At 39.4% G+C, this 246,416-nt stretch overlaps 5 protein-coding genes and 1 long non-coding RNA gene across 10 annotated transcripts; 3 read left to right on the top strand and 3 right to left on the bottom strand.

Annotated features, from left to right (window-relative positions):
• Window positions 1–24,236: 24,236 nt before the first annotated feature.
• Window positions 24,237–42,736, bottom strand: LOC109145896. The gene is made up of 3 exons (XR_002047579.3): window positions 41,919–42,736; window positions 28,029–28,101; window positions 24,237–24,656 (listed from the first exon to the last, which is right to left on the bottom strand). It is a non-coding gene; the product is annotated as an uncharacterized LOC109145896 (long non-coding RNA).
• A 54-nt stretch (window positions 42,737–42,790) lies between these two features.
• On the top strand, window positions 42,791–45,967 carry SRP14 (signal recognition particle 14). Its single transcript, XM_039551828.1, has 5 exons — window positions 42,791–42,897; window positions 43,364–43,436; window positions 44,124–44,236; window positions 44,760–44,792; window positions 45,125–45,967. Exons 1-5 carry the CDS (start codon window positions 42,874–42,876, stop codon window positions 45,212–45,214), a joined length of 333 nt encoding a protein of 110 aa, XP_039407762.1. The 5' UTR covers window positions 42,791–42,873; the 3' UTR covers window positions 45,215–45,967.
• An 800-nt stretch (window positions 45,968–46,767) lies between these two features.
• On the bottom strand, window positions 46,768–84,712 carry EIF2AK4 (eukaryotic translation initiation factor 2 alpha kinase 4). Of its 3 annotated transcripts, XM_010391155.4 has the most exons (39): window positions 84,501–84,712; window positions 82,731–82,846; window positions 81,476–81,578; window positions 78,727–78,900; window positions 77,773–77,853; window positions 77,173–77,321; window positions 76,761–76,876; window positions 75,935–76,092; window positions 74,967–75,502; window positions 74,479–74,588; window positions 73,779–73,936; window positions 73,018–73,430; window positions 72,173–72,242; window positions 70,990–71,073; window positions 69,670–69,792; window positions 69,123–69,227; window positions 68,832–68,889; window positions 68,058–68,137; window positions 67,147–67,248; window positions 66,512–66,562; window positions 65,278–65,514; window positions 64,596–64,671; window positions 62,884–63,005; window positions 62,430–62,479; window positions 62,170–62,338; window positions 61,584–61,700; window positions 61,109–61,174; window positions 60,401–60,571; window positions 59,666–59,800; window positions 59,443–59,550; window positions 58,561–58,689; window positions 57,133–57,219; window positions 55,699–55,811; window positions 54,106–54,164; window positions 52,853–52,950; window positions 50,756–50,824; window positions 50,078–50,122; window positions 48,842–48,966; window positions 46,768–47,615 (listed from the first exon to the last, which is right to left on the bottom strand). In XM_010391155.4, exons 1-39 carry the CDS (start codon window positions 84,654–84,656, stop codon window positions 47,561–47,563), a joined length of 4,974 nt encoding a protein of 1,657 aa, XP_010389457.2. In that variant the 5' UTR covers window positions 84,657–84,712; the 3' UTR covers window positions 46,768–47,560. The 3 variants fall into 3 exon arrangements, with proteins under 3 accessions (XP_010389457.2, XP_019136705.2, XP_019136703.2); XM_019281160.3 differs by lacking the exon at window positions 61,109–61,174; XM_019281158.3 differs by lacking the exon at window positions 66,512–66,562.
• Window positions 84,713–88,784: 4,072 nt separating this feature from the next.
• Window positions 88,785–123,360, top strand: GPR176 (G protein-coupled receptor 176). Of its 2 annotated transcripts, XM_010391184.2 has the most exons (4): window positions 89,835–89,901; window positions 118,370–118,437; window positions 120,239–120,491; window positions 121,376–123,360. In XM_010391184.2, the coding sequence occupies exons 3-4, from the start codon at window positions 120,247–120,249 to the stop codon at window positions 122,481–122,483; spliced, it is 1,353 nt and encodes a 450-aa protein (XP_010389486.1). In that variant the 5' UTR covers window positions 89,835–89,901; window positions 118,370–118,437; window positions 120,239–120,246; the 3' UTR covers window positions 122,484–123,360. The 2 variants fall into 2 exon arrangements, with proteins under 2 accessions (XP_010389470.2, XP_010389486.1); XM_010391168.3 differs by lacking the exon at window positions 118,370–118,437 and having other exon boundaries at window positions 88,785–89,901.
• Window positions 123,361–130,433: 7,073 nt separating this feature from the next.
• On the top strand, window positions 130,434–199,830 carry FSIP1 (fibrous sheath interacting protein 1). Of its 2 annotated transcripts, none has more exons than XM_019283336.3 (12): window positions 130,434–130,553; window positions 131,875–132,064; window positions 132,890–132,973; window positions 134,335–134,507; window positions 135,387–135,471; window positions 136,937–137,035; window positions 139,853–139,944; window positions 140,667–140,774; window positions 144,169–144,333; window positions 148,156–148,293; window positions 196,103–196,649; window positions 199,544–199,830. In XM_019283336.3, exons 1-12 carry the CDS (start codon window positions 130,518–130,520, stop codon window positions 199,564–199,566), a joined length of 1,740 nt encoding a protein of 579 aa, XP_019138881.1. In that variant the 5' UTR covers window positions 130,434–130,517; the 3' UTR covers window positions 199,567–199,830. The 2 variants fall into 2 exon arrangements, with proteins under 2 accessions (XP_019138881.1, XP_039408148.1); XM_039552214.1 differs by having other exon boundaries at window positions 197,326–199,830.
• A 6,812-nt stretch (window positions 199,831–206,642) lies between these two features.
• THBS1 (thrombospondin 1) lies at window positions 206,643–222,553 on the bottom strand. The gene is made up of 22 exons (XM_039552213.1): window positions 222,369–222,553; window positions 222,112–222,206; window positions 220,795–221,372; window positions 220,238–220,313; window positions 219,794–219,990; window positions 219,494–219,619; window positions 217,876–217,969; window positions 217,354–217,527; window positions 216,799–216,975; window positions 216,304–216,477; window positions 216,002–216,129; window positions 215,732–215,884; window positions 215,044–215,262; window positions 214,432–214,539; window positions 213,887–214,046; window positions 213,384–213,502; window positions 211,512–211,746; window positions 210,903–211,130; window positions 210,430–210,701; window positions 209,872–209,969; window positions 209,623–209,762; window positions 206,643–208,984 (listed from the first exon to the last, which is right to left on the bottom strand). Exons 1-22 carry the CDS (start codon window positions 222,545–222,547, stop codon window positions 208,977–208,979), a joined length of 3,738 nt encoding a protein of 1,245 aa, XP_039408147.1. The 5' UTR covers window positions 222,548–222,553; the 3' UTR covers window positions 206,643–208,976.
• Window positions 222,554–246,416: the final 23,863 nt, after the last annotated feature.

Genomic DNA, 246,416 nt, shown 5'->3' with positions numbered 1-246,416 from the left:
CTTGGAAGCTGTGGTGAAAGGCCTAGTTTTGAATCTCTGTGAGCATGGAGTTTGTGCTGCCATGTTTGCCTTTGGTTGGATGTCAGTAAGGAATGGAATTTGGCTCCTCCTCATTCTGCAGTGTGTAATTTTTATCTTTCCAATATGTGAAGTCACCAAACCTTCTAACCTGTTTACTCAGTGCTTCCAGAGGCCGTTCATTTCAAAACATTACCTTTTTTCAGGTACGTAGAGTCCCCAGTTCAACCCTTTATAGTAGTTATTTATTACTCTGGTTTGGTCTGTGAATGCTGAAACCACTGTTTTTTCTGCCTCAGCTGCCTCAGTGTAGAGCTTCACCCTCTGCCTTTGCCACCCAAAAACCCCTGGTCCTTGTGCAAGAGTTGCTTCAGCAATCCAGTCAGCCAGCTGGTCCTGGCTCCACAGCCCCTCAGCTGCACATCCACCTGCAAACAACGTGCTGGCCAGACAGCAGCATCTGTGGAAGGCATCACGTGTATCATGCCAGAGGCATGGACATCAAATGTTCCACAAGGCCAAGGATGGAAAGGGCAGCAGGCCTGTGGTTGCCTTTCACGAAACTTCACCAAAATTGCCTGTGGAGCATACTCAGGAAAAAAGGGGAAGAGGTTGGTGGCGTGGTGGGAATTTTGGATTGCTTTGTACTTGTTGGCATGGTATACCAGCTTCCAATCGTTGATTGAGAAGTGAAAGACTGAGCAGCCTTTCTGTTCCAGGAGAGTGATGGAGTACAGCTTGTTTAGGCAGGGTCTGTCAGAACTTGCAGTCTATCCATAGTGATGTGAGAGTCAGCCTTGGATGGAAAACTGGCCCAAGAAAACTAAATATTTGAGCAGCTAATCTGTGCTGCATTATCAGTACCTGAGCTAGGTAATTAAAGCTAGCTCTTGGAGAGCTACAAAGTCTCTGGCCATGCCTTTATGTTGCAATGTGGGCATCCTTTGGTCATGCCTTTATGTTGCAGTGTTGGCATCCCCTCAGGTTCCTGAGAATATTTGCTTCCAGCCTCCCTTTGGAATTACTTAATGCACTAAATGTACCACGTATGGTTGTGTTTATTTAGTCAGACATAAATATGCCTGTGGATATCGTGGAGACCATTCCTTAATGCAAACCACTGCCACTCTTGCTTTGGGATATTATTCTCCTAGATGCTGCGCTGTGCTGGGACAGGCAGGTCGCTGCTTTCCAGAAGGAAGCGACCACAAATGCACTGCACTCGCCATTTGTCCCTTTTGTTTGCCCTTCAGCCTGCCAAGTGCTTTGGTAGCCTCACAACTGCAAGCATCACATGAGCAAATCTCTGGATGTTTGCTCCTGTCAGGCCTGTTGATTAAATATTTGGGAAAGATGGCTATATCGTGCAGCTCACTGAAATGCAGGAAGGATCCCAAAGTGTTTTACAAATGGTATTTAACTCCTGATTCATCCCATCTAATTTAAGGGTTTTGTCTGGAATACTTAAATTGAAGATTTGTCACTTTGGTTTAGCTTCTATCATCCAGAGCAAGTCTTCTAGTGCCTAGCAATCCATAAGACACTGATAGGGTGCTGCTTCCCCAGCCTGAAACACCACCTCCATCCTGTGTGAAGAGAATGAGGACGAGGAGGCACCCATCTTCATCCCACTGGGAATTCCCTTGCTTGCAGCAAGGTGGGTGGAGGGGGGAAAGTGGTGTCTCATGAAATACCCAGGATATGGGCAAACCCCTCTAGCCTTTACTCCTTCACATCCCTGTCAGGTGTGATCTAGGACACAACAGTGTATATTTCTTGAAATAATGTATATTCCTGGCAGTTCTTACAGCTGGAAACTCCCTGGGATATTGGCTTGCTTAACCAAAGCTGGGAGAGCAAGTTGCTCCTTCACAGAAAGACAGGGAAACCCCTGACTGCAGAGGGAAGGGTCAGAGGTGCTGCCTGTGGAAGGTACAGAGATGAGCCTGGGTCAGGTAAACCCATTGGCCCATGCAGGAAGGTCGGAAAAATGAGTCAGGAAGTGAGGAACATGCTCATGTAAACTGTGGAACCAGTATACAAAAATTATTCACAGGACACAAGCTGGAAAAGGGTTCTGGACCTCCTCCTCCTGCCTGAGCCTAGCTCAGAGCTTCTTCTGCAGTATAGAGGAGCCAAGGTGGGGAAAGGCTGGTGATGTTCACTACTCTCACCAAGGTCTACATATTGTTGTCACTTGTTTCAGGGTCCTGGGGAAGGTCTGCATGTTATGTGCTGTATTCAGTGTGTGTGTTCCATGAACATTTAAACCATCCTGTGACACAAGCCTGTAGCTTTGGGGCAGGGCGTGCTGGAGCTACCATGGGTCTCTTGAGAGTTGACTGGTCCTTGGAGTTTAGGGCAACTGGATGTAACAGACTTGCTGCCTGGGAGAGAGGAAGAGATGGAAAAGTGAAAGAAGAAACAGTTCTGTAGCCATTTAAATCACAGGATTCATAGTTTAGTGGATTACAGACCAACACAGCCACCAGGCCCCCTTCTGGTCTTACTGCAGCAGCAGGGTACGCTGAGCATGCCTTGCTCAAGAGAAGTGAGTCCTCTGTGCTTTTTTATATGGACCTTGATGGATGCTTTGTGAATGCCAGTCCTGGTGGGTACACGAGGGATGCCCTGTGCCTTCCGACCCCACTGATCTAGCAAAATGCCCAGAGTTTGGCGTTGTGTCTGCACATCTGCAGTAAGTGTCTGTGTCTCAGGAGGGATGGAGGTGACTTCACTCCCTTTAGTGCCATGATGGCAGTCCATTTGCACCACTCCACTGCTGGTCCAGTGGTGTGCTGGGCCACCTAAGCACTGCCTTCATTTTTCAGATACAGTGTGTAATTAATCAGGGGACTTACTGCCACATCACTGTGTCCAAGAGTGAGTAAATGAAGCCAGATAGTCCTGTGCAAGATCATTGACTTTCAACATTAAATTAGAGATGTGATATGAAGAACATAAATCAAACTCTTGCTATTGGCAAGAGAGAAGCAGTTTTCTCCAGGACAGATTACTGTAGAAGATTTCTTGCATCTTCTGGAAAAATAAATGTTGGCTGCTGCCAGAGAGATGATACAGAATAAACAGAGTGTGAATAGGTGTGGCAGTTCAGGTCCATGAGTGACCGGGCCACAGTGCCAGCAAATGGCTCCCACCCACTGCACTGCCAGACGTGCTTTCTGAAGTGAGAACCAAATACCATTGCCTGTGTCACCAAACTCAGAGGTAATAAAGATCAGCTGACCAAGTGAAAAACCACTCTTGCTTTTTCCTTCCCCGATCTGCAGTAAACAGCCTAGGCTACTTGCACAGGAGGGTGAGGGCCCCCTGCTCCTTATCACAGCTGCTGGGGTCCCCTTGCTCCCAGGCTGCCTTCTGCCCCCACAGGCAGGCTGCCTTCACCAGCCCCTTGGGGAGGGGGAATGTCAGCTGTGTGTAATCTTTGATGTGATATGGGTACAGCCTCAGCAGGTACAAGCAGTGAAGGTGAATATTAAGAGCTGCTTAGAGGATTGATTTTTCTTTAAGATGAATCTACTGTAATTAAGCCTAACGGAGATGTTCGTGCTAATGCTGCATTATTAATTGCCTGAATTCAATCCTTCTTTTTCTTTTTTTAATTTTTTAAGCATGTGAACTTTCTTTACCTTTTTTTTCCTTTAAGTCTTGTATTACTTCTCCTTCTCCCTCTAGAATATATGTTGGTGTGCCTTTTCTTCTTTCAATGTCTGTTTTCTCTCAAGACCAATTTTTTTCTGTTGTGTTTAATTGTTTTTCTCCTGATTTATTGTTCCAAGCCCATGCTAGGCAGTCTGTTTATTTATAATTTGGACTATTTTAAAATGGATACAGAGCTCTAGGTCAGTGTTTAAAAATTAACTAATAAAATACACAAATGAGGCCCAATGGTCAACATAAGATTACACATCCTCTAGGATTCACATGCTACTCCAAATAAACCACTGGGGAATACCAGCCCCAGCCCCCAAAAGCATGGAAAATTCACTAATTTGGACTAAAGTGGGCTGGTATATATGGGAACCCTTCATGGATAGCACCAGGCCAGTCTTCTTACAATTGAACCAGCAGGTGTTAGTATGAGCCCTAGAGAGGAGTGACAGGGATGGTGTGCTATGGCAGAGAAATGCCGGGCTCTGCCCGGCTCAGGTACCCACTTCCCAAGAGCCGATCCTTTCGCTCCTAGGCATTTTGGGAGAATGCAGTTCAAAGGAGAATAACATGATCCACACAATACATGTCAGAAGACCAGAGCATCCTGAACTTCTACAGCACCTTCATCCTTCCACCGTGGATGTTGCTGATTCCCTTTGGAAAGGAAATCCCAGGGAAGGTAATGTGTGCGTCCCGCACAGAGACGCGAACCCACCCGTCACCTCCCGCTGTTCTGGCGCTACTCCACGTGTGGTACCCTGACATTTATATCCCTCTCTTCACACTCCATTGCAAAACTTCTCCAGTAAACAAACAAATGGTATCAGCCACTGTGTGTATTTGGAGAGGCAGCGTTGCCTGTGGAGGAGGACGGGCAGCAGCCCTCGATGGGAACGTGCAGTGCAAACAGCCCTGCTGGCAGCAGGCGGAACGGGTGGCTGTGCTGCAGCCTGGCTCAGCTGCGAATGGCGTGGTGGGGACAGGGGTCAAGCCACTGCACCCCCGAAAGGGAAGCCGGTGCTGTGGTCAGCTGGCAGCCACAGAAACCACCATCCCCCCCCCCCAAGAAAACATGGTTTCCTATGAGTGGTGCCATCAGTGCTCTGAGGTCCATTGTCCCTGCATAAAGTGTGCAGCATGCTGAGGGGTGGCCTGAGGCAGCAGGGAGGAAGCAGTGCCCTTGTTCTTGCCCAGAGAGGCCTCACTGGCAAGGCCAGAGGGAGAAGTACACAGGCTGTGGGCTTTGCCATGCTGACTTGACACCTGGGCACATTTAGCCGGATTGCACAAACGTATGAAGCAGCGGCACGGGGTAGCCCGTGCAGTGTGTCCTGCTCATCCCCCTGCAGAGGTGGGGGCACGTCCACCAAAGGCAAGAAAACTGGAGATGCAGGAACTAAATCCACCTGCTCTGTCAGCCACTTAAGACACACAGGGCTTTCAGAGTGGTGCAAATCAGAAGCAAAACCTTCCCCGGGGACGGCTGTACCCGTGTGCCCAGACAGAGGCAGGGCTGGTGTGCAGAGATGCTGATGCTGGACATGGAAACCAGCACTGCTCTCACTGTGAGCACGAGGGTGATTTAGCTGTTGCCCCAATGAAAACAAGATCAGGCTTTTTAGTGCGGTGTTAACAGCTATGTTAAAATCCTCACACTTTCCAACAAAAGAAAGTCCCTCAGAGAAACCCAAACACTCACACAAGCAACACTGGAAGTTGGCTTGAGTTACAAACACAGGAAATTAAATACAAAACCATGTTACAATAGCATTGAGGATCTGACTTAAAACAAGCCAGACTAGAGCATGCACTGTTCAGATGGCCGTATTTTTCCCTACCCCCACTCCCAGGGCAATTGTCTCTACAAATACACATGTGCATGTAAGTAGCTGTATGTTTGTATATAGACATACATGCATGCACAATTCCTACCACATTGAATAAACCAGGCAATTAAAGGAATACAGTAGCCTTTCCCTGGACTGAGTTGGCCCAGTATACAAGTACACAAAGGTGTTTTAGCCAGGACTGCAAATATTGTATATTATGGGGAGAATGTTTGGCTTTATTTTCTTCATTCCCAAATGGAGATTCTTGCAAAGATTCAGTTCACAGCAAAATTTCACTACAAATGAAGGTTCAACCAAGAACAGTGTGAAGGTGAGAGCAATTACAAGAAGATGGAGTTCCTTAAATAGGTTTTATTGCTGAAGAAAACATCACATTTAGCCATCAGTTTCAATTGCATTAGCAGAAGACATGTTTATGTCAACAGAAATTCACACCAAGGTTTATGCCAGTACAGCGGGATTACCTGGAAAAATTACTCTCCCGACTGACAAAGCTTTAATGGGCTTTACAACTGGTCTTCTTGTGTGCCCCTTGGCATGCTGCCATCAGGTACCATTACACGTCCTCAGCAGAAGCCTCTTCTCACCTCCAGTTGCAGCGCCACGCTGCTGGAGGCCGGTGGAAAGGGGAGGGTGGCCTCAGGTTAACATGTCTTGACTTGTCCCTTTCTGTAGGCAAAGCCTTTTCCCTTTGCTGCAAATCCCTATCTCGTGGCCTCAGTCCTAGGGTACATGCTTGTTTTTCTGCTTTTATCTTCAAAACACTCACAAATGTATTTCAAATGAGAACTCTATTATGTTTTCCTTTCCTTTATTACACTTTGCTACAGTTTGTCAATACTGGCTACCGGTGTTATTTGAGGCCACACTTGAAAAAAAAAGGTCCTTCACGAGCTCTGCACATTTATCTGAAGTTCTGCATAAGGTCACATGTCTCCTCCAGCAGAAGGTCTTGCAAAGTTAAACAAAGTCCCCTCGCTTGCTCTGTCTGAGTAAATACAGACCATATTGGAGTAAATAAACAGCCAGGCAGTGTCCCAGACAATGGGCCTTGGCGATGAATTAATAAACTCTGCCTCTCGCATTAGTAGAGTGTGACTGGAACTGGCAGGAGGCCCTGGCGGGACTCCAGAAACGATTATTACTAGACAGAGCCAAAGGAGACTTGGCACGGCGTGGAGCCCACAGCTGGAGATTAGGTAACAGAGTCCGCCCGCTCGCCGAGCTGCCAGGGCGTTGGTTACCCTGCCTGAGGAGAGGGTCAGGGCTCTGTTTTTGTACCTTGGATTCACGTAGGGTGCCTATCTCTGAAACTCACACTGCTCTGATCTGTAATCCATAGGTTTATTCTGCAGGATCAAACTGCCATCCCAAACCCTGGCAGCTGACCAAAATGCCTGTCTGGTGAAACTACAGAGGATGAGCCTGCACCATCCCTGTCCTGTGCAGCACCCAGAGAGGTGGGTGGGTGGAACAGGGCTTGTGGTACTGCACAGGGGACAGCTGGGCCACGCAGCGGGGCAGCTCTGTTCTGGGTGAGGAAGCAAGAATTCCTTCTGTGAAGAGAAGCTCAATCTGGGCTTGTCTTCTGAGCTGCAGGTTGAATCCAGAGACAGGAGGTCTGCTGAGGGTGTAAAGTCCTCCTAATGGCTTGCACTGGGGTCATCTGAAACCCGTGGGGAGCCACTGCTTAGCCAGCCTCTTCCTGAGCTAGACAGAATTGTCACCCAGACACACGGATGAAGGAGCTGTAAATAGGAAGGGACCATGGACAAATGGTAAGCTATCCCCTCTGATCCCACCTCCAAAGAAAAGGTGTCTGTGTTGCTTCATGGACTGTGGTGTTGCAGCCCCTGAGCTCTCTCCCAAGCCCAAAGAACCATTCTTGGAGATTGGAAGCCCAGCAGCCATGTTGGATGAGCACTGCAGCAACCTCAGGTAGCAGGTTTATCATCTGGGCTACCTCCAGCATGCATGCCCTGCTGACACAGCTGTTCTACTTCCCAGAGCTGAGCTACTTTCTGCACCCAGTGTTGCACTGGTTTATTTAGACCTGCTTCTTGGATCTCTGACATGGGGCTGCTCGTTGCCATGCACAGACATGCCTGTGTTGCAACTCACATCCCCATAATCAGCTATAAACCTGTTAGCAATATATTAGGTGGGCTTGGCACTTGTGTGCTAGAGTATTGGTGGAGGGGGAGGTGATGCCTGCTCCTGCTGTGAAGCATTTTGAGAAGTATGAATGCAAAACTCAAGCTTTTTCAGGGTCTGCTGATGAAGAGAGGCTGTATGCAAAACCACTCTTCTCATTCATATACTCATGATGAGAAAATGGTGGCATGAACTCCATCCCTCCATCCCTGAGAGCCTCCACACCATTCTGATGACCCTAATTTCAGGAACATCTCTTTTTGGTGCCCATGTCTTTTACATCTCAATGACTGCAACTCTGAAAACGAAAAAGTAGAAATCAGCCTTTCTTAGAGCCATTAGCATGAATAGAACTACCTGGATTACTTTGAAAACACATTTTGCCAAATATAAGGTGGTAAGAAAAGTTACCAAAATGAAGAGAATGAAATCCTTGATTTCACATGTATGCTATAGCAAATGGCATTTTCTTATCCTCATTTACTGCTGAATATCCAACCTGTCCTGGACTGAATGCCCCCAGAGAAGAACAATAATAGTTTCCAGCTCTGAATACTGCCTTTTGTCATCAGGTTTGAAAGCCCTTCACAAAGGAGAGGAATCTCATTTTCTGTGTTTTTCCACAGGGAGAAAAGGGGTCACGCAGGCAGAGCCGGAGCACCGCTCCACTCAATGCCAGCCTGCTGTTGTGCTACCTTCCCAGGACACGACCATGCCCTCTCCTGCCACCCCGCTCCAGAGGCTGAAATGCTGAAATGTCACTTGCGAGGACTTGTCCGATAAACATTCCTTATCTATGCAGGAGACTGCAAATGCTCCTGGTGTGAGAGAGTAGATGGTGGTTGAATCAGGCAGAGGAGTTTCCAGTGAATGCTGACCAGGGCTAATGTAAAACTGACTCCACAGCCCTTTGCTCACTCTCCAAGCTCCTCCTTCCTCAGTAAGCAAGTGGGTTTTTTCTTTCATAACAAAACTTGAAGCGAAGAATTGCTTTCCATTACCGAAAGTGCAGATCTTGTCCTTCTCCTTAAATCACCTTCAGCTTGATGAGCATGGGCACTCCTTGCTGGTGCCTCTAAACATCGCCTGGAGAGAAAGCCTCTGCGGAAAGTGAAATTCAGAAGAGCTAATAAAACATTTTCTGAAGAGTTTGAATCTCTCATTCCAAAGAAAACAAAAAGGTCGGCTGACCTTTCAACCTGACCCTTTTCTTTTTTTTCTAAGGCATTAAGAAAAACATTCTGCAAACAATGAGTGCTCGTGGTAATTGTCCCTCCCCTGTGCCCCAGTTCTTGCCAAAAGCAACATTTCAATGGCTATGGGGGGTGGAGGTTGAAAGCAAATGAGTGAGCAAGCAAATGCTGGCTTTCACACATCAGTGGCTGGCTAGCCCTGACCACATCCAAGGAGGTTCAAGGTGAGGGAGTCAAGCTCTCAGGCTGCTCCTCACAGATTTTTTACAGTTGCAGTGTCTGAAATATTCCAGTTCAAGGAACTCTGTGTTGGAAAATCTGTATGGGAATCTGTGTCGGAAGCATTCAGAAAGTCCAGTCAAAGGGTAACAAAAAGGGTCATACACCCTTAAAGTGAAGTATAATTTAGATCAATATCTCTTCCATCAGCTGTTGAATTCCACCTTCATGTCACGTGCCACATCTGCTCATTCCTGAGCCTGTCACAATCCTTCTAGTGTTAGGGAGAGGCCTGGTGTGAAAACAATTTCATGTTAAAAAAAAACCCTGTGCTTTTTATATGAGAAAAGCCTTCTTGTACATTTATTTCCATTGTTTTCCAGCACTAGGACCTGCAGTGGATCCTGCTGTGACATGTTTCCAGCTGCAAAAGGAATCAAAAGATTTAGGGTTGAGTTCCCTCCTGATTCTGGAACATGTTCCACTGTGCAATCTTTTGTAATATCTCTCTGCAATAAAAGCACTAATGCTCTCCAAGAGGCCTCCCCCTTTCACTTTCCTCATAAGAGGTGATGACAAGCTCCCAGCCCAATTGTCTGCACACATCCTTAACGGCATGAGCCAGAGATTTAGCTACCTTTCCTGGTTGTGACAATAACCTGTACACAGGTCCCGGGCAAACCATTTAATCTCTGCCCCACCCAGGCAAAATGTCCATAGAAATCTCTTCTTGCTAGTACTGGAGCAGAAGCATTAGCACTGCTGGGAGATGGTTGTGAACAGGGGGGCTTTCAGCTGCCTTTGGGACTCGGCTGCCAGGAAAGGAGACCTTGCCTGTGCCAGGGCTCATCTTGCTAACTCTGAGGCAGCTGAATCCATTCTGTAAAAGCACACTGGTACTGTCAAGGTCCTGCCTTTGAACGTGTTTCTCCAGCTGTAAAATGTGGATAGAAACACTGAGCGAGCTCTGTAAAGGTCTGCTGAGATTTAAGCTATGTTGGCATTCTCCTCCTCAGTGTTAGTAGAATTGGCAAACACTAGGAGAGAGCAGGAGGGTTTCTACTTTTCTTTGAATCATACTGTAAATCACCACAGCCCTGAGAACAGACCTTGTAATTCCCAACAAACACACAAGTGGGTTTAGGTGCTGGTGTGGGAGGAAAAAAGAGGTCTGGGGGGGCGGTGGTAAGGTGGGGGTTGGGGGATGTGTGTGTGTGATGACATGATAAGTAAACAGTGCATCCAGAATCTCTTAGTTACCCTCCAGATTTACTTCTCTTCTTCAGCAGGGGTTTGTAGAGCAAAGTACAATTTTGTGGCTCTTCTTCAAGACCATTAACTCAATATAAAAATATCAGCACTGTTTTTATTATCTGAAAAAAAAGAGCTCAGAGCTGAGTTTTTGTGAGCAATGCTTGGTTCATTATACAATGACTCAGACTAGGTTTTGTGGTGGAGGATTCAGCTTTTCCTTAGTGGTAGGATTAAGATGTTCTGTTTCCATGATAATCTACCTTTCATCTCTCTCATGTTGCAAAATTCATTTTTACCTTGATCGCACACAAACCCCTTAAGTTTCTTGCCTTTGTTATTGTAAATAATTTACTTTAGAAATGCTGAATCATGACACTGAGGTTAGAGAAAATTGCACTTGTATTTAAAGTAAGAATTTTTCCCACATCTTCTGAAGATTCCTGGACTATTATTTTTGTGTGTCCTTACATTTTATGGTTCAAAAAAGTTCAAGTGGCACTTGGCTTGGCTCCCCTCAGAGAGGTCCAAACCTGAACCTTTTACCCTGGAGATATTTAATTCTAACAAATGATGCCTCCCCAGCGCTACGTGGCGGGAACTGTGCCTGTGTATCAGCAGGAGAGCTGCATGGGCAGTGACAGGACTGACTTCCTCCAGACCCTGCCTGGGTGGCAGAGCACTGGTGGGTCCTGGGGGCAGCTGTGTGGGCTCCCGTTTCTGTGAATGGTGTGGCACCTGAACAAAGCAGGCTGCAATTCAGAGAAGTACTCCAGAGTTTGTGTGAACACCTGAAGCTTATGTTAACACCTTGGGCCTGCAAAGATTGGGCTAGAATTCTCCTGAAGAAAAAGATGATCGTAGTTCCTGGTTTTTATTTGAACAGAAATACAAGGAAAAGGAGCCAGAGCCCCAGCCCCAAGCATGCACCGCAGCCCACCAAGCAGTCTGAAAATACAAGTACATCACAGTCTGGTGCCATGGCTTGGTTATTACCCAGCTGCAACCTGGCCCACGAGTGCCAGGGCTGCCTCTCGCCTGTCCATAAGCCGCCTTCGGCTGGCTGGATCACAGCTGCTGTGAGCAGACATGCACTGCTGCCCAGCCTCTAGGGGCACACAGCTACCGAGGCTCCTTCCACTCGCGGTCACAAATTGCACTGAGAGCTTGCTTGTGTGTCAGAGGGCCACACTGGATGTGAATGCTGAGACAGGGTGCCGTGTGGTGTGTGCTGCAGGCCGTACTGCAGTGAGTGGTTACCAGCAGCTAAGAATCGGTCTGAGCCCAGAATTCCTTTTTTCCCCATTTTTAATAGGTTTTTATGAACGCAAGGAGGAGATGCAGGAGAGTGGGTAGAAGGCAGTGTGCATAATTTTCAATTTTATTTTGAATTTTCTTTTTAAAGCCATAGTTGGCTTTAAAACACGTTCCTGTGTTACATGTACTTACAGGTGTCTGTTTTACCACCCTGTGCACTGTCTACAGGGTTACTGCAACACCAGCACTACTTACAGAGTAAACTCTGATGGGATACAGCCAGTGGGGCGGGTCCAGTGGCCTTGGGCTGGCATGCACAGCTCCTGCCCTCTCTTCTCTGAGCTGGTTGGTCGCCCACTGCCTCTACCAGCGGCCGCCACCTCTGCTCCACTGAGCACTGGCCGGCATGCAGAGAGCCAGACAGGGGCCACCTTGTTAGTCATTTAATGAGTAAACAAATCATTTCTCCAGCGTTCTGGATCTCAGGATCTCAGGATCAGTCAGCCTGAGCCAGAAAGCCAGCCTGGCAGAAAAGGGTCTCTTGTTCTGGCCCCCCTCTGCAGCAGCTGGTGAGGGGCTTCTCCCTCGAACTGGAGCAGGGCTGCCACACGAGCAAGCCCACTGTGTACATAGCATGTGGGACCACCCATGCCAATGACTTTTTCTGGAGGCCAGCTCGATCTGCATCAGTTAATCCATGTTTTCTGTGCATTAGACCTCAAGTTCTTTTATATTCCCACTGATAGTTGAGTTCTCCATTTTAATGGCTCTCATCTTCTGTAGATGTCAGCAGTACTCTGTAATTGTGGATTATTTAAGCCTCAGCACATCTTTAGGCAAGTTTAATACCCTCCATTTATAAAAGGTCTGGGTGAGGCCAGGCAGCCGTCAGAGGGTACGTGCCAAACTGCACCATGGCCAGGGATAAAGACGCATTTTCCTCTGTTTCTGAAATGGGATGTTTTCTGTTTAATCTAGGCAACTCTGTCAAAGGATGGGGTTTCCCATCAGGATGCTGTGATGGCTTCTATGCATGTGAGAGTCCAAACCAAAGTCCAAAGCTGAAGTGCTTTTGGCTTTTCCAGTGTCAAAATAACTATTTTACCTGTTAGTTGCCCTGTGTTTTACAACCCTTCACATCCTCTGTGACCTCACAACTTCATGGATGGACTCTCAGGAAGTGCTAGCCCTGCTTACAGACCCAGCTACAGGGCAGCCACTATTTTAGCTCAGGCTGGAAGGAGCAGTGTTGGAGGGCAGAGCTATGGGGAGTTGTAGGACAGCAGGAACATCGCCAGTCTTCTTTTCTCCCAGGCTTTATCAGGATGCCATGAAGACACTTGATGCTTGCTCCTGCTTCATGCTAGAGGCTTTGCCACCCTGTGCAGGAGTCACATGGGTGCTGTTCCTGCCAGCTCGGAGGCAGCGCTGCAAGGCAGGCAGACCTCCCTTGCCCTGTCACCTGCTCTCCCGAGGGGTGGCAAGGGGAGAACCGTGTGCTGGAGGATTTGAAACAATGCAGGTTGGGGGCAGAGCATAGGACTCATGAAGCAGGAACCTTTGGGTTGCGTGTTAGCACTAGAAACCTGCCAGAAATGGGACAACTGCAGGAGTGCAATTAGTGACCCGTATTCCTGGCTGTTTCCACGGAGTGTTCATTCCCCCTTCCCAGCTGTGCTAGGGTGGAGGTGAATTTGCAGTGCAGCGGGAGCACTAACAAGTTAATGTTCAACATTATTATTACCTCATCTTCCAGAGGCTCCTTCTAAACATAACAATTGACGACAGGCTCCTGATAGTTCGGAGAAGACCGACCTCAGCCCTAAGACTATGATGAATATGATTTCCCTTCCCCCTCTGTTTTGATTTTCTGCTCTGTTACTCCAGAGCATTGGCTGGCCATGACCCCTGGCTGCTTTTTCTGTAATTACCAGCTCCTGCCAGATTTACTGTGGAAGTTAATGTCTGTTCCAGCCAAGTCAGCCCCACTGTTATATTGTACGAGACAGTAACCCCTTCAGTACAGGCAGAGCTCTGGTGAAGCAAAACAAAGAGTCAGGAAAGGGGTTTCTTGAGGCCCTGGGGTTCATGTGCCTGACGAGGGTGCTGCATTAACAGGAGCACTTTCATTGTGCAGTCTTCCTCTGGGTCTTTCAAATCCCGTGGAGCACCAGGGGTGCTCAGTGAGGAAAGAACAAGAAAGCAACTTGTACAAGAGTTTACTCTGACAAACTCTCAGGATTTGCTCTCAGTCTGCTATGCACCTCTGGGCCATTTCTTCAGAGCCTGTGCATGGTCTGGTGGGACTTGCTTTAATAAATTAACATTCTGGACATTTACCCTTAAAATTGGAAGGATTTTTTTCAGATGTTGTTTTTGCAAGCAATTTTTTACATGCTCAAACGAAGCATGCTAAAAAGGGCAAGACTCAGGCTCAGATGGCTGTCCAGCAGATGCACAGGTCTTAGCTTTGGTCCAGCCATCAGAAACACCTTGTCCTGCACTGACACGTTCTGCCCGGCTGATCAGAGCGGCTCCTAGGCGGCACTCACTGCAACAGTGTGCAAGTGCAAGAGCATTTTAAATGTCTGTGGAAGGTGAAACATAATTGAAACATAGTCAAGGGCTAAATGTGGTTAAAATACAGTCCAGATTCTGATAGAAATTGTATTCAGCTATATCTAGGATAATTCCATCTAAGCCATTGGAGCTGTGGGGTACAAATCCTGTGCCATGAGGTCATGGGGAAATTAGATGAGCAGCCTTTGTACAGTGTGCACCACAGGAACAGAAGTGGCCACCACAGCAGTGAGTAACGTCAGAAACTTCTGCTCCAGACACAGCTGGGAGATAATCATGAGGAATCAAAGAGATCACGCAAGTACCAATCTGTTAATGTGACCCATTACTATGGAGGAAAAGGCACTAAGAATAGACCAAGTAGGCTTGAGTAACACATTTGCAACAAATTCTGCTCCAGGGCTCCCATATTTCTGTTTAAGACTTTGCAGGCAGATGCACAGCATGTGTGTGTCCTGTACAGTTATTCTTTGTGTTTTAGACTGAAATTTAGATATTTGGGGCAGTACACATGCAGTAGGGTCTGTGCATTTGACTTACTGGGGTGACTCCTGGACACCTGTCTGAGACTCTGAGATGTGCTGCAGTGCAGCAAGGGGCTTTTGACCTCACAGGCCAACCAAATATTCAGAAAACCATGAGAAATCTATAAAGCTTAAAGAAAACAAAAATATCCAAAAATATCCAACTGGAGATACTTATCCGCAGAAAAAGAGGACACATCTGAAAATGTGTATGTATGGGCAGCCCTAGTCTTCACCACAATTTGAATCTGTGGTTCACGGCAGATAGCCCATTCTTGAGGAAAAAACAGCACTTTCTTCTTCACCAACACCATCAGAGCCAACTTTCGGGTTTGTGGGGCTGTGAGTGGGACTGGGCACTGGAGCTGCTTTGGAAGGAGAGGCTCTCTGCTTATTCCCACTGTGGAAGCTGGGACTGGAGCCATGCCAGGACAGTGGGGCTGCAAGTAGCAGTTTGATATGTGGGGATTTACAGAAACCAGCTTTCGGGTAAGAGACCACCAGTGACTACAGACATACCTGAGGTATAAAGAGCCACTGGCTTTCTGCATCCAGATTTGACAGGAGCTCACCTGCACCGCTGTCCCAATGGGTGGGTCAATGTGAGTCCTGGGTTCTCCTGGGCTGTGTGCCTTTCTGCACTGATGGAGAACAGGAAGGGAAGGTCTACACCCTGGTGATGTTGGCAGAATACAAACAGGAGTAAATACAGAGTATCCCTATCAGAAACATGGGGAGATGAAAGTCATCTGCAGCACCCTGGGTACAAATTCTTAACCAGAACCAGGAAAAGGCTCACCCACCAGCCCCTCTAAACCCCAGGCTGAGTGAGGACAGTGAAGGGGACCCTGCATGGGCCTCTCAGTGATGAAGCAAACCTTCTCAAATCTTTTCTAGTCTGTGAAACAACCCAGTGGCCTGTCACGCGACGAGAGGACGTGTCTGGCAGGCTGGCCCTGCGAGATGCAGGGTCTGTGGCAGGAGGCCACAGCATCCTGGCTGCCTGCCAGCCCGCGAGGTTCTCCTCCTCCAGCAACCTGCCAATCTGCTGCCCCTGGACGTGCTGTCAGGGAGCGGGAGAGCAGCCTGGCCCCGCGCTGTGCTCAGGCGTGAGGTATTTATTATCCCAGCAGTGAGAAGGTGGGAGTTGGATCTGTTAGGAAGGCAGGGATTGGCTCTCCCCTTGGCACAGGGGATGCCTGAGTTGGGGACAGGAGGGTGCCGCAGGAGTCATGGATAGCACTGCGGATGGAGGTATCTGTCTTCTCAAGATACTCCAATGTGCACACGTGCCTGTTGCCAGTTGGCTACAATAATCCATGTCAGTACAGAGTACAGAGGGCATTGCCCTCTCCTTTCACTGCTTAGGATGACATCTCAGCTTAGTTCCCAGGAGATCGCCCCACAGCTCCTGCCCTTGTCCCCCGGCCTAGCAAGGTCTGCAGCGCTGCCTGCAACATGCTGCATGGAGTGTGCTGGGCACACTCAGGCACATTTGCCAGCCCTCTGGATGCCACCACAGGTTTTTAGGAGCAACCCAGGCTGCCACTGTGGGAGACTGTGCAGACATGAAGAGATGCTGATCAGGGTCCCTGGGTGAATTGTGAATGGTGTGCTCCCCCTCGGCTCTCTGCAGATGCAGAAGCCCTGCACAGATGTGTATTGCACAAGCCGAGTTGTTTCAAGGCACACTTGTGAAGCACCCCACAGGGTGTCAGGGATCACCAGGGCAGGGCTGACTGCTTGTCTGGTGCAGCTGGCTGGGTGCTTGCCCCTGGCTGTGGCTTGTACCCACACTGCTGAGAGGAAGGAAGATCCTGTTCCTGCAGGGAAGTTCCTGTTCCTGCATCAGGACAGTGATGCTGTGCTGGACTTTGCAGGCAGGGAGCACCCCAGGGTGCTGTCCACCTTGTGAAGGAACAGGGCTATTGCTTCTATCCTTCATCCCTTCTCCCTTTGGTATGAGGTACATTGCTGGACATGTGGGAATCTTTCAGGTGTTTTCATGTTAGGAAGAGTCCAGGATAGATAAATATGTGTTACAGGCCATTTGCAATATCTTCACCAGTGCAGAGTTTAAGAGTCTCCAATGGCTGCAGCCTGGCATCCTCTTGGGTACTCAAATAATTTCAAACCTTCAGCTTCACAGTACTGAGAGAGCTGGATTGGCAAAAAATGAGTTAGACTTTCTTGATTTTATATGACTGACTGGTTTTTCAAATATATTTTCAACGAATATTGAAATGTGAAATATATTGTCAGCATTTTCTTAAGTGTCTTCAGGTGCAAGTAAACATGATGGGAAATCCTTGAACAAGGGCTGGAGTGGGAGGTAGCCAATGTCAGTCCCATTTACGACGTTGACTGGGATTTGCTGAATTTGTTGAGTTTGACTGCAGTTTTCTTGCCATTTTGGGGTGGGTACTTGTTTTGTTTGAGTAACTATTTTAATAGTCACAGCCTAGGGCAAGAGCTTTCTGTGTCTGTAAATTAATGGTATAGATGGGCAACTTGTCATTTTGAAACACTGAAGAATTACACCTACACTGCTGTGTTGATATGTACAAATACCTATACGCCGACTGTTTATTGTTTATTATTGGCAATTACACATACTGGAAAGCCTGTGTAGTGAAACCCTCCCTGTCATAAACACACACAGCTATCTGGTCACCAAGCTGGGGGGTTTTTCTTGTTGGGTTGGAGGCTGACACCAAACTCAGCAACAGAACAAAAGCTTGGTCAGAGGAAAGAGGGTTTGCAGTGTATGAAGTGAGTTTTGATTCATTCCCAAGCTCAGATGTTGCTTTGGGAAACATATTCTCTTCAGGCCTCTCGCTGTGACTCTATAAACAGAGGCAGCAACGGGCATTTGGAGGCACTAAAAGTGATTTAAATGATCCAGCCTGGGACTTTTGCCAAGCAGCACCTCCTTCTGTTTGCTGCGGGGGCTTTTCTGCCCTCCCCCTTGCCGGTGGGTTGGTTGTTGGTTTTTTTTTTCCTTCTTCTTCCATGCAAAATTTTTTGAGACTATCCTTTGAGACAACCTCTTTCTCCTAAAAGAAGAAGAAGGAAAAAAAAAGCTTGCTTCTCCAGATGGACAGCTGCTCCCTGCTCCTTTTGATGTTGCTTTTATCTGCCAGGCCAGTGCTCTCTCACCCTCTCCCCTCCCCCGGAGGCAGTTTCCATGGGGGTCTCAGGGGAGCTTTGTCTCTCACATGTGTTTAAAGAGAAATGTGGAGCTGACACAAAGGCTCCACAGCTCGACCTTTCGCCCTCTGGAGTTATGAGGGCCATAAAGCTCGAGTCCCTGGTAACAGCGCCGATGACCAGGGCAGTTCTGGACACAGACAGAGCTTTTTTGGCAGAAAATTGTTTAACTAAAAATAGTTCTAGGAAGGAAAATAAAAGGTTGTGCAAACTAAGCAATGTCTTTTATTGCCTTATTTGGTGTTACTGGTAATAACATGAATTTCTTTGGTATGGCCAGAGGCAGATGGCTTCATTGCATTTAGTACCAATTTTGAAATGCATGGGGCACAGATAAAACATGACACTTGCTGAGGTGCTGGGGACCAAGCCTGTGCTTGCTGGCCTGCAGATGCAAGAGGTGAAGGCTGCACTGCTGCAGCACTTGATGTGCAGCAGAGCTCAGTGGAGGCCCTGGCTGAGGCAAAACCTCCAGGCATCAAGGCTTTCTCTACCAGGCAATGGGAGACCTGCTGGAGAGGAGGAACCTCAGAGTCCAGCAAAGGGCTGAGGAGCTGCCAAGCCAGCCAACAAACAACCTTTAGCCTCAAGTGTCAGAAAAGTATTCAAGTGCCTTAGCTCCAGAGCAGATGAAGGGATTGCTTTTCCCTTACTGCTCACACCTGTGAGGCTCTCCTGGACTAGGTGTGCACACTGGGAGCCTCCCACCATGATTTGAGTCATTAGTAGTGCCATCTTTCTCTTGTTTTTAATTCCTATTCGGCCTGGCTGGCAGCAGATGTTGGATCCAGGTGCTCCAGAGCTGACACAAAAGGTTCACTAGTATTTGCTTTCCTGCTGAAGCTCTTGCCTTCTGCCTAAAATGAGCCAGATATGGAATGAATGTGAGAAAAACCCACCTGATTCTCTTGCCTCTTGTAGAGGGTATTTCTTTGCAGGAGAGTTGCAAGAATGTTGACTCTCTATGCATGAGTTATATGAAGAAGCTTGGAAACTCACAGATGAGTGACTTGCCCAGGACAGCTGCGAGCCTAATGACAAAGCGGCTCTCCTGAGAGTTGCTGAACACCAGAAGAGAAATTCAGAGGTGGATCCTTCAATTCCTTTAAGGGAAACTCTAATGCTTGAATGTGATAAAGGCTTGGTGACAATGAAGTGCTCCAAATCAAACTTGCTGCAGTGTGGCCTGGCCTTTTAGGCAGGGGTTTGAAAGCATGCAGGAAGACGGAGAAGGAGTTTCAAAATGTTTATGGAATCTAAATATTGTGAGAAAATGCCTCATTCTCTTTTGGAAGCAGGTTGGTTGGGAGCAGTGGCCACCTGTTACATATGTATGTGTGGGTGTATCAGGTTGATGGAGCTCTTATCAAGGCTTAGGGCTATGGCAGTAATAAGACATTTCCCAGGAATCTTTCCTATAACTTTTGTTCTTCAAAACCAGATAAAGTGAGGGTCACTTGCTGTGCCACAGAGGGTTAGGTTTTTCCTACTCAAAAAAAACTTCAGTAGGCTTTTATTTTAGGTTAAATAAAACAAAGCCAAGAAGCAGGGGGGAAAGGGGGAAACCAAGTCTCCAAGAGAAGGAAGAACTTCAGTGATTTATGCTGAGACATTTTGTGTTTTTAACCTAAATACAGCTACTGTTAGAGCAGACAGGGAGAATTTTTACACCAAAAGGTACACACAAAAAACAAAGACAGCATCTCTTCCACTTACATGATCTCTCACCCTGGCAGTCTTTTTGCGTGAAACGAGTAGCTTTGTGCGTGAACATAAGTAAAACTCCCTGTGCAACCATGCACCAACAACCACATGCAGTAATTCTTCATGTAGCTGTGTTTGCCTGTCTTGCATGATAAGGTGCACATATGCACTATCATATTTCTTCCTATAAATCTTTTCTTTTCAGAAAGTTGTAAACCTAAAGATAACAGCACACACTCTCTTAAAAGCAAGGTTGACATTGAAATCCTTGGCTTAAAAATGCTGCCTGGGGGGAAAAAGTCTCCATCAGTCCAAAGGCAGCAGATTTGGCTCATGTGCCAATTGTCACTCTCCCACCACACCACAGGGAGCATGCTGGGGGAAGGAATGGTGCAGAAAAAGCATGTGAAGGGCAAGCAGTCCTTCAACTCTGGCGATCCTTCAGTGGTATATGAGCCTTGAGGGGATCACATGATGGGAATAGAGTAAAACAACCATCTAGCTCCTCTAAATCACATCACCTTGTGGAATCAGTGAACACAATCTCTTCCCTCCCATATATCACCCTCACACCAGACAGATCTCGAATGCAGAGGAGAATTGAGCACTTCTGCTCCAGAGCATGTGTCTGTGGTTAATAACAGATGATCCTAATCACTACTCCTGGAGCCCAGGGCTAGCTGATAACTCTCTCTTCTGACTACTGACCCCCATAATCTTCTCATTCCTGAGAGGGAGCAGATATTGTGAATGATGAGTTTTAGCAATTGGGACAAAAATAGTCCTCCTTTTGCTCAAGGAATTCAGATAGCAAACTAAGGGAGAAGCAAAGAAGCTGAACAGCCACACTACAGGGCTGGGAAAGATCTTCATCATATGTCTGGATCTGTCAGAAGCTTGCTCTCAGTGACCTTAGGCAAATTAGTTAGTCTCACAGCCTCATTTTCTTCCTCTGGAAAAACTGAGATAATAATAGACAGCAACTCCAGAATGGCACTATGAGGATACCTCATTAATTGGTATCTTTATAATAAGTGTTGAATTTTCCAGAGATATTATATTAACAGCTGAGAAACGCACTTTGCTGAACCCACTTCTTTCGTCAGAGAGTGGTTTCAGTGCTTCTGCAGCAGCCCTTGAGGCTGCAGTGCCACTGAAGGGCAGCCTTACCAGCTCTCCACTTACACTTTAAAACCTCTGCGCCGGCAGCAGCAGAGTCACAGATGCAGCTGCAAGAAGAAACCACACACCACAGTTGTGCAGGTGCATGTGGGCCCCAGCGGGGAAGAATATTAACTATTTCCTGGTAATAGGGACACAGAGGTCCTTCACACAGCTCAAATAATCTCAGCACAGTTCCAGGACATGGCCTGTGTGGGAAGCTACTATCCAAATGAATAAACAACTGTGCTTAACAGATCCTAGCTTATTTAACTGCAGACTGTATTCTGGATTCTCTTTCAAATTCAGCTAGGTTTGTGCATTGTGTCCTGTATCTTCAATGTGGCAGGGAAAGCTTTCATCTTATGACTTCCATTAGTGTTAGTTTAAAGCTTTATTTCTAGAAGGCATGGTTGATATTTACCCCAGTATTTCAAGATCAGATCCATTTTGTGTAGCAAGCTAATCATATTATTTGCATCTCTCCTTGACAAAAAGTTGCAGGATCATTCTTTGTTCCCACAAGGTACCTGGGAACTAGAAGAAAAATTTATAATCGATGCTTTTTTAGAATAGTTTTATGTCTTTAGGAGAAAATTGTTTTGTTATAGTCTTCTAATATGTTCTTTAATTATAATTATTGTATGAAATGGAAACGACATGCTTATTTGCAAAAGTAACTAGGCATGTTTCCCTTCTCTGAAAAGACTGAAGTGAGAATGAGGCCTCTACTATGAATGCATGCAGCTACATTTTAAAATCATTTTCTATGAAATTGCTTCCACTTATCTGGTTTGCTAGAATATTAACATGCAAATCTAGGCAAAGTAGATTTTTTTTATACACTATATACCTGTGAACCTATTAGGATTGGCTGAGCTGAAGCTGCTAGAGGAGATAATGATGTTCTGCTGAAACAGAGCAATGCTTCAGTGAACCCTGATGATGACAATACACTGAAATAACAAGATGTGGCATTGCAATCCACCCACACATCATCATGCATCACACCAAAAACGTCACGACGTGCTGATGGTTAAGTTTCTCTTCTAAAATCACAAAGCTGGCAGTTCTAGCTGCAATGCTCACAGCAAACTGTCTCTTTTCATTTCATGTCTTTCTGGTTTCAACTGTACCCAGGATCTTTCTTACCTGAGATGGTGATGGTGGATGCTTCATAGAATTTAAAAATGGGATTCAGAAAAATACTTAGCCATCCAAGTTTCCTCTTACAGAGAGCCACCTGAACAGCAGGAGGCTGTAAAATGAGGCAGAAAATCTAGCAAGAAAGAAGTGTGGCACCAGATTTCCATGCTGTCTTGCTTTCAAGCAAGAAGTGGTCTCTGTCTTTCAATTCTACTTGAAATATAACTTCTTCAGGTGTTCCAAATGCCTTTGCACTTAAAAATGTTTAAAAGCTGAGATGTGGCATGAATTTCAGAAAAGGATTTAAGGGTGGTAGTTATTACTATTATGGCAGAAATTCCATCTATGCCATCTATGCCATCATAACAAAATAGTTAAGACAACTTTTTTTCTGTCTGCCTCCTTGTCTGTTTGATAAATAAGACAACAGATTTTTCACAACCATCTTCAATGTTCTACCACTGATGGAGCTAAAGTAAGATGAAAAATTTTAGGAAAAAATGCTGAAATGGATCAGGCTAAATCCAAAGAGGGCCTGCCTGTATCAAGGTTGGGATCTGGATGGAGTTTTGGTTTCTGTACCACAAATTTTAACGTTGATAACCTCAGTTATGTTTAACTCTGCAAATACCTACTTTCAACAGGTGTTTCAACTTTTAACATCCAAAGAAAAATCCTATTTAAGCACTCTTACAGTGCTTACTAGCACTTCAGTGTTTGCAGGCCAGAGAACTGCGACTTCTACTCCATTATCAACAGTAGTGGTGGAGATCAAGACACAAAATATTTCTACTCTCTGCCATTCCCTTCTTTTCCCTGTTGGGCTGGATGATGATGCTTGCTGGTTTTTTTGGGCTTTCTTCCCCCTCAAAGCAGCACTGATGATGATGATGATGATGATGACGACGACGATGATGATGATAAAACTGTGTTTTCACAACAGAGCTTGGCAGTTGCGAGTCTTCCCAGGATATACCTTAAATGCCCCAAAGTAACAGACAAGGGGAGAGTGCCTAACCAAGGGGAGAGCTCTCATTTCATATTTTCAAGGTACTGTGGAGACAGATAATTCCCTCCTGAAGGGTTTAAAATTCACATTTCCCACCTCCCTAGAAAGTGTTATAAGGATCAGGGGAGAGACTGGGGGTGGGACATTTCTTCTCTTGTAGGTCTTCAGCTGGGAAGGAAAATAAAATTGGAAATGTCAGCGAGAAAAAGAATGATTATGGTTATGATGCCTACTGTCTAGGACCCTCACTAGCCAGAGCCTTGGCTTCCCTGCCCTGCTCAGGATTGCTTTCGCATTTTGCACTAGGCAGCTATGCATGAAGTACCTAAACATCCCTGACATCAGCATGTGGAGCCCAGGATGTCCCTTACCATCTGACTGCAAACTAGACAGCTATACACTTTCCTTTTGGTCCAACTAGTACCTAGTCCTTTCCTAAAGCTGTTTTTCCCACAAGAGAGTTCGGGAGTACCCCCAAATTTCTTGTCTGGTGGCCAGAGTACTGTAAGCAGCTGTGGCTTTAGCTGTACCTCTGGAGGGTAGGAAAGGGCAATAGCAAGGCTCCACTACATTTCACACTTCTGGCCGGTCACACCTGCTAAGATAACACACACATGAATTACATGATGTGACAGTGGCCGTGTGACTGTGTGCTATGTATTTCCCACTGCACCTAGATCTGAGTTGTGTCTGTCCCAGCCTCCTAGAAGGTCTGAACCTCCTCTGGATCCTGGTTTCTGCTCCATGGGTCTGAAAATCACAAAGCCTGGCCCTGCAGTGACAAAGTTTCTCTTTTAGATTCAGAAAGTATAGTGTGTAAGTGAAGCCTAATTATATTTTAGTGCCGTTCAGCCCTCAGCCTTTCAGGTGATAGTGCCAGTAATATTTGCAGTAATGGGCATCTAGTTAGGGCAGTGATATTTTGTTATGGGAACTCCCGTCCACTGGGCCCTGAACTGAGCATGCAGGTTTCACACTGCAAAGGCAAGAAGCAGTTCCTCAGCAGAAAGAGCTTTGGATTGCCATTGTGGACAGACAGATTTAGAAACAGGGAAGAGTCTTATGGACCCCATTACTGATCAATAGAGCCACTGTTTCCTGAAGAATGGCATTGCATACATATAAAAATAGCATTAAAAAAGTATAAAATATATGTGACGCAGTGCATGGACATCTTAGCAAAAGGACTTCGGGTTCAGGAACTTCCTGTACAGACACAAGCTGCATCTTCTCCTTGTTCATACAGGAGGGGAAATGAAAGACGAGAAACACCAAGGGTGGGAATTAAGACTGTTTTCATTTCCTCTTTCTTGTTTGTTACTTGGTCTTTCTCTAGTAAAAGAAAAAGAAAAAAACAAAAACAACCCGGCAACAAAAAACCCAGCTGCACCTGGGGTTTTCCATAAATGTTCTCTTGCAATTCAACTCGTTCACCTCCTGGCAACACTGAACTCCAGCAAAATACAGTGCACTCTCTCTTTAAGAAAGACTGCTCCCTGCCCAGCTGTTGACTTGCCTGAAGGTGAGACCTCTGCTTAAATTCATGGCTCCAGCTGTCAAAAGCAAAGAAAAGCAGCTTTTCCTTGGCGGCTCTCTGCTTTGGGTAGAATTTGACATCTTCCTCAGTCAGCAGAATTTAATCAGCATCAAGTGCCCACAGCCACTCAGCTCCACCACTGCTGGGGCTGGGGCTGGGGAACCAGACCTGCGGAGGAGAAGAGGGGGAGAGTCCTCAACACAGCAGGCAAAGACACAGGCACAATCACACGTTTCTATGGGAAATCCAAAGCTTGTCACCATCTAGGGAGAGCCTCATTATCCTATTTGACTTAAGAATTGCTGTTATCATGCAGTAACCTTACCCGTCTCAGAGTCTGCTGTGTCCTCCTGAGCAGCTGAGAGCAGTAAATGGAGTGAGTTATTGACAGCTAACAATGATACTGATTTTCCAAAGTAAACCTGCTGAAATGGGCTCAGGGATATAGTTTCCCAAATTTGAGTGGACAAGTAAAGCCAAGGGAGCAATTCCTGATATTGTTATGCCTTGCTTGTCCTCCTTCTAGGGAAAAGAGCACCTTAAGTTATTGTCACATAGATGCCAACAAACTAAATGATCCAGCACATGTCAGAAAATTCTTAAGCTGAGTGCCTAACCTATAAAGCCTAGCATGTGATGCATTCATGAACCTCAAATGGTCAGATCAGACAAGTGTGTGCACACATAGTTACACTCAGACTTGCCTATGGACATACTACAGCAGGAGGGCATTTGCTTTTTATCAGTACTGTCACCTGCTTCCTGCAACCAAGGCCCCAAATCCTGCAGAGAGAAACACACTGGGAACAGATCAGGATAAGGTGGCAGCCAGGGAGGTGAGGGTGTGGCAGTTCCCAGTCCAGGTTTTGACCCTGTGCTGATGTGTGTTTGGGGACTGCACTGTGCCGTCACTGGGAGCCAGCCTGGCTGCCCCAAACTCATTCCTCCCACCTGGAGTAGCTGCACCCAGCTCTGGGTCTTCAGCACAAGAAGGACACAGATCTGTTGAAACAGATCCAGAGGAGGGCCATAAAGATGATCCGAGGGCTGGAGCACCTCTCCTATGAGGAGAGGCTGAGACAGTTGGGATTGTTCAGCCTGGAGAAGAGAAGGCTCTGGGAAGAGCTTATTGTGGCCTTCCAGTACCTAAAAAAGGAGGCTACAAGAGACATGGAGAGGGACTTTGAACAGGGGCATACAGTCATAGAACAAAGGGGATTTGCTTTAAGCGGAAAGAGGGTAGGTTTAGGTTATATATGAGGAAGAAACTCTTTACTGTGAGGGTAGTGAGGCACTGGAACAGGTTGCCCAGAGAAATTGTGGATGCCCCATCTCTGGAAGTGTTCAAGACCAGGTTAAACGGGACTTTGAGCAACCTGATCTAGTGGAAGGTGTCACTGCCCATGGCAGAAGGGTTGGAATGAGATGATCTTTAAGGCCCTTTCCAATGCAAACCATTCTATGATGTTGGGGGACTTGCTTAGAGCGAGATGACTGCTGTTATGCCTGAAGTGTGCTCGGGGTGCTTTCTCAAGGAGACCTTGCTTACCTATTTAGAATAAACTATTCACAGTAAGTTATTTGTCTGTATATTTTCAACACTCAAACTCCAGGCATTCCTATACATGTAGTTCATTTTCTAGCACCTGCAGCTATTACCCATTTCCTGACAATGTCATCATGCCCGTTGAGGAGAGGAAGGACATGTTGGGTTGTTCTGAGGTTTTTTGAGGTTTTTTTAATGTTTACCTCTTCCACCTGTTTGATATTAGCCTGCATAATGGCCTGGAGTTAAAGCAAAGGAGGCTGCTGCTGGGAGCAAACAGGAAATGAAGCAATACCCTAGATAAGGTGGGCAAGGGCAGCAGAGAAACAAGCCTGTGGGGATATTAACTGGTGAATCTCCACGTGCCTCTAAGCAGAGGGGGTGATTAGCTCTCCTCAGATCCAAGCTAGGTATCAGAGGGATACTGAAGCACTGAATGCCCGTCAGCTAGGAAAGAAGAGGGGTGAGAAACAAGGAGATGGGTAACGGGGGAGATGCTGCAAATGCAGGTGGGAGTGCAGGTAAAGGCTTGCTGCTCAGGGAGTGGGGGACAGCTCGCAGGTGCATTGCAGCCCAGCAGCTTGACAGTGATCAATGTAGAGCTCCGGCTGTGAACTGTGTACTCTCGCAGCCTGTAGCCATGAATGTGGTGGGTTTTTTTCCCCTGTTCCTTTGTATTTGGGGAGTGAACTTCATAAAACCTGCATTCATCGTTTCTGCTCAGCCACATGACAAACTTCTACTGAACTGTGTCCTGGAGGGGTGATGCAGCCACAATAACAAGATCCCTCCTGCTCCAGTCATTAAGAACACTGCATTTCTCATGTCACAGAGCTGGGGGAGGGGACCTACAGCGGCCGAGAAAGCAAATCCCGCTGAGGATACTGTTTCAACATGAAGGAGACCATTAACCCAGTGCATTTACCTACAGAACTCACCATCAAATGTCCTATCAAAAGACATACTTTTAATCTTATGAAAATATCGCTCATCTTTCTCAACATTTGCCTTCCAAAAAAGCTGTTACTGATAAGCAAACTTACAATCTTGCTTCCCTTCTTAAACCTCTTTAAAGCTTCGCAATGCTAAAAGGCACAATGCTGATTTTGTGTTCTGTCTGGAGCCTCTTCTGAAATGATATTGCCTGTATATATAGGAGCAGCTAACTGAAGGCATCTGTTGAATGTAACTGTTTGAATGCTGCATGTTTGTTCTATATGTATTATTTTCTATATTACTTGGAAATAATATGTCTAATTATGTTTTTCTGACAGTGATATTATTTGTGAAGGTGGTTTTCTGCTGTCAGCCAAGTTCAGTGAGTGGTCAAATACTGTTTGTAATTTTTTTAGTAAAATTTTGTTATTGATTAATAATGTAGCTGTGTATGTTTAATTATTTTAATAGTTCTTCCCTGCATCTTGTAACTAGAAGAGGTGAGATACTCATTCACGAGCAGATCATCAGTTATTATTCACTCTAATGCAATTTCATGGAAGAAGATGAACTGTGACAAACTCTGTGTCTGTAGGATTACCCGCTGTACAGCACTCTGCTTGTGGGAAATGGGCCAACTAATAATGCTGGATTACAGAATAGATGGAAATGACTGAAACGTATTTTCTTTTGGGATCAGAAATGTTTTGCTAGAAGTCTTAGAACTTTCATTAAATTTAGTGACAGCAACTAGCATGCACTATTTTAAAAAGTACACATTCAGCAAATGTCTGCTGAGAACTTTACCAACTCCATTTTCTTTGTTTTCTAAAAAAAGGTCCTATAGATTCTGACACAGCCAAATTGCTGTGGCATGCAAAAATACTAGTGTTAGCTAAACCCTGGTAATTGTACAAACATGTGCTTTTAGCTGGGGCAAACACAGGATGAATGACATTAACTTTTCTCTTGGGTATAGACTAAACATACTTCTCCTCTCAGGAGGAGTCATGATTGCAGGTCCAGCAGGGCAGCCTGGCTAACGGGCAGTAACTGACCTTAGCCTGAAGATGTGTCCCAGCTTGATGTGAAGCCCAGCTCCTTCCCAACAATGACAACAAGGGGCCTGACCTGGTGAGTAGAGAGGGAAAGTGTATTATTAATGTTATTTAATTTGCATTACTGTGATACTTAAGAGCTCTGGTTTGGATTAAGGACTTTGTTGTGCTAGGCTCTGTTTAAACACACATAAAAACACGACAGCGTCCTCAAGAGCTGCCTGCCTTACACAAACACACATGGAAGTCAGGTATGGTTTCATGCTGAGGTTGGGCTTTGTCTTCCTTAATGCCTTGTGCTGCGCCAAACATGTTGTCAGTTGTTGCAGGCCCTCCATATCTCACAGCCCACACCTCAGCCTGCTCCTGGCTGAATTGGTAACTCAGCAAGTGCTTGTGTTTGCGTAGTATGCAAGGTACTTGAGGCCAAGTAGGACAGACCTCCTATCTTAAGGGTAGCTACAAAAAGACCCCAAGTATTGCAGTTCTGAATGGGAAGAGCTTGAACTGGCTGAGCATGGAAAACAAGCACCTAGCACTAAGCAACTCAGGGGTCAGGAGAAGGCAGAGTTGATCTGGCGTGGGCAATACTACAAGACCTCTTGAGACTGCTGCATGCTTGATGCATGCAGGATGACTAAAGGGCCACAGAGCTTGTTATTCCATGGGAAGTATCTCTCCATCAACTCTGAGGCAATCTGTTTAAAAACAACAACAAAACTGCCTTTGGAGGCAGCTACTAAAGCAGGACCAGTGAGAAGCAGTTAGTTTATCCTGTGAGAAATGTGAATTTGTTTTGCCTGTAGGCTGTTCATAGGACTTCTGGCTTTAGCACAAGTATCATAGAATGTTAAGGATTGGAAGGGACCTTAAAGATCATCTAGTCCCAAACCCTGCTGCCATGGGTAGGGGCACCTCCCACTAGACCAGATTGCTCAAGGCCGCAGAAATCCTACCTTGTTCCCTAAAACTTCCTCAATAAAGGTGAGTTATAAGCAATATCTGTCTTTCAAAGCAGCGATTCTTCTTTTACCCTGTGAAGGAATGGTGGCATGATCCTGAGAAGGAACTGGATAAAAACCTGTTTGGGTAATATCCAGTGTTCAGTGGCCTATAGTGACAGATTCATAGTGGTGTACATCCAAATGGTGCTTGAATTTATCATTTTCTAAAAGTAAACAAAGAGCTCTCTGTGCAGTAATCTTCTAATTTCCCCTCTTTCTCTCAACATTAAAGATTTGACTACATTACTTCTTAAAAACCTAGACTCATAGAATATCATCAAAGTTCAACTCCTGGCCCTGTGCACGACATCCCAAGAGTCGCACCATGTGTCTGAGGGCATTGTCCAAATGCTTCTTGAATTCTGTCAGGCTGGTGCTGCAACCACTTCCCTGGGGAGCCTGTTCCAGTGCCCAACCCCCCTCTGGGTGAAGAACCTTTTCCTAATATCCAACCTAAACCTCCTCTGACACAACTTCAGGCTATTCCCTCAGCTCTTGTTACTGGTCACTACAGAGAAGAGATCAGTGCCTGCCCTTCCAATTCCCCTGATGAGGAAGCTGCAGGCAGCTATGAGGTCTCCCCTCAGTCTCTGCCTGGATGCAGACCAAGTGACTCCACCTACTCCTTTTCTGGTTTCTCCTCTAGACTCTTAACCATCCTTGTTGCTCTCCTTTGGATGCTCTGTAAGAGCTTTTTATCTTTTTCCTACTGTGGCTCTTAGAACTGCCCCCAGCACCTGAGGTGAGGCTGCCCCAGTGCAGAGCAGAGAGGGACAATCCCCTCCCTTGCCCAGCTGGCAATGCTGTGCCCAATGCCTCCCAGGACAGGGTTGTCCCTCCTGGCTGCCAGAGCACTGCTGACTCATGTTCAACTTTCTGTCAGTCAGGACCCCCAAGTCCCTTTCCACAGCACTGCTCTCTAGTGTCTCGTTCCCCAGTCTGTATGTACACTCAGATTTGTCCTGCCCCAGGTGCAGAATCTGGCACCTGTCTTTGTTGAACCTAATTAGAAAACTAATTTAATAATATTATATTTATAGATATCCAGTCAGTTTGGTTGTGTTCAAGATCTGCAGAGTGCCCATCTGGACAAAGTTCATCAGTATGGCTACAGCATCATTTACATGTAAGTTGCATGTGATGTGCTGCTTGCAAATGCAGTGTCTTGTGGGTTAAACAAGTTATGTGGTCAGACTGATTCCAGGAAAGCATTTACATATCAAAAGATGTAAGAATTCTCAAAACTGGTATACGCTTAATAAACAAGCGTCCTCAGGTGTTGTTCAAGATGGTTTGGTTTTGTTCGGAAGGAAGGATGCAATGCAGCCAAGGTGTTGTGGTCTGACTGATAAACCAGTTCTGGTTGAGATGGGGCACAGAACCTACACCACTTAGCTAACCTCATTGAAGAAGTGAAGCAACTTGCGTCTTCTTTAATGTATTGCACTCTGGCTCACTCCTGTGATCAGTCACTCCCCAACAAAAAGACACATTTTTACTCTTGTAGACAAAATGTATAAACATTTGACCCCTGGAAATATGATATACAGCTAAAGACAGCCTTTGGAAAACCTGGAGTATGTACATGCATTAAAAATTTCTCCTATCTCACAGGACCAGCATGGTAGAAAAAAAGATAATCAGTTGTCTCTCTTGGTCTCCCTCTCCACCCCACTCCCTCATGCCCTTGCACTCCCCCTCCCTTTTACTGCAGGATGTGCCAGCATTTGTCTTGGCAAAAGCCAGTCTTGGATCTTAAAACTGAAGAAAACTCCAGTGAGTTTGTGACTAGCTCAGCCTTTACCAGGCCTCTTGTCCTCCCCCCCAGCCTGCACCATGAGCAGAGTATGTGGTGGTGGGTGTGCTCTTGGGAGATGCAAGAGAGGGGCACATGGCTCCCTTGCAAGCACATAGTTCAGGCTTTCATAAATCAGGGAATGGGAAGTGTGTGTAAATGCATGCTGGCAGAGCATGAACAGATGCCACAAGCCATGGGACAGTAAGAGGGTGCTACCATTCAGTTTGATCTTGGTCTGTACTTTCCATGGTGAAGTCAAATGAACAAGTGCTTTGTGGGCAGTGATAGGGACCTGGGTCCTTCTCTGGACTCAGGGCAGGTAACATCAGCTGATGGCTGTGTGATTTCCACCCACCGCCCTCCACTACACTATACACACGGTTGTTTGCTCTCCCTGTCCAGGCAATCTCTGGCACTGCTAGAAAGACTGCCAGCAAATCTTTCCACCATCACCACTTTTAGCAGTGGTGATTTCGTGACATAGAAAACTGTCCATTTGGAGTTGCAAAGCAGCTTATTTTCCAAAGAAACTACCAACCAACAGTTGGGTGATTCTCCTTCAGCCACACTCAGTCTGGTCTGAATTTCAACCAGGAACCAAGATACGACAGCTTCCAGTTCCCACCCCTGGTACCTCACAGTGTCTTGTCCTGATCATTAAAGATTAAATCACCCTGTGAGTAAACATGTATGCTGTTCTTAATGCATATGCATCTGCAAAGTCCATGCCAGGACTTGGGATGGAAAAGGTCTGGTGGGACTTTATGCATCATAAAATGTTAATAACTTGTGAAGCTCCATCCTAAGTTTGCTCTATTTCCCCCTTGTTAAATTTAAAGGAAATTTTTTAGATAAGCTTGTTCTCCTGGTCATTATTTCATATAACATCTTGTTTTTGTGTTAAGGTCATGATTTAGTTTAAATTACTAATTCTCTCTCCCTGTTGTTTTCTTTTCTGACATATTTAAATGCTCCTGTCCCTGCTCATCCATTCTTGTTTTGTTGCTTTCAAATCAGTTTATTTTACAGTCTTCAGGACAGTTTTCATTTTCCTGATCATCAGGGGTTGTGGTCTATTTATTTTTGTAAATATGGGTAACAAGGGCTGTATGCATTGTTCGGGATGAAGTTTTGATACTGCCTTATACAATGGTGGTAATGCTTTTCTAATCAACTAAAGTATCTTGTCTAATATATCCTCTGACTGTGTTCACCTCTTCCATGGCTGTGTCATACTGGTGGCTCAGTTATCCTGTAATGGATGAAAAAGTTTTGGTCTTTATTCACCACTGTTTCTTACAAATACTGTGTCCCTGTCTTTACAGCAGGAGCTCCTGCTGCCTAGGAGTATGACCTTTATGCTGTGAATTTCTGAAGTCATCACATTTTTCCTGGTATCCTACTCATCCTCTCTGTTATGTGCCATCTCGCCTTCAGTATTTTCAGTACTTTAGTAATTTCAGTAGCACACTATTATTATTAAATTTATGCCTCCATCAGCCCTGCTTAAGAGAAATAATAAATAACATCTCCTTAAATTTTGTCTTATACTGTTCCTGGTGGGAATCTCATCTTTAAACTTATAACACAATACTTCTGTTGCAACTCCTTTTCATCAATGGCAGAAGCTATGTATGCGCCTTTGCCCATCTATTTCTGCCAAACACTTTTCTCCAGTGCAAGAAAGCCAGGAGGAAAGCAGACCTCTTAACCATGTGGCAGAGAACAGAAGCGTGTCATGATATGATTAGCCCTGAGCAGAGATGGGAATAGGATCCCTAGAAGTACTTGGCAAAGCAGTTGACATACCTATGGAGGGGGACAGAAAAGGATTTCTGCTACTTGTACAATATTTCCAAATATGCTTTCGGAGCCACTGTGGAGGCACATTTTACTGGGGTTCAGCAATACATAGCTGTGGCCTTTACTCCATGCACAGAAGAGGCTAAAAAACACCCAAAAAGAGTCTTGAGTTTGTGTGGCAGTTCGTCTTCAGTCTGGTCAGTCCGTGGGGGAAGTCTCAGAGCTTTGAGTGCAGTGTTTCCAAAGGCTGAGAACAAACCCTAAGCATTTGTAAAAACCGCAGAGTGTACAGTTAATACACCCAGATGTGCTGTCAGCTCCACAGCACAGCACTGGAGTGGATGGAGTGTGTAAATCTTGGAAAGGTTAAAGCTGAGAGACCAGTGATATGCATAAAGACTCATGTTCCTTCCAGGAGAAGGAGGAGGAGGGGGTTGAGGTGTTATCATTCTCCATTAATCACTTACATCTCCAACCTGCCTAAATCCTCTGAAAAGAACCAGCAAAGAAAACACCAGCTGCTGTAGCTCCTACTTTTTCCTCTGTAACCACCAGTCTCCCTCCCTCCTCCCTGCCTTCCCCAGACTGTTTATTTTTACTGCTCGTGAATCAGCCAGAAACTTGCTCCCTGCAACAGGATCAGCTGAGAACAAGCTGCAGATTGAATGTTCCCTGAGATATCCTGGGTTTGTTTTGTAGCTTAGGACCAGGAGCAAAACAGTGGAGAAAAGGAGAGAAAGTGATACCTTCTTCCTCACCCAGAGATGGGACTTTCATTCTGCAGAGAGTGGGACTTTCCCAACTTGCTCTTTGAACAGCACTGCAGCTTTCACTAGAGATTCTGAGCATGCTAAGCTTATGAAAGTCACTTAAACTGTGGGTGCTTTGGGTGGGGAACCATTGTTTTATACAGGCGTGCCTAAGTCCTACAGCAGCCTGAACCACTGCACCAGAACACCCCACCACACCACAAGCAGCACAACACTCTTCTCTTTGGACACAGCTGTGCTGGGATGTGAGCAAAAAGAATAGCAAAAATATTCATCTTCCAAGCTCAATTGAGCCATGGCTACCCCAGCTCTGACATTAGTGCTTCAGCTCACACCAGAGGCAGGGGCGGGGAAGTCCCTATGTTAGTGAGGTCACTGCCCTGCTTAGTGAAAACCATCCTGAGTGACAGCCAGGTACATGACCGGGGTAGTGAAGAATGGCAAGTGGTGACAGAGAAGTGACTGATGGGGAGGAAAGGGCTGAGACAGAGGGAAACAAGGGGAAAATTGAAGGAAAAAAGGAACTGAAACAACCCCCCTAAGACAATTTTTGTAGGAAAAGAGAAAAAGAAAAGGTAAAATCATTCTTGGGAAAATGAGCATCTTCCTCAGCCAGGACAGGCTTGTCTCTCTGGTGCCTCTCTGAACCCACACTGCCTAACCACAACACCCATGAGTGCAAGACCTGTGCATTCTCCTGCCACACCACAGTCCTGGTCCCTAGTTGGATCGAACTACTGATCCCCAAGCAGTGAGAATTTGGGGAATCACTTTTGGAGTCCTGTCCTCCATAGAGCAAAAAACAAGGAAAACCTTATTTACAGAGCTGCCAAAATATTAGCTTTCTCCAGATTCTTGTGTTCAAACAGTCCACAGGCCACCCTGACATTTGCCATCTGACAAATCATGTGATCCGATTTAAATCCAGCATTTCAGTTTGTACGCTTCTGAAAGGCATGAACTGCTACCCCTGTCACCAGGTGGAATGGCAAAGCACTTGACTTGTGCAAAGGGGTGCGTCCCCCACGCAGCACTGCCACGGCATGCACGCAGAGGCTGAGCTGTCAGCTGGGCTCTGGCCTGGTGCAGAACTGCTAATCTCACACTGAAGAGGCTATTTGCTGCCAAGACTTCTCTGCCAAAAGATAACTTTATAATACTGATAATCAGGTGCCTTGTGATGATAAAATGCCTGTTGCTTGCCTCTGTATGAAGAGTTTCTTGCTGACATGCTACTTATTATGGCAAACCATGTTAATTACAGAAAAAGTAGTCTTTCACTGAAAAGAATCAACAAAATCTTATCTTAGCCTAGAAGTGGAGAAAGTGCAATCAATTAATTTGTTTCTGAGTCTAACCTCTAGACATAATAGATTTTATAGCATGGCTATATATTGTAATTACAGGATGGAGCAAGTCTATACTGTAGCTTGTATTTGAGTGTGTAATGAGGAGTGAAAGATTGATGTTCAGTGTGGTCAGATGACTAATACACTGTTAAAAGCTGAACTGGTCGAGCAAGAGTAACAGGCACCCGAGATAGCATTTGATGTCTTGCTGAATAATGATGTTGTTTCCTATGTTGATTATCTTCCTTTAACCTGGTAATTAACTTGTTCTAAGAGTACTGAGTGCAACACAACATTGAAGACACTGCTACTCCATGGGTAGCTGGTGTCATGCCACTACTCATCCCTGTGGTCTTTTTTCTCCCTCAAGAACACTAGGGGATTTTCCCAGACTGCACACAGTAGGCATGGATATATAAACACATGTGACAGATGACAGATGTCTTCTGAGAAATTGCATTAATGATACTCTTCAGTCTTGTCTGGGAAAACAATGAAAGTAAAGACGAATGTAAGAAAACACCATACCTTGATTGCAAAATAATGTTAGGTAAACCTTTAGCATAGACAAAGTCACTTTCATCCTAGGATTTGTGGGGGCTTTTTTTGTGTCAAACATATCCTTTCTGTAATGTGCTTCATAAAGACCTAGAGTACTCTTCCTCCAATGGAGTTCAGTGGGCTTTTAGCTCTCCTGCTGTGTTCAGATGATGATAAAACAATGTTGGGTCATTACAAGGTTTAAGCATGGTAGATGCCCTACATTTACTGTGTCTCTCTGTCTGAGTTCTCTGTAAAACTTTACTGTGTGCTTGGCAGTTTAAGCCCCGGAGATTTTACTGAATTTTACTGGCTTTATAACCCAATCATAACTTCTCTAAAAAAAAACCCCCAAACCAAAACCAACAGGTGGGATTGAGGTTTCACTGCAAAAACAAACAGACAAACAAAAATTTTAACAAAAGAAATCCTTCAATAAGGAGGTTTCTAGCACAGTATTTGGTAAACTTAGTGCAATACTTGCACACTGTATCTTCAAGCAATGCCACTCCTGAACTTTGAAAGCTGTAGGGCTCAGTTGTCACAGAAGTTTTTAAGGCTACAGGAAATAACAAAAGACCTGCATTTGTAATATCTGCATTGCTTCTGATAATTTCCTTGTCAGGATTGCATTTAAGGCTCTACGAGCTTGACTGGCAATGTCTAGGCTACCTGCTCCTGCAAGCAGGGGTGACTCACCTGGAATTTCTATAGCCTGAGCACTAACAAAGAGCCTGTGACTTCCCATCTGCCTGGGGCTCTTGTCTGCTGCCCTGTGTGCCTTTGAAGACAACATGTATTCAGAAACAGAGGGGGAGGCAGAAATAAAGGGACAGGGATAGCAACAAACCCAGATTACGGTTTGGGCACCTGCACTTCCTGTTTCTGAGTGGCTCCACTCACAGTTACAATGCTTAGTTTCTTCTGCTCTACAGAGGTACCCCCTGCAACCCTTAATGTCAGAAGAAGCTTTTGGTCAACAAAGCCAGTAAGTGAGGTAGGATTTGGATATGGAGAGGCATCACCAGAAGCAAACTCTGTCACGGTAGCAAGGGATGCTTCCTGAGTGTGTAGGCAGTAGGAGCCAAGTAAGAGTGTAAAAGCACTCCATGAGCTGATAAGAGCGGATTAAGAATTTGGCACTGAGAAAACCACTAAAGAAGGACATGTTTCAGAAAGGCAGAATGAGAAATCACCGCCTGTGCTGTTCCTGCCCTAATGAACTGACCACTGCTGGAAATGGTTATCTCAGGATATTGTTGAAACCCATCTACTATGATGGACGAGATGTTTTAGGTGTTGTAAGAAGGCATGAATGACGCTTGCTGACACTGAAGCTCCAGAAGCACTACACATGATTCTCATTTTCTCTCTCACAGGAGGCAGAAGAAAAGATACAAACTAGTAATATCCAGCCTGCTGTTTCAGACTCACCTACATGGGGTCCAGGCTGCTTATATGGTAGAGATCCCTTCAAGCCCTTGTAACCTCAGTCTCAAGCATCTCTGCCTCCTCTCCTGCGCTGCCATCCACCAGCTGGGGCTGGGTGTGTGAGGTGGGGGTGTCTGGAGGAGAGGGGAAGGCAGGCGGACAGCTCATGTAGAAAACAGCTTTGCAATGCCTAGATCCTGCAGTTTTTTCTTTCCCCCTATTGTTAAGTGGCATTGAGCACCAGCAAAACAGGAAACTGCTTCCTCCAGCTGCTGACCCAGCGAACCCAGGGCAGCTGCTGGCTGTGCAGAGTGGCCTCCCTACGCCACCCTGTTCCTAGAAAGTGTCGAGACATTTGGAGGAGTATTTAAGGAAGAGCAAAACGTACCAGTAAATCTTGAATAAGATTTGCTGGGCATTCTCAACAGAGGCAGGAAATAGTGCTGGTGAGGTGGTAGGTGACCCTTTTCTTCCTGAGACAGCAACACCCCATGGTATCAAGAGAATACACGCTGCTGGGGTTTCTGTCCTTCTGATGGGACTGCAAATGGAGGATAGCAATGACATCGTGGCTCCCTTTATAATTGCACATCCCTGGGTGATCTCTGATAACATGTTATCCTCCCTGGTGACATCCTGCTGACCTAGAATTCCCGTTGATTTGTTTTGGTTTATTTTTTGGTTTTGTTTTTTTAAATGTTGTGATATTCTTCACTTGGTCTTTTAAATACTTACATAGTTAAAAAAAATTCCTGTAACCTCAGTGGGAATGTTTGGTGGAAATTTTTCACAAGTGCATTTCTGTCTTTCTGAAAGTAGGACACATCGATGTGAAAGAAATGATGCTCAACCTAATCTCTGTCACCTCATTACTCTTGAGCTCCAACTTAATTACCTCCCTGATGCTTTGCACAGCTCTTAACCAGACATTTTGTGTCTACTTAAAAATCTGCCATGCTAAATGAAGTGATGACTATATATACCCTTCCTGCTGGAGAGAGGAGATGTGAGGTTTGGTAAACACCATTTCTAGAGCACCCAAAAGGTGCATGATACTGTACAAGCTTGATCCTGCACTAGTGGAGTTCACAGATGACTTACAAAGACCCACTGAAACCATGCTGAGCGCTTATGTCACAAACCCACGGTGCCGCACTCATGGCCACACAGTCTCTAGCTGATGTCTCTGTGGGCAGTGCAGTGTCACTTCCCAGCAGTGGTGGCAGCAGCCACAGACTGAGGACTGAGAGGAGGAGGGGACAGGCAGGAGAGCTCAGCTGTGTCACCTCGCAGGTGCACTCCTTCAGAACAGGCTGCTCTTACACTCTGCTCTGCTCTATGCACAGCTGAAAGTTACCAGGATCAGTCAAAACACACGGTGGATGTTCAAATTGCATCTCTCTCCTTTTTTATCTGACCATTTTCCTCCAGTGTTTTGCATTGGATTTGGAGGTATGTGAGATTGTCTTTTGCTTGCCCCGTCCTTCAAACTAAGCACATATGATAACATGTTGCTTCTTGTCTCTAGGCCCTTTCTCACACTTCGGGAGTTAAATGAATTGGCTCTTTAATTTCACTGTTCCCAGAAGTGTGTCGAGCACTACAGCATTATTCCTGGATTCAGTACATACATGCCATTGCAGGGTCTCCTTAGAGAGCACAGGTGACACTATCACTTGTACAGATGAACAAATCTGCATCTGGGCTTTTCCTTCAGCCTTTTCCCCCCCATTTTTTGTGAGATGGGGGCTTGTCACAAAACCACTTCGAGCATGTGTGAGACACTTACTAATATGGTAAATATACATCCCTCATCTTCCTTGACAGGGAAACTTTCTAAAATCTGGATGGTACTTCAAAACCATGTAGGCCTTGTCCAACAAACAATCTTTTTGCATCTCATTCAGATGGGCTTTGGTTTGCACTACAATAGTAATGTGGTGCATTAGAGTTTTAAGAAATGTATCCATATCTATTTCCTGGTCTCCCTCACAAAATATAAATCACTGTTAGCATTGCTATTACACAACGAAAATCAGTGTCTGTTGAACTCAAGGTTACACTTAACCTATCTTTGAAACTCATTATGTATAAATATAACATGATATTAAATAAAATAGGAGGGATTCACTAAAATGAACAGAAATGCTTAGGGAAGAGCTTAGGGTAAATTGACTAGTTCCTAAGACATAAGGAACCTGTTTCTTGAGGAGATCTTCTCTTTGGAAGTTCGCCTTCTCATTAGGAGAAGCTTCTCACTCAGCAGCTTTCTGATGGCATATTGTGGTCTCAGAAAGATCTTTCTAAAATGCCTTGTTTAGTTCTCTGTTGGAATCTATAAAGTATTCAGAATCTTTCTCTTTTTCAGGGTTACCAGCTGATGAGGCGAATAACATTGCTTGGTGCCTCTGTATCTATCTTGACCAACAAGTCTCTGATCATTGCCCCCTTGCATGTCCTTTATTTCTTTTCACAAGAGCCACTTACAAAGAAGGTTAAGACCCAATCTCAGAACTGACATTCACCGGTACATATGTAACCCACTGATAGCTTTGTTGGAAATCCACCTAATACCAGAAAAAAAGAATAACTGTTCCTTCCTCTTGTTAAAACTTCTTTTTACTCCCCTGGCACAGGGCTTAGGGATGTTTTGGTAGCTATTCCAGGGTTAATAGTCTTTCTGCTCAACCTCTGTTAAATGTTGGCTCTGGAAGGCTTTTCCTTTGCCTACTAATCTCAGATCTGGTGAGGCCAGTAAGGCAGTGAGGTGTGCATCTCTGTTTTTACAGTGCTAATGATAGACTTGTAAAGGGGGGGGAGGCTGTTACTAGGGTTTTGCTCTAACACTGACTCTTTTTCCTGTGCATAGCTATACTTTGACGTGGTATTCTTGAACTTATAGATCAAAGAGAATTACCAGAATGATCCACTTGTGAATTGTGGGCCATTATCTGTTATTAACTCATCTTGAGCACTGTGGTGAGCAAACTGTAATTTACAGTATGTTATTACATTTCTGCTCGCTGTGGTGTGCAGCAGCTGAATATGTGTGTGTGCCAGTCCATGATGAGTGGTAATCTTTGCTGGCTAATTTAAATAGATCTTTGCCAACCTCTACTAAGGTTGATCAAGAATTTAATTTACTTCTAATAGTTTTGTTTTTCTGCTTCCTGCCCCTCCCACCACATTTAGGAGAGAAGATTTCACCTTCTCCTTTTCTCTTCAGTACATGCTTGCTTCCAGGAAAACTTGGAAGCACAGCAACAACCTCCTCCAGTTCTCTGCCAGATTTCCTTCAGGATTTAATGATTCAGGTGGCTTCATTTGCTAAATTTTTGCCAAAAAAAAAAAAAGTAGTTCTCCACCGACACCATATAATAAAGTTGAGCAAACAGGAGGGCTGGTAGGAGACTTATTTTTATTGCCTGGCCCTGGTCACATGACAGATCAGGTTACAAAATACTAATACCCCTGCCAACTCTCAGGATCCACCAATTCCTCTTGCTACTGTTTTAATCCAACCTGCCTTTTCTTATTTTCTTTTTTTTTTCCTATTTTTTTCTATTCCCCCCCCCCTTTTTTTTTTATGTTAGGGCATGGGGTGAGGGGTAAGACATCAGGCTGGGGCAGGAGATAGAGTGAAAAGTAAGTATATCATGATTGGGAGTATCCCTTTAGCTCCTTCAGTGTTTGTTCAGCACTTTTTCACCAGCTGAATAGCTTATTCCCTTGGAGTGTTGGCAGCCTTTGGCAAAAGTAAAGCAATGTCAGCATTCCCCTGTTCCATCTATTTTTTGGAAAGGAATCGTTAAAAATGTTCCATTTTCACCTTGTTTGCAAGTTGTGATTAAGGCTTCTCCCCCAATTAAATTGTGACATTCTGGCTTGAAAAACAGCTTCAAGATTGGGAAGATAAGCTAACACACATGCACACATGCAAAAAAAAAAAAATCCTCCTTCTTTCTTGTGGAAAGAAATTCAGCAGTTCAGTGGAGCCACTTCTTTTATTAGCAGTGAGACAAATATATTTTCCAAAAAATTGCTGATAAAACAACAGATTTGAAAAACAAAAACTTCATGCGAGTCTCTGGAGTTCTTCATGGCAATTTCCCCCTTTGTCCCTTCTTCCAGTATACAGCAGAACCAGAGCTTTAGTGCCACTGGTTCCTGTAAGGAATCTGCCTGCAGAGGTAGATGCCCTGTATCTTTGTACAGTCTCTGATGTGGCAGCTACACTGCTGCTGACACCTCAGCTACATCAAGGTGGGCACCACCACAGCTGCAGTGTCCCAAAGGTACACCTCAGCAACAGAGGTAGTGCCTAATAGAGGGGGGGAGAGTTTTGTGCAAAAGGGAAAGAAACCTCTGTGATGCCCTTCCCACAGGCATTGATGCTTTTTTCAATAATAAAGCTCCACCTTTATAATGAGGAGCTGTGGCACAGAGAGGTTAGGAGACCAGTTCATGGCAACACAAGACTTCTCTGGTGAACTCAAGAGTCAGAATTCAGGTGAGAGTTGTAGTCCCTGTGTTACAGCTACAAGACCACCCATCTTCTCCTCTGGCAAGCACGAGTGGAAATGTACTTCTGCCTTCCAGTGTCTGTGACCATGGTAGTTTCCAAGGGGGAGTATGTTGCAATTGTTTTAGTTTTTCCATTTCTGCTCTTCTTTCACAAGTTGCCTATAAAAATCTGCAACACTCTTACATTGTCCATGTTCAGAGCTCTCTTGAAAACACAACCCTACTCTGATTTCTGACAAAACAACCTCTTGTAGTCAGGAGTGTGTTATGACTTCTCCAGCAATCAGGCAGTGTTAGAGGAAGTACGTGTCAACAATGACTCCATGCATCCACCCATCTTCGCTTGTTGTACCCACTGACTGTAAGCTGGTAGGGGCAGGGACCATCACTAAAATTCTACAGGGTTTTGGCCTATCAGTACTTGTAACCACAGCACTGATGGTGTCCCCTTAGAATGCCTGTTTTCAGGAGGCTTCAATCACATACATTCCTTATTTTTTATGAGATTTTTAATGCTATGAGGAACAATGGAATTTATTTTACTGAAGTATTTCCTCCTCAACTGCAAATAATACAAGCGCAAAAGCATCAGGAGGATAATACCATCCATGATATAGGAAAGTAGTGTTGGATCTCTACACTTCCCTTGACTCTTAACATAATGGAGTTACCTTAATAACCTCGTAGACTTTCATAAACCATGGCCGTGTTGCAATGACCTGCGTCTTGGGTATTTGTTTCCTTGTTCTTTAGGCAGTTTCGTTTCTGTGTGTGCAATCACAGCACCCTCTACTGCCTCCCGCTGAACCTGCAAAAGCACCATGAATAATTGTGAACTCCAAAAAGGATTTTTGGAGTGACTAGGCTCTCTGATTATCATGCGTTGTTTCATATATGGAACAACACCTCCACCATGAGAATGATAATGCAAGAAGGTATTTCAGTTCTGTCTAGAATGCACACCAGAGCTCATAAATGAACAGTATGAATTCCTCAGGGGCTCAAGCACCTATGAGCCTGAGAGCAGCTTTTCCTTTTAATCTCTAAGGCATTATCTTTCACTTTTGTTAGGTCCAAGGAGGAAAAATAGATCTGTTTTCCTAATGATAAACACGAAAAGGCACTAGGTCACGTGCTACTTCTGTGTGTTCCCGCACCGACTGTCACGGGCTTGACAGAAAACTCCCCTGTTACAGAACCCACCCCCCAGGAGCTTCAAGCGTCAGGGGTGCGAAGTGCCCTCTCGGCCCTACCAGGCGCAGGTTTCCCCTCTGCTCTTTTCGTAAAAATCCAGGGGTCTGCCTCGTTTAGTCTCAAATCCCGCCCCTCACCGCCAGCCGCGCTCAGCGGCGCCCCTTACGCCAGCCCCTTCAGCGCCTCACTGGGGGCGACGGGCCGGCTCCAGGTGAAGCCTGCGAGCGACTCCCGGTGCCCGGGCACGGACACCGCGGCACGCGCGCTAGGAAACACGGCCTCCAGGCCCCGGCAGGAGGCGGGCCGCTGGAATCTCACTCGTCCCCGCCCAGGAGCAGGCGGGGCCGCCCCGGGCCCGCCCGGCCCGGGCCGCTGACGTGGAGCTGCCCCCGCGCTGCGCGTGCGCGCGCGGCCCTTCCGGAGCGGAGCAGGATGGTGCTGCTGGAGAGCGAGCAGGTGCGGGGCCGCGGCCCGCCGGGAACGGGGGCGAGCCCTGTGTGCCGCCGCGGAGGGAGGGACCCAACGAGCGAGGGAGAGAGAGAGAGGGGCGCTCCGCAAAGTCCCGCGGCGACGCCGGGCCCGTGCCGGCCCCGGCGGAGTGGGAGCCACTGCGGGGGAGGGGAGCGGAGCGAGCGCCGCTGTCGCCGGGGGCTCTGGTTCGGCGAGGCAGGAGGGCCGGGGCCGTGGGAGGTCCGGGGGGCTCAGAGCTCGTGTCCGGAGTCAGAACCGCGGGCCGGGCCGCCCCCGGCTGGGACCTCGTGTCCTGCAGCTTCAGCGTGGGGAAAGCCGGGAGTTCGCCTTCCCTCGGCGCTGCCTCCCGCGGGCAGGAGACAGGCCGGGGCTAGGCCGGCGCTGCGCGGGGGGAAGAGCTCGGCGCTCGTGTGGTGGCTCCCAGCCACGGGCGCGTCTCTTTCTCTTGCAGTTCCTGACGGAGCTTACCAGGCTCTTCCAAAAGTGCAGGACTTCCGGCAGTGTTTTCATAACGCTGAAGAAATGTAAGTGTTGAGTCTGTTAGTGGATTAAAGAGGTGTTCCTCTAAATCTGACTGAGTGTTGTCAGCAGGTATTTTAAGCGATACAGATGTAATCCAGGGTATCTGAAAACAAGAGCGGCCATAGGACAAACCAGTCAGCTGATGGTACTACTGATGGTACTACTGATGGTACTACTGATGGCAGTACTGATACTATTAGCCCTACAACTACTAGTTGTACTAGTACTATTAGTACTAATAACCTTTGAGTAAGACTGTATTTCAGACTGCAGGAAATACTGGGACTTTCTGATTGTTAAACAATAATTGAAAATCGCTAGTTTTCTGTAAAGGGAGCGTTCTAATGTTTTTGTGTGTTCATGTTGCTCTGGTTCCTGGCTAGCTGGCACTACTTGAGAGGCCGTGTGTTGAGGCAGCAGGGTGACATGCATTTAAAGCATGCTGCTACTCGAGCAGGCAGGGCATGCAGCACGTTCTGGAGAACTTACTTTATTTTTTTCTGGCAGATGTTGTTTATGGAACAAACCTTCTGGTTTCTAGAGTAAGGGCAATTTGGCAGCAGTATTAGTTCTGATGGCCTCAAATTCCAAGGTGTTTTACAGACCTCATGAGCAGTTTTTAACATCTCACATCAGAAGGCATCTGTTGATTTTAACAAAATTAGAATAAAAATTCTTTTTCAATACAGATGATGGCCGAACAAAACCAGTCCCACGCAAAGGCCACGTAGAAAGTTTTGAACCAGCAGACAACAAGTGTCTCCTAAGAGCAACTGATGGAAAGAAGAAAATTAGCACAGTGGTAAGTGACAACTTTAAGTTAGAAAGATTAGTGGCTCTATGTGTTTTTGATTTAATGCTCCACATTTTAAGTGAAACTTGAGAAAATGTTAACTGAAAGTTGAAAACCCGGTGTGTGTTTACTTTGAATGGGGGATTGGGAAAGGCTTTAGCTGACTTTAGCTCTGCTCTGTGATATGACACAAGGAAAAATGCTGCTTTGAGAAATAGTTGAGAACCTGAGCTGCATTTTTATGGCCCTACAAGTGAATCAGACCTTTGAATGCTTCTTCACATTCTTCCCATTTGAAAACACGTGACGTAGGAATGAATGGCCTGTAGGGTGTTTTGTTAATCAAGGAGTGTTTTCAGTTTTCTAAATCCCTATGACATACCAGTACAGCATATTGAACACCGAATGTGATGAGTTGATCCAACTGCTGCTAAAAAGACCAGATGGTAACTGGTGGGTAAACACATACTGATACTTGGTCTGTAATAGAAGCCAGAGTTTCCATGGTTAACCTCTGGTATTACTTTCCTAGGTGAGCTCAAAGGAAGTAAATAAATTCCAGATGGTAAGTTTTGTATGCCTTTTATCTTTCTTTTCTGTAAGTAGTAGAAGTGGTCAGTTGGAAGCACTGGACAGCTGTGAACAGGTTGATTCTGTGCTGAACTGCCACAGAAACTAACTTAGACTACCCATCTGTCTTAATCTGTTTAAAAAAAAAAATCCTGTTTTATCTCATCTTGTACATTGGTTTAGAAACAGTATTTTCCTGGTGTAGGGTATAAGAGCACGATTCCCTGTGAAAAGGCAGGTAATTAGCCATAAGTAATACATAAAATGTTACCTTTTGCATATTGTAATTTATATTGTTCTTCTAAACGGTTCTAATTGTTCTTTCAGGCATATTCAAATTTGCTAAGAGCTAACATGGATGGCCTGAAGAAGAAAGACAAGAAAAGCAAGGCCAAGAAGAGTAAAGCAACACAGTGATGGGACAGCGTACTACCATCACTATAATAGACTTGACCCTTGCTCAAAGCAAAGTCCATTTCTTTTTATCATTTGTCTTTGGCTTTCCTTCCAGCAGGATACTGGGATGTGATCAGTACTTTTGTTTAAACTGAGAGCAGAGGTGCTTTTTGGATTGTTGTATGGCAGGAGTATGTACAGCATTATACCGAAATAGCTTTACACTCAGCTGGTTTGTACTTACACTGCTGCTGTTTACTCTGCAGTGTAAAACCTGTGGGGGGGGGGGGTAGCACAGGGTGAAGAGAAATGCTCTGTACCAGAAGCAAAACAAGGCTGGAGCAGGAGTCTCAGTGACAGACGCTCAGTTTTATAGATGAGCCTCAGCAGTTCGAGGGCAAGCAGATGACAACATATTATCAGGAACAGCTGCTTTCTTGGTTCTGTCTTAAGCTGAGGGACATCTCTACCTGATGCAATGCAGATATCCCCAAGGCAGCCAGCACAGTGCTTGAGTTCTTGCAGAGCCTTCACTCCATGCTGATCCAGCTGTTCTGACCCCGGCTCAGGGTGGGGGGAGAGTAGGACTCTGTGTAATGTTCCCCTCAGACATCGCTTTAAAATGCTCATGTCACCTAAACTTTTTGTTTTTTAAAAACATCATCCTTCAGTATATGCAGGGATCTGAATTTTCCTTCCTTCGTATAAGCAGATGCAAAAAGGTAAATCTGTAATTGCTCCTATTAAACATAATGAGAAATGGATTGAGTGTAATGACAGCTGTGACTTGTCTTGGTGAATCGGTAGGAATGGCACAGCTATTTGTGCCTTTAGGATTGTCTGCTGCTGCTGGGCATTGCTGGTAGAAGCTTCACAGTTCTCAGAAGGTTTTTGGTTTGTCTTGCAAGTTACCTATACATATTTTAACTTTGCCCTTCTCTTTGCTACAAGAAAGGGTAGAAAAAGTAAGTAGGTATTTATTAATGTAATGAGCCTACAATGGCAGTCATTAGAGAAAGAAAGAGGTCTAAGTTATTTAAACAGAAGGTACCAAGTGGGGAGGGAGGGCGAACACCAGTATAGTTCCAGAAATCCTTAATATTTCTGCATATTCATCCAGTGTTTTGCTGTGAAATATAATGCGTAGTTAACTATAGCTGCTGTAAATCATAGTTTCTCAGCTTTATTCTTCCTGATGGGGTTGTGTTGCTGTTTAGCTTCAAGAAGGTAATGATAATATTTCCATCGTTACTATGATTCTAACTTCAAACGTCATCTGACCACTTGGGTAAAGAAAGTTAGTTCAAAACTTTGGTTATGACTCAAGCACATGCAGGTTTCTGTTTCTCTTTAGTCTTTGGTTTAAGTTCTGCAGGTCTGAAACAAGTGTTTCCTTTTATCAGGTGTTGATGTTGCAGAAGCTGCTGCTTAATTTACATGCAAAAGTACAGACAGGACAAGCACAGGGAGCCAGCTTGTAACAACTTTCAGCCTGAAATCTACCATATTTTATATATAAATTAAAACAGCAGATTTAAAAAATGGAACCAAAAATGACACACAAAAGGCTTGTAATGAGTATTTCAATAAAGCTCAGCAGTTTTTATTACATAAAAACTCAAAAATGTTTAAAACAATTTGTTAGAGGTAATTCATTCTCATAATTCTAGAACTGATGTTTCTCGTTGCAGTACTAAGGCATTCTGAAACTATTTAAAAAAAAGTAGTTTTACATCTGTACAGCTGATTTGTGCAGCATAAGGGGCAAGAACTACATGGTAATACATATCTGTGGCTATAGTCAGACTTGTTCCTTAATTGCCTATAAAACAGTTACTTCCACATTTTGAAAGAATTTAGTTCTATATTTGTCATGGTTTAGGAATGTCATTCTCTAGTTTAGTGCTCCAGTTGAATCCATGTGCTGCTCACTACCCTCTCCCCCTGACGGTGGCCGGAGGCACAAAAGGTAAAGAGCACAGGTTGAGGTAAGAACAATTTACTGGAAACAGCAGTGAGATAAGAAAACAGTAACAATACCAATGGCAGAGGGCACAGGAAAGGTGAACACAGAGTCCCCAGAAGCAACATTACCCAACTGCTCCCTCTGCCACACTGTGCCCACCTGGAAGGGGCCTGGGGGTGTGAGGGTGGTATTGATCAACCTCTGGCCATGCACCCTCCCAGCTACAGCTAAAATTAACCCTGTCCTGGCTGGAACCAGGCCAATATTATACATGAAATGCCATTTGGACAGAGAAAGAAGGACTAGTTGCCTCTCTTGCATTATTACAGCTTTTTGAAATTCCTTTTGACAAAACACTGTTGCCCATTTGTAGAAGCATCCCACAAACGATGCTTTAAGTACTAAAACAAAACCTTGTATTCATCTCGGTAACTGTACAGGATGAGTGCAGGAACCCTGCAGAGGGAAGGAAAAAAGAATTTTAGAATTTTGAAACTGCAGGTTCAAATGCTACAGTTCTGTGACAAAACCTCACAATAAGATAGCAGCAAAGATGGAGTAGAAAACCAGTAAGTTTTTGTTTGGCTGTGACTTGAATTTTCCCCTCATCCTCTTTCTATTGATCTTGCCTGTTCAGTTTTCACTTCAGTGTTCTGAAGGCTTACAGCAAAGTAGTGCTCAGGCCTTGAATGGGAGAGGAAGACTGTCAGGGACTGTATTACATTCATACCCAGCACTGTATGGAGTATTATATGTATGTAATATTTGAGTTCTGTTGCTCACAGCCTTGCAAGCCCCATGAAGAAAAGAAAATGCTTTACTTGGTATTTAGCTGTCTTGGTAAACAGCAAACCTGAAGCAACTTCGGTGCATCTCAGAAAAAGGAACCAAAGTTTTAGTCTTATTTAAAGGTTAAGTAGTACCTTCAAGTGGAACAAAGGTTTAAGAAAATGTATTAGAAATGAAACCCGTAATTGGGCATAAGTACCCAGGTCTCAATTGTACCAGTACATGCAACATTTGACTATTTGAGGTTTAAAACTGGACATACTGGATGTGTCCAGACTATATATCAGCCTTGCCAGAATCCAACAGCAAGACTATGAGTTGGACATAAATGTTTTTATGCTTACAAAACAGAAATGGGCTTTACTGTACATGCTGGGAGAGCATGCATCGTGTCTGCACAAAACTGGGCACTCTCCCACCTATGCCTGACTGCCATCGTATTATTTCAAAGCAGGAGGAATTAAATGTGCTTATGAGTTTTAAAAGACAAGGTGAGTCCCTCTCATCAGAAAAGAGGCCTTTTATGTAGCAGTATATACATGTATTGTATATTTACATATATAGAAGTATAGCTACTGTGTATAGCAGGATACCTGGCTGTACATAATTGTCAGCTATTCAGTTATATTAACACAGCAGCGAGATGAAAGTTGCAATACATTCTAGAGCTTCCTGAAAAGACTTAGAAAAATGAAGAATTTACATTTTATCAGTGAGGGTTAGTGACCAGTCAACTCTTCCTATAGTTTTGAAGGAAGTACACACATTTCCTGAGTATTTCTTTTTGCCTCAGAGGGGAAAGAGGAAGACAAGTTAGGAGCAGCTTCTCTACTAGGTTGAATGTAGAAATAATTGAGGCAGTTCATGTACCCATAAGAGCTTAACAAATTTACCTCTTTTCCATTTTGATACTGTAAATTTCATCACAAATTGCTTGTAAATATGAACATCTCTGTTTGGGCCATCGTGACATCAGTTGTCTCACAGTAGCATCAAAGGCTTGTCTGTCTCCATCAAGCTAAGAAAAAGAAATTGACAAGGAGCTATGCTAGTCTTAAATTCTTTTGTGAAGGAAATACTTCTCCCAGTAGGATGCAGCCTTCTGAATACTGTGTACTGTCAATGCTCTTTTAATTAAATAGCTTTCAAAGATTATCAATGTCAACAACACGTGCAACTTCATTTATTTTTAATAAAAAATATTAATTTCGTGATCAGTTTCTTAACACATTTCAGTGCTAAAAAGGCATAAGCAATGGAAAGGGCTCTCATCTTGGCAGTGCTGGAGAGAATATAATAACAGATGTAATGGTGATCAAAAGTGAATCATGCAAGCTGATCGTGTGCATATGTATTTTTTTTTTAAATACAAGGTGATAAACTACCTCTGTGATTTAGACAGACTGGATGAACGAAGCATTTTGAAAATGTCTTGATATGTTTCACAGGGGTTTGATTACCAGACAAGCACTGCTTCAGAGCAGCAGATAAAAGGTATGAAAGTACTAAATGCACTTCGAGGTAGGATGCCATTCTTGAGTTTGGGTTTTTTTTAGGGGTGGAGAGGCATCCCTCTCTCTCTTAAGCTAGTGCTGTCAGTGCAGAAAAGAAGAAAGCTTTGTCTTTGGTGTTGTCTTCTCCCACCCACCACTGACCAGTTCCTGAGTTGTTCAAGGTGTCAATATAATACTTATACATCCCCTTTTTATCCTGGCTTCACTAAGGGATGTTTCAGCTACTGTACTTGAAACAATTGCCTCTGGATTTTGGGCTCTCTTTCATTAAGAGCTTCAAGGAAAACGTTTGTAGAAACTGCTATTAATACTTACTGGTTTCTGAAAAAGAGCAGTTAACATTTAATTTTAGATAACTATTCTTGGGGGGGAAAAAACCTCAGAGCTTTGGATTAAGACTTCCTAATGTTGTCTTGTGTAACTTGGACATTTGACAAAATGTTTTTTCTAGCCTCAGTCAAGCTCCCTGGGTAAAAACATCCTTCTAAGTTTTAAACCTAATTCAAATTTGAAAGAGAAATCTAGAATGGGTGAATTTTACTCCATTCATTGGGAACAGAATTTATCATCTCTTGTGTTCAGGTAGAGTTCTAACAACAATACTTAATTGCTTACCTCTAATGATAAGAAGTGTATCACAGTTGCTTTTGGCAGATCAACCTGTAAAAATACCAAGAAATCAATACTTAACAGTTCTCTGTTATCAGTTTGCCAGCTAGAGATCAGCTATACTGAACGGAGTCAGACTTTTTGATTTCCAGAGAAGGACTCATGCTGACAGAACTGTGAACTTAGTTTGAAATGATTAAAACCTTTCTATTCATGACAGATTCCATTATGGAAAGTTGCACATAGGTGCAGGCAAACAGGCAGTTACGTTTCCTGAAAAGCATATACCATTTTAAAGTCCTTTGTGACATGGTCAGTGAAGTCTGAAAGCTATATACAAACAAGAGCTATGTTGGCTTAAATGGAAGTGCAAATCTAGCAGGAACAATTTATTACAGCTACCACAGTAGCACAGCTAATTACAGCTTAAGACCTTACAACTAAATACTTACATATAAATTTATATAAAATTTTATTCCATGCAACTGAACTGTCCCATAGATGCAATTTGAGATACTTTTCATGTATTAGAGAAACAGACCAGGGGTCTTATTTAACAAGAAGTTTGATTCATTTGGTATCTCTAAAGTGAGGCAATTGGCAATAGTTTGTTCCAGATAGGAACAGCATCATCCACTGCAATTAAGAATTTGGAATTAATTCAGGCTTCTGCTAAATACTTACTGCTAAAATCTCAATCTCACTTGTTTTCTGTTGCAGGCTAGAAATGAATGTCTGAAGTCTTGTTTGTACCTGGGAACAAAAGAGGGGCAAAACTAAGATTCATAACCTGTGTCACACATGCAGTGTAATACAAAATCTAGACGAGAGCAAAAGAGGCTGCATCTAACAAGACGTAGAACTACATCATATTTAAACAATTGTTTAATATAATTTTCAGTAAAAGTTTCACAATGATCCTTGATGAGAGGAAGGAAACTGGGGCTGAGACACTTGAAGCAATGGTACACACTTGGTAATACTGGCACAGTGCTAAAGCAGACAGAACAATGTGCATGCTTGCATAACTAGTGAAAACCCTCTGTTTCTGGGTGTTAGATAACTTTCAAAGGAAAGTGAGAACTTGTGACTGGATACAGTGAATCACCTCTAGCTAAAGAAGGAGGATGGCTTTTGAAAGCCAAACTAAAATATGGGTCCTGCATTATAACACCTTTTTTCAGAGCAAGCCAGTGGTCCTGCAAAGATAGCACTTTACAAATGTAGTTGCAGCCTTGCATTATGTTGTCTTTTGTACCTTGGAAGAGTTGCTTTTACATATTCAAAACCTGAAAACAGCAAGTTTGTTTAGCTCAAAGCTCAGAGAGTAACATCCACTTCTTTATTTGAGTTCTGAGAACTATTAATTGGGGAGATTTCTTTGTTGCACATCCAAGTTTGGACTGAAAAGGGGGTAAGATTACAGTTCTGCTTTACCATGTACTCTAAATATCTTGAGGCTAATAATCCTAAATGAGAAAACTTTGACATTTGTTTCTAGCATCACTGAATCTTTTCTACATTACTATAGTATCATGTTTTAGGCAGGGTTGTGGGGGTTTTTTGTTATTGTTTTGGTTTGGGGCTTTTTGTGTGGTTTTTAAAATCTGCAATTTTTTCTTAGGCCTTCAGTTTGAGACAACATAATGAAAATAAAATACATAAAGTATCTTTTACAAACATACTACAAATTAGAAGTACGATGAACTTGTACCTTTTTGCTGGTTTTGTCTGGGGTAGAGTTAACTTTCTTCACAGTGGCTGGTATGGGGCTATGTTTTGGATTTTTGCTGAGCACAGGATTGATAACATAGAGATGTTTTTGTTATTGCTGAGCAGCTAATCACTCATAAAGGTAAGTAAGGAAGCAATAGCTAGTGCAAGACTATTAGTCACAGATGCAGGGATCAAACACTATTGTACTAAAGTTAAAAGAATTTTCTAACATCTTCCCCCACTGCTGCATAGACTCCTTTTTTAAAACCAATATAACTTGTTTGGTAACACACAGAGCCAAGGCCTTTTCTCCTTTTCCTATGGCCACACTGGTGAGGAAGCTGGGGGTGCATGGGAGGTTGGGAGGTGACACAGCCAGAGCAGGTGACCCCAACTGACCAAAGAGATATTCCAGACCATATGACAGCATGCTCAGTGTACAAAGTGGAGGGAAGAAGCAGGGACATTTGGAGTTGATGGTGTTTGTCTTCCCAAGTCACCACTACAGATGATGGGACCCTGCTCTCCTGGAGATGGCTGAACACCTGCCTGCCCATGGGAAGTGGTGAAGGAATTCCTTGTTTTGCTTTGCTGGTGTGCATGGCTTTTGCTTTCCACGTTAAACTGTCTTTATCTCAATCCAGGGGTTTTCTGGCTTTTACCCTTCTGATTCTCTCTGATCCCACTGGTGGGAGAGTGAGCAAGCGGCTGCATGGGGCTTGGCTGCTGGCCGGGGTGAAACCACGACAGCCTCTAACATACTTCAGCATTTAGGGAGGAAGAAAAAGAAAGGGAAGTTCCAGAACCACGGTTCCTAGTAAAGTGAGATTTCTAATATGTATGCACAATGATAGCTGAGCCACGATGTCACAGATAATCCCTAACATCCAAACTGTTAAAAAGGGTGGTCTTTGCCTTCAACCTTTTGGGTTATTCATAGTCTATTTTATGAATAAAGAACAAACAGCATCAATTTGTATAAGTTAGGTGATCATGGAAGTATGAATTCTACCATTCCTTAACTTTTAAGGATCACTTCTGAATACTTATTTGATGTGCGTGTACCTGAGTTTCCTGACGACGCCTGGCACTGGCAGATAATTTTTCAGGAGCTATAACACTAACATTAGGCACTACAAGAGATCCATGTGATTCAAACACACCTAAAATGCAAACATATAATTTTAGTTTATAGTATTTCTTTATACAACAAGTACCAAGAAACAGAAAATTCACGAATTATTAATAAGCTAAAATCAGTGCAGAACAGGGATTAAAAAGCTGCTGAAAAACTCCAAAATCTGACAGGATAATGAGACACGTGCACATAAATTCTCAAACACTCACTTATGACTTTGAAGGACTGGTTGTTAAGACTAAGAAATTTGGTATTTTACATCACTGTTCCCTGAAACTAAGAAAAAGTTCCAAATGACTTGCATAATTTTACAAAGGAATGCAGGGCACCTAATATTAAAAAAAAAAAAAAAAAAAAAAAAAAGTAAAGCTATTACAAGAATGAGGCAACTATTTAATGCTTGGTCCCATAGCAGAATCACTGATGAAACAAACAGTAAACCCCAGCTTCCCCAAAATCAATAATTAAAATCTGAAATTACTTATTTTGAAATCTCAATTGCCACTTCTGGTAATCACACACACATCCCCCCCACCCCCCCCAGTTAAACCTTGCCTCTCTCCCTTCCTATTAGCAGAAGTGTTTGTGTGTGAAGTGTTTCTTTAAAAATCACCACCCACCACCCACTATAGCAGTGCTCAATAAAACAACTATCAAAAATGCCAAACTTGAGCCACACAGTAAGTACTTAGTATTATTCTTTATCTACAAACTTATATTATCAGAATAAGGAATGCAAAACCATAGCTAGAAATGTAAAGGCATTTTCATTTGAAAAAAAATGGTTTTTGTAGGTTTTTTTTGGTAAGTCAATGTACACAGGTCTCAATACGCTCTCAGTCAAGTTCAAGTCATTTTTCATCAAGATGACATTTAAATTTCTCCTCAGCTAGGAAAAACTTGTGAGTTTTGGCTTTCCCAACCTCTTGGATTACTGCATCAACAAATGCTTGTATGGAGAATACTCTATCCATTGGTCTGAGCACTGATTTTGTTAGTTTGGAGAAAAATTCAGTTTTAGATCACTTGGAACAATATCTGAGATTAAGAAGCAGTGTCTCTAATCAGAGCTCTGCTACAAAACATTGTCTTAGTTTGCCTTTGGTAATATTTTCCTATAAAATAGTTTTTGAGCAGAAAGAGGAACAGTTTGTATGTTCTGTAACTAGATATTAAATACCTGAAATATTAGTAAATGATCCTTTTTGATTTGGTATTGAAAGATTATCCGAGGTTTCTCTAAAAATAAACAAAGACAGTTAAGGAAACAGATTTACAATCATAAATAAATACTGTAGTAAGACAGTGGTTTCAGACTATCATAGATACTTAAACTTAGTTCCAACAGGTAAATAACTTCACGGATACTTCCCAGCATATATTTATTATTAATAAATAAATTCTATTCAGGAATTGACAGGAAATCATCCAAAATTACATTAAAAAGTCAAGTCTAGAAGCAGTGCTTCCTGTGGATACAAAAAATGTCCTCCATATCATGCAAGAGTGATTTATATCCTAATACAAAAATATATTGTGAGAGTATTCTCTCTGAATTATTAATTTAATTCTCACAGGTTTCTGTGAAAGAATACTATTAACGTGTAAAAGGTAGTATTTATATTTAAGAGCACACCTATTCAAAGAAGCTTTCAATAATTAGTTTGGGTACCTTTACTTTCCACATTCAGGAATTCATTAAAAGAGAAATTTGCCAGTGCTATTACAAAATCAGCTATTGCATTTCTCTGTTTAGCAGCACCATGCAAGGGTTTTTCCATTCTGTTTTCAGGATTTAGAAATAAGGTAACATTATGAAAGAATGATTTTCTTTCACAGCTTCTAGTAGATCTGTCACAAAGCACCTGAGGATCAGGTTAGTTGCAGAGTTAAACACTGAGACTGGCTGAGGCCAGAAAAAGGAGAAAGAGAGGTGGGTAGCTGGAGACATCAACTACTTGTATAACCTACTGCTTGAGTTCAGCATTTCCAAGCTCAATGATTTCCTTTATTGTTAAGCCTAGTCAGAAAAACTATGGATGGTAAATCCAAATTCTGAATTCTACTTTGTGTGACTAATGCATGTCTATTCCTGCCTCCAATGCACACATACATACACACACATAAATATATCTAGGTGCATCTGTAATGATATACTTAGAGGGCTACGTGTAAGTAACAGCTGTACTGCTTGAGCACACAGGAATGACTAGCCTCTCCTGTCATTTCTGTACTAACTTCCACTGGTGACAATAAATAGCAATTTCAATGAAAACAGGATGAAGGGGTTTTCCTGTGTACCTCAAGTCTTTGCCAGGTGTTACTTTCACTTGTGCCACCAGAGCATACAGGTGTGCTACAGTTACACCTGCGTTTCACCATACCAGTACTGCCTCAGAATGAAAGGGATTTGCTGCTTTAATTCTTTGATTACACAGTACACAAACGTAATGGACTTCTGCTCAGTAACAGGGACTTGCAGGCAGCCAGCCAAACAATACTGCTGTTCTAGCAGCATTAGGGTAACTGTGGCCTTTTGAAGGCACTATGCTTATGAAGCACTATGGATGTGTGAATGTAGCAGCAGCTAGGGAAATCAGTTTCTTTCTTATCTCAATTCAATTCTATAACCAAGCCTTTTGCTTTCTTTTCCTCTCAAAAGAAATTCAGCAATTTCTTTGCCAAATAAAATTAATGTTTAACTGAGCACATGCAAACATATATTCACTTCTGATTTTGACTATTCACATCACTGACATGTTATGCTACTTACCTACTACATCTTTCATCACTGATTTTCATTTTCAGTTTCTGGATCAGGTGATCTACTAAGTCAGATTCTAAAATCCTTTTCTCTGTCTGCCTGTCTTTCTCAAAGGACTTCACCTATGATGTAGTTCAATAGTTCATAAGATTGTTGATTCTTAAAATGGCATACAAATCAACTTACCAAATTTAATCAAAACCAAACTGTTTCACTCATTAAAGGTGAAAGAGTCAAAGGTAGGAAGCTATCATCATTACCAATCAATCACATCAATTACCAATCAAAATTAAATCTTTGATTAGATTTTTTTTCCAGCCAACTAATTTATTCTGCATTCCCAAAGCGTAAACTAGCTTGGCTCCCTGCATTTAATATGTGATAATTAAGTTCTAAGCAGAATGGTTTATAACTGTAAATACCATATTATTAATATAATATTTTTAGTTAAGCAATAACATTAGAATAAGGCTTGCTTTTCAGTTTGCAGGAGTTAACTCAAACATTCAAAACTTAGGAATCTGCACCATCTTTATTGGCAAGAGATTAATCAGTAACACCACCATTCACCTCATTAATATCTCCTTTCTTGGTTTTGCTTCAATAAAGCCATTTTTAAAAGAACACTCTATAATAAGCTTGTGGAGGACTTTGATATATCACATTGTCATCATCATGATTTACTTATTCTTGCAATTATTGTTGCTACAATAACAGAGCAAATAAGAAGTGAAAAACATTTTAGTAAGGCACATTGGCTGTCCTTGCCAGATGCTGTCAAATGGTTAGTATTTTTTTCAGTCAAAGAATGAATCTTTATCCAAAAAATGATAACCTTTTCTCTAATGATCCAAAATATTTTAAAACTTTTAACTTCAAAAAACCAAAGGCACCAGAATCACAGGCTGCAGAGTACAGAAGATGGTAATTCACGTTGTGACAGAGTCCAGTCTTTGCATCTTAACCTGAGTTGAGAGAGGTGAAGAGTGTGGTTCTGACTGTCTGTTGGAACTACATAGATTTTTTTAGATTTACATTTTAGTTGTATTTATTTTGTAACATGAAAAGGTGCCAGTTGCAAAGATTGCTAATTCAACAAATTCATTTTGTAGATTCAAAGAAATCAGAGACAAGAGAAACCTTTTTCCATGTTAAACCATTGATGGCACAGTCAAGCAACGTTTGCACTAGTTTTTGGACTTTCCTAGAGGGAAGGAGGTCTGTGAATAACAGTGTAATGTAGGGATAAAAAATGTTTAAAATGTTGAAATTCTTCGGAATAACATTTCTACGACTTAACAACCGAAACTGTATTTACCTCAACTCCACTTACTCAAGTATAATTTATATTATATTAATAATGACCTTAAAAAAATAAAATAATGTAAAATAACAGAGTATAAATCTGAAATACCATCAAGCATCCTCTGTTCCCATGCTTACCTTCACATGACTTCCTTCTTTATCTGACACCAGAGCCACATATGTAATCCCAGAGCATCTGCAGTATTCCTGCAGTTCTTCCTGGGACTAAAGTGTTAACAGAGGAAGGAGAATGAGACATTAATTTGACAGATTATAAAATGACCAATTGAGTAATCAAAGTCTCCTGTCTTTAATTAAAGTAACTTGATATACAACAGTCACACTGTTTCCGAGAGAGAAAAGCTTTATTAACAACTTGAGCAGATGAAACTCCATGATGCATATATTTATCCACCTAATGCTTGCTAAAATTGAAATCTAAGTCTACACTTAGATAAAGAGAATGCCTAGGCCCTGCAGTCCCAGGTCCCACATAGAAGGGCTATCTACACCTAGAAGTGCAGGGTCTAAGTAACTGTAAAAATGTGCAATATAACATCAGTCAAACAGTCACCACCCTGCTGCCTGCAGCTTTCAGTCCTGCATGGCTGGAGGTCTGCCACAAAAGCTGACTCTAGCTGGGTTCCTGTAAACCTATGGCTATGCTGACTTACTCAGCACTGGGTTGCAGGACAGCATTAGACACACCCAAGAACTACCCAAATCTTCATTCTTTATGAATCAAAAAAACAAACAAAAAACCCTAAAGCAAGAAACTCCAGCCTAGGTGATCACAGGAAAAGTATATGATCTATATTTTTTCCAGTCCCAAGAGATTGAAACTGTAGGAAATGTTATGGCAAAAAATTACAAAAACGTCAGACAATGTACTGAATGAGCTCAAAACTACCTGCCCTGCAACACGTGACTTGGAAGGGGCAACTGCAGAGTCTCTCTTTTGTTAGTCACCAACTGGGACACTTAAAGGTGAAGTAGACTCAATCCTCAGGTAAGTGCCACCACCTCTAAAAGGGACTTCAGTGTTGTCACATAGCTCACTACACTCTATCGAGGTAGTGCTGGCTAAAGCTCTGTTCGGCTTCAGCTGGACATAAAAGGGCACAACTCAGCTTGTCACTCTGTCTTCCCCTCCTACAACACATCTCTTCAAGGACTACATAGGGACCCATCTGGTAGCTCAGTTTGCCAAACTCTATTTCTAACAGTAGAATGATGTCAATATCCCCTCTGTACCTGAGTATCTTCAGCCATCTATCTGGCTATTTAAAATCGATGCTACTGTTTCTTCTTGATGTACCCCTTATTAAGTATTAAATTTATTAATTGAGGGATCCTTCTTTACACTTTTAAATACACCAAAAAAATACTGCAAGGCCAGTGAGACTTTCTTGACATTAGTGTGTCTGAATTAGCACCCTACATGCTCAGTCTTATGAGTCTGTACCTCCATAAAAACAGAAAAATACCCTGAAAAAGTATGGTTTCAGTCTGCACTGATCTTCGAGAACAATAATACAGTTAACACATAAAAGATAAAAGTTCTACCTGGGACCAGTCATACATTATTTCGGCTGGAATTCCTGCAGTCCAGAATTTTTGAACAATGTTGATAGCTCTACCCATTGACATCTGACCAACACTTACAACCAGCAGGTCACACGAGCTGACAGAAACCTGAAGGGAAAGTAAAACCAAGGAGTCGAGATTAGTCACAAGACCACCTTTCCCCCTTCATAAGGCAGTTAAAGTAACAAAGATGGACAAATATACCAACATTTGCCAAAGTGCATCAAGCTAAAAAAAAAAAAAGGGGTTAGATCCACCTCTTTTGAGAGTTACAATCTACCTGAGTCTGTCTGAAAGTCACTGAAGCTCAGTCTTTGATGCAAAGCACCTCCACAGCCTCAGCTTGCCAAGTATCCCAGCCTATTCTGTTCTTTCCTTCCCACTCTCCTTGGCAACGTTAATTTATTCTTATGAACATAATAAAATACACATTCCACAGTCAAGTGAAGATGTGTGACACTGTACAAAGCAGTCAATATTCTTAAAGTTTCTTTCCATCTCCATCTTCTATATTTTGATAAAGGGAGAAGTAGTAAGGAGAAAATAACACTAAATACCTACAGTTGTACTCTTCCATCTGAAAGAATACACAGGCTGAGAAAAATATTCCATTTAAATTGAAAATAAAATGGTGGAAGCCTGAAGATCCTGCCTTCCCTTAACAGTCATTTACTAAATAGTTCTATGTGGAGAAACACAAAAGAAAACAGGCCATCTTGATATCTGCCTTCTTTTTCAGTATGGTATTATTTTGGAACACATCTGAACATCTTATTTTTTGTCAATCTCCAGCAATGATTAGGTTATTGAACCGTGAGAAGTAAACAAACAAATTCCCCACTTCCCAAAAAAGAGACTTACAGAATCCTCCACACTGGAAACAGCAGCAGTTATTTTATCTATAGCTATGCTGACTCCAACAGCTGAAGGAACTGGTCCTACCGTCTGTGGCCCTCTAAACTGTGGAATCTCAAAACAAGAAAAAAACCAAAATGGAAGATCAAATAGTTACCTCGGCAAAATGCCATCTTTTTCATGGGTTAAAAAAACCCACTCAAATTTATTAGAAGAGATGAGCACATACCAGATGATCATATCTGCCTCCTGCAGCAAGAATTTCAGGCACAGTTCTTTGTCTTCTTTTGATGTATGCTATAAACTGAAAGATAATACCATTGTGCTGCTGTATTTTGTAAACTAGTCCCAGATTTATAGAAATCTGTAAAATAAAAATGAATATGTGCACATATAGAATTAATTTCCTGTTAGCAGCATGGATTGAAAACACTGTTTTTACATAAGGAAGATACATGGTAATATTCCTTATCTACAAAACTTCAAAATACAATGAAAAATATGGAAATGGTGCTTTAATCTTACAGATCCCAATAAACCTATAGCACAATACCCAAACAGCAAGCTTCAGGGAAGGTGAAGGCCTTAAGCAGTCATTAGATTTCTGCATTTTTAAAATATTTACAGTTTGTTCCAAAATTTAATAAAACCCCTCTTTTATGCTCTAAGTAATGCTTTCAGTCTTGGTTGGGGGAAGACAAGAAGTCTGAGTGTCATTAGACAGAAGTCAAGCCAGAGACTTCTGACTGAAGAGGTCTTATTTTTAAAATGCATCTTAAAAAAAATAAAAGGGGAAAAAAAAAAAAAAAAGGAAGAAATATCAATGCCAGTACTATTATAGGCCATCAAAAGACACTTGCATGTGCTTTTTCTATTATAAAATATCATTACTTTGTTTCCTGGCAAATTACAAGGCCCAGAAGCCTTTCAATCCATTAATTTATTAGCAGAGTATTTCACACACCTGAAGTTTTATTCCCAGTTGTTTTAACAGACCAATGATTTCCTCTAAATCCTTCATACCATGCTTCAACAGCTGAGTGACACCTGGCTTTTGTTTTATCATTGTGTTTAGAAATGGAAATACATTACTTGCTTCTCCCTTCTGCTCAATGAATCTGTAGAGTCGAGAAAGCTAAAAACAAAAAAATAAAATTATAAGCACACATAGCAACACAGACAACACCCATAACAGGTCCCATCTAAAAAGAAAAAAGAAAAATATCTGACTTGACATTTGTGGGAGTAAGACATCTGCCTTTTTTGTTTGTTTTGTCTAGCAGCCTGTTTTTACCTAGTGGAGTTGAGGAAAAGAATAGACAGACAAGTCTCAGACTGTCCAGAAGTTAACTTCAACTCTATGCACACGCAACATTTGCAGAGAAGTTTTTTTAACGTTTCTCTCAGTTTGTTTTATTAAATAGCACTCTACCTTTTACCCTTTATTAGTTTCCACAGCCTGAGAAATACGTTTAAAGAACAAACTGCAATACCGACTTCCAGAGGAAGCAGGGAACAAAGTCAGACCACTTGCAAAGAGATTGACCTATTTTGAACAGCACATGCAACAGCTTATTTTTCTTACTCTGGTTGGGTAAATTACAAAGAAAATAAAATACTACTGACTTATGGCAAATTATAGGGAAATTAACACTGAATTAAAATCACTTACACTAGCTGATGTGAGAGAAAGATTACAGAATTTGGCTTCTACTTCTCTTTTAGTTAGCTTTTCAGTCTACAAGAAAAACAGATTAAAACAGCATTTGGTTGGGTTTAATGCATTACCATAATTATTCAAATTAATTTCATCTATATTCTGTGCTTATAAAGTAGAAAAGACCTAACTGATATTAGAATACATTTTAAAGTTTTTATTGATTAGCTTGTCAATTCTTGATCATACAGGTGAATAATTCTCTCATAAATACACATTCAAGAATCATCTTAAACCATCCCAATCCAGAAGTAACAAAAAAGTAAGTAATCTACATTTACAGTCCAAAGATAGACAGCCTTTTTATATATCAAGAGTATACTCCTGGTTATGTTGGCAATGGGTGGTTAGTCATTTTAGAAAAAGCTCCACAAAATAGAATACTCTGCAGTGATGATTATAGATGCTGGGTTAATAACTAATGCCTTACCACAGCATCATACAGAATGATGTAGACTTGATTGAGTTTGTCCTCTGGTATCCCGCAGTGCAAAAGTATAGCTTTCAGTAAGGCAGTATGGTTTAGATAAATACTGTAATTTCTTTCCTGTCAAAGCATAAATAAAAAAAGAAAGGAAGAAAGAAATGAAAAAAGCAGGTTTTACTTACATTCTATTTTGCTTAAAAAAACCCCAACCCCCACAAAACAAAGAGGCTTCCTGAACATTTAATAATAGCTCAAAATTAACTTCAAACCTCTTCTTTCACTACCTTACCTTCCATTTCTAACTAAAGAATGGCAAGTCTTGTCTCATTCTACAATAATCACTTGCCTGACAGAAGAAAGACATTATTTCAATGGTACTTTAAAGGATTCAGTTAATATTTCCTTTGCACATAAACCTATGCTTCATTTTAAGTTTACCTAGGAAACACATTTTTATGACAGTGTTCTGTAACTGACTACAGATTAAAGGCTAAAGGAAGTATCCTTTTACAACACGTCAAACTAAAAATTTAGTTAGATTAAAATTTTGGGTGGAAAAGAGAGGAAAGGGGCTAATTAGAAAATCTACCTGTAGCACTGAAAACTCTTGAATGATTTCTGAAATTGCATAAATTGTTTCTGCTATAGGCAAAAAGCTATTTCCAGTAGATGTAATGATGTCAAATGCACATTCTAGGAGTTCTTTGGGATGACAGCGGTCTAACTTCCGAGGTCTGAAAACTCGCTCTATACAGTATCTAAAGGAAACATTGAAGAATCAATCAGCCTCTTCAGAAGTCACTGTCCAAGCATGGTATCAGTGCAAAACATCACCTCTACATCTCTTACCTTTTCAAGTTTGATATGTTATTTCTAGCTACAAATCTTGCAAAAGGAATCTGAAAAACAAAATACATGAAAATCGTTGAAACAAAACAGTTGGTCTCAAGGAGCTCTGTAGCTGGAGATGAATTTATACAGTGCAGTTACACAGTTAATATAATGGTTAAAGTACTTGACATAGCTAAGTAATAGTATTCTGACCATCCTTGCTGCAAGTTTTAAATAAAAACATTATTTTCACCTTTGTTAAAAAAAACCCAAACAAAAAAAGGCTATTTATTCAATACGTGGTCAGGGCTCCAGCTGTCAAGAGCATGAGTACAGAACTCAGGAGTACAAGAAGAGACACTGAAAGATATACTACTTCAGCAGTCAAAAGAAGTGCAAGCCTAAACCAAATTCCACCACAGCACCCTTCAAACCCTCTGCAAGCTTTGCCTGCAGAGATGATGCTACTTACTCTGAGGTCATAAGGAAGCATTACCAGCATCCCACTGTGATCCATGAAATATGCAGCTTCATTATGTTCATATAGTTTTTTATTTCTGGGCATCAGCAGCGGAGTATGGAGCTTGATGGCTCCTGCACAAAACCAGAAAACACCTCTCATTTCACAAGTAACACCTGCTTTTTACAAGTTCATGAACACCCTTGCAGGGCATAATTACATCAATCCATAAGTTAAAAAAAAAAAAAATATTCTTAATAGACTTGCCTCTTCCATATTTAAAGAAAGAATGTCAAAGTTTTATGCCTATGTTGCACGCTTCTTGGGCTCAGCAGGGAGGCCACAGAAGAGGGAACTGCCAATTCCACAGCCTAGCAGAATCCTCACTTTGCCCTCCCTCTTTAAACACCACTTTCACAAAAGCAGGCATACGAAACAGATGAGAAACTCTGCAGTTACCCGTAGCAAGTACTGCTTTGGTCTAGAGGCACTTCCATACAGAACAAATATTGTTCAGACATGTTGCATCCTCTGTCTCAAAAACATACTAGAAGTGTTTGTGTTTCCTTTTAAAGCCTCACAAACACCTTTTTTTCCCGGCTATATTTTGCAACCATCTATCTGTATGAATCCAATCTTCATTACTATTAATAATACCACTTATTACTGAAAAATAGTTTCCTGTTTTAAAGTCTCTAGTGATTCTCAATCAAATATTATTGAAGCTTAACTCAATTAGATTTCAATATAAACTTCTAAATGAGAAAAAAAGATCTCTCAGATAGAAAGAAATTCTTCTAACCATCACAGATGTCAGAGACAATCTAATGGAAAAAAAAAAAAAAAAAAACGCAATCCCCATTATTTTTCCAAAAGAATGAAAACATTTCAGTCTCTAAAAAGCTGACAAACACTTTCCCAAGTCTGTCAAGCTTTAAGGAGTGGGGGAAGAGAGTAAATTGTTCCCTGACTTCGCATTTCTCGGTCTCTTACTCTTTGGTATTGCCAAACTTTGATCATGCTTAATCAGATGATGATTTACTAGGAAAACTCCTAGTTTCTATTTCAAAATTCTCTATTTTTATATAAAATAGTATCATGAACACCTGTAAGCCAACACAATTTATAAAATTTCAAGTGTGACAACAGCTGCATAAATTTTCTTCTTCTCAAAAAATAATTTTAAGCAAATACTAATATTAATGACTGGATAGATTCCTGGAAAGGAAAACAGAAGACATCATGGCATAAGCTTTGGCTCGGGAAACTCCTGAACAGCACAGCATTGCCAAGAATACTATCACTGGAAGTACCACTACACACTTGCTCCGTTTCCATGCTCTCCCTTATGCCCTTCCCATTCTGGCTGTTCAAAGACAGGTTGCTGTGCTACATGGATGCCTGGTCTTCCACTACGAGCTGCCCTTATACTCAGATGCAGATTTTGCATAACAGCCTCCACCTCTAAAAGCTTATACAGATTTATCAGAACAACTGTATACATTCAAAAATATAATGAAGATTTTTACTCTTCTTTCTGTGTAAATCATTCAGATTTTATGTTAGTAGCTATTACTGGAATGACAAAATAACAGAAGAAAACATTATAAAAACTTCAAATGATGTACAACTACTGAACATATTTTCTGATTTCTCTTATAGCAGTAAACCCATTCCATTCAATCACAAAAAAGGTAATTAATGACTTTTGTAAACACACCCACCGTGTCTTTTAAATATCCGGCTGACAATCTCACATACATGCTGCTGTATCTTGGCTGCCCAAATAGAAAAACTACCCTGAAACCATCACAAATAAAAAGTACATATATAATTCAGGTGCGATGAACACTCCATGTAGGCAATCATTCCATGTAATATAGGCAATAAACATTCTGCTATCTCATCCCACTATAAAAAACTGAAATGCTTACATAATAAAAAAGAACTACAGCTATACGAAGCATTATTGTACTGTGTTACCTTGAATTTCTATGGATTTAGAAAGATTCAAGAGCTGATAAACTAAGAAAAATCACGTCAATTAAAAAGGGAAGAAAACATCCAGAGGCAACACTTCCTGCTGACAACCAGTCAATGATTAGTTTGACAGGAATTCAGAGTAAAGAAAGTCATCATCTGGACATAAGCTTAAAGCTTTAGCTGCTACAATCAAACACTGCTGGTTTCTTCACTGAAGAATGAATGTAAGGTTCAAATGGGAAGTGGCTTTTCAAACCCACACAGTAGAGACTGTAATTTTAAACGGGAACCAATGGCAAGGTGAATGTTCAGTTAATGCAATTCACTCAAACACACTAGAGGTTTACCCATATAAGCATATTTTTGAAAAATTCAACACAGGGTAAAAAGCCAAACCCACACATCCCCTGAACACTTACAAACCTTCAGCATATCACTGTCATAAGTATAGTCTATTGCTGGAGATATACGCTGTGAAAATATCTGACTCATCATAGTCCGGTAGGCCTTCCCATCCACATTTGCTAAGGTATGGTGGAGGACTTCATGGAGTTCAGACTCTTCCATTTGTGGTGGTGGAAGATGTTCACTTTTTAACAGCTCCACAGCTGTTGGCCGTGCTGCAGGATCATGGTTCAGGAGCCATGTAATAACCAATCTCTACAAATTAAATCAAAATATTACAGATTAGAAACATTTTATAAGTTAACAGTATTTACAACAAACTTGGTAGTCACACCACTACAATAACAAACTATGAGACACTACAGGGGACAGAACAGCAGAATCTAAATCTTTTGGGTGTATATTATTTGCTAAGTAAATTCTGAATATCTTTTATTATCATCTGAACAAATTTACTAAACCACACAAATTATTAGACCTGTGCCTCCTGGGATGACAAAATATGTAGTATCCTTATCCTTTATTGTTCCACGGTATGCTAGCTCTGACATCTCTTTATCAACCAAGCTAAGAAAAAGCAGAATTGCATGCTCAGAATCAAAGACTTGAGAGGTACAAATATTAGAGAAGGGGGAATCTTTCTGGCATATTTCAGTGAAATATACAAGATGGAAATGTTTTTATGGTACTAGTAACATGCAAATTGCTGTTTTACAAGCATAACAGACAAAAAGCTAATACTAATGGTCAATGAAAGAGTTGATTAGCAGAAGGATAAAGCTACCTAGATGGTTCAGAGAAGATTACACTGTCCCTTATCACTTCATTACTCTGCCATGGAGGCCTCCAGAACACGCCCTTGGCAGCTCTTGCAAGCAGCCAATTGAGCTTGCTCATCTCTTTCTGTTCTGTGACAGATTTCTTTCAAAAAGTTTAAGTTAAAAGTTAAACAATTGAGCTGCCACTTCTCTGAGCATAAAAAGCCAAAACTGTCCCTCAGAGCTAGAAAGGCATGCCAGTGAACTATAAATTTCTTTATGACTGTGCTCTGAGAATTTTGTTGGTAAATATATTTCCATGTCAACTTAGAACATTCTTTTGAGATTTCATTTCCTTACCTTGTTCTAATATCACGTAATAAGAACTTGGCAGAGAATACTAGTGGGGAATTAAGTGGGAAATTAAGGGGGAAAATTATAATTAATGTTTCCTGACAGGGAATACCTAATAGTTATAATATCATCAAAACTACCTGCTTTGCATGCTTGACTTCATCGAAGTCCTTAGGAAATACAATTGCAGGCTAACAAAACAAAAAACAAAATCCACATTTCAATTTTAACAGGCAGTTCAGATTGCTCAGATTAGCCTTATTTTTAGGTTCTACATATTTAAACAGAGAAACTAAGCATTCCACTGCCCATGAATAAATAAACAACAAAACCCCAAACAAACAAACAAACCCCCCACACGGCAAATTTAATTTGAAGAGCTAAAAGGAAAAAGAATGCTTTGATGTTGTTTCGTACAATGAAAATACAACCCATAATCCAAGCATTTACCAACTACAAATACCAACTGATTCCTGAGAAAGGCCCACCAGGCCTAAAGCTAGGTATACTAAAGAGATGATTCCTTTATCTGACATGTAAAAATTAATTTCACAGACAGAACACTGACTGCTGGCAATACCATTAGAATCCACAGTGCATTAAAGGAATGTCAGTGTATCAGCTCCAATTGTATTCTTCACTTTTCAAGATATGTTTTACAAACCTTGTTTTTAAGCACTCCCTATGGCAACATTTTTTTGCTATATTTTCCATCATTTTTCTTAACAAACTATTTGATGCATAGAATTAGTATGTTTCATATCTGGGTACTTACAAGCCTTAGCTGACCAAGAACAAAGATCCTTTCTGATGCAGTATTCATAGGATGGTAACACATCTCAAAGAATATTATACCTAGGCTGAACAGGTCCACTTTCTAAGGAAGAAAAACACCCAAAAACTTGTATGTAGTACCTATCAATTCTCTGAAGATGAAAATAGCAGAGGAAAAAAAAAAATGTTTAGGCTAAATTTCAAAGTCTATTAAAGCTGGAGAGAAGGCTGGGGTTTTTTCCTGTGTCTTTTTGTGTGTTTTTTATTATTTTTGTTTTTAAAGCTTTTTTGTTAGAAGACACAACCCATTAAGATTTGCTAGACTTTAAAGCCTATCATCTAGCATCTGGAAGTCTTCAAGGACAAGCTGAATGGGGCTTGAAGCAATCTGGTCTAGTGGAAGGTGACCCTGCCCAAGGCAGGGTGTTGGAACTGGATAAGCTTTGGGGTCCTTTTCAACCTAAACCATTCTATAATTCTATGACCCCCACTTTGAAAACATTTTCTTGCTTTGAAATTCAGTCTGTCTCTGCACATAAACAGGATTCTCTTTGACAGAAAAAATGCACCCCCACCTCCCACAGTCAAGGTCTAGAAATCCAGAACAGCAATATATGCTTTATTACCTTAACTAAAGACGGTAAGATTTCTATCCTATTCAGTTATAAAGGTCCTCCATGATTACATGCTTTCAATTTAAAGTCGCTTGCATCTAGTCATGATCAAGCACAGGCAGAAAAACTGACTTGCCCACATCCTTCTACCCTTGGTTTCCTCTTGAAGGAATGATTAATCCCCCTGATTATCACAGGAGTCCCACCACACATCTTTGTCAAGGAGAAATGACCCAAATCATAGCTGGTACATCTTAGATTCCATGCTACCTTTTCATTAGGTCTACTCCAATCATACCTGATTGTATGTAGATTTAGTGCTTCCTTGGACCTCTGGGCTGACATACAGCGCAGTGCCAACCATCCCTGTCAAGTTACCTGTGTGGCAAAAGATGAGAGCACCAGTTTCAAGAAAGTGGGAGAGAAATGCAGCATCCACGTCCAGAAAAAACTCAGTCATGTTCTCTGTCTTCTAGGCTGGAGTGCAGTCCTTACTAAGAGAGACCCAGCTGAGAATACTTTGACAAACAGACAGTTCTTACCTTCACACATCAAGTACCTGTGTCTATCTGTAGTAGCTAAACTTATCTACTGCTTTACAGATTTGTAGTAGTAGGTCAGCACACAAATATTACAACTAAATTTCACTGCCATTACACCTGTCTTTAAATGTACCATGTACTAAAGTTTCCTTAAAACAACAAATTCAGACTCTAACAAAAACCAAGCCAACCAACCAAGGACGCTGAAGTCTTGATATTGTCCTGTATAGGCAAGAGAATACAAGGGCAGATGGAACAGATATACCAGATCTCTATATACCTCACCATGAGGAAAGCACTGATCTATGGCAGAAGGCTAGCAGAGATAACAAATTAATTCTTAGATAAGAGGCAAAACTACCAGATTATAACACAGGCACCCAACTTGGTGGCTGGGGGTCCCACCCCTGGCCTCAGTAAAGAGAAGTTTTATTTTCAAAGAACAAACGAAAATTCTAACAGAATGTACAAGACCAGTGAATATAATGTTTGCTTAAAATAATTTAGAGCAAGTTGCAACGTAAACTAACCTGATGGGTCAGACACAGCAGAACCATCCGAGAGATTTTCCTCTTGTTTAGAGACCACCTGAAACCAGCAAAACAGTCATGTTGTAAATGACACATGAAATGCTTCTGTTGGCTTTTCTTGTTACTTCTGTTGGCACTGCATGGTTTAATTCTATAACCTCACAAATTTAAAAGAAGTTTAGAGCATTCTCAATATATGAACATTGTGGTCATTTAACTTATGTTTTATTTTTCAAGTAATTACATTACCAAATTCAAGGGGTTTTTTCATTCACTTCAAGCTGTACTTACTGCATTTGCTGGATAATCTGTAGCTAAACCAAAATCACCAATTTTCACATGATCATCTGAATCTAAAAAAATGTTCACAGGTTTCAAGTCTCTGTGGATCATTCCCTGTTACAGGAGGAGAATAAAAAAAGACCCACTGCATATTAAACAATAAACAAGATTCAAAATAAGTCTTTATAATAGACTGGAAAATCATAATACATATTTTTATTACAGAGGGAAATCTATTGCATTAAGTCACTGAAGATCAGTCTTGAAGACTGACTATAGTTTGTAGCCCAGAAGCTAGAAACAATTTTCAGTGCTACCAGATACCTAACAGAATGTTTTTAAAAGATGGTCAAATTTTTATGACAAATGGGTAAAATCTGAAGCAGTTCATTATAAAAATCATGTTAATGATAAAATATAATAAACCCCAAGAATAGACTAATAATGGAAAGGGCAAAGAGAGGAAACTTGCTAATAAATGAACATGAAGAAACCCATAAAGAAAGAGGCATAACACAGATATTATGCGCAGGTCATAACTATCATATTTACTAACCTTTTCATGGATGTAAGCTAACCCATCCAAAATTTCTCGGAAAAGCCTCCAAAGCCGACTTGTATCTTCATACAATCCTTGGTCAATAGTGTCCCTTAATGTGCTCTTCTCACAATACTCCATCTTCAGTTGTGCATGCATAGAGGACAGAGGAAGAAAGAACAATTTTGTCAAGAAAAGAGACTATCAGAAACTTGTATCTGTACACATATTAATGTCAGGGCTCAGGAGCAAATAGTTTCACCAAAACATTCAGCTATTTGGAATTTTCCTGACAGCTGTCTTTTAGCTACAAACATGCGCTCACTTCTGGATCCTACCTCATTTTCTGGGACAATCCTAGGAGCTTGCAGCAGCATATTCTCTAACATAAACATTAACAACAAGGTGGAACCAGCCAAGCCATAATATGTGATAAAGCCAAACCCCAAAGAATCTCTAGCTTTATTTCACTTGGCATCTTAGCTGCTTTTATTATGAATATACACAACACACGCAAACAAGTGTCTTAAAATGTAATTCCACCTACTTGTAACTTCCTTCCAGACAAGCTCTAGCATTAAGTGCATTATAAAAAATTGCACATTACCACAGAATAGTTAGCTATGATAGACTGTTTCTGGGAGAAGTTGACTACTCCTAACACAAAGGAGGTGCCAGTAGAATAGCCTGAAATTGCAACCCTGCAGGAGTTTCATTTTGTGCCTACTGTTAGAGCCATACAATGGCTTTACAGATTACTGATTTCTATTAAAATAAAGTACATACACAATGCCGTGCTTTTGAAGAGAATGAGGAAGTTTCCACATCTGTGAAACACAATTTCCTCTCTGGAATTTAACACGGTAGACTTCAAGTCTACATTGGGAATTAACACCATAACCAAACTGAGGAACACCAGCTACAGTGTTGGGGATTGGGATGGATATTCTCAACAAATAAGCACAAGGCGAAAGAATGCTTTGAAAGGCATGGACTCAAAGGCTGGCTGCCTGGGCTGTACTGTGGTTAGGTCAGGAACTGCCAACTTTTACTTGTACACGAGCAACACCAGTTACCTTATTATGCACTATAGTAGTAAAAAACTTTGCTCTCTCCAGTCACAAATATAGAGACTTGGAAGGCATAAAAAACCACATGCACGGCACAGTGCCTTCCACCATGCAAGCCTTCAAAAACACAGTCCATTGCACAAACAGCACTGAACTTACTCATTTGCATTTTTAAAGGTCATTACTTTTCTCATGAAAAGCAGCAACTAGTCTCTGCAGGTTGACATAAACAGTATCCTTTCATGTGAACACACGAGCACATTTGTACCTGAATGTACAGATAATGCACTGTCTGAATGACTGGTGTCCTGTCTTCTCCTCCATGGCTGCTCTTTTCATTACCTTCTTCATTCTTTATCACAATAAAAGTAACAGAACAGTTAGCTACAGAAAGCTGTGCACTTTTTTATTATGCATACTACTATTTTTTAATGGCTGGAATACACTGATGAGAACTCAGCTTCTATGGGTAGGTTTGAAAAACAGCAAAATAATACAACGACATTTTTGTAATACCACTGTGTCTAAATAAACTAGAAAAGCAGGAGTGGTGAACCCTCAAAGTGAAAATGAGTAACATTTTGCCATCATTAGACACTGAAGGGAAAGAATTCTGGAAAATCTGGATGAAGCTTAAATTTCAAGAGAAAAAGATAAAATTTGAAACTAAAAGATAGAAAGCTTGCTTGATACATAATGCAACTACCACCCTCAATCAAAAATTTTGGTACGGTGTGTGTATATATGTATAATGACAAAAGAATGCACTACCATATTGTTAAATTATATATTGAAAATTTTTTCATGCCAATGTACATTATAACAGAAAGAGGAAAGGGATGAAGCTTTAAATAAAAGCATGTTACAGATCATCAGGACTGGCAGTGACATATTCTAGAGGCTGTAGAAAAGTGTGCATTAGCTTTCTAGTGATACAGGGCACTGACTGTCCACAGCAAGTGCTGTGACACAATCTTAAAGTCAACTAAAACCTTAGACATTACAACGACTTCCCCTCCCTTTCTGTCTGCCAGCAATACGTATTTTGTCTGCTTTAAAAAGGGGCTATGAACAGATATATTGGTTAAAAGCACCTAAGTGCAGAACAGAATTTCAACTTTGAGATGGTGTAAGACCGTGTAATCCATATGGCTAACTGTTAAGTCATAAATACACTGAAGTGTTAAATTTGCAATAACCTGGGTCATGACTAAAAAATACTCATATTTAGCTCAATAAACACTATAGGAAACAGATCCAGATTAGCTGCATCAGACTGATTTTTATGGAATGCAGCTCACAATGGCACACCACTCACTCTAACAGAACATAACCTTACATGTTTCTGTACTTACATCAGAAGTTAAATAAAACTTCCTAACTGACCTGTTTACTTGTCAAAGGCTATTTTATTATATTTTAATTTTCACTAACTTTATCTTTACACCTACCAGAGAATGACCTTTACTGTTTTCATCCTCATTATCAAAAATTATTTCACTTTCAGAATCTGTGGTTGGCCTGTTTAAAAAATAGAAAGGAAAAAACCTCAAAAGTTCTGCATACCAAGAAATATTTACTAAAGAATCTGGAAATTATTCAGAGGAAAATAAGAAAATCTAAGCTTCTACTGAAGACTTTCTATACGCCTTAAACAAAAAAGCAAAACGAAACAATACCCAGAAAAGCATCCTGCTTGCAAAGCAACACTTCCTTTGACAGTCCAGTCTCTAAAAGGGAAGGTGTATATTTGCATCAGTAAAATTTAATTACTATTTTCAGTAAGCAAAACTGAGAAGTTTACTTACTTGCTTATACAAAAAAATGACTGTGAGTGAGAAAACCCAACCATACACAGAGGAAGGTATGGAATACATTAATAAAAACCAAAACAAAAAAGAAAGGGCAAGTTTGATATTTTTCAAGATTTGTAATATTTCTGTTACTGTTTATTAAAAAACTTGAATCTCAAGGCTGGAAAAGACAACCAAACATAACAGTCATGCATTCTGGCAGAAATAATAAGAAGCTTCAAGAAGACTACACCAAAAATAATAAGAAGCTTCAAGAAGCCTACACCAAAAAATTTTCCATGTAGACTGACAATCTTATCTAGAAAATTTCCTCTTCCTGGCTATCTGACTGCTGGCAAGTACACTAGTTTTGAACAAGGGGACAAAATAAACATACTGTGAACTACTGCTGACAAAAGAAACAAGAACGATAATAAGGCACAAACTTGGGAAAACTAACTCTGCTCACGCTCCCTATAGTGCCAGTACTGAAGCCTACTCACAAAATTGAATGCGAGAACACGCCATCACCATCATCGTCGTCATCACTGGACTCCTGATCAGCTCCACTGAATTTGTTGCTGGAGGATCTTTCACATGAAGTACTCCACTCAACTGAACTTGTCAAACACGGAGGAGGAGCATTAGTTTCCACATCACTTGTCTCCTCAGGGGAAAGGATGAAGAGACCAGCTTTGGGGTGCATTCTTCTCTCTTCGGTTGCTTCAGATGTTGACACAGTGGGAACAGGACTTTCATGTTTTTCTATCCAAGCATTGTAATACCTCACAATATTCTCATGGTTCAAGCGGGAGAGTAAAGTTACCTCCCCCTTAATCCTCCGAAATTGCTTGCTGGTAGGGTTTATGCGAATGCGTTTCACAGCATAATAGCAACCATCAAGCTTATTTCTCACCTGCAAAATTCAAATTAATGTAAAGTCAAACACTTACAAACGCCTTACCAAGCAGAGCTAGAAGAAGAATAATTTCACAGTATAGGAAGTCTTCCTTTCACCTGGAAAATGACTACAATTCAAATGCAAGGTTCCCCATACTGCAGGCTTCTTCCCCAATCTCCTAGCAACCTCTTGCAAGAAACTTTTCAGACTTCGCAGTTCCAGATAAAAACCTCAACACAGGCACAGCACACTAGCACACAGTAAATAAAACCATGCAAACATTGAATATATTGTTTTGCTTCAGAGAAAACAAAACATATCCCCAAAAAGATTTCCACAGAGGAAACAATTTTTATACCATACCTTGATGACTGCTCCAAAAGCCCCTTTACCAAGTAATTTTAGCTCTTCAAACTCATTATAGTATCGTGAAAATTGTCTCTGTGTTTCTGTGAAGAACGAAGCGCTGGATATCCGACTGCTGGGCACAACTGTCTCCATGCAATCTATACCTGCTGAATCTGTAATGAAGACAAAGCTACCATTGCTGGCAATATAGGGAGAAGGCACTAGGGACTGCCAAATAAGGATCAAGGAGACAAAACCTAAATAACTTCAAGTGCAATTAAAACCTAAAATACAGAAGTGCTCTGCTGTGTAGAGTTAAGTTCTAGTACAAGCATAAACCTTAATACTTATAAACATGAATGATGCTGGACAAAGGAATGATTTTAACAAGAAGGTAAGAAGGTAAGAAGGAAAGAAGTCTCACTGGAACACCCTCTTCCAAAGACGAAGTTAAGTCTACATGTACACCATGCAGGAGGTGAATGAGTTTACATGTTTCTTTAAAGCATGAGCTGCTTCTACTGAAGAAAAAACAGTCGTCAGTCCACCCCAGCCAGTCTTGGACAGAGGCGCTAAAGACCACACTACCTTTTAGGTTAGTTAATGTAACGCACTTGTGCAGTCTTGTGAAGCTGTAGCACAGCTCAACTTTTCTCTTACTGCAGGCATGTAGTCCACTTATTTAGCAGAATACAGGAAGAATTAAATTCCTTACCATCTAGATTTTCATCAGCTACAGGTATTTTTATTCGTGCAATGTTTATAAAACTATGTTGCAGCAACTGCTGAGGAGTCCATCTTTCTTTATCTTCCAAGCAAACGCACCTGTTAGCAAACCACAGAGAGAACTATTCCATGTCTGACACAAATGTTAGAAGAGTTCTAGTTATATTTAAGAAATTATTACCCCCACCATTCAGGCAGGAGTAGGAAGCAAAGACAGACTAAATGACTTATCCACAGTGATATACAGTTGGTGGCAGAGCAGAGAAAAAGACAGCACCAAACCTGCTCTCCCAAACCCCAGATTAGCAGCCCAAGCCATGAGAGCAATCATCTCTTCTACAAAAACTACAACTAGAGACACAGGAGGATTTAGTTATTCTTTGCAAAAGCTGTTAAAATCTTAAAAAAAAAAAAAAAAAAAAAAAAAAAAAAAAGAAAAATCAAAGACAAGAAGAAACAGGAATGTGACAAACATACTTTTCCAGAAAGTCTTGAAAGTCAGCAGGTAAACTGGTAGGAACAGCAACTGGGAATTCCTTGGTTACTTGACCCTGGCTCAGTGAAAGCAAAAGCAAGCCCAGACGCCATACATCTCCTTTTTTTCCAGGCTTGTTGGGAAGACCATCCTCACTAAAACGAACCTTGGTTTGCTCAAAAACATCTGCTTTGCAGATGTCAGCTAAGCGCTTGGAAATGCTGTAGTCTGTGACCTTGATGTTTCCTTCAGCATCTACCAGGACACTGGAAGCACAAAGGACCTTGTGCACTACTGAATTATTGTGCAAGTAGTCGAGAGCTGACAAGATCTGGATCACGTAATGGCGCAGCTGCTCAACTGGAACAGGAGTCTCCTTGTGTAAGTACGTAGAAAGGCTGCAGCCACTTATGTGCTCCACTAAAATATCCACCACAATTGAGTCGTCCCGCTCTTTGAGGTTCATACATTTATAATGCACTATGTTTGGGTGACTTAGCTTTGCCAGTGAGCTGAACTCTGTTTCTGCTCCCTGAAGCTGGTAGAGAAACACAACATAACATGCATTTTGTCACATCTTGGAACACACTTCCAATAAAATATGTAGCATATACAAAATACGTATAAAATACATGACATCCTCATACTTTTCTAAAAGGAAGTACTGTGCACTGGGGAAAGTACAGCTTTGCTTTCTAACAAGTAAACTTGGTTCCCTCTTTCTTCAGAATTTTAGTATTTTATTCTTTAATTTATGCATACTTGCAAACACTTTCTTGCATTTGTATTATTGCAAAGGGAACTCCTGAATACCCCAACATCTCATCTTCTTTCATGCAGATGCTCTAAATGATTAGCATTTTCAAGTTAATTACTACCCTCTCAAGTTTATATTAAACTTGCAGCCTGAAGAAAAACACTGAACCTCAACCTAAACTTTATTAAGCCAAATGCAAAATACAGGCATTACCTGTTTCTTAGACTTCTCAATCTTTTCTATTTCATGAGTTGTAAGAAACCTTCCCATCTTTTTTTGCCAGTGCAGAACCCACTCATATATTAGAACAAAGTCTCCACTGTGAATTTCCAAGGCATTGTAGACAGATTTACCAAGCTGTTCATCCTTTCCTATACACAAAGGGAGAGAAGAGGAACATGGCTGCTTCTGTTTCTAAGGATCTGGCAAGAGCTCCTGCAAATGCTAAATAAATACCAGTAAGCCTGTTTTCTAAAGCCAGAAACATAAACCTACTTACAAGTAGACAAGAGACATATCTATATTGTAAGTATGGAAAATATCAGGCTTGACGAGACTGAATGCTATGTAACAGTACTCAAAAGAAAGCAATAGCACATTGACAAAAAACTACTGCACATCTTCAAGAATTTAAAGTTTTAATAAATGAACAACCTTCCTGCTTAGCAAATGCCAGCTCTACACATAGTAACATAATTGTTCATCCTCAAACTGCAAAACAATAAAGTTTTCCTTTCTTGAGAGACCTTGAGGCTGTTCATCCATCCACTGAGGAAGTGCTATGTTGAAAACAAACAGTGAAAACATTTGATGGTCTGTCCACATGGGCACTTCATGGAGGTCTTCCAGCTCTGAAAGTCTCCTGTGATGTCCTGTATTAATGATTTTGCTAAACCTGCTGCTTTTATGCCATTGCTATCAGCAGCAACAGAAGCCGAGTAAGTACGCATCTCCAGCCCTCTGCTTATCAGTGGTTTCACATGTTACTGAAAGCATCCCAAACCCCAGCATTTCAAGCTGCAATTGTAATTTTGCTTACCTAGACATTTTCCTTTATGGACAGTAAGTTGTCCAGCACCACTTGTGCTGAAGTTCAAAACTTCATGATTTCCAGGGGACTCTTCATTATTACTAACAGAAAGCTGGCGTTCCCGTCTGAAATGTGAAGAGAACATTTTTCTCCAACTCAGACATATAGTATATTTAAAGTCAGGAGTTGAATACAAACTTTCAAAATTGGAAAGTTTCCAAGTTATCCACAGCACATAGCTTAGTTAAACCATGACAAATGAAGGTAGTGGGGGAAGGGGACAGGAAAGAGACCAAAATGAGCAGGTGAACAACATGGCACACTATTCTCTTGCCTTCAAATTTCACTTTGTAATCTAATGTTTGCAACAGAATAAATAAATAAATCATTCTAAAAAAAATCCGTATGCAAACTGACATACTTTGAACGTCCAGCTGAATTTGGTCGGTGTTTATTATTCCCTCCGTGTTCCAAACAGCTCCCATTTAAGCGTGAAGCAACTCTGTGTCCTGCAGTATCTCTCCTGTGAGAATCTTCTGGATTCTTCAGAGCAGCTATTTCCAAACGTTCCTATAAATCAGGAAAGACACCAAGTAAGTACAGAAGTCACTCCTATCCTCGCATATGCAAGTACTTAGTTATTATTCCATGAAGTCATGCAGATGACAGAAGAAATACGTTTTCATAATAAATGTACATGTGAGACCAAAGAAGAAGTGCTGAGATTTCAGAAAGTACATTTCCACACTGTCTGGGGCAGAATGTAAAGAAACTGGAAACATTAATATACCAGCTTTTTTCTCTTCCTGTTTGAAAATATCCACTTTGGTACACTCAAGATGCTAGTCTATTCCAGATATAAACCCCAGAAATAATCAAGAACCTCTTTTAATTCAGATCTACTAAAGGCCCTGAATAAGAGAAGATGTCCTAGAAGATTTCAAATTTTTACACGTACTGTTACAGTCCTGGGAAGAACTTACTGCAATGTTTTTTTTGCACACCTGCTTAGAAAGAATACCTGTTTGGCAATCTCTTTCTTTTTTCTTTCTTCCCTTTTCTCTTCCTCCCTTCTCTGAATCTCATTAAGGATTTCACGTTGCTGAAATGAATTTCAGTATTGTTAGAGATGCAACAGTACATGCAGTGCAACTGCTAAAATCTTACCCTGATTTAAAAGAAAAAAGCTATGATGCTGATTTTTCAGAAGCGTTTAAAAGAGGACTTAGAGGATGTCACAAGAATAAAAAAATTGAAGTCAAATTAGCTCTCCTGAGGAAGTTAACAGTATCAATTGTATGATATAGGAGAATGGAATTGTAAATTACTTCTACTGCCAATAGAATTGCAAATTACTTCTACTGCCAGACCCAAAAATAAAGTTTCACACACAAAAAAAGACAGGGAGATAAACCCAAACAATCTTTTAAAAACCAGAGCTATTCTATCCATATTCCCCACAGAGTGGAAACCTCACACTACCAGCCCCTGTGAGACTCGGATGAATCCCTTCATTTCTAGTGAAGGATGGTGGTGGTGTGACCTCTCCTTAGATTAAATTTGGTGCTCTCTAGAGATGTCTGTCACAGTGAATATTCCAGTCACCCTAAGAGCAAAAGAAGGTATGATAGCCTGTCTGCCTGGCTAACGCTTCCTAGTTTAAGATTGAATGCATTTAATATGCACATTTGCTTACACTTTTGTATAAGGTCCTCTTGATAAGTGATTTGCATAGGATGAGAAATCAACATTTAGGTTTGTTTCAGGCATAAATATTCCCCAGGGTTAAAACCACATCATTAAAATATTACAATTACAGCAGCAGATTGTTCATATAGTACATATTGATCCACTCATACTGGCAGGTCTGACAAGTTAATAATTCACTAAAACTCACCATTATGCAGAGTGATTTTAAAATCATGATTATGTTATTTTGAGAATATATGGTTATTCATACTTTGTTTTCTCTTACCTCCTGCTCTTCTCTTCTCTTAACTTCTTGTGCCCTACGCAGTTCCTCCTGAGCCAATCTTTCCTGTTCTTTTTGATGATTTTTTAGCATTTCTTCATGAAAAGACTTGGAAGGTGGTTTATTATGCTCACTGAGAAATGACTGTACATGGTCAGCAAGTTCAAATATCATCACCTGAAAAAAAAAAAAAAAGAATGACATGCAGAGTCAAATGATAGCCAAATGATACCCAACCCAAAAAGCAACACAGCAGAAGCATGATGGCCAATTTTTTTACTTATCAAGGAGAATTTACCATATTTCTCTATTTATTAATAAACTGTAACAGGAAAAATCCCTGACCACAGTAGAAAAGATTGCAAAAATTACTGGAAGTCAGACAACCCAAGTCATCTTATTTTTCTAAAAGAAAAGTAAAATTTAAAAATCACATTCTCATCTTCTTTTAGGCATGATTTTTCTACTCCCAAAGATACGGGTTTATGACATACGAGCTACAACAAAACAAATCTTTTGCACTTATCTGTTAGTGCACCTACTGCTACGAAACAGTTACTTATTTCTCTAGTAACAGCAAATCCAACCCTTCCTGCACAGAGCAGTCCCCCAGTTAGAACTGTAAGTCACATAAGGCATTCCATATTCATATAACCACGACTACTAAAATAGAAAACTGAAAACTCTGCTCAGCTGAATTCTGCTATATGGCTTGCCAGCTTGGAATCAATTTTCACTTACTGTTTACCTGTGTATGTATTGATAATCTATTGACCTGTCAGGGCTTAAGCTTTCAGCAGTCTAGTAGCATCCCCTTATTAATTCAAGCAATCTACACTGCTAATAGACCATCTTAGCTCTAAAATTAAAGAATAGTCCAGAACAAAGGTGCAGTCAGCAGGAGCACTGAGCAGGATTTGCATGTACAGGTGGGAGATCAGCCAAATTAAATTGTACCATCTGCCTGTAACAGGGTGACATTTAGAAGATTCTCAAACACTGAATCCCCTGCTTGAAAGTAAGAATGAAGCCAGGAGGCAATTCAAAATAGAAAGAATAGCACAACATGCATAAATCTGACATGTGCAACTAAAATATCTTTCCCAGGTTACTGTTCAGAAGGCAAGGCAATCATTGCATGTAGACATATGTATCAAAAAAAAACCACCAAGAGAAGCTTCAATAATTAAAAAAAACACCAACAGTTTGCTGTTCAGTCTGAACAGGTGGCTGAGGTATTGAAAAACTTTCTATATCACAGAATAGAATTTAATAAGGCATAGCTGTCAACGTAGAGCAAAAAGTTATCTCCCTTTTGCTGCAGATAAAGTAATTCAGTAATAAATGCAACTGCATATGCCATTCATACAAAACATGTACATACATGTAACTCACAAACACATCTACACATTGCTGGAGCAAGCATGACTCTTGCTTTGGAAAATCAACATTAGGAAGATGTATGATATATTTTAGGTCCTTTCAGTGAGATCAGAAATCAAATTGGGATTTGATAACTCTTGGGGTCCGTTGTGAGCAGACCAAGTATATATTGCATGGTTTTGTGGTTACTTAGAGAATTTAACCCTTGTACTTCCGATGAATTGTCCATAGCACTGCCATTAGAAAAAACCAGCAAACAACAAACCCCACTCCCTAAATTCCAGAATACACCATTAAACTGCTTATTTCCAAAGATACTGAAAAAACTGAGGAAATTCTTGGCTATTGAACAGAATGAACAAAACAAATCTGGCTAAAAGAGTTATTTTGAAAGTATCTGCAGAAAAATTGGCAATCAAAATACAAGTATAGTACTCAAATGGAAAAAAAAGGCTTGATGTGGCAGGACTCAATGACAGACAGCTCTTGCTAAACCTGTAAAGTTGACAGGCGTGGGAAACTGAAAGCAAAATATTGTCCCATTTCAGCCTATTATAATGTACACAGCTGTGTAACTCTCACTTGTAAAAAGGCAAATGGAGCTATTCAAGCATGTTCACCTGCAATATTTCCAAATAGCAGTAAGAAACACCAAAACCCCTGCTTTCACCAAGAATTCTTTGCTTGCTCATAATTCTTTGAATCATTTCAGTCCTCAGCAACAACAGAAAGATATCATTAATACTAAACATACCTGAGGATGTATAAAATCCCTTAAAATAGATACAAGGGCTAAGCTTCACATATTTCTCCATCTTTCTCTTTTTACCCTGTTCCAGGGCAACCCAACTATCACTACTCCTAAACACAGAAGAAAAAAAGGCACAATGGCATGGAGTGACTGTGCTACGAACTGTTGAACTGGTGTTGGAACAAAGGTCTCTTATCCTTCAGTTCAGCATTAGGTGAACAAGATCACATGGAAAAATTCCCCAGGTAACCACTGTTTGCCTAAACAGATACAGCCTCTTACAATATTCAAATTAATCTGAAAAGTGAAGAAAGCTCTCAGTTTTACAGTTATCATTGCTTTTCATACTGCCAAATAACTTAGAACCTTTAAACCTAATAACGTGAACCTTTAAACAGGAATAAAGCTTCCACCATTTATACATGCACTGGATTTTAAGAGGATTCACAGACTGGACTTCCATTAATTAGAAACATTCCTAAGAAAGACAGTCCCTCCTTCCTTAAAAGCAATGCAACTTACACTTCCAATGTGGATGTATTTCACTATATTATACCATACATTTTTAGAACTACTTAAGTCCAGAGTATATTTCTCAAGGAAGTGAAAAGCTCTTACCTCTCCACGGCGCTGTTTTGCCAGTTCAGCTAGTCTGGATTTTAGTTCATTTATTTTCTCATTTGACAAGCCTTTTGAATTTTTTAGTTGTATTTCAGGAACTCTGAGGGACGGCAACAAAACATAAAAAAGCCCTTATTAGAAAAACTGAGTGTAAAAAGCAACAGATTGTTGATAAAAACAGTGTGTGAGGGAAAAGGAATAGAGTTCATAGTTACTTGGCAATTAGTCAGTGGTCAAAGAAGCAGAATATAAATACTACATATACAAGATAAAGCCAGAAATACTGTATTAAATTCCCTACCATCAAATTTTCTGGTTTACCAGATTACCTGTTGGTTACACTTAACAGTAGAACTACCAAAGAAACCCTGCAGACTCTAATAATCCAGCACTTAACCACTAACTTACTGAACAAGCCATTTAAAATATTACTAGCATAACATTTAGATGTTTAAAATTTATTTATCACCACTATACAGATTACACAAACCCCAAGAAACAAATGCAATAAATAAATACTAGTTAAATTTAAAAAATATTTAAAATAAGGTAAACAAACAAAATATCTGTAGGTATGCTCTTTTAAACTAAAATGAAAAAAAAATGAGAGTAGCTGTTATGTCCTTGCTATAGGGTATAACTGAGCAATTACTTAGTAAGGAACAGCATTTCCCTTCTACAGCACTCATGCCACACCACAAATGGATGGACTGAAGGGAGTTATGCTTTGGACTATCAGTGGTATAAGGACTGAACAAAATGGGGCACCAACAGTTCACCCAGAAATCACTTGCCAACAAAATGCTGGGGCAGGCTGGTCACCCACAACCCCTTCTACACTCTCTATGGAGAACTCTTCCAAAAGGTAATCCAGCAGAAAACAGAACAGCAGATGGCCTTAAATCAAAAGGAAATTCAGTCTGTCTTAGCTGAAAGAGTCAGGAGTTGAAGAAGTTTAACAAGGGCACTAAGATAGTGGCAGGTACACCTGTGTTTATGTATCTCCAAGCTACAAACTGGGGCTGCAGTCTTGCACTGACAAACTCATCCCTGTTATTCTACGCTGCACAAAAGACTAAATCCAATTCAGGTGCAAAGTTTAGAGTTGCATATTATAAAATACCACAAGCTTAATAAATACTGACATGCAGAAAGCAAGACTAAGAGTGATGAATAAAGCTCCATGTTTTTTTCAACTTACACTTTACTATGGAAAGCAGAGAAAAAAGGTTATATTTGAATGTTCACTTACGTATCAGGGTAAGTATGTGGACACTTAACCCACAAGTCAACTTTGGCATACACTTCATTAGCACCAGTCAATCCCTGAGGACGCAGAACTAAATTAATTTCAGGAGGCTGTCGTACCTAAAATACAAAACAAAACTTCTGATTGAAAATGGTTGTTTGGTTTTGTTTTAATGAAAACACACAACTCTCAATCTATATTATAGTAGAATACAGCTTAGACCATCCAAACCATGAAAAAAATATGCTAATGTGTTGACATGCTCAATAGGAGTGAGCTGGTCCACTTACTATCATGGTTTATCCAGCATATTTTTACAACTTCTTCAGATAAGTGTAGTTAAAGTCATTAGAAAGATGATTCAGACTGAGCAAAAATGAAGTTTTATAATAAAGCTTTTGTATTCTGCTTACTGTAAGGTAGCAGTAGAAAAAAATTAAATAAACTTAACACATGTTATTTATATCACAAATTAAAGCATTCATTCTAAAAACAGCATTTTTGCTTTTGTGTTTAGATCATTAACACTAGGCATTATTTTATTTTCTGACATGGCAACGGACCATAATGTCACACTGATATACACCTTACATGGCCAAACCAATGGACAGTAATTTTTTTGTAGTTGTATTTTGTGTTTTGCCATAAACCAGAATTTTAACAAGCATTGCCTTCCTCATCCCCAACCTGTTCAAATCACCTACTCAAAATCAAAATAAAGTAAAATATGCCCATATAAGCATTCCCAACTTTTTCTTTTCAATTAGGTTTAAAAACAAACAATAAAAACCAACAACAAAACAACCCAGCCCTCAGTGACATGAAAAGCAGATAGGGAAGTAAGACCACATGGAATAACAAATACAGAAACAGATGGTAACTACCCCCTTTGCTTTTCTAGCAAGGAGGAGAACATGCCAAGTCAAGAGGATGTCAGATATGACCTTCAATACAGAGTGAACCCTTCTGGAAACCCAACAAATTACTTATTCTTACCAAAGTTCATAAAAAGAGAAAAAAAACCGAAGTTCATAAAAAGTCCTTAGCTGCTGCAAAAAATTTAAGTTCAAGTCTATGGCACAAAAGAAAGCAAAGAATATATTGTGTAGACATTCAAGACAAAAGAATGTAAAAAGAAACAACAGTAAAAGTGAACTGGTGGAACAGAACAGAGCGACCATTAACTCCAGGTACAGGAAAACAGTATCACGGACACAGCTGGAAAGGAAGTATCAATTAAATGTGGACACGAAAGACAAATGGAAGAGAGTAGTAAGTACCAGACCTGAGCACTAACTAGTTGTAATTGAAAAACCCCAAACCTATAAAAACGAAAGCAAAATTATCATCACGGAAATAGCTGCACTGTGACAAAACCACAGCATATAAGAACTATGCAAGTATCATCATGTATACCGATGAGATGAATTAATTGAACAGGTATGTAATTACTAGCTTAAGGAATGAATTAAGAAACAATTTTTTAAAAGCCTGACAATTAATTAAAATGCGATTTACGAGCACAGCACTGATTATAGAGCGAGCGCGTCTATCTCGAGGATTAATCGCAAAGGCGGCCGGTTGCAGGGCTGGAGGAAGGACCGCGGGCACGCAGCGAGAGCCGCGACACGGCAGGCACGGAAGGCACGGACCGGCAGCAGCGAGGCACCGCCAGCCGCGTCCCCGCCGCCGTCCAGCCCCGCTCCGCACCGGGACCCGGCCCGGCCCGCTGCGCCCCCGCCCCGCGCGCTGTGAGCCGACCCCGCTCGCTACCTTCCAGGCCTGGCTCTGCCGCAGATCCTGGAAGTCCTGCCCGTAGATGGACTCCAGCACCTGGAGCTCGTTCTCCTGCCGCAGCTGGTAGCTCTCCGGCGGCTCCCCGGCGAGCTCCGCCATGTCAGCGGCGCCGGTGGGGCGTACAGCGGCCATGGCGGGCCCCCCGCGCTGCCAGCCTGGAACTGGTGCCGGAGCGCGGCCCGGCACCGCCTCCGCCGCGGCGGCAGGAGGAGGAGCCGGGGCCGGGGCCGCCACCGCCCGCGTGGGGCCCAGCGGCTCGTCCTCAGGAACGGGTCGAGTTGGAAGGGACCCATAAGGAGCGCCGAGTGCAGCGCCCTGCACCTCGCGGGACTCCTAAAACTAAACAGTGTGACTAAGAGCACTGTCCAAACTCTGGGAGGCTTGGTGCCATGGCCACTTCCCTGGGAGCCTGTTCCAGTGACCAATCACCCTCTGGGTGAAGAACATTTTCAAATGTCCAGTCTGAACTCCCTCAAGATATACCTCCAGGTATATCTGCAATACAGAAATACACAGCAAATACTGTTGGATACTGTGTAGATTTTTTTAAACTGACCTTCAGAAAGATTCACAAAAGGGAAAAAATAGCCAAGAATTTCAGAATAGATTTCATGTAGAGCTGGGGCAGGATACAAGTTCCCGTGAAAACTATAAAAAGGTTTCCACCGACAATTGCTGTAGTGACTAATAGCAGGTGGAGCGCGAACAGTCTTTGTCTGGTTGAACTACAAACACAAAGTGAGGCCAGACCAGGTGAATACCCCTTAGTCCCCGGGTATCCTTGGTGGAACCTGCCAGAGACAGGCAGCTGAGAGCTGTCAGGGGAGCAGTGATAACCAGAGAAGAAAACGTGCTTTCCTTCTGTCACCTCATACGGTTACTACTGGAAAGGACGGCCACAGGATGGAGCCTTTAAAGTTTTGGGATCTTCATAAAGAAACCCCAAGTAAATTCATACATACAAGCTTATCTATTAAGGGAGTAATCCCCAGGGAAAGAAAAATGTTACAGTAGACTGCAGCTTGCTACCATGCACCAAGATCTAGGAATGGAGTTTTGTTGATTTTCCCTTTACTCCCTGACCTTCGAGTACAGAATTTTTGTTAAAGAGACCACTCATTTACACTTACGATCGGTTTCTATAGCCCTCAATTTGTCCTTCTGAAATTGAAAGCTTGTTCCATGCATACTTTATCTTTCAGTTGCACTTCAATAATGTCGTTAGTATCTAACTAAAACCAAGTGTTAAATTGTATCACTGTTGTGATGATGCAGGTCTCTTTTCCTTACCATTCCTAGAATGTGTCTTCGGCAGCAGGGTCTTTCTATCTCATCTGCTTTTTGGTGGGAAATGCATGACCAAAGCTGTTTAGTGTTTATTTAGCAACAACAGAGACGTCCTTTTGCTCAGTCAGCTGTGACCTGGGGCACTGTAACTGATCACTGGAGTTTCCTCTGGTGCAGTTGAGTGCTCTCATTATCAATTTGTATAAAAAGTTTCCCTGTGTTAAAAACTGGAAATAAAAGTGTCTAGGCCACAGATTCATCTTCTCTCCCGCACAAAGACACAGCAAGAAGGGCCAATTAGAAGACTCGATGCAGTAAGTAATTAAGAAATGTCAGCGAAATTTCCTTTAACAGAAATTATGTGTTTATACTTCCCAAGCACGTGGTGTGAGGCACACCGCCCAGCACATGGGAGATTTCTCCCCTGTTACACTGTATTGCAGTGGGTGGGACAGATAACATCATGCCTTTTAAAGCTGCCCTACTTCGTGACTTGGTAAAATTTTAACCAGTTAAGATGAAATGTTCTAGACCAGATGTCTACCTCAAACTATGTTTTTTCCGTAATTACTTACATTAATAATGATTTGTTGCTTCCAAGAAGAAAGAGTAAAATAACATAATAATAAAAACATTCTGAGAATTTATTTTAAAAAGTCTTGCACTTCAGCAGGAGTGTGAAAATTTGATAGGTGGAAGGAAGAGAGGAAGGAGAACCTTATTCAATGCTTTGCTAGCTAACCTTGTGAAAACCTTCAAGAACTAAACCAAATTACATTACTGGAGGGCGTATTCACATGCTCAGCACAGATTTACTGGAATACAATGAACATCCACCTGCCCCAAACATGTGCCACATTGCATCTGGACAGAAGCTTCCCGTCCAAAATTTAAGACAAAATTTAAAACTCTGTCCCACAACATTAAAATTTATAAAATTTAATTCAAGCAAATAAAATGTAATTGAGTTGTGAGAATGTGCTTTCACTTCCCCATGTGCATGGTGAGGAGAAGTCAGTCTTCCTACGTGAAGTGCAGGAGGAAGGGGAAGGGTCCAGAGTGTTAAGAGTAAGAAATCTGGCAGAAAATGAACCCTCTTGCATTCCAGCTGGTCCCCAGAGATCAGAGGGGCTGGGTGCAGCTGGGCTTATTCTGATTATAACCAAATTGGCATTATATGTCTGGTTGTGTTCAATGGGAACTTCCACAAGCACAGATTCACAAAAAATGAGATTTATTGAAGCAACAGAAATACAAAGACAGAATAAATGCACTAGCTGTGGTAGAGCTCTTATGATAACATTGTTAACTTGGGTAGTAATAATAATAATAATAATAATAGTAATAATAATAATAGTAGGTAGACACTTACTAACACAGCACCTCCACTTGGAAGGAGGAGGAGGAGAGTAGCCTGTGAACTTTCTCTAATGTCTTTTAGGGTCTTTCTCCTAACAGGTCTACCCTTCTTACATACAGCCCAATCTGATCCCCCTCCTGCTAGGTTATCTGTAACATGGTCTAAGCAGATAGTTGAGTAATACAGTCATTTATGTGGTAGTATGTACTTCATTAAGCTTATTAGCATATGCAGGTGTGAGTGTTTTAATATTTAAATGACTTTTAATCAGGCAAACATTTCTTTTTTGGCTTTGGTGCCCTTTAAAGGTCCAGTTGTACAACTTACTTCTGTTCTGTTCCATTCGAAAGTCAAACCCGGATCACGCTATCTCTACAGGACCTTTTCCTTTAGCCAACTCATCCTTTCTTGACTATACAGATCGATGCAAAGACAATGTAGAGGGTACACAGTGTAGCCTGTAGACAGTAAGCATTAGCTCTTGCCTGGCTCCTTGGTTATCATCCCACATGGAGGAGCTGAAGAAAGGGACGGCTGTGTGAGGAAAAGCACCTTGCAGGTGGCTGGGAGGTGAAGGGACTGAGGTCAGATTCTTTACAGAGATTGGCCACAAGAATGATGGAGGACCAAAAAGGAGGAAGAAACCTGTTCAGGTGTCTCAGGAAAGGAAAGATGAGGGGAAAGCATGGTAAAAGCTGCTGATTATTGCCTGGGAAAGTGGGGAAAAATGGGACTGGGTGGACAAGGTGAATGAGTTATGGGTGAGAGGAAAAGTAGGAGGGATGAGTGATTCTGAGGCCACAATCAGAGTGAGTCAGAGACATGAATTACTAGGAAAGAGGCTGGAGCAATGAGCTCCCAGAGGAATGAGAGGAGGCTGCAAATGGCAGGGCCCAAACACACGGAGGTACAAGAAGAGGCTTGGCCAACAGCCTCCAGGACCTATGGTGGGATGGGACAATGGCAGTTCCCTATCCCTGTGGTCAGCAAATGTCTTTGAACCCATGGCACAGCACCTAGCTCTGTCCTGGATCACCCAAGTTCACATCGCAGAAGACTGGGCAGATGTCACTGGGATACGTCTCATGGACATGGGGTCCCTGAGGAAGCCTTGCTGTGCAGGGGCTGGGCTCGTGGATAGCTCCTCTTCCCGGGGCACTTCCAGACTGGCTGTCCAGTGTCTGAAAAAACCTCTTTGGCTTAATTTTTAGCTAGCACTTCCCCTAAAGTCTTCAAATTAAAGGCAAACGTGTACCCACTATATGGATGCACACCTTCTGTACAATCAATGCCCGAACTTATTACGTCCCCTGAAGAGCTTTTCTGGAAAATTATACATTAAAAAAAAATCTATTTTAACAAGTAACATGCATATCTAGAACCCATCACCGTCTTTTGAAAGCCTGTCATCAGGATTAGGGACCTGTTTTAACACACCGGTCTAAAACGCGCCCCCGCGCTCCTGGCCGCCCCCGAGCGAAATGGCGGCGCCGCCGAGCGCCGCGGCCACGTGATGGCGGCGCGCCCGCCCTCGGGAGCCGGCGGGGCTGCGGCTCCTGCCCCGGCCCGGGGTCGCCGCGGGGCTCGGCAGCGCGGGGCCGCAGCAGCTTGGCGCCCGCGTCGGGATGTGGGAGCACGAAGCGAGCAGGAGTGTCCGCTGCCAGCCGCGCTCAGTGCGGGGCGCGCAGGGATCGTACGGAGCCGCCTCGGTTCACTGGACGCTCGAGCGTCCCCGCCTTGCGATTCAAACCCCAATTCATTTTCCCCGAGAAATAGCGGGAGTGCAGGGGAAGCTACTGAGCAGTCACTGGCCTGTCTGGACGCTGTGTAGGGTCTTCGCGGCATTCAGCGCCGCGCAGAGTCGGGAGGGAGCCCTGTCTCACCACGGGCAGAGCGGGCAGGAGCAGAGGAGAGAGCAGGAGCAGAGGAGAGAGCGGGAGCAGATGTGCCACAGGGAAAGCCATGCTTTTCCTCCCTCAGGGCTGTGAGCAAAGCCAGCGGCAACGCTGAGAGTGGAGCGAGGGGACAGAGTTCGTGGCCCCTCCACTTTTGCAGGCCGGTTGTGCTGTGCTGTGAGCCCGTGGCCGTGCGTGCGTGTGTGCGGCAGGCGCGCCGCGACCCTCGGCGGCGGTGGGAACATGAGCCGCGGCGTGGGGTGTGATTCTGGGGACCGTGATTCCCTCTCTCGCTTATTGCGGTAAAATATGCTGAGGAGACCTGTGGCGGTGTGAAGCAAAAACTATGGGACAGCTGACCGGAAGGAGAAGCCTGGCTTGTTTTCTGCTTTTCTTTACCGGCTATCATGACTTACAAGGTGGAAACGCGAACAGCCAGCCCTGCTTCTCGGGACACAGGAATGTGGTGAAGGTGCCTCCGAGAGGCAGAGACCGGGCTTTATCATCAGAAGCACCCTGGTGCCTGTGGGCTCCATTCACTCGCTAAAGGCAAGGGCTGGACAACCTGTGATACTAGGTGGCAGCAAGGAAGGCGGGAACTTCGCCATGGGGTACGACAGAAGCTGGGTGTTGATGAATGAAAGCGACCGTGCCCCGTCCCAGGCTGTCACCAGCGCTCTGGAGTTGGGGAACGCCTCGGCCGCGCAGATTGGTGTGGCAGGCGGGAATGTCAGCGAGGCGGGCGGCGTGGAGAGCGAGGAGCACGGCGAGGAGCAGAGCTACCGGCACTTCACCACCACCGTGCAGGTTGTCATCTTCGTGGGCTCTTTGCTGGGTGAGTGAGAGTTGCTGGAGTTCTTTGTTGATTTTTTTTTTTTTTTCCCATCCTTGCGGTCAGGGACTGCAGACCAAATGGTAACCGGCATCACTGACTGCCTTCGTGACTCGTCTTACTGCATTTCTGGTCCTCAGGCGTATGGTTTCAAGTTCCTTGTGGGTTTTGATGTGTAAAAGCTGTTACTCTAAAATGTATTCGTCACGGATGAGAACTTATACATTAGATGCATGTATTACTAAATAATCTTTTACAACAGGATGTAAACGGGCAAAAATTAAATGGGTTTGGTTACGCTTATTTTCAGCTGCAATGGGATCTGTTCTCTTTAACATAAAAGAGGGTGTGGAGGGTTTTAAACAAGTTTTGCTGAATTTCTGTTTCACTTTGCAGTAATTTGGTATTTGTGTCTCGCAGATTTTAAATAAATCCTTTGGAAGTACTTTATACTGTAAATATGTATAACCATGTGCAACCTTGCCTACTCATTATCCTTACAGTAGGGATCATAGATTAGATATGTGGTAGTAAGCTATTGCTATATAATTTTACTAAAGTGTGTACAGTTGCTTTCTTGATGCTTGTAGCAAATTGTTTTTTAGGAATATGTGTTCATTTCTTAGCAAAAAAAATAAAAGGCAAAATAAGCTTGATGGTGAGTCAAGTTAGCACTGTTTGGGAGAAAAGTAAGCTGAATTTCAGTAAAATGTCACTACTATCTCAAACAGTCAAAGCTTTACACACAGGGCTTGATTGAGAAAACGTCCAGCTTTCTTAAGGGAGTTCAGCCGGAATTTGCTGATGGTCATTGGCTCATTTTATCAAGGATTTGTTTTGGATTTTCCTGATCTTCAATAATGCTAAAATCCATTTTTGTGGTCATGGTAATGAATTCTAACATTTACCTGTTTTTGGCAATATCACTTAAATAATTTCTAAGAAGACGGTAAGCATAGCTGTGGAACAGTGTCGAGTCCCAGTCAACAGTGCACTTACTGGTTATTACTGTAAATCCCTGAGTCTTTTGGCATCAATTATTCCTCTGTGCAGTGGGGGTAATCCTCATGGTTCTTGCTTTTTTTTTCCTATTTAGCACATAGTGTGGGGAAAGGATACTATTAACATCATAGGTACTCTTGTCTTTTCCTGTATTTTGGATAGTACCTGTCACAAAACAATAGCCAGCAAATAGTGTCCTAAAACAACAAGACTAGATGAGAAAAGTCAGAATTTTAGTTCTTTATTTTTTGGGTTTTGAACCTTTCAGAGAATAAATTTGAGTCATATGTCCAGATTTAGTTTAATGAGTATGGATCCTCCAATTTTATTTGAAGAAGAAAACAGACATTATCATGTAATCATTCCTTCAGCAGCTAGGAGTTTTTAAAAACCAACCAACCAAAAAATAACTACAGCTAGAAATTTTGAAAGACTAATACAGGTTATGGTTTGGCACTCCTGCAATTTGTTTTCAAGAAGTGAACTGGGAAAAGATTTCAACATGTCACAAGGGGTTTATTTCTGATTGGATGGCTGGGAGGCTGATGAAACTTCCAGATCAATAACTTTTCCAGGCCTATCAAAGAGCTAAACAGGGGAGGAAATGATTTTTTTTTTTTTTAAATCATGAAAATGCACTAGTCCAATGACAAATGTTAGCAGTGGGCCTTGTGAATTTACAGTGATGGAAACCAATTTTAACTATTTTTTTGAAACAGCCTTCGCTTCTCGTCTCCCTGTGTCCCTGAAATGCTAATTTAAGCCATTTATGATACACACTATCATAACAGCTGAAAACTTTGGAGTCTTTAAAAATGTCTTCCCCTATCAACCCAATAAATGTACTACTATTTCTTTGTTACTGAATGGAAAAAAGCCACATCTCCAGAAGATCTCAGGGCTTTGGTGCCTGTGTGCTCAAGTCTCATACGTACCAAAAGTTTTGCATGTGCGCATGCTGCACAGTACCTCTGCATCAGCAAGGGTTAACAACTGGATATTTACCTCACACTTAATGCTTGCACAAACACTGTTAATTATCATTTATTCTCTGCCATGGTCCTTAGAGCATGAGTGGCGTCCCTCTCTTTTCTCCATCAGATGAGCCCCTCAGTTAAGCTGCAGAATAGCAGTTCTTTGTTCTAGTGAGTCCCAGGTTCTTCTTTGCAGAGGGGTAGCCCTTCAGTAGGTGGATAAGACTATCCTTCTCCCTAGAGCCTGAGATGGGGGTCACACCCCTCAGAGGTAGGATGTGTGGGTTTGAATCCTTTCTGGTTTGGGTGGATGTGCAACTTGTACATTTCACAGCATCAGTGCGTGCCCAAGCCACTTTGCTGTTGATAAAACAGCATTACTGTTTTAAAGGAAGAAATTATTCTTAGTTTAAGCTTGAAAGGGAACAAACCTATATGACTCAGTCTTGATAATGATTACAGGGGTCTGACATTAGCAGGAGTCTATGGCATGGAGAAGTCCAGGTCCTGCAAGAGGGAAGAGTCACGGTCGGTGTTGCAAATTTAATTTAGGTACCTGCTGTACAGAAGAATGTTGTCAGCTGTGAGAGAGATGCATGCTATGGTTTCATTTTCTTCCATTTAAGACCCCTACTTGAGACCTGTGGGCAGACTTGGAACACTAGGAAAAATTCTTGTGTTAGTTCTCACTGTGATATGACAAAACAGTGCTGTGTTGAGTGTTTTGTTATACCTGCTGAAGGCAAGGAAGAGTCAAACTATTCTTTTTCATGGTTACTTTTAAATACATTGAAAGCACGTCATCAATTTTTGTTTTGTTTTGTTTTGAGCTTGGGATGATATAAGGCTCCTTTTCCAAGTGATTACATTTTTAATAGCTTTCTTTTTATCAAAGGAAATTCTTGAGATTTGTTTTGTAGTGAATATAGGAGTACAGCAATACTGATCTGCAAGGCATATTTTCCTCTTGCCATTAGAAGGAATCAGTCTGCAGAGACTAATCGTTACTTTAGCTTTGAAAGAAGGAAGAGAGTGTGTTACTTCTGAGTTTTGGTGGGGAGAGGTCACCGAAGGTGGCTGCAACTGCTTTCCGTTGAGTGCGAGCAGTGGGATGAGATCTGGGAAATGAAGAGGGTCTTCAAAGAGCTCTTGGAACCAGTATGCACAGTGAGCTTAGCTTGAAAGGGAGATAAAAATGATGGGTGAAATGGAGTGGACAATAGCACCTTCTCAGGAGAAGGGAAAGAAAGACCAGAAGTAACTGTTATGAGGTAGATGAGGATCTCGGCTCTCTCACTCTTAACCTGGACTTTCCCACAGTTTACTTACTTGCATATAAAGTCACTGCAATTTAATGGAGGAGCTTATGAGTTATGCTTTTACTGACTGGTGTAACTGAATGTTCATGTCACATTAGGTTTAGGTAAGATTATATCCCATTATGGAATTGTAGAATAGAATTGCAGAAGCATTTGGGTTGGAAGAGACCTTAAAAATCATCTCCTTCCAACGCCCCTGCCATGGCCCGGAAAACCTTTCAGTAGACCAGACTGCTCAGAGCCCCATCCAGCCTTGCCTTGAACACTTCCAGGGATGGGACATCCACAGCTTCCCTGGGCAACCTGTTCCAGTGTCTCACCACCCTCACAGTTTATTCTTCCAAATATCTAACTTAAATTCCCCCTTTTTGTGGTTTGTGGTTTCTGTTCTTTTTGTATTTCCAGGGTCTGAGAATCAGCGTTTGTTCCTGAGGTTATTTGAATATGTTCACAATTTTCATGCTAGATAAAACCGAATTTCTTCTTTAAAAAAAAGATTGTTGGACATTTAGGAAAAAAATCCACACACACACACAAATTGATGCAAATTATAACAAGAAAGAGATGTCCTCATTGCTAGTCTCTACTCCCCAGACTGAATATGCATCTTACTTTCTATTCATTTTTTACTAACTGTATCCCACATAATCCCAAATCCAGGAAACTTTCCCAGACCTTTTAGATAAGTGCCTTATTTGAGGTTTTGGGAATTAGGCTCTATGTTACTTGCTCTTTTGTCTTCCTTAATCTGTCCTGTACAGAAGAAAATTTAACTGGAAAAGCTGAGTATGTTCTGCTAAAGTTTCAACTCTATTTCAGTGGTTTTAGCACTTCTTGGAAAGCCATGGGTTAGATTGGTTACCTCCTGATTTCTAGCCATGCTTTAAAGGAAAATGATGTGCTGTGAAAGAGATATCCAGTACCGCAGTGCAAACTGAACCCTTGCTGCCTTCCCAGTGTCCTGCAGGACAGGCTTGCCCCTTTTCATGAGGATTTCCCAGTCTCTCTCTGCCCCTGAAACTGATCTTCTTCTCCTTGTCTTGATATCTTTGCAGAGAGATGTAAAAGGGTATTGTTGCAGCAACTAATTTGTAAAGGGATAGGTCCCTTCTGGGGTACAAACCTGAAGTAACTGGCAGCCTAGGTAACATGCTTGTAAAGGCAAATGTACGTTAGCATAAGGAATAAATACCTGTCTTTGAATAGCTACCAGTAAAGCTTGCCATAGGCATCTTCTATACAGAATGGAGCAGGGAATCTTGCAGTAAAAGATACTGCAGGTATGTGATTCAAGGCTAGACTGAGAGAATTTTTAAAGAATGAGGGTCACGTCTGCAAGACCTCCAATAAAAAAATTATGGTGGTGCCCACAAAAAGGGTAGAGTCATCTGAAGGGAAGAAACAAAAAGGTTTGGGGATGGGAATGATGCTGTTCTGTTTCACTGGTATCACACTTACAATAAGTGTCTTAGATGAAATCTTCTTAACCAGGCACTTTGCATAGATGAACTTAATTGCTGATTAGCTGAAATAAAGTTTGGCAAAGCAAAAAGTGACTGAAAATCAAGTCTAAAAAGAAGCATCAGGCAAATGATGATATGAGTGGTGGTTGCATGTAATAATTGCATGGTAATAACATATTGCAGTATCATAACACTGTAGTAATAATTTTCCCCTGTGGTTCTGTATGGCTGGTTCTAAGCCTCAGGGGTCATGGACTGTGCAGCAGTTAAGCTCAGTTCAGGATGTGCATTGGTAAAGCCTATCTGCAGTAGATGTTATGCTTTTGCTTTTTATATGTGTTCAGTTGAACTACTAAGCAATTCTCTTTGGAAGAAAAATCGAGTTTTAGGAGAAGATGAAGAAGAGGGGTTGTGAGACTGCTGGGGCCCCTGTTGCCATGGAGACCTCTCTTCTCCCCGAGCTTCAGCAGAGGCATTGTGTCCGGATTTGGCTGAGCGGCCCCTCAGGTAGCACTGCTGCTGCCGTTTAAAAGAGAGGCTTTGGGAAAACAGCCCTTTACCTAGCCTGGAAGCATGAGATGCAGTGATTTATACCTGAAATGCACATGCCTGATGCTGTGGGGATACTGTGTGCTGAAGAGTTCCTCAGACATGTGTTGGGGGGGTTAATCAGTGTCTCTAATGATCATGTATGTCAAGGATGTTAAACTGATCCCTATTTATCCTAGAATCACAGAATATCCTGAGTTGGAAGGGACCCACAAGGATCATTGAGTCCAGCTCCTGGTCCTACACACGACAGCCCCAAGAATTGCACCATGTGCCCCAGAGTATTGTCCAAATGCTTCTTGAACTCTGCTGCTGTATCCACTTCCCTAGGGAGCCTGTTCCAGTGCCCAACCACACCTCTGGGTGAAGAACCTTTTCCTGATATCCAGCTTAAACCTTCCTTGACACAGCTTCAGGCCATTCCCTCAGGTCCTGTCACTGGTGATCACAGAGAAGAGATCAGTGCCTGCTCCTCCGCCTCCTCTTGTGAGGAAGTTGTAGACTGCTACTATTTAGGGAGAAACTGATTCATACCTGTCATTTTACTGTCATTTTACTGTCATTTTACTGTCACACACATACTGTGTGAACACTTTAATGAGACCTATGAACCACAGCTCTTTAACTAAGTGACTGGATGTCATGTTTTGCTTTTCACTGTGAGTTACAGTTGCTGAAATGCCTGCTGGTGTATATCACTCGACTGTTTCGAACTTCAGTGAAAATCTAGATACAAGATTTTGTAATGATGTTATGGGCAGTAAGTTAGCATTTTAGGCATGAATGAACCCACGCACTTAGCAAGAATTTCAAATAGTGTTAGTTCTGTTACAATTTCATTTATTGGCTTGCTATTAGGCAGGCATCATAAGCATTTAAACGAGGCTTTTATTCTATTCTGTTAATCTTTAGTAATTAATTTCTTGTGTGATGTTGGAAAAAGTAGGCTTGCCACTTAGAAACATTTTTCAAGATCTAAAAAATTGTATACATCTCCACAGAATGTGCTGGCAGTGCTGCTGAATCCTGTAGGCTGATAGAGGTGTACCTGCTGCAGCCCCATGTCATCAGAACAGAGGACTAGCAAGGCTGAGCACGAATTCCCAAGAGGCAGGCATGTACATGATCCATCTATACCTATTATCCATAAGCAGCCACACAGACTGACACAGAGAGAAGATGCAGCATTCAGGCAGACACAAGGAGTATCAATGGCCTCATCCTATTCCCTTCTCTGGCTGCTCAGGATGAAAGCCCATTAGTATAAAATACTTAAGTATACAGATATATAAGCCAATATGGATCACTCCATAGTAGCTGGTCCTAGACTCCCAGTCTGTCCAGTAGCTGGCCTGGGATCCTCTTGTCTCCCAGTTGCCTCACACACAGACACACAGATGTAGATGGCTCTCTCCAGTAGCTGGGTTGGAGCTCTTGGTCCTCTGCTGGCCAACTTTCATAGCCCTCTTGTCCCCCCATGGTTACCTGGATCACACCTATGGCCATGCCAACACTTACCTCCTGAGTGTTTCCTACTTGCTGGCTGGTCTGCCTTGATGTTCAGTCAGGATCACACACTGACACACACCCACACAAATACTCACTCTCTGGTCTCTCCAGGCATTGCCATCCTGATGCATCAGCCCTGATGTCGCATGGTCTTCCCCCAGTTACTGCACTTGGATTTCTGTTTCCTCACAGGTCCATGGAGGAGAGAGCCCCTCACCCATGAGAAGAGTTGGAAATGGCATTTAATGAGAAGGTGGGACAGACTGTGCTGATCAGGTGCAGGGCATGGCCAGACCAGTGTATGAACCAAGTGCCAATTTATGGATGGCTTTTATCTCATTTTCCCTCTGGTCTCCTCCACTTGTTCCTGCCCAAACCACCATGGCTGAATACCTGGAGCTTGGACTGTAAGATAAGCCAGTATAGTGGGAACTTGAGATAAGTTAAAGGGGATACTACTGTCCAGGTGTTATCTCAGACCTAGGGGCATCTTAAGAAAGCTTGGGGAGAAGAATCTATCACTGTTAATGGACACAAAGCCACAAGGAAAACCAACTCGGCAACTGTGCTGAAATCAGCTTGGATTCCCTAAAAGGTGATTCTGGCAGGAGCAGATTGCAACTACTGACTCACAGCCCACCAGCTCAAAAGAAGAGAAAGACTAAGCACATGGACTAATTAGCCTTAGAGGCGAGGAAATAATTTAGCCAATAGAATAAGAGAACTGTGTAGTCAATGAGCATTAACTCCTTTGTTTGCTAGGATGTATAAACAGCAAAGTTTTGAACGACCTTGGGACCCCCACCACTGAGAAGCCCAGGGTGAAGAAGAACCAATGGAATATCACTGGGTCCGCAGGTGGTGACCATCTTCTAGTTGATCTCTCCACTGGTCCCCCTCCCTCTTCTATTTCATTCTACCTCACGTTCATCGTTAAATAAAATCTGTATTATCGGCTTTGGCAAATGGCCTTGTTTTCTGGGGAGGGTTTGGGGCAGGGGCTCCTTTCTCTGAGTAGGATTTTGAGGTTCCCACACTTGCCATCTCTCTGCTCCTTCATCTTCATGGAGGTGAGTCTGTAATCATACTTCTTAATATAGGCTACAAAACACTTCTTTTTGATACTTGGTTAGGATGAGGCTCTGAGATCATACAGGAGATGTATACTAATGGGAATATCACTGTGAAGTGCTTTGCAGAGAAAACCAAAAGTGGATTTTATATACATCATGTATATATTTAAGGAAAAATGTCCATAATGCCAAAGTAATGTTTTGTTTTCCTCTTGTACTTGTTTTCGGTGCCTGCACCCACGTGGCCCATGACAGAATTTGTAAATTACTCTAAATAGTCTTAGGTGTCTGGTATGGGTGGTCACTGGGGCAGTAGCTAAACTGGATGCCAAAAGACTTGGGATTTTTCCATGTTATGTTTCCTAACTTGCTGTCTCAATATCCAATGAGGAAAGAGTTGTCAAAATGTTTTGGTAGTGGGCTAGGTACTGCTCGAAAATTTTCAAATGGCAGAAATACTAGTGAAACAATTATTATATTGTACCTCCCTTCATCTCACTGCTGGTTAAATGCTCTCCCTGTAGGAAATACAGCCTCTTGTCTTCTGAACAGTACTGTTACATGTAAGCCTTTTTTATTTTTAGCATCTTTAAATTAGATTTAGCAGCTGGAAGCAGGGAGAAGAACTGCTGCCTTGTAGTCAGCTAGCTTCCATAGAAACATTGCAATGAGGAAAATATCCTGGACTGGAAGGCTGGCTGAATAAGAAATTGTGTAACCTCCCATGGTAAGGCATTAGTTTAGCCAGACAATGCAAATTGCAATTATGGCAGTAACGAAAGCAGTAGTAAAGCTGAAATGGTGATGGCAGGGAGAGCTCTAATTGTCTTATTCCCTGCTCATGGTATTGCTGTCATTGGCAATTGCTGGGACATTGCTGTGGACTGCTGCCTTTTAAAATGGTTTGTTAGTTATGATACTCAATGCTGTAATTGACATTCCTCTCCATCATGAATAGTGTGGCATCCTGGCAAATACAGTCCTTCCTTCTGTTCTGCCAGTTCTCTTGGGAGGGGGGAAAAAACCCTGTAATTGTTTGGGAGACAGAGACTCTATTTTTAATATGCTTTTTTCTACCACCTTTGACTTATTTTCTTGTCTGTCAAAGCAGACAGAGAAGAACTCATGAATTTTTTCCAGAAGACTGATAAAATATGAAGCGATCTTGCTTCTTGTGTAACCTCTTACACCTTTGTCCACAAACCTTGTGTCACTTGGCATGTTTCCATACTCCAGCAGGCCTTACTTTTGTTGTACCTCTATTTCGTGTGGATAATTTCTTTGATACCATAGAACAAATAAAAAATTCAGTCATAAAAGGGGCTAAAATACATTTTCTTCTGCTATTGCCTAAATTAATTTTAACGAGTGGAAAACACAGAGGTAGGGTGGTTTTTGTTGTTTCAGTTTAATATCTGTAATTTTTAGGAGTATCTAGACCAAAAAAGAGTAGTCTGATTGCCTTTTCCATTTGTGGTATTAGGCAGTTTATTTCCCATTGCCTTTTCAGAGGAGCATTAGCTACAACCCCTTTGGATTGTGTCAGTCTGAGTTAGGGACTTCTCTGCCCCTGAGCAGGTAATCACATATGTTGTGCTCTGGCCAGTAGCATTGTTTCTTTCCAGAATTTGGCTGGCTTAACATGTTAGTTTTTAGAAGTTTTATTAATTTAGCTTGTCTTGCTTCAGTGACTAAGATTGCTGACCCTCTAGTGTACTGTAGGATGGTGTCTTTGTAAGGTGCTTAGCAGTGAAGTAAGATGTAGTTTCTTGGCAAACACTTGGAGTAGCCTCAGCAAACTCCCACTTACCTAGAAGCATGTGGCCACCAAAGGAAGCAGGCCAGTCCCAAACTCACCAGTCTTGTTTGACCTTCTCCTTGTTCCTGTCTTTCCTGGGCAAAACAGCTGTGCCACCTGCCCTGTTTGATTCCTTTTTGTTTGCTACATGTACTCCCACCACAGAGAGATAAGCATTCTTCCTATTTTGTTTGGCATGCACAGATACCCTGTGATGGCTGGATGTGGATGCAGCATCCAATTTTTTTTTTTTTAAATCCATTGTGTCTCTATCTTGCTTAAGTTAAATCTGGGAAACTACCTATATGTGTACAGTAACACTGTGTATATGACTACTAATCATCAGGAAACAATGGGGGGATGTTGCCACATATACTGTTCTCTGACATGTCCATGTTTTATTTTGAGCCCATATTTTAAAAGAGGCTTATTTTGCCCACTCCTCACAAACATTGACGCATTAATAGGAAATGGGAACATTGCAAGGAACACCATGTACAGGTCAACGGAATTACTATTATACTTACAGAAAAAGCTGCAGAACTCAATAGTGTATTACAGAATGTTCTTCTAGTTCACTTATAAAAATTGTTATCTATTATCCTTATTTTCATCCACTGCAGTTCTCTAGTGTTTGTGTGAGATTTGGCTAAGTATTCTATTAAGTATTCAGTATTCTATGTCTGCAGTTTAATTTGAAAAAAAGAATAAGTCGCCACCACACTAAAATTTTTCTGACTGTAACAAGCCTCTGGAATAGGACAGCAAAGACATCCTTTTGTTTTGTTTTTTAAAACACAGTCAGCAGAAGAAAAGAGATACTGAAGTCCAGAGAGCAAAGGAAAGAGTAAAAGAAGCTAGAGTATGTGAAGGTAGTAGCAGAAGGAGCAATGGTTGTGATGTGCATATAAACTCATACAGTTGAAATTGTTTGAAATTATGAGTGAGTTTTGGCTGTCTGTCCTGAGAAGCCATACAGATGGATGGTCACCATCTGCTGAGGATCAGGCTTGGGATGTCACCCAAAGAACCCTCGGCTTTTGCAAAATTGGGCCTAAGTGACTTCCAAAGATAACATGGCTTCTTAGGGAACACTGTGATCTTATCTCAATACTCCTATTTGTGGTCTCTCATTGTAGACAATGGCCAGGTTGTACCTTTGGAAACTCTAGAAATTAAATATTCATATACTTTTGGTTTTAGAAAAAACCCCCACACATACCCACATCCCCCCACTCTCCTTCCTACACACTTCTATCATGTTTCAGTCAAGTTATTTTTATAATAAATTTTTATTTGAAAAATGGTTCACTACACTGGAAGGGTCTTAATTAGAAAATCCCTGCTGGGTGTTGAGTGCTTTTAGTAATTCTGATTAATCAGATACTACCACTGTGTGGAACAATTCTGCCTTGACATGCAAAGTCTTTTAAACAATTTGCTGCTGCTTCGGGGTTCCCAAAAGATTGATTATAAACTGAGATCATCACAGGAGCATGCAGTAAAAAAAAAAAAATTCTGTGCTTTTTAAATTAGGATGCAAAGACTGTAAATAACTGGAATATAATAATCCGACTGTAGATATGGAGGTGAGTTGCACAAAATTACCTTAGTCTATGGAGAAGACAGCAGGCAGACCAAAGAGTTTTCTTACATCTCCTTTTTCCTGTTGCCTTTTGACTGTTTTGTTGCTAAACCTACTGAGTGCAATCAGAGATTTTTTTTTTTTTTTTTTTGAGATTTGTTGGTTTTGGCATGGTAACTACTGCAACAGCAGCATGTAATAGGAGTCTCAAACACTAGTAGTGTGTTAGTAGTTATTAGGGAGTATTAAATCATAGAACTGTACTGTAGCAAGGAACACATGCTAGAAAGTGCCATATAGTGCAGTAAAGCAGTGGGGAATCTTGGTTTGACCTTAAGGACAAATGAGAGATTTTGATTTCCTGTATTTAATTTTCATGTTAGGAAAACCAGCCATAGAAATATCTACCCTAACTGAAATAGAGAGGGAGCTTCTCTGGTCAACATAAAAGCCCCCAAACTTTGTACAGGTTAACAGTAAATTCTGCCATATTTTTGATGTTCCTTTTCTTTTAAGGAGGAAGAAGCACACAATATTTAATCACTTTAACAGGAAAATAAAGTGAAATAGGTCTGAGATCCAACCCAGAGACAGGAGGCAGGCACACCTGCTGGACTGTGTGCCCAGTTCAGAGCTTGAGCACAGCTGCCAGAGCTATGGGCAGGGCGTGGGGCTCCCAGGTGAGGCCAGCTGGGACCACTGATGCTCTCGTAGTCAGCCTTTGTGAAATTTGCTTTTGCACATAACTGTAAACAGCACGGGTGCATGTTAATACATGACATGATGTCTGTGTGAAGGTATGTCTGTAGCTCTATGGAGAATGTTAGTGGCAGTGGTTAGTGCTCCTCTGAACATCTTTCTGGCAGCTTGAAGATGGCCTGTTTTTTGCCTTTCTTGCCCAGTCTGCATTCCCATTTTAAAAGCTAAGGGAAGTGATAGGTGTTGTAGCTTGCCTTGGTGATGTTTCAGCAGGAGAGAGGGCCATTCCCATATCTTTTTCTCTTGGGAAAAGAAGCATTTTGCTGATTTGTTCTCGGCTATTACTGTAAATCCCTATCTTAGGTAAATAAAGCTGCTGGCCACCCTTTTATGGGATGTTATACCAGGTCATATGCTTTTGCATGTGTTGATCTAGTTCATGCTAGAGGCCTTGGGTAATTTTTTTGAAGGTTTTCATAGGAAGATTTATGGGGAAATCAGTTAACAGAGCAAAATGTTTCCAAATAGAACAGAAAAAGTGCTCAAACATTCTAAATGTGACTTTATAACTGGCCAACATTTTAATTGTTTACTGCTGCTAACAAGAACAGCAGCCTGTATTTTTCGGTAACATTTGAGTTCAGGAGCTGTTGCCAGATCTGAGTTTTTCTCTATGGGTCCAACTTGGACCTTGGAACTGTAACCAACAAAGTATGGGAGTTTGCTTTGGTTTTACCTTTGCATTCAAAAGTATGAAGTCACAAATGAGATTTGTGCTTAAGAAATAAGCATTTGGACTCCTCATGGTTGTTTCTTGCTAAATCAAATCTTTGTGGCATGTTTCAGTACTGAGAGGGCTCATTTTGTAACATTTTTTTATTACAATAGATTACTAAAGTTTGGTGTGCCTCAAAGCTTCTAAAAAAAGAGAAATGTTGGTCTGCCATTCTGGTACTGAAAAACATCTTTCTGCATTTATATAGGTTTTTCATGATAAATGAAATTTTGTTCATTAGAAAACATGGTTAAAGCTGTAAATTTGTAAACTTTCAACTTTGCCAGTGTGAAAAGAGGTTGCCTTTAATCAAGTTAGTTTATTTTCAGTGTCTTATCCTTAATTTAGTTAACGTGATTAGAACTAAACCTCTCTTGGCCTAGTAAATAATGCAAGATTCCGTTTTGTAAGGTGCAGAATGAGGAATATGGGAGTTTTCTGCAACCTGTTTGATTGTTGTATGTTCCCCTGTGGGTTTTTCAATGTATTTTTTTTGCTAAAGATCACAAAAGTATAAATCAGTTTTGTCCACAGAAAGCAAAATAGAGAATTCTTGATGTTCCTGCATTGGTACAAAAAAAAAGCAATTACATTGGAGTGTTACTTCCACCTGCTCTGATTGCAAGCTGTGTGATACTGTGTGTAATGACAATCCAAATAGATAAAATCAAGTTTAAAGGCACATGCATAAAGGTTCTTAGGTAAATATGCTGAAAAGTGTCTATGAAAAAAGCTAAATACTGTTACTCCATGTGAGCAGCTGAGCTGTGTACACGCTGCAGTGTTAATGCAATGGTTGTCTCAATGACAGCATCATTAGAGTCACAAAACTTAGCTTTCAAGATTACTTCTTATTCACATTTTTCATAAATCTGCTTTATCTTGCATTTTGTTGACTTGAATTTCAGTAAATGTAAGAAATACCCTACTAGGTTTGTGCTAACTCAGATAAAAAAGAACTTATGTAAAAAACAATACAAATCAGAGTACTGAACAAATCTCATGTCCAAGAGTGGTGTGTCTTAAGCCTGAAAGCTTCTCTTTCTCTCTTCCCCCAGCTTTTGCAGCTGGTTTAATAAAAGATTGCCTCCCATACCATCTTTGCCTCTCCTTACCTGGCAGAGCCATGATTCTTGTTGTTTGTTGTACTGAAATGGTAATTTGAGATTTTTTTTTTTCTGCTTCATCCTCTGAAAAGATGTGAAGACTTCACCTGAAGAGCACTTCCATATAGCTTTAGTAATAGGCATTGAAAATGTATTTTAAAAAGCCCAAACAGCCATGAACAATTCAAATAGGGTGAAAGTGTAAAATTAACAGGTAATTTGAATTAATAGTGTTCCCAAACACAACACCTAGCAGAAAGTGTATTTAGAGAAAAAAATTATCTGCTAATGTCTTTTGTAGCCAACAAACACAGCATGAAAAGTCTTAGTAAATCTTCATGCTTTTAAATGTCATAGAGAATGCTCAGAAATAAAAAAAATTACCCTAAAATTATCCTATATGTGTGGACAATGAGGCAGAGCTGCACATTTCTTTTTCAACATTTGTCCTGTTTCTCAGCAATGTAAAATTGGTAAAAAAAATCAGTTAACGTAAGTTAGAATAGAGGAAGGGAATAATTTCAGTGCCAGCTGCATTGAATGACAGTTTTTATATATTTTCAGAGTAGTGGTAATCTGGTAATTGTACTATCAATGTACAGCATTCATCTAAATATGATGTTTGAAAGAAATGGAATTTAACCAGACAATGCCTTCTGATTCCTCTGGTAGGCTGTGGAGCGGATCACTGGGGTCTGTCAATGCTGATCACACTGGGGGGACATAAGGTTATGTGAGGAGTGAGCTGTTGACACAAGAAGCATCTGCTGGCAGCTTGGCTTAGGTCCTTTGTTGCAGAGAGAATTAAAAATGGTGATCAGAATAATACAGATCAGTCTCTGACTTTGTGTCTCTGGGAGGCTAATGCTCTTTTAATATTCCCAGCAGAATTTGGACTTGCCATGTGTGATGGGCATACAAGGGGCAGTCTCTTCCTCTCCCTTTCCCCCCCCATTTTGTATTTCAAAGAAAAACACCTGCGTCCCTCTTTTATGGGTTGCGTTACTTTGATTTATTAACCTGATGAAAGAGTTGAAAGAGTAGAGGAAAACTGTCCATCTTCTCCCCTTCATTCTGTTGTCCATAGCAGGGAGAATCAGAGATGACCTGCAAGTCCTGCTTTCCTGTCAGGACTTGTGCCATAGTCTTAGCACGGTTGTGAAGGCAGTAAGGTGTAGCTTTGTGATTATGTTCCTCTAGACAAGTACTGGGACAGCCAAATTCATCAACAGTGGCTTGCTTCAAGAATGAAAAGGGGCTTCAGGTCCCAGTTTTGCATTTTGTGATGGTTTTATCTTTTCTGAGTAGGTTTGTTTATAATGTAAATCTTGCATTTCCTACAGAGATACTATCATCTCAGCAAAGGAAAGCTAGTTATGAAATATTTTACAACTACTTCATAAATCAGGCCGCCTGGGATCAGTGGGATGGCAAAAATAGGATATATAAAAATGCTTCCCAATTAAGTCTGCTCATTTCCAAAAAATGAAAATAGTCCATTGGTTCATTCCCCAATTCTCTTAGTGTATGGCAATATAAAATTTACTTTTAATTTCCATTTTCGTTGCAGAATATCATTATCAGGTCACATTAAAAACATACAGCCTTGAGAGAGTAGTGCCTTCTACTGATACCTGTAAGGGAGCTTTCTGTACCCAGGCAGATACGTCTGTTGTTTCAAAACATTGCAAAAAATAAAGCTAAATGACTGCTGTCATATCGTAATGACCCCTGTGGTAGAAATCACTAGCCAAGTGTTTGATCTGGAAGAGCCGCTTTTCTTTAAAAAAAAAAAAAAACCACACAAACCAAAAACCCACAAGCAAAAAATCGAAACCCTCAGACATGTTGTGAATTAGATATGAAATAATGGATGCATTGTTTAGTCTAACCATTTAAATTCAGGAAAGGCTATTTACACATGGCAATACTTACTGCTTTATACTGTCTGATTAAGACTATTTTAAGTAGGCTATTAATAAGTAATTTATAACCAGTAATGTATATAAAAATCAAACATTAATAGTTCAATACTTTTTTTTTATTAATGCTTACACTAGATGCTTTCTGAAGAATTTATTTAACCATTGTAGTTGTCAGTTCCATTCCTATTAGCATATTTTGCCAATAAAGGTTGAAATGGTAAATTAACTTTTCCATCCTTGAAATACCAGGAGTTTTTGATTGATTGCTGTTGAGCAGCGAGGCATGAACAAAAAAATTAATAATCTCCACTAAAAATAATTTTAGAGGAATCAGGGAAGTCACATAAATTCTGCTTTAGGATGCAGGTTGGGATGCCTTGCTCTCCTCAGTGTGCAGCTTCCACTGTGTTCCGTCGAGTAGCTCAGACCAGCGATGCTCGAACGAGTCAGGTTTTAACAATGCCTCTGAGTTCCGATGCAGTGATTTTTTTTTTTTGCATCGTTTAGTGCTAATTTCTGAAGTTAATTTTTATTGAGTAGGCTCCGGAGGCAATTGCAGACTCTCACTAAAATGCTGTGGGCTTTTTGTTTTTTCTTTCTTTACTTTCAGTCTAGAACACATAGTGTTTAAATTTCAAGACTTTACTTGACTGATGAAGTCTTCCTCTATTGTGCTCTTAGAAAAGAGGTTGTTTCTGAATGCAATTCTCATAAATGAAAGCTTTTAAAGCAGCATTATGGCTTGTGTCACTCTTACCATGTTAGCACAAAGATCCAAATTGGTCATGAATATGGAGCATTCGCAGGTTTCTCTGTACATAGGAGTGGGTTGTCAGGACAGGGCAAAGGGTTGTCATATGGTTTCCTGTGCAGAATATTTTTCTAGGAAAGCACTGGAATGTTGCAGTCTGTCAGTAATAAATACCTTGTTTTTAAAAAACAGAAAGGGAGCGCTTCAACAGAATCTGAAAGAAATCCATATGCTAGTTTGCTAAAATGAAAGCATCTTATTGAAGACATTTTGGAACACAGGTGGCTATTTTTCCTGCTGTATTTATATAATTTTCAAAATATGAGAGATTATTAAAATTAGGCAATTTAAAATTGCTGTCACAGTGAAGTCTTCTCTTTGCTTGTATTAAACTTACCTTTGACGTTTACACAGTGATTCTCATGTGGTTTTCCCCAGTACACATCTGGAAGCAAATTGTTTTGAACAGTTACTGACAATGGGTTGTCTCCCACTGGAAAATAAGCAAGAGTTGAGGTAGCCTCTGACAGTGGATTATGCTGTTCTTTGAGTACCTCCTCATTAAGCATTACTTATGCTTGTATTGGCACTTCAGTACCTGAATGGTTTGTTACAATGTCTCTTAGGTGAAGAGAATTTCTGGAATGCCTTTTTCTTAATAAGCTTTTTGAATAAAATGCCCTACTGAGATTGAATTAACATGAGCAAAACAATGCACATACATATTCATTTATTTGTATTTAAGATTCTTTGATAGTACATTCTTAGTGTAAGCATGCTGATAGTTTGCTTTTGGAACTTCAATGACAGTTTGATAACAAACCTGTGAGTAATTTTGTTACATGACATGGTTCACCATATACACTACTGTTTGTTGGTTTTTTTTAACAATTCCACTTTTTTTCTTTTTCAATTATCATATGTTTTCGATGGGATTTTCTTGTTTCCAGTGCTAGTTTTATGTCTAGTAACTTATACTAATAATAACCCAAACACATCCCAAATCCAAACAATACAACTGTGTTGTTTTAGTTGTGGAGTGATCTTACATTTGTATTTGTGAATGTATTTATTGAATTGTTTTTGCGGTTATTGCTGATACAAATGAGTATAATGGTGAAATAAAAGTAATCTCAAGATTGAAATAATCTTCCTCACAAATGAATCAAGAAGATATGTTTTGAAGATATATGTTTTATCATTGCATGTAAATATCTTAACGGCAGATGTCAAGAAGATGGGGCCAGACTCTTTTTAGTGGTGCCCAGTGACAGGACAAGGGGCACAAATTGAAACACAGGAAATTTCATCCGAGTATGTGGTAAAACTTCTTTACTTCGAGGATGACAGAGCACTGGAACAGTCTGCCATAAGAGTGTGTGGAGTCTCCTTCTCTGGAGATACTCAAAACCTGTCTGGATGTGATCCTCTGCAACCTGCTCTGGGTGAACCTGCTTTACCAGGGGGTTGGACTGGATGATCTCCAGAGGTCTCTTCCAACTCCAACCGTTCTGTGAAAAAACTGAAATGTTGTCCATATCAAAAATAACGTGTGGTTAAGGAAAACTAAATCTTTGATCGCTTCTGAAAGGTTTCATCTGAAAATTATCAAAACCACTGTGGTAAGGAAGAATTTAGTCTTTCATGTGCAACAGCTTAAATTGACCAAGACCAAGAAAAAACGCAGAACTGGTTTATACTGCCTCTATCTCATGTAATATTGTTACTGTGGTCTAAGAATTGCTGTCAGTATCCATTCATGACATTCTTTTAACATTCTTTTAATAAACCATTCTTGCTTTATTGTTTCTGCTGATGCTTTCACACATATTTGCTTCTGTTTGCATTTCATTCAGACTGATCTTGGTATTTCTGTTGCAGGTCTCCACAGACAAATCCCTAAATGGCTCAGGAAAGGATCCACTACTTTTTCTTGTATTAAGGTCACAAGTTGAAGTATGCCAAAACCCCTGTAGTTAAATAAACGAGAGCTTTTTCTTTGTCTCTGCTATCTTGGAAGACCTTTTGGATTTGTCATAGTGATTTTTGAGGGACTAAAATATGCAATCTTTATCTTCCTCTTCATATTCCCCCTGAAGGCACAAAGTATGTCCATGTTTGTTTTTAAGGTAACAAGACTAATTATATAGTTATTACTGAAAATACTACATCCAGGCAATGGAGGCACAACATGAAAGGTTTTCATCTGTTAATGGACACATTTTAGTCCCTTAACAGAAGAGCTGAAATCACTATTGATATTTGGCATATGTTTTTGTTGCTACTTCATCTGCTTAAGTCAAGAGAAATTGCTGGTTTGTTTTCACTTTTTGCTTGTTTTCATGTGGCATAGGGAGATACGAAACCTTTTCACCTGCTGACAGTGGATGACTCAGTACAAGAGAGGAGCAATTATGTAAATGTGTCATCCAAGTATTCCCAACCAGTGTGACATGGTAGTTTTTGAAGGAAAGCAAAAGGGACAAAGTGGGTGAGAAATGTAAAAATACGAAAGACGAAATATAAGTAATACATGCCTTGGTTTGTAGCAGTAGATGGGTTGAATGTTTAATAAGCAGAGTTCAATGAAACAGCAGCTAACATCTTGGTTATTTGTGGATTTACTGGCTCTTTCACAACAAGAAATGTTTTAGAGATGGCTGCAGAGAACAGATGCAAGAACTGTGGAAAGCTTTGCTAATGAGCATGTATTTGTATATGTGTGGAGGAAAACACAGCAAGCTGTAAGTGATTTGATGCACCCACTTGCTGATTTGCCCCAATCAAACAAGTCACTGCCTGTGTGCAGTGTATCCTTTTTGGTGGAAGAGGTAGGACATGCACATATGGCTCCTCACTCTCATTTCTGCTGGAGGCTGCTGTCCTTTACAGGGTTCGCTCTATGCTGCATGGTCTTAGGTTCATTTAATTTTTACATGCAGATGGCTAATATAGGGTAGACCTTATCAGGTCATGTATATATACATATAAGAAGACAATGAAATAATTTTTTAGTTTCAGAAAATAAAACTAGAAACTAATTTTATGTTACATTGTTCCAGCTTTTTATCATGTTTTCATGTTGAAATCAGTTTGATTTTAATATGCTAAGAGGCCTAAAAATTCCATATATCAGCAAAGAGATTCTGTTGAGCTGCATCTATCAGCAAAACACAAGTTTAAAATTACATACTGCATGTGGATGATTGAAGAGGGAGTTTGTGTCACCAGCACATGATATGTCATGCATTGCTGCACAGTAGTGCAATGTAACACACAGCAAAGTACTGGCAATGTTATGGCAGGTTTCAGGGTACATTATCTCCTGCTGTGCCCAGTAATTTATGATGTTCAAATATGGATATCTAATTGTATTTCTAACACTAGGGAAGAAAAGGAGACTTAAAGCAAAAATGACCATGTTCTTTTCCTTTGCCAGTATGGCAGTCATCTGGATTATTGGAAGGTTAAAAGAAAAGTTAAAAATTCTTTCCACACATCAGGAGTGTATTTGGGGTGACTGTTAGGCAGTTTTACAGCTTATCTTACTATCAGAACTATTTTGCCGCTAGATGGTGTCCAGGCCTAGAATTTAAAAAAAAATTCCTATTCTTGAGGTCAAGAAAAATGTCAGTATTTCTCCAGTTTTTGTATCTTAATCTGGTTTTTACTACAGTCAATCCTGGGCACTTGCATATTGCTCTGGATTCTAAGACATCAGTCCTAATAAGCTGAATTTCTGGCTTTTTTTTTTAATTGAAGGGAAGTGTTAAGTACTAATATTAATTTTTTTTAGTGTTTCCTGTGAAGGCATTTGAAGATTTAAAAGTTGAGGCCCATTTCACTAAGCCCAGTGTTATTCTGGGTTTAACAGTGCTGTCTAACAGAGAATGGACCTGTGAACTGCTTCTTGCTGGGAGGATTTTGAGCAAAGAAAAGGGAATTCAGTTATAAGAAGAGTAAAAGAAAGCAGATTGGGACTGGACAATAAAGAAGTCCAATAGTGGAGTTCTGTAACAGATGGCAGACTGTAAAAAAAAAAGGGAGAGGAAATCTGTGAAGTCTCAATCAACAATTGATTTTGTAAGTGAAATACTTGATCAAAAAAATCTAAAATTATACTTCAGGCCTCTATATATTTTAAGAAAAAAACAAACCAAGTCAAACCAAACCTCACTTCTTGCATTCTGTCAGGCCAGAAATGCCACTATTATCTTAACAGTGAAGCACCTTGCCTGCCCAGAGTTGTCCAATGGGAACATATCTCTTCTCTTTGACAAGTTGGAATAAATCTGATTCAGCTCCATAAATTTATATTTCTTCAGAGGAATGCCACACTTTGGTAACTCAATAGAATATTTTTCCATGTGATTTTCTAAATAGTATTTGATTTAGGGTCATACTGATTTTTTCAGTGTATAACTCATGGTTTATCAGATGTGTGTCAGAGTCCCAGCTCTACTTTCTTATTCTTAGTGAGTATTGCTTGAGTCCATTCACAGGGCTGGGAGGAGCAGAGAGAACCATTCATGACAGTCAGCTGGCAAGGAGGGGAAAAAGCTTGTTTCTAAATATAATGTAAATTAATCCCACTGCACAGGATGTATTAGGCATATGTAATTTCTGTGTGAAGACATCTGTGTTTGAAAAATTAAGAGCAAATATGCCCAGCTGGTGGCATGGTGAATGGTTGCATGGCAAAACTATACAAAAAATAAAATTTTGTTTGTAGTAAATGGGCACTTGGAGAAAGGGAAGCACAGGCAAACTAACGCAGGAATGATGTCAGATCTTTCTTAGTTGTATAGAGCAAAAAAAAGTCGCAGGACTGTGGCGTAGGTCAGGAAATAATTTCTGCTTTATGAAATAGCTGTTAGTGTGGTGTCTTTCAGCTACAAACTCCCTAATTTCAGCTGTAATGGCAGATGAAAATTGGGGCAAATGGGTAGGAATTTTTTTAAATCAAGAGTGCAAGATAGCCTCAATTTCCAAACAAAAGATAAAGTCTGTCTTCCAACTACTAGTAATTACCACAGGCTTTTAAAATTTTGCGCTCTGTTAAGTGTCATTCATTTTAAATTGTGTGTATTTCTCATTTTTTTCCTCAATAAGCAAGCCAGGGAAAATCAGCTACCCAGTAATTAAGTAAAATTAAAATTGTCCAGTTGGTTGTATAGGTTGCACAGATCTCACATACCCACTATACTACAATATGGCACACCAACTAATTTCTGTTATATCATGCTTATGCATCGTTGGACCATTTCTGCATTGCATTCTTGTCTGGTAGCATTTTGTATGGATATAAGGGTGAAGCCAGGAGGGAATAAGGTTCTTAACACAGCACAGGAGGACATCAGGTTGAGTGTGGAAGATGGGAAGTTGCTCCTGTCAGCTGTTGATGGTGGAGCAGCTTAAAGCCCAGGCCAAATGCTGGAGTTGCTCTAAAACACAATTTTTTTTTCACAACCTCACAAGTGCAAAACTGTCAGTCTCCTCCTGGATCTGTCCTTGGCATGTCATGCAGAGATGGCAGGTGTCCTGCAGGTTTCTCCTAAAAGAACCTTGTTAGGGACTAGGGCTGGCTTTCTAAATTAAGCATTTGTGATGTGAAAAGTCACATCTTTGTGACCTTATGTTTTAGTGGCACCAACATACCTGCCTATGCATTGCAGTGCTTGTGGGAAGCCAGACAAAAAAGGAGCATTTGAAGAGCCATGGCTGCACTTACATAGTGAGGTTACCAACAGAAGTGACTGCAGGCTCTCTACAAATAAAGAGGTACAAAGAGGCAAACAGCAGTGTTATTTAAAAACAAATCTTAAAACTCTCTTGTTTCCTGTGTTAAGACTGCTGTTTGCAATTAGATTCAGCACAGTGGTCAGGGTTGCTTGAGTAAATCACCCTGTTGCTTGACACAGTCCTCTCATGACAATACAGGTTCAAAATAGCCCTTTTGTGATTGCTTTATAAAACAAGGGGACAGTGGCTATTCCTCTTGTGCCAAGGATGCTGAAGAATAGACAGATTGTTCAGAGAGATAACTGGCTTCACTTGCATTCCAGGCCTTGCAGTGTTTTACTGATAACATCAGATTTGCTCTCCGAGGGTGACTGGCATGAGGCCTTGTATAAAGTGGCCAGGGGATCCACTAGATATGATCCTTTGTTGGCAAAGGAGATTCAGGATCCCATGCTTCTACTAATGGTTTCATATATGTTGATGATGTGGGCATCCAATATTTTTACCTCATCTATATCTATTCCTTCTATTTCCTTTCTCTATAGAAGTGGTCAAAACATTGGTCCCGAGGTCATGGGGGACTCTCATGGAGGTCATGTAAAATCCTTGGTTTAAAAAATTTGGTTATATTTTGGTTCTAAGTAGAACAAACTGGTCCCTTAGGAACTGTGATTCAAAAAGTTACTAACTTTGAAAAGACTTATATTCCTGTTATGGTTAGAGCAGTACATCTGGACATTCTTTTTTCAGTTTTTCAATTTCCTAGCTTAGGTTTGAAAGGTAATGCTACACTTTGTGGCCATATTTTCCTGACATGGGAACAATCCATGGTTCTGAAGTTGCAGATGCAATATTCTTTAAACTTGTTTTCCTTCCAAGGATCTTGAAGAATCTCAGGTTCTTTGAGAAGATTGGTTTTAAAATAGAGGCCAGGAATTCAGGCAAGTCAAGTGTACTGAAGCAAAATAAGTGGGTTTGGTTATTTTCTTGATTGGCTGGAATGATCTTGATGGCTGTGGAAGGACCATAGTTTATCAAAAGGGAGAAAATTATTGTTCCTGTCTAGAAATTCTCTCCATTTAGTGGGATAGAAAATACAAAAGGTGAGGTGGGAAAAAGTGGCAGGGGGTATGAAGAACTGGAAGATTATCAGTGCAATGCTTTTTTATCTTCCTTCAAGTAAGCATATCTGAAAGAAATGCAAGTGGGAATACAAGACCATTAGCATGATGCAGTTACTTTAGAATCTCCCTGCAGACAATAAACATATCAAATACTAAGGACAACAGTAAAATAGAAGTCAAAATGGAAATACATTAATGATAATTTCGCATAGTGATTTTAACATTAAAAATATCATCATATCACATAAATTATGCTTTCTGTAAGTATAATTTTTAATTTCCTCATATATATTTTCTACCTTGCTCCACCTTCAGAGCAAGTCACAGTAGCTGCTGCCAGTGGATTATGTAGGCAGGTTGTGGCCTTGGACTAACTGTAAGTGGTGCTGCAACAAAAGCCAGTGACTTACCTGTTCCTGCAAGAAAATCTTTGTTCACTTTCTGAGACTAAGCTGCTATGAACTAGTTCCTTCCATAAAATTTTTCCTACCTTGTAACTATACATGGTTGGGAACAGAAACCATGTAGACAAGTATCACTTTAAATGAAAGGGCTTCCAATATAATTTAAATCTATGCTCTGCAGGGAGCTACCCTGTGCTGGGCAAATTCCTGCTTTGTGTATTTCATTTGACCTGATAAATCTCTTACATAATTATACTTCTGAATCAATAGTTACGATGAAAGTAGGAATGTGTGAATGAGAATTCTAAGAATAGGAGTGAGAAACAACTTTAAATTAGGGAGTTCTCCTGTTTTATGAAGGGAAAAGAAAGTTAGGCATATAGCAAACCTTGTTCCAAGGTAGTTCATTTGCAGCAGACACTTCATTTTGGATATAAAACATTTGGTTGCACATATGTACAAACTGAAATTGAAAGAAATGTTCCAAAATGACAAATTAAATATTTTCCCACTATTTTTAACTGGACTGCAATTGTTATTTTAATCACTGAATTTTGAAGTTGGTAGCTAAAATGTTAGAAAAGGTTGGATTTGGTTTCAGGAAGTTTACTTTTTGTTTTAGTTTTATGGTCTTCTTTCATCTATAAAGGTTATTCCATCAGTCTCATGGCTACACTCATACAAACTAAAATAAAAAGAATTACCAAGTATTGCGAGAATTTATCTGTGCTTGAGCAGGTTTTGGCCCACATGGTCTTCAGAGGTCCCTTCCAGCCTCAACCATTCTGTGTTTCTGTGATAAACGTGCACATTTCCTCAAGCTGTGTAAGCCAAAATGTATCCTGATATATCCATATTCTTTCTGGAGAAGAATAGGTAAACATACATCTTAATATAAAAACAGTATTTAATAGCTTCCTATCGCGGGTTGCCAAAAATGTTTCCAATTAACCACTTTTTTGGAATGTGGTTTGTCTTTTGGCAGAGTAAGTTCTGTGAAAAACTCTTTCGTCAAAATATTTTGAAAAACAATAATAAAGAGAGTTGGGAGAGTTGGGAATGTAATCTGGTGTTTCAACACAAGAAGTTTTTCCTATTCATCATGTTCACGGAGAGTGTGACTTTTTCAGTTAGTTGTTTTTAATGAACGATTTTATTGGCTAAAGCCTAGTTTCTAGCCTTTTTTGTGGCTTCCTGATTTGTTTTTTCATAAAGAAGGCTGCCATCTCCTTCCCTGTGACAATGCAGGGAGCGTGGGTGGGGTACACAGAGGCTCTCTGCTAGGAAGGATGGCTGAATTCCTGGAACCTGCTCTGGAGGGAGGTGAGCAAGCAGAGGATGGCAGGTTGTGAGGAGGAGGATTTTGCTGGAGTGCAGACTTTGTTTTGATTCAATTGTGTACTGATTAAAGTTAACAAAAATGTAAGGTGGATGTCATACCCATCTAATGGATTGAGTTCCATGAATTAATCGACAAACAGCAGTATTTATTCTTTTTTTTTTGGATGACTGCATGGCAAATACATTTCTTTAGATAACTGTTTCTGGTTTCCATGGTGATCTTACTTCTGCTTGTTAAAGGTATTTTTAAGAATCTTTCACATTCTTTGAAGAGCTAAGCTCTTGCTAAGAGCTAGTACTTCAGGACTATCTCAGCTGTTGATGCCTGCATAAACACATTGCGTCTGGCAGTGAAATTCAAGGAGTACAGATTGGAGGAGAAGCAAAAGTAATTTTTGCTGCTCTGAATCAGACTAATGTACTCTGATAACATTTCATGGTCAGAGAATGTTACTGTTTGTAGATTCAGTAAACTTGAACCACAGTAAAGGCTAGAAGGACTTCTGGACAGCATGCCATTGTATTTACTTTCTCAGTGTACTTCCATGCAACCTAATGTACTGTGTGGCTCCTTATCTATGATGTGTCTCAATTAAAAAAAAAAGTAGGGGATGACTGGAAACAACCATTTTTTCAATCTCATACAATAGAGTTGGTATATAGTACATGGAGATTTATTGAATGCTGATAGTTACGATAATAACAGGATAAAATGAACTCTGCTTGTGGCAGGCTTTAAACATGTTTCTAATGTGAAAAGAGCTGCTTCTCATGCAGTGGTTACCTTTAATATTTCCTACTTCTTTTTTACTTGGAGAAATGGTCAAAGGCACAGATGAGCTCCTTACGGGGAGCAGCTGAGGTTTGTTCAGCTTGGAGGAGAGAAGGCAAAGGGGTGACCTCATTGCAGCCTACAACTTCCTCAAGGGGAGCAGCAGAATGGGAGGTGCTGATCTCCTCTCTCTGGTGACCAGCAAAGGGACACGAAGAAATGGAATCAAACTGCATTGGGGAAGCTCAGATGGGACATTAGGAAGATGTGCTTCGCTGAGAGGGTGATTGGTCACTGGAACAGGCTCCCCAGAGGAGTGGTCACAGCACCAAGCCTGACAGGGTTCAGGGAGTTTCTGGATGATGTTCTTAATCATAGGGTTTAGTTGTAGGCAGTCTTGAGAGGAGCAGGGAGTCAATGAACCTCACTTCCAACTTCAGCTATTCTATTCTAAGGTTGATATTTATGTCCTGCTCAGTCAGTCTGTGTACTGAGAAGGTTGTCAAATAATGTCAGGTGTCGTAAGGGTCTTATGCAGACACGGCTCACTCTCTGAGAAGACCAAAGATACGCTTTTCCTTTTTAAATTAAAAACTCTTCATCTTTCTGCGTTAGTGGTAGAACTTGGCAATATGGGATATGCTTTGTGACATGGGATTGTTTATAAATGACGCTCATGTCCCTGACAGTATTGACTTATAGGAAATTGCAAGGTGCTGTATTTTCCAGCTGCTTGTTCACTCCAGCTTTTCTTGGATGCCTCCCAGCTAACCAGTACAAACCCCTTAGGAAGTCTGAATCCAAGGTAATGTAGCTCTAGACCAGTTATCCAGCAGAAACCCTTCCGAAACTAACCCATGGTAGAAAATGACAGCTTTGCCCACTGTGAGGATGTGCAACAGCCCAGTATAGTTGTAACCTCAGGAGAATAAATTTTTCCCAGGTTCATCAGTGAATGACTAATAGATGGAGAGTGGAAAAGAGCCTCTAGACATTGTGAAAAGATTCATAGCACAATTGGTATTCAGAGCACAACTGCTTGTTGAATTGCCTTGTTGCCTGGAACAGTGTTATCCTCTTCCATGGAAAGGAGTTGCTGGGGAAAAGTGAGGAACAATGAAATGGGAAATGTTTGCAGTTTTGTTCCAAAGCTTCTTATATTTGATACCATGCAAAGTTTCTGGTGTAATTTTTCCTCTGCTTTGGGATGCATGAAGGGAAATACCTGATTTGAGGGTGTCAGCAGAAAGATCTACCAGTCTATACTTAAGCGTATCTGGTTCATTAGAGCAGTTTATTAATAGATAAATTACTTATAGTTGCGAATGAAAAAATAATGTTTCCCTGAGGGATATTCCCTGACTAATTTTCCAGTGTCCCAAGTGGACACTTCTGTCTGCTTATCCCTTTTTGCCTTTCAGGCTCTGACTTTATTTTCTGTTTGACGAGTTCTTCCTTATCTTTGAACCAATACTTTTTTTTTTACACACTTCATTCTTCCCATTTAGGATCAGTCAGAACCAGAGCTAATTTCATTTCCCTGTGACTCTGATGTATAAATGACAATATGACATAATTTGTAGAAGTAATTCAACAGCTGAGAATATGGAGTCTTGAATGAAGCTCCTCTGCAGGACCCTGAAGAGTAGCTCAGTAGTTCTCTAGAGGCTTCTGAAGTATTAATGAAAACACTTCTGATTTCTTAGAGTTTTCCATTCTTCATTTATATTAATTCTAATGCAGGTGAAACTTATTTGGCAATTAAGGTTATGATCAATGCAATTGAAACTAGATGAAAGATCTAAATTAATGTAAAACAAACAAACAAACAAACAGAAACACACACACAAAAAGCCTGTTTTCTCCCCTCTCCAGGGCATTGTAAAAATATACTATTACTGTTAGAAGTGCTTTCTAATAGCTGGGGAGTTGGAGATACTTTTGAAAGCAAGTGGTTTGATTAACTGAGTATCTCCTAGCAACTTAGAAAGCTTAAATACAACTGATTGAATACTGCCTGAGGAATACCTTGTCAAGCCCAAAGCACCTGCCAAAACCAGGTGATGATTCCTTTCTTTAAAAGACATCAGATAGTAGAGATGTAACTCAATATTTTGTCAGTATCGAAAAGGAATTTGCATAAAACACCTGACACAATATATAGAAAATTGAATCCCAAATGATATTCAAGTACTGCAGACCAAAATAGGAGGTCTGTGAGGTAGATTTTAAAGTTAATATTGTATGCTTCTGTTGAAACAGTGCTGTTTTATCAAGAAGCAAGCAGAACTAGACCTTTTGCTAGTTCTTGGTACTTGCCACTTGCTTTTACACATTGGCCATGTGAACAAGAATATGATATTGCTGGTATTTTACGTGGACAGCCATAGGAAAACTCTACTTAGCACATAAAAACTTGGGGGTTTTTATTGATTGGAGGAGAAATCAAGGCAAAGAATGATAGTGCCAACAGAGAGAAGTGTTGGGGGACTGCAGCTGCTTTTCTGTATCTCAATCAGCAGCTTAAGATGCTGTTTTCTCTCATTATGTCTATTTGTAGGTAACCTACAAAAACGCTAACAAATCTGCCACATAAATCAATTACACTTCAACTCAAAAGAACTTCTGGTAAGTGTCAACAATATAGAGTAACCACAACATGGCTGTTGATATGGTCTGCAGTAAGAACAGTTTAACTTTGCTTGGAGGTGGGAAGCTAAACTCTACTTTGCATGCTGTCCAGCTACAGAGAATAAATGGAGTTGTCTTGTCAGGCAGTATTTGTATGCTGGCAGCTATGCTTTGACTGATCTGGTGGTACTGCACAGTACAGCTTTGGGAGAAATAAAATAAAGGAGAAAAATAATGTCTGTGAAGTCAGGGTTGGAAAGCTGGGACCAGGTTACATGATTTTGAATATGTGTGCCCCACTCAGCTGTGTTAGCAGAAATCCTGCCTCCATAGATCAGAGGGGCTGAAGAACTTGATCTAGACAGGCTGAAACAGTTGGGGTTGTTCAGCCTGGAGAAGAAAAGGCTCCTGGGAGACCTCATTGGAGCCTTCTAGGACTTCAAGGGGGCTACAAGAGAGCTGGAGAGGGACTTTGAACAAGGGCATACAGTCATAGAACAAAGGGGAATGGCTTTAAGCTGAAAGAGGGCAGGTTTAGATTGGATATTAGCTAGAAGTTCTTTACTGTGAGAGTGGTGAGGCACTGGAACAGGTTGCCTACAGACATTGTGGATGCCTCATCCCTGGATGTGTTCAAGGCAAGGTTAAATGAGACTTTGAGCAACCTGGTCTAGTGGAAGGTGTCCCTGCTCATGGCAGGGGCATTGGGATGAGATGTTATTAGAGGTCCCTTCCAACCCAAACTATTCCCTGATTCTATGATCTTTCTAAAGACAGATTCTTAAAGGAGAGAGAAAATCCTATGAGTTTTATGGTATCTTGATATGCATTAGAAAGGCCCCATGCTGTAAAAACAGATCACTTAATTTACTCTTGGGCTGATGCTGTGTGAGATAGAATCATAGGGAAATTTGTGATGGAGAACTTGTGTCTGTCATATGATATTTCTTTCTGAGATCTGGATGGAATGCAATGATAAGGGAAAAATACTGTCATAGCTAATCCTGGTTTTTTTCTGTACTTCTGTTTCACTGCCATCCATCCAGACTATTTGAAACAAATGTATAGGGCTTGCATATCCAAAACAGTGGGTTGCATTCTGTGTATTCTTCTGTGAAGTTACGTGCATCAAGTCTTTTCTGTTCTGTTTGTGCCATTTGTTTTGTTATTAGGTACATAGAGAATGTCTTGGGCGAGTGTGTAAAGGTAGATTTCTTCTGTATGTGGCTTTACACAGGCCTGTCTGTGCCACTGAAATGTCAATGAAAAGAAAAGCAAGCTGCTGTGGTCCACTTACAAACAGATTAAAACTACATACTTATATTTATATTTTAATTATATTTGTATTTACTTAGTGTATTTTTATCTTTAAAAAAGATTTCTGTACTATTTATTAAAATATAAGCACTTTAGCCAATGTCTGTATTTGAATACTCAGGATGGACCATTTAATACAGGAATCAACGTAAGTATCTAAAAATATGGTTTGGATAATTATCTTAGGCGTTTGCCTCTGAAATCCCCTAATACATTTATTACCAGAAGCCAGGAGGAGGCAGCTGGGGTGTGATTGTTTTCGGCCTTCTGATTTATAAAGCCACTAGCCATTACAGACTTCCTAGTTTGAGCAGCATGAGGATGCAAATCAGTGATACCTGGCAAACTCCAAACAATTATTTTTCTTTGCAGTACTAGGGAACATTCAGATATGTTAAGATTATTGTTATTGGGGTTTGGGGATAGTTGTTTGTTTGTTTGTCTGTTTTCCTTTTTTTATGCTTCCTGTCTCTACTCACAGGTAACATCATGGTGCTGTGGTCGACTTGCAGAACATCGCTACTTAAATCTGTAACAAACCGATTCATTAAGAATTTGGCCTGCTCGGGGATCTGTGCCAGCCTAGTCTGTGTGCCTTTTGACATTGCTCTTAGTGCCAGTCCACACTGCTGCTGGTGGATCTATACGATGCTCTTCTGCAGAATTGCCAAGTTTCTGCACAAAGTCTTCTGCTCAGTGACCATCCTAAGTTTTCCAGCCATTGCTCTTGACAGGTAATGGGGAAAATTTGCCATGATCCTGGATTTTTCTTTCTTCTTTCTCTGTCTTGATAAATGTGGTATCACTGTCTGTAATGCACACCAGTGTTGCCACTGGAACAGCATTATCATTTGCCCTTCTCCAGGAAGACTTGTGATCTGCCTCACAAAAAACACAAACTCCTACCACTTATAATGATAAGTGTGAAGAGTTAGGTCTGTCATGAAAACTCTGTGAGCTTAAAAGTCCACAGCAGTACTCTACTAGTAAGCAAACAGCCAATCAGTGTCTGAAATTTGAAGTGCATGTCAGAGATGCACTTTTTTATTTAACTGCACACAGAATATTCAATGTTCAGCAATGCTTTTGCTCAGGGCCTTGCCAACCACAGTTTGTGCAAAGCAAAACACCATTGTGCTTCCAATAGATGGATACATGTAATTTGTGACCAACAGCTTTTTCCAAATATCCAGAAAAAATCTGCTATAAAGCAACTTTTGAAACAATGAGTCTGGCCTTTGAATGTGACATGTGCCTCCATCATGTCTTTTGAAATTTTGAGTGTGTGCAATGTCCTGTCTAGTTTACAAGTAAGTAAATGGTGAAATTTTCAAAATAATATTCATATGCATCAGCCAAAGTGATATATTGAAAGAAATTTTCACCACCGAAAATGTAGCTTGACATTTAAATATTCAGGTTTTTTCTACAGACAGACTTGAAAAGGCAGACCTTTGGGGGGATTTTTGTGTTGTTTTTGTTTTTTTATTCCTTTCATAAACAGGTAGTCAGTTGGCAACTCAGTTAGGGATTTGGAGCTTTATACTCAGATGGCTCCTGAGAGGTTTCTCTTAAGCAGTATGCTCATTAAAATAATTTTTTTTTTTTTTTTTGACAGATACTACTCTGTTTTGTACCCTCTGGAAAGAAAAATATCTGATGCAAAATCCCGAGACCTGGTTATCTATATCTGGGCCCATGCAATAGTGGCCAGCATTCCAGTATTTGCTGTGACCAATGTGTCTGATATTTATGCCATGTCCACTTGCTCTGAATCTTGGAGTTACTCCCTTGGCCACCTGATATATGTCATCATCTATAATATCACCACTGTGATTGTACCAGTGGCTGTGGTATTTCTCTTTATGATTCTTATTCGCAGAGCGCTGAGTGCCAGCCAGAAGAAAAAAGTCATCATAGCTGCATTAAGGACCCCTCAGAATACAGTTTCTATCCCATATGCCTCCCAGCGAGAAGCTGAGCTCCATGTCATGCTGCTTTCTATGGTTACGATATTTATCTTCTGCAGTGTCCCCTACGTGACTTTGGTGATTTACCGCACTATACTCAATATTTCAGATATATCAGTCTTCTTGCTCCTCACTGCTATTTGGTTGCCCAAGGTCTCTTTGCTAGCCAACCCTTTATTATTTTTAACTGTTAACAAATCAGTACGGAAGTGTTTAGTGGGGACAATAGTACAGCTGCACCGAAGGTTTAGCAGGAGAAACATTGTCAGCTCGGGTGGTATTGCAGATGATAATCTGGAGCCCAGTGTCCATTCAGGAAGCCAGCTTCTGGAGATGTTTCACATTGGGCAACAACAAATCTTCAAGCCTACGGAAGATGAGGAGAATGAGACCAAATCCATTGGCTCTGGTGACTTTCAACGGAAAGAAATTCCTACCGCCAGTTTAGAGCTAGGACAGACTTTGGTTCACAGGTTTATACCACAGACGATTGCAGACTCTGCAGCTCAGGTGGCCCTAGCTGTGCCCACAGAGGCTGACACAGTAAATGACAAGTATTCCATGCAGTTTGGTTTTGGACCCTTTGAGCTGCCTCCACAGTGGCTCTCAGAAAACCGAAACAGTAAGAAGCGACTCCTGCCTCCTTTGGGGAATACCCCTGAAGAGCTAATCCAGACAAAACAGCCTAAGTGTAAAGCAGAAAGAAAAGTCAGCAGAAACAATAAAGTCAGTATCTTTCCCAAGGTGGATTCCTAGTAAGAGCAGGAGTTTTAAGTGACAGAGGAAGGTCACTTTCTATTACATGTTTGATCCCATGGATCTTTATTATGTTGAAATTTGTTACAGCCTGATTTTTTTTGCCAAATATAAGTTAAATGAACAAACAAAAGAAAAACATATATACAAATGTTCCTTATTAATATGAAATACTTCATGAAAATAATATATCAAATGACGGAAATTTGTAATTTTATCTCTGAAATCCTTACAATGATACCTGTCTTATTATTAACTTTCAAAAGTACATATGGATTTGGCAACTCTTTTTATAGCTGGATTATGGAAATATGGCAGTTGGTTTTCTGGGAAACCTCATGGTATATTAAAATGGACTGGGTATCAAAGTAACTTAACAGGAGAGGCTGTAGAGAGCAGAAGACATGCAGCATGGGTAAGTCCTACTCTCCTGCAAGTAGACACAGCAAGATTCTGCACATTTCATTAATGAAGTAAGATGGACTATTAAGTGCATTTGTTTTCTGTTAAGCGCATTTATTTGATCAGTGTTAAAACTTGCTGGATGTTTTTGCACAAATTAGCTACCAAGCATTTGCCAAACATCTAAATTATTTTAAAACCTAAACTGATGCTTTTTGGCTTAAAACATCCACAAAGCCAAGAATACCCAAATCATCATGTGTGTTAAACCTGAGAAAGACTTTTTTTTATAAAGATCCCACATATAGTCCTGTAGTTTTAAGTAAAAACTGGTTTGGAGACCATGAAGGACAAATCCAAATATATATGTGCTAAGAATCCTGTGATAAAGGGCATGTACAAATGTCCCTAAAGTGTAATGTATGTATTAAGTAACTATGGGGTAAGCCTTCAAATAAACCAAGCTGCTGGTGCACTCTGCTGTTTTCTTACGGGACAGCTAGCAAATGAAAGAAGTGGGGGTGAAATGCTAGTAGCCTTTCTCTGAGTACGACAGTCTCAGTTTCCAAGTCTGTCTCTCACTCACACACAGAGAGACTCACAGAGAGGGATTCTGAGTGTTTCAGTGACAACTGAACTGTTGGGTGAAGAAGCTGGTAACAAAAGGCAAAGGTTGGGTGAAGAAGCTGGTAACAAAAGGCAAAGGTTTATTAATGCTGTTGCTCCATATTGCCAGAGGTAGAGAGGTTTTCCTCCTATCTTCACAGATACAGATACCAACCATGCTGCTCCACTCTTCTTGCAGAGTAGAGCGCCCAGTGTATGAACACAAGACTTGCAAATCTGGTGGCTAATTTCTGAGTCACAGTCATGCCAACCCTGGTATCAGCTCAGCAGCCTTTCTGTGAGAGTTCAGGCATTGTGCTGCCGCTTGCCTCCCAGCATAATCACAGGCATATTGTCTCATTTATACTGAATGTGAACTTTAAACTATTTCTGTCTGTTAGGTGACCTAAAACTATTGCAGCCCTGGTATTTTCATTCTTGTTCAGTTGCAAATAGTCTTTCATCTGCACTCACTGTTGTCTCTGTGGGTAGTTTCTTAAAAGCACAATCTCGTAACACCTGTTTACTCCTTGTGGTTTTCCTGTACTTCAGCCCTTTGCTGCATGCTGAACCTTTATCTGTGGTTACTGTCTGTTTATGAAAGTAGTTTTCTTTAAAGCATGTTTTAAAAGGGACAAGGTGAAGAATCTTGAAAAGTTCACAGTAACTTACTAAATCCAACCAGTTAATCTTAAAAGTGAGAAAAAATTCTGCTAAAGCAGAATGTACCTTTTCTTCCTTTGACATGTTTGAAGGAAGTCACCAGCTTCTGATGGCTCCAAGGTGGTATTTCTACAAGTCATTAAAAGCAAATGTTTTAATAAAAATGTATTTAAAGAAAAGTGTATAAATTAGTGTGTAAAATATATTTTTCTCCATTTCCTCTGTGGTTTCAGTGCACTTCATTTCTTGCTAGTTCAAGAGCTTCTCAGCTTGGGAGTGAGGAACAGTCTTCAATGGGTGGTGGGAGCCTGAGCTGCCCTTCTGAGATACAGAGATGAGAAGATAGACATAGCTTGCCTGAAATCAGACAGAAGAAAGATTCCAGAAAAAATTCGTCCTTCTGTGGCAGAGGTGGAGAAGTACCACAGCACGCATTTTTTTTGAGTGTCAATAAAAAGTAATTTAATGGAGTGTTTGTTTTTCCAAAGTTAGTGAAAGAACAGGTGCCATTGAGAAAATCTTGAAAATCTAAAAATCAAAGTAGGAGTTGTAGTTTCCTTATGAATTTTAGCTAAGTTTAACATTCATGTCCCACTTACATATAGGTACTGCTCAAAATCTCTGTGATTACTGAATGTGGATAAATGTTGACTCAGATTCTGAAGTCCTTTGAGGAAAGCAAACTTGGTTTTGTCCTTTTCAACTCTCATGTTGAATGAAATACCACTGATAAATTTAAAGAGTTAAATTGTATATAAGTTTGTGTTATATCTGGAAAGTGAAGGGTTTGTGATGGGTTTTTGCTGTTGAGAAAAAAATACGTCTTTCTTTCAAAAAGAATACATGTAAAAACTTTATTGTATTTTTTTTAGCTGATTGTATCCAAAGACATGGAAACCCTTCAACAAAAAATTAACTACAATGGCTTTCTGTGCCTCAAGAATTAGTTGAGAATATTTTTAGTCCATCTTTCAGCAATTTATCCATGCAAATGTTTAAAAGAAGTGGAAAAAATTCACAAAAGCACATCTTTTTTACAGAAAAAATAATCTGTGTAAAATTCACAAAGTAGCCTCTATGCTAGAATTGCCATCAGAAGACAGTAATCCAGGAAACTTTTTATGCAAGATGGAATATTTCACTTGTAGAGTTTCGTTTTTAACTCAGTTTAAGACAGTAGTAGCTTTGAGTCATTACTGGTGTCTCTTGGATTGTTGCTCAAATAATCTGACTGGGCAAAATGTTTTCCAGTCTCCAACATGGAAAAAAAAAATCAAGTCTTGTTATAACAACACATAAAAGTTAGGCAGAAGTGAGTTTTGGGGTGGTTTTTGGTTTTTTGGTTGGTTGGTTTTTTTTGTAATGATGGTAGTTTTTAACCACCACAGGTGTTGGTAAAATAAATGTTTCTAGATTATTGAAGAACAAATGTGAAATACAAAGCAAAGTCATGGGACTTTTAAGAAGAAAAAGCCTGGGGTAATTTGGCTTGTGCAAATAGATTTAAAGGCTGAATCTTACTACTGGAGAATAAACTTGGAGGAAGGAAAGATAGAACCCATTATTCTAGCACAAGGGAGGAAAATAGAGCTCACATTAAACAAAGAAGGAAGTTGTTTAAAAAGGATGAAAAGACTACGAGGACAATGTCAGTTTATTGTTCTGAGATATCCTTAAGAAATATTGTTAAATTCAAACAAACATCATGCAAAAATTAAAAAAACCCCAAGTCCGAACCCAATGAAAAACCAAAACAGTCCTTCAGTACTAGATAATGGTATGTTGGTGGAATACTTAAAAACATGTATTTTCTCTTCTCTGTGAGGAGAAAGTGGACGATTTTTAAAAGGAACCATAAGAAATACCAAATGAGATCCAGTTCCTGAATATACATCTGTTAATGCAAACCAGGGTTTCTCTAGCAGCAGTTCTGCATCCCAAGGTTCCCTATGCCTAAGCATAATGCGCTGAGATGGTGATTTACTCCAAAAACTCCTTTGTGCACACTACTTGACTAAGCGGTATTATAACTTCTTGGCCTCCATTTCTGTAAAACTAAACCCTCTCCTTTTTGCCTGGATCACATCCTAAGCCACAGAAGAATGTCCTGAGACACTTGCAGGGTTGAATTGTTTGGGTTGCCTGGCACCTTTTTGGTTGCAAACTCCCAACACTCTGCACCTGTAGCACTAAGGCATTTCAGCACAACCCAGTCCATCTTGAGCTTCTGCTTCCACACTCTGCTCTCATCCTGCAGCAGCAGGTGTGGCAATATGGACGGCAGTTTTGTCAAGACAGGAGCTTTTCCAATGCAAGTCAAGGATTAAAACCTGGCTTTAATAAACAATGGGAGTTTTACCATTGACTCTGGCCTTAGCATTTTAGTTTGGCCTGTCTCCCTTGGCTGACACGTTGCTCTGCTGTACCACTACTGTTGATGATTGCTGTATCACTGCAGAGCTCTACTCATCCTCACTGAGGGTTCTGGGAAAATTTGAATATAGCCCAAAATTCATGGCTCTTTGCCCTTAACTTGGCACATGCCAGTCAAAAAATACTACTGCATAATCACTTGTTGTTTGCAAGAAAAGTCTGTTTATTGCCTAATATTTAGAGGAATTAATATAGTTAATATTAGCTCTGCATGTCAACCTGAGTACTGGAACTGCTACAGTCTGCCTTAGAAATATTGCCTATGGTAAATAAAAAGCACTTCAGGTAAGTACATAGAAGGACATTAAAAAATAACCAAAGATAACTAACTACTGAGCATTAAAAATCTTGATATTTTTTTCTCAACATGTATGAGACAATGAAATGAAAGTTGTTTCGCTACCTATTTGTGTATTAAAAGGCTTTTCAGAAGAGGAGTATGAAGGTAAGCAGTGGTAATTTGGAACAAGTTCCCTGTATTTCCCCCCTCATTTGTGTTTCTTTTTGACTGGATTAGGGAGAAGAGGATGATTGAATTCTGTTACTATGACAACTGTGTTCTGAGTATCAAGACGGCTTGTCTAAATGTGGTTTCATCATGTTATAACCCATCTTTTAGGATGAAAAGCACATCTTGGAGTGCTTTTCTTGCTGTGCACTTCCTAGACACAAGAGTTTTTTCCATTGCAACCTTTTTATTTTTTTTAAACTCATATTTCAGAGAAGTATCTAGTTTATCTCAGAACAAAACTGACCTGTTCCTGGAAAGGGAAAAAAAGAAAGCACACCCTTGATTCTGCTTTTTTAGTTCAAGCTTCAGTATAAGTACACCTGCCACCTATAACAATATTTGAGATTATGTAATATTTAATGTTATTAACATTATTTATTAAAGTTATTTAATGTTACTAAAGTTCAGTTCTTATTGGAGAGGAAGACTCTCATGACCTGATTTACAGGATTTGAGATTAACTCTGCGAACCTCTTCTTTTCATCTCTGGATCTTCTAGGACACAGCAGATCATAAGATCAGCTGTGGTTTGAGATATCCCTGCTAAGACATTATTACTCAATCTCAGGTGTGACAGTCTCATTGGAAGGAAAACTTCACTGATTCTACGTGGACAAACACCAGTAAGAACCCCATTCCTGCACCAAATCCAAAGGAGTTTTATGTCCATTTGTAACCAGATCCAGAGCCTCTTTCCACAGGCTCTTGTGAGGTTGTAGGCAAGGGTAATAGGGAAGTTGGTAATAAGTCAAACTCTGTCAGCTGTTAAGCATATGCACTGTACTGTCGAAAAAAAAAAATATTGGGGCAGTTATACCTAGCTGCTTGGCATAGCTCATTATTCATAGCTAATGTAATTCCTAATACAGAAAACCTGTATTTTAGTTTAGCCAGTTCTGAATGATGTTGTCCATTCTACTGCTTTCGCATTGTCATTACTGGCCTTAGACGTGCAGCTTGCAGATGTAAACATGCATTTTTCTGCTTTTTGCTTCAAATCATCATCTGCAGCGTATGGAAAGCATCACAGTTTCCAAACACCACTATGGTATTGCATTAGCAGTCACAAGACTTATGTTAGAATTTTAACATACCAGAGCTCAGCATGCTTAGTGAGGAGGCAAAAACACACAGGGTTCACTAGTGCATTTTCTCTGTCTTCAGTTTTAAACTGTGAACCACATTGCATCGTTACTACACTAAATACCAGGAAAAATTGCTCTTTTAGTGGCATATGTGACAGTAAAACACCATATACTGTAAGCATCAATAAAAACTCTACTGCAGACCCCACTACATACCACTAGCTAAGTAAGATTTATTTTGGCACAAAAATTTGTCAATCAAAACCTTACTTTGAACGAGATGAACTTTGTTTCTTCAGAAGAAACTGTTTCTTGTGAATTTTTACTGCCAATGAAAACCTGATTTTAACACACATAGGTATCAAAGCAAGCAGTAGGAGCCCGGAATTGTCTCTGCAGTTTTTTTAAGTTAATCGGACCAGGGGAATTAGTCCTCACAGTTTGTTTTAATTCCATATTAACAGTGAGTGTTCACGTAAAAACAGTGACCACAGTAGTAATTTTAAAGTTTTAACGGGTTTATTTAAAAGTGATTCAACTAGCCTTGTGTGCAAGTATACACGACACAATGCAGAAGACAAACAAGACTACGCAAAGAAACATTAATAATTCACAGCACGGACACCGTTCAGAGGGGTCAGCACAGTCACTTTTCTTTCCTGTTGCTCAAACGGGCCCGGCACGGGGGGCTCGGAGAAAGAGGCGCCCTCCAGGCAGCACTCCTCTCCACCAGGACGGAGAGGGCAGCGCTCCAGAGGGGCTCCCTGTGGCTCAGGGAGAGCTCGCTCATGTCCGGATCCCTGGGAACGGACCGGGAACAGCGCGACACGCGCCCCGCCATCCCCGGGACCGCGCCGGCGCCGGACAGCCCGCAGCTCTCGCGAGACTTCGCTGGCCTGGTCGTCAGGGCAACGGCGGCGGCGCCCGCTGCTGCTGCTGTGCTCCCGCGGTAAGGACGGGGCTCCTGCCTGCCTCCCTGCTTTCCTCCCTTTCCTGCCTGGCCTCCCTGCTTTCCTCCCTTTCCTGCCTGCCTCCCTGCTTTCCTCCCTTTCCTGCCTGCCTCCTGCTTTCCCCCCTTTCCTGCCTGCCTCCCTGTTTTCCTCCCTTTCCTGCCTGCCTCCCTGCTTTCCTCCCTTTCCTGCCTGCCTCCCTGCTTTCCTCCCTGCTTGCCTGCCTGCCTCCCTGTTTTCCTCCCTTTCCTGCCTGCCTCCCTGTTTTCCTCCCTTTCCTGCCTGCCTCCCTGCTTTCCTCCCTTTCCTGCCTGCCTCCCTGTTTTCCTCCCTTTCCTGCCTGCCTCCCTGCTTTCCTCCCTTGCCTGCCTGCCTCCCTGCTTTCCTCCCTGCTTGCCTGCCTGCCTCCCTGCTTTCCTCCCTTTCCTGCCTGCCTCCCTGCTTTCCTCCCTGCTTTCTTCCCTGTCTGCTTGCCTGCGTGCCTCCCTGCTTTCCTCCCTCCCTGCCTGCCTGCTTGCCTGCTTCCCTCCCGCCCTGCTTACCTACTTTATTCCCTTGCTGCCTACCTTCCTCCCTCCCTGCCTGCCTCCCTACTTTCCTCTCTCCCTCCCTGCCTGCTTTCCTCCTTGCCTGCCTCCCTACTTTTCTCCCTTCCTGCCTCCCTCCCTCCTTTCCTCCCTGCCTGCGTCCCTACCTTCCTGCCTTGTTCTGAAATAAAGACTTGTATTCACTTGAGCCTTCTGAGAATTGCCAGCACGTGTCGTGCACTGACATCTCTAATTCCTGGGAATTCACACAGTTTTTGCAGAGAAACGTGCATATCTGGGGATTAAACTCAAAATTGAACTGAGACTGGGAAGGTGATCACTTAGATTTAGGAACTTCCCATTTGAACATAAGTAGCCTTTGGCTGTTTGAGTTGTGTTCAGGATGTGTCTAAAATGCCCTCATTCTTTTGTTGGTGCTAACTTTGTCAGTCCAATGATTAAAAAAAAAAAGAAGAGCCATGATAATTCCTCTGTTGTGACATTACATGTAAGATGTACGCCATTCGAAGTGTCTTTATAGCCAGCATGTTTGAATACTTTGGTTGGCTTGATGTTATATAGTTGTACATATATTAAAAAGCACATACGTGAGTGGCAAGCTGGTCTAAACTGGAAAAACATGGAGTTGCTAGAAAGCATTTGAAACTTACATGATCTATATCTGAAATACTGCAAGGCTTGCAGTGATTTATTATGAAACTGTTAATTTGGAATTTTGTGATTTTTTTCCCCCCCCCCAATTTTAGGTAACAGTGGATATTAAAAGTGGGAGCTTGGATGGAATTTCAAGGCCTCCATCTAGCTCAAGATGTAATTGTAGATCTTTAAATAAAACTATGGAGTTATTAACACCAGAACCGTGTTTGCAAAAGGTGATTTTTAATTCTTCATTGTAGAATGCTGAAGAAGTAATATTCTGCTTTTTTAGTTTCACATGTAGTTTTGGTCTCTGCAGGTGTGCTAAGGGCTTGTGTGAAAGTTCATGAATGTGGTCTGCTCCTTATGCAGGAATAGAATGATTTTCAGTTTAGTTTTTTTGAATCTGTGTTGCTTTTATATTTGCCACAAAAAGGATGATTCAGCACTGCAACCTGGAAAACTTGGTTTTCTTCCTCTTTATATTTAATTGGATTATTAAATAAATTCTATTTTAAGGAAAAACATTTGAATTCTCTCACTAATGTAAATGCACAACTGTAGTTTGTTGGTGGATGAGAGGTATATGAATAATTTCACTTTCATCCCATTTGTGCTTTAACATTTCAGTTGGAAAAAACCTTATTTTTCTTATTAAAAGAAAGCATGTGAGCAATCCTTAAACGTTGAATTTTTGACTACAAGGCTCTTTTGAGTTATGTTTGAATCAGTTTTAAAAACCAATTTGGAGTACTCTAAGAAATGTCAGTTTCAGGGATTCAACAAAGTCTATTGGAAGCAGGTGTTCATTCATCCTCTGAGAAAATTAATATTGGGGATTAACTTAATTTTGGGGACCAGATATGTGATAAATGTGTTGGGATGTAGGAACTAGGACTTGGGAATTAGGCATTTAGATTGATTTTCTTATCTTACTCCGATTGTGTTGTACCTCTGCTCTCTTGTCTGTAGAATGGGATCATACCTGGATGCTTCACAGAAGTATTAAAGTATTTTTTTATAGGTTCACAGTCAGATATTGAGGTTAACAGCTGCTGACTCTGAACCCGAGTTCTGACCTGAACTTTATTGGCTACTGAATGAAAATAGAAATGGAAATCTCTTGGGACTGATGAAATAATCATAAGCTTTTCAGCCCTTCAAAGACTATAAAAAGCTCTTTAGAGTGAGCAAGAGATTAGGATGCTATGTGTTGCAGAGTTCTCATAGTGTCAGGAAAAAGATGAGGCTGTTGTACACACAGGCTCTTAAGGGGTAATCTGTACTCTTTGCTGCACCAGAAATGGCATAAACCTTTGGAATAATTTCCTAGCCTCGCAATCCCAAATTTGACAATCTGTGGAATGATGAGCTTGAGAATCAATGTGAAATCTAAGAAAGAGAGCTGTGTATCAGACCTGAAAATGGTTCTTCTATTTAAGAAGTACACTGCAATATTGTACAGAATTGTTGTTGTCCTTTGTGAGTATTGTGGTTATCTTCTTCTTCACCCAAAACATCCCTGTTTTCATGGTGGTAATAATTTGCATTTCATAGGTTGATTCACCTGTCAGTTTGGCTGATGGTTATCAGAGAGGCAGTCTAGAAGACTGCTGTCCAGCAGAAAACAAAGGTGATGACAGAGATAAATCTGATGTCCAGGAATTAAGAACAGATCAGCAAACCTCAGTGGAGAGTATGACCGTCTTTATTCAGAAGTGTCTATGGAATCCCAACGAGTTGTCAGGTGTGGGAATAACTAATATCTTCTTGTGTTGTAACTAGACCAAATATCAGATTCTTATAGTTCGGGTAAAATTCTATTGATGGAGGGAAAAGAGATTGCAAATAGGTAGAAGTCTAGAAAAGAAGATGTCAAATTTCATATCTTCACTTCTCTTCACTATTTGGAATCCACCCTTTAAAGAAATGTATTATTACTGCCAGTACAATACAGTAAATGTCTTGTGGCATCATAAGCTGTGAGCTGGCTTAAAAGATCAGGAAAACCAATCTGTCTGTGTTCCATGGAATCATGTTAGAAAGTGTTTTCATTAAGATGTTTTTATTAAACTTTTCAGAGTAATCATGATCATTTGTTAGAAACGTATCCTAATAATGGTCCAGCTGTCCAAAAGATTGGAATTTATGGTTATAAGTTACAGTATTTAACAACTAAAAAATATTAGTACTAATAAAATACTTTAAATATAAATATGCAGTGTATAACTTTAATTGAAACACTTGCAGAAGTGTTTCATGGCATTCTTCTGTCATTCTGTAAATGGTAACGGATTAATGTTCTGGGGTGTCTGACTGTTTACAAGTAGAGATGCAAATGCCAATAAATGAAGCAGATATTTGGATACCATCTTGAAGTTTAGTTAAGATTTCATGACAGAATTAGGGTCAAAAGAAATCCCTTGATTCCTGCTCCTGTTTTTAACATGAGTCCTGGTGTACTAGTAGGTACTATTTTTTAAACTAATCCACTGCAAGGGCTCTGTGGTGATCCCTAATTGACAAAAATGTATCTGGTTTACTGTGAAAGGCTTTTCCCTGTGTTTTTCAGGATGTAGCTCTAATTCAGATTCTGGAGATGAAGGCACTGAAACACAGACGTCGAAATTCTGTGAACCTTCTGCAGGGAAACCAGGTAACACCAAATCAGATAGTGCATTTCAGGTGTATAAAGCAAGCAGTGCAATAAAACCTTTTCCTTTTCTTATTAGTGCTTCTAAGAGAGTTTATAACAGTAGCGTATTTGTGTGTATATTATATAGTTACAAAAGAATACCAGAAATTGAACATATATATGAATTATGCTATTCAAGAGGCATAGGATGAATTCTTTATTTAGAGATTGTTTTATTAATGGATATTCATTTTCTTTAATTTTATAATAGAATTTGAGTTTTCCATAGATTCAATCAGTCTAATAAGGCAGAATTCAGTGGTGATCCTATCCAGTGCAGCAATGCTGGTCACCAAACATGATATTAATATCTACAGAACAGAAATTGTATAGAACTCAACCTAAAGCTTCACTCAGTAGTTTTAGGTTTAAATCAATCTGCCTAGTTCAGGCCAGTTGAAATAAGTGCTCTTTTTTTTACCATCTGTCCTTGGGTCCATCTGTCCCCTGTATCTCACTTAAGATTTTTATATCTCTCCCCTTGTTTTCTCACTCATTTTTTTATGGCATAAGGTAGACCAATGCATCACAGTAAATGCTTGAAAGCATTTGACCTCAAAAGATTGGAAAATGAAAGAGAGTGTTGCAGGACTCTAAAACTTGGAAGTCTGTGGGATAGGGACAGTGCTACAAGTGTTTCCTCTACTCTTAGTTTGGAAGCCATAAAAGAAGACAGAGTATGAGGATGCTATAGGAAGGGGAAAACGTAAAAGTTACAATTATAATCTATATATATTTAAGGAAAAAAAGGGAGACAATATCGAAATATACTTTAATTAAGTAATGATGAAGTAGCTTCCATCATGTTTCACAGATTTTTATTTTTTATAGCAACATTTTTCTAGAACCAGTATCAGAATCTGGTTTGGCGAAGACATAAGTCAAGACTGAAACTTCGCTAATGTTTAAAGGCAGAAATATTACAATCTCTCTTAACCCCAGAATTATTCATTTCAACATGTATTCTACTAGTCAGGCTGAAGAAATTATTTTTAATTTTAAACTTAGTGATTTTTGCTGATACTGTGGAGATCTTTTCACTCTTCCATTATAAATTTGAATCAAATCACTTGCCCAAATTAGGTGACTTCCTCTTCCACACCTCCATATCCAGCTGCTACAGCTCAGAGTATGATTCAGCTCTCTGTTGCAGAGACGTCCGTATTTTTCCCTGCTACAAACAGGTTTAGAAATTAATATATGCTTGAGAATGTTGTACTCTTGTCTATGGTTGTTGCCAAATTACTTGAACTGCTTTTTACTGTTTGTTTTTTTAAGCTGACATGCTTCAAGCTAACATTAGTTTTAAATATATTCTACAGCAGACTCTTCCGACTTGAAATGTTCTGAAGACACAGATATAAATGCTCAGATTCAAGCTGCTATAAAGAAAATGAATAAACTTGACACAATACTTGAAAAACAGCGTATTACAGAAAAAGTAATTAAGAAGCAAGGCAAAGAAATGAGGGCAATGCTCTGGGAAGAACTTCAGGTTATAAGTGTTCTGCTTATTTTGTGACTGATGCATCTTAGAGTACTGTCTTACATAATTATCATATCTCACAGAAGCTTTGTTATTAAATAACTCACAGTTGGCCAACTAAAATTAAGACATGGATCTCAAAAAATAAGATTGGATAATTTTTAATATATATTGGCTAGGCAGGCTTTGAAAGAAGGACATAGCCCTTAAAAGTTGATAAGACTGATTGCCAAATATACAGCTGTCTGGGTGTGGTTTAGTGGCATAGTATTATGCCTGAGTTCACCATTTGCAGAGAGGGTAAGGTATGTCAAGAGGTAATGTCTGGGAACCCAGGCCAAAAAGGGTTTATTCTGCTTGAGTGTGATCCTCCTTACACCCATCTATTTCAGTACTGTCTGTTATTGGAAAAATTAGAGATGCCCCCTTAAGAAGGCATAAGAATCCTACGGCACAAATTCCTTTATCCTATCCCTATCCTGGCCTCTAGCAGTTAAATGCCTTGAAACAAGTTACTATTTCTTCTGTTTTACATGAAAAGAAATATGAGTTGCTAAAAAACCATGATTGGTTTGATTGTGTTTCATAATTTCATTGGGTTTGGATTTGGATTTGGAGCCACAACCACATTACAGAACTTTATTTGGTGAAGTGGGTCTCCAAATAAGAGACAGTATGTAACAGAGGCTTTAAAGTTTCACCATGCTTTTATCATAACTTTGGGAGACATTCAGATAGCCTCAAGAAGAAAATAAAGTGGGAAGAGTAATTTTTGATAGGGTCTGAATTTCATTAGATCTGATAAGCAGACAACGTATTTCACTTTAAAGAATTTACTTTAAATACATGCATGTATCCATACATACACAGTTTATTTATTTTGAATAGTCTATCAGAACCACAGGAAGCCATGAGGAGGTGGAAAACACAAACCAGTTTTTGGCTTTGTTCTCATCGTGGCATGATGCAGTTGGTAAGTAAAGAGAAATAGAATTGTGGTATATCCTATCTTTTTTCTTGTTGGGGAGAGAATAAGGATTTGAGATCTGAATGGTTATTGTTATCAGCTTGAATGTTGGAAGTACGTGCATAATAATGGTAGCAATGTGTAGTTAAAATATTTCAACAAAACTCACTATTATGATGTAACCTGCTTTTATTTCTATGGTAAAGTTTGGGTTGCTAAGGGAAGAAAACAGAATTTCATACAGGTGGTATTTAGACAGTCTCCAGTAGGTGTCAGGGTATATTAAAATAACAGTAGACAAGCAAGGCTATAGGACTGCTAACTCCTTTATTTCATTTATGTGACTGCTCCTTTATTTCAAAGGGACTCCTGTAGAGACCATGTGCATTATGTGGTTTCTGGTGTACTGCACTGACAAACCTGTATGGTTTAGATTTATAGTTTTCCTCCAGCTTGATCTTTATCTTTTCTGTAACATGCTAGTGTCTTACTTATTTACTTAAGTATTTATTTAATTAAATGAGCATCTTGGTGGCTGCCCTGGTTGATATTTAAACAGAATACATTTCATATATTTTGCTTTTCAGAACTTGAATTTGATAGAGCTATATTAAATAAATTATATATGAGAGCTATTATAGCTTTTAATGTAGCTGTGAAATCAAGCACAAGTTTGAGTACAAAATCATTAGCAACTTAAATGTTACTAATTTCAGGCCCAACAAAACCTCACACTCACAGCAGAAATGTAAATCAGGAATTAAACAGCCTTAAATTCCTTACCCCGTGCTCTGTTTAACGACATCATTTGTTCAGTTGAGTCCATTACACTTCATTATTACTGTTTATTGTGTGGTTTTTTTCATTGTGAAAATCACATGTAATTCATATGGTTCTTTGCAATATGATTCCTTTTCTGTAAGTGCTAAGTGTATAGACTGCAACTTACTGCTCTAACTTCTATTTCCAGTTGACACATATGAATACTTCAATTGATATATTTTTTTCTTTGAGTAACTGAAACAACTAGGATGCTTGAACACTGTTTTTCTAGACTATGCCCTTGACCTAAGCCGCTTGGAAGTCTAATAATTCATGCACAAGCAGACACCAGCTGTGAAAACCTGGATGCTTTATTCTCATTCAAAGTTTTAGATGACTTGCCACATGGTGTCTGCAGAGGCATTTGAACTTTAGGGCCTTGGGCTATGTCTTTGAGAATGTGATGAATTGTCTCCTCTGTGGGCAGTAGTTGTTAAAAACCAAGAACACAGCCATAAGAAACAGCATACTTATGATTAACACTTGACACTTTCCTGCTTCTTTATTTTGAGAAATACGGTGCTTGTATAATTTATCCAAGTGAATTTCTTTGCTTTCCAAGTGTGAGGTCTTATAGCATGATACACATGATGGTAGATCTTCTTTAAATACATTTCAATTAAATTTTACCAGAAGAAATTCCTTGCAGATCCCTCCCATGCTAAAGAAGATGAAATATGTACTTCAGTATTTCACACACACATGAATCCTGAAGATTATGATTGCCATAAAGCCCAAGAAAACCAGGGTAAGCTTTATTAATGGTATAGTTTGTATTTTTAGAAATGGCAAAACAACATGTAGAATGGGTGGGTAATGAAGACTCAGCCTTTGTGGCAAGGCCAGTGAAATGGGAAAAAGCAAGGTTACTTAATGGTGACAATTCTTACCTTTTTCGCAAATGAAAGAATAGAATAGTTTTGTGACTTATCTAAAACATTTTACTCAACATGCTAAGAACATTTTTACTTTTGGGTTTATAAAATCATTTTTCTTTCATTTCAAAAGGAAGAGGTGTGTAACAGATATTGTAAAATGTGTAATTGATTCTTCATGGAAATTCTTTTAAAACCTGTCTTTGCTATTACTCTAAGATATCATAGCTTTTATTAATAGGCTTATATTCAAGACACTATTTAGAAATGACAAGTGGTGCTGAATCTAACTGCAACTGTTCTATAATTTTTTTTGTTTTCAGCAGAAATTGTATGGATTTGTGTCAAAAAAATCTTCAGACAACTTGTATTTTATATTTTGCTATGCTGATTATTGTAAAGTCTGCATTGCTTTTATGAAATAATACTTTCTGGCAAAACTCAAACACCTGCTGATTCTTTTAGAGACTGTGTGTTATCATGCACTGTATAGACATTTCAAATGCTGTTAGTGGTGTAGTGTGTCCAACATATCAAAATAAATGGAACTGTGCTTGTATGCCTCTGTTCTTTCCCTATTTGAAATTCAAGTTTGTGTGGTTGAGTAACTTTACACATGTGTTGTGATATAAGAATAATAGCTTCAGATGCCACTGCTATCAGCTGCAATTGTTTATTTCTTTGTCAACTAGCATTCTATGTAAACAGAAGGAATCGATCTTCCTGGTGACTGGCTAAGATGACAAAGACAAAATAAAAGTGCATTCTTCAAGGCTGAAGCATAGATGGCAGCAATATCTCTGCAGTTTGTAGAATGTGACTGCATGTTTTCATTTTAAACATGGACCTCAGCTCCTTTATCATCTTACCACTTGTCTTTGTTCACCAGTATGTGACCTTAACTTTGTGGGCTGGAGCTTTTCATTTCTGTCTTTCTACCATGTGTTTTTATTCCTCCCTTAAAACGAAGCTTGACCCTCAGCTTCCTCGTTCAAAATTTCTGAGTTGTGCTGGAGTGCCCTTGAGTAGCAATGGCAGGTTTCATTTCATTCATACCAGTATTCAGTACAGCACTGCCTTCTGGAGTTTCCAATACAGGCATGGTTGGGAGCTGCTATCACTTGCACTATTTTGAGATGTTCTGCATGTTCCTACTTTGGGAATGAAGTAGAGATCGCTTACAGCTTCTGAGCAATATATTGCTTTAAATTACTTTTACTATTTCTGCTGGAGGCTTTTGATGTCGTGTCAGTAAGCTAAGACTTACTGTTTCAGTTGCTTTTCTGTGTCACAGCTGTCATAAAGGCAGACCCTGAACAAGAGGAGCTTGTGAAGAAGAATGTATGCACTAGTTTTATGCTATTACTTTATCAGTCTCATCAAGATTTGTACCAAATCTTTGAAATATGTGCAAAATCTACCAAAATGCATATGCAAAATTTTTTGAGGTGGAATCTCTTTTTTAATTACCCATGGCAATCTTCAGTGTGTTCTTTGTGTCAATGATCCATGTCTGTCCCTTCTTTACTTAAATGTTCTGAGATGTTCTCTATGATAGCTCCCTCTCAAAAATGCTATTCTACAGTCAAGTGAAAGATATAGCTTAAAAGTAATATGTGTATTATATTGGTGTTTGGTGAGTTCTTCTCGTTTCAGGATGCAACTTGTCATTTTATATTGTTAAATTCCTGATCCTAAATGATCCAGTTCCTTGACATATTCATGATGTTGCCTGGTAAAGAAAGCTTAGGATGCTTTCAGTGAACAGTTGTGCATTTGAACTGTGAGGGGGTTTCTTGGTCAGATCTAACACCTCAGTCCTTTAAGGTTTGAGTGTCCATGGAATTTATATCATATCGTTGGGAGTTTGCTTTCATTCTATTCACTCTGATAAAGAGTTACTTCCCTATAAACTTTCACAGCCTTTCTTCTAACATGTCAAATTCATTTGCTTTCCAGAAAAGCAAAAACTACCATGCCTGCTTTTGAAGTAGTTATTGAGATTTAGAAGTTGATTATATTTTCTTAGACTGATTATTTAATGTGACAAATATTTGCTGTTCATAAAGGAATTGTTATTTTAAGCATGGTAGAAGTCTCTGAAAAACAGAATACAAGCCTTTTTTTCTGTCATGGATAGAAATCCATTGTTATTAGAATATCATGTTTCTGTTTAATAGATTTACAGCTCTATGATGAGTTTCATTTTTTGATGAAATTTGTTTTATAAGCTGTGTTATAATAATATCAACTATATCATCTGTTTTTCAGCTGTTTTATTTAGAAAAATGTACTTGATACGTCTCCAGATAGTTCTGTGGTTTTCAAAAAAATTATTGTCTGGTTTTGTAATGATGAGAAAACTGCAACGATGATAGGGTTTGAAGGAATGCCGTGGCTTTTAAGGCCACCATGTTTAACATTTTTGAGGTCAGAAATCCAAAAGTATTTTAGCCTTTGTAACAATGAGTGATCTCATAAAAAGTTGAAAATGAAATTAGATTTTGGCAATAGTATGTTTTAAATATAACAATATTATTTACATAAATAATGAAAACACCATACAAAAAGTTTGTCTATTGACTTTATATGTTTGCTAAAGATTTGAATGGGATTGATGTTATTACAGCTCTTGTTGAATCAGAATATGAATTATTATAATGTAGCAACTTTTCTTCCTCAAACATCAGATTGTCCAAGTGAATTAGAAACAGAAAAAACAGCAGAAAAAACGCATAGCAAGACCAAAACCAGCCAGCATTTCATTAAAAAGAACATTGAGGTAAGCATTAAAGCATAAAACCAGTAACATATTTTTAAATATTAGCTGAAAATTAATCTATAAATACTTTTGAAGACAGGCTTTTTTTTTTAAATCAGGAGATTTAAAACTAATTAGGCATAAATTAAAAAAATTATCTTTCTGTTAAAACTGTTATTTATGGCAGAGTGCTGAATTAGGTAGTTCTCAACTTGGGTGCTCATATTGGTTGGGATAATACTGTTTCTGTGTACTTGCTGAAGAGTACTGGAAACTGAATTGTTCTGTTTGTGCTTGTGCATAGCTTGTTTTAAGGGCAATATCCTAAGACTTTAAAAAAAAGTATTTACTGTTAAGTTAAAGGATGTTTATGTCCTTTTTTGCATAAATAAGGGATAGATATACAGGTTGTTCATGTGTAGCCTGCATGGAAGTGCTCTTTGTCAGAAAATACATCCCTTGATTTATTTTCCTGCTTTCTTTTTCCTGTGAGGACATAGTTGCTATCACGATTTTTCATCCAGTGAACAATATTTGCCTCCCCACTATATCAAAGACTAAGATAAGATTATAAATTTATTGTATGTAGGCTGCTGTATTTTTCTGTCAGAGTGATAATTTGTATCATGGAAATAAACAAGATTTGGGTGTTAATTTCATAGAGTTTAAAAACTTTGTTTTGGTGCTGTTTGAGCTAGTGGAGTTCTGAAGTATGGGTTTTTTTCTTCTTGTAAATATTTCAGCTAGCAAAGGATTCAGGAAACCAGTTTGTTATGCTTGAGGGAGAAAGGAGAAGGCTAATTGAACTACTGAAAGATACAGAAGATGGAAGTGAATTGCAAGATTTTGAGGTATGACAAATTTAATCTGTACCGTCCTGTAGTATTTGGCTTATTTTTACAGTAAATCTAAATTTGATCTTAGTCCTACCATGAAGTACCCTACTGAGATATGAGAGAGAAGACGGACAAATCCTGTTGGATTTGTCTCCAAAAAGAATTCTCATTGGTTTCTTTGCTAATTTTACTAACAGCAGAACCTAAAAGAGAAGGAAGGAACCTTAGAACTACACTTGGAGAAAATCACCTATTTTCTTTGCATAAAATGTGAAGTTGTGAAGTATCAATCTGAGTGGTTAGTGCTGTAGTCTCAGGGAGAAAGGCCAGCAACTGCTTGCAAAAAACTCCCAACAACAGGTTTTTGACGACTGATAAATGGACTTCAAATTGCAGCAATTGGGGAATACACATTTATGAAGCTTATGTGTCTATTTAGAAAGATAACGTGACATCTTTCTGTGGCTTCCATCTCACTCTCTCTTAAAAATATATAAAGTTTGCTTAGCATTAGACATCTATGCTTTAACATAATATTGTTAAACAGTGTGCATACTTCAGTGAATAGCAGGAGCTGAAGTGGGTAAAAATAATCCTCATGGAGGGTAACAAAGTGTATTTGAGTGTCCCACCAATCATTGTTCCCAGGAGATGGTCTTCAATTTGATAAATGTCATCATTTAAAGATCTGAAGATGTTTTAAACAACCTTCTGTTAGTAAGCATAGCTTTCCAACCTAGGGAATAGTGGCTTTTTAAAAAAAATTGTTTTACTGATTGCAAAAGTAGTCTCTCAATATGTGTAGTTGCTAGGTTTTCTTTCTCTTTAAGCTAGTGTCTGTCACAAAATTTAGAGGCATTTATGCAGAATAGCTAATGCAAATTCCAACTAACCACATGCACCTTTTTTTGCACCAATTCTCAAGTCATCAAGGCAATGGAAAAGTGTAACATTTGTCCACATTTTGTATTTGGCACATGTCACTATCATGTTGTCGTGTCTCTACGTCCATAGAGATTTTACTGTTATTATTAGATACGAAGTAGATCATCTCACAGGACATGTGTGTTGCTGTATGTTCTTGATAACGTGGACAAGAATAGTAGTTTATGCTTGCATCTAGTACTCTAGTCTGTACTAGATAATTTCTTTAAAGAAAAAAGCTCTTAATTCTGCTATCAAAGTAGAGTAAAAGAAAGGATAATAGTTACTTGGACCTGTCTAGTCTGGTGATGGATTCTTCCTCTCCCACATTTGAATTTTATTATGGGTAAGGCATTTCCTGTGGCTGCTTCATAACAAAGATCATGAGGAAATTATCAGCTAATGAATAATCTAGACAGCTTCAAGCTGGCCCAGGTAACTATCCACTTGATGGCCTCTTTCATCTTATTTTATTCTGATTTTTAAAAAGCTGGTGCAATCACATTGGCTGAAGTAATATTTTGGAGGCTGTCAATCAAGGCAGATCTGGTTATGCTGTATGAATTCCTCTGTATGCAGTAATGTGGATTAAATAGCTTCATTTGACTTGTACTACTATATATGCCAAATATCCAAACTGCACTTCTCACTTTTTGAAAGAATGTTTTATGAGTGTTTAAAATATTTTAGAAGTTCACATATTCATGCTAATCTAATTGTCAAAGCCGAAGCTGCAGGGCTATAATTTGTTTCAGATGTTCTACAGAAAGCACTATGCTGTTATAAAAGTATTGTTCTGAGTTAACACACAGGAAACATTGACAGGACAGAAGCTTATTTTCCAAGCAAAGCCATCTTGAAAATACAAAAGAGAATGTGTGAGTCCATTTCACCCTGGAGTAAAACTACTACTGGGGTAATTTGGGTATTTGGAGTATGGGGTAGAGACACTGAGCTGTAGCTAATGAGCCTGGTTACATCTTACTGGACTCCTGTAGTGGCATTTCTGTGTTTTTGCACTGTGATCTTCATTCTCTGATTAGGGGATGGTTCACCTGACACAAATGTAGTACCATGCTGAGTACTTATGTTTTGGTGGTCACTGTCTCACCTGAAGAGATGTTTCCACAAAGCTGGCAAGCATCTAAGACATTTGTCAGTGGCTCTTTTGGAGTCAGCTCAGGTCTGATCAGGCTCATTAGTTGTGTCTCATCATACTTGTATGAGAAACCATTAGAACTTTGTGATTTTGTGTCACAAAAAGGATGACTTACTCTGGATTCTCTTTTTTTCTTCCTCTTGTTTTTTTTTTTTTTTTTTTTTTTGCATTTATTATGAAGATAATTTATGACAGGTGTTTGGGGTAAAAATTTTTTACATTTTTGCAACTAGTGTGCTTTATGGTAATGGAGAGGAACCACGAATTACCTCATAGCAGTGGTATTGTAATTGAAAGCTGATACTTCCTCCTCTTGGATGGATGCAACTGCTTGAATAGCCAGAGGACTAGTCTGGAAGCTGGAAACAAATGGTGGACATGAATTTCTTGCAAGACAGATGTTAGAGTCTTAGGGCAAGGTGCTGGTCCTATTCTGGTAGGAAAAAGAAAGGAAATCAGCAATACACTCATGTCCTTCCACACATCCTTGCTCTTCTAAGGTCCTATCTGGTGTTTCATTGTGGTCAGGACAGAGATGTAATCTGCTACTCTCATACCCAGTGAATGGGAGTTGTGCAGACTTGCTTCCCTGAGTGTGAGGCAGGAGTGCCAAGTTGCTGTGGAGAACCTGCATCTGTCTGTGGGTATGAGCTCATTTGCTTGGGTTAAGTGGCCTAGCTCACTCATAATATGCAACTGTATGTAGTGGGAGTATATTATTTGTATGTGTTATTCAGGTGTTAACTGCTATCAAGAGGAAAAAGTCATGTAAATCATGATCAGGAAAAGAACTCAGCTTTCTGTCTCTCCCAGAGTTTCTGTGATAACATATAGGGGCTCTAGAAGGATGGCAGCTACTGACCTCAGAGCAGTTCCTTTGATTTCCTGTGAATGCTTTGTTTTCTTCTTTGGTGGTACTTTGCAAATGTCATATTACATCTCATACCTTCCATTTGAGATTTGGCTCCAGGTGGTTTCTGCTGTAGCATGAACCTGTGCAGTTTCATTCCAAGCCTAGTTTTGGTTAGGCTTTCTCACTTTTTGATTCCTTTATCAGATGGAAAGTGGTTGTCCATTTAAGTTGCTCCTTGGTTATGTTTAAAAACGATGACTGTATGAATATCTCTACTTATTTTGCCCATAGCTGCTCTCAAGTGTGCCAGATACATGAATATTGGGAGATTTTAGCTATATGCTGAGATGGATGAAAATGTACATTTTATTATTAAGTATGCTTTATCTGAAAAATAAATAAACTTGTTATGTAACTACCCTTAAGGTTTCCTTTGCAAATGAGGCTTAAGTATTTTCTGTGTCTTTCAACAGGGGAGTGTATCTGGCTGGCTGGCACCAGGAGAAGGGTACACACCTGAAACAATGGAATTTCATGTCCTGAATGAGATAGACAATAAGCTCCAAGTACTACTATCTGATGGGGAGTTTTCTGCACTTTCCAGCTCTAGCTCAAAATCACCAAGCCAGACTTACCAGGTAGGTTAAAGAACAGGGCTCATCTGCAGATATTTTGTTTCAAGTGTGTGTTGAGATCAATATAGCATATATCTGTATTTGTATCTTTTGCATTTTTCTTTAGAATCTTCTATTTATTCCTAAAGTATATGTATTAAGGAATGAAGTGAGAAATTTTAGCTATAGAAAACAACGGAAAAATAATTTGTTGCTATTTTGAGTCATATTTAATTCAAGAACTGTCTTGTTTTTAGCAGTTATTGATTCCATACTTCCAAGATACTTCATGTTCAGAAATTGGTAACTCTCACATTTTTAACTGCATGGGGGTGGTTTTTTCAGCATAGAAACAAATTATTTATGACAGTTTACCTTTGGGAATTAGAATTAAGTTTCTTCTTGTCTCAGGTTTCCAAAAGTGCCTGTTCACTTACGATCTGAAGGATAAGGCAATGACCGATAAGCAGTGTTAAAGACTCTAGAAGATAGATTGAAATTTTATGTCCCTTGTTTTTAATGGCCTTTGTCTTTTTCCCTTGCCAGCAATATTGAGACTTGAAGATTAAGAATCAAGGTCTCAGCCTTGAGAAATGATTGTTTGAATATTGTAGTTAGAAGACTCCTATTTATCCCATGCCCTGGTACTGTTGCCTCGACTATAATGGGGTTTAAATTAAAAAACCCTACTTCTTATTTTGCACTTATTTGCACAAAGCTTATTTTCTTCTGTAATATTTTCATTTTATGGCCAGAACTGGTATATTGGAGAATATCTGTAAAAATATTCATTGGCAAAACTGTTTTCAGTTACCAGGGTATGAGAAACATCTCTTTGAAAGGCTAAAATACCTGTGGGTTTGTTCTTTTTTGCTTTTATAAGGGCACTTTAATGTCATTTTTTTTGCTGGCTTCTTTCTGAATGTGAGGTTCTGTTTTACCTCTAGTAGTATTTTCTGTAGCTCAGTTCCAGAGGAGTCACATTTTGATGTTGATCATTTACCAGCTGGGATCTAATGTGTGAAAAAGCACCTCCCCCTCGCTGGTAGTCACCTAACAAATGCAGTTGTTACTCTGAGCTTGCCAATGATTGCCTGAGCTTGTGTTCAATGTTACAAGGCATCAGCTTGAAGTTAACGTGACTTGCCTGTGATAATGAATGTTCTGTTTGGAAGTGTTTGTCCAAGTTATCTTTGTTGCTTCCTTTCAGGTAATAGCCCAGAAGTATTTGAATAGAAACTTGCATTTAGGTGTATGCTAATTGAAGAGTAACATATTATCTTTTTTGAGTAATATTAAACCTAACAACCAAAAGTAGTTAATTCCTTGTTACCTTTCATTAGTGAAAAGCAGTTGCCTTTTGTTTTGCAGCATATAAAAGGCTTTGTAGTTCTGTGATTTTAATTTAGAATTAGCTTAGGGTAGCATATTATGAAGCTGCAAATTCTTTTTCTTCTAAGAATTGCATTAGATATAACTTTGAAAATGCAGATACCTAGTCACTGTTGTCTCAGTGGGAGATGTACTTTTTGCCACTGATGGATGCTTTGACAGGATATAGGAACTATTCTTTCACTCTGAAATATTTAATAGTGCCTTTAATTGTCCTGCAGTACCATAGCTGAGCTGTAACAGGGGAGCAGACGTGTTCCTCTTTTTGTACAAGGAGTCCAGCTGGATTAAGAATGCTTTTCCATGACTAATGTTCTCTTTTACATGGAAATGTCTCTCATCAGAACTGTGTTTCTCTCTGAAAAATTTCTTTGCTCTGGTGCCAAATAAACTAAATATTTAAAAATGCTTCTGTCTTACTTAATATTTTTGAGGAAGAATAAATTAAGTTGAATGTAATCCTGAAAGAAACAGGAAAACGATAGACTGGAGAATATGAAGTGTAAGACTGTGTGTGATGAGTACAGTTACCAGCTTGAAAGACTGGGAAGCTACCTGAAAACTAAAGCAAATGAAGATGGTGTTTAAAGAACTCCTCACAGTAATACACAACATTACTTATCTTTTAAGACAACCAAGCCTACAGATATTATTGTGTATTACCGTGAGGAGTTCTTTCATAACGGATTGGGGATTTTTATCAGGAAAATATTCCCTTTTCCTATTATAGAAGTAGACTATAGTTAACAGTTTAAGACTAAATAAATGCTCAAAATTCACAAGATACACTAATTTTTCAATCAATGAACTCCTTGATAGCCTATGCTCTATGCCTGCGCTTCACCAAAACAGATGAATTTCACAGATATCTCTGTTTCAAGAGCATGGTTAGAAGCAGGTTAATGAGCTGATCAGCCAGTTTTATCCCTTAAGAAGATTCATTAGGTGGGATTTTGTTATTATTTATTTATAAAATTTGGAGAAAAGGGAGTGCAACAAATAACTATAGATATTTCAAATACTGCATATTTCTGTTTGGCATTATGTTTGTTACAGCTTTGGCTGTTGCTAAGTATTTGTATTTTCCCTTATGTAAAATGTTTAACAGTCTTATTTTCTACAGATCTAAAGAGATGAAAGATGAAGTAATCTCAAAAGGACTTCTACTATGTACATGTGCTATATAATTGAAATATAACATATTCTGAAGTATGTGAAACATTGACAATAAAAAGTTTTCCTTGATATAATACTTTCTACATTTATTTCATGATATCTTGAGAAAAATGTTAAAAAATTAGTAAGTGGGGAAAGCTTTGACTTTACTCATATTATGTGAGTTTCTGTCAGTTACTATTCAGGGATGAGAGAAGTGAGGCTGTAAGAACTACTTAGAGAAAGCAGTAGCTTAATGCTCCAGAGTGGTCAAATATCAAATAGATTGTTATGAATAATTTTGAAAGCAATGCAGAAAGAAGCAGAAAATATGATCGTCTGTTACAGGAAAATTTACTGTCATTGTGGTACTGCCAACTATTGCTGATTGTAAATATATATTCAAAAATTTTTACTGTATTAAAATAAGTTTATTTTCAGGCAACTAATAGTTTCATTTAAATGTCAGAACTCATAGATATGCTTGATGGTTAGAAAAAGTTGTTTATAGATACAGTTTTTTTGTATATTGTAGCTGAGAAATTTTCTGTTGGATGTCGAATTGCGAAGGTTGTTTTTCTTTCCAGTTAGACATACTACTTGGAATTATTTTCCTTGTGTGCCTATTAAAATTTCTTGAGCTGCTTCTGAAAGTAAGAATGAATAGAGTATTTTTTTATTCTATGGCTGCTCATGTCCCTTTGGGTTAAATTGATTATCAAGATGGGAGAAGGTTTTTTGCCTAGGATTTTTTACCTCTGCCACTATTGGATTTTTCTATAGGATCTTTGGTTTGCAAGAGAAAGCTCTGTTTTTTTCTGATTGCAACATAGCTTTGCAGTTTCGCCAATACCTGAATGTATGTGGGACTGATGCAAACTTCAGAATCAAAACAAAAGCTATTGTCATTTCAGCTCAGTTCTTACTTTTCCTTCTGGCTTAATTCTGATCCCAGTGTGGTTAATAGGAGCAAGCTTTGAACCAGTCATTCACTCACCCCTATTCTCAGAGCTTTTTAATTGTTGTAGTAGAGATTCAGCATCCAAGTGTTAGCTCTGGAGACTAAGAAATTTGTCTTAAAATGCAAAGGGTGAGAATTCTTCTGCTGAAATGCGTCTAGCCTGATGGTTAGCTATTGTACTTGAAAATGTACATAATGAAAACTATGCATTTACAGAATTTGACACTGCCATATTATTCTAAGCATTTCAGTGTTGTCTTAATAGAAATCAAAAGAACCCTCATCTGTCTATGAAGCAATATAAAGTCGTGTTTAACTTCTATCTGTTCATTTCTCAGGAGTCTCTGGTTTATGCAAACAGAAGCCTAGAAACAGTTCCAGGTGAAAAAGTTCTGCGAGACAATAAGGAAAAACGTGATCAACAGAATCGTCTGAAAGAAATAGATTATCAGCTGGAATCCCTAGAGAGAAATCTTGTAAGTTTCCTATTTTTATGGTATTTTTCTTCCCTTGGTCTGGAAACTTTGCAGGCAAGAGTCTCAAATAATTATTCTTAATCTGGGAAATGGTTTTTTTCAGTTGTGATGCATGCTTACCTTTAATACAGGGTCTTTCAAAGTCAAAGACATTATCCTTCTTTCTTCCTCCCCAGAGGGGCATAGCATAAACAATAATATATAAATATATCCTAGAAGGATTTCTTAATGGCTCATGTACTTCAGTGTCCCTTAAAGGACCAGGTCTGATGGGAATGTTATATACACTAAGTTACTGTGGTAATCTTTCTTTATTATCACTACATTGTGTGTAGCTGATTTTAGAGTTTTTCACGTAGTAAGAAAAACATAAATGTATAAGTTTGTTGTGACAGACCAAAAATCCACGTAGCCTACCTTTTTCTCTTGGAGGTCTTTATTCAGCAGTAGGATTACTCTCCACAATAATCAGAGATAATCAAAATACTGTTCCTGTTATCTTTTATCCCCCTCAGAAAGGGATCTCCAGTGCAGATCAAAAGCTTTGAGATTTAGGTGGCAGCATAACCACAGTGGTGTAATCTCAATTGGCTTATAGCACCATTGCTATAGTTGCAAAACTTCAGCCACTCTCTACATAAACAAGGTTTATTCTGGCAGTGCTGGAGTATATATGGAGTATGGGAACAAAGACTTCAGACAAGGAAACAATGATTGTTTTAGAGGCTGTTCACTTGTGTGTGTGACTACAGTAAGGCAGCATATTTAATTCTTATTTATTCATAGTACCAAAAAAATAGTAGTACTTCATTTTAATACACTACTCTGTTATATTAAACAGTTAAAAGAGAGAGACAAATAAATAGGGGAAATCTGTGAACTTCAGTATATTGAGTAGGTTAATGGGTAATCAGATAAAGTAAGTCTGCATATTGTCATATTTTTCTATTCATTGACCTTTATATCACTTTTTGTCACTACTGACCTTGTTCATGAGGCAAGCACAATCTGAGGAAGTACGTCTGGGAATTGTCTGATAGTCTGCAGCAGGCCTGGGAAATGCAGTGGGTTGCTGACTCATTCAAATATTTTGTGTATAAATGGATCAGTTCCAAATCTTGGTTGGGTTACAGCAGTTTTGTTTGGTATCACATTACATGCAGACTCTTGCAATATACCACACATTTTTCCTTGACTAGATTGTGTGTATTTAAAACTCTAAACTGATAGACTGTAATGCCAATTTACAGTGTTTATAAATACAGAATGTCACCTGCACCAATGTGTAGCATTGCTGCCTGCTATGCAGTACCTGGTAGGGCTTCTTTAGGGGGACACACTGTGTCTTCTTATCAGTTGCTGCTCTGTAGCATGACTGAGATCATGGCATGTGGATGTGAAATATGTATGTGGTCCTTTGTGAGGTACTTCAGTTGTCAGTGAAAGTAAAGAAGTGTTCAGGTCTGAATGCAAGTAGTTATTTCCTTCTAACAGTACAGTAAAATATATAAAAAAGATACACTTTCTTGTGTGAAAAAAGAACAGCCTTAGAAAAAGAGTGCTTTTTTTTTTTTCTTTTTAATGCAACATAATTGAATAATTTTTTTTCTTAAATCAGGTGACTTATATGCGGTTTTCATTGGACCTTGTTTCTATATCAAAGTCATATTTTGACAAATCTGGTCTCTGCCAGGACACTGCATGATGAAAAACTAAACTGAAAGCTTGGGTTGAGGAAGGGAGTAAGTACATAGACGGCACGTTTCCAGAATAATTTAATGATTTCTGGAATACTGGTTTTTATTCAGTAGGTGGCACTCTTCACTGTATGTCAGAAGAGGAATGCCTAGGCATGGTTCTAGGGGCTACTTTGACTGGTGATAAAGTTATCATTTCTGCTTTATAAAATGCAGGTTGTGAGAGATTTGCCTCTCACTTGTGGCAAGAGTCCGTGTGTGCAGCTTTTAGCATTGTTATTTTTCTGGCTTTCTTTAAAATTGTATATTTAAAATTCATGTTTTTAAAATTCACATTACATTCAATTTCTCCTTTACTCTTTCCTAAACCACTATGTAATTTGATATGTAAAATTATGAATAAATTCTGTGTTGTGAGTAGAGGAGGTGATTTTCCAGCAGTTAGGAATGTTATTTCTGAATGCATGGTTATACCTGATAGTTGTAAAATACAGTATTTTACAAATTTAGTGTCTGAGAGAACTTATGTTAAAATGTATTTTAAAAAGTCCGTTGGACAAAGTATTTTTTGTTTTTGCTTCCTAGGTGGAAATAATTAATAGTTTAACCGAGCAGAATTTAGCTCTGTGTGTTAGGGCATTACTTGCAGTAGGTATAAAGGTAACTCTATTAGCCTTTTTTGGTGTGTATGGTAGAATGTTGTATTTTTTCACTACTGCAAAATGGGTTCTTTAAATTTATTTGTATAATGGTAATGACATTCTCTTCAAGGGGAATGAATACATTGATCATATTTCTATAGGAGGCTATTTATTAGGTGCTGGCTTCTGAAATTATAACATTTACAGATTCCTCCACTACGATCAACCTCATGTACGCGTAAGACTTCATGGTCTTAGCTAAATCTGGGAGTCAACTCACAAAACAAAGATGGAAGATAAAACTTTAATCTAATTTACATTTGACATAAACGCATAAAATCTGCTAAATATTACACTTGAATTAGTGAAACTAAGGGCTTTGGAATCTGAGCTCCTCCTTTAGTTTGAAAAAATTGTCCCTAGTGAATTAATATGCCCAAGAATGTATTGTATGCATTGTTGAAATGCATTGTGAAATTTCAATCCAACTGAAATGTATCTGTACCACGGTTTCTGGGCCCTTGCTGAATTTCTTTTAGGTTTCACTTTGACCTTAGTTCCCTTGTTCTTCATTTGAAACCATGTCCGACTCTCTCTGCATTCTTTCATCTTTCAGTTTCCTGGAAACCACTGAGCTTATCTTTGTTTTGTGAATTGCATTGTTCACTGCTGCTTCAAAAAAAACCCAGTTCAGCTGCCAAATGCGTGTTGCTGAGCATTAATGAAAAGAATTTTATATAGAAAGAATAATAAATGTAGTTATTTTTCAATTGTGGCTTTGTCTAGTTGGCCGTTTGTGATAATCCAGTGGCAGGTTTGATGATGTGTTGGGTTTCTTCATGGCAGACAGTAGGTTTAAATGCACATCAAAGCAAGCTATTAAGTAAGATAGCTTCACCTTTCCTGGCTATATGTGTGTTGATTTCTAATCTGTCACACTGGAAGCTGATTAATTCCTGCCAAAAATCTACCTACACATGTCTCTTTTGGGGTTTTGGTTAAATATATACAATCAAAAATATTTCAACTGCATATTGAATATATATGCATGTAATAGTGTGTAAACACACACGTAAGTATAAATGCCAATTACCTCTCAGCATGACAGAGACACTGATACCTGCTTGAAAAACAAAGGTGTCCTCTTACTTCTAGTAAGTGCTTTTAAAACAGAAGCTAAATATAGTTACCCTAGTCTTAAATTTAAATTTATCAGATGTCTGTACATCTCTAGGAATTATTTTTTTCACAAGTTCAATCTAGTGGCCAAATGCATTGTGTGATTGTTAATTATAAAGGGTTTTTTATATCAAGTAGTATTAGGAAAATACACATTCTGTTATTGGAATAGCTGAAATTTGCAGAAATGTGAGCAATTGGACAGGATGATGAAGAACAAAAATAATAAATGTGACAATGCTGTCAAGAGCTTTGATTACCTGCAGGAGCTTACTCCAATCTTTTTGATGCAAAATACAGTATATCTGTGGGGAAACCTCAGGATAAAATTACGTATTGTTTGATCCTAGAGAAAGTCTCAGATCACTTACCTCGCTTACTCTTCATCAGGGTGGTGAGGAGGTTTCTTATTACTCATAGTCTTGTTCCAGTTTTTTCCCTGATACTGATTGAATTCAGTGTACCTGATCCTGAGTCTGTATTAGGCAACTTCCAGAAAAGAAGAATAATTTCTTCCTGTCCTCTGCCATAGTTCCTTTCTTCCCTTTTAAAGAGAAGAGGACAGTAACATTAAGTCCTACCACATATCTGGAAAGTAATTTGTCAACTAGACAATACTGTAATATGTTGTTGTATCACAGTCTCTCCAGAAATTAACAACTACAGCTTTTGAACACAGAAACACAGCCATATTTTTAACTACTCTGTGCATTGGTAGTCACTGGTTCTTCTGATATGCTATGCAGAAGCAGATAAATAGCAAACATCTTTATTTTAATTCATATGGTATCATGTGGTGTCTGGTTTCTAAATAAGCATGTGTTTGTCCGTAAAGATAGAAATTGTTTAATAAAAAATTTTCATAACACATATTTCATTGCAACAAATAAAGGGAAAAAGGACAACCTATCTAAATAAAGATATGCCACTTCCTATATTATTTCTTCAAAAAGTATCTACCAGGTGCTAAAGTTGCTTGTCAAGCTGTTGTCAAGCTTCAAACACATCTTTATTTAGGTTTTACAAGACTTCATTCTAATTATGTGATTGTACAGAGTTGTTTCAGAATGAAATGCGGTAGCATTTCCACCTGGGAAAATATCAGTATGAAAATCTTATTTTCTTCATTTAACAGCTACTACACACATGAAGAGAGCAGTAAGACTAATAGTAGATTGACAAAATGTAAATATTTCACTCATGATTTAGATAAATTTACTGCATATTGATTGTTTTTCACTCTACTGTGGATAAGAATGAAGTGGCTGCTAAAAGTATTTAGAAAAAAAATTTAAAAGCTACATGTTGCATTAAGATTCAATATAATTAAATAATTTTTGTATAAATGTTAAATTTTAAAAACGAAATTGGATTAAAATATTGACCAGTTAAAGTCTTAATGATGCTTCTAGTTTATATGGAAAATTAAGATAATATTCACGTAAATGCCTATTAAATTAAACTGCATCCATGTGATGGTGATAAGTAATATTGCCAGTTGCATCATAAATATTAGTTATGTGTTGATACTGCATATGAGAAATCATTGCTGGAATTTGATACCTGCAGTGGGACCTGTTTTAAACATAATGGGTTTCTAGGTAAGTATGGTCAAATTTTCTGTCAATTCAATGTACTGATCCTCCTTCTCCCAAAATGCAATTTCTAGTTAAGATAACAACTCTGCTGGTTTACAACTCTGCTATATTATGGTGTTTGCCATCATAAAATAACAAAGCATCTTTGACAACCCACCCATCTCTAAATTCATGTACTGCTACTTATAGTCATCATTTGATCTCCTCCCATTTTACGTCTCTAACATGGCTTAAATTTATCTGTAACTGCACTGCTTTCTTAATTTTGTTTATTTATAAATGGCATTTAACACCATCAGACAGATTATTATTGGAAACATGCTTTTGCTTAGGTGGTGAAAGAGTCCATGGAAACAGACTTTCTTCTGTGCTCTTGTGTTATTTTTTCAGTATATCTTAGTCACTCTGCTGTCCTCTCTGACCTCAACAGTGTTGTTGTATTTGCCTATTACTTTTTTGCACTGTGTCATCCATTTTTCTGCCTACTGACCTCTCTCATCATGTCCAACCTGGGTTTTATATATCTACTTGTAAGGCTCTTTTTCATTCCTTCTTAACTCTCCTTTCAATCTGTCATCTTTAGTTCATGGTTGAGATAAATACATGGCTTCAAAGCAGGATGGTGCACTTCATCTAATGGTTATATTTTTAAACAATTGGTCTGCTCATGCCTAAAGCTTTCTGGTTAAAGACAGTCAAGTCTTACAGATCAGTGGAGTTTTGTTGTTTTCCAGGTACTTCACTATCTGTGTACTTGTACCTTTTGTATGTATACTTAACAGTTTATTTGGGCTTTTCATTTCTCCTTTCTCTTCCCTGTTTGTACAACATGTAGCATCACATTTCAGTGCAATAAGTATGGTTTCTAGCTGCAGTAATACTAAAGTAATGCTTAACAATTCTCTGGTTAGTAGGTGTCAACAGCAGAAAATTTTCATCGTTGAAGTTTGCATGTCCCTCTGAGGCAAGGAGAAAGTATTTACCTGTTTTCACACATCTCTCCTGGCAAATGCAAGACTTCCTCATTCCTTGCTGCAAGTTTGCACTGTTCTTTAATCTCTGTAGGAAAGAAGTGTTATTGTTGTTGGCCTGCTTGCACTCTGTACTCTAAGTGAAATAGTCAGGAAAAAGTCCCTGTTTCTATGCAAATGTTGTTGGGGAAGGCTGTTTCTGCTTTGCCCTAGGATGTCCCATTCAAAATGAGAAACTAAAAACAACAGGGCTGCTGTGGAAGAAACCTTCTGCAATGCATATTTAGGTGTAATTTATCCTTTTTGGTTGAGTATTAGCATCTTAATCTTTTGATAATCAGCATATAAATGCATCTCTCCATCTTATGGTTGGTGGCTGTGTGATTTTGAGTCTGTGATAAATGTCAACATGGAAAATTTTGGCTGTAAATTTATCTTATACCTGTGTGTGTCCGTATGTCTGCATGTACTAACTGTGTAGTCAAGCTTTGATTTTTTTCTTGCAACACTTTAGCTCACTAGGCCAGGATGGAAGTGTAATCATACGGCATCTCTAGTAGTGAAACATGTAAAGCACATAGCAGATGCACAGGTTGGAGAAACTCCTGTAAACTACATCAAACTATTTGACAGCTGCATGGGGTTCCTAGGCGAAAACCCTCTTAAATGTCCTAGCAAGGTGTGAGTTCTATAAATATTTGTAATATTGCTGTTGGCATGTTGTTTATTTCAGTTTAAGCTATATAATAGTTTATGTATTTTCACCTATGAAAGACAGTAGCGGTAAACAAAAAGTTATTTTCAGTATGATCCCTAAGAATATAAAAATCCCATTGAATTTATAGATAAGAGGGATACTGCAATTAATGTTTTATAGCAAACTGATAGCATACTGTGATAAATGTGATAATCAGAGTTTTATGACAAAGCTCAGTTGAAAGCTTGAAGCATTTCTGATGGAATTTTGTCTTCTAGAAACAGCTTCCTGGGGTGACAACAGCAGTATTTCTAGCATGAATGTAGTAATTTTATTTTCAGAAACAGGATAATCCTGTTTACAGTGTCAAACAAAGTTGGTTGGAGAAAAGCTTTGGAAGTTTTTTCTCGTATATCTAAGTAGTCTGATTATGCATATTTTTTAGTTGTGCTGCACAGCACAGGTCACTATCCACAAATACTTAGGAGGCTGGGATATCTCCTTTCCAGAAAATCTTCACTTAAAATAGGCCCTCTCATTAGGAATCTGAAGAGCTAGGGGCATGTAAACTGATGGAAAAAATATGTAGATGCCCAGTATTCTGCTACTGAGTATTTGTACTGGTTGCCAGTTTGGCAGGGTTGGGCACCTTGTGGCCTGTCTCATGCTTAAGTCTGTTTTTTGATGCTGGACTGAGCATTCCTTTGTCTATGGCCTCTGTTTGCAACACATGCTCAGGGCATGCCAATACACTCAAGCAGCCATAGGTACAAATCATGTTATCAGGCATGATCAAAATTATGCCTCTTTTCTTTGAGGAACACAACCTGTCTTAGAGTACGTCCCCACTTTAGTCAACCTCAACAATTTCATCTCAGTAGCTTTATCTCCATTGTGCTTCAGGCAAGAGAGTGACCAAACCCTACATAATTATTTTTCTAAGATTTAGAGGAGGAAGGACATCATCTTTCCCATGGTGAAGTTATGATATTCATCCAGGAACAAAGTATTCAGGGGCAAACCAGCATAAATTAGAAGGATGATATTCCTCTGGCCTGGTGATGGGTGGAATATTGAGCACTGGTTGTATCTCTCATGCAAAATGCATGAACAGATTGTTGTGTGGAGACTTGGAACTTCCTTTTTCTGATGACAGTCTCATTGTTAATCTAATCTCATTAATCTAATCTAGGTTAATGGCTTCTAACACCATGATTTTTTTTTCCTTCTAGTGCTTTGTTTCAGGGCTGTGGTGAAAAGTTTTTATTCAGACTTGCCTATGTCCTTGCCATCAAGGTCTCCCCTCATAAAAAGACGAATTAGGCTGAGACTTAAAAATTGAGTTCTGGGCATGTACTTTTGTAACTATGCAGGGCAAGTGTAGCTTTCATCACACAAATTGATTGTGTCCATGTAAGAAGCATGGCCACATACTTTGTGATAAATCCTAATCTTTAACGCAGTCCTTCAATTCTTAAAGAAGCAGGGTTGTAGGATCTCCTCTTTGGGTCTTTTTTCTTTTGTCTGGTTTGGTTTTGGGTTTGATTTCCCCTTAGAGCAGGGTGCGAATTAACACCAAGGGCACAGATTCAATCCCTATATGGGCCATTCACTTCAGAGTTGGACTTGATTATCCTTGTGGGTCCCTTCCAACTCAGAATATTCTGCGTGATTCACCTCCTTATTTCATTGTTTTGGCACCATTCTGTTTACAGATTCTGAGAAGTGTTCACTGGTACATAATACTAGATGATAATGACTACTTTTTATATGTACTACTGATTTATGGAGAATTGCTTTCTATATAGTGTATTACCTTTAGTTTCAACTATTCAAGTAGTTCCAAAAAAGAAGCCCATTATACTAAGTTGACATTGGAAAACAGAAGATACCGAATGGACTTTGTAAGAAATCCTCTTAATTTGACCCATTTTTATTTTTCTATTCTGCCAATTATGTTTAGAAGTGAATAGTTTTATTTGAATTTCTTCTGTAGAAGTTTCACATTTCTAAATTATTCGTTCAAGAGTATTTGCACTCTATGTTCATAGGCTCTTTTTTCCCCCCTTCATTATAATTTAAAGAGTAAACCAATTGTGTAGTTAGTTATTTTTCCCAAATGCAAAACCCAGTCAAAATTAAACACTCCTCCATACTAATAATGTCCCTTTTTATGCACTCCGTCATTGCCCTTTTTTTAGAGCACTTCCCTATTCCTTATGTAGTTGTCTTAATTTTCTGACATGCAGGGAACTCCCCATCCCATTCTGGTGGGGTCTAGTTGTTTTTCATGTCATATACTGTTTTCTGCCTGGACTACTGGTGGCCTTTGTTTAAAGGTATGTATTTTTCTTTTGATTGCATTTATCTTCTCTAGTGCCTCAATACAAAATGTAATTATACTGTGGTCTGCGTGTATAGATGTGTATGTATTGAACACTAAACAATATTTCTTGCTAAGAAGAGTATTTAACTCTAAATGTTCTGAATGGTTTCACTTCTGGGATGTTCATGGAAAAGAAGATTAGAACTGAATAACTGCTTCTACAAACATGAACATGTGGTTGTAGCAGATCTTTTTTCTCCCTAGCTGCTTTTCTTTCTGTAAATCAAAGCCTTCCTTCAAAGAAATATCAAGGAAGAGTGATGTCTCTCAGCAGGGAGTCTTCATTCTTCAGGAAACAAACATTTTGTGCCTGTCCTCTACTATTGGCTTAAATGTAATAGAAGCCTATTAAGAGCGTACTGGAAGCTTCTGGTTTGTGAGGAGCAGTCTACAGAGCCTTTTTTGTTGAAGCCATGTATGTTACTTTCTCAGTGTAATTGCATATAAATATAACACATGTTTACAGGTTTTTGATTTATTATATATTTAACAGGTATATGTGTGTAATTCAGAAAGTAATTAGAGTTGTTTATGGTTCGAATTGTCACTTGTATGCAGTATCTTGTACTTATTTTTTGTTTAAGATAATTTATTCATGAAATAAAATCCATTTTAAGTACCAAAAAGTGTTTTTATTACTACTATTTTTAGAGCCAAAGCTAGAACAGTAATGAAGTAAGTGACTTCAAAGTGATAGCAATAAATCAGCTAAGAATTTTTAATTTAGTAAAGCAGCAAAAGAATGGTGATCTTTTTGGTATTGTATGCAAAGGAAGGCATTGTAACGTGTATTGGAAAGAGAAATTTCAAGTATAGTGGGATGATGGTCCTTCTCAGAGAGGCATGTCTTTAACTTGAACTTATATAACAATAATAATAAACTTGAATTATGTTAATTCAAGGAATGACAGAAGTAAGTATTCTATAGAATGTAGAGTATGGACTTATTTGTGGAGAAAGTTTAGAAATAGTCATCATGCATACATTATTCAGACTCTTTACGAATGATACACTTAGATCGTAACCTGTAGTATAGGTATGAAGGGTGGAGATAAATTAGGGGTGCATGGTGAATTCATGCCAACAGTCATTAAGCAAACAAGTGCCTTTCCACTTCTGAATGGTATAAAAACTGAATTATCAGTGTTCGAAATTATTGTATGAGTCATTGGTTTTTCAGTCTCTGTCTCATTACCAAGTGACTTCCAGTCACTGTGTAGTTTTCTCAAGGTGAAATAGTGTTTCTCCTTTTTAGTCGATCCACCTATCAAACACTTGATTGGAGAAGGGAGTATTTGTGTTGTGTGAACACTATCCTGTAATGCAAGTTCCAATACAGAAATGGCCTTTTAACTTTTCTTTGTGTTTTTATTTTTCAACTATCCGTCCTTCCTTACCTGACAGTTTGCTTTTTAAACATTTATAGTGCAATGGTTTTAATTCTTTTATAAAACTTTGGTACTGTCGTTAGGAGTTTCAGGTGCAAGATATGAAAGCTAAAAAACTAAAGCATAGTATTGGAAACAGAATTGGTAAAGTTAGCAGGAAAATCAGCTGCAAATTTAAATTCCTTATGTTTACGACATGTTTTTATTTTCATAAAAATGAATAAAGATAGATTAAATTTGTTTTATTGTTGCCTGTTTTTTTTTTCTAAATGCAAGTGTTGCTTAATAAGAGGATGATCATAGTATGAGAAGCAGTATCTGTATCTTGCTTGTTTTAATACCAGGGGTTCATAACAGCATTTAGCTACAGAGTAAAGTGAGTGGACAAATCTTTTAATTAACCTCCGTCATGATACATCATGCCCTCTTCATTAAATAGATGTAACAGGGAGAAAAGCCAGTTGTTTCTAATAATTTTCTAGTGCTTTTGTGGTTTGTATACTTCAGTGTTCTGAAGGTCGGATAGAACTACCAGACCATAAAATCCAGCCAGTGAGAGATGTGGAGCTAAGAGAGCTCAAGGATTTATTAAGTGATGTGAAACTCTATTGTTTTGTGCATGTGTTACATAATTGCTGTCAGTGCAAGGCTGTTAAAATTCCCTGCTAGTAATAACACGAATACCATTTTATAGCTTCAAGAGGAGATAAAAGAAGTTTCTTAGTCAGCACTTCAACAATTCCACAGCACATGTCAGTTTTATTATTCTGGGGCCTCCAGTTTTGGCAGATGCTCTCCATTCTGGCTGTGGTGTGGTAATTACCATATAAATTAAGCAGTGAAATAAGCTGAGTGCAGCCTTATCCCTGCTGCCTGTAACCAGGTTGCAAGTATCACAGTGTGAAACAGGCATAATTCAGGCTGATTAGATTTAGAAGGCCACATTTTGAAATCCTGGACCTTTATCTCAATTCGAGTCAATTTTAAAAGTAAATTGAAGCCGTTTAGTTGCTGTGCAAACAGAAGGATCATTCTTTCTCCACAAGGTACTCTCCATAATAGCATTCCAGGAATCAGTTCAATCCATCCCAGTTTGATTCATAGCCAGTAATTATATTTCAGCATGCATTCTAATGATTCAAATTATATGTGTCCCTACTTTAATGAGTTGTAACTAGTCCTTAAATGGGGAGCTTTGCACTTTTCTTTTATATCTAACAGGCTTTACTTTGGATTTTATGGGATTAAGCTGCTATGGAAAATCTAGGAAAGTAAGCTGAAATTAGTGGTTTTGTTTTATTTTGTTTTGTTCTTTTTTTCCCCCTAATACAATTAATTCTGCTCATTTGGGAAGCTTTGGAAATTGCTAAATCAAGAGTCCAAATGCAGATTTCTCAGATGATAGTGGTAAACCAGATATTTTTTTTGCATGTGATAAGTAACCACATGTGTCAAGACTGGGCAAAGAAAATAAAGATGATGTGAGCAACTGATGCTTTTAAAAATCAGAAAAATTGTGTTGGAAAATAAAAGCCTCAAAAGAAAAATAGTCTATTACATAATTTTTTTTTTTTCCTTTCTGGTGTTGTATTACAGAAGTCAAAGCATTTTAGAGAACTGGATATGTTATGAATGGTGTAGTGGACACAAAGAAACATGGCCAGGGTTTCAGTGGGCAAGTGACAAAGCTGGTGATGTAACTGGAATCTTTTGATTTAAATTCTTCTTTTAAATTCAGTGTCATGGAAAGAACAAGAGCAGAAATTTGCCATCAGTGTTAGACTACAGTTAATTCCCTTTTGCTTTACTAGACTATTTTTTCTATATTAAAATGTGTATCCATAAAACTGCTGCATTAGAGACAATTTCTGATCTTTTAATAAAATGGAAAGTAAAATTTGCTTACTTTTTACCTCTGAGGGATAATGTGCAAGGTATTTAAGTTATTAAATGTATAAGAAGTGTCTTTGTAATCAAAAGATACTAAAATTCCGATCTTCTCAATTGACAAGTACTTTTGGAATAAAAACTGTTTTCCCTGTTTTGTTGATTTTCTTCAAGTAGAGCAGATGGGTTTCCTTTTACATACATGAGACTGGCAGTGTAAACAGTGAAACAAAACTGAAATAATAGGAATTTTGATCTTTAAATATCAGAATTGTATTTTACTACTGTAGAAATAAACACTAGAGTCAGAACCAATTCCAGCTCAGCTAATTTTATTATTCCTGCTTAAACTCCTCTTTGATGTAAAGTATTTCTTTTTTCTGCTCTGGTATGTTGTTTGGTTGGGATCCTGTTCCTCTTTTCCCCTGTCCTTCAATAAGCTTTGCTCAACAGGTGATTGACTTATTTTTCTAACTGGCAATTTAGGTAGTTCCATGCAGCACTGCAGTGGCCTTTAGAAACAAAGGTGCTACATAAAAATAAGCTTTTATTTGAATGGCTTGATTTTGAATTACTGAGTATTTGTACTGTTAAATACTGGGGTAATCTTTCTATGACCATACTGAATACATTTTGATACAGTTAAAGAAGAAGAGGCACCTCCAGTCTACCAGATGGATGGTATATGACGTTAAATGACTTTTTCTCTTTTGAAGAATTCTATTTTTTTCTCATTTTTTTAAACCTTTTCTGAAGGTAGTATTAAATAAACTATTGAAACAATTATTTTCTGTATGTATATCTACTCTATGCATTGTTTTAAATTATTGCTATATAATTACCTTCATTAGGGCTCTTCTGCTACTTGCCTTTTCTTAAGAGTTTAAATCCATTAAGACCTGCCATAATCCCACACAAACTTTTGAGAAGTCACAGAGTACTATGACTGGCCATAGAGATCTGAATGAGCAGAATAATTTTAATATTGAATGCTGAAGTTACTACTTGGTTTTGATACTCAGACCTTTCAGTAAATGCTTAGTTTAGCAGCCAAGCTTGGAATGCCTGGTTTGGTAAGACCTTCATGAGAGTATTTTCTGTGCTTGACAGATGTCATCTGAGAACACAGGTAATAGTGGATAAAAACAATAATTGGTGTTGAGAGTATGGGAAGGAAAAGCCTTGGTTAATCAATAGATATGTGTTACAGTTAAAGTTTTATAAACTTGATCTTGCTTCATAAGCAAATACATAAAACAAAACAACTCCAAGCTACTAATTATATTATACTACTTGACTTATTATCTGGATTTTTGCCAGGTGGAAAATGATTAGGCCAAATCTTACTTGTACTTTCACAGTTGACCTCCCAGTAATCCCACAGAGGAGGAGAAAAACCCAAAAAAACAAACCCAAAACTCAACCAAAACCCATGGGAAGTAATATTTTGTGGGGAAAAAATGTGTTTAAGTGTTGTCAAATTAAATATGCTTGTAGAAAAATTGAATTCAACTTCTGTCCTTCACTCTTAAAGTTACTCATTCACAACTTTACTTTTCATTCCATTGCAAAAAATACTATTAAATAAAAGTAAAATATTTCTTTGATGTAAGTATCTAAGGCATTGGTAGAACCTATTAACTCCACATACTGGATTATGTTTTTGGTTCTTGACTCTTTAGCTTTTCCTTCTCTACTGTCTTTCAGACTTTCTGTTTGTATTCTGTTTATTATTACTTGTAGGGCTTTTCTTTGAGTTTCATAGTGTTAGTGGGCTAACCATATTAAGCAGAGCAATGTAGATCACAACTGTTCCTCTAATGTTTAGTTAGTTTTGAATGTGGAGTTTACTTTTATAAATTCCATTGAGCAGGCAAATAGCAGAATACAAAATGCACTGTGAGGACAACAGATTTTAATGTGCAATTTTAATTCCAATTTATAATTTTCTCTCCTTTTGTTTCTGGAACACAGCATGCAGCAAACACTTTCTAATTCAATTTGTTCTTAATCTTCTCAATTTAAAACCATTTCTGTGGTTTACCTCACAATTATGTATTTGAAACTATAAACTGCCAGGTAATGTACAGATTTGCTAACTGCAGATAAATATCAAGTTTAAGTAAGGTTAAATTAAGTAGTGTAAGGTGTCGTTTTGGTACAGGATACCAGAATCTCATGAAGAAATGTTCTGGTGAAAGCTAGGGAGAACAATCAAGTTGTCTTAGTTAATCTCCATATATCATTAGGCCTTAATAGCATGTTTTTTTCACTAAAACAGAAAAATTGTTGCCTGAATAAAGCCTATACTTTTCTTCTAAAGGTGTCCAAATGTGATGTGGACAAAAGGAAACAAACTAAACAAAGTAAAGATGGGAATGACTTTCAGCTCTTTGATACAACAAAACTGCTAATGTCATTATTACAAGTTTTAAAAGAGTGTAAAAGCTAATAAAGTAATATAGTATAAGAACAATATAATGTACAAGATTAAAAAATCCCATTTTTGAGGGATTTATGGTATAGCAAGCTAAATTTTGAATTTAGTGATTTTAAAAATCTGTCTGGCTTGAACTAGCTAAACATTCTCTATAGGACAACATTTAAAGTATAGTCTAATTAATCAATACAATTTTTTGAAATTAATGCCCCCTGCAATGAGTTCACTTTATCTGCGTAGCAACCAGTTGTCAGCCACAGTCAAAAATTGCAGATGGTTTCTGCTCTGAAGAAAAGTATTCAGTTTTTGGATAATCGTTATTGCAAGAAAACATGCAGAAAAAAAAAGGTACACTTGATTTGAAGTGAAATTGTATGAAAGTACTCTGAATCATTCTTGCATAGCTGTCTAGTGCAAAATGCCTGAAGACAATTAACATGTGTTTCAACTTTATGGAGTAGTAAGTATTACTTTGGCCCCAAAAATGCAAATAAAGAAACAGTATTTAAAACACAAATATGCTCTATTTCTCTTAGTACTGACATCATAATCTTAGAAGCTGGTGTTATTTCAGCCTTTTGAGTTTCTTTTCATTAAGAAAGGGGAACCCTGCCTAAAGTTCTGTGTACTGCCAAATCCTTCACAGAATACCTATGCACAGAAAACAGAGTAGCTTATGCAGATTGCTCTAGTCTGAAGGTTTTAACTGTAGTTAGGTAGGTGTCAGGTAAGTTCAGAGAGGGAGACTACTTGTATAAGGTCATTTGTAAGTCCAATATTATTTTTTTTCCCTAGGTAATTAAGATTTTTTTCCCCCCTGAATAATCTGCTAATATGTACTCTATTAAAATACTGCATCTCTTTCAGATAAGATATGTGTAAGTGCTTAAGTCATTGCAAGACCAGTCACTTTAGAAACTCTTGATATTACATAAACAAGTGTACAGTGCAAGAAAGGCTGCATTCAACTAAATGAAATCCACTTAATCCTGCATGTGCATTTATGTGCTCTCTGTGAACACTATTTGTGCTTGGGCGTCAGGTTGCCTAAAACATATTAAAAAAAGCCCCTCATGCAGTTCCTTAGTTTGTACTTGAAATTTTTAAGGCGTCTGCTGAAGTCTTAAGTCAGTTCAAGGTTCTAAACTAAAACTAGCCATAATCCATGCTTATGATTGCCTTTAGTAAAATTGAAAAGTCTAATTTACCTTCTGGAGAACTAGAAAGTAGAGAGATGTCCTCTCGTTTTGAGCAGAATACTGTTATTCTATATTATTCTGCATTTTGAGTACAAGATGAGTATTATAGCTTGGCTAAAATAAGAACTCTTTCATTCTCAGACCCATCTAGTATCAAGGAATGTTATTTATGTGGTAATTTCCTTCAGCATTTATTTCCTGTCCTAAATCTTGAATGAATCAAACGGAGTGTATTACCTGTGGCATAGATTTTAAAACAGTATCATCTTGACTGTATCTTTGCAAGGAGGGAGAATAGCCTGATACTCTGCTGCTTCTTAGGCTTTCATACAAGTTTGTAAATTAGTCATTCAGAATTACTGCTTCTTTTGAACAGTTTATTTAGATATGAATATACATGCATAATAGTCTTTACAGGTAAACTAGCCAGTTGTTTAATGAGCCATAACATTTATGGGTTTTGGAACAGAGTTTATCGTAAATATTCAAGCTGGAGAATCAAGAGCCATATTCTTTGTTATGTTTTTGTAATGGGACGGGAAAAGAGCAGAATACATATTTAAAGAAGAATTTTCCAAATTTTCTTTAAAACATTACTCTCTTCCTCTTTGTAGATATTTTGTGTTTGAGAGCAGTAGCCTTAACAAGGAATTCTGGAATAGAAAAGTAGTGATAATAGAAACAGTGATCTTGTTATCTCAGACTTCTGTAGTGAACTGATAGTGTACAAGTGGTTCAAAACATTTGTTCAAACATCACAAATATCTTCATTCAACCTAGAGAGTATTGGATACATAGTTCTGACATAAATGGAAATAAATTTTAAAAAAGAATTGTTTTTTCTTCCATGTATAGTATGGTTTTGACTAAGAAGGTTTGCATAGAATCATTTAGGTTAGAAGAGACCTTTAATGTCATTGAGTCCAGTCCAGCGCTGCCAAGTCCACCACTGAACCATGTCCCTGAGTGTCACATCTACACATCATTTAAACACCTCCAGGGGTGGTGACTCAACCACTTCCCTGGGCAGCCTGTTCCAATGCCTGACCGCCCTTTCGAAGAAATAACCACTCTAATCCTCCTCTGGTGCAACTTGAAGCCTTTTCCTCTGTCCTATCACTCACTACATAGGAGAATGTCCACCTGCTTGGAATCTCCTTTCACGTAGTTGTAGGGAACAATGAAGTCCCCCCTGAGCCTCCTCTTCTCCAGGCTAAACAACCCCAGCTCTCTCAGCAGCTCCTCGTAGGACTTGTGCTCCAGATCCTTCTCCACCTTCACTGTTCTTCTTTGATTCTGAATTACTTGTGTTAACTAGTAAAGTTATCAATAAAATAAAGTACTGTGGCAAGTTAAAAAGTGTATTTAGTGTTTGAACATTGGTAATACATCAGTTGTGCAAAGCAGTAAGAAAAAAGAACTAGCCATTCAAAATATAGTACTTAGGCTGAAACAGCAGTACAGGACAGAACACAATGAATGACATCTTTAGCTTTAGCTCAGTACAATATCTGTTCTGTATATTTTCATTTTTTCAGAATTAAAATGTAGGTTACTGGGTTTGTTGGAAAAAGGGAATATTCATCAAAGAACTGTTAAAGCTGTTATTATATAGATGACGTTAGAAATCATTTTCATCTTTAGTTACCATGTTTATTTTTTCATTCTGACAGATTTATCATTCATATAAAAAAATAAAGTAGTAGTAAATGTCCTAGGCTTATTTTCTGTGAAAGTGGAATGTATACACATAACAAATGTGTTACTCTTACATTATTGTTTATTACAGCAGGATGATAGTTTGGCTTAGGGTGTCCAAAATGTCAGTAGCTCACTTCTAGATTTTGGCATCCTTTAATTATGACCATGCTTTATTGACATATACCTGCACAACAGTCTTTAATAAAATGGGAAACCTTGCTGTAAGTGGGGTTTTGTTGGTGTGACAAGTAGACTAAACAGCGAAGGTGATTAAGTGTCAAGAATTCAGATTGGATTTCAAAGTGTTTTACTTCAGAGACATGCTATTGAGTTCTCTCTCATATCATATATGAAGGACATATAATATTTCTAGACATAACCATTTCCTCACTTTTGTTTTCAATTGTTTTCCTTCTCCAGAACCAACATAATAGTTCTGTTTAAAATATGTTGTCAGTATTTGTCCATTTAGATTATTTCTATGGTGGTGAAGTTTCATAGACATTTTAATTATATAGTTGCATTTACTGAGAAGGGGTAAATTGAGTGGCTTTGTCATAAATAGGTGTACATGCTTAAGGTTGTTCAAGTAAAAAAAGAAGGGCCTACTTATTTAATATTTTATGATCTTGTCAATCTGTCTTCACTACTTCAATTCATATTATAAAGGTCTGATCCTGCAGGTCTATGCTTGTAATATGAGTTAAAAGAATTACCTAGCATTTCATTTTGTCCTGTGTTTATTTAGGATGAGGCCTGTAATTTGCATTACTGGAAATTATGAAAGTGGCAGAAAAGTAACATAACTCGTTATTGTGGCCTATCCCTATGAGATGGTTTTAGAAAATAATTCAACAAAATGTCAAGACCATTTCAGAGATTTCTTAACATAGCAAAAATGCATGCTTCTAGGATAAAAATGCAATTGTCTGGTAAGTGGAATACTTTTTTGCATTTTCTTTATGGCAGTAGCAACTATGAACTTCCTCCAGTTATGCTGAAAGGTGGACAGAAATATTATGATAGTCCTATCTGTGAAGTTTGACTTCTATGTGGTTTTTAAATTATCATTAGATGAGCTTTGTACTTGTGTGTTTAGATGTGTATGCTTGCTTAGATGCTCTCTCTTGCCAAGTCAGGCAGTCGAAACCAGGGCTAAATTTTCAAAACACTGTGGTATCAGTAAACTGTGCACAGTGCACATAGGCTGTGTACAGAGTCATTTTCTCATGCAAATTATTCTTTGCATATCTAGTTACTGCTTTTACCATAGTAACGTGGAGATTTGCTTTCACAATAGGAAAGTGCCTATTGTGTGTACATAATAAATTAGATGCATAACTCTAATCATGTGAAAAGAGTTTTTTGCATGACCAGATGAGACATCGCAAAGTAGCTATTACGCCTTGAGACGGCTGGCTGTGAAAAGAGCCAGTGAAAACAGGGTAGATATTCCTTTCTTCCATTTTGGTAGTTGTCACTTATATTTAATCATTTTGTAGAATTGGTTTTAAAAACTTTGTTTTGTCTCTTTACTGGTCAGGAAATATCAATCTTCTTATATGTAAATCATATAATTGTTTAAGCAATGGTTCATATGCATGAATTTTGTATAAAGGAATAAAACTTTTTTGCTATTATTGTTTGGCTGGATGTGGTTTCTACCTACACTATTTACATGTACTATTACTGATCTACTTTAAGACCAACTATTTTCTACTTTTATGGGAAACAGATGGAATGTCTGGAATTCCACTTACAAAAAGGAATCTGTTTCCTGCTGAGTAATAGCAAGACGGTTGTCTTTTTTTCCTAACTGCAGATGTAAAATTCAATACCCAAAGGCATGCAAAATATTGAAGGTGATTTACTGTTAAGATTTAATATTGTTTCTTAAATTACATAGCTATAAGAAGTATATCTGGCTGCAGGATTAATTTCAAGAGAGGTAGCTTAATCTTTTGTTGAAGAAATATATTTCTTAAAGGAAAAAAAGTAATAGATTTAAATATTTCAGTTGTTCATATTACTTGTATTTTTTATTTCATGTGTTTGTTGCTGTTTATAAGCATTTGTTGCATGCATGTGTGCTTCCTACAACTTTACCAAGTTTAGCTTTATATATTATTAAGAAATTTAAATACATTATTCTTAAGACTTAAATATTAGCCACTTCTGTAAACAGCAATGAACCAAAATGTTGCTTCACTTCCATCAATAACTGTAATACAGATAAGCAGTGCATATATAATCTTCTTTCATGGGCTGGACATGTATTGTTATTTTAAGGAGATGATAATTTGTATTTACCCAGAAAAATTCCTGACATTTCTTTCATTGATGACACTTTGTAATTATTTTCTAGTTATCAGCCTTCTTTCTGAGGAAAAATATTGTGATACGATGAAGATGTTAGAAATAATAAGTGTAAAGAACCTCAAGCCATTACTCAGCTTGAAGCAGATATGCTGTGGTGAAATAGCAATTACCCTGTTTCTTTACGTGTGTGGATTTTGAATAATATGAACTCTGTGACTACATCCCCCAGATTTGAAGATTTTAGCAAATCGTTGTTATTTTTATAATAATTAACTCTTAATTTTCTTCTTCAATAAAATGCTTATGTTTGTAGGCGAAGAGATATGACCAGTTTCTGTGTTACTAACATTAAAAATATTTAATTGAATATAATTTTTATTTTAACATACCCAATTTTAAATTTGAAGTCCTACATAAAGACATTTGAGCACTTGTTTTTGACAAATAGAGGCAAAAAAAAAGACTGGCAAATTGTGTTGTTGACTACTCTTCAGATGTGCACCATATAAATATACAATTCATAAAGGCATTTTTTTAACTTAGAAGGAACTTGTCAAACTAACTTAGAATTTGGATAAGCACAAGGATCTTCACTCTCATTTTTTCTACAACCTTTTGGTTGTAGAAATCACCGTGTTAACCTATTACGGACATCTAGCAGTTGGAAAAAATTCCATGTCTCTAGGAAATAGAATTAACAACTCCTTTTTTTTTTTCATGTTGAGAGAACTAATTTTTACAAACATCCAGAGTAGAAGTGTGGGAGAACAGTATTTAAGTTGTGCCAATTGTATGTCTAAAGTCAAACGCTTCATGCCTCTGAAGAAGTAGCAGTGAGATGTATGCACTATTTAAAAGAGAGAAATACGATTTCTGGGGCTGGAGATTTTTTTGGGGTAATGAAAGCACAGAGCTCATGCTGAAGTAATTGGAATTCAGTCTCCTAATTAGGTTTTATAAATCTCATTATATAGAGTTAAAATACTTGGTTTCTTGACCTGTTTTTTTGTGTAATTGATAATGATGTTTCTTTTGGACTGACTGGGTTATTTCAACCCCTATACACAGGTCAGAACATGGGTACCTGCCTGTTTACCAGTCTTCCTCCTTTTTCTAGTTGGATTTATCCTCTTTTGATTGCTTCCATAGATTTTGGGGTTTGGCTTTTTAGACTATTTCGAGGAAGTAAGTTTATTTTGCTATTTTATTTCTGCCTTTAAACAATGAGTATATTACCATGTCTGTAACTCATGCTCAGTAAATTAATGTGCTTTAAGTCCAGAAGGAGGAGTTTAGGTTCCCTTAAATAAAGAACAAGACTTTTGAAGAGAATGCTGTCATATTGGCAGGGAAAAACCCCCAAACAATCCACCACATTTTCCCTTGACGAGTTCTCGGTGGCTGAGAGCACACTCTTACTAAACATTTTAGAAGTCATTCTAGGTATGAAATCTCTATGAGAATATTCTGGTTGGAAGTCATCTGAGAAACAATGTGCCATAAAGGAAGAAATAATAAATATAGGTTATACTACTGACTCTGCTTATAAAATATAACTTTATCATGTTAAAAGCATTGTTATACTAGCCAGAGTCAAATGGGATACAAATACATCTCTATTCACTTGTCATGTTACTTCTTATTCTATGTAGAGCACACCAGTAACAAGAGGTGCAAAGCATTAATTTGGAGGAGATGATATTCTTAAGGGAACATTCAGCATTCGTAGTGCTTTCTGAAAGTTTGGGTTTTGCTGTTTGTTTTTAGCATGAGTTGCCTTTTTAGTGCAGGGTGGTTTCTTGTGTGCTTTTTTCCCCTAGGTGATTTCAGGTGGCAATGTGTCATGGCAGTTGATAAGATGATTGGAGGTGTGGCTGATTCATTGCTGTTGATAGAATTTTGAGGCAAATCAACTGTTTTGATGAAACAGAAAATTGTCTTTTTTCCTTGGTTCTTGCTTCTCAAATTTTAATTGTGTTATATTTCTTCGTATTTCCCACATCAACTTCTGTTTGCCTATTCTGGTATCATATTCTTTTCCTCTTCCTTTCTTTCCCTGTTTTCCCCATAATAGAGATGGCCCCTTTTGAGTTGTTACTGAGCCATTATGATCATTGTAACCCACTCATCCCTTCATTTCTTACAAAATATTTCTGTCATTAGTGCTGTCTCATGCTTTGTGTTTTCTCCTTTAGTTTATGTAGCTTCCTTCTTTGATCCCTGTGTGTTCCTTCTCTTTTGTGTCTCCTGCAAGAAATTTCTGATTTTTAGTCACAGTAGAAACTACTCTTTGTCGAGAAGATAGAGAGGGGAGTGTGAGAATCTCTTTTAAGATCTTTTTCTCCTTTTGTTGAGAAGAAGAAGATAGAATGGGAAATTATTTTCTCTGCTCTCAGTATCTTCTTGGAAGCACTTTTTTCCCTACTAGGGAAGGTCTGTAAAGCTTTTAAATTCAGGAAGCTTTTAGTTGCCATAAGTAAGACTGGATTCAAAACCAGGTGGCAGAGATGAATAGGCAATGCCTCTTATGAGTGCTTTGTTGAATTCTACATCACAATACCTACCCTGATGAGATTCTTTTCTTCATACTGAAATAAGAATTTAAGTAGTGCACAGTGGATCACTGGATAATGCTTTAAGAAATATTAAAAAAAATAAAGCTATTGTTTTGGTATCTTTGTCTGTCTCTTTGTTGTCTAAATTCAAACTGTTTTTAATCCTTCAACCCCTGTTGTTTCTTGCATTATTGCTCTCAATGCACCACACATTGTTATTTCTGCCCAAGTTCCCTTCAATGAGAAAGGGTTGATCCATTGTTTCTTCTAACTTCATATTGTGGGGAAGTGTTGAGAGTGTGAACTACAGAGATATGTATTTGTATTTGGAGTACCGCTATGATTATTAATATAGGTGTATTTTTTTCTTGTTCTCTTCAGTCTTTATTGCCATGAGCATGTAATTGGGTACTGAATTTAGTATTTGTCCTGAATGCTCGCCTCTCTGGAATATGTGACTCCAGGGGAGGAAAATTCTTCTACTGTGACATCAGTTAATGGTATTGTGTTGTATAGTAGGCATGAATGGCAGAAATCCAGCCAGTCGGAGGAGGCATGTAACTTCAGGTTCTTTTGTTGTAATATTCAGAGTTGGTTTAAGCTGGATACAAAGCTTTGATTAGTGCATAAAATCCCATCACTTTGGAAAATTAAACATACTTTAGCTACTGACTGAAGATGGGAGAGGATATGGATGATTTCTTGAGAGTCTAGATTTTACTTAGTCATGGGATTCATAGCTTGGATAATTTCCATAGAATAGAATGAAAATGTGAAGCATTATTTACATAGGTGTTTATAAAGTACAGTATAAAAAGTGTTCTTGTTCAAGTTTGAAGGTGATATCAGATTGGGGGAGGGCAGAGAGGGTGATGCAACTCTTAGCTCAATACACTTGAGAGCAGGGCTGCTGTCCAGAGAAACTTCAGCAAGCTGGGGGAATGGGCCAACAGAAACTTCAGGAAATTCAGTGAGGGTAAAAGTGAAGTCCTTCACTTGGGAAAGAAGAACTGCCAACAACAGTTCTGGGGACTTACAGGCTGGGAAACAGCTCCACTGAAAATTACCTGGGGTTCCTGGTGGATGGGGGGGTCTAGCTGCATGGGAGCCAGCATTATACCTTGGCAGCAGAGAAAGCCAGCAGCATCCTGGATGGTATTTACAGGAGCAGTCATATGATTACTTAATATTTTATTATTTAGTATTATTTATTGTATTATTTATAATCAATGAGAGGATTGTCTGCTACCATTTATGTTACTGTCCATTTTACAAATTTTTGCTCCTTCAGCTTTGGGCAAATTTCCTTTCTTTTTGAGGGCAAACTTGTATATGTGTGAAATGTGTTGCTCAATTTCGGCACGTTGACTGGAAGTTGGGAATACTTCACATGAAATTACTGCCTTTCTCACAGAAATAATTCCTATTATTCTAAATGTCTACATCTTAGATGAAGGAAAAAAGATGTGTTTACATGGTGTTAGTCCATTGTAGTGGATGTTTGTGTTTTGAAAGGAAAAAGCTTCATGTTTGGATTCTTGTCCATCTCTTAATAAGTAGTTGCTGAGGAATGCTGCAAGGCTGTGCCAGTGCTTTTTAAAAAGAAGGATTATACAGGTATTTAAAATCTGTAGTGGGTATTCTCCAATTATGATCAACTTCTACTTTATTTAAACTCAAATCAAACTTGCTAGTTGTCCAGCTAGTGAGTATCAGCCTGAAGCATTGTGAAGGTGAAAACTTATCTAGCAAATGGGAGCCAAGTTAGATAGGACTGGCTTTCCTCACATTACTGCATTTGTATGTTTGTCAATGTCTTTTAAATATAAAGATTTACTCCCTCCTTTCAATTTTTAATACTTATAAGCTCTACTGACCTCTATCTTGCTTAGGCTTAATGCCTGGCACTTTTAAATTGGTTTTACTGTCACTTACCACGTTTAACAAAAAACCCAAACCAACCAGTAAATGTAACCCTTCACAGATGTTAGCAGGGTTATAGCACAGTTGTTTTAATAAAGCACAGTAACAGCTTTGTTGCAGGAAATGAGGGCAAATATCTCTTCCAGTGGAAAATATGGGAAGAATTTAAAGAGAAAGAATATTTGGGCATTTTAGGTGGTAAATTAAAAACCTGTATGCTTAAAGTGCTGAGGGATCTCTCTAGCACAGTTATTAAGCCCCCCAGTTTTAGATCTAATTCCTGATGAGGCTGGTTGTGTTATAGAACCCCCATATGTCTGTAGGACAGGAGGAAAGGAGGGCCTTTCAATTCAAAAATCCGTCTGAGTTGTGAAGTAGAAGTTAATCAGGTCTCTCTTGTACAGATTCTGAGTGGAATCTGATTCTGTTTTTATAGCATGCAAGATTGGTGCCCAGCAAGGCTAAGGAGCAGGTCATGTTGTGTGTGATCACACAGCACATACAGGACAGTCAAGGGATCAGACCCAGCCAGTAGGGGTTGAGGAGAGGTGGGTTCTGCTGGTCAACCTGATCTCCTTTTCTGACCAGGTGACTGCCCTGGTGGATGAGGGAAAGGCTGTGGATGTAGCCTATCTGACTTCAGTAAAGCCTTTGATCCTGCCTCCCATGGCCTTCTCCTGGAGAAGCTGGCAGTCCACGGCTAGGATAGGTGCACTCTTGGCTGAGTTAAGAACTGGCTGAACAGACAGGGCTAGAGAGTGGGGGTGAATGGTACTGCATCCAGCTCACAGCCAGTCACTAGTGGTGTCCCTCAGGGATCAGTGTTGGGCCGAGACTTGTTTAATATCTTCATTGATGATCTGGATGAGGGGGTTGGGTCTAGTATTAACAAATTTGCAGATGACACCAAGTTGAGTTGAAGTATTGATCTACTGGAGGGTAGTAGGACTCTGCAGAGGAAGCTGGACAGATGGGCTGAGACCAACAGCATAAGGTTCAACAAAACCAAGTGCCAGGTCCTGCACTTTGGCCACAATAACCCATGCAGTGTTGCAGGAAGAGTGGCTGGAAAGCTGCCCAGTGGGAAGCAATCTGGGGATGTTAGTCAACAGCCGGCTTCCAGCATGTGCCCAGGTGGCAGGAAGACCAATGGCTTTCTGGCCTGTATCAAAAACAGTGTGGCCAGCAGGACCAGGGAAATGATTCTTCCACGGTACTCAGCACTGTTGAGGCCACACCTTGAGTGCTGTGTCTAGTTCTGGGCCCTACAATTCAGGGAGGACATTGAGGTGCTAGAGTGTGTCCAAGAAAGGGCAGTGAAGAGATGAGATACTATAATGGGGTATAGCCCTTTCCAAGTCAGGCCAAAGAATCAGAAGGGAAAAGCATACGTATCAAAAATTTAATGGAATCTAGAGTTACTGAATGAATTATTAAAGTCTGAAGGGAAAATAAGATAAAGTCAAAATGAGCAGATCACCACAGAAGATCAATAAATGTATGCAGAATTTTGTAAGCAGTTAACAAAGCAATTTAGGATTTGGTGGTGTGACAAAATGTTTAATTACCCAGATATCCTTTGAGAAAGGTATAATAGAGTAAGTTTAACAAGCATTCACTGGCGACTTTTTTTCCTTTTAATAATGTCACAGTGTTTTGGTTTTTCTTTTTTTAGAAGGAAAATGAAAGCAACTTGCTGGAAAGTTTCTATAGATGTAGTTTTAAATAGTGAGAAACCAGCTAGGAACAGCTAAGTGAAAGGCAACTTGATTGATGTGACAGTGAAATGATGGTACTCACAATGTTTAGTAAAGAAAACAAAATAGAAACAGTGGATGTCAAGAAGCAGACTCTGAGAACTAATAGAACTAAACTTCTCAAAGGAATAAGGATTGAAAGGAAAGCTTTTTAAAAAACAACAACCCCCCCTCCCCCCCCCAACTTTCAAACTCATTTTAAACATGAGAGGTCAGAAGTGAAGGTAATCCAGTTGCAAAAGAAGGCTTGGAGCTCATTTGTTGATTTCAAACACACCAAGACATTATATGAAAAGGGAAAATAATCTTGCATTAGTAAGGTAATACAGATAAATATAAAAGAAAAATACCAGTTTAGAGAGAGAATTTTCATAAAGGCTAAGGCTCATAGATGCTGAAATGAGCACGATATGTCAAAGAAAGCAACACTGAATGTTAGAAAATTCTTCTACTAAAAGGAGGACCAAACCTGTTTTAAGTCATGCTGAGTAAGGACAAAGTTCGTAATTTTTTTTTTCTTTTTACATCATACTTTGCTAAAAAATTGTATACAAGTGCTAACCTTACTATTTCTAGTATCAGTGAACTAGCATCTCTATCCATAGCAAAAAATCCCCCCAAACTGAGGTAGATTCTCTGCATAGACTGGATGTTTTCAAATTATCTGGTTGATGGTCTTCATGAGACGTAAATTACTGCAAGAAGAAATCTTAGAAATATTCTTAGTCAGAATTAGAAACGGCCACAAGAGTGGTTACTGAGAGATAGCAAATGGGAAAGAAGTGCTTATTTTTTAAAAATAAGGAAAAAATAACAAGGATGAAAGAGCAAACAGATTTGTCAAGAAAAATAGTATAATGAAAAAGGACTTCTTCCTATGGCAGTGTAGCAGAGGCCATTTAGAAGCAGTAGCTCGATGTTGGGTTCAAATCAATTTACACATGCAGGCTAGAAATATTAAATATTCAAATGTTCGTTGTGGAAAAGTCAGTGAAACATCACTGTGAAGGGATTTTTCCTTGGCTCAATTTTATTATGAAATTTCATTTATGACCTGGAAATCGAAATGAACAGTATGCTTATTAATTTTTTTGGTAGCATGATGTTGACAGATGTGTCAGTATCTTAAAAAAAATTAGTATTGTATAAAAATGGTCCAAAATTAGTTAGAATACAATTCATCAAGGTGCTGTAATTAGAAATAACAGCACAAATACACCTGTTTAGGTGGAAAGTTTCTCAGGTTTATAGTAGATTCTGAACTGCCTGAGTCAAGCAAAATCTGTGAACTATCATACTGTGATGCATAAAAAAGATAGATTTCTGTTCTGTGCAGGTTTGTTAGGTCTCAGAATTCCGTATTCTGTTATGCAAACCTTAGTGAAAAAGCAGTGGACTGGGTTGTGCGAGAGCAAAGGAGACCATCACAATGTCTAGATGCCTAAATCAGACCTAGAAAATAACTACACCAATATGGAAAGACCTGGGATGAGTAGGAATGAATGAGAGAACTCTTGGGAGGATGTGGTAGCAGTCTTCAAATATGCACTTCTGCAAAGTGGAATGAAGGAAATGGTTTCCATAGTGAAAAGACAAAAGAGAAATTGTGCTTCATTTTAAGAACAACAACAAAAAAAATCCAGATTAGATATTAAGAAAACAGTAAATAGCTTGGGTTTTTAAGTAACCTGTATTCACTAGGGGCCTGAAAAGACATTAGACAAAAGCTGAATTGGAAATGGCATGAGGATAGTTAAATATTTCTAGAGGGCTTGGAATAGGAGATCTTTCATAGTCTCTTCTAGGTGATTTTTCATGTTTCTTTTCAAAATGTCTAATTTTTTATATAGGCAAGAGGAGGTGTCACAGAATTTCATAAAAGTTAGAGCTAGATGCAGTGACAGACAGCAGTAATAGGGAAACTACAATCCTCAAAAGAATTGGTTGTTGCAAGATCTAGAGTGGATATGTTGAATAAGACATTATGGGGAGGGTACAGTTTCCCTAGATTATCAATAAATCTATACCGTGAAATGTTGAATACAAATTATATCTGAAGGCACTCCAGTAACAGTCATCTGTGAAGTGCCTGTAAAACATCCTCAGTTAGTAAAGAAGAAAATTGAGATAAGCATTCATTCATGAGAAGAAGGTACATCAACAGGTACTGTGTAGTGTAATTTATTTTTCATTGTATATTAACAGTGTATATAACATTGCCAAGTAAATTTTTTCTTTGATGTATTTTATCTTTTATTCCATTTTTAATTCTGTTCATTTGAAAGCATTAAGTATGGATTCGAGCAGTCATGAAGCCTCAATAAAAGTTAAAAATGCTTCGCATCTCAGGTTATGCAGTATTAACTTAAGCTGAGACCTGGAATTGTTTTTGTAATGTGAATACCTTATTGTTATAGAGAGAATCACTTAGGAAAAAATGTGATTCTGGTACAGAAGAGTATTTCCCCAAGCATTAAATTCAATTTTAAATCCAATTGTTGGTCTGCTAAGGTACATCTAGTAAATTTCTCATTGTCAAAGAAAACTCACAGAGCTCATAGACTTAGTAATCAGTGAAGCAAACTTTTCATTTTTGTACTAATATTTGAAAAAGGAGATAGGAAGAAAAGCAAAAGGGACAATGAAGGAGTTGATTGAGTATTAGTATTAATTTATAGTTTTGTGAATAAAGTAATAGTTTTTAGCTAAGACTGAGAGGCCTGAAATAATCTTTGAACTCTATGATTCACTTGGATTTCATGATGGAATATAGCAAGCATCAATTTAGTTTTATTGCGCAGATGTTGTATGTCTAGACTCTCTTACTAGAAGTCTCTGGAATTTTTCCTAACTTGAAACCTGGGGCTTTTTCTTTGTGGTTGAAGAAAGAAATGCTGTGAACTGGAGGAGGTTGTGGCTCTTAAGTCACTTGCCCATATGCTGTGGGAACAGACATGATATTTAGCGCAAGTCCAGTAAGTGCTTGGCAATTCAGCTGCCCCTAAAACAATCTGGAAAAAAAAGGATATTTGAGGGTAGTGATCAACAAGACTGGCAGAGAGGACTCCTTGTCCCAAGAGGGTGGAGAGATAAAGCAGAAGTATGCAATTTGTGTAGGGGTTAATACAGCATTAAGAATACGAGTATTGTATCACCCTCTGCCATCTCTCAGTCGACATCAGGAACTATGACCGTGGCAGTGGTGCTAGCACTGGTAGTAGAGCCATCGTTAGAATGGATTCACCACACGCTGCACAAACTCTCTGGAGATCAGGAGTAGATTCCACGATACCTGGCCTACGTTGAGTTCTCTGTTGCCATGGTTTTCCTTCTAACAGCTGTTTCCAAGATAGTTTATGTAAGGTTTCACAAACAGCAGCCATCACATTGGATGGCAGTCCATGCACAGCCTTAGACTCAGACATTTACTTTATATATTTGACAAAGAGCAGTTCTGTACTAAAAAGTTCTTGGTAAATGTTTGACTTGACAACAAATTCCAGTGTAAAACTAGATGAATTTTATCCATTCTTTCATGTGTGTCTGGTTTTTTTGAATCTTTGTGTTGTTAGCCATCTTATGAAACCCAGCAACTGGCTGATGATTTTAGCTTTTTTAGAACATTTTTAGCTTTTTTAGAACAGTCAGGCAAATAGTGACTGTAGCAAGCCCAGCAGATGATGTTCATGAACAATGTGTTGTCAAACTGTTATGATGATTTACCGAGACTGTTAAAGGAAAATTAATTAACTTGGTGTTAGAAGATGAAATGTGAGATAGACAGTCTTCCTTGTGCTTATTGATGAGGGCACATATTGTTTGAGTTTTTTAAGAAAGAACTTTAAAATCTTGTGTTGGTTAAGAGTATTAAATTCCTGGCATTGTGTGAATGTTTTTCAGACACTCCTTTGTAAGTATTTCGGGGTTATTGAAGTTTAACTAGACTCAGAATTCAATTGGTGGAAACTAGCTTACAAATTGTGCTTCATAAGCATTGCTTTCGTATCTTTTCCTTCAGAAAAAAAAAAAGAGATGGGTGCAAACTGAAGCACAAGATGTTCCTTTTAAACATAAGGGAGAAAAAACTCAAACCTTTAAATGTGGTTGAACACTAGGACAGGTGACTAAGAGGTTGTGGAGTCTTCATCCCCAGAGAGAGCTGGAACCTGACTGGACACAGCCCAATCAACTTATTCTAGTTGATTCTGACTTAAGGAGAGTATTTGGACCAGGCAATCTCCAGAGGTCTCTTCCAACCTCAGCTATGCTATGGTCCTGTGATTCTATATATGATAAAATGAGTTTGTATCTTTGAAGAAATCTGACTAAGTATTTGATACCTACTTGTACTAACTTCTTTCAACCAAATGATTTTTCTATTTATTATTTTATTGGATATACTGCATTGGTTGACTGTTTTACACTGAACAAAGCAGACAAACCCAGTATTCTTAATGTTTATGAAGAAGGGAGGAAATACATTAAAAGCATAAATATGAGGTTTTTGGCTACCATGTGTATGAATACTATGCTTCACATGTTATAATTACAAATTACACGATAGTAACCCTTGACTTTTGGCAAGGTTGGGATAAGGTACATGTCTGAAAATTTAAAGAGTGGAATTTTGTTTAGATATATTTATCTTGTTTTAGGAAAATACGGTGGGTAAAGGTGCTAGAGACTATAGATGAACTCTAAAGGTCTTGTGATTTACAGGAAGAAAATCCTCTGAGGCAGGGAAATACAAACAAGTATTTAATGCTGCTTTACAAGAATTGCTCTTATATTTAGATGCCAAGGAGAGTGATGAGCAGGAGAATTCAACTACAGTGGACCACCCTGAAGTGGTTTTGAAGCACCTTGCCCCCGAGCAACCCTTTGAACAAGCCAAAATTAAAAAGGAAAAGAATTTTTTTGGAATCCTTTTGCCCTTTACCTTCCATAGGCTATGAGTTCCTTGGTGCTATTCAAAGATGCATCAGATAATCTCACATCTGGATATTGTCTGTGGCTCTACTCAAACTCCTTGTAGTTATATGACAGGAACACTGAAATATGCAGGTGCAAAGAGCATACCAGAGTGCCTTGGCTTTACCTTGTGATATTTTCTATTGTCTGAAATGTTCATATGCTTGAAATGTAATGTTCTCATCAGGTAGTACTGTAGAATGTCCAAGCTAATCCCCTTCAGAAAGCTACCTTTTGCACTCATCTTTAGCAATGGTTTTAGTAAGTTTAGTAATGCTGTAATTTTAATTACAGTTCAGTACTTTTATAGTGCCAGACATACTGTGCAATAGGTGCTGTGTAGATAGTTGGCAGTTGTAGGATATATAGCAGTCAGGATTAGATAGCGATAAAGGAGTCACTGAACTGCACTAATAAATCAGACCTGATTACAGTCTGTGTCAATGCATATGCATAGATTAGAAGATGTGTGCTGATGAATAGACCATAGACTTTCTGCTTATGTTTTTTCAGTTTGTGTGAGGTAAGTGAAGAGAAAATGGTAGTATTAAGAGTATGGTCCTAAATTACATGAAATATGTAATGAAGGCAGTAATAATAGAGGAGGTTGAATTAAACCTTCCTTCAGTTTTGTGAGGTATGTCACCTCTTGTTTTTAGCTCTGTTCATCAGTGTTTTCCTCTTTCCAAAATTTTATAGTAATCTTACTGTTACATGGTTGTCAATAAAATACTTTGCTTTACTGTTCAAATAATGTAAAATTTAATCTCTTGAAGTGTCATACTGTGTCTAATTTCAGAAGAAATATAGAATTCAATTTTCTCTTCATTGTTTGACTTTTTTTTTGTGCTTACCTTTCTCAAATTCTAATTTTTTTTTGCTGTAATCTCAGTTTTCTGATCACCTGTATGAATAAAAACAGCATTGTGCAAAAAGATTTGTGGATCTGAGTTCTCATTTTTAGCATATACAATATTGCATAATTTGCCCATATTAGTATTCTTTCTTGTATCATATAATATATTTTATTCAAGGAACTCAGAGTTCTCAATCAGTCTTTTGACTGAATCATTTTGTCCCTTTAATAGTAATTTTTTTCAAATAGATTAAACTGAGATATGGTTAAGTAGCTGAACAGAAAACAATTCTGTAGAAAAGCCGGAATAAAAATTGGATTAAAAACATAGTTTACCCTTTTATGGGTACAGTATCTTTGGTCTTTATTTCCTGCATGATAGAAACTGTATATAGAACTTCTAGCAGCAATTGAAGTTTAGCGGGTTAAACTCCTCTTGTTTAATTTGCAGCAGCCTCAGAATAGCCACAGGTGTTTTTTAAATTTAGGATCAGGTTCACTTTTGTATTAGGATGAGGGATTGAATAAGATGTATTGTTAGTTCTTTGACAGTGTAACTGTTCGTGTCTCAGGATCTGTTGGCACCTTTTCTGCAGTGCTCTAACTTCAGGCAGGCGTGTCTTTATACTGTAGCTGTAACCAGATGTAAGCACTAGGAGCATGGCAAGGCTTTTACTCCTCCTCTGTGTCCCACTATTCCCCTTTTTGCATGGGCAATACAGCACTTGCCCCTCACAGCTGCCCAAAACCCAAAAGATTCCCTTCCAGTAAAACTCTCAACCAAGTACTGCTCATCTGTTACAAAGAGGCCTCATTTGGAGAAGGGAAGCTTTCCTTTTATTTCTTATCTCATTATATTTGTTTTTATTACCAAATATCCACCTTTTTTTTTTCCCAGAGTAGCCTTTTAAAGATTTCAGCATAACTTTTTTGCTGTGCCATGAGAAGAATAAATCTTAAGTTTCTCGTTATAGAAATTATTAGAATTCTTTGATGAGTCTTGTTATTATTCCTGAATATTTTTAAAAGATTGATTTTTTTTCCATATGGTTTGTTTCATGAACATAAGGGTCTGGTTTGTGGTTTTGGAAGATACTGTGATCCAGATTTTTTTTGCATGTCCTAGAGTCAAATATTGGGACTTTACAAAATTCTGTAATTACATACTGCAGAGTAGGAATTTGCATTCTACACATTCACTTCACTTACTTATTTTTTCTTAATACTTTATTATTTTGTACTGGTTTCATTTGCAGCCTTTTCCTGTGCGCCTTCCAATATTTCTGGTTTTGTGAATAAGCCAGTAAATGATTTAACTAACTCATTAGGGTGTGTAGTGGGTATATGCATACATACTTGCACACCCTTACCCCACTGCACATACAGAGATAGAAATCAAGCAAGAGAGAGAGAGAGACTTAAATCACTGATTCCTTTTCATCTTTTCATTACTGAGGTTTTTTTGGTGGTTTTTTTTTTTTTTTTAAAGCAAGATGTGAATTTCTACCCTAGAAACATCATGAAAGAAAGGTAGGTACAGTGCCTTAGCACATTCTGCCCTCCCACCTTGGGCAAGTCAGTTAAAGCTGTGTTGAGTGAATGTATGTTAATTCCTGGGCTTTCTCTGCAGTTCAGGGTGAGGATTATGTGGGTTTAGAATAATATTCAGAGCATCCAGTTTACTGAGCTGGGAACAGCCTAAGGCTAACTTATAAGAGGGGAAAAAACCCAAACTCAGAACCCAAATGTCTGTGGACTCACCCTTTCTGGAGTTTGGGGTTTTTTTATGTGGGCTCCAGTCAGGTGCCTTTGTCTTCTTAAGATCCAAAACCTAGAGGAATTTTGTAAAGCTAGGCACTTTTAAAACATTTTTGTTTCAAACAAGGAAGAGCTCTTCTAATGACTCAATTTATCTCCTGGTTCAAACATTCACTTGGCAATGGGGGAACTAAATTTAGTTCTTTGTAAGCCTGCTGTTTCAAACTAAAAGTGTGGTCTTCTAAGAGAAACCTATCCATCCTTGATAAGGTGCGGAATAGATTCGGTGCAGTCTTGTTCATGGCTGTCGATGAAACTGTGCTCTGTCATGTGGAGAAAGCCAAGCCAATGAGAGCATGCCTAAAAAGGCGCAAGATGTTGTGACACAGTGCTTAGCACTTCCAGCTCTGAGTAGCGAGACTGAAGTGCCTTAATGCTCTTTCCCAAGAGTGACTTGAGGATAAAATACAGAAGTACTTATGTCATGTCCCTCGCCTTGTTGTTTTCTCTGTATTCCATTTTATGGCTTTCTACTATGGTGCCTGACAGCCTATAGCTCCCAGTAGCCAATATAAACTGGCTCACATAAAGCTACAAATGACTCACCCATGTAAGGAATATTCCAATAATGCATAAAATAAAACATAGACACTGTCAAATGCATCAAGAGCATTTAAATAATTCCTGTATGAAGTGGTGCTTAGCACTGTAAGGGGATACATGTGTGAATAGATTCCATAAGGCAAGAGCAAGTCAATTGTGTGTCCTGCCAGGCAGACCAGTCAGATCCACAACAATTAATTCTTAAAATTCCAGAAGGAATGAATTTCTGATGTCTCTGGAAAAGATACAATATCATTGTGTGGCTCAGATCCATTATGTTTCTTTCTTAATTAAAACTCATTAATCTTAGGAATTAAATATAACTCTCAAATTGTGCCAGCCAGGCTGGTATGCATACGTGCAGTGACATTGTAAAGGTTATACTACTACAAAGCATCATCCTTCCAGACTGTAGCTGTATCCAGCCTTGATATTTACATACATTTTATGTCTGTAACAACAGGTTAGATGTTTATGTCTGTTTTTATTACTGTCATTAGCATAAAAAAATCAGGTATGTGGAACTTCCATCTCTTCTAGTTTCCTTTTATTTTGTCTTATGCAGCGTAATAGTGCTGGAAACTGCTGTTGCTCTATGTGTTTTCACAGATGTATATCTTTCTATGAACATGTGTTATACTTGTCTTAGTTTGATATACAAATTTTTCAATCTGGTCCTTGGTACAGTTCATTTGAATAATTTTCCCATCTATCCTGGAAGTCTTTTAGAAGTTTGAAATTTTAATAAGCCTAATGGAAAAACATGTTAGCCTAAGCAGTGAGTATCCTTGGTTAAAGAAGTTATGATTTTTAAATATTTATCATTCACCCTAAGCTCCTATGTTTCGTTTCAAAAAACATGATCAGTTCTTTTCTCAATGTATTTCAAAAGGATCTCTCTATCTGAATTAACCTAATGAATAAGTAGGTTTCTCCTAACTGCCTGGAGGAAGCACATAAAACACTTGACTCTCTCACTGCCTAGTGATTCAGTAGCTGTGATTCCACACAACTGAGAGTAGTGTAGTGTCCTCTAAAACCAACAATGTCATCATTAATTCATCAGAAACACAGCTGTGAACTTTGGTTGTTCTTTTTTACCAAAGCAACTGGGCAAAAACATTCCAATGTGCAGTAAAGAAAGTTCCAAGCAACTGGGGTGCACAGTGCTTTGTGTTTAAGCCATTGACCTTGTAATGTGATCACACAGACTTTTTGTAAATTAATCTTTCAGATCTTATGAGTGACATGTGAACTTTGACTTCATGGGCAAAAGACAGACTCCAGCTTCAGCAGTCACCTGTATCCCAAATGCATGATAAATTTACATAACTTTCTTTTAAAAAACATGAACTTTTGATGCTTTCAAGTCTCTTACTAGGGGAAATATTAGACTTTTTTTCCTTTTTGTGCAATGGTGTACATCATTGAGTATAAATGGGATTATCACAAGCTTCATTTAAAAATATATTTTAGCTATTCCTATTGCAAGTATACATTTCAAACTGCAAAATATTAACTTTTCCCTGAGTTACATGCAGCTGTATCATTTTACACTTTTGTAATTTGTTTGTTGTTTCTAGCATTGTTTTAATTTCTCTAAAAGGAAAATTTCTTAGAATCAATATTTACTCAGCTGTTTTGAATTGCATTTTACATATGAGCACATTCTGCAGAAAATGGTTGAAAAATTCAAACACTGGAATAGTCTCCTATCATCAAGACATTATTTTGTAAACTATGAGTCTTTTTACTATAAAGCCTTCTACATGAGTGTAATTATTTTTTGTCCCTGGTGCAGGAAAGCTGGTATGCTTATGCTTAGTATACGCTGTTTGGGCTATCTGATTTCCTGTACATCTGTCACTTGGCTTGTGGCGTGCTCCTCGGTGATGAGGAAGAAGTACAGGAACCTGCCCACTGTGATTGTGTGACCTGTTGAATGCCATTGTTGTTTCTAGTTACAAACATGCAGCCATCTCTTATCTATCAGGCACGGATTTACCAGGAAGCAAGTAAGTGGAGAGAATGGAAAGTGTACTACAGCAATGTGTTGTGTTCCTTTCGGTCTATAGTTTCCACAGTCAGATCAACTTACTATCTCTCTAAACTGAGTAAAGGCTTTCTTGCTTTTTAGATGTATGCAGATACCTGTGCTTCTGATTACATGAACCAGGATAATAACAATAACGAACTGCAACACTTTGAATGCATGTACTTTTTTAGTTGTCCTTCTACAGGACATGAGGAAAAGAACAGCTGAAGATGCTGAAAGTGGTTTGTATTGCTAACGCCTAGGGAATGGAAAACTATTATAAAGTTAGTGGCAGAAAGTAGCTGAGGTTTTCCCTCATTGCCTCAGAAGAAAAAGAGAAGTTTGCTCTCTTACCTGTTCTTAAAATGATTATGCTGTTTCTATTTTGGCAAAGACATAAAATACATGGGTTTTGGTTATAATAATATATGAAATTTATCATGCCAGCAGGAATGTAGTCATTAGTACTGTTGCACATTTACTTTGTTAGACAAGCCTGAGGAAAAAGTGTGTTTTAATAAACAAAACTGAAGTTTACTTTAACAACTAGACTTTCTGAGCGATGCCTTCTGTAGTTAGAAAAGAAAAGGAATAATGTTATAATTTTGCACTTTTTTGTGTCTTTGTAAAAACAGCTGCCAGACATTAAGTGGTAACAATAGATTAGCATTTGTATTATCTTAGTCTCAGCATTTTATTGTTACTGTTATGTGGTAAATGAGAATTTTGTGGTAATATATATTTGAATGTTTCAAGCTTTAACTCCTGTTCTTGTACTTACTGAAAGGTTTTGTGCCCCGCCCCCTATCCAAAATCAAGAACGGGTGCAGGAAGGCTTGAACTCCAAATAAAATGTTTTGCCTGGGGCAATATTGTTCATCACATTCTTCCTAAAGGCTTTTGGGTTTTCCTTTTGAATGGAAATACAAGAGCCAGATGCAGTTACCTCATTTCAAAATACCCTTCCATTCTTCAGTAAAGAAAAAGCTTCATATTTTTCTCTTTCTATTTAAAAAATGTTATTTCAGCACTTCATAAAATATATGCCCACATTGACAAACACAGCTACAACCTGACGTTCCCTGTAGAAGCTTTGCACTTGCCTTGTGGCAACAGGCCCCACCAAGTAGAACTGATAAAGAATTTCCTTTCTCTGGGCTCTCACAAGCAGAGACAGAGATGTGGCACAACTATCCATACCCTTACTCATTTGTCTATACTTATGTACAGGGATCTTTCCCTTAAAAACAATGACAGTTTCATAGATTTTAGATGGGGTCTTCCTTTATGAGTGTAATTATCCATGCCATGAATTGAAAAGGTCAGAAGCATTTCAGAAGCAGTAAATGGGAAGCTGATTTTTTTTTTTTTTTTAAGAGACTTAATAGTCCTGAGACTGTGAGGTAGGATTCCATAATTGCAATTCACACAACTACAAATATTGACAACTTGTCTTTCTTATTCCCATCAATTGTGTAATTTTTAGTACTGCTAGTGCTCTAGATTTTAGCAGTGCCATAATTGCACTAGAATTTTTGCTCCTATTAAAACCCAAGCCTTTCTTTAAAACTGTAAAAATTAAAGTATTAAAACAAGAAAAAAAATACAGTTTCAACTGTACTAGACCTGATATTTTTGGAGAGGTATGCTGTCTCTCAGTGTTTGAATTCTTGCATTTGCCGATACATGGCAATACTGTACATGCTGTTATATTGACCTTGTGGGAGCAAGACAATGAAATGCTAAATCTCTGTGATACATTATGGGTCTTGTTATTTAAAGCTACATGTCTTTGGAATTCCATATTTCAATATATTTCTTCACAATAAGCTTCTGAAAAGTAGTATATTTTATAGCTTTTTCTGTGACATGCCGAATTTCTTTTGTAATACTGATTTCTACTTCTTCCCATTTATTCTCTTTTGGCTGAGTACCCTTTTAATTGTGTTGTCAGAAAGGCTTAAATTTTAAAACAGTAATTAGTAAGCAAAATTCTAAGTGTTCTGTCTTTAAATTTTAGCTGGGTTGAATTACAATCCACGGTACTGGTGTTTCTCTGCTGCCTGTGAGGACCGTGGGGAGCTACAGTTGACATTAGCACTTTTCTGAGGCTCTTGATTTAGGTGGTCTGAGTGTGAAACAGAGAGAGGATGTCAAAAACTCTGTTAGAAAACCATGTTCATCAAAGAGACTTTGCTTTACCTTAACTTGGATAACTGAGATTGCGCCCTACCTGTATTACTTCACTGGAGAACCCTGTGGGTTTCGCATATAGCAGACCTTCCTTCATGTAATACTTCTCCTATCAGAAGAGAGTATTTATGCCTTCAAAATATGTACTGCAGGTCAGGTTTACCATATAGGTTAATATGTTATTGAGAAAAAGTAAATATTTAGAGATGCCTGTTGCTATTGATACACAAGGCCAATTAAGAGTCACTTTAAAAGAGATCTCTAAAGAGTGTAAGAAAATTGAGTCTGAAGCTTCTGTCTGTAGTTGCTTTAGATGAGTCTTTATGCCCTGCTGCTCCTTGGGCCAGTCCTTTTCATATTTAGTAAGACTAAAGTACACTTAACTGCATAGGTCACCTAAATCATGTGTTTGTGGCTTCTCTGTTTTCATAGAATTATAGAAGGATAGAATGGTTTGGGTTGGAAGGGATTTGAGCATCATCTAGTTCCAACTGCCCTGCTGTGGCTAGGGATGCCTTCCACTAGACCGGGTTGCTCAGAGCCACATCTAACATGGCCTTGAACACTTCTGTTCTTGAACATTTTCTGTTCCTCCAGTAGATTATAGACCTGTAAGCATTCTTAAACTCTCTAGATAGTTTGTTGCAGTTTTAAAATTGCTGCATGAGAGGGTGATCCCTTATGCTACATGATCTACTTCTTGGAAAAAAATATTAAGCCAGTATGACCAAAAAAAAAAAAAAAAAAAGAAACGGGGTTTTGTAACAGAAAACAGCTGCAACCACATCAAGGCATTTTTGTGGCTTTGCTTAAAATTAAAGCCACAACTTAATATTCAAGGAAGAGATTTCTATGGAATGAAATCTGTTAAATGCTTAATAACAAACAGTTAAAAACACAAAATGGGATGTTTAGGAAACTGTTTTTGAATGCTAAATAGCCTAGATTGCAGAAGTTCTGCTTCTTCAGTAGAGGCTAGAAAATGAGTCTTATTCTGAAGAATGGACTGTAAATACCAGTTCAGGAATTCGTGTCTTATATTTTCACACACCGTCAGTGTGTTTAGTTAAAGCCAGCTTGCTTCTATCATAAGAACTCTTATAAGAACTCTTGGAAATGTATGGAATCAAGTGCTCTAAAACCAGGGAGATATCCATTTGTTAAGAAAGATTTTAGAACTGAGAGAAAATTTTTACAGTGGATCATATAGGGAAAAATGCTTAGGTTTTTTCTATCTACAAACACAGTAGATTAGAAGAGCTAATTTTGAACTAATCTGAAGTTAGAAGAGCTTGCAAAACATCTGTTGACAGCCTTGGAGCAGATGGATTTTCAAATTCAAAGTGATTTAAATCAGAGACTTTTCTCATAGTTTAGTATTTAAATGGAGGGGGATTTACATTATGATTTATGCAGCTTTTAAAATTCTTAAACTTTGAAATTACATTCTCTAAGGAGCACTGAACTCTTACTGTTTAGGGACTAGTAGGATATCCAGTTGTAGAGGCTCTTTACATCAAGTCAGTACCTCTTTGCCCTAGCCAGGAAAATATGCACATTCAATTAGACAATTTAATATATATTTATTTAGAATTGTAGTTCTTATCTTTTTCTTCGATTAAAGGTACTGAATAAAATTGCTTCCTTTGTTAATTCCTGCTTACTTGAAATTTGTGTCCTGATGCTAATGATGAAAGCTGGAGTGAAATTGAGTAACAGGACAATGTTGAATCGTAATGAAAGTAAATTTTTATTAAACAATATATACGAAAGTCAAATATGCTGTACAATTATAACCAGTGTTTGGACCTTAGGGGAAATGGTACAATATAACATGATGCATAAGTCTTATGTTATATTAGCTCCTAAAATGACAGAAAAAGCCGTCATGCTAATAGCAATAAATATTTTAATGAGATATATGTGATATTTTAATGCTTTATGTTGAATACAATACTGCTTAGGGCCTAAAGACTACAAGTACCGTATTTGGTTCAGTTAATGGAAACAGAGCTTCAAAGTCATAATCTTCCTCTGATGTATATATACTCAGTTGAGAAAAATGATGATGCAATTTTCAGTTACTTGAAAAATACTTATTTTTTATTACAATACATGCCTGATAGAAATGTTAGAAACCTTAAGCCTTTGTGACATTTTCAAATTCTGTTTCCTAAAGATACCTTCTTAACACTTGTTTAGGACATACAAATTTAGATTTTAGTGCACATGGGTGAGAACTTGATAATATGTAAGCACCTAGAAAATGTTATACAACCTGTAGATCAAAAGCTACCATGAAATGAAGTTAAAATTGAAAATAAGGGTAAAAAGTACAACTTGTAGCAGAAATTCAGAAATAAAGCTTTTTGGGTCTTTAAAAATTATGGAATTATTTCCATAGACTTCCAAGAAATAATTCCCACTTACAGCCATCCCACTTACAAACCTCTTATATCGTAGTATAGTACCATGTAAACGCCGCAGCTGTGAGCAATGTAGCTTAGTGTCTATGGTGTCAAATGAAAAGTAAATAACTGCAAAAGATCTTTTGGCTTCTTTTTCTCCCCCCCTACTTCTCTTACCTCTGGCAACCAGTTGCTTTCACTTTCTAAAGTTTACAGTGTGGCATAGCTGATGAAACACAGTTTTCCTTTATTTGCATTCAAACCACAAGCAATTTACTTGATATTTTTGAGAAAGATAAAATTAAAACAAGTGTTATGCCTCTTTGTAATGATGAAAAGAGGCATGTTTATGACAAGTTCTTGGAGGCAAAACTGATTTAATTGTTTTTACCTGTATAACCTATAGGCTGCTGTTAAAAAACTGCTGCAATTATCATGTCTCATCTCCACAGTTTTCACCTACTTTGCTACTCTACGTAAGACAAAACTGTATAAACTCACGTCTCCTTTTGATTTCTATTAAAATTTCTCTTTGTCAGAGAAAGAGGGGAAAAAATTTTTTTGGGTTTTTATTTTCAATTTCTTAGTGAAGTTCATTTTCTCTTCTAAAATTCTTAAAGTGGTTTTTTAGTGGAGATTTTATATTTTTGCATGAGGCTGATAATCACTTTGATGTTGAGGTTCTGATGGCTCATAATGTTACAAGTTGAATTTTCTTTTCAGACAGTGATGTTACCAGATGCTCACTAATCTCCTCCTCTTTTTGTCTGGTGCATCTATTTTCTTACCAAGATACTTCTGTTCTTTCTGCTTTTTGGCTCTTAGCAGAAGCAGATACCAAAAGTTGACTAGTAGACCTTTTCATTCTTCCCTTGCACAAACAGAAACAGTGGAAAAAATAAGAGAAGGGAAAATTTAACTAACAGAAGGAAAGACAGCAGAAGGAGGGAGAAGCAGAAGCAGGAGATTTTCTCCTATGGCTTAGGAGTCCTGTTCACTCTTGAAGATTTATGCCTTTCCTGTAACACTACAGAAGTCCCCAAGCCCACTAGACATAAGTACAGAACCACCAGATGGTGAATCATGATTGTAGCACAAGGAGCTCTTAATTACTGAATACATTATTCAGCTTTCAGCCTCAATTTTTAACACCGTCAAATCCATACACATTACTGGCCTCTCCAAACCATGCTCATTGAGTAGTGAGCATGTTTCTGGCCTACTCCCTTTAATATTTTCTGTCGTGACATTCTGAGCTAACCCTTCTGAAACAGCCTTAGAGAGGAAAGATTAACTTTTTTCTTTTACATTCATTAAGATTTTTCTCTTAACCGAGTGTTTGTAAAACAAACCAGCAACCTTTAGAAGTAGTAAAATAACATGCTGAGCACTTAATTTCTTTGTGGAAGTGGATGTGTGGGTCTCTGTACGGGGTTTGGCTGGGATTTTAATGTTTTTCATAGCAGCCTATAGGGTGCTGTGTTTTGGATTTGTGACCAAACAATGCTGATAACTCACCTATGTTCTAGCTATTGCTGAACAGCATTTGCACAGCATCAGCGCCTTCTCTGGTTCTCACTCGGCCCTCCCAGTGAATAGATTGGGGGTGTACAGTAGGCTGGGATACAAGACAGATGACTCAGACTAACCAAAGAGATATTCCATGCCAATGAATATAACCTTATGCATAGTAATAAAAAGGGAAAAGAGACGGTTCTACAAAGTTAATCATTTTTTGCTCAGAACTGGCTGGGTGTTGGTCTACCCATGGGAGATGCTGAGTGATTGCCTTTGCATTGCTTGTTTTGTTATCTTTCCCTCTCTTTGCTTATTAAACAATTTTTATCTCGATCCAAAAATTTTACTGTTTTTACTCTTTCCTTCACTCTTTTTCTCTTCCTTTCCTCTTACCTTTTTGGGGTGAGAGGGTGGGGAGTAGGCAAGCAGCTGTATGGTGCTTAGCTGTCTGCTGGGGTTAATCCGCAATGGACATATTACATTAATTTGAATCAGTTTACAAGTTATGGACACCAAGCTGACTTCTGTGGTGCAAGAGAATTTCGGGCTTTCAACATTTCTGGAAATTGTAAGAAGCTCTTCCACAGTGACATGATGCATGTGGTTTTTTTGCAGCATATTAATAATATTCCACAGTTGCACTGCCCAGTACTGTTCATAGACAAGTGCATGATGCTTGGGTGTGATGCAGAAAGGTGAGAACTTGGAGTTGATGGTGCATGTTGAGTTGAGTAATATAGAGACAGAAGGCAAGGATTGCCTTTTCAAAACAGAACAGAGCTGTTTGAGAAATTGTCAATAGGTTATTAAATAACTAAAACTTACAAAACCTCCCTGTGCTGATCTGTCAAAAACCTGAACTCTGTCTCAATAGATCAGTATTCTCTTAAAATTGAGGAGTTCATCAGGAAGAAAGCAGTTACCTTAGAATTGACTGTTTTTACACCAGTAAAAACATCAGCAAATTAGAGCATCAAAGTAAATTATTTCAAGCAAATAAAGTGTTATGAGAACTATTGATTGCAGCACCTTCAGGCTAGGGAAAAAATTTCCACATTTATAGATGTGCCAGCAACACGAGTCCTTAAATATCCTGACTTTCTAGTGCTTGCTCATTTACCGTGTGTCATTTTATGATTATTTACTATAATTAGAAATAATCCTGACATGTTAGCTTTCTCCCTATGGTAAAATCTGATAAGGGCTTTCAGTGTTAGTCTGTTTTTGTTACTGTGTAGATGTAGAAAGAAAGCCTAAAGATTTGAACTTTAAAACTTGTAGTCACAGCAGGGCTGTCCACAGCGAACTACAAGTTTGCATTCCTACCACATGCAGTAAGGTTTTCTCTATACACTCCTGTCACGGAGGAATTCAGCAAGGAACAAGAAATCTTCAGTCAGAGGAGGGCCACAAATGTGTGAGAAGCTAACCACACATAAACAGTAAAGGTCATTAGCAGGCTCCTAAACTCCTGGCTAGGAATTAGTTTTTTGGATCATTAACGGTAAAAAAGCCTAGGAAATGAATAGGACTCAGTGTCCTATTAAAAATTAGCCAGAACAATTAAAAGGTTTTCTAGTTTTTAATGGGAACCAGACCTGATACCTCATTTTCCCTTGTCTAGTGGGCTGTTTCTGCATTTTGAATGACATTAATTTTATGTCCTTGTATTTTTAAAGAAATATCTTGAAGTATTTATTCTGTATAGGAGTTGTAAATTATTTACAATGAGGGCAGTGAAAGCTTGGGAGATAGAGAATCCAGTGTCTCCCTAAGACTGTTACTGATCCAAGTGTCATGACTCTGAACTATTACAGTTAGTTGTGACTGGATTGCTTCTGGTGTGTGCAAATATATACTCTGCAGACTCCTAATACAGTTGTATTATGCAATTCCATGAGTTCAAATGCTCATTTGGTTGCAAATGCACAGCCTTTTTTGCTGTGAGATGACTTTCCCTACAGTGTTTCCTTAAACTCTGTTTCCTCATTTCAACAGCAGCATTTCTGCTTTCATTTCAATGTAAATTCCTGGCTGCTGAGTGGATGACTGATGGCTATTTATCTTCTCCACTGTGTATTTTTCCTGAAGCCTATAGTCATCTCCTGAGTTTGGTGAAAGAAAATAGCAGTGCGCCTTTAGTATTCTGAAACGTAATTTTTGGAGAGGTTTATTAAATACTGTCCTTATCTTCACATGCATGTCTTACAAAAAATCCAAAGGGAGAAAGAGAGAAAGAGAAAGAGAGAAAGAAAGAAAAAAAGAAAATAGAAGGAACAAAGGAATGTTTTACACTGTCTGCTTTGGCTGCAGGCCTGCCACTCTGGAGAAAAACAAGCCCACTAGCTCCCAAACTTTTTAACTCTGTAGTTGTTTTACTCATTTCCCTCCCCATATGTCTTAGGCTCTAAATCTTCCCACTTACCCCTCTGGTAATAATCAAGGTAATCTATGAATACAAGCCGTATGATTCTCCTGAAAGAAATAAAAAAGAAGAAAAAAATTTTGGATGAAGGAAAATGGACTGTAGATAAATGGGGTGGGGATGGGGGAAATGAAAGGACCAAAGAAAGGCTGGACAAGATGATCTTCCTCACAGTGTTAATCTTGTACTGATCATTCATTTGCTCCATATACATAATTTCTTTCTGCAGTGAGTGAATTGCCCTGTCATTAACATAAAATTAGCTCTAAATGATCTTGGCCAAGAGCTTTGAAATAAATTAGTATAGAACCACACACTCAAAACCATGTGGGAATCCGTGTGGATTTCCAGATGTGAGAATCTTCTGTGTTACAAATATAGTTATGTTTACATAGCATAATCTGCTCTGTGGATATACTCTCGATGCAGCTGTGCTTCCAGTAGTGGTCTCTTATGTTAGGGTCTTCCTGTGTGAATGTGTTGTGTTTCTTACAGTGAGTCCATTCTGATAGTCACTACTTGGAAACAAATGTTGTCCTGCAAATTAAAATACTTTTTCAAGACATGGAAGGACTTTAGCAGGCCAGTAGATTACATTGAAAGTGAAAATTTGAAAAATTTCATGTTTCATGTTTGAGTCATCATAGTGTTTTCATACTAATTGTTTTCCACTGTCTGAGTTATTTTTCATCACTGAGTACTTTCTGAACTAGGATTAAAATTTAGAAGCATGAGTAAAGTTTGAAGATGTCATAATATTTTGCACGTTATCTATGTAAGTGCTTAAGCTCGTGGTTTGATTTCAGTTATATTATCAAAAATACATTGATTGATAACAAGATTAGATGAATCTCAGTATAATTGCCTGATTCTGTATTCATCTAAATAAAGATCTCTACCCATAATGATAGTCTGTTGATGCTCTTTTTTCCCCTCCCCCACCTTTTTTTTCGCACGTTTAAAAGCCCTGAACATCTTGATTTTTTTAATGCAGTTGCCTTTTGTTTTATGTGTAAGAAGGAAACTTGGAGTATCTTCGGGAAGGAAATTGATATCTGCAGGAAAAGACTACTGGGTTAAATAACTCTATAGAGTTTATACACATTAGTTAGTGCCTGAACTGTACAGTATTCGGTCTGTAGCAGTGATTATTAGCTATTATTAATGTTTGAGTATGTGAGTACAGAATGGTGACTGAAGGTAACCTAAAATGTCATTCTTTTTCACTTTGTAGTGTCATCTTGTAAGTTTTAATAGCCACGAGTTTTTCAAAGAAATACTCTTTCCTTGCTGACTGAAAACTGTCCCCACTGATGAACAAGAATAATCAGTTTTCAGGTGTAATCCATACACCCTGTGGTACTTTGTCTGTAGCCAAGTCATTTCATAGGTGTCAAACAGGATAATATGACTCCAATAGTTGGATCAGAGACCTTCAGGGAAAAAAATATCAGCTAAACATCTGATACTGATCCTCTGAAATGACAGTAGCTCCATCCTCTAGCACAATGTAAAGTAAATTCTCTGTAGAGGTCATTACACAATGAATACAATTTTTGTTTTACATAAGTCACTATAGCCTAAGAGTTCACTAGTGTGTCAGCTGATCCTTTATGTCTTGGCGGCTGGGTAAAACTGAGATTTTGATTGTAGAAAGCATTTTTTTCTATTAAATGTTGCATAGTGTTTCCAACATTTTTAATATATATTACGATATCTTTTACAGCTCCTGTTTAATAGGCAAATGTATTATACATATCTAAAAATAGTCTTGTACTTATCATTATAATCTTTAAATTGTCAGGGAATATTGTGCTTCTCTGTTTTTAGGAGCATTAAAGATTGTAAAAGCTGGAAGTAAGTCCCTCTTGCTAATCTCTTTAAGCAAAATATCCTTTGCTATTCTTCACCATAACCAGCTAATATCAGTCATTATCTTTAATAACAAATTTTAAGAAACTTCCAGTAAAGGAGACCTGTGTGATAAAAATCATGGGAGTGTGCTGCTCTCTGAATAAGAAATTAACTGAAAAGATACATCTTTGAACTATGCAAGCAGTGACAGCTTGAAGGAAGCACTAAAACTGTTCTACAGAAGATGGAGCTTTCTTCTGTCACATGCCATGGGTCATGCTTGCCATGGTAGGTAACTGATGTGCTTTGTGTCACATGGTTGAGAAATGCCACTATGTGGTATTTCTACCATGAGAGGCTGGGAATATTTCAGTCAGTATGTGACAATCTTTGTGGGCTGGTGCTGTCCAAAACCATTTCTGATCCCAGCTGCATTGCCCCAACAGTCTTTTAGCAATGTGCTATTTTGCTTTCAATAACTAAAATCTTAAAGTGTGTGTATGTATGTGTCTGTATGTATTCACAACAAACCAAGATACATGAAAAAGTACATGCTCTGGTCATTAAAAAACCAGTCAGATATCATGGAAGACTATAAAAAATCAAAGGCCCCTCAGTGCCTTGTGGACATCAGACTTCCGTCCTAACTTTCATCACAGAATCCATCTAGAACCTAGTGAGGATGCTGCATAAAATTTGTAATTATGGAAATGCATATTTAAATTCAGTTTGAATTGAAAAACATTGATATTTGTTTATGGATTCTGCCAGTGTATCTCTCAAGCTGTTTTATGGCGCTGCTTTTCATTAATTATATCTTGACAGAAGAAATTCTCGCCTTTTTTTTCAGACTGAAGAACAAACGAGCCTCTCTGAAGAGCAGCTTAAGACCCTTCTGGAAGAATGTATGCAGCCTCAGAGAACAATAAGTAACGTTACCATGCCACAGTCTCAGGAATCTCTTTCTTTTGGATTAAGTCCCCCTTGTTACACAAGTCAAGACTCCACTCTTCACTCCACATCTAGTCTTTCCAAAATGTTAGTTGAAGACCATATTGTAGGGATGTTAATGGCTCAGGAAGAGGCTGGACTCGAAGACAAAAGCTTATGTGTTAATGCAGAGAGCAAAATCCCTGGCTACTATATCAGCAAAGCATTGGCTGGTAGTCACTTATCAAAGGATTCACTGGCCCAAACAGAGGAACCTGATGACCTAGAAGTTTTACAGAAGATGGAAGATAAGAGTATTACTGAAGGTTACTTTATGTCAAGAGCACTCAACACAAAAAGATTGAAGAAACCCTCTTTCTTGGGTGAACCATTATATTGCATCAGCATGAACAATGAGCCATCCACAGAGGCTGACATTCTCAGCATACCACTGCAAACCAAAGGAGGTGAGACTCTTAACAACCCTTTAGAATAGGCTTTTGATGAAATTGAAAAAACCTAAGCAGGTTCTCACCAAAGGTATGCACCAATACACACTGATTATTATGGTGGGGCGAGAATGTTCTTTTAGAAAACATAAAACTGCCAAAAATAATACACACAAAATAACAGAATGTTTATTAAAATTCTTACCCTTAAATAATTGACTAGGAGTTTTATGAAATGTATCACTGATGTTGATTAATTCTGTCAACTGGAAAACAGTGTTGAAAATACATATGGATTATCTTTTTGGTAGTAGAAAGTCATGTTCACTGTTCTGTGGAGAGCAAATATTCTCCCAGTAGCTGGTACAAAAATTCACATGAAAATCCAAGTGTTTCATGGGAGTTTTTAATAAGGTAAACTCTGCAGTATAGAAACAAACATAGCTATATTAAAGATAATAAACTGCTTTTAGGGAGTTCAAATTTACACACATAAGATACCAAGATTAATAATACTGAACAATTTCTATAAATTACTTTTAGTTTGATAAAAGAAAAAATAGACTTTAACCAGCAAAAAATTAAATTTCTCTCTGTCTGGTATGATAAAAAGATTGTGGAAATGTCTCTTGTTTTTCTTTTCTTTACTTACATATAATTACATAGTGATATTGTAATCTAAATCTATATTTAGATTTTTAGCCTAGTTCTCTTCCTGGAAAGCCAACTGTTCAAACAAGCCAGATCTTAGGCAGGTAAACCTTTCATTTTTTTACGTAAAAGTTGTGACAGTATGAAGTTTGTGATTACAGTCTAATCTCACTAGAAATCAATACATTTTGCTATGCTTGTCAAGATTGATCTTTTTTATACTGGAAATCTGTTCTGGATTTAGAGAAACTGTTTTCTTCACATACATTAGTAATTTAGATGAAGATTCTAATATTCCTCTGCTATGTTATAATTTTGTAATTACGATCACAACACTTTCTTTGATTGTATTTAATCTTTCTACAGTGAAGGGAATGTTAATATTTTTTCAAAGCGATTCCACCTGTCAGAAAGCAGGAAGTCATGTTACTGCTGTTTTTACACTGCCAGACAAAGTGTATATCCATACTTACCTGAACTATTTGTCCCTTAGGAGATTTAGGCCATAGCTTCTACATGAAGAAAATAGAAATAGTACATGTAGAAAAGGTTGGGTGGTTTTGGTGCTTTTTTTTCCCAGTAGGTTACTTATCAGCTACCTTTACAGGCTGGTTTTGCTCTTCATGTAGATGCGGGCATCAGAAGAGCAGAGCAAGGGTAGAGAGTGCTCTGCCCAGAGGAGAGCAGGGTGGCAGTGGTGGTCATGGGGAACACCACAGAGAACCACCTCTGCCAGGGGCAACTTGATCTCATGCAGGAGTAACATGATTGCATACTACATGACCAGGCTTCTTTGGCAACCAACATCGAGAAAAACTCAGTAACTTGCTGCCTTCACTTGAGTTAAAGTTCTCCTTTAGTCCGAACAGATGTAGCGTGATCAGAGCCATGTGTGACTCAGCCCCAACTACCACCTCCCATTGTGAGTGTGTTTTAAGATGGAATGTGTTAAATTGAGGAAAACACCATGCACTGTGACCACCGGGTAGTGAAGTGAGCTGGTAACTGTAGATATAGTCACTGTGAGGTAGTTTTATTGCACAAGAGAGGAAGGAGATTTTCACTATTAAGTAAATTTCCATATGGGACATCTCATTGTAGAAGTCTGTAAGGTAAATGTGTTAACATTTATCACATAATAATTTAAATATCTTTGAGTCAAAATCATATGTGTCAGAGTAATGTAATGGGGTAATTAGATTATCTCTTTGCAGGAGTGACTGAGTAATATTTAATCATGTAGAACTCAAATCTGTGTGTTTAATAAGCATCTTGATTTTATGATCTTTTTGCTTATGAATTCGTTTTTTGAGGGGGGAAGTATTCTGAATTTTCAGTCCCTGATTTTTTTTTTTTTTTTCATTTTTTACTAAGAAGCTAATTAATTTGTTTTCTACAAAGGTGACTCAGTCTGTCTGAAGCAATTAGTCCTGGACATAGGCCAAATGGTGTGTTATTTATCAAATTTGTAAACTTGCTTAACGTATTCTGTAGATAATTTGCTTGTTAGTTCAGACACGATTAAATGTGCTAATTGTATTGAGAAATGGAGATCCCAGTGCAATCCAGTTTAAGGCAAATACGTCTTCAGATGAAGGTATGAGAAGTGCCAGGTATTGTTTTCATTTTTAAGAGATATTCACATACTTGAGTTTTGTTATGGTCTTAATTCTAAAGGACATTTAAACACGTCTGCATTATCTTCTGTAAGTAGTTTGATTTTCTTGCCCACTTAGATATGGTTTAAGTTTTGTGTAGTGCTGGTTAAGCAAATAAAATTGTGTGAAACTGGTTTAGCACAATTTCAGTTTTGCATTCCTTATGGTACTGTAGTCTGTGATATAGATTTACTGTAATACATTAAATTCTATATATTCTAAGAAAAGCATAATTATTAACATAATGCATATACATATAGATATATGAATATATATACATATGAAGGAAACTCTCATGTGCCTTCAAAGATAAGTAATGCCTGTTTCTTGAAAGAAGCACTAATCTATATCTAGCTCTTATATATGTAGATATAGATGTTGTTTCCTGAGGTTAACAGACTCCAGACTTACCCACATGCAGACACGAAAAGGCTGTTATTTCTCATAGTTGTATGAGCCAATAAAGAATTATTTCCAGCTCTATTTTGGGGGCTATATTAAGTTGTAAGTAGAAGTTGTATCACAAACCGTTGTTACGTTTTCCTCTTGCCAGTAATGTTGCGCTTACGGCAGTTCAGCACCTTTTTCTTTTCTTTTTTTCAGATCATATGAACATTGAAATTTGAGGGGAGAGCAGCTATATACTTTTCTGCACAACTGTTTTTCTGAAAGTGTAGCTAAACCTCAATCAGTGATACTACACTGATACAGTACCATATCAAGCAACCTGAAGGGAAAAAATTACCATAATTGAAAATGTTCCATGAGCTGCTTTTTTCTTTAGAGATAATTATTCATGTCATCTTATATTGTTGCAGATTTCAAAATAAACTATTGCATTTCATTAAATTTCCTGGGGGTGTTCTGCCTAATAAAGAAATGTACACAGATATTATGTAGCTGTGTGTCTGATAAGACATGCATGTCATTCTTTGTGAAAAAATAATGCAAAAAACCAACCAAACTTGAATTGTTTAGTATGTACTGATGGGGCTTTATTAGAGAGGGTGTGAAATAATTTTCTTTCCACACACACAGAGGCTAGTTTTTGCATAAAGTTAGCTAAAACATGTCTTCTGTTATCTTACTACAGTTTGCTGGAGCTTGTAGCCTGACTCAGAGTCCTGACTCAATGAAACATCCAAATACCCAGTTTTTTGCCCCAGGGCTGTCTGTTGGCTGGACCCCTGGTTTGGTTGAAGGCTCGACTTGCACAAGTCCTCTGCTGGATCAGAACATCAGCACTAGTCTGCTCAGGTCTGCCTGATTCTTGTCTGGGAAAAGGGTAACCACACAGCAAACATTCATATCTTCTAGTTAAGAAATGTAATTAAATGAGGAAGGATGGCAGCCCCTGGTGAAGGCTTGGTGAGAGTAAAGGTGGAGGCATTCAGAAGTTTGCCCCAGCAGCAGCTACTGGATTGTGTAACCTTATAGTAATGGGGGGGAGGGGGAGGGTAATGCAGCTGGTTTGGGTTTGAGATAATAGTAACAATTCATTACAGGTTTTTGATTGTCTAGTCTTTAACTAGTATTTTTTCCTGACTTTCGCTTTATTTACTCAGCTGATGGTCAGTTTTCCATTTCATGTGCTGCAATGTCAGAATAAGAAGACATTTTTAAAAAAAATGGGGTTTTTTTAAAGTTTTTTTAAGTGGGGATAGATACTCTAGCAAAGGAGATTCAGCAGATTTATCCCATGGACAAGCTCTCCTGTGACTTGAACAAAAGGGACAAATGATTTCTCAGATCCTATACCTACAGTCATTCAAAATTCATCAAGAAAAGATGTATGGATAGAATATTAACTATACATGGGCTGTTACTGCATAGGGTTTACTTGATCTAATATGAACACTTAAATTAATGCACATATTGGCCCAGATTTTAGTCTAATTTACAGAGTTGCCTGTAGAAGTGGTTGCACACTCCTGGTAAAGTTGTAATTGTGTGGATATAAAAGAGATCAGAATAGAATCTACTTGCTTTTAGTTAAAAACCTGAATGGGACATTATATTTCAAATAAGCTATTGCTATTTCTTTTTTTTACTTTCTGATATTTTTGCTTGTTCTTCAACAGCAGTAACAAACCTTTTGATAGTGGATGTTCTGCATAGGATTGCTTAAAGCACATTTCAAGGAACTTTTCAAATCTCACCTAGATATGTTTCTTATCTTAAAAATATTAAACCGGTGTCATAATTTTGCTATTTTAAACATAATTAAAGCAATACTGGCAAGTGTTTTCAAGAGTATTTTCTGTGCCTGTATGATATTCGTTTAGGACTGTCTGCTGGCTGTAATCTTGCCACAGTCCAGTTATTTTCACATGGAGGTTGTGTTTTATAGAGATCTTCTCAAAAGCAGTGTTCCAAGTGCTTGGGCAGTTTTTAAAGTAACCTAAATTGTGCTTAAAGATTATATGTATAATATCTAGAGAACATTAAGAAAAATACTATATAATTCTTATTTTCTTGGTTTATTTTCTTATCTTGAAACTCGCAGCTATAGAAAATCTTTTCCTAGCACCCTCAAGGAAGGGTTGCTGTTGCTAACAAAGACTTACAACCTTCCTGAAGCCATACATCTTTTTATTCACATCTGGCATTTCAGGGAGAAGCAGGTAAGTTTGAATGGCTATTGACTTGAAGGGTATATTCCAACAGGAGGTCTGTAACTTAACTTTTAGCCTTGGGAAGTGCTGAGGACCCTGCACCAGTTGTAGTCACTGCAAGCCACAGGGACACAGCGCTCATGGCTTGCTATTCCAGAGGTTTGTTGGGTCAGTACCCAAAGCTCAGAAAGTGTAAAAAATTAGTGGCCTAATATTTATCTGTGCTTAGCTTCTACTGTATTATATTAAACAACAGGTTGTTTGGGAATATTTTATTTCTTGCTTGATGTTGCAGGTGAAATATCAATTCAAGCCTTCCTTTCTTTTTGTATTTTCAGTATTAAGTAAAGCTGTAGGAAATAAATTATTTGGAAAAATAAAGTACTGGTAAAAGGTGGACAATAACAGAGATATTATATAAAATATAGTGACAAGGTCATTTGCTGAAACATCACCAATACCAGTGTAAAAAGAAAGTTGAGCCCAGGAGGATTCATGGGTTTTTCTTTGTTTTTCCAGTGACTCTGTGTTGTGACCTGCAATAACCCCTCCATTGGGGCCCGCCACTTGAATTCCAGCTGCACTGGAATGTGGCAGCTTCTCCTCAGGGAGTGATGCAGCAGTGATGATTAAGATATTTAAATGAATTTTCTTTTGCAGCCTAACTTGGGATTTGGAAACAGGTTTTCTGAAATAACATACCTTCATTCAGCATAAGTTGTATTTGTCAAAAGCTTCTTTACTGTCCTTTCTAGCTCCTTTAATCCAAAACATAGCAGAGCACAGGAGACTGATTTTTAAAGTTATCCTTCTGACTTTTGGGCTTTGAAATGTTTGAGGGACAAGAAGTTTCACGTGTGCATGTAAATTTATGCTGTTTGTTCTCCTTACCTTTTTTCACACAATTGTTTTTCAGCACAGATAGATGCCTTGTTCCAAAAATTTAATATTGGTGAAAGCAACATAGCCATGAAGAAAAATTTCTGGTGTGCTTGCATCTAATTGCTGAGCAGTATGTGACCAAACCATTCTGTCTTTGTCACTGAGACCCCTCAGTGATAAACATACAGTGCTGGTGTTCGTGGTGGCCAGTGCTCAGCTGTTGATACTGGTTTTCTCCAGTGGGTATATTTTGATCCCACCATGGTTTGCCCGTTTAAATGACAAACTGCATATTGTTTTCTTCTGAAAGTGGAAAATTAAGGTGATTCAATCATTTTCATAAACATTATGTGTGTGTATATATATATATGAATTATGTGTATCAATTGAATATGTAATATAGAAAATATAGAACTTGAGGGGGATATTTTAAAGGACTACAGCATTGATTTCAGTATAATGTAACAGTGTGAGAAGTTCACTCCAGCTTTACTGTTACTGTGCAGACTTAGAGTGGTCAAGGGACTTTAATTTCAAAGAGAAGTGACAAACTAAATATCCTGATTTAAAAAAAAAGTTAAAAAGTTTCTTGAACCTAGATGACAATAAAATGAGTGAAATCATTCTTGTATGTTCAGAATTCAAGTTTAAATTAAAGTAGTTCTACCAAGGGGTGAAAAAACTTTCAGTTTCATCATTAAAAAAAAAAAAAATAGGAAAACACCCCACAAAAATTCTCAGCCTAATGCCTTTTTCCAAGAGAGACGTGGGCTGGTATCTGCTTAGTGGATCTGTAGTGCATGCTTTCCTTCTCACTTCCCGAGCAGAACTCCTGCAGAGCCAGTGGGCATGCTGAGCACAGAGTGAAAACAGGCTGTGCAAAAATCATCTGCTGCATAGATCAGAGAGGAAAGGGCTGCTTAAACATGTCATCAGAGTAACAACAACTAGTCTAGAAATGTGAAAAGGTATGCCAGTAAATTCATGTGCTGGAAAGGGTGCCTTTTTACCTCCATGTCAGGGACGGATAAGTGAGAGACAGTTGTTTGCAGCACAATTTCTGTGATTCCAGTAACTACAAGAATTATTATATTTTATTAAACCCCCTACTTGCTAGATAAAATTTCAGCAAATGATATGAGAATGCATCTTTTTGTTATGCTTCTTAAAAAGGCTTTCTAAGCACAGCTCTGAAAAAGATCCCCCCTCTCTTGCTTTTTACATGCAAAATTTGCCAGAGTTTACACTTCCAAGAGTGTTTCCTCCCCCACTTATGAAGAGCGAGCCTCACCTCTGGGAATCTCACAATGTGAAGGATAGACACAGAAGACAAGGTGGTTTGGCAGACCCTCAGGAAGCTGACAAGTAAGGAGGGTTTATGAAAGCAAGGAAAAATAATAACTGATTTTTTCTTCAATTTAATTTAATTTTCAACAGATGCTCTTATTGAGAAATAATTGCTCCTTTATTTGTAGTGAGATTTAAAGGTCAGAAAAACTGTTTCCTTTTCAAATAGAATAGAGGTGCTTGAATACTACTAATGCCATAACCTACATTTATCCAATTATACGTTTCATTGAGGGATTGGCTAGAATCCAAATGCAGTAGTTAGAATAAAAGGCTCCCTGTCATTTATGTCTATGTGAAATAGTTCACTGCTTGCAGCTGAATCTGCAATACCTTATCTCTTATGCTTAAAAAAAAAAAAATCCAGTAAACTAGAATATTCTGGAGCATGTAGTAACTTGTGGAGTGCTAAAGTGCATGAACAATTTCGCTTTATAGGCAGGTATTCTGTATTTAGAACTTTTTTCCCTTAAAAATCTGCTGTTTTCTTGTGGAAATACTGATCTGTGCCATTGTTTTCTTATTGTTTGCTTTGTGTATTTGGTATGCATAGTTTTGGTGGGAAGGGCATTGCCAGAGGCATTCTACCCTAATTTTACAATAACACTAAAATGGTCTCTCCATATGTGTTTTGTGAGCAGAGTCATCAAGGGAGATGGACCCAGAGTCTAAGCAGCCCTCAGTTTAGCCCTGTATGTTTTGCCTAGGCTAGCAGTTCTTGACTTTGAAAGCAGTTGAAAAATGAAAGACAAATGGTGTCTGGGCTTCCTGGGATTTGTTTAAATTTGAAAATCCAAGTTTCTCTATGATACTTCTCTAATTTTATGGATTTCCTGTGGAAGATTTTATCTTTAAGACTTCTGCTTGCCAAACACTTTTTTAAATGAATTCTCTTCCTCTTGTCATTACTCTGCTTCATGCAGATAAATATCTGTACAACTTTATGCACCTGTGTTTTCTCTTTTGAAAAGATGAGAAATAAGAACTAGAACTCGCCTTGTGGATACTTTAAGATGCTTACTTCTGCAATCTCAACAATCTTTCCAAAATTAATTTATTGAAAATCTACTAATTATTGTGGACTTCCCTGCAAAAATCATGCCAATATCAGTAAAAAATGCACTGTTGTCATTAAGATGCAGATCTTTCTACACTTATCTCAGTCTTTATCTCCATAGCTTATGAATACCTACAGGTTAAACTACTACACCTGTTGAATATAGGTTTGATGCAGATGACCACTTTAAAACTTAAGGTGCTGCATTAGCATGGGCTCTGAGAAGAGCGTGTTGTGGAAGAAAAACATCGTGTTCTCTACAGTAGCATGAAATTAAAATATTACTTATGCAAAAATAGTTGGCCCATACCAAGTAACACTAGAAGTGGCATGCATTGGTTGGTACACCTACGTGTTCCACCGATGAGCCTTCAGGGAGTTGGGAACAGCCAATTTCCCATAGGCTTCTCTGCCCTGTGTAGTGTGGCCATCTTCCATGTCCTTGCTGTTTAGTTGTTCTTAAGTAGTTGTTTCTTTGGACAAGGGCTAACTTACCTCGACTATAACTCCTTCTTGTGTCCTACTGTATGCACACCCACCAAGCAAAAAGAGGGGGGACTTAGTTAAGCTATGAGTTAACACAAAGCATATGGCTTGCCTTTTTTGTTCTAATGGCAAGAAAAGCTACATAAATGCATGTGATAAGTTAGCATGAAAGTTTGGCATGGCTCAGACAAGATCACTGGAATGGGCTGCCAAGGCTATCTTCCCCAGCAGCAGCAGCAGTTCTCTGTTTCAAACTTTTGGTTAAACTTACATATATCCATGTATAGATATGTTCAGATACAGATGTATGTTCAGAAAACTGCTTGGCTTAAAGGTTATATCCTTTTTCCTGCAAGTAAATGAAGAGATTTCTCCAGTTTAGAACTGTCCTTGTTTTTTGTAGTTCTCAGTCTTCTCAGTGTCCTTGGGAGGCCTGAAGAGAGTTAGAGACCAAAAGTGCAGGACATATGATATTGCAGGCCCAGATAAGATCAGATGGGTTACACTGACAGTGCACTCCCACTATCCCCTCTCATTGCAGAGAAGTCAAGCAGACAAGCTTGTAACTGATGAGGGCAGAAATTCCTGGCCCCTTTTAACAGGCCAGGAGTTCTTTCTTTGCTCTCCTTGCTCTCAGGGAAAAAATTAAATATACAGGACTGCCCTCAAAAGTGTAATGACTTTGAGCAGGACTCTTCATCCTCAGGAAAAGGAGATGTAAAGAGTAATTTTCTGTAACTGCAGGACCCCCTAACTACACTTCTCAGGTAGGTATCTAGCATCTGCCTTTGCTAAGGGGTACACAGGACAAGCTGCTGCTGCAAGTAAATATCAAGGAACCAGTCTTAACTGTTCTTCATTTTAGCAGCAGGTTCTAGAAGTTGATTGAGTGCCCTGGCATGAGCTCTTTGATCACACTAGCAGTTTCAGTCTGGAGAGTCTAATGCACCTGCCCCTGCAAAGAGCCAATATGCTGCCTCTTTTCATGTGAAAGGGCTGGCCTGGCTGGGGATGATTGCAGTCTCTCAAAAACTGTTTTGCCTTGTGGCTGCATCAAGGGCAGCACAGCTTAGGAGTCTTCGTGTGAAGCCTTCAGAACCAAATGCGCCAGCTGCCCGTGCTGTGTAACTGCAGCAGTGCCTTCAGGCGGACCAGCTGTTAATGTAGGGTAACAGCTCAGGTGCACCCCCTCAGTGTAGTTGTAATGTAAAAAGTACAGAGAAAATCTTGCACTGAAGCCAAATTTGACACAAATAACACATCAGTGATCCAGAGATGTATTACAAAACATTAATAAAACCAGAGCACAAAGGTATAAATATAAATGTCCTTGGTGGTTTATTGTTCTTTGTATGTAAGAAGCTTTATTGTACAACTTACAAAACTTTAGAATGGAAAAATGGTTAAAAATGTTTACAAAAAAAGCATGGTCTTAGAAAATTATGCTAGCAAAAACATCGGGAGGAGGGAAGCAAAAAAATCTTCAGTGTGCAAACTTTTTATAAAAATAGAAATACTAACTCTACAGGTAGCATTTCATGATAAATTATTTAAATAGCCTATCTACACAATTATGTGATTAACTATTACAATGGCAATGAGAAAAATAATTTATAAAAATATAAGCAATGGTATACAAGATGACAGGAAAAAATATAATACAACATTAGAAATTGTATTTGACTTTTTTTTTTCCCAATGCCATTTCCTTACCGGGAATACATTTTCTGCAAAGAAATTTTGACTATGTACAGCATTAACTTTTTAGTACTACAGTAGCTTTAAAGTTTGTTAGAGATTTGAACTCTGCTTACTCCAAAGGTTTTTCTCAGTCACACAACAATGAGGTAATATTTGTACGTAAAACTTTCACCATGTTCATTTCTTTTCGTTTTTTGAAAAGACAAGGCAATATTATAGGTATAAGGATGCTGCCCCTTCTGTTGGGGAAAACAGTCTTTTAATGTACATTGAGGCCTCTCCCTCTTTTGCAAGGAGCTCCTGAAATTGTCTAGTCTGTAATGAATTCCTTCTTTAGTAGCTGCACATCACTAGTTACAACACTCAGCGTGCAGTGGCCCAAAGAGCCCGTTAAATGGTTATTGAGGGCTGTCCTTGTGCCTCTCGCTGCAATCTCCTCAGGGCAGCTATCCTGGCTCTGGGTTAGGCCCACTGACCAGTGGTAAAGCATCACAGACATTTCCCAGCACTAGAGAACACTAAGATGGTGAATGGCATTCCCTCACCTCTAGTGCAATGGATGGGACAGAAACTGCTACCATCTAAAGACTTGAATTTTAGCACTGCAGAACAGTTGCCTGCCAGGCTACCAAGTGCCTTGCACAAAGAAAGGAAAAGCCAACATTGAGCTCAGACTGAGAAAAACAAACATCCCATTGTCCACACCCTCACTTTTCCTTGCGCCTCAAAGCCTTTATGGGAAAACTGCTCTTTGTAACAAATACATCACCACTACCTACCTGCTCCAGACAAGATTTTTTTTCTCAACTAAACCCTCTCTAGTTTCAGTATAGAACAGAGATAATAAATAATCTATATTTACAATCTTACAGTCATGAAGACTTGTAACAATGATTAGGTGGATAGTCTTGACGCATTTCTTGTTTTAATCAATAATCCCTCAGTCCTTATAACATCAAGAATAGGCAAAAATAAATATTTTACAATTTTATCTACAGGCCCCTTTTCCTCCCCTCTAAAGAAGCGAGGGGTTTAAAACATCTATGGCATGTAGAAAAGGAATGTTTTCATTACATTATTTTTGTGCCTCTTTAACCATAAAAAGTGAAGCATGTGCTGGTCTCCTGAAGGACCAGCTGAGATGGTGGTGCTTTCTGGCACCATAGCTGAAAGAACACATTTAAAGATAAGCAAGACCTGCATCTAAATCAGGAAAAAACAGAATCTAATTGTAAATCCCAGTTCTCCCAAAGCTGGTGTGATCCAGTGTACCAGTTTTTATCCTCTTTCCCGCCTCCCATGACAGAAATCAGTTTTAGGATATCTGTTTTGTCCTGTATACAGCAGCTGATCTAGCTTACCACAAACAGAGTAAGGCTATGTTTTCATCTGAAAGGTATGACATAGAAAACAATAATTTCTCCAAGTTAAATGGATGTAAACCAAAGTAGCACAGCCTTCCTTAAAAAAAATTCTCTACCCCATTAAGAAAAAAGAAAGACCTAGAGTTCCCCCTCCCACCCAAACCCCTTTTCCCCACACAAGGTCTTCAGTTTAAGTAGTCCACAGCACATCCAAAGATGTTCTTTTTACAAAATGCTACTCCATGGGACCTCCAGTTAGAGAGGCAGTGACACTGCACTGTGATAAACAGCAAACAAATATCTTTCCTACTGAAAGAAGAGTGCTTGTTCAGTGACAACAATTCTCATTTGCAAAACATGTTTGTTTCCTTCCACTTCAGCAGAGGTCAGATACCAAGTATGTTCTCACTTTCATTCTCTCAAAAGCATTCTCTTGAGGCAGGTCATGTGTTTTGAGTCCACACTTACGCAGAAAGAAGAAAGGAAGGAATAATATAATGGTCCCAGGATTTGTAAGGCTAAATGTTTCAGAAGGTGCAATTACCAGCATTTTTAAATTGTCTCTGAATCCAACAACCTTGTGATTATGGATCTGTGAAAAAAGAAAAGATATATTTAAATATTTCTGTGTATTATGCATGATTATGTCCAAGTCATTAATGCCTAGGGACATTTGTAAAGAAAACTGAAAGTGTACTTTCATTTAGGTACTTCCTTAAGCTAGACTTCAGAATCTAATCTATGTAACCATTACATAACGAAGTCACAATTTCAGAAGACTAGGACAGCTGGAACTACTTGTACATGCTTACCTCCACTGAACTTCAAGACTGCAATATATGGACAACCTTCTACTTTGCTTACTTTTAAGCAAATCAGTTTTTTACTTACTAAAGTCAGTATTTTGCATTTCTGCCTTAGATTTTGTCAGATGTTTTCATTCATTCTAGTCAGCACTTTAAAGGAGATTCAAGATGTATTTAATTTCTGGAACTCAATGGATTCCTGATACTTTGAAATAACACAATAGAAATATACTTAGATTTTATACATTTAAATTTTTGACTGTGAAGAATTTATTGAGAAGGTGTCCTGTTTCTGCCTGCAGAACTTGTTTGAGACTGAACCATGAAAGATCACAGCCAAACTTTCCCTCTTGGCTCTTACATCTGGAGCTTTCTTGAACCAATTCACTTACATAGGATCTCTTAAATGCAATGTCATCCTTACCTCTGCATTCATATTTAAGGTCTGAGAAGAACACCATTTCTTGAGAGAAGACAAATAATCCTAGCCGACCACCAGCATAGGTTTTATCATAGATTGGTCCTGAGTCTGCCATGATTTTCTTCCCTTCATACATTACAACCCTACAAGAGACAACAGCTCAGCCATCTTTGACAAGGTCCTATGAGGTTAATCTTCACAGACATCCATTTTCCCTGTGACATTTACTTCAGATAGAAGGATGATGCTCACCTGATGTAGCCAGTCTTTGGTCTATGGCTAAGTCGCCATCTGTATGCAGTGAAGTCTTTCCAGCCTATGTGACGAGGATCATGCCACAAAGTTCTCACCTACAACAGAATATTTTTTTATTAACCAAAGGCCAGAGATAACACAGCAGGTATTTTGACATGAAGGTGCCTTACTTTTAAAGGCTGCAAGTAAGTAATTAGGCTCTGTAATAGGATCTTTTGAAATCAACTGCATTTAAATTTACTTTTAAAAATGTAAATTGGAAGCTACAGCACAGTTACAGAAACAATTGATTCACTACTGCTGGAAAGCCTGTCTGCAGCAAGCAATCCTGTTAATTGTTTACAGTATTTTGCATGATTAGGAAAAATTACAGTTATTGGTCTTTGCCAAGAAGCCTACATGATCAGCATGTGTGAGCCCCCTCTAAGTGTCTAAGTTGCTGGAAGAACAGCCTGCCTTACTCAGAAGAGTATGTTATTACACTGGAGTACTCATGTTATCATGTTAAGAGTACTTCAGCATATAGTAAGCACTCTTCTGTGTGGCCACTCTTACCTGGCCAGGAGTGTTTCCTGTGTGCCACAGAGCATTACGAAGGTGTTCTCCTGGACCAGTGGTGGAATTCACAACTTTGATGGAGAGACCTGAATATCCTTGAGCTTTGGTTGGTGTGGAGTCCCAGTAAGACTGGGTGATCTGCTTCCACATGACAACATAGAAACGACTGCTAGATTGGTAGCCAAATACAAAGCCAGCATAATCATCATCCCTTTCTGTATTGATAAAGAAGGTACCACTGAAGTCCACGGCATTGAATTCATCAAAACCTATGGGGAGATTAAAGGATAAAGTTTTAGGTGCTACATTTTTGCAATTCTTAAAAAACTCCTTAATATTTTCTCAGGTTCTCTTCCTCTTCCCCACCCCAACTAAAAAAAACAACCAAGCAACCCCCTGCCCCTCCCTCCCAACAAACAAAAAACTCAAACAACCCCAAACAACAGTGCCTATTAAATTTTTCCCCTTACCGACTGCAAGGCCAGGGTCACAGTTGACTGTCTGAACCAGTTCTTTACCCTGGTGACGAACAACCCAGTTTGGATCATTTTGGGATGTTCCCTTGGGATCCAGGGGAATCATCTGAAATCTTCGGAAATCAGTCTCACTAATTTCCACATTTTCAGGGCAGATATCATCAATGTCTGGCACACTGTCTTGGTCAAAATCATCTTTGCAAGCATCTCCACGTCCATCACCTGTAGAATAAAAAGTAATTTTACCATTATGTCACCACCATTGTTTGCTTCTGAGCCTTACAGCTTGAGAGTTGAAGTCTGAATTGCAGATCTCTGACTGCCCAGGTACTTGGCAGACACATGACAGAAGCCACAACAGCTACTGTATAAATGCCCCTTCACTCCAGCCTGATAGTGACTTAGGAGAAAGTTGGATATGTGGTCATTTTTACATCAGTCTTTACCCTGAGAAGCACTGTAACAACATTCAGTTTTTTTCTGGTAAAGACATTCGGGTTTTTTGTTACTTAGTTTTGTCCAACATTAAATAGTGTGAAAAAAAATAGCATAAAACTATTGGAAGATACTCTTAAAATGTTATTATGATACTGGCTATCTTACCATCAGAATCAGCTTGATCTGGGTTGGCAACCAATCTGCAGTTATCTTTGTCATCAGGGATACCATCATTGTCATCATCATGGTCACAGGCATCACCTTTTCCATCCTTATCATGGTCAGCTTGATTGGCATTGGGCACATAGGGGCAGTTATCAAGGTTATTTTGATGGCCATCTTCATCTATGTCCTGGTTGTTGTCACACTGATCACCTATGCGATCAGAATCACTGTCTTCCTATCAGAGGAGAAAAATATAACATTTTAAAAAGCCACCCAAAGAAGGCTAAGATAGGAGTCTCTGAAATAGGAGTCTTAATATGTAGAATTAATTGGGATTTCTGCTTGCTTTATCAAGAACTAAGATGGATATAGTGAGTGGATTAACACACACTTAAAACTGCCTGTGCTAACTGGTTTTATGCTACTTTAGTCTTGTTGTGGTTTCAGTTTGAATCCACAGCATCAGAAAGCAGTGTGATCATCAGCTATCTTGTGCCTTTGCCACATGCCTCTTCTGTCACTAATCTACCATATTGGAAACAGGGTACTTTATGTCCTACCTTCCCTGGCAGCAAGGGGGTTTCAAGGGCCAAATCAGGGTTGGACTACTCTGTACCTATCAGTAGAGACTAACATTAAAACAGTCTACCAACTCTTGGTGTTACAGCTTCTATACCACAGCATAACTTTCTCTATCATAAAAGCCTCTAATGCTCTTCATGCCCCTTGATTCATCAGTCAAGACAATGGTTCCCATAGTGGTCACAGACTGCATTAACTAACTAGGGCACTTGCTGATCACAGATTTTAGCCAGTCATTTGCTTAATCAGCTGCTGAACTAAGACAAACAATCCCATCATCCCTGAGACTGCCTCATGTTGAGTCTGGTGGTCTTGTTAACACAGGTGGATGACCCTGGTGCAGACACAAGGCATACCATACACTGTTGGATTAGCTACTAACTCTGGTAACTTGAAATCTAGTATCTCCACTTCTAGAACTTGATTGGGATAGTGTTTGGAAAGCCATTAGAGTCTTATATTAAGATTTCAAAGTCATAAGAGAAAGATCTTCCTGAAAGGAGCTGCCTCAAAGAATCTTCAGGTGATTCCCTCCCTCAAGTGGGGAAATAGTAAAGCAAGTGACAATGACTAAGAAATTTTGTATTATCTGTTTAAACCCTTCAAGTAACACTGCTTTTAGGCTACATGGCCACACTACACTACACTACATTCCACTGATTTGCAACAGCTTTTCTAACCCTTCAAACATTCCAGATATGTCCCTGAAGCTATTAAACTTACAGTCTTTTAACTGACAGGATGTCACAGGCTTTATCTACTTCTGCCTTCGATTTTTGAATCAGTAAGTTGTCTGAGAGTCTGGATCCCCCTAGATTTTTATGCAGATGAATTTTAGAAGTGTCAGAATATGCCTTTTTCTTAGGGAAAAGCAACTTGTGCTGCCTTCCACTTACTGGAAGTTATCTTCTGAAATGCAGTTGGCTTCAAGCTTAGGGACAAAGTTTAAAGAATGACTTTGTGTTGTTCCACTACCCAGATTTTACACAATATTCCCAAAGGATTTAATATTCTCACTGTGAGGATCACCACAACTGACAAACCTAAGAAATGTTTAGGAAACAAGTAGTCTCACAGATCTTCACTACAGCTACTTTTCAGAAAATACCTACCAGCTGTTCAAACTCTGAGAGCATGTTATTGGATAAAGGCACCATTTGGGAAAGCAGTAAGAATGATTTGTGACAAGTCAAATTTCAGGTGTAACTTGTTCAAATATTTTCTACAACACACAACATACTACATTTTTTAGCCCACCAGTCCTCTACTTACACAATTCAAATCCCTCACCTGGTCAGGGTTGTGTTCCAGTGGACAGTTATCACACTGATCTCCAACACCATCCAAGTCTGTATCCCTCTGGTCTACATTGTAGACATATTGGCAGTTGTCCCTTTCATTAAGCACCCCTGTAAAAGTTCATGAATGAAAGTCAGACATCTAAATTCTGCAAAGGACTGGATAAAGCCACCACACACTTCTTGATACATTTTTTAAAGCATTTTGAGCAGCATTTAAAAGCCTTGAATGATGACTCATCAACAGCTCTGCCACACACTTCTGCTCCTACTGCCTTGTGAGAGTGGAGCTAGAGCTGAACTGTGGCAAAGTGTATATATTCCAAAGGGAATTTCCATTAGCCCTAACTGTTCCTTCAGTAACCTTCACGTCCTGAAACCACCACAAGAGAACTTCTGTGTGTTCAGGGATGAAATTTTGGTACGAAATCAGAATTACATTGGATTAATGGCTGATTAGAAGACCATATAAAGGAATGATTAGAGGCCACCTACCATCTCCATCAATATCTATTGCACATGCATCTCCTTCTCCATTGTTGTCAGTGTCAGTTTGATCAGGGTTGTGATTGTAGGGACAGTTGTCGCAGCGGTCACCAACATCATCCCTGTCGTAGTCATACTGCTGTGGGTTGTAGATGAATGGACAGTTGTCCTGCAAAAGCAAGAAAAGTCAAGTTTTAAAAAGAGTCAAATTAAAGCTCTAACAAGATTCTGCTTGTGCTTGTACTGCTATATGAAAGAAGAAATGAAAGGTGGGGAAATAGTTAAAACTCAAATGCTACTATCTCAAAACACCCTGTTGCTGGCATGAGTGTATGAATGGCTGATTGAAAAAGGAAAACTCACTTCCCAAGTTTAAACAGCTGCAGAAGGTTTGTCTGCATAGTTATGCATATCTAAGGTTTCCAGGATAGCTGTCAGTGCCAGCAATTTCCTATGGTCCTCTTTTAAGATTAAGGTTAGAAGCTAGACCCCAGCTTTAGGAAGGGGAATGGGAAAGCCACATACTCAAAGGCTAATCTTTTCTGTTTTCTTACCCGGTCATCAGGAATGCCATCATCATCATCATCATTGTCACAGGCATCACCAATCCCATCCTTATCATAGTCTTCCTGCCCTGAGTTAGGCAGATTAGGGCAGTTATCCTAGAAAGGAGGAAGTACACAGAGGTGTTCAGTTCTGGTATGATTACAATATGGATTTGAGCAGGTAAAATCTAATCATTAGGCAAAATCATAACACCTCAACCAGGCAGGAGTTGCCTTACTGTAATTCTCTCCATTTAATCTAGTGATTACAGTAATAAGTCTTAGAAAGCCACAGTTAAATAATTTTTAAAATAAAGGCTGGTTTGCTTTTGAGAATCTTACCCTGCTTTTTTTCCCCTGGAGACAGCTATCTGTCAGAGCAAAGCTGATACAGGTATGGCCTAAACTAGAATCTTCCCAGAACATCTACAATGATCTGGCTTAATTTTTTCCCATATCACAGGAATATATAAAGCAATACAGCAACAGCAAGATCCTCCTAGCAATGCCTTGACAAGAGTATCCCTAAACCTCCTCTATCTCTAGAAGGTTATTTGCAGAGAGAATATTTTAATAGCTTAGGCTGTTATAATGGTAGATGGTAAAAGAGGATAAACTTACTTTTTTACAGTGGTAAGTGGCATTGGCAACACAAACCAGGTTCTCATTTGGCCATCCATCTAAGTCTGTGTCTTCTCCACAGATTATACCATTGCCAGCATAGCCTGGTTTACATTCACAGCGATACATGGGGTCACTGAAGTGGCCAAGGTAATTGCATTTGGCATTCTTGTTGCAGTCATGTGTTCCATCTGTGCATGGGTTACGTGGCTTGCAGACCTAGAAGACCACACAGAAATTAAACCCACTGAAAACATTTTTTTATCCCTCACTTTTCCCCCAGAGATTCAAAAAATCCTAATCAATCAGGAAAAAAAGAAGCTTCATACATGGCTTTCTTCCAGTCCTCAACTCCAGTACCAGTCTTTGCACTAATTATTTTTCTTGTTCAAACCTTCTATATTATCAAATGGAACCAAGCACTAAGATATCGCTGAGGCACATACTGTTGTATCATTAGTGAATACTGATTTACTCCTAAAATTATGTGTAAACTCTGAATCCTCCATGGCTGATATTTAAAACTCATTTTGATCTCCAAAAGAAATTGGTTAATGCTTCTTCTCACAGAAGATGGTGTTTTATTAAATGCTCCAAGTCCTTTTTGCCTAAAACACATAGGTGTTTTCTGTTTTTTAGAAACTTTGTGAGATTTCGTAACCCAGGACAATTCTCAAATTGACAATACCTGTTTGTTACTCATGGCATCCTCAACACTGCGGCCAAAGGGCTGTGTTCCAGTGAAACGTGGTGGACAAGGCAGACAGTTGTACCCAGGTTCAGTATTCTCACACCTGTGCACTCCATTGAAGACAAAGCAGGCATCAGGAACCTCTTTGCACTGAAAGAAGTGTTTGAGATAAAGGAGAACAACAGTTAGCATTATAAAACAGTGATTCCATTCTCCCTTCCTGTTTTCTTTCATTCCCTTTCAAGGAGCAAACTATAGTCTTCTTACCTCATCAATATCTTGGCAGTGAATACCATCACCATGGTAGCCAGCAGGACAGGCACCACACTTCCAGGAACCATCAGGGGCGCTGGTACATGTAGCCCCCGCAAAGCAGGGATTAGACAGACACCCATCTGTGAAACAAGTGAGAAAGTGTTACGATAAAGGATGCTTACCATGCTGCTACAGTACTGTATTTGGCTGATATCATGGTTTAAAATTCTAGCCCTTGAGGTTTACAGACTTTACATTGGTATTTTCAAGATTGTCAACAACCTTCAGATGTTTATGGGAAAATGGATGCTCACCAATCGGACAGTCCTGTTTGTTGCAGACCTGAGTCCCTCTAGCTTCACCTACACAAGTCTTCCCACCATACTGAGGCTCGGGATTATTGCAGAGACGGCTACGTTTCTGAAGTCCTCCTCCACATGTCACTGTGCAAGCATCCCATGGAGACCATGGTCCCCAATTGCCATTAACTAAAGGGAGAAGAAGTTGGAAGACATGTATAGCTTTAAATTCAGTGCTACAACAAGTTTCTACCTGACTAAGGACTATTACTTTTGTAGTGAGAGCACTTGGGGCATTGTTCTGACATAAATCACAGAATTAATGGACTCGATTAAAGAGGCATAAAGAAGAGGCATAAAAATAGTTTCATCTGAAACTAACTTGTGAGGTTTTACGTAGCCCACCTCTAAGTTTAAAGAGAGAATACTACTAGAACAAGTTTATTTAGTAACTACTCAGGAAGTTCACCATTATTTACCAACTACTAGTTACCACCACGACACACTTACTTGGGCAAGGATCTTTCTGACAGGCTTTGTTTTCTCTTGCTTCACCCTCACAAGGTTTGCCATTCAGCTGTGGTACTGGAGAGTTGCAGAGACGAATTCTAGTGATGATGCCCGTGCCACAAGTGACAGAACATGATGACCATGGGGACCAGTGACTCCAGCCACCATCCTGTTTAACTACAAGAGAGATTTCTGTTATTCATAGTTTCTGAAGACTTCAGCTGTACAGCACCTAGGACATAGCCAGTACCAGGACTGTACCAAAGACTCCATGTGTAATGGATAGCCTCCTCACTGTCACAGATCAAGTTTTGCAACTAGAGAGATTTCATACTTAAACTGGCATCAAATTTTGTCCTGGGAGCAGTGCCCAAACATGCCTGTTTACTGCATTAACTCTCTGCTCCTCTCTACCTGATTAATACAAGTCCTTAAAAAGCTAGAAGCCATGGATCCATGCCAGTGACAGAGCTACATGGTAATCTTTGCTTTCAACATTTAGCCAATAAATGCAGCCTCTGTTTTACTACCAGCATGACCAGATTAAGTACTTACATCTCTTATCACACTCTTGAAGGTGGCAAGTCCGAGTCTGTACAGAGGAGCCTTCACAGCGGTTATTGAGACTGTCACAGGAACGCCCTCTCTGCTGAATCCCGTTACCACAGGTCACAGAACATGAGGTCCACTCAGACCAAGGAGACCATCCATCATCTGCATAGTCGCTAGCTGCAGAGGGATACAGTTCTGAGTAAGACTCCAGGTACATGCTTTTCCATAGCTTTTCTCCCACCCCTCTCAGTGAAAAGGACACAACTGTCCTCAGAGGCCACATGCATCTTCCTTTCTTGTATGAGATAAAGGCCATGAACTCAAACACGTCAGTATATTGCATATTGTAGAAAATATTTGAACATGTATCATGTAAGTGATTAGCCTCAAAGAGGCATCAGATTAACCTTACTTCAGTAGTGCAAGGTTTCCCTTGGATATCCAGTTCTGGTATATTGCAGAGCAGCATGTGTCTAGTTAGATGTGGCCAACTGCTATAGAACTGTGAAAATATTCAGTACTTACGCCAGCACCGAGGGCAGCACTCGCCATCAGGCACGGTGGCATTGGAACAAGGCATGAGAGGACAGGACACTTTCCGGCATATGGTGGCAGAGTTCTATAAAGAGTTGTGAGAATTACAGTTACCAAGTGGAATATAAACAATATCTGGAGTCTGGGTAAATAATAGAGACCTTTTCTGCAGAACTTTAAGATTCAATAGCATATCTAAAGCAGAGACCCTTGTATTTAGAGCGAATACAACCCAAGGGGTAGTCACAGGTATTTTCAGTCAAACTTCATCTTGTTTCCATTCTCACCCATTACTTTTTAGTCAAAGGCAGAAATATTTTGGTTCTGGTGAAGTTTTATCAAGAGTAGCTAGCAGATGCTGGCTAGAGTAAATGACTATTATGTGATACTCAAAAGTATAAGGTCAGATTTCAAAGAAATGAAACAATGAGAAGTCAACTTTCTTTTCAGTTAATATGGATTTAAGATGATTATATGGTAAAGATAAAATGAGTTTAGTGGACTCTACTCAAGAGCCATGAAATCTACAACTTATACTTAGAGGTTTTTGATCTGTAAGCCAAACAGGCAGGGTAAGAACACCCACCTCCAATCTCAATAAGATCTAAAGGGCAGTCTGTAGTTTTGCTTCTTGAAGGTAGCAGCTTGGTCAGAAGAATGCTCTCATGATTACTATTTTAATCTCACCAAGCAAATTACTAGATTAAGGCAATTACAGCTAACACTGAGTAAGAAGGATGGTAGGAATGAGGCGAATGCAGAAGTCAAAGTATCATTTGCTGAGTACAAGACAAAAGATGTAGAGAGCTAAAGAAGCAGATGCAGAATTTGAGTTGCCTTGTATTGCACATACAGAAATACTCAGCTTTTAGTTTCTAGAGAGTGGCATGCTTAGAGTTAACCCACTCTTTGGTAGATTGGTACTGCAAAATGCTTTTGCTAAAGTATCCTTAAATGGAACAAGCAAATAGTTTAAAGAAACCCTGAAACTGTATGTTTTGTGTATATTTACAACAGGCAGCAGAAGTGAAACACAAAACATAAGTATCTTGCCAGGTGATCCAGGGATTTAAACAGCTAAACTGAAATCCGAAAGGGATTGCTGTTCCATATAATCTGTAAAAGCTAACAGGACACACCTACAAGCATTTCCTAGGGAAAGAAGAACACCACAAGTTTAAGAGCCTCTACTGAGTACCAGAATGTCTTCTCCTACTAGGTCAGCAGGAGGTTCAGTGAGGACAGAAGGTCGATCTAGCAAAGCTGATAGTACTATATGTTTGTTCTATTGATGCTGAGTTTTAGTTTACTGATGGACTTATGTAAAGAATACAGGCATTCCCCAAATTAAGGAACTACAAGTGTTAATAGGTATATCACAGTGATGTTTCGTATAATTTTCTAGAATACAGCTGTTGAGACAAGGTATGGAAGCTGCCCACATACCAGAGATCTAGTAGAATGAAATAAACTGAGTAACTCTATGGCTTCTCTAGTATGCCCAGTTCTGTGTATGATTCAATCTAACAAACAATGCTGTTTAGAAATATCTGTTAATTCCAACTTATGAATTTATATTCGGGTGATTTGTGAATGTGAGGAATCTTACCTGGCAAGTACATTCAGTGCAGCTGTCAATAGTCCACTCCTCTTTATTTTTGTGCAAGATTCCATTATGAATGCATGCCCCAGGAGTGATCTGGACTACTTTGGCAATGATTTCATTTTCTTCAGTCTTGGGGGTGAGAAGCAAAAAGAAGATATTTACAATCTAATACGGAAATACCCTTTTCCACAAAAGTCAAAGTGAATTTATTGCTGTTTACACAAGCTCTCAAAACTCAGGTTATAATTAATTCACTAAGTGCTAGCTAATGAAAGGTACCACGAAGTTATAACCAACACTCACCACTTTGCGAACTCTGTCTTGAAGTGTTGTGACCATGGACCGCAGCCCTTGCAGTTCCACAAACATATTTGTTAGTTCATCACAGGAAAATCCACAGACTGCTTGGATGTCCTTTGTTTTATGGCCAATGTAGTTAGTGCGGATAGCTGGGCTGGAACCATTGATGGGGTTGTCCAAAGTAATGATTGCACTAGTGGCTAAGAGAAATAACCAGACATAAAGTAAATGCATTTTATACCACATGCATTAATCATTCCAGGCTAACACCTGCTAAACAGCTGCCACCCAATTCATTAGGGTGCCTGCAGAAATATAATCTTATTTCTTATGCAATGTGGATTTACATGTCAGCATACTTCTGACTTCTGTTTCAACTTGTCTTTCTAACGTAATGAGAAATCTTATTTTTAATAGGTCATTGGATGCAGAAGATTGTAAACTTACAGCTGGAGCAGCCTTTGTTCCGCAGGATAGTTTCCAGAGTTGTTCCAAAGACAAACCGCACATTCTGCAGCAGACCCTGTGGACAGAGGAAGAATTACAGCTACTTGCAGCAACTACAACAGAAAGAACCACTTGCATGGAGAGACTGAAGGTCATGTAAGATATTACAGAGTAATTTCATGACAGACAGACGGGAAAGTGAAACACATTGCTCTATTCTCCTTAATAAAATAAGAGCCCCGCTTCCTAACAGTCTTATCCTTGAGCATAAGGACTTGGCAGCTCTCCAGGCAGGAAGGAAAAAACCCATGGATTTCTGAACCTCATATAAGAAGCTGAGCAATGAAGCTGCAACTACCTGTCTGGAAGCTTCAGTGCCTTCTTACTGCTGCAGAAAGTACCATCCCTGAAAATCTAATGCTTTACCCTTCAAACTCCATTAGTAAAGTTTAGTAGATTTAGAGGTTTTTGTCACTCTTTAGGCTTGTTGAGTAGCTAATGCACATTCAAAGCAGATGACTGACAATTCTAGGCAAAAACATAAGTGAAAGTCTTACCTGGAAGTTGTCATTGACTCCCCCTTTGGCAATACGGAGCCTGGCACTGCTGGCCAGGTCCCTAGTGAAGATGTTCTGGATGGGGATGTCCAGTTCAGCATTCTCCATTTTCTCACACCCCACATAGAGCTGAGCTCGGTCCTCCTGCACAAACAGGGTGATATTCTTCCAGTGTCCTGTAGCTAGCAAGACATCCTCTACTGACACTAACTGCTGCTTGCCATCACCAGAAAGGCTCAGGTCCAGGGAGCCTGCCTTGCCATTTGACACTAGACTGAAGACATGACCAGAGCCATCTTTCTGTTCCACGGAGAGCAGTGTGCCTCTGCTTTTCTTGGCTTGCCGAAGAGTGGCCAGGAGAATGAAGCCCTTCTCAGCATGGATGGCATCTAATAAGTCTTGGAACTTTGAGTCAGGGACAGCAGGGATGCGACTGGCATCTTCAATGCGGTAAGCAGGGCTGGAGGATTCTGGTCCCTTCACCAGGTACACCCCGGGGGCCCGGCGCCCAGCTCCCTTCCGCATGAAGCCAATGAGTTCAAAGAGATCGAAGACACTGTTATCATCACTCCTGGACTCTGCAGAGAGACATCAGGACAAGCATCATGAGAAAAGGACAAGAAGAGGCTGAGTAGGTGCTTATCTCCCAGGATTGCTTAACATTTTGGTTCCTGGTGCACATCGTGCGAGGCACAGTGCCTCGCATCAGGGCACAGACAGTAGCTCCGATGGTGTGGCAGTCCCACCAGGAGCTGCTGTGCAGCAGTACATGTGCATTCTTGTACAGGAGCCAGTCGGCACAGGAGTGCCAGGTACCCGCTGACACACAAAGGTAGCAGCCATTCTGGCACCTCATTACACTCTAGCAGCGCAGAAATAGACAGCAAAGCCCAGACTGCAATATTCCTATGCTAGGACATGGCAAAGTGAGTTTGCTTAATCCAACTGAGTGACAGCAGCACAGTACCAGCTTCTCTATGACACCAAGATGGCAGCCTACTACACCATTCCTTCTTCAGTCAGTTCCTACATCATGTTCCTCCTTTCCTCTGCTCAGTGCAGAGGTAGACAAGCTACACACTCAAGTGCTGGAGACTCTGCACTCCTGTTTCTGAAGGTTACACAAATTCCACACCGGAGAAAAGTTTCCTGTTCCCACCTAGCTGATGCTCAGGTTAAAACGTTTTTGTTCATTGAAAGCTTTGGAGCTCTTTACCACCGAGCACATCTTCATCTGCCTACACAGGCACCAAAGTGTTTTATTTTTGTTCCCCCCTTCCTTGATTGCCCCGGGTATCAGCACAGAGCTGGTCTTACCTGCAGTGCGCTTGGTCTCTGAGCCGCCGAGCACGAGGAGAAGGAGGCAGAGAGCAGTCGCCGGTCCCATGGCAAAGGTCTGTCTCTGAATCAGTCTGGGGACACATACGAGGAAGGTCACCGCGCTGCCGTCGCACCCACGACCGGCGCCAGCGAGACTCCCGCAGGCAGGGAGGCTGCGCAGCGGGACGGCGCAGGTGTCCCCGGCCGCCCTCGGACGGGACAGCGAGCGCAGCGGAAGCCGCTTCAGCACTTACCTGCGGGAAGAGCGATCCGGGCGGTCAGCGCCGGCCTCCGGGTACCGGCGACCAATATCCACGGGCGGTCCCGACTGTCCCGGCGCGGAAAGGCGAGCAGCTGGAGGCAGCTGTGGCGGCGCTGCCGGGACACTGCGGGCGCCGGCCGCCGCGCGCGGCTTTAAAGGGATGGCTCGCATTCCTGGGCGCACGGCGGGCCAATCGGCGGCGGCGGGGCAGGAAGCGGGAGGCGGGAGCCGGGTGGCTCCGGGGCCAGGGACAACTTTCCGCAGGGGCCGGGGGGCGGGGGCGGGCGCGCCCCGCGGGCCGGGGGAGCGGGCGGACGCGGAGCCGCTCCCGCCCGGCCGTGCCGCCAGGGGGCGCTGGGCCCTCGGGGCCTCCCGCCCGCGCCGCGGCCCCGCGCGCCGCTCGGCTCCCATCGCCTTCCCCGCCGGCAGCGGGAGCCGCGGCGAGGCCGCCGGGGGCCCTCGCTCCCCGAGCCGGCCGTGAACCCCGCCTGGCACCCGCTCCCGCCTGTCCCGCCGCCCGCTCGGCGTCCCGGCCCTGCCCTCCGGCCCGGGACTCCCGGCCGCGCACACCGGCGCGGGGCGGGGGCGCTGGGGGGCTCGTCCCGCCGCCGGCAGCTGGCGGGGCTCTGGAGGAGAGGTGCGCCCAGACGCCAGTGCCTCAGTGTGTCCTGAAGCGCTTAATTAACCCAATTCACTTAATGAGACCTTCTCTGCCTGCCCACTGGTTCCAATAAACAGCACACAGGACACTGGGTTCACTTAAGGGGAATAACGTGAATTCTCGTTAGCTCTTCCTGCCTGGCCTTGGAAGAGCCGGGCCCCGTGGGGGAAGAGAGGAGAGAGGACCTGCCGTCTCCTCCTTTCCACTCCACCTCTCCTTGTCACTGGAGAAAGGTGTGTGGGGATGACCCTCAAACAACCTGGCCTTAGGAATGAAATGATTGTAGCTGTACTGCAGCTGAGAATCTCCCATAGCAGCTTTGTTCAATGAACAAAATGACTAGCACTACTTCAGCTAATAATTTCCCACATAATATGAATTCCAGGTAATAGGAAATCTTCTAAAGGTTAAAAGGTAGGTTGCCTACATCTTGTCATATTCTGAATGACTAAAAGTGACTTGAGCGTGTGAAATGGCTTTGAAGTAATCAAATTCCAAAAATGGTTAATTCCTCTGCATTCCCCGGCCTTTGTATGCTTGGCATGTGCTCCTGTGGAAAGTAGAGTGTCAGTGAACGAGAAGGACCTAGTCAGGCGATTGCGTGTGTGGTGAGGGAAAATTGGAGTGAGCAGTGACTGAGTTGGACTCTGAACTGTGTAAAATGCATCAGACAATCTGACTGGCTAATGTATGAGGAAAAATTACTGCACTACAGATTATCCCAGGAAATGCTCTGGGAAATTCTTGACCCAAAGAATGAGATAGCTGCAGAATTGTGTATATTAGGGCAAAGCCAAAATTATTGTCTGCCCTTTTAACTTAGAAGATGGAGTATACCATCTGAAGTAGGCCTCTTTACTGTGCAGTGATTCGTAGAAGAGAAACCTCAAGCATCTCAAGATAAAAAACTGAGAGAGAAGAGAAATGATGGTAATGATGAGAGCCCTGTCATTAAAAAAAACCCGACAAGATCAGCAAGAGAGAGAGCAAGCAAGGTATATGGACTGCTCTAACCTGCACAGGTTTAACATTTTCTGCTAGTTGAGATCATTTTTCTCCCTTCTCACAGTCAGTATTCTCAGCAGAAAGCTGAAGAGTACAATGAATGTGGTATCATATATCATGTCGTATCACAGAGTATTTTGCTTCTGTAAGTATAATGGTAAACTACAAGAAAGAGCAGCTTATCTGTTCACTGTTTGCTGGGTAAGGAATTGGTTGGACAGTCACATCCAGTGGATAGTGGTTAAGGGCTCAGAGTCCTGATGGACATCAGTCCCTCAGGGGTCTGTACTGGGACCAGTTCTATTTAATGTCTTTCTCAATTACGTAGATAAAGGGATCAGCAAGTTGTCAGATGACACCAAGCTGAGTGGTGGAGTTGACACGTCTGAAGGATGGAATACCATCCAGCAGAGATCTGGACAAGTTCGGGAACAAGTCCCTGGAAATCTCATGAGATTTAACAAGGCCAAGTGCAAGGTGCTTGTGCTGCACCCAGGTCGGCCAGCCCCCAGCATCAACACAGGCTGGGAATGAACACATCGAGAGCAGCCCTGCCCAGAAGGACTTGGGGGTGCTGCTGGGTGAGAAGCTGGACACGACCCAGCCGTGTGCACTCCCAGCCCAGAGAGCCAATGGTGTCCTGGGCTGCATCCAGAGCAGCGTGGGCAGCAGGGAGAGGGAGGGGATTCTGCCCCTCTGCTCTGCTCTGGTGAGACCCCACCTGCAGTGCTGCATCCAGCCCTGGGGTCCCAGCACAGGGAGGACATGGACCTTTTGGAGTGAGCCCAGAGGAGGACCACAAAGATTAAAGGGATGGAGCACCTCTCCTACAAGGAAAGGCTTAAGGAATTGGGATTGTTCAGCCTGTAGAAGGCTGTGGGTTGACTTTATTGCAGCCTTCCACTACCTGAAGGGAGCCTACAAGAGAGCTGGAGAGGAACTTTTTACAAGGACCTGTAGGGGTGGGAAAACAAGTAATGCCTTCCCACTGAGAGGAGATTTAGATTAGCTACTAGGATGAAATTCTATTTTCCATCTCTGGAAGGCCAGGCTGGATGGGGCTCTGAGCAACTTGGTCTAGTGGAAGGTGCACCTGCCCATGACAGAGGGAACTTAAAGCAATACTGGAGTGTTTTGCCCACTATGCTTTCTCCATCTGATGGGAATCTGGTCCCTGGAAAGTGAAATGAGATCGTATTGAATAACATTAGGGCCTGCCCATACCCCCTTCCCGGTTACTGTAAAAAAATTAACCCTGTCCTGGCTGAAACTAGGACAGTGGAACAGTGGCTAAAGTCAGATGAGAAGGATCTCACCATTTATGACTTTCTGTGGCAGGTCATCTCTCAGTGTTTATTGTCCTAACAGTAAGGAAGCTAATGGTTGGCTTCCAGGGGAGGTTGGAGGAGTGCAGATTTCAATGCAGGGCATAACCCTTCCCCTCTGGGGTGGAATCCAGGACGTTGCTGTTTGGCAAATCTGTGTCATGTGTATGAAAGAGTCATTCTACATAATTTGGAGTAAAAAAATATGTTGGTGCATATGTTCTTGACAAGAATGCCTTGTTTATCGGTGTTCTTTTCTTGCAGGCTTATTCTGTGTGCTAATCACAGCTGTAATCTCTCTGCATGCACAAATCAGATTGGATATTTTTTGTCTTCTAAGTTCTTCCATCAAAATTAGACCTTCTTCCATACCAAAAAAAGTGTGGGAAGTTGCAGTGTCTGATTAACGGATCGCTAACTCATTGAGCTGAGCCCTTACCCCTTAAAAACCAGAAATGTTTTAATTTCTTCTAAATTGTAATGGGTGTGCAGCACATTTGTTTATTAGGAGTCAGATTTTGGGGTTTGCAAAATGTACTACAGTTTAATGAGAAGAATATTCTTTAAAGGGATTAACTGAGTGATAGAATTTTCTTACAGAGTTGCATATAGTTTTGTACCACTGTAATACCAGTAGCATTTTTCTCACCAGGAAAAGTGAAGCCATGCAATAATTTTTAAGCCGTTTTCTCCCCTAGAAGGGAAAAGCATTTCTTTTAAAGAAATATTTAGAATTTGCATCATGAAGCAAAAAATACCCCCCAACTCTATTCCTGAAAGTAAAATGTTAACTTGTACTTCAGACTTCTAGTTGGTTTCCTTTGTCTGTGAAGGAATAAAGAGGAAAACCCTAGTATTCTCTATCAAAAGGCTTTTTCATGTACTTCCTTTGTCAGTAGCAGATCAAAAGTAACCTTAGATATAGGCATCTAGTCTCTGCCTCAGTGAAGTATTTCTAGTCAGTGAATCATTAGAGCATGTATTCAAATTCAAGCACATGGTAGAGTTTCCTTGGTTTTCATTAGAATTCTTGTGGACATACTTGTGGACATGCATTTTCAGATGTTTTATTCAGCAGAGGTGACCATAAGTACATGTTTGTACATTTATATACTGGGACCTTTGATCCTGTGAAGTGAAAGAAAGCTGTTCATTTACATCCGTTAGCAATCTGTGTCCCAGTGTGTTTTTGTGAGTTGTAAACAAGCAGCTGCAGAGCTTATATTCCTCACAACATAATCGCAGATGAAGTGAAAAAGAGATTTAACTTTTTGTTCACCTATCAGAGCATCTTTCATCTCCATTAACTTCATATTGCAGGTAGGATTGATTATGCACAAGACAGAACATATTGCCATGACATGAAACCACGCTTGAGCAAAATACCATATCATATACAAATCTTTACCCTGTTCTTTTCTTCTTTTAATTAGGTAGGAGCAATCAATTATTCACAGATCTGATAGAACACTCTTAAAAATGCTATTAATTACTTAATATTGCATAATATCTTCCAATCATCAGGAAAAAAGGCATTGAAAGATCTGTGCAATACATTGCTGGGTGTTGCTGGCAGTCATGTGGTAGAAAAAATGAATAACTTGTATATTAAAAAAGGGCTGTTCTGTCATTACACAACTTGAAAGATATGTGTTTAAAATAACTGAGAGAATTGATGAATAAACAGTAATGTGCTCATGAGAGGGAAGATTAACTTTGTGCTAGGAAGTGATGTGCCTGGAGTTTCTTAAAGGCCAGTTGCTTAAAATGGAGTGTCTAGAAGGGACAGAAATATGAAATAAAAAGCCTGGTTTGTAATTTCCAATGTCCTCTCTGTGTTATCACAATATGTGTAGCTCTCTGCTTTTTTTCCACTTGCACAAAAACTGTTAGTGCAATCTATCTGTATTACAGTCTATCTGTCTTATGAACTTGGTCTAGATTTAACAAGATTAGACAAAGGATGAACTTCGCTGTTGAGCTGTAAAATAAAGAATACTGGCATTAAGTCATTCCCATATTCTGCACAAGTTTCTGCAGCAGTTTGATGCAGTGGCGATTGCACAACGTGGACATACAGAGTAACAATAACCACTTTAGGAAGAACACAGACTGGAAGAGATTCCATTTTGTGTTGAAGAAGGAGACTGAATAACAAAATTGCCTGGTATAGTTATTTTCAGGCTTTTATTACAAACAATGCCTTGGGGGCAGGGAAGTAAGATGTCTTGCCAAGAGATTATTTTGAGCAAATAAAATGATCTATGAAATTTATGACTAAGAATCCTTGACACACCCCAGCTGAAACTCCCAAGCAGTCTGCTACTTAATGGAACTGCAAGCCACATAATGTATATACATGAGGTGAAAAGTGCGTAGAAAATATGGGTATATATTATGTCTAGGCTTTTCTTTATCCCAGAGGTCCTAATAGTGTTGAATACTGCAAAGCCTTTCCCATTCCTGTAGATTTTAGATACATCATTAGCCCTGTTGACCTGCTTACACAAATAAGGACTAGCGACATGAAAAAAATTCTTCATGATCAGGTTCTTACACGGCTTTATTAGAAGTTATCCTGATTTTATCTGGGATACAGTTAATTTTCTTCCTATTAGCTGGTACAGTGCTGTGTTTTGGAATTAGGATGAGAATAATGTTGATAACACACTGCTGTTTTAGTTGTTGCTAGGTAGTGTTTATACTGAGCCAAGGACTTTTCAGCTTGTCACCCCTCTGCACCAGTGAGTAGTCTGGGGGGGGGGCACAAGGAGCTGGAAAGGGATACAGCCAGGACAGCTGACACAAACTGGCCAGAGGAATATTCTATACTATGTGGCATCATTCCATACAATAAAACTGGGGAGGTGGCCCACTGCTCGGGAACTGGCTGGGCATTGGTTGGTGAGGGTGAGCAATTACATTGGGCATCACTTGTATATTTTAATTCTTGTAACAATAATAACAAATTGCAGTGTTCCTGTTACTATTTTTCCTTTCTTTTTCTGTCCTTTTAATCTTTATCTTAACCCACAGATTTTACTTTTTTTCTGATTCTCTACCCCATCCCCCTGGTGAGGGGAGTGAGTGGCTGTGTGGTGTTAAGGTGCCTGCTGGATTAATCCGTGACGGAAGTGCAGCCTGCTGTGACTCATGCTTTCTAAATTCAAATCACATATAGCATTATATCTTTATTAATTACAGTTTTCTCCCAAATTATGTCACTTTAGTTACTTCGATTGTTGGGAATGGGAGGAAATTTTGAGAAAGTTGTCTTAGCAGTTTGCTTGATACCGTAGCATTGCTGAGCTGCACAGCACATGCAGTAGAGTAAGCAGTTCTGGAGAGAGTCATGCAGGAGCTAAAAAAGTCTGACATGTAGCACATACCTCCCTCTCTCCCCTGAAAAAAATAAACCTAATGTTTTCCACTATCCCACCACCTCTTCATTCTCTGAAATAAAACCTCTTATAATATTTGAAATAGGACAGTCTCACAACTCCAGTAACCTTAGAGACATCAAATAGTTTGATCCTTAGTGAGGAATAATTCTTGTGGCCCTTTTGAGGCTCCAGACTTGGCCTGCAAAATAGAACGAAAGCACAAGCAGTGCTCTGCAACAGGTCTGCCTAGGGATACTTTCACTCAATATTAGGAAGCTCTCTAGGAAATTACTCTGGGACACATGGGCCTTGAAGTTACAGCTAGCATATTCTTTTAGTAGCCGTGCTTTGTTAGCAAGCACTTCAATCTAACAAACATGACAGTGAAAATAGTTCCTAGAAACTGAAAATGTATACATCAAAATTACTTTGTCTATGATTTCAGTGGAGTTAGTAGGGGTAGATTTTTATTTTAGCCAAATTTTGTAAGGAGATGAGACATCGGTGGTCATGCTGTGTGTGTGTTTGGATATGTCTGTGTAACAAATTGCTCTCTTCCTACCCCCCTGATAACTTTAAAACTGTTTTCAAGCACAGTCAAACACAAATTCAGCAGAGGAGCAGCATTTTAAAGGAAGTTCTAACAGGTCCCATGAAAATTGGCAGCTGAATAAAGACAACCCAAATTGGATGCTCGGCTCAGAGGAATCTTGACAAACTTGGGAGGTTGGCCTATGCAACCCTCATGAAGTTCAACAAGGCCAAGTGCAAGGTCCTGCACTGGTTTTGAGGCAATCCCAAACATGAATACAGGTTGGGCAATGATTGGATTGAATTGGAGAATGGATTGAAAGCAGCCCTGAGGAGAAGGACTTGGGGGTGTTGATTGTGGAGAAGCTCAGCATGACCCAGCAGTGTGCTCTTGCAACCCAGAGACCCAGTCATGTCCTGGGCTTCATCAAAAGACACGTGGTCAGCAGGTTAAGGGAGGGGATTCTGCCTCTCTGTTCTGCCCTTGTGAGACCCCACCAAAGTACTGCATCCAGCTCTGGGACTTCCAACATAAGTAGTTTGTGGACCTCCTGGAGCAAGCCCAGAGGAGGTCCGTGAAGATGATCCGAGGGCTGAAGCACCTCTCCTATGTAAACTGGCTGAGAGCTGTGATGTTCATCCTGAAGAAGAGAAGGCTCCAAGCAGACCTTGTAACACCTGCCAGTACTTTAAGAGAGATAGGGATGTTTAACAAGGGTTTGTGGTGATAGAACAAAGAGTGATGGCTTCCAACTGAGAGAGGGTAGGTTTAGATAAGATGTTAGGATGAAATTCTGTACTGTGAGGGTGGTGAGGCACTGGACCAGCTTTCTCAGACTCCATCCCTTGAAGTGTTAAGGCCTGGTTGGATGGGGCTCTGAGCAATATGGTCTGGTGAAAGGTGTCCCTGTCCATGGCAGGGAGGTTGGAACTAGAGGTAAAGGTATTTCAATTGCTTGTATGAACCAGGCAAGTGGTGGATGACGAGGAAGCCACTTCATCTATGCTTTTTATTTTCAAGCACTCTTAACCAACTCCTGTGTTTGCTTCTTTATCCTCAGACAATACGCAGATGAAGTAAGCACAGAACTGAGGGCACAGAGCATATAGATAAGGCTGTCAGTATGAGAAGGAACTGGGGCTGTCAAGTGGTAGCTCAGAGCAGAGAGAGTTAGATGAGCCGAGAAGATATGCAATGTGGCGTGCAAGTACAGAGGAACCCAAACTACTACTTGGTTTTGTACAAATTCTTTGTTGTAGACAGTAATCTAGAATAATAGCAGCAATATGAGGAAAAATAATAGAAAAGAAGGATTGAGATCTCAAATGATTGTCTGTTTAATCTAGTCTTTTACAGTAAACCAGGCTTAAGTACAGCAAACCATTTCCAATTGCTCAACCTTTTTTTGTGAACCTTTTGTTCAGTTTATTTCCACAGCTTCCCCATGCAGCTTACTTACAGCTCTCTTCTTGTAGAACTGCTTTCACAGTACAGTTTTCTGTATTGGAAATGACTATGATTTCTTCTTTTCCTTCCTTCAGTAGACGTAGAGAAAGATTGGTTGCTGTCCCCTCACAAGCAATTTTGTATGCACGAAAGCCTCCTATCATGTCTTTCCTCAGCCTTCTGGAATAAACAAAGCCAATTTCTCCAATCTCTCTTCATAGTTCATATTTTCTGAACCTCTTCATTTCCACTTTGGACTTTTTCCAGCTTTTCTTTTGCTTTTTTGAAAAGCATGGTAGTGAAAACTCTTATGCAATGCAATTCTCCATCTAAAGCTTTAATAAGACATAGGGGAAAAAATAATTTACTGTCTTGTATGTAGAATATTTCTGGTCATGTGTACTGGCATGACAGTGGTCTCCTCTTTCTTTTCTTGAATTTTAGTTTTGCAACAGTGTCATCATTAATTTTTATGTTGCCTGTGGTTTAATACAGGCCTCTAGTCCTGTCAATGTTTTTTGTTGTCTTGCCAGTTATTTTTGCATTGTATTTAATTTCTTGTTCATATATACAGGAGTTGATCTTCACTGTGATGAATTTTAACTTAGTTTTTTGTACACAAGACTGTTTATAAGGTAGAGCAGTTTGCATTTCAACATGGTTTTAGCCAACTTTGCTAAAGTAAGTGGAGACCAAGAATCTGAGATAACTGCACAGAGCAAGCCAGAAAGTCTTGGAAGTTACTGTAAGTATTAGAGCATTTATTACAGAAGTACTCAAGAATATTCTTTAAATATTTGTAGAGTTATATTATTCAATTGCAGGGTTGGAACATAGAGGCATGAAGGAAGGTCTTGACAAGATTTTCAAAAACTGCCAGTGCAAAATTTTTGCCCCTGCAGAAGAGCCTTGGATGTTCTGGCCAAATGTAAACGATTTCCTTCCTAAGAATAAGCCTGGTTTCCTGTAATGGTGAAGGCATCCAAACTTGAAGGCCATTTAGAAAATTTTGACCAAAGGAACCTATCTGAAAACATCAAGCCAAGGCATAAACAAGGCATAAACTGGAATGTAATTTGAGTGTCTGTATCTAGGAGTACATACTATCTTATGTCTTGGCAACAGGTCTGAAGTAAAATATACAGTCTTGCAGCTATGCTTATTAAATCCGGCACAGCACTAACTGGCAGTGTCTCTATACCACAGCTGTGCATGTCTAGCTGGCTCAGTCTAGGAGTGGATTTAATACAAGACTATCTCCACTGCTCATTTAAACAAACACGGAATCTTTGCTTTCAGTCTTTTCCTCAACAGGTAGACAAAGCACTGTACAGCCTCACACTGGCAGCCTAACATTTTTTGCAAGTGATGAAAGTCAAGATTTGAGGATACCAGCTGCAATTTTCTCTCAGAAACTTCTAACTACCTGTAGTTTTCCAGTGAGAGTGGTGCTAAATGTACTTGTTAAAAGCATGCTTCATCAGTGCAAAATCTCCTTTAGATTGCTAACTGCTGAATACAATTGTGCACATCCAGTATCTTTGCACACATTCTCAGGCATGTAGAGATTTAAACGATACCATTCTTAATCCAAAGTGCCTGTCCTTTCTGGACACTCTGGATTCTATCTTTCTGCTTTTCTCTTTCATCACTGAATTACTGATTGAGAAACAACTCTCAAACTTTACAAAGTTTCTCTCTGAGAAACTGTGAATTTCAGTGTATTCTCCTTTTATGGCCCTTCCAACATATGTACTCCATACGCTAAAGAGGCCTAAAACCCCAAATGTAGCTCTGAACAATTTTTTTATCATGCTAGACAGAACAGTATTCGACATACAGATGCAAGAAAATGAACTGCTAGAACATGTTTCAGAGTATGACCAATAGGCACAAGCCAGGTAAAAAGTTCAGCCTCCAATTCGCTTGCAGAAACACAAGCGGATAAAGTATGTGTATTATTGCATTTAATAATGTCTGTATCCTCATAGAGAGATAAACAGTGTTTCTGCTTTTAGATAAAAATAGACAAAAAAAGAGATTAAAATCAGGAAGATGTTTAGTTTCTGGAGTTCATAACTCTGCATGTAACTTTTCAGTTCATCATATGCTGGAAACTGCCCCTGTGTTGTTGAATAAATCACTCTGTGTTGCTTTGTGTTTAAGGTTTCATTTCTGAGCTGTTGGTACTCCACACAAAATAGCCATTCTATGAACAAGTAGGAAGACATGTTTAATCAGAGCTTTTAGGAGTTAGAAACTAAAAACGCAGTGGAATGTGGGATGTGGATTGGCACGAAAAAGTAGGTGACTTCCTTTTTTTTTTTGTTGGAAGATGTTATTTGAGGTCAGGTAGCTCATGTAGGCTGAAGGGGAAAAGAGAAAAAAAAGCATAAATCCAAACCCCATTGCCTATAATACGTTAAGGAATGGGATGTTTGTGGAGAAATTCTTTGGGCAGCTTAGGTCTTGATTTTGGAAGCAAGCATCTAAATATATGAACTTAAACTGGAAACAAGACATTCTGCACAGTTTTCTGCACCCCAACATGCCTGACCATAAGGTTGTGAGAGAGGGTTAGCTTTAACAGATTGGAATGTGCCAGTAGTCAAAGGTTGCTGTACAAGTTATGACCATGATTTTGGGACCTAGCCCTGAATGAGCTAGCTGCTATTGACTGCATTATGATCCACATGTTTTTAATGCGTAGTAGATTGTCAGTCAAAACACTCTTGTTCTTCTTTAATGACATCCTCAGTAAGGGGAATATATTGGCAGCCACATCATGTTTTGATGGAAAGAAGCATGAGTTTTCTAAAAAGACATTCTATGTCTTGAACAACTTCATATGTAAAAAAGATAATAGTATATTAATAGGTTAAAGAGGGTTGTGTAACTGAATGCATAAAAACAAAATGCAGAAAGTATGTATATAAAGGTGATGGGGTTTTTAATTGGCATATCAATTCTAACCACAAAAAGGAAATTCTGACAGGGTTTATAATACATGTATTGATATGTATATGGAGGGAAGGCTAGCTAATGTATGTTAATCTAACTGCTTTTAGAGCTTGTTGGCTTATCTCTTTCTCCTGTAAATGATGCTTTTAGGATTTAACTTGTAGTTGTTTCTTCATGCAAGGATGTTAGCGACACCAAGAGTATTTTCATTTATTTCCTTTTTATAGCTAAAGCAATTTTATAATTGCAAAACTCCTTTTTAATTACCATTGTTATTTCTACAGAGGGAAGCTCACCCTGTTGTGGAATGTTGGTTTTGTTCTTGATTCTTTGCCTTCCCAGCTTGTATAATTCTGCATAAGCAATTATTAAAATGTAAACTGGTCTAGCAACAAAGCAACCACAGAGATTTCCACATAAAGATGAGTAACTGTAGAGTCAAGTAGGAAGTGAAAAATTTGAACTTGGGAGGGAAAAAGGAAAGAAAGAGAACACTTATAAGTACACTTGGTGGGAGTACAAAGGATGAACAGCCTACCTATCTGGGCCATGCCCTTCACTTGCTTTGGTTGCCATGTGGCAAGCCAAATCAATCAATTTCCGTTCCTCAGATCACCCATCAATGAGGACCATAGCACAAATGGTAGGATAGCCATGAAAAACATACAGCATATCAAAGGTACAATACTGTTATGAATTGAAAGCCTTTCAAAAAATTATATATCTGTCAAATAATACATTGCTTAGATAGATTCCACCAGACTTTGATTTATCCATTTCAGTCAGAAGCCATTAGGAAATAGAAGGTAATGTGTTGTACTAGTTCACTAGAAAACTGCTTCAAAAATAATTTAAGAAAATGCACAAGGAAAGTGACTTTTTTTCTGGAGGATATGTTTTGCCCTGCTGTTAGAGCTATATTTTTTCCCTTTTCTGGTCCATTCATGCCTACAGTCATAGACTCAATTTATTGAAACTATGAAGAAATACATGTTTTCTCAGGATTTGCAACCAAATGGAATACATTCCCAAGAGTTACAAGGAGGTTTCACATCTGAAATGTTCAAATAAATCTCCAGTCATAAGAATGCATAACCAAAATACTGTAAAGGCCATTTTACTAAGGGAAAAAATCAAAACTGAAGTTTTATGTAGTGGAGATTCTTCACAGTGGTGAGAGTTGGCAATGGTATTAGGAAAGGAAAATAAGCATGCAAAGTATAAAGTATTTAGAATGACTAGGCTTTTAATTTTGTTTGTAATTTCAAAGATTACCTAATCTTCACACAGAGAGGGAAAGAAAAGAAAAGCCATAGTTTTTTTATTAAATTATCTGGGGAAAAACAACTACTTTAAACTTTCTTCCTTTCTGTGCCGGAGTACAAATAAGTGCTTGGCTGTATGAGTAGTCTGGGAATGATACAAGTGCAGCATGTGCTTATAGGGTGTGCATGGTAAAAATGCACTTTATGAACTGTGTATAGGCACAGTATTAATTTAATGAGTACTGTCAACTAGAGTGTTAAGTGCAGTCTGCTTACTGAAACATTTGGAATCTGTGCTGCTGAGAATGTGACCTAAAAATGTTGCCTTTAAACTTTTATATAACCTCATCTTGACCTGGCTGCATTTCAGCTGAAGTTTTCAACAGTCAGTAACTTACACTGTTTCATGTGAGCAGCAGGGAAGACTTCAGACGGAGGGACAGCAAGTTGAGAAATTAATTGTCTAAAAAGGGAGGAGGAAAAGGATGGAATGAGGAAAACATGAAAACAGAATTGCTGTGAAACTTGGTGACGATGACAGTAAGATTATTCTTGTTGTTTGGTTTTACCCTGTGCCCCATAAAACTTTAATCCAGTCATGTGGGGAAAGGAAAGTAGATTACAGTACAAATTATTCATACAAAAGAACATACACTACAACAAACTTTTCTAGCAAAAGAGTTTGGGATCAGCACTCAGGATGTGCAGAATGGGAACAAATATTTGGTTTGTAAAAGACCTCAGAAAGAAATACTAAATAATCCTCTTGAGATGGGAGGAGAATCACTGTTAGTATGAGTGTGTCATATCATATGAAGAGTAGTGGTTACTTGTGTGTTGCAATGGCCAGAAAAACGAACAGTTGCTATGTTGCTGGAGAACAATACTGGTAATTTTTCCTCTGATGGTGGTCTTTTTAAATTCTTCGCCCCCCCCCCCCCCCCCTCCATCTGGTTTAGAATATGACACTATCGCTGATAATTTGTTTGAGGGGTAAATGTATCTGCAAAGATCAAGACTCTGCAGTCAAATGAAATTATTAACAGGTTTTTCTACAAAAACCTTCAACCAACCCAGATTTTCATTTTGGCACAAATTCAATCATTAATTGGGTTTTGTTGTCGTTAGTAAATTGAGCAAGATAGTATTATGCTTTTTGAGGCAGGGTTATTGTTCCAAATAAAAGTCTGTTTTGAAGTTCTGTTTGGGTCAGAAGTTGGTAACCATTCAAAGGAGATGGGAACACATAAAATGAGCAAAGATTGTAAGAGTAAAAATCTCTAAAATGCTTGAAGCATCTTAGGTTGACAAGGGGTTTGTCTAAGAGAAACTTTCTCTGATTTTTTCATCTGTATCTTTTAGTAAAAGAAGACTTCAAACATCGGTCGACCTTGGTTTTTTTGGTGGCATTTTGCTGTAGCATTGATGGTCTAATGTGATTTACAGCTGTAATCCAATGACTTTCAAAAGCATAAGAAGCTGAAGGTCAACATATTTTCTGGAGATGAAAATTTTGGCTCTGAAGTTCTTCTAGGTAGTTTTGGCAAATGTTCTCTGTGGTCTAGAGTGCCACACTTATCTACATGTTATTTGTATGTCCTGGATAATAAAGGGAAGCCTTCGCTGTGTCTTACAAGGTTATTGACCTTGGTTAGCTAGAAGCAAACTGACAAATACACACTGACACTCGTAATTATTTCAAATAATTTGATTTATCACTCCATATGTCAAGAGAAATGGTCTTTTATTTTTTTTCTCTAGTGTGTTGTTTTTGATAACCTTTTGATGGGATAATCAATGAACAACATGCCATCCTTCAGTTAAGTCATCATATTGCCACTGGAAAACCTCCTTGCAGTAAAAGCCCTTCCTAACTGCTGCTCACTTAGAAGTAATGTGTTAACACCAGCAAATGCTTCTTATAAGTATCTTCTGTATGTGGATTAAGACAAGATGTCTTGATGTCTTTCCTAGACTGGATTTTAGCGGAGAGGCCCAATGTGACAGTCTGAACCAGCTGAGCATTTGTTCATTAAGTGTGTGAATATTACATGTAGCTTTTGACGTTGGATAGCAAGGAAACTTGGCTTTTATCCCTATTAAACAAACTGATATATTATGGTGATAGACTCAGAAGTAAAACAATTTCAACTAGGTATTTAGACAGGCAGGGAAGACTGATGCAGGACCTTACTCTGGTCAAAATTAAATTTAAATAATTAGGATCACAAAATGCCATGTTGAAGTAAAGGTTTTCTTGGTGAGGTGCCAAAGATGTCATGGCTGAGATTTCCAGAAAAAGGTGAAATTCAGTCCTGTGGCATTTTTTTTTCTGTTGTCAGTGTATATATAATTTATGGTGACATTTCTGGGGCCATAAAGTTTCTGTATTCCAGAATTTTTCAGGATGTGTGTGTTCTCAAACACGCACATATGCACAACTGCCTACTCTCCCTCTAGAAGAATCAACACAGCATGTCACGTCAGTCTGGCAGGATTATGTTCATTAGATGTTCATTTTTGCTCCTGACGTTTACCCACCTCCTCTCCTTTAATATTCATTGTGAAGAGACAGCTTTAATAGTGGGATTATTTCTGGATTAGTTGAGCTCTTTAGCATATTGTCTATGGCCTTGTTTACCTTGCAAGAATCATTGAGCCTGATCTGAGTCCCATAACAATGTCACAGAGCACAATGGCCTGGAATGAGCAGTGGGCACAAAAGCTCAGGACTATTAGCCTGGCATAGGGAATGGCAATGGTCAAAGGCTTCTGGCAGGTTATTTGAGCTGGCAAGAGATTGAGAGCTGCTGCCAAAAACCCTGCAGAGACCGATTTCTGAAAAAAATCAGAATGGCCTTCCTGAGGAAACTGCTGTATCCATCTCTCCTGTGCTAGATACTGGGAGTAATCCCGAAGTCTACTCCAAGTGGTTTTGAAAAGCACAAGAAAATTGCTTTCCAAGATGCACTGTCCAGTTGTTGAACCTGGATGGTGGGAGATATGGTCTTCAGCACAACTGAGATCAATGTAAAACTCTTAGGCAAATCCCCTCCTGATCTGCCAGATCCTTGCTCCTGGGCCTGGAGGACCTCACTGAAAATTTATATCATGGACAGTTTTCAATGTGGAGACCTCAATATGGAGAGAGGTGTATTTTAAGTTTCGACAGTTACTGCAGAAATATATGTGTTTATTTGGCACATTTATCCCATTTCTTTTCTGGGCTGCTGTTTAAATTTTTGGGCTGAATCATTGCCTGTATTCATAGTGTGGATCTTTTTTCCTTTTATCTTTTTTCTTCTTTGCTGGGAAATGTGCAAAAGGCCTGCTGCTCAGTCATGATCTTTCATCTTTCCTCATTCCTGTCTTTGAATGCCTACTCTGAGTGTTGTGATTTGTCAGCTAATTTGAAGTTAGATTGTAATGTTTAAACTCAGAACCAACTTCCCCCTCAAAATAGTCACTTGCAGTCATGAGTAAGAAACTCATATCAGCCATTGTTTTTTATCTTGGGAAGTGAAAATACCGATTTCTAGCATGGCAGATGGCAATTGTTAGTTATGCGCTGAATTTTCTTTTGCTTTTTTCTGTCCAAATGTCAAACAAACCAAATTTATTTCGTTTTGTCCCAATGTGGATTTTTTCAGAGAGGCTATTTGGACTTGCCTTTGACCACAGTACTCTTGGCAAGCTTATAACAGACCTATAAACTCTCCAGTTGTGAGCGGCTGTTGGATGAAAGCATTAGTTTAAAGAATAGTTTCAGGGTATTCATAGGAAATTCTGAAAGTCATCTAACCCAGTAGATTTTCACACAGTGGGTCTTGCATCACTGTCATATTTTCTCCCATGATTTCCCCATTTAGTCCATTTGAGTATGAATCTTATTAACATATCTTTGTTTATAATTGTCTTCAAGGCAAGAATGTGGAAGGATTACAATTCCAGAATGTTTTAAATCCAAATTACATTAACAAAGAAAAGTCTGGAAAACAAGGGGGAAAACCAACACTGAGGAGGGAAGGAAAACTGTTATCAAGATGAGGAAGAGGACTGGACTCTTAGAGAGCTTTTGCTGAGCCCTTCCAGTCCCAGCCTGCTCCTCTGGATTTCTTCAAGATGACTCTTTGCTGATATGCAGGTGTGGAGGAAGGATGAGGAATATTTAAAGCACAGAGTGGAATTCATCTGGATTCAAAGCCACTCCCAGCCACTTGAAATCTCCCACTCATTTTTATGAGGTTTTAATCGGGATCCAGCCCTACTGCAGGCTTCTGAGTGAATGTCCACTTCTGAACAGAATAGGAGGCTTTGTTTTAGGCAAGCACATTGTAGTGAATCACTCTTCCATTTTTTGCAGCATGCACAGCAAAACTGTTTGTTCCAGAAATGAGCCTAAACACTAAATGCCACATTCAAATTCAGCCTTTCCTAAAGTTCAGTGGTGTTCCTCTCTGATCGATGCACCAAACCACTTCCTTTATCCCATAACCAGTACCTGTCCCTCTCTGTCTCTGGAAAAGTGATGCTCTTGACTAGCACTGCCATTGTGCCTATCAAAGAGAAAGCTAACAAATTCAAAACTCATTTTAAAAAGTCTTCATTTTTTTCCCAAGAAAATGTAAACCACACTTTACCCCTTCCTTCCCTGGCCAAAAAATCTAATAATGAATTGCTGTCTCAAATTGATTTCAATCCTTTATGAAGGACATTATCAGGCAGGACTTTGGGGCGTTTTCAGTTTGCATGCTAGTTGTTTACTAAATTTTACAGTCTTTGTCTTTTCTTTGAGAACAAGCTAAAACTAGGAATGTGAGTGTGCTGGAAATTTATTGCATCTGGCAGCTGCAAAACAATGATTCTCAGCCAATGTGTTTATTAAAGAAGGAGAAGAAAAAGTTACCAAGTGTATAGTAATAAATAGCATGCTTCCAGTATTGTCCTTTGTTAAGCAACTGCTATAGTATATGGCACGAAAAAACCTTAGATACATGAACAAACCTTAGATTGGTATTAAACTTTTACAAAAGGTTTGACAGACCTGTCTCTTCTTGCACTTTTCTGACCTTACATATAGCTGGCTTGATTCATTTCTTGTTCATTTGTGATTTCATGCTAGTAACTAGATCATGTATTTTATTTCAGTGAATCTGCTAATTCTGCTTCTTGCCAAAGTAACAGAAAATTTGCCTTAGAATTTGTGAAGAGCTGGAAGAGATAAAATATTTGTGTGACAGGATCAGGGCACATTGTCCCTTTTAGCCAAGTCTACCTACCAGTGGCAGAAATATAATCTGGCCCATTTGCACCAACACATCTCCTGTGCCAATTTTGCGTGCATGTACCAAAGTCAAAGCAAGAGCTTGATTTCCAAACAAAACTGAAGAAAACTTTCTACAGACAGCATCTCATTAACCTCTAGTGAGCCCCTGGCATCTCTAAGGCACTTCAGTCAGACTCCGAAGGGAACCAGTGCTTCTCACTTCAGGCATTTCTCTTTTTCCTTGCTTATCAACTCATCAGACTCCACTGATCCTTCAAAAAGTCAAACTTGCACACTCCTTGAAAGTGGGGCTGGGAGAAAGCATTTGCACAGTCTGGTTGTCCTGGTTCCATCCAGGACAGTGTTAATTTTTGCTGTAGCCAGGAGGGGCATGGTCAGGAGCCAAAGGTGATTCTGTACCACCTCACATCACTGCCAGGGGTGGGGAGTGTCTTATGAGGAGAAGGGGTTTCTTCCAGTCAAGAAAGCATAGCAGAGGGAGCAGTTAGGTGGTGCTGGTTCTGAGCTGGAGGGAGAGGTCGGGGTGGTGTGGCTGTGGTCAGGTCGGGCTCCACAGTGAGCATTTTGTATGTGAATCACTCTAGCACTTTTGTACGATTTTATTATTAATATTGCTGCTCTTACCATTCATTTTCTTATCCCATTGCTGCTTCCAGTAAGTTATTATTATCTCAACCCATGATCTTTACCTTCTGTGCTTCTAACTCTCCTCTCCATCCTACCACAGGGCAGAGGGGGAGGGGAAGTGAGCAAGCAGCAGCATGGTTTGGAGAGGCTCAGTGGTAGCATTAAATTGGAGGGTACCATTTCTAAACCATGAAAATAGTCCATTGGTAATTTAGTTGCTGAGATGGTATAGGGAGAAGAAATGTTGCAATTGAAAATAGCATGTGATAAAATTTATTTTTTCATTTTCTTTCATTTATGCAATGCCAGATATATACAGGACAAATCCTTTGCAAATCATCAGTAACTCAGTGTCTACACAGGCCGAAGGTTTAAATAAATAAGCACATTGCTCTGAAATGTTGCTTATCATAGTTTTCTTTCTTTTGCAGTTTTGTGGTAACTTTCAGGTTAGATTACTCACTCAGGATATTTTTTCTGTTTCCCAATCTATGGTATGTGTCTGCTTACTTTTAAACAAATGCTAAAGCTGTTAATGATCAGTCAGACACCAGTGCAAAAGTTCAAGTCCTGAAATGTTAATTTCTTCTTCTCTGTCTATTGTCACTGTAAGTGGACTGAGGAAGTCTATAGTTTGTTACTGCTGTTTCTCAGTGAAACTTTAAAAGCCTAAATGCATTCAGCTGTGTTGAGTGAGGCTCAGAAGAAATGGTGTCCTGACAGGGTTTTAGATGGAAGCTGTTTTGAAGTTAATTGGTTCCTTGGCTTGTTAAGGTTAAATGTGTATACATTGATATATAGGAAATGGGATTGTCATATCCAGAACTGAAGCGATCGTATGCCTCTGCTGTAGCAGAAAGGATTATTGGGAAATGATAAACTCATTGCAGAATCCCTGCAATTATAAAAGGTAGAAGAAATTTATAAAATATTATAAAAGATTAATTAATGCTATCCCATTCTGATATATAAAATTTAACTTATATATTTAATATCCTGGAGGAAAGAAGGTTTTTCTTTTGGTGTCATACAAAAGGGCTCCTAGAATTCATTAATGCAAATCTTTAGAATGGATTAATATAAGTCTTCAATATGTATTCATGAATCCTTGCTCCTCAAAGAACTAATAAACCTGTTTCTGGATTACATTCTCTCTGTATGACAGCAACATTTGAATTTCATGGCACAAGGTCATCTTTCAACACCACCATAATGCTAAGATTATTAATTTGCTCTGTCTTAGGATACTAAGACATATATATATATATTTCATATATATCTATGAAAAGTCAGGCAATGAATTCCCTAAAGCTCAACAGGTGTCCCTGAATTCAGGTACTCCCTTAAGTAGGGACAAGTCTTTGTGAAACCAAATGAACACCACAAAACTGAGATTTCTTAAACCAGGAATTTTTCAACAAGTCTGATGACTACAAGAACTTTCCTTTAACCCCCAAAAATCCTTCTGCCTGCCAAAAATCCTCCTACCTTAGATTCCCACAAACTTAAAGTAGAAAATGATTAAATATTTGTTATCTGTAAGAAACTTTACTGATTTACTTAAATGTTGCAGAACCAAATACTCTTCCAATACAAATGAAGGGACATGTAAAAATATTTTCTATTAAGATCCACACTAAATGGATTGTTGGGCCTGCTTCCCAGCATGATGCAAAGCCTTACTTACTTCTGGTTTTACTTTTAAACTTCTTAATCCTCTAAAACATGAAAATTCAAGTCAAATTTTTATTATATGCCTGGGACTGAAAATGCATAGGTATCACTTCACATTTTAATGCAGCATGGTTTAAAGCAAATGTTCTAAAAAGAATTTGCTTTGCACTCTGAAAATCAGTTATGACCTCTGAGATGACTGATTCACTTAATAACTTTGGAGACCACAGGTATGAAACTAAAATGGAGTAGGAATCCAGTGGGTGCTTCCCTATCCTTCCACACTGTCTTAAAACAGTGCTTTTTGTAGAGCTAACACATGTTTTTCCCTCAGTGTTAAAATAATTTTTCCTCTGATTTTAAACAAAAGCATGATCTCAATTATTTGGCAAGTCCTTAAAGATGTTATTCTGCACTTAAGAAGAAGAGAGTAATGATTCTGGTGGATTTTTGTTGTTTTTTTTCAACAGTTTACCATGACTAACTCATGAGCACAATCTCTGCATGAAATGTTAAGTTAGCTCAGTAGAATGCATTATTTAATGCGATTGTATCATGGCAAATGTCCTTATTGTGCAATGATAGACAGTGGTACCATCTTCCATACCATCTGTCTGCTTCCCCCAGCCTAATGAACCAATTCCTGAATGGTTCAAAGATACTTTATAGAAAAGTCTGAGCCATCTTAGAAAAAATGTAAGTTGATAATATCAAAAGTTATTTTGTGTTAATTGGTTGATATATGCTCAAACTTACTTTTAGAAAATTGAAATAAAACACCAGTTTTGGATTTTTCTTACTACTCAGGTCACATGTAATTTTTAAAAGTGATCCAGAACAATCCTGAACAAAGGAAGAATCACTAAAATCAGCATGGTAAGTGATAATGGAGAACTTTTTCCATCTAAAGGACAGAGAAAACCTAATGCAAGACAGTCATGCTTTTTGCCTGCTTAGCATCCCATCATCTGCAGAGCATGTCAGTAATCTGTTAAGCAGCTGACCTTGTCCCATGGTACGCTATAGAGCTTGGTGGAACTGCAGTCCAAGGCTCTGCTCTTTGCTCCTAGGCTGGCTTTGTGCTCAGTCTCTTGATGCTCTGCATTACATCTTTGGCCAATTCAGCAGCAACATTACACATACTCATGAGGGAACCTCTGTGCAGTCTTTCTTGCTGGGAAGGATAAGCTGCCTCATATGGGATCTTGCATGTGGGAGGAGTACACAAAAGAATAGGATGATTCAGAGTCCTTAGAGAAGCAAAATGTAGCAGCAGACTGACTATTGGAGCTCTGTCTGGTCAAACTGTGTTTGAATCCTGATGTGGCAGTGCAAAACTGTAGCCAGCATGCTGATGAACTTCCCATTTTGCATTTTACTTCCAGCCTTTACAGTGCTAAGAGGTTGCAAGGCTGTTTTTGTTGGAGGCCAGAAGATAAGAACAAACAACCCCAATCCAATTGCCATAGTACCTGCTTTTTTTAATGGTAAAAGGTTTGGGTTAGTTGTGTCCTTTTTTTGGAAGAATATTTTTAAAATAATACATTGTTTGAAATAAAAAATAAGTACTAATAGGGTATGTAAATCTTTCCATGTAATGCTTTGACATTTGCAGTTCAACCTCAGCCCTGTGTCAGCTTACACTTCCAAGACATGAATATCTATACTATCATGAAAAAGTAGGTAAAGTTACAGATCTCCTTGAAGACGTTCAACGTCAAGAAGCTCATTTAAAGTTCAGACAGGAATTTCAGGAAAACCCGACACTTTTCTGGCCCAGTAAATACCTACTTGCTCTTGAGTCAACCCAATCTTTTGTAAGGCCTCATATTTCTGGAAAAGTTATCAATGAACTATTTCTGCTTGCACCAGTGCCTATTTTCTGTAAAGAACTTGTTTGTTGCTTTATGGCCTCCCCATATACATCCCATGTCTAAAGCAGAAGGATGGCTGATGGTATCCCAGTGCCTTTCACAGAGTATATTAACACCAGAAAGCCACATGATTCCAGCCGAGATGCAAGACCTTTAGATCCACTTATAGCTGCAGTAACCATGTTGTAATTTTTTCATTGGTGCATAGAAAAAAAAAATGCAGATATATTTTTCTATACTTGTCACCATTTCCTCCATTAAATCAGGCTATGGCATCGGATGAGTCAATATTTTCCTCACTATTTTAATCAGAAGACATTCATATAAGCCAATAAGCCAAAACACTCTTTTCCTTGCAGTGGATCTAGGCTACTGCAGTTTTCGCTGAGACACCCCTTGAGTCAGTTTAGAGTAAAACATTCACTGACAATACTACAATTTTGCATATGGATTTAATTTTTTGGCTTAATATAGAAGATGAGTGATGTGACTGTTCAGTCTTTTCTGAATTGGTAACTTAATTAAAGCAGGAGCTACCTTTTGTATTCCTTGCAGTAGTAATTGTAGGACTAAACCAAGCACACTGTGATTCTCAAATTTTTAAACATTAAAGTAGTTTAAAAATTAATATTAGCTTATGCTGGAGGCTCTTAGTTTTCTCTTCATCTGCTGTGAATGTTGCTCATAATGATGCTAGATGTTTTAAAGGGTCCAATGAGATCTGATGGTCTGGCTCTATATTAATTAAATACTTCCACTCACAAACTAAAAACTGTAAAAAAGCTGTACAAATAATTTAGAAAATAAAAGAGTGACAACCTAGACAATGGTAGAAACAACATTGGTTTTAGCATGTGATTAAGCACTTGATGAAGGAAAATTCCACTGCATTTGTTCTCATTGATTTATTTTGCCTGTTTTAAGCCAAAGACTTGGAGTCCAGGAGTTTTGATGTTTGCTGTATCACAGACATTAGCATTACTAATTCCTTGATGCCATGGGAATGTACCTCCCTGTCAGAGGTGGAATTTTACCTGATGGTGTGAGAGTATTCAGGGTACACATTCTGGGCTCCCTCAGGAATCCTGACCCATCTCTTTTTCTTGCCCTAAGGCAAGCAGTTGATGCCAGAAGGGAAAGCATCTGGAGAAAACCAAAACTTTTAACTTAGGTGTTTTCTAAAGTATTGGATTTCACCCAAGAAGGAGCCTTCAGACCCCTCAGTAATATCAGCACCATCAAAACATCAACAGTCAGAATTCCAGTTTGTGAACCAGATGTAGCACAAGGTCAAGAAGGAAAAGCTTAGGGCAGGAGTGTGTTGGGTGGTGTCAATGAGTTTATTTGTCAACTCAATGGATCGCTAAGGAGTTCTACAGGGAAATCTGCCTGTTCCTGCCTTCTGCCCCAGAGATTTACTTGCAAGGCATATGGGCAGCTCTGCATGTTCTTAGACACATTAGGAACTTGAAGAGACATTAAGATAGTGAATTTGAACTCACTGCATTGTTGTGTTTTCCTGGCAAGTCTTTTTTTCAACAGTCTAAACGATTTCCATCTACAGCAGAATTTAATCCAGACCAGAACAGAAGATCTCAGTCTGCTCATTCTGTGGGAGGGTGCAGATTGGGATGTGGTTCCAGTCTCTCTGGCTTAAGCCCATTTCATGTCTCTGTTGTGGTTTTATGAGTTGATATAGCAAATATGTGACATTTGCTCTCCTTTTTTCTTCTCTTGGAGTTTTTAGAGGCATGAGAGTTCCCGCTGTAGTGTAAGGCAGAAAAAAGCAGAAGAAGTCTGAATAATAATGGTATTCTGTGCAGAAATCTCCATGTCTGGAGAACGGCAATTATTTGGAACCTCCTAAAGGTTAAGGACATGTTAGATGTATAGACATTTGTGGATCATGAAAAAGTCTCTTTTGAGGAAGAGCAGAGACACAAACATAATTTTCCCCAGCGGATGCTACCAAACTATGAAGTCCTTTTCTATATCTCAGG

The sequence above is a fragment of the Corvus cornix genome, chromosome 5, assembly GCF_000738735.6.
Source record: "Corvus cornix cornix isolate S_Up_H32 chromosome 5, ASM73873v5, whole genome shotgun sequence".
Classification (NCBI taxonomy): Eukaryota; Metazoa; Chordata; class Aves; order Passeriformes; family Corvidae; genus Corvus; species Corvus cornix.
Note: the sequence above shows the minus strand (reverse complement) of the source record. Positions and strands in the feature narration are given on the sequence as shown.

Excerpts from the sequence above, each read along its gene's own strand:
- SRP14 (XM_039551828.1), top strand. The coding sequence starts at position 42,874 with ATGGTGCTGCTGGAGAGCGAGCAG. Across the intron at positions 42,898-43,363 it reads TGCTGCTGGAGAGCGAGCAG|TTCCTGACGGAGCTTACCAG; the intron begins GTGCGGGGCCGC and ends TTTCTCTTGCAG. Across the intron at positions 44,793-45,124 it reads AAGTAAATAAATTCCAGATG|GCATATTCAAATTTGCTAAG; the intron begins GTAAGTTTTGTA and ends TTGTTCTTTCAG.
- EIF2AK4 (XM_010391155.4), bottom strand. The coding sequence starts at position 84,656 with ATGGCCGCTGTACGCCCCACCGGCGCCGCTGACATGGCGGAGCTCGCC. Across the intron at positions 65,515-66,511 it reads AAGTCAAGCATGCAAAGCAG|AGATTGGTTATTACATGGCT; the intron begins GTAGTTTTGATG and ends TTTAATTTGTAG. Across the intron at positions 47,616-48,841 it reads AGTATCAAAATGGAAAAGAG|GGTTCCTGCACTCATCCTGT; the intron begins GTAAATTTGTTA and ends TTCCCTCTGCAG.
- GPR176 (XM_010391168.3), top strand. The coding sequence starts at position 89,673 with ATGGGGTACGACAGAAGCTGGGTGTTGATGAATGAAAGCGACCGTGCC. Across the intron at positions 89,902-120,238 it reads CTTCGTGGGCTCTTTGCTGG|GTAACATCATGGTGCTGTGG; the intron begins GTGAGTGAGAGT and ends CTCTACTCACAG. Across the intron at positions 120,492-121,375 it reads CCAGCCATTGCTCTTGACAG|ATACTACTCTGTTTTGTACC; the intron begins GTAATGGGGAAA and ends TTTTTTTGACAG.
- FSIP1 (XM_019283336.3), top strand. The coding sequence starts at position 130,518 with ATGGAGTTATTAACACCAGAACCGTGTTTGCAAAAG. Across the intron at positions 134,508-135,386 it reads TGCTCTGGGAAGAACTTCAG|TCTATCAGAACCACAGGAAG; the intron begins GTTATAAGTGTT and ends TATTTTGAATAG. Across the intron at positions 135,472-136,936 it reads ATCGTGGCATGATGCAGTTG|ATCCCTCCCATGCTAAAGAA; the intron begins GTAAGTAAAGAG and ends AATTCCTTGCAG.
- THBS1 (XM_039552213.1), bottom strand. The coding sequence starts at position 222,547 with ATGCGAGCCATCCCTTTAAAGCCGCGCGCGGCGGCCGGCGCCCGCAGT. Across the intron at positions 215,885-216,001 it reads ACTGCCAAGATATTGATGAG|TGCAAAGAGGTTCCTGATGC; the intron begins GTAAGAAGACTA and ends CACTTCTTTCAG. Across the intron at positions 211,131-211,511 it reads AGATCAAGCTGATTCTGATG|GTGATGGACGTGGAGATGCT; the intron begins GTAAGATAGCCA and ends TTTATTCTACAG.